This window comes from Antechinus flavipes, chromosome 1, assembly GCF_016432865.1.
Source record: "Antechinus flavipes isolate AdamAnt ecotype Samford, QLD, Australia chromosome 1, AdamAnt_v2, whole genome shotgun sequence".
Classification (NCBI taxonomy): domain Eukaryota; kingdom Metazoa; phylum Chordata; class Mammalia; order Dasyuromorphia; family Dasyuridae; genus Antechinus; species Antechinus flavipes.
The window spans coordinates 109542363-109830720 of NC_067398.1; the positions used below are offsets into that span (position 1 = coordinate 109542363).

At 34.4% G+C, this 288358-nt stretch overlaps 3 protein-coding genes and 1 long non-coding RNA gene across 5 annotated transcripts; 2 read left to right on the forward strand and 2 right to left on the reverse strand.

Annotated features, from left to right (window-relative positions):
• The first annotated feature begins 4254 nt into the window (after positions 1 to 4254).
• Positions 4255 to 55269, forward strand: ERMP1 (endoplasmic reticulum metallopeptidase 1). The gene is made up of 15 exons (XM_051987681.1): positions 4255 to 4654; positions 6316 to 6617; positions 14125 to 14252; positions 16004 to 16109; positions 24555 to 24701; positions 27774 to 27866; positions 31553 to 31765; positions 33446 to 33666; positions 38071 to 38245; positions 40166 to 40356; positions 42983 to 43135; positions 49430 to 49632; positions 50309 to 50424; positions 50930 to 51093; positions 51860 to 55269. Exons 1-15 carry the CDS (start codon positions 4338 to 4340, stop codon positions 52022 to 52024), a joined length of 2694 nt encoding a protein of 897 aa, XP_051843641.1. The 5' UTR covers positions 4255 to 4337; the 3' UTR covers positions 52025 to 55269.
• A 3218-nt stretch (positions 55270 to 58487) lies between these two features.
• On the reverse strand, positions 58488 to 188258 carry RIC1 (RIC1 homolog, RAB6A GEF complex partner 1). Of its 2 annotated transcripts, none has more exons than XM_051987668.1 (26): positions 188014 to 188258; positions 160810 to 160917; positions 147799 to 147878; positions 127434 to 127541; positions 119649 to 119791; positions 118046 to 118179; positions 109550 to 109641; positions 107852 to 107940; positions 106108 to 106252; positions 103800 to 103848; positions 102418 to 102570; positions 92043 to 92246; positions 84818 to 84856; positions 84590 to 84700; positions 82688 to 82777; positions 80304 to 80464; positions 78988 to 79126; positions 71462 to 71578; positions 69844 to 70572; positions 66390 to 66551; positions 66143 to 66279; positions 65150 to 65436; positions 63612 to 63806; positions 62775 to 62952; positions 62431 to 62619; positions 58488 to 60791 (listed from the first exon to the last, which is right to left on the reverse strand). In XM_051987668.1, exons 1-26 carry the CDS (start codon positions 188155 to 188157, stop codon positions 60506 to 60508), a joined length of 4269 nt encoding a protein of 1422 aa, XP_051843628.1. In that variant the 5' UTR covers positions 188158 to 188258; the 3' UTR covers positions 58488 to 60505. The 2 variants fall into 2 exon arrangements, with proteins under 2 accessions (XP_051843628.1, XP_051843619.1); XM_051987659.1 differs by having other exon boundaries at positions 118046 to 118182.
• Positions 188259 to 196656: 8398 nt separating this feature from the next.
• Positions 196657 to 200051, forward strand: LOC127555424 (uncharacterized). The gene is made up of 2 exons (XR_007952212.1): positions 196657 to 198340; positions 198442 to 200051. It is a non-coding gene; the product is annotated as an uncharacterized LOC127555424 (long non-coding RNA).
• Positions 200052 to 240858: 40807 nt separating this feature from the next.
• On the reverse strand, positions 240859 to 270215 carry PDCD1LG2 (programmed cell death 1 ligand 2). Its single transcript, XM_051987694.1, has 5 exons — positions 270123 to 270215; positions 263826 to 264173; positions 259106 to 259375; positions 250871 to 251002; positions 240859 to 242085 (listed from the first exon to the last, which is right to left on the reverse strand). The coding sequence occupies exons 1-5, from the start codon at positions 270175 to 270177 to the stop codon at positions 242072 to 242074; spliced, it is 819 nt and encodes a 272-aa protein (XP_051843654.1). The 5' UTR covers positions 270178 to 270215; the 3' UTR covers positions 240859 to 242071.
• Positions 270216 to 288358: the final 18143 nt, after the last annotated feature.

The window sequence follows — 288358 nt, forward strand, 5'->3', positions numbered from 1 at the left end:
GATTCAGCATAAATTTAGGGGCCTCTCTCAGGGAATTTTATACTGGTGTTTGTGAACTTATTTTGAAAAAACGACTATATTTCAATATAATTGACCTCCTTTGTAATCCTGTTTAAAAAATTATTCTGAGAAGGGGTCCTTGTCTAAGGCTGTATGTGTCAAGGACACACAAAAAGGTCAAGAATCTCTGTACTATTTGTGTCTGTTCTGCTCTATGGCTTCTGGCACCCTCTCAGATTGAGCAATTGGAGGTGCTCTCTGGCATAAGGCAAGCTCCTATGAGTCTGAGGCTATAATTTGGTCCCTTGCACTAAGGTTAAAAAATGGTTGAGGTTTAAAACAAACAAGAAAAATCCAGTGGAATTTCATTTTTCTTTGGTTCAGGTCTCAGCTTTACTATCTCTGAATCTAACAGACTGGGAACTCTCCTGCCCCCATGAGCTCTTTGGAAGGAGTCTGTAAGGTTAGCAGGGGTAATTTATCTTTACTACAAAGCAGATACTCCATGGGAGGTGGACCTTGCTGTTGAAATGTGTGCTTATTTAGACCACCTGGACAGCTGACAAATAGTAATTTTAGGAAGGGCCCTGGGGTTTAATCCTTTCTTTTTCATTAATTTGCATTGGTCACAGACTTGAGATTCTCACAAGTAAAATTATAATTAAAATAGCTTTAAATGAGTAGATTGACTAAAAACAAAACAAAACCCTCTCCCCTAACATTATGTTCACCATCCCTGTCCAATTTGCTGAATGTTTATTGGGTATGAAGCTGCTGTAGAAAGGACACATCTTTATTTTTAAAAAATAATCATAGCTTTTTATTTTTCAAAATACAAGCAAAGATAGTTTTCAACATTTATCCTTGCAAAACTTTGTGTTCCAAATTTTTCCTCTTTCCCTGCCTTCCTCCTCCCCTAAACAAGTAATCTGATATAGGTTAAATATTTGCAATTTTTCTAAACATATTTCCATTTTTATCATGCTATACAAGAAAAATCAGATCAAAAAGGAATCAAATTAATCTGAGAACCATATTTCTTATTGATGTACTTTTTAAACTTCCTACTTCATTCCTCAAATGTAAATGAATTAGGTTTAAAATTAAGAGGGTAACTGTCTAGTAAATTCTTGCAAGTGGTAGATATCTATTGTTGTCCATTACACTTGGAGGTAGTTTTCCAATGCACACATTTCCAAGTATGTACACAGAAAACTGTAATTGACTGAAAAGACCAGACCAATACATAATGCTTTGGTTCTTTCCATACTTATGGAAAAGCACAGAGGTTCCTTTGAGAAAAAGAAAAGAAAGTTCCCACTTTCTCCTAAATCTCCTAAATCTGTCATTATGGGCCACATCAGTCAGTCAGTCAATAAACATTAATTAAGCACCTACCATGTACCAGGCATTGTGATAAGCTTTGGGGATATTTATTGGGTATGTAAGTATGAGACAGGAGACATGAAAAAGTAGGGTTATCTGTGATTTTATTGGTATTAGAACTCCTTCCTTCATATTAAAATCCATCTCTATTTAATTATAGAGAAAAGCAAAAGACAGGTTTTCACCTCAATGAGAACAATTTAGTGGGGGAAACAACAAGCAAATGTGTACAAACAAGTTATGTAGGATGAATAGGAAGTAATTAACAGGAAGGACTAAAATTAAGAGGGATTGGGAGAATCTTCCTATAGAAGGTGAGGTTTCAGTTAAGACTTGCTAGCCAGAGAAGCTAGGAGGCAGAGATGAGAAGGGAGCGCCTTCTGGGAAAATTCCAGGAATCTGGAGATGGAGTATCTTCATATAGTAGCAAGGGGGCCCATGTCACTGAACTAAACTACATCATGTAGAGGTGGTGGTGGTACTGTACAGTATAGCAAGTGAGCCAGTTGTATAGAAAGGGTGTCTGTCCAAAGTGGCTATGAACATGTGGGAGAGGCAAACCATTAATTCAACAAACATTTATTAAATGCTTAGTCTGTATGGATTCAAAGTTCAGGCAAGATATAGTCCTTTCCCCAGGACTATTTACAATCTTGTAGAAATATGGGGAATAAATACACAAATCACTAAAGTACATTAGAGAGTTGCAAACCAAAGTATAATGTGAGAGCAGTCCTGAAAGAATTAGGGAGGAAGCTTTATGAAAGAGGTGTTCCATTTGGGCTTTAAAAGATGGATGGGAATTCAAGCAGATAGAATTTTCCCTCAAAGACCTGTATTCTAGTCCTGGCTCTGACTTCTGACCTGAACCTCTTTTTTCTTATATCTAAAATGAGCACGAGAATGCCCATTTATCCTGTCTGTCCCATTAGGGCTCAACTAAGAAAGTACTTTGGCAATTAGCAAGTGCTCTAAGTTATAGCACTTGACCAAACAAAATAGCCAACAGGCTATAAAAATTCTGTTTCTATCTAAAAATAAAAGGTGGTTTATCAGTCAGTGAGTCAATAAATACATATTAAATGTCTATTACATTACATAACCAAGCAAGACTAAGCCCTGAGAGTTACAGAGAAAAGCAAAAACAGTTCCTAAACTCCTGAAATTCACATTCTATTGTTGTCCTTGGTTTTTGATACCCCTGCTTGATTTTTGTTGGCATTGGATTTAAATAAGGAATTGTTACAAGTTTGTCAACCTCTTTCTCTCTTTCTGAGTCATCAATGTCCAATGGCAGGATGAAAGTTGACTGGCCATGGCCTGGGGGGGGGGGGGCAATAAATGACCAGCTCTGAGCTTTCTGGAGTGTCTCTGCTTTCATCCATCATGGCCCTCAGAACAAAATTTTCTCTCCGCACAGTGCACCAGGGAAAGTCTTCAGATATTTGGGTTAGAGACCCACCTGACAGGTTTGAGGCCTATCAGTTACCCTAAACCAGCTTTAGCTGGTTCACCGGGTGTGGCCACAGCTTGTGCTACTGCTTCTTGGAAACATGTAGGGCTAAAGCCTGGAAGTTAGAGGAGGGGGAAAACCCCCCAGTCCTGACCTCATGGAATTCACATTGCAATAGGGGAAACAACTACATCAAAGCAAGATATAACTATAGATCTTTGTATACGAACAGAGATTATGTATACATAATACATCTATAAGTATGATACATATATATGCATTGTAATGCATATGTAATGGCAATTATTGATTTGTCATCTTGCTTTTAGATAGAAACAGAGGTTTATATATACACACACATAATTGTATACATATATGTAGTGTATGTGTGCATATACATCTGAATACACAATATACATATATACACACATAGGTACATGTGTATTTATATCAACATATAGATATATTTAAGAAGAAGAGATGGCGGGAGGGAGATAAGACAGACACAGACAGTGGCCAGGTAGCTAAGTGGATAGAGCCCCATGCCTGGCGTTCAAATCCAGTCAGGCGATGACCCTGGCCAAATCAATCCTCGTTGCCTCAGTTCTTCATCTGTAAAAGGAGCTGGAAGAAAATCACTCCAGTATCTTTACAATGAAAACCTACAGGACTGAAATACCTGACCGAGAGCTCCTACATTGGAGAGAATCTCTGAGGGAAGGCACTAGCATTAATAAGGGTTTGCAGAAAGCCTTCTTACAGAACACGATATTTTAGGAGAGACTTGAAGGAAGCCAGGAGGGCACTCAAATGACAAGTGACAGGGCCAGGAGTCGGAATATTTTTGTTGGCTGGGAAGGGCAAAGAGGCCTTCGTCCAGGATCGCTAGGGCACTACTCTTAGCTACCTAAGAGTAACGATGGGGCGGGGTTAAGTTAGGATAGGCTTTAAAAACCGAACAGAATTTTGTATTTGATGCTGGAGCCATGGGCATTTATTCTTGAAGGCGGGGGGAGGAGGAGGAAAGGGAGGATGTCAGCAGGGACTCTCAAGCATTGTCCTACTTTCCCTTTCCTCGGGCCCAGAGGCGGGTCCCGAGCCAAGCCAGCTTCATCCACCCGCATTGGGGGGCAGGGACAGGTGGGATTTTCGTTTTTAACTTTATAGTTTATTCGGCCTGTCCGTTCTTTGCATGCTTGCCTAAGTTTTCATTTAGTTCCAAAGAAGCTCTTGTGACTCGGCTTTCTATTCTGGAAATTTCTGCAGTCCACCTGAGCGGACTCCTTAAACATTCCCGACTCGCCAACCCCGCCCCTCCCGCCCAAGGAGGCGGGCTCAGGGCGGCCCGCGGGAAAGGACCAATCAGCACAAGTTTGTCCCAGTGCAGTTTCCGTCCGCTCCTCAGGAGGCGCTGCCCCGGCTGCCGGGGTGCAGGCGGCAGTGGCGGTTGGTTGGGCCGGTGGCCGCAGCGGGGGCTCGGGGCTCGCGGCTCGCGGCCATGGAGTGGGGCTCGCAGTCGGCGGCCGTGAGGCGGCTCCGCGTCGGCGTAGAGCGCCGAGGGAGTCCGGCTGCCCCGGGGCAGGAGGAGCGGGAGGCCTCGGAGCAGGGGTCGCTCCTCGGCTCGCCCCGGGACTGGACGCGGAAGGGGAGTGACGGTGGCCGGGCCGCGGGGTCCGGGCTGTCGGAGGCGCGCGCCGCTGTCGCTCTCCTTCTCTACCTGCTCGGGCTCCGGCTGCTCGTGCAGCTCTCTCTGCGGCAGCTCGTGCTGCCCGCCTCCTCGGGGCCCCGCCCGGAGTTCAGCGCGCTGCGAGCCCGGTAGGTGCCGCTTCGCTCCCCGTCCTCCTCCTACCCTCCCCCACACGTGCATACACCTTTGCGCGTTGCTTGGCACACCGCAAGCGTTTAATAAACGCGCATGAGGTGCACCAACCCACACTCCTTGCAGCGGAACGAGGCGCCGGATCTGGAAGCCGAGAAGACCTGAGTTCGGATCTCTGTTGTGCTTCCTCTTTATATGACCTTGGGCGAGTCACTTAACAATTCTGGCCCTCAGTTTCCTCCGCAAATTGAGCAGGTTTGGACTAGATAAAGTCCAAGGTCCTTCTGAGCACCAAATCATCCGATTTGACTTTTGCAAATCAAGTCACGCCAAGGAACATTTATTAAGTTTTTACTGTACACCTACCAGGCACTGTGCTAAGCCCTGGGGATCGAAAGAAGGCTCATTCTAATATGGTGCCTCTGGAGACTATCTTTGCATCTTCGACTCGGCTGCAAGACTGGTTTCTTATTAGTGAAAGCTAGCACGTGGGAGTGGGATATGTACATAGTGGTTTTCTCGTCTCCCGGTAGGTTTGTGAGCTGCTCTTCAGCACGGACCGCTTCTTGTATATCCCGGGCGCTTAGCACGGTGCCAGGCACTTAGCAATCTCTTGATAAATGCTTGCCTACTGGCGGACCTTCTTGAGAAGACCTGACCTTTTGAGCTCCTGAGTCCTAATACTTGATTCTGTTTACCCTCTGTGTAACTCTGAGCATACCTCTCCTGAACTAGATAATTATCCATCCAGCTTTTGATAATGCACATAAATGGAGAAACTGGAGTTATGTACCATTTATGTTTTTGTTTTTTTTTTTTGTTTTCAGAGACAGGATTTTTATTCTTTTTGGAAATATTCTTCTGTAGAAGACTGGATTCTTAAAAATTGTAAACTTTTCAGACTGAAGATTGAAGAATGATTTTCTGTACTATTATATAAAAATCACTTTTTGTGCTAATTTTGAGATGGAAAAGGGGGTAGTAGAGTTAAAGTTACACCTACTGAAAAGTTTCTCAGCTTATTTATTGTTAATTGAAATTAAAAGTATAGTAACCTATATTTGAAAGAGGTCAATAATTATATGTGAAAAATATTTCACTAGATCATCTTACTAAAAAAGTTTTGACCATCAAGCAGAGAAAGTTTGTTTTCTTAAGTACTCTATCAGAATTTTTTGGTAGTGGTGATTGCATACTTTAGCTAATTATCTTTTTGAAAAAGTTTAGTTTTGGCCCACTTAAAACTTTGTGAATAAGATGGTGATTTGTATGCATTAGGAGGAGGTCACACTGACTTTTAACCATGTCAATCAGTCACCCACTATGTAAAGAAGTTGTAGTGTCACTATTTATCTCACTGTAGGCATGACTTGGACATACTTTTTATGCTTTTGGTAGTTGATATGTTTTTATTGTAAACAATTGTATTGAAGTGTGCGAAAATAATTTTTTTAGATTACAAATCCTTGTGTGAAGTGGTGAGGGCTAAAAATGAAAAGTTAATAGGAATTTATATATTATTTCAAGTTATACTTAATATAGTGAAGGTCCCTTATTACTGATAAATATTTAGGTAGATGTGGCTTACTCTTTTATACTGTGGTGCTTTTAGCTCAGCAAATCTTTTTTTCATCTTACTCTTTTTGATTTCTTATAGGAATTATCTTGAACATATAACTTCCATTGGTCCCAGAACTACAGGAAGCCTAGAAAATGAAGTTCTCACAGTTAACTACCTCTTGGAGCAGATTAAACTGATCAAAGCTGAAAGCAGCAGCATTCACAAGATTTCAGTAGATGTGCAACGACCAACAGGGTCCTTCAGCATTGACTTCTTAGGAGGATTTACTAGTTATTATGATAACATAACCAATGTTGTAGTAAAGCTGGAACCTAGAAATGGAGCACAGCATGCAGTTCTGTCCAATTGTCATTTTGACTCAGTAGCAAATTCTCCAGGTATGCTCATGCTGTTATTTAATCATTTAAAAATATCTAGACAATAGCACTTGTCTAAAATAAGGGTTCTTAACTTTAGCTTTATGGATAGATTTCAGAGGTCCATGAACTTATTATATATGAGGAAAAAAAATGCATTTTCACTAGCATCTATCTGACATTTATCGTTATCCTTCAATCATTTATATAGGTTTCACTAGACTGCTAAAATGAAAAGGGAAGGGGTCCATGACAAGAAAAAGGTAAAGAAGCTTCTGTCTAAACCCAGCTTTTGGGGTGATGACTCACCATTCCCTGGGTGGTCTTAAATTTTTTTTTTTTCCTTTTTTTGCTGAGGTAAAGGCAGATGATGCTGAGACAAGGGTCTTCATATCTCATAGTGCCACTTATGGGGTTAATTTCAATACTGACTGATAGAAGTTTTAATCTTTCACACCTGTGCTTTTTATCCATTCTTAGGCAGTTTGGGACTGCCTAAAGGACAGAAACTCAGGGATTCACCATATCCCATTGTTAGTGTATTCATCTCTTCTTTAGCCTAATACAGCTCAGAAATTCCAATTTCTAATGATATACCTTGGTAGTAGCAGAAATTAAAGGCTTATAGTACCATTCCTAGCCATGGATATTCTTATTTGTATAACAGCAATGTATTGATCTATAAATTATCTTGCTGATAAATAAATATAAATGACATCAATTTAGATATTCTCTCTTGTTGTATTTGATTGTTATAGGAGATATGAGCTTTAGAAAGTTCCTAATTAACTGAGGTTTTGCTCTTTGTACATGAGACACATGTACATGAAACACATTATGAGTACCCTATTTTTTTTTTTTTACTTTTAATTTTATTTTATTTAATAGAGTACCCTATTTTTCATTGACAGATATAGTATCAGGCATTAAGTGTCAGCTTTGTCATCTGTGATTTCACTTGGCATGTTGTCATTGACCTTTACTTTGGGACTTCACTTAGGAGTGTCCCATATTGTTTTAAGTTCCAAATTAATAATTCTTACCCAGAAAATACTTTGACAAAATTACAAAAGACATCTTCAGAGTCCTTGGGTTTAATATTCTTGGTTAGGTAGTATTTAAAGAAGTGAACCATGATGTAGTAGTTAACTGATATATTTTTTATGAATATATTCAGCTGGAAGGAATCTCAGAATCATCACACCCAATTTCCTCACTTGACCAAAGTGGAAACAGATTTGGAACACATAAAGTGCCCAAGGTCATGTAGTGGTCTTCTGTCTCCAATTTGAAAAGTCTGGTGCTCTTTTGTAAAGCTTAATTTCTAGAGTGGTACAAAACTTGTTATATTTGCTTGTAGCACCAGACAATTAGTTTTTTAAAAAAACGTAATGGTGTCTTTTACAACCAGGTTTTAATTTAAAAATTAAATTTAATTAATTAAAACATTTTTTAAATTAATTTTTTCCAGTCTAAAATTTAATTTGAATATTTGTACTGATATTAGCCCATTATTGTATGTTTCAAAAAGTTATAAGCTTAAAAAAAAGCTGAGAAAATACCAACAATAAAAAAGTATCTTAGTAAAATCTTAAAACTCCAAATTTTACTTTTGATTTTAAAAATTCACAAAGTAATAGCACTTATAATTTATTTGCATTCCTTTTCAATTTTCCTTTGGATTTTTAAAATACTTTTTCTTTTTTTTTTTTGCTGAGGCAATTGGGATTAAGTGACTTGCCCAGGATCACATAGCTAGGAAGTGTTAAGTATCTGAGGCCATATTTGAACTAGGTCTTCCTGACTTTAGGGCTGGTGTTTTATTCACTGCATCATGTAGCTGTCCATCCTTTTTAAATAAGACCATAGTATAATCATCTTATTAGATTATTCTCTCCCCCTTCCTCCTCTATTACTTTGTAGAAATCTTGCCTTATTTTTATGTTTGAATCTTATTTTACTAGAGTATTGCATCAGTTAATTGTCATTTTTGTGACCAACATTTCTATATTAAAAAAAAAAAAACATTCTTCAATTACTGGCTATGTAGACTATTTCCAGTTCTTTGATACTATTTAAAAAAAAAAAAAAAGTGAGTGTGGCTTTTTTAGGCCTACAAGTGAGATAGATCGTTTGGTCAAAGGATGTGATCAATTTTATAACTTTTATTATGTTTTGCCTGATTGTTTTCTAAAAAAATTACACCTCTTTACAACTTTCCTAGCAATGTGATAGCACACCTATTTCCTTGCAACCCTGCCAACATTGAATTTGATCAGTTTTACTTACCTTTGCTATTTTCGGTGTCAGGTTTTATCTCTGAGTTTTAATTTTCACTACTCAGATGATTAGAGAATTTTTTTTATGGCACTATTAACAAATTTTGTCTTAAGAGAACTGTCTGTCCATAGCCTTTGGCCATTTATTCATTGGTGATTTGGCATTATTCTGTAAATTTATATATTTCCTCTCGGAGTTGGGGGAAATATATTTTTATCAGAAATATTTACTGCAATCTTTCTCGTTTTCTTTTTTTACTTTGGATAAATTGCTTTTCGTTTTACAAATGGAATTATTTTTATTTAATCAATTTCAAGGATTTTATATTTAAGAATGTCTTCCATTTGTTCATTCGATAGCAGCTTTTACATGTGTAAACAAATTTAGAACACTGATTAATTTGATTTTACCTAGAATATGTGGTGAGTTTAGAGTCTCACATCTTTTGCTTATGGCTATATAATTTCCCCAAACTATTTTTATTGAATTTGTGTTTTTCCCATTGGTTTTGTAACCTTGAAATTTTAAAACACTAATCATTTTTGACAAGGCAGAATGTTGTAGAGCATTGGTATCAAACTCAAATAGTAATACAGCCTCACTAAGTCATACATAAGGATCCCTGCTGGTCACTTATTGGCCATATACAGGATCCTTCTATATGACTTTTGTATGACATGTTGACATGTTCTATTGTATTTTTATTTATTTTGATAGATTTTTTCAATTACTTTTTAAACTATGTGTTCAAGGCCTGCTTTTGTCAGACATATGGCTGAATAAGCTAGGGAAGTAAGTCCCTTAATCTCTCAGTGCCCCAGGCAACTTACAAGGCTATAAGGTATTTTGATAGGCGTTTTCTCATTTGGAAGCTGCCTTTGCTAATGAAATCATAGGTGCAATCTCTATTCCTCATCATTTTACATATTTCATTTTATTTCTAGGTTTTCTTTCCATTGATCGATAATTTTTTCATTAAGAAAAAATCAATACCAGGTAGTTATAAAATTAGCATTAAAAAATCTTGCAAAGTAATTCTCTGAGTTTTTTTATTTTTAATTTTTTTTTTAGTTTTCCTTGTTAAGCTTCTTGTCTTTATTTTTTCCAAATAGATCTAATCACTTAATACAATTCTATAAAGTGTTCAATTGAATCTGTAAACTAATTTCAGAAATTTTGACATTTTTCTATTATCGATTTTACTCTATGATAGAGGTGATTTTTCCAGTCAGGTATTCTTTTAGAATTACTATTAAAACCTTTAAAATAGTTTTTTTTTTTTAAAATTGATTTAAAGAACATTTTGGTAGATTAGTGTCAAATTATTTTTTCAATGAGCATAAATGACATTTCCATTTAATTTTTCCTGATTTTTAAGTGACATATAAAAATGTAAGTCACTTTTGTGGGCTTATCTTGTATCTTACTGTATTACTAAATTTAACATCTATTAAGTTTTTGTAGTCTTTTGGGCTTTTTGTACATACAATTTATGTTACCTTTAAGTAGAAATATTTTAGCCTTTTTATTGCTGGTGCTTATTTTTTGTATGCTTATTATTATGTCTATAATAATTTTTGTGTGTGCTTATTACTGTGTCCATAACTAAAATATAGATGTGGATTAGTCATAGAATCATAAAATTGGGGTGGGTGGGGGGAGAATCTGACATAATTTAGTCTAACCCTTTCATTGTCTTGGTTGTAGAAACCACTGTAGTAAGAAACATTGCTGGGATATAAACATATTTTGAAATCTATGGACCTGGTCAACTTTCTACTAACTAACAAATGAGAGTGTCTCTATTTTTCCATTTTAACCCTTATTTTCAAATAGTATTGTTTTAGGGGAAAAAAACCTTTCAATTCCATTCCTTTCTGGTTTGGGATTTTTATAGCATTTTACTATCCTTGTATTCCTGCTCTTATATACTGCTGTATTCTTTTTCTTCATGCTGTTTAAAGGATTATCTATTCAACAAATGTTTATTAAATACTTATGTGGAAAATCTAAAGGAATCAATAATGTGACTTTCAGTAGTTATACATTGCCAAAATATTCTCCAAAATATTCCATCCTCAGAAATTATATGTGTATTATAATAGAAACTAATATGGAAACTTTAGATAGATAAGACCTTATTGTTATTCAATCATGATGGACTCTACATGTCTCAAAACCCATGGAATTTCCTTGGCAAAGAGTTATTTGCCATTTCTTTTTCAAGTGTTTCCCCATTTTACAGAAGTGGAACTTAAAACAAATTGGGGTAAGTGATTTGCCCAGGATCACCTAGCTAATAAGTGTCTGAGGCTACACTTGAACTCAGATCTTCCTGATTCCAACCTGGACCCTATTCACTGCACTACCTCCCTTCCCTAGAAAAGACCTACTAGTATGTATTTTTAAAGTACTTCTCAATGTATTCGTCTAAGACACAAATGAAATAATACCTACAAAGAATAATGTTACAGCAAGGTATTATGCACACATACAGACATCTGCCATGTAGTTCCAGGTGGTTGGTGTTGAGGGATATTGTTATTTGTGGGAGAACTTCAAATTTAAAGTTAAAAGAAAAGTGACATCTAATAATATCTCTCTCTTTATTTATACTTTTTTTATCTCCATAGAATAATTTGAAGTATGGAAACTCCCTCAGCAAATCAATTATTGCATGAAATCTTTAGAGTCACCTTGGAGCATTGAGAGTGTTGATGATTTGCCAATGTTCCAAAAGCCAGTGTATGTCAGAGAAATTGAACCCTGCTTTTTTTTTTTTTTTTTGATTCCACTTTTTTTTGACTGTGTCAGCTCTCTATCCTATCCTGGTTTTCTTTAACTCTTGAAAAAGATATTTGAGCTATCTGAGGCTATATCAGAGACACTGGAATTGTTAGTATAAAAAGGCATCGAAGCTTTATTTTAAAAAAAATCAAGACGTTTACTTTGAATAGTCTTCACTGTGTATAATGCTTGTAAAATTTTCTTTTGTCCTTTTAAATACTTGGTTTTTCTTTAAATTGTAAAACATTGCTTAGAACAACTTTTATAGAGTTTGAATTTAGTGTTTGGTATAACTTGATCTGGTTTTTGATGGTTTTAGGTTTTTATGAGAGCTACATATATGAGTAAGATAATTTTTCATTGTTGCTTTTAGCTTAATTTAGCTTTAATCCAAGCCAGTAATGCCTTATAAATATCTTGTACCCTGTTGCCATAGTATGCTATCATTACTGAAGCAAGTATAACGTAATAAACTTTTTATTCTTGAACCATAGCTAGGTTGCTCTTGACTCTTAAAACTGTAGTATGAATTTTTACAGCTAAAATTGGTAGCTTAGCTAGATGTTAGGAGCTTTTATTAACTTGGAATGTATATAAAATTCTATTCTGTCATAGTAGCTATTAGTAATACTACTTTTTATGGTGTTTTAAAAACTAAAAGCTCATTTAAATCTTAAATTTAAGACTCATTTTATAATCTTGATGAGTTGAAATCAAACTGTCATGGTAGGACAGGGAATGATTTTCAGAGCCTCCTGACTTAATATATTACCATAGAAATTGATACATTTTTTTATGATGTAACATCTTCCATCAATGCCCCTCCCCACTTATTATTGGCCAGGGTTAAGAGGAGAGGATCCCTTCATAATTAATTTTTTTTGAAAATAGTTAAACTTAATGGGTGATTATGACTGATAATGTATATCCCTTTCCACTCTTGTAGTTAACTCTTTCATCAATATACTATGCTTTACATTTAGAAATCTCAAATGTTTTCATCAGTTTCTTAGAGGTAAGTTTTTAAAAATACTTTCCATAAGAAAGATGGTAATTGTCCATCACTATCAAAATTATCTCCTGAGCTTAAGTCCCATCTCTGTTTGCTTCCTGTTACTTTGACTATATCTATACATAAAAACTTTGCTCAATTGTGAAAAGGAAGGGATTGGTTTAGATGATTTAAATTCTCTTCTAGTTCTAACAGTCTGAGAAGACTATAGTCTGAGATTATTCTGGATCTGAGAGAAGCAATTTTATTTGTATTATAGGGGTGGGAGTTCTTCACTTTTTTGGTGTCCTGGACCCCATTGGCAGAGTCTGATAAAGCCTATAGACTATTCAGACAGATGTTTTTAAAGACATAATATGCCAAGGATTACAAGGGGAAATATGAAAAGGTGTGTTATACAAGTTTAAAAAAAATACAAAGCTCAAATGAATCCATAAACCCCAGGTTACAAAACCATAGTTTAGGGCTTTTTTGCTTTGTGTTTTTTTTTTTTTTGTTGTTGTTGTTGTTGTTTGTTTCTAATATTGAAATCTTGAAGGAGGGTCCGTCCTTTCTTGGTTAGATAGTTCATTTTTGGAGAATTGTTGCAAGTCCTTACTTCTCATTTTCATGGGATAATTGAAAGTATTGGATTCAAAGCCAGAAAAAACCACTTTGCTCAAATCCCCAAGCTCTGCTTTTCTGCCATTGTGTTGATAATCTCTCTAGCATCTGATTTTCCGTCTATAAAATGACTAGAGGATAACAGTTTTGTCTAATGTAAAGCTTCATTTTCAATATTAAAAAAACTGGGCTCCCACATGATAGTACTTATAACATTAGCATTTGTTGATAGGGAAATATATGATGATCAAAAGCTACTATGAATTCAGTAGCATTTTAAAAACTATATTTTGTGGGAAGTAAATGGAAATTGCAGTGACAATGCTTAGTATATATATGAATTTGTAGATTTTTGACAGTGATAACTGTGATTCACAGGTTGGGAACTATTAGACCTAAATGATCTCAAAGGTTCCTCCTAGCTCTAAATCTTAAAATGTTAATCTCTATAATTTAAGTTCTCTAATAGGAAGTATGTAGCACCAACAGAGTTAACAAAGCAATTTAATTAGGTTATGCTGTGTACAAAGTATTTTTGTGAGCACTTAAAGAGTTTCAAAATAAGAGGAATCATCCTCAGGAATCTTATAGTCTATTAGGGGGTGATGCTGTACTAATACACAAGAGAAATGTGTAAGTTGGAACAAGTGATTTGACAGTGATCAGAGAAAGAAGTGGAAGAAACTAAGTGAGTTTTAAATGAGATGGTGCTAATAGAATAAACAATGAAAGAAATGACTAGTTAAATTTAATATGCAGTTAAGTAGTTTCAGGTTATGAAGGCTATAAAAACAGCAATTTAAAAACACATTTCATATTGTAGATCTATCATTTCTTTTTCCAAAGGTGCCAGCGATGATGCAGTTAGCTGTTCAGTGATGCTTGAAATCTTACGAGTTTTGTCAACATCATCAGAAGCCTTACAACATGCTGTCATATTCCTCTTTAATGGAGCTGAAGAAAATGTCTTGCAAGTAGCTATCACTGCTTTGAATATTAGACTTTATTAAATGTCTGTTATTTGAGAGAGAGAGAAAAAGTGTTGTGTGTGAATGATGGAATATTTGTACCTTTTTTTTTTTAGCAGTGCTATGAATGAATTAATTGGTGAATGAAAAAGCACTTATTAAGTAGTTACTATGCCAGATGTTGTGCTAGTCTGGGAATACAAGCACAAAAGAGAAACATTTTTGCCTTCAAGCCTCTTGACATTTAAGAAACATATAGGGGAATGAGACAGAAGGGTTTAAACAAATTCTAAAAGTAACACAAGTTTGCATCCTTTTATAAAAACAGTTTTTGAAAATATAAACGTTTAAAACAGAAAGTGGTCTTACATGAAGATGATTTGGTTTAACAAACAAATCATTGTAATATTTCTTTAAATATTGATTTAAAAATAGGATTTTTATTTTGGTTATAATTTCCCTGTCTGAAATGAGGGATATCTAAAGTACCATTCAAATCTTAGGATCTTAGGATTGATTTTTAAAAACTGTTCTCGCACACTAATTTTCTTTTTTTTTTTTTTAATTGAACAATAGCTTTTTATTTTCAAAATACATGCAAAGATAATTTTCACCATGTATCCTTGAAAAACCTTGTATTCCAAATTTTTTTTCCCTCCATTCCCGCCACTCCTTCCCCCAGAAGGCAAGTTATCCAATATATGTTAAAAATGTACAATTCTTATATACATATTTTCACAGTTATCATGCTGCACAAGAAAAATCAGATTAAAAAAAAAAAAGGAAACGAAAACAAAAGGCAAACAAAAACAAACAAGGTGAAAATACTGTGTTGTGATCCATACATAATCCCCACAGACCTCTCTCTCTGGGTACAGAGAGAATGGCTCTCTCATTCCAAGTCTATTGAAACTGGTCTGAATCATCTCATTGTTGAAAAGAGCCACAGCCATCAGAATTGATCATCACAAAATAGTCCTGTTGCTGTGTACAGTAATCTCTTGGTTCTACTCACTTCACAGCATTAGTTTATTACACACTAATTTTCCTTATTCAATGTCTATAATTCATGACATAATAATTCCCTTATATCTCTAGGTCTGAAGAGTTGATTAATACTTTGGCCACTTTCACTGTTAAGTGAGAGTTATTCTAGTGACTTTTTTTTTTTTAAGCTAATAGGTGACAACTTGTGATAGTAGTGCCTTCCAAAAATTTGATAATTCCTATCATATGCATTTCCCTATTTCTTCATTCTTCCTTTATTTCTTTATTTTGGCATCTATTTCTTTTTATCTTCCATTGATTTTTCTCCCTAGAATGGGGTGAGACAATGGGAGAAGTAGCCTCTTTGCTTTACTGGTGATACTGAGGGCTAAAGAGATTGATCAGTTGTGCTTTTGTTACATTGTCACTCAGTTTACCTTTCCTAGAGTTTAAGGGTCAGAGAGCCTCATCCTTACAGTAATTACATAAGTCAGACAAGCAGATATTCCCATTTCATAGATGAAAAAATTGAGGCTCTCACAGTAAAATGACTTGCTTAATGTTCACACTGTCTGTTAGATGATAGGAACTAATCCCTTCAACTAAAGACTTGTAATCATTTACTGTTTTTTTCTGTTGTATCCCAGTTGAGAAAATGTATTTTATATCTCTTTTTCTTCATTAGGGAATTTATTTTCATATAGTGAGTTAAATGTAATAATACCTTAGAATACAATTTAATTGATTTTTTTTCTGTATTTTTCATTAAGGCCAGTCATGGTTTTATTACTCAGCACCCCTGGGCTAACTTGATTCGTGCATTTATTAACCTGGAAGCAGCAGGTGTTGGAGGAAAAGAGCTTGTATTCCAGACAGGTATGCTATCAGACATTTTATATTTTAGTTGAAATATTTCTTTTGTACTTAAATTAAATCCTTATGCTGAAATAAATCTTTTTCTGTAGAAAAATTTTTCTTTAGAAAATTATTTGTGAAAATATAGGATATCTCCTGAAAGTAACTGCTGCAAAAAGATTAACTTGCTGTTTAAGATTTAGATAATAAAAAATAATATGAGTTTTAAAAATTGTCATCTATCTAGATATTTAGGGATTTAATTTTATAGTTGAATTTATTTGGTACTATATTTTGTATATATGTAAAACCAGTAACATTTAAGTAGTGCATCATTTCATATTTATATTAAGTTATTTACTTATAATATACATTATTGTAATATATTTATAATAAATAATATTAAATATTAAATTTATTAATAGTATAAAACTGTATAAGTAATATATGATCAATGCCAACATCTTTAATACAATTTCAGCTTAACAGAATTTTATACTTAGAGCAGACATTTTAATTTTGTCTTTATTTGTCCATTATTAATAGTTTCCATTTCAGGGAATTTTGAAAAAGAAAGGAGGGCTTAGCGTCATATTATGCTACATGAGGATTATTTGATTTTGCCAGAACTTGGAAATCTGTACTTCAAAAAACACTATTGATTAAAATCATATTTTAATATTTCAGTGGGTCTGCAATCTCATTAAAGTTAGGTACTGTAGTGTTATAGATCACAATTGATCCATACACCATCTCATTTTGTGAAATGCTTGTCAATATCTCCCCCCTGATTCTTCCTCATTGGTGGTCATGCAACATGCTGAGATCCTTCCATTGCATCTTCGAACATTATATAGTTACCAGTGCAGTAGATTGGGTATCAAACTGTTATTTCTTGTTTTTGCTTCATAGACGTCCTATTTTATTTTCCTAATTGTAGTTGACATGTTGAATATGTTTTGAATGTGTTATAAATATTTTGCTAACATTTAATACTTTAAATTGAAGATAAATTAAAATTAAAAATTTAAAATTGATTGATTTTTATCAGTATACATGAGAGGTTGGTTTATGATTTCTTTCTCTACTTTAGCTCTCATGAAATTGAGGAATGCCCACATTTATTTTAGGAGTTTGAGAAGATACCTTCTTTTTTATTTTTGTGATTTATATAATCTTTGAATTGTTGTTTGATTATATGATAGAATTACTTGTGAGTCTCTCTGAAACTGGTATTTTTTTTCCTTTGGAATATAATTAATAGATTATTCAATTTCCCCCTCGCCTTCCCTGAAATTGGCATCCTCTCTTTTGAATCACATATCTCTTGCTGGCAACATTTCTGTCACTGCTTGTATACAAGTGTTTTTGCTTTGGTTTATTTATGCCCATTTATTATCTCTCTTTTGTTCTTTGGAAGCCTGCAGTTTTAACTCTTTAGAAATTGTAGCACTCTAAGAATGGCAGCTCTATATCATTGCATTTTGGCAGATAGGTGACCCACAGTAGATAATGTGCTGGGCTTAGAGTCAAGAAGAACTAAATTGAAATCTTTCCCTAAATCTTCATTGATTCCATACCTGCACATTCTTCACTGTGCCAAAAATGCCTTGTTATTTCACTTAAGAGAATACCATGAATTCACTGATCATGGGCAGTTCACTTAACCTCTGTGCCTCAGTTTCCTCAACTACAAAATGGGATTATAACTTCCAGAGTTATTTTAACGATCAAATGAGATAATTGTGAAATGCTTAACAGGGTACTTGATACACAGTAGGTACTTAAATCTCTTTTCCTCTCTCTGTGGACTCTAGGTGGTATCTGAAAAATGAAGGGGTTTGATGGATAACTTATGAGAACTCTGCCAGCTCTAAATAAACACAGTGGAACTTTTTTGTTTGTTTCACCCAATTGGATGACTAGAGAGAAATGATATTCTCTGGAATGTCACTTGTGAAAACCCTTTCTTTTTATTTTTATTAAGGCTGATCTTAATACATATGTTTATCATAGAATTTAAAATACAGAATGATTGGATCAAGCACCATAAGCCTCTCAAAGTGCCTGCCTTTCCCTAGCTCCTTGAGTTTTTATTTTTAAATTTTTATTTCATACTTGACAATTTGAGGATATTAGGTGAGATGAAACCTGTTGTTTTAATTGGCTTTCTCTTTTATGAGAGATTTAGAGCATGTTTTCATGTGGTCATTTATAGTTTGTGATTCTTTTGAAAACTGTTTATTCCTATCTTTTGACCATTTATTATATAGATGGCAACTGTTACAAAAGTCTATGAACCTATGTCTCTTGCTTTTCATCCAATCAGTGAACATTTATTAACCATCTACTATATGCTATATGCTGTGGATAAAAGTACAAAGGAGGATCTAGTTCCTAATTGCAACAAGGTTATACTCTAATGGGAAAGTCAACAAGTACATATAAAATAAATAGAAAGTATGTAAATACAAGATAGGTTGGGAGGGAGGGCACTAGTAGTTTGAAGGTAAAGAGAAAGGCATCATATAGAGGGGCATATGAACTTTATTAGAAAGGAGAGAGGGATTCTTTTAGGCAGAGGTGAGGTAGGAAGTACATTTCAGGCTTGATTTCAACACATTTCTTCCTTGTTAATTAATAAAAATCTCATAATTAGCTCAGCAATAATTTATATAAAAAATTTTAAACTGCATGACTTTTCACCATTTTGTAGTTTTCATTGTCTCAAGATTTCCATGGACAAAAATTTACCTTTTGGCAAGTCTCTTGGTGATGGGACTTATTAAGACAGCAAATACGCAGTTTCACATGCATTGACCTACAAAAAATTGGCAGTGGCAATTTATTCGTTGGGTATTCCCTACATTAGTAAAATCACAGGTCAGGATGAAAATCTTTAACATTTCTTTCCTATAAAAATTATGGTAATTTAAAAAGCGTTTTCTATTTTGAAAGGGAGACATTTCCAATTCTCCCTTCCCTTACCCTGTACTCCCCAAAATTATTGAGATAGGGATAGACAATTTTCTCCTAAATTTTTTCCCCCTCTGGGGAAAAATTGTAACAATATTAAGAGATAACAATGCTTTTTGAACAGCTTATTACCTTGTCCTTTATCCCTGGCCTTAAGGAGTAGCTTTCATCCTTAATGGAAGAGTTTGGAACAGATAGCAACAAGTCTCTGTATTTCCTTTTTGCTGCTATTGATAGTCCGTGTGTTTGTAGCTGTTGTCCCATTAATCTTTGCTGTCATGTTCTTCACTGTAGAATTATTCTTTTATAACAGAAATTCATCTAAAACATTATTGCTCAGATTTCTTTCATTTCTGACAATCTTCTATTCATTTAATTCTTGAAACTTTGAAATTTTAGAGAGAAATAAAGGCTGTATTGACATAGGCTCTTGTAGGGAGATTATAATGCTGTGCACTCTTGTTTTATTTCATTTTATTTCTAGTAGATAATACATGTCTCTAAAGACTTAATTCTGTTGTTAACTGAAATTAACAAATGTATAATGAGATCTGATAATTTTACAGGTTCTAGTGTCACTGAAAAGCATAAATCTTGCACTATGATTTGCAGCTCTTAGGATCTTCTTAAAATTTGGTCCTTATCATTGCTTATTGTTATTTATAAATTTTTTTCTAAAAAGTTTACACAAATATAGTTTCTTATTCCTTGAAAATGTTAGAGCAATAGAATCTTAAATTTAAGCTCTAACCTTTAAAGTTTAACATTTTGATATGTTAAGATCTGATATGTTTGCTTTTTTTTTTTTTAAGCCTTATACAAAGTAGATTATAAAGCAAAACTTTGCAGGCACTCACAATTGAAATATTGGTTGTGGATGGAGCTGTTGATTAATTTTTCATAAGTTTTTGAATCATCAGTCAGAATAGAGATGACATAACAGGTTTTTGAAATGTACTTTAAAAAGTAAAACTTTTAAGTTTTTGATAGTAATTTCCCACAATTTATTGTTGAAGTACTTTTACTAGTGGTCTATTAGTCAGTTAACTAAACAAGCCTTAGAAATACGTAGTTCTATTCTTGGAACTACCTAAAAAAAAACATTAGTATGTCATAAAATCTCTAATTTAGAATTTCTGCCAATAAAATAGAAATGGTGACAGTCTTTTATTGTAATACATTAAATACACATTTGGCAGGTCTTATAGTGGTGGCCAAAGTAGTAGTCTTTTGACTATACAGAGCAAGAGGCTCTGGAGATAAATTTGAATAAATGAAAACTATAGGAAATGGCCACTATTTACTAGTTAGTAAGTTAGTACTAATTAGTAAAATGTGAAAACCATGACCCTACAGATGCCAGAAATTAAATTTCCAAAGACAAAGGAAATAATTTTTTTAAAGAGTAAGTTCATATATGACATTATCTATAAAAGTTTGTATTAGCTTTATTACTGTGTAATATCAGCTATAAAAAAGTTTAAAGTTAAACAGAGTAAAGAAGTATTTTTTTTTCCCATTTAGCTTTCAAGAAATACATTATTTACTTTGAAGGTGATGTCTCTGTAAAGTATGTCTGAAGAAATAGAAAGTAGAAAGCTAGCAATAGTTTTTTAGCTTTCTCCTGTTGTTCAGATGGCTGCCCTTGCTGTCAATTTATTTTTTCTTTCAAAAGCCAGTGGTTAAAAAGTAGTACTATCCCCAAGAGAAATGTTTGTCATTAATATTGAGGAAAATATATCTCCAATATTTTAGTTGTTGCAACCTGCCACATAGCTTCCCATAGCTTGCCATTTAACTTCTATCAAGTATTATTGGGGATGGTCAGGAAAGAGAACATCCACAGGAAAAGTGGAAATTCAAGAAATAGAAGCAGTTAGAGGTTTGAGTAATGAGTAAGAAGAGAAAGGAAACACTATAAAACAGAAGTATTCTAAAACATATAATAATTTTCAATAGGATACTTCCATTGTCATTTCAGGGAATAGATTTTCAGACGTGATCTTGATCTTGAATGTAAAAATATCCAAATATTGTCTACACAGAATATTTGAAGACTGTCTTAATCTCTCCAAATATTTTCTTTTTCTTTTTCTTTTTCTTTTTTTTTTTTAAGCAGTCATTCAATTCTATTTTAGATTTGGGGAAAAGTACCTTTCATAAGGAGCTGTGTCTTGGCTTCTTCCTGTGAACTGGATATACTGGAGAACTTTGAAGGGTTGATTCAGGGCAGAAATTTAAAGCCTCTTATGTGAAGAATTGGAGATCATTGTGTGTTAGAAATGTGCAGGACCTTAGGTGATGATCTTTTCCAGCTCTCTCATTTTACTACTAAGAAAACTGATACGTAGAAGAGTAAAATCTCTTGTTCAAGGTTATGAGACTGGATAGGTTTCCCTTGTCAAGTACCTGTACATGTTATACTTGGTAGGTAGTGGTCAATAAATTATTGATGGGAATTAGCATATACAAAGTCTGTGTGGGCCAGAAAGACTCTTTGGCTAGCAATACTTATAGATGGGCTAGATTATTGCAGTAAATGTATTAAAGCATTATTGAAATAAAGAACAGATTGTGATATTTATGCATTGTTTTATCTTACCACTTAGTATGAAGTCCAAGGGATCTTTTGTTTTTAGGTCTTTTTTCACTAGCATTTTCCTCCAATTCCTAATTTGTATGAAGGTGACTGGGTTCTCAACCACTGGCTAGTAGTAAACAAGATCTGACAGTGAGACCTGAGGTTAAGTCTATCTGATGACAGACTGTCTACAGTCTGAGGACCAGCTTCATTTATTTCAGAAAGCTTCTTACCAGGTGGGCTCTGGAAAACAGTCTTAGAGGAATAAGAAGATTTATAATCTACATTGAGCAAATGAATATTTTTTATATTCTAAAAGTATTAAAATGTTTTAAATGATTTGATGGTGTTTTCATATTTATCCTACATTTTAAAACCAATATAATTTCTCAGTAGGATACATCCATTGTCATTTCAGGGAATAGATCATGCAAAAATTATGTGAGGTACAAACATAAGAGAATTAATTATTTGTAAAACAAGTAGCAAGAGGAAGAAGAGAAGGGTCTCTTTTCCCTTGCCCTCCTGCAGCTCTTCTTGTCAAAGCTGCATTAGTGAAAAGAACATTGCAGTGAGAGCCAAGATGTAAATGAGCCTGGGTTCAGTTCTTGGCTCTCTAGGCCTTCTTTACTGTGGTAGAGGCAATGGGATACAGTGGAAAGATAGCAACATTTGATGGTGAATCTTAGCTTTGCTGTTTTATACCTTTGAGATTATGGGCAAGTACATCACATTTCTGATTCTGAATTTCCTCCTCTGTAAAATGGGTAGAGTTTGGATGGGATGACACCAAGGGTCCTTTCTAGTTCTGCAACCATGGTTCTCTTACCTTTGTCAATTGCCCAAGTTACGATACTTGTGCTAGGGAAGGAGTGTAACATTGTGGACAGAGAGAAGGTTTCAAAGTTTTTCCAGGCCCAAGGAATGGGATTTACTCCGTGCTCTAGGCAACTATCTAATGCAGTTTGGAGATTGCTTGGAGAATTTGCATTGGGAGAATTTCTCCTCTGAAAAGTTCCCTGTGCCAGTTAATCACAGGACCTGTCTTTATTATTGTTGTCTGTTTTTTTAGGATGGTAAATAAAGTGCTTTATGGTTAATGTTTAAAATTCTTTGTAGATGTAAACTACTGCTAACCTCCCTGAGCTTTAGTTTTCTCCTCTATAAAATGGGGATAATATCTGTACAATTTTATATTAAATGAAATATTATGAATTAAATCTCTTGTGACATAAATTTCTGTTATTCCCACTTTCTTTTTCATGGAAAGAAATACTAAAATCTAGTCTGAGATCGATGCAATTATAGAATGCTATTTTTCTCTACTACTTTAAAAATAAGTAGGTGAGAATAAATGTAGAAGAGATTCTGCTATGTCATTGGGAGATTATCCCACGGTAATACATTAGATAAAGAACAGAGCAGTGCATAGCTAGTTTGTTGGTTTTTTGTTTGTTTATATCTCTGTAAAGCTGGAGAGGAGAGGAGTGTCAGCATTTTGCTTTGTGTATCTGTTCTTTCTTTTCCCCATTTTAGAAATTTATTTTATTACTCTTTCTCTTGTTAGTCAATCTTAATTGTTTCGTTTGTTATCCTTTAGAGAAGCCAGGAGTGGTACTATAAAAATAGGAACTTGACTTTTAAAATTTCCTGGCTCAATATTGGTTTAAATTAAACTGTCAATAATAATTATTAAGTTTACTTTATTACTTATGTGTCTTAAAATATTTGCAAAGCATAATAGAAGGTAAATTAACATGGTAGAACCTAGTGGCATTTGTATTTAATTTCAGACTTATGGGTTATATCCTATAACTTTTTTAAAAATTGTAATTAGGAATACATCTTTAAAGTGTTGTTAAGAAAAATTGTTATAGATGGTGGTTATAGAGTTTGTGTAGTATGGGGTGTGATGATATGTGCCTGAACTCCAGCTACTGAGGAGGCTGAGGCTGATGGATCTTTTTTTTGAGCCTGAGAATTATGAGCTGAAGCGAGCTAATCTAACTAGGAGTCTGCACTTAGTTTGGTGTTAATATGGTGAATCCATGGGACCAGGGACCACCAGTTAAAGTAGCAACTTTTCATAGGAAGAATAGAACCAGGATAGAAATGGAATAGGTTAGAGCTCCCAGGCCTGTCAGATTATGAACTGGGCCCTATGTGTATGTAGCCCCCGAATTTTCAGCATAGGTATGTTAGAGAGACCCAGTAGTTGTTGTTTTCAATGATATGGTTTTGATTATAATGCATAAAAATCTGTTAAACTTTCTTGAATAAGAAGCATAATACTTATTATAACAAATTGTCATTTATGTATAGTATTGTTTTTGTAGAAAAATGCACTTAAAATGCTAATCAGGATGTTAGGAATTCGTCCTTTTTCTTTCCCCCTTTCTTTCCCTATCCTCTCAATGGTGGTTTCTCTGGTAGGATTATTGAGAACAACTTCAGTGGACAGAAGTAGATCGTCCTGGGTATCTCAGTTTAATATTCTACATTTGTATGAGAGAAAATATCTCTAGATAATTTTCTCCCATTCTGACTTGGATATCAAAAGGCACTTGTAACTTTGAGGCATTGGACTATAGGATTCCCTGGCATCCCAGTTATATATATATAGATCATCCACAAGTTGTGTCTATCCACTGGAGACCATTTGTAATAATTCTGTATCTACCAGCATTCCAGTTCTTATCATAGTTTGAGTATTACCCATAGAGATTGGTGCTTAACAGAAGCTTTGGGTGACTGAATAGTATATGTTTCCACAAATTGGGTCCTGTAAGCTTACTTTTTTTCTTGTCTGTGTTTTTTGTTTTCTACTTAATTCAGTAGTTTTCTTTCTCATTTTATGGAAGATAATGCTGGGTTGATCTTGTTAAATATATTCTGATATTTCCTTGCAGGTCCTGAAAATCCTTGGTTGGTCCAAGCATATGTTTTAGCAGCAAAGCACCCTTTTGCCTCAGTGGTAGCTCAGGAGGTTTTTCAAAGTGGAATTATTCCTTCAGATACAGACTTTCGCATCTACAGGGATTTTGGCAGCATTCCAGGTATTTTATATTAAATTATGTTATATTATTAATTTGTGTAAATATTATAGGAATAAAAAATAAAGTAGTTGCTCATAACTTCTTAAATAATTGTTCTTTCTTTATGTGTTTTGCATTCCTCTAAATGACAAATTTTAGATAATAGCTAGCACTTACATTAGAATTTAATATTTGCACAGCACTTTACAAATATTACTTTATTTTATTCTTATAACAATCCTGTGAGATGGGTTCTGTTATTATCTCCATATAATAGGCTGAAAATTTGAATTGAGGTCTTGTAGCCTGTGAGTCCCTGGATTCCTTGGCACCCCAGTTATATGTGTAGGTCATTCACAAGTTGTCTGTTCACTAGAGACCATCTGTAATAATTCTGTACCTACCAGCATTCCATTTCTAATCATAGCTTGAGTATTAGCCATAGAGATTGGTGCTTAATAGAAGCATTGTGTGATTAAATAATATGCTTCCATAAATTGGGTCCAGTAAGCTTACTTTTTCTTTTCTCGTCTATGTTTTTTGTTTTCTACTTAGTACATTTTTGTGCCAGATTTCATATGAATGAAAGTTGTGAGGTTTGTCCCATTGAATGCAATCACAGTCGGGGTTGGAAGTATACTTACCATGGAGCCTCTAAGATCAACATTTAGTTTGTTATTTTGTCTTAGTGTTTGTCTCTATGTCTTTGGGAGAGCAAAATAATCAGTATGAATGGAAGTTGCCTGAGGCTATAATTTATTTTACTTTTATTTTTCAGCTTTTACTAGTTAAAACTGCAACATATTCTTACCATTTTTAGTCTATGAGAAACTTAAGAGATTATCTGGCCTTTAAAATTTGTATATATTAACTGATAATGGTTTCACTGTTTGCTTAAAAGTATTTGTAAAATCAGTTATTTTAATTGAATCACTTTCTCATCAACATTTATTATTTTTAAGAAGATGATTTAAAGATTAAAAAAAATTATCTTTAGCAAAAATGCATTGCTTGCTCCTGTGTTGTTTTTATTTCTATAACAAAATAATGGTAAGCTAGAAAATCTTCAGACATACATTACCATCAAGAAAAGAGATTGGGATCATAAAGTCAGATGATTTAGAGCCAGAAAAGGACATTTAGACACAAAGGAATTGAATCCCACTTAAGTTATGTGATCTGCCCAGGGCTTCACAGGTAGCAGAAGGGGCATAGGAATAGAGCCCTGGGCTGGAATCTGGCTGATCTGAGCTCCAATCATTGTCACACAAGGGACATAAGAGAAAACTATGACTTCACCTCTCTGTTCTCGATTTCTAGCACCTGCCTTTCAGGGTTGCTGTGCGGATCAAAAGTAATGATGATTGCAAAGCACTTAGCTTAGTGCCTGGCGCCTAATGGGTGCCAAATAAATGTTGTATGTGAATCCAAGATGAAGACCTGATTCTTCTGACTCTTAAGTCCAAAGACCTTTGTCCCATATTGTGCTCCTTGCTAGAGAGCTTGTTCTGGGATAGTTGTCTAACTGAAGGATAGAGGATGGATGCTCCAGATCCCTCATTTTTGTATCTTATGAGTTAAATATATTTCTGTCTTTTGGTAAACCATTGTGTCTCCATTGCCTTTTAGAATTGATTTTCTAATTATAAAATATGTGCATGTTTAGGTTTTCATGAATACTTTCTGAAAGATTTTATATATCACTATATGAATTTTAATTTTAACCATTCTCTTGTGACTAGATCATAAACTTTCCAGATTTCCCTTATGTATAAAATAGTACAATAATGCAAATCATCTACTGTTAACCAAATTACTAATATTTAACAAATCATTATGATTTATCAGCATCAGTCAGCATTAGCCATTCAAGCATTATAGCCTGCTATTGTGTGAGGCACTATGCTGAGTTCTAGAGATGCACATACAAAAATTATGATAATTAATTGCTCTCTCAGTACATACAGTATGTTAACAATGACAGGTGGTTAATTTATGCATCACTTTGAGGTTTGCAAAATACTTTACAAACAAAAATATCTGATTCAATTCTCACATCAATCTGATTTTAAAATTGAGAAAATTGAGGCAGGCAGATCATGAGTGACTTTGCCTAATGACATAACTAGTACCTAGACAAAGACCTGGAGATAGAATATGGAGTATGGTGGAATAGCAAGGAAATCAGGAGTGGTTAGACAGGTCAGGAGGAGAACCAAGAGAGTTAATGTTGAAAAGAAAAAAAAACTATTTTAAAGCATTGCTTGATAATTGGCATATTCAGTTGTGGCTGCCAGGTTGCACAGAATGCAGAGTGCCAGCTCTGGAGTCAGACCAACTTGCCTTCTCCAAGATCAAATCTGGCTTCAGACACTAGCTCGCTGGGTGACTTTGGTGCAATTACTTAAGCCTATTTGCTTCAGTTTCCTCGTGAGCTGGAGAAGGAAATGGAAAACTATTTCAGTATCTTTGCCAAGAAAACCCCCCAAAGGGTCATGAAGAGTTGGACACGACCGAACAACAATATGGCATATTCAGTTATAGACATCTTTTATTTTGGAAATAATCACCAATTTGTTGTCAGAAGGAGAACTATTTATGACATAATTATTTAAAATAATTTAGGCTGAAATGAGGGTAGACTTTATTCTTTTGGTAGTTTTACATTTCAAATGAGTAAAAATAAATCAATCTCAAAATGTGTGAAGGTAATTAATTAATTTTTTTTTTTTTTTTTTTTTGGTCTCAGGCAACTTGGCATCTTTTGCTTACTTTAGCTAATTTCCATCCATTCCAAATCTCTTATCAGGTCCTGGTATGGATGATAGCTAGTTCTGCAAGGGTCTTTGAAATTTTGTTTATTTATTTCTTCTGTGCCTAAATGAACAGCCCTTTATACAAATGGTTTGGAATTTGATTTTTGGTTCTGGCCAAGTAATAATTGAGAAGATAAAATTTGGGCAACCAGAGCATATGTGAAATGAACAAATGTAAGTGAAGTTGTTCTTAGAAGTTTAACTTTTATGTATTTTATTAAAATAATATTAATATGTGAATTGCTGTTTCTTTTATCTTTTCCTTTTCATTTCTTAGGAATAGACTTGGCTTTTATTGAGAATGGCTACATTTATCATACAAGGTATGATACATCAGACAGAATTCTCACCGATTCTATTCAGAGAGCAGGTTGGTATTAGATTTTTGTAAGCAGTACATCTAGATAATAGTTGTTTCCTCACTCATCTACCTTTTAAAATCAGAGTTATTTTTTCTGGAATCATTATTTGTGAACTTTTTTAACTTGAGTGTATCTAATGAGATCAGAGGCTGTTTGCTTCTAAGACTAGTGTTAATATTGATCTCTACTCAAAACTCATCTGTCTTTTAGGTTGTGGATGAGTAGTGACCATCATATTTTTTAGGAACTATAATTTCTGTGACTTAGAATTTTTGTGATTTTTTTTTCAGCTTTTATTTAAAATTATCATACTAAAAATTTATTTTGTATGTTAGCAATAATGTCTCATGTATAGGTATAGCTCATCTGCTCTTATTATGACTAAAAAACAATCATGCCAGGTGAAAACAAAATGGTATGTATACTTTTTATCTATATATGTAGCTTCCCCTACTCACTAAATAGGCATGTTCCACTTTTTTTTTTGGTTGGTTTTTTGAAATGCAGAATGTATTTTCTTGTAGAAAGAACATTTTCAAAGGTGACTAGGTATTTGGGCTAGCCTAAAAAACCTAACCCTATAATGTAGTCAAAAGTCATACAAATGGTACTGTTTCAACTCTACCCAATCATCATTGAGAAACCTTTTTCTCTGAGGAAAAATTCTGAGTTATTGCTGATAAATATAAGAATCCCTTTTCACCTGGGAACCACAGGTACTTTTATGATTTTGGCTGTGGGGCTTCTGATGGGATTTGTAGAATCTACTCTTGAAGACCAGTGTTCATGCATTTGTGTAAGAGAAAGAACTTCATCTGCCCAAGAGGAATTGAACCTTCTTCAGTTGTATGTTTTGCTTTTATTCCCTATTGATTAAAAGCCTTAAAAAGATACCGTAAAACAATTTGATTCCATAGTGCCCTAAGAAGGGAGAGGAGAGACACATTTAGGTCATTTCTTGAATGATCTTTGGTCTAAGAGATAGATGGAGTCAGTTGCTGAGGCGCTAGGCAGTAGTTGGGAATAATAATAACAAGAGCCAGCATTTACATAGCACTTTAATGTCTTTATATAAGTAATCTCATTTGATCCTCACAACTCTATAAAATAGGTGCTTTCACTATCCTCATTTTACAGATGAGGATACTGAGGTTTGATTTAGAGAGGCCAAGCCTGATGCTCACAGTCACACAGCTCAAGTGTCTGACCAGGATTTCATTTCAGCTCTTCTGACTCCTCAGTCTAGTATTCTGTTTACCATGCCACGTGATTGTCCATCACAATATGAATTTTATTGTTCTTATTCTAGGCAGTTCTGCTGGGTTAGGATGGTAGCAAACATAACTGTTCTCCAAAAACCAGGGAAGTTGATTTCCTTGTAGGTCTCACTGGGAAATTGGGCTCTCTTAGGATAAAACTGGTCCAGTGGTGAGGTGCAGTCAGTCCTAGCTAGCTTATATCAGATCATGTGAGGGAAGAACTACATGATTCCCTAAGAGTTGTGGAGCCATCCGATACACCAAGTATTTATTCCTAGCGGAATACAGTAAACAGTTGAATATCATAGATAGAGTTAAGAATGAGTAATTCTTCCCCTTGAGGAACCCAAGCAAGGTGAGCAGAGTCAGTGTGTGTTTTTTTGTAATGTTCACTTTTGCTGAAGTGAACATAGAACATAGAATAGTTCTTTATATAAAGGCTGTGACAAATTTTATGGGAAGTGTTTGACTTTGATGGGATGGGGTGATCAATGGGTGAAATGAAGCTGAGAAGACAAGGATGATGAGCATGGGAAAGCACTTGATGTGTCACTTGCACCCTTTCTGAACTCCAGCATACAAAGTCATCTGTAAATTTGAATATGTGAACTATTCCTTAAATGATATGACTGTCTAGATGGTGATCAGGGTAACTTGTTGAAGTTGTATTTCTTTTTTTTAAATTTCTTTTTATTTTTTTTAAATAACTTTTTATTGACAGAACCCATGCCAGGGTAATTATCCCTTGCACTCACTTCTCTTCCGATTTTTCCCCTCTCTCCCTTCACCCCCTCCCCCAGATGGCAAGTAGTCCTTTACATGTTAAATAGGTTACCGTATATCCTAGATACAATATATGTGTGCAGAACCAAACAGTTCTCTTGTTGCACAGGGATAACTGGATTCAGAAGGTATAAATAACCCGGGAAGAAAAACATAAATGCAAGCAGTTTATATTCATTTCCCAGTGTTCTTTCTTTGGGTGTAGCTGCTTCTGTCCATCTTTGATCAATTAAAGCTCTCTTTATTGAAGAGATCCACTTCCATCAGAATACATCCTCATACAGTATTGTTGTTGAGGTATATAATGATCTCCTGGTTCTGCTCATTTCACTTAGCATCAGTTCATGTAAGTCTCGCCAGTCCTCTCTGTATTCATCCTGCTGGTCATTTCTTACAGAACAATAATATTCCATAACATTCATATACCACAATTTACTCAGCCATTCTCCAATTGATGGGCATCCATTCATTTTCCAGCTTCTAGCCACTACAAACAGGGCTGCCACAAACATTTTGGCACATACAGGTCCCTTTCCTTTCTTTGGTATCTCTTTGGGATATAAGCCCAGAAGTAACACTGCTGGATCAAAGGGTATGCACAGTTTGATAACTTTTTGAGCATGGTTCCAAATTGCTCTCCAGAATGGCTGGATGTGTTCACAATTCCACCAACAATGTATCAGTGTCTCTGTTTTCCCACATCCCCTCCAACATTACGCATTATCTTTCCCTGTCATTCTAGCCAATCTGACAGGTGTGTAGTGGTATCTCAGAGTTGTCTTAATTTGCATTTCTCTGATTAATAATGATTTGGAGCATATTTTCATATGTATATAAATAATTTTAATTTCTTCATTTGAGAATTGTCTGTTCATATCCTTTGACCATTTATCAATTGGAGAATGGCTTGATTTCTTATAAATTTAGAGTCAATTCTCTATATATTTTGGAAATGAGGCCTTTATCAGAACCTTTAACTGTAAAAATGTTTTCCCAGTTTATTGTTTCCCTTCTAAGCCTGTCTGCATTTGTTTTGTTTGTACAAAAACTTTTCACTTTGATATAATCAAAATTTTCTATTTTGTGGTCAATAGTGATCTCTAGTTCTTCTTTGGTCATAAATTCCTTCCTCTTCCACAGGTCTGAGAGGTAAACTATCCTATGCTCTTGAAGTTGTATTTCAAGAGACTGGCAGAAATGAAATTAAGGTTAAGAAGTAGAAGCAGTGACTTAAGACTTAAGGACTTAATTTATTTCAGGAAATATGATTGTGAAAGGAAAAAAAGAAAAAGAGATACCTAGGAAGAATGTGAAGAAGTTTTTCACTTTAAACATAATTGAAGCTGTTAATTCCCATAATTTAATTATTTCTATTTTAAAACCTATGTGTTATGGGACTACCTGCCATCTAGGAGAGGGGGTGGAGGAAAGAAGGGGAAAAGTTGGAACAGAAGTTTTTGCAAGCGTCAGTGTTGAAAAATTGCCCATGCATATGTTTTGTCAATAAAAAGCTATATGAAATAAAAACAACAACAAAATGTGTGTGTGTGTATGTGTGTGTGTGTGTGTGTGTGTGTGTGTGTAGAGAGAGAGAATAATTGTATATAAGTACATTAAAATCATGTTCTATTTATATCTACTTTTTCCTGTAGGTGACAACATTTTAGCTGTGCTTAAATATTTAGCTACATCTGATAGACTGGCTTCTTCCTTTGAGTATCGACATGGAAACATGGTCTTTTTTGATGTGCTTGGCTTGTTTGTCATAGCCTATCCAGCTCGTGTTGGCTCAATAATTAACTACATGGTGGTAGTAGCTGTTGCCCTGTACTTGGGCAAAAAATTCTTGAAGCCCAAACAGAAGGGTAAGCCTGTAACTTTGCTGTAAATACAAGACAATAGAATCTTTATGAGGCAAATCTTTATCTTTGCATTAAATGTAGGAGAATTCTGTATTATATATGGTCCTAAGAAAGTTTTTCCCAAGTACTTCATTCTTCACCTTTGTATTCATTAGCTTTATCTCATAGTTCCGCAAAGTCTTGTCTTGTAGTCTGAATGAAATCAGGATTTATGCATTTTATACACTAAGTCAAGGAGTAGGGCATTAGACTTGGAATTAAGATGTCTTAGGTTCAATTTTTGCTTGTGATGCTGGATTTAGGATATTGTGATCCTAGGGAAGTCACTTTGCTTCTTTATGGCATAGATGATTCCCAGGCCTTGGAACTAATGGATAGATAGTAGAGATGGATGTGATCTACATTAGAAAATGGAATTTTTCTAAATTGATAAAATTACAGTTTTATAGATTCCTGTATCTACTTAATACATAAACACCCATCACCTACATAATAAATGTGCACATGATGTCCTGTGAGTATATGTACACAAATATATATATGCATACATACCTACACTTATAATTGTACATGCCTGTGTGTATAAATAAAAAGATTCTACACACACACACACACACACAGGCACAGTATAGAAAGTATTGGGTCTAGAATCTGCAAGACCTGAATTCAAATCTCTGCAGATAATTTACCAGCTGTATGATTCTGAAAAAGTCATTTAATACTCTTTGTCTCAGTTTCCTCAACTATAAAATGGGAATAACTGCTTACCTTGTAGTGCTGTTGTGAGGATCAATGAAATTTTTGTAACGTGTTATCATGATAGGCTATGTGCAGAGGCATATTCCTTTCCCACTTCTGTTAGATAGATAGATGAATGGATAGGTAGATATGTAATATATGTGTTTATGTTATATATAAAATATATCATGTTATATTATCTATATCATTTTTGTCATATAATATTCAAATAACATATCTATTTGGTGGGGGGAGAGAAGGGAATAAGTATTTGCATATAGCCTACTTTATGATAGGCACCATATTAAGTACTTTACAGATAAATATCTCATTGATCCTCACAACAACCCCTTATAGTTATTCTCATTTAACAGTTGAAGAAACTGAAGCAAAAGGAGATTGTTGACTTGTCTAAGGACATAAATTGGTGCCTAATACTCGTAGTAAATGTCTGAATCCATATTTGAACTCAGTTCTCACTGACTCCAGGCTCAGCCTTCCATTTCTTAGGCCTTTTATTTAAACTATGTGTCACACACTTTATATGTATACCTTATATATGTGTATATCTTTTGATTTAGATTATCATGTCGAGTAAGTCTTTTACAATAAAATCAATCAAATATAGTGGGAGAGATTTCAAAAGCTAGTTATACTCATTTCACACATACAGTAGTGTTTTGGCAGTCAGTACCTCATTTGAATGTCCAGCATGGTAACATGATTTTATAGATAGCCAATGAATATTAGTTGATTAATCATTCTTAGCTATTTTTAGGGAAATTTTAATACCTCATTAATGTTTAACAAATGTTAATTTCACTAAATCATTTTATTATTTATAACATTGAAGACTTTTTAAACATTTACTATAATAATTTTGCCAGTTGCTTTTATGAGTTTGTTAAAGTTTGTAATCTAAACTCTTATTTTTCTTTTCTTTAGTTGCTAACTACACAAAGGATTTCTTCTGTGGGCTTGGCATCACACTGATAAGTTGGTTTACCAGCTTAGTAACTGTTCTCATTATAGCAGTGTTTATTTCTCTTATTGGACAGTCTCTTTCATGGTATAACCACTTTTACGTCTCAGTCTGTCTATATGGGACTGCAGCTGTGGCTAAAATAACACTTGTGCATACACTTGCAAAAAGATTCTATTATGTGGTAAGTGCTATAGATATTTATTGATTGCTTGTTGCTTTGGATCATAACTGATGATGGAGAAGGATTACACATGAGAATTTCATTTGACAAATATTGCCTTAGATATCTGTTTATGGCTATATTGGAACTGTTTCCCAATGTTAAATATGTTAAATAAGGTCATGGAGCTTTATAATATGCTGAACTGCATTATGGTATTTATATTTTCTTCTGTAAGGCTTGTTAGAACAGATTCTTTCCTTCTCATATTTATATCTTTTTGTACAAATGACTTACTCTCCTTCAGTCCCTTCCTGTGAGTCTTCTCGTTTGTGTAATAAAGAAAAGATGTTTTCTTTATCTGATTATTATTATTATTAGTGGAACAGAAATATTACCAAGCTTTTTTATATTTAGTTGAGAACAGTTGTCTCAAAAGATTTGTTATATTTATAAAAAAAAAAGTTTTTGGTTTTTATTCTTGAATGTTAAAAAAACAAGAACAAAAAACCTACCAATCTTATAATGAAGAATTCTTTCCCTAGGAGAAATGAACTTATTTAAATCAGCCATTTAGTCAGAAAATTATATATTGAAAAATACTAGCATCAAGTATTTGCCATATGCACCATTTCATGTGTCTTTTTTATACTCTGTAGATTCAAAACAATTGATAGAAATATTTAGCTTTAATTAGATTTTTAAAAATGGCATTGTTGGCTAGATTTTTTTTAATCTTGTTTTGTTTGTAGTACATTTTAATTGAGGATAGTTTAGGATAAAAGTGGGCAGACTGCTTAACAACATTTTTCAAGGATGTTTTAAAAACACTGGAAACCAGAGCATAGGTTAAGTTGGTACTTAGAAGAGAATTGCTCAAAAATTCAAGTCATGTAGCTTTGTTTACTAGATGCATTCAGCTCTATCCAAACCAACTTCATAGAGATCTTATGTTATCTGTCTTATTGTGGTGCTTATGTTGTAGTTTCTAAGTTTTTTGGAAAGTTACAGAGACCTTTGAAGTTTTTCAGTTGTATTGGTGAAAATTTTGAATAAATCAGCTTCATAAGAACTGCTCCCATATCTCAAATAGAATGTTAGTTTTTCTCCTTTTAAAAACTTAAAAGAAATGAACTTTATATTGTATGTGTGACTTTTTTTTATACCATATGACTTTTCTCCATTGACCAATTTGTAAAGATACTTGTTTGATATTTTTTCTTTTATTTTTTTAAATAATACCTTTTTATTTTTTGAAATACATGCAAAGATAGTTTTCAGCATTTACCCTTGCAAAATCTTGTGTTGCAAAGTTTTCTCCCTCTCTTCTTTCTACTCCCTCCCCTAGATAGCAAGTAATCCAAGATAAGTTAACCATGTGCAATTCTTCTAAACATATTTCCACATTTATCATGCTGTACAAGAAAAGTCAGATCAAAGGGGGAAAAATGAGAAAGAAAAAAAGTAAGCAAGCCAACAACAACAAAAATGGTGAAAATATCATGTTGTCATCCACATTCAGTGCCTACAATCCTCTCTCTGGGGACAGATGGCTCTCTCCATCACAAGTCTATTAGAATTGACCTGAATCACCTCATTGTTGAAAAGAGCCAGATACTTCTTTGATGTTGAAAATAATAGTGAAAGGATGATAATTAAAAAAAAAAAAGACACCTCAGATAACTGAGTTCTGGATATTTGTTAAATTATTTTGCTTCCTGTGTTCTTTCCCTTTTCCCTTTGTGTTAATTTCATTAATGCTTTTAAATTTTCCCTTTATAAGCTTTTAGCAATCTGTGAGTTTGAGAGCAGTACAGCAGCACATTGTACATTTTGAGTATTTACAGGAAACTATCTTTAGTTATTGGAAGCAGCAGAATATCCCACTGAATTTCGTGTAGACAATTTCCTGCAAGAGAATTCTATTTTTAGTGTTTGCACACTAATAGAATTAATATTATTAACTTGAAAATTCTTAAATGTAGCATTTTTTTTTTTTTGGCTGAGGCAATTGGGGGTAAAGTGACTTGCCCAGGGTCACACAGCCAGAAAGTGTTAAGTGTCTGAGATCAAGTTTGAACTCCGGTCCTCCTGACATCAGGGCTGATGCTCTATCCACTCCATCACTTAGCTGCCCAGCATAATTCTTTTAAAAACAAAACAAAACAAGGAAATTGTTCAAATTATAACGTGGCCCAAATTTTAAATTTGGAGACTTTTCAAAAGTTCTGCCTAACATGTGCTTTACTCTTCAAAGAACTTAAAACCTAATGGGACTTTAAAGCTATCTTGTCTAGCTCCATCATTTCAGTAATCAGGAAACTCCTAGGAAGGTTGGGGGACAACTTGTTTAAGCTCATCCAGGAAGTAAGTAAGAGATCCAGAATTTGAAACCATATCTTCCTATACAGGAATTGAAATTAATGAGGCTATGGTCTGTGATCACGCCAATCTCTTTTCTTCTTGAGTTTGCTGAAGTGCTAAAGTTAGCAGTCATTTTTGATGACGTGTACATTGAAATTTTCTCAAGAACTGTATACAGCTTTATGACAGTTAGAAGGGCCCCAGTGGTATTAATGTAAAGTCTTATGTTTTCAAAATGTACCTATACAGATTGTGTACAGTTCATTATCAGGAAATTTCTAATTGAGGTTTTATTATTGTTACTTGTAAAATCATTTTTTGACTTTTTTTCTGTTCCTTTTTTTTCTATCTGTTTTTATTGGTCCAGATTCCCTTATTCAGGAATGTATGACAAAGACAGCCACACAGTTAAGGAGAGGATGAAGGGAGATGGTAAAGGCTTCAGAAGTGCCTGTTCTTTGGTCACAGTTTGGATAATTATCTTCTTGTATAGTTTCACCCTATGTGAGTTAGGATTGGTGTCAGTGAAGTTAGGAATCAACATGCATTTCGAATGGAAGTAATTTATAGCGAAGTACAGAATTGTGTCCTTCTAGAATGGCAATCTGTTTATCTTATTTCCTCCATTGTGAATTTTCTGTTTTTGTGAGGTGGGAAAAAGGTGGGGGGAGGAGAGGGAAAAAAGAATGAGAGAGAGAAGAAGAGAAAGGGAAAAAGAGAGAATGGGGTGTGTGTGTGTGTGTGTGTGTGTGTGTGTGTGTGTGTGTGTTTATACAGGTGTTCACCTACCAACAACACATTATAAATGATACAGGATAAGAAATAGTGCTTTGTGTATATATAGTAGGTACCCAAGAAGTACTTAAGTTAAATTATTGTATCGACTGCCAACTTTTAGAACTCTTAAATAAAGAAAGGGAAGACTAATTTAAATTGCTAAGGAAACAGAATGCCTTTGGTATTAATAATATGTTGTCATTTTCAATTGGTGTTGGAAAGATCTATTTTGGGGAGCAGGATCTACTGAAGGTAGTGATGTATTGTAGTGATGGTTGGAGCAGTACTTTTATCTAAGTTATCTTCATGTCCTACTTCTTTCCACCCCTTTCTTACTTTCTCGTTGCTTAATGTCTCACTGTAGTTCCTGGGGTAAAGATATAAAGCCAGAAAAAGAGCAGGGCTTTTGGGAAGTAGGAGGACCATGGTGTGGTATGATGTAGCAGAGGCCAGGTGAACTTTGTAATCATGTTCCTTCATTCTGGAAAGCTAGATGAAAAGGGACAAAATAAAGGTTCATTTTTTAGTAAGATTTGGGTACCCCTTTAAAATTAGATTACTGGTATTCAGTATTGGTGCTGCTGCTACTAGTACTATGAACAACAAGAGTAATAATGGTCCTGAAGACAGAGAATGAAACCTATTAGAGGGGAGGATAATTTGAGGACAGATGCATTCACTTCCAGAGATTACCTTTTCAGATGTAGGCTACATATTTGTTTTACATTTTTTTTTCTTTTATAAGAAAGGATTCAGTTCCAAGGTGGTGAAGGGAAATGGGAAGACATATCTATGTATTATAGTTAGCAAAAACAAAAGGCATTACAGATTAGCATGGAGATAGTCTATTGGTTTTGCTGCTCCTAGATTTGAAAGACTTAGATTCAGTCCTTGTCTCTGATAATTTAATAGCTTTGTGTCCCTAAGTAAATCATTTAATTTCTGCCTCAGTTACCTCATCTATAAAATGGGTAGACCAATACTAATTGACAGGAAAGTGTAGGGGAAGCATTTTGTAAAACAAAGCAATAGCAATATAGTCAAGTTAACTATTTATTTAGAGTAATTAATTTGTTTCACAAAAAGCATGGTTTCAGGTGGAATCTTATTTTAGGGTACCGTTCCATAGGAAAAAAAGAATAACCTATCAGTTCAACAGTGTTTCAATAGATACGGCTGTATGAGAGGAGTTTGCTTTGTCAGTATTAACTTAAAAGGATACTGAAGTGATTATATTAAATTGAAAAAAATAAACTGTCCAATGAAACTGTGTTTTTCTTTCAGCATACAAGTGAACACTACCTGGGAGAGGTATTTTTTGACATTTCACTGTTTGTGCATTGTGGTTCTCTTCTTCTACTTACTTCCCAAGGACTGTGTTCAGCATTTATTAGTGCAATTTGGGTGGTGTTTCCATTGCTCACAAAGCTGCTTATCAATAAAGAATTCAAGGAAAATGGTAAGGACTTTTTTCATACAATTGTAGGGTGCAAATTGTCCCTAATTACACTCCAGATACGTTTCTTGGGCATTTTGATCTGTGCTCTGTAGAATGTTTTTGTTATAAATTCCAAGTTAATTTGTTAATAGTAATTCTTTTTTTTCTTTTTTTCTCTAAGTTAGTGTTGATAGGTATCTTATGTCTAAAATAGGAGATGATTCCATTTATTTTACTATTTTTTCTGTTAGAGTTTTACACTTAATCTAAATAAAAAATGGTCAAAATATATCTGAGGGTCTAGCAGATATATCTAAGTAACTTCTAACATTAAAAATCAAAATATCTAGGCTCAGAAATAGGTGTTTTGAGAGATTAAGCTCATTTTGCTTTGGGATTGAGCTTTCTAGAATAGTGCCTTATTCCTTCCACAAGATGTTTTTTCTTTAGCTAAAGATATGGTAACTACCACTAGCTAATGTCTTTCCTTCTATTTTTCTCTTCAAAAAGGGAAAAGTCAATATAGGGCAGGACTTCGTAAATAAATATTTCACCATTTCTTCTGGACTGTAATAGTCTCCTTGATTCTATTCAGTTGGGGGGTTCTTCAGTTTTCAGAAATTGCCTCATCTCCATCCACCATTCCCATTTTGACTGCTGATTGGAGATTAGTTTGTTAAACAGTAGTTGCATTAGTTCTCATCATATGATTGTTGCTTTCACTTGAGTTTTTCTAGAATGGTAAAAATATTTTAGTTTTAATTACTTTCCAACTTTGCCTCTGGTTTTTAGAGAACCACAGTTAGGTTACAGATATGTGTAGGTGGGATCCTTAGCCTGAGTTTGAAATTAATGATGAGACAGTGGGGAGAAGAAACATTCTTTGAAATCTTCTATGCTATTCTTAGCATCCACAATACAGATCATAAAGAAAAAATATCTAAGAAGTGATTTGAAACTATTGGAAAGTTGATTATATGTGAGTTCAAAAGCCTCTGTTATTCTACTAAAATGTGTTCCTAGGCTTTTCTCCAACTTAATCCAGTTTTTATTATTAATCCAGTAATTTTTAAATAGTTAATGTGTTACTGTGTACAAGGGATTGGGCTAGTTAATGCATGGAAAAACAATACCTGTCCTTAAGATGCTAACATTTTTTTTAAAGCATAGATAACATATGAACAGGTATTATCTATCTGTGGTAGTGTGAGGAGGAAATTAAGAGAGACTTCCCCTATTAGAAAAATAGCACATGAGCCAAGCCCTGGGAAGAAGTCTGTTTCCTTTTTTTTTTTGGTTCTAGCTAGGTGAATTGCCTCTGTCCACCTATGCTCTTGTTGTTCCTCTAAGATCTTACTCATTTTGGTTTCTCTTACATGAATTTTTTTCCCTTCTGACATCCTGGGTCATTTCTGTCTTTTTAGACCTGACATCTATTACCACTATAGCATCCTAATTCAATCCAAACTTTTTCTTCTTTATCTCCAAATACTTGTCTTTTTTCAAGGTTTAGTTCAAATGCCACCTTTTCTTTGAAACCCTCTTTAATACTATCCCCTTCATGTTCTCCAACATTGTAAATAATCTTTACTTCCTCAGTTTTGATTTTCCTGTGCTTTTTTGTGTACATCTTGTAGCCCTGCCTCCAGTGGAATGTAAATTGTCAGGATCAGGAACTATTTCATTTGTCTTCAACAAACACACACTCTTATTACACACACACACGTATGTTTTTGGAAGTATGCTACTATATCTGAATTTGCCTACCTTCTTACTTTACAGTTTAAGTTTCACAAGAATGACAAATGTTGAATATTCTTTCCTAAATGTTTAAGTAAGTAGTAGATATTCTGTAATTGCTTTTCAAATATATGGTGATGATGAAATCTAGATCTGAATTCAGAATGGATTGTAAACTTTTTTTCCCCCTCTGTCTTACAGGTGCCAAAGGAAGATTTATCTTGATTTACCTTCTGGGCATGTTTATTCCATATCTTTATGCACTGTACCTCATTTGGGCAGTGTTTGAAATGTTTACACCTATCTTAGGAAGAAGTGGTTCAGAAATTCCACCAGATGTTGTGTTGGCTTCCATTCTGGCTCTCTGTGCAATGATTTTGTCTTCTTATTTTGTAAGAAAAAGTTTAATTTTTCTTTTCTTTTTGAGTGCCAGTATGTGGTTAGGTGTAGCAATACTACATGTTTATATTTTAGTAACTGGAGAGGATATATCAAAGGGACAAATAGCAACATAAATATAATTGAATGAAAAAATCTGTGGGTTAGATGATCTGAGTAAGTATTTAATTTTGATCCAGGTCTCTACTTAAACTTTCTAAATTGTCTTTGTTATATTTTATTTTGAGATTGTAGAGGTTGTTGCAGATGATAATTGAGTTTCATTTTAATGGAATTTACTTGATACAGAACCTCACTGAATGATTATTGATATTTTTTATGAACCCTTGAGAATAAACACAAAACATTTAGGTCACATACTACAGCTAGAGGCAGGAGAAACAACTGACAGATTTAGTAATAATTTAGAAGGTAAATTATTGATCTAAGTAATTAGTGAATTAACATTTATTAAACACCTACATAATAGATAGGCACTATGCTTTGTGTACCAAGACAAAAATGAAACAGTATTTGGCCTAAAACAACTTAGATTTTATTGGGGAGGAGGAATAAGATTACACACACATATAAGTATATATAAAATGTATTCAAAATAAAGTAAGAAAAGAAGTAGTTTTGGGAGTGAGGCTTCAACAGCTGCAATATAAGTAGTGATTTTTAAGCTAAGTTATGCAGTGATTTAGAGATTTTAAAGCACTGAGTGAGCCTTCTAGGCACAGAAGATAGCCTGTTCAAAGTTACAGAGATGAAGAACAGCTAGAAGGGTACTTTGGTTGGGCCAAATGGTATGTAAAGGGAAGTAATGTATAATAAGGTCGGAGCTAGTTTGTGAAGGACTTTAAATTACATACAGGGGAGTTTTTATTTAATCTTAGAGGTGATAGTTTATTAAACAGGGAAGTGCCAATATACAGTAGAAAAATTTTGAAATCAAAATGTCTGGTTTTACATCCTCCCTCTGCCGATTCCTAGGACTTGTGATCATGGCTAAGACTTAATCTATAACCCAGTGTACTCATTCCTAAAATGAAAGTATTGAACTATCTGACCTTATAAGATTGCTCATACTTCCAAATCTATATCATTCTGGAAGTGGTGTGTGGTATGGAAGGGAAAAGGGAGAGACCAGACAAATGAGATTATTCTACTAGTTGAAGTGAGTATCTGAAGGACAGGGCAGGGACATCTGGGTGGTGCAGTAGGTAAAGCACTGGCTCTGAAGGGCTCAGGCACTCAATGCTACCTAGCTGGGCGACCCTGGGCAAATTACTTAACACCAATTGCCTCAGCAAAAAATAAAAAAGATATTGGGCAGGTAGAATTGACAAGATAACAATAACTGATTGGATGTATGGGGTGAGGGAGTATAAGGCACTGCATATGACTGCTGGGAAGCAGAGAGACATAAGAACTCTTGCTTTGAGCAGCTTGATGATGATAGAATTGGTTGGTAGAATCCTTAAGTTCTTTATTTATTAAAATTACTTCTTGAAACCAACAAAATTTATTTAAGGAACAAAACTTTAGGATTATCAGAAAGTCAAAAGATTGATGTTTGAGTTCTGATTGCTACTTTAATGTCTGAGTATAATGCTTGTGCAAAACTACTGATAGTTGTGAAGATCAAAATGAGATGAATGGATGAACATATTTTAACTACTACTTCTGTTCTAAGAACTATGCTAAGTGTTAGGCATACAAGTAGGAAAAGAGTGATAATCCCTGCCCTGAAAGCATTCACATGCTAATGGCAGGAAAAAACTACATACACTGCAGAGATGATGGGAAGGGTCAGATTTCCTAAGAGCCCAATTACATGTTGGGAATAAGTCTCTAGGACTCTGAGCTTATATCAGTAGGTAAAGTAATACAGTCCCAGGACCCTAGAGGATCCAAGGAGACAATAGTAGAGCCTCGGGTGAGATCTGGGGGTTAGAGGTAGGGTAGTTCCTACAGTTGTAGGTCTTCCTGTCCCCAGGCCAGGCCAGCACTGGGGGTAGAGGTAGGGTAGTTCCTACAGTTGTAGGTCTTCCTGTCCTCTCTGAAGTGTAACTACAGTTGTAAAGTAATAACATGTTGGCGTGAAGGTCAGAAATTTGAGAGAATCTCAGAAAGAATAAGAGTGTAATCCAGTATTTTTGCACAGAGTGACCATGGGCAAAATCATTTAGCTACTTGAGTATTAGTTTCTTTATCTGTAAGGTGGGGGTACTATTTGTGCTGTCTCCCTTATAGGTATGTGGGCAGGAAAGTGCTTTATACTTCACAGTATTGTAAAATGTGAACTATTGTTGAGCAGCTCCTCTTATGTTTTCTTCCTCCCAAATCTGGTTTGGTTTCTCTTTTTTCTGCTGAGTTCTAGATTACATTATGAACTATTTTGTAAGCATTGTAATATAAGCATTGAGAAAATATTGACACATTGACCTCTTAAGTGAATAATTTGTGATGGTTTTACCTTTCTTCTGCTATGTATATTGGGTTAGCTGAGTGACTTTATTTTTATTATATAGTAGAAAAAGCCTGCAGAATAATTTAAATTATGCGTGCTTTTAACAGTATCTTTTAATCAATGATATCTGTTATTGATGCCGCTTTTTGTGTGTTATATTTCAGATTTCCTTCATCTATCTTGCCAAAAACACAAAAGTGACGATATTTGCTTTGGCTTCAGTATGTGCAGTTACATTACTTCTAGTTTGCAGTGGCATCTTCTTTCCATATAGTGCTGATCCTGCTAATCCAAAGCCCAAGAGAGTCTTTCTTCAGGTAAAAACAAAACTACATACATACACACACATGCATGCACACGCCCATTAAAAAAAAGACATACAAAAAGCCATCAGCCTTTTTATGTTAGTTATTTTAAGATTTTAGGATTTGAGCTGCATTAATTATCAGTAAGTCAGGCTCCCAATCTAGGTCTAATCTTGCTAAGCTGATCTTAGCCTTTTTAATGTATAGCAATAAGGAAAAAACTGAGCAGTGATATGCTCATCAAGAAGAGCATTTATCAGCTGGACATGAAATAAAATGATAATTTCTTAAGAGAGAGAGAGAGAGAGAGAGTGAGTGAGTGTGTGTGTGTGTGTGTGTGTGTTTAAAATTCGTCCATCCATTTATGTGTAAAAAACAGTTTTTCGCATTTATTTATTTATAAAACTTTGAGGACCAAATTCTCTCCCTTTTTCCCTCTCCCCACACCCCATTGAGAAATCAAGCAATTCTGTATAGATTATACATATATAGTCATGCAAAACATTTCCATATTAGTCATGTTGTGTGTGTGTGTGTATACACACACAAAAACACACACACACACACACACACACATTAAAGAAAAATAAAGAAAAGAAGTATGCTTTAATCTGTATTCAAACTCTATCAGTTCTTTTTCTAGGGATGGATAGCATTTTTCATCAAATCTTTCAGAGTTGTCTGGATCATTGTATTACTGAGAATAACTAAGTCAATCACACCTGATCATCTTAATAATATTACTCTGTTTGTAATACATTTCATTTTACCTGAGCTTATGGAAGTCTTTCCAGTTTGCTTCAAGAGTATCCTGTTCATCATTTCTTAGTGCAGTAGTATTCCATCATAAATACATATAACAGTTTACCCAGCCATACCCCAATTGATGGATATCCCCTCAATGTCTAATTCTTTGTCCCCAGAAAAGAACTACTGTCAATATTTTTGTACATACAGGTCCTTTCCCCTTTTTTTTGGGGGGGGGGTGTGTGTTACAGACCTAGCAGTGGTATTACTAGGTCAAAGGATATGGGTGGTTTTATAGCCCTTTGGATATAATTACAAATTGCTATACAGAATGGTTGAATCACTTCGCAACTCCACCAGCAGTGTATTGATGTCTCATTTTTCCCACATATCCCTCTACCATTTATCATTTTTCTTTTCTGTTCTATTAGCTAATCTAAAAGATAGGAGATAGTACCTCAGAATTGTTTTAATTTGCATATCTCCAATCAGTAGTGAGTTACAGCATTTTTTCATAAGGCTATATAGCTTTGATTACTTCATCTGAAAATTCTTCATATCTTTTGATGATTTATCATTTGAGGAGTGGTTCTTATTTTTATAAATTAGACTCAGTCCTCTACATGTTAGAGAAGAAAGGCCTTCATCAAAGAAACTTGTTTCAATTTTTTATCCATATTTACTATTGTTAGCTGTCCATCATTTTCTCCCCCTCCCATTAGTCTATTCTCTATTTTCACCCTGTCCCTCCTCACAAGTGTTTTCTTTCTATCTCTTCCTCCAGTCTGCCCTCTCATCTATCTGTCTCCCCCCCTCTTCTCTTATCTCCTTTCCTTCCTACATTCCTGTAAGGTAAGATAGGTTTCTATATCTAGGTGAGTGTCTATGTGAACCAATTCTGATGAGAATAAAGTTCATTCATCCCTCTGTAAATTTCCCCTCTTCCTCTCTAATGTAAAATCTTTTTCTTATGTCTTTTATGTGTGATAATTTACCCCATTTTACTTCTTTTTGCCTTTCTCCCAGTACATTTCCTCTCTTGCCCCTTAATTTAATATTTTTAGTTATCATTACTTCACATTCAACTAAAACCTGTGTCCTCTGTCTATATATACTCTTTCTAACTGCCCTAATAATTTGAAAGTTCTTATGAATTACAAGTATCATCTTTTCTTGTAGGAACATATATTGTTTAACTTTATTAAGTTCCTTATGATTTCCCTTTCCTGTTTTAACTTTTTATGATTTTCTTCAGTCTTATTTTTTTAAGTCAGATATTTTATTCAGCTCTGTTCTTTTCATCAAAAATGGTTGAAAATCCTTTATTTCATTGAATATTTATTTAAGATTACCTTCCTTTTTCCTAAGTGATTCTTGTTTATAATTCTAGTTTCTTTGCCTTTCAGAATATCATATTCCAAGTGCTCTGATCTTTTAATGAAGAAGCTGCTAAATTTTGTGTTAGCCCCACTGTGGCTCCATGATCACACTTGAATTGTTTCTTTCTGGCTGCTTGCAATATTTTCTCCTTGATCCGGGAACTCTGGAATTTGGCTATTACATTTCTGTGTGTTTTTATTTTGGAATCTTTCAGAAGGTGATTGGTGTATTCTTTCAACCCTTTGTTTTAGAATATATCACAGGACAGTTTTCCTTGATAATTTCTTGAAGGATAATCTCTGGGGTTTTTTTTTTTTTTTTTTGATCATAGCTTTTATATAGGACAATAATTAAAAAATTATCTCTCCTGTACCTATATTCCTGATCAATTGTTTTTCCAGGGAAATATTTCACATTGTCTTCTATTTTTTCATTCTTTTGGTTTTGTTTTATTATTTCTTGATTTCTCATAAAATACACTTCTACTTATTCAGTCTAGTTTTAAAGGAATTTCTTCAGTGAGCTTTAAGTACCTTCCTTTCTACTTTTAAAGTGGGTTTTAAAATTTTCAATTGGCTAGTTTTGCTTTTTTAAGGCATTCTCCTCATTAGGTCAAAGAGCTAAGAGCTAGTCTGTTTTTAAGGTGTTAATTTTTGTGTGTATCTTTTTTTGTCAAGCTGTATAACTTACTTTTCATGATTTTATTGTATCACTCTTATTTCTCTTCCCAATTTTTCCTCTTCCTCTCTTACTTGATTTTCAATATTTTTTTTGAGTTCTTCTCTGGCCTGAGATCAATTCATGTTTTTCTTGGAGGCTTTGGTTATGGGAGCTTTGATTTTGTTATCTTCTGAGTGTGTTTTGATTTTCTTTGTCACCATAGTAACTTTCTATGGTCAGAATCTTTTTCTGTTGTTTGCTTATTTTTTTCAGTTTATTACTTGATTTTTAACTCTTTGTTAAAGTAGGGATCAGATGGTCAAAAGATATGAACAGACGATTTTCAGATGAAGAAATTGAAACTATTTCTAGCCATTTGAAAAGATGTTCCAAGTTATTATTAATCAGAGGAATGCAAATTAAATCAATTTTGAGATATTACTACATACCTGTCAGATTGGTTAGGATGACAGGAAAAGGTAATGATAAATGTTGTAGGGGATATAGAAAAGCTGGGACACTGATACATTGTTGGTAGAATTATGAATACATCCAGCCATTCTGGAGAGCAATTTGGAATTATGCTCAAAAAGTTATCCAACTGGGCATACCCTTTGATCCAACAGTGTTACTGCTGAGCTTATATCCCAAAGAGATCTTAAAGACGGGAAAGGGACCCACATGTGCAAAAATGTTTGTGGCAGCCTTCTTTGTAGTGGAAAGAAACTGGAAACTGAGTAGATGCCCATCATTTGGAGAATGGCTGAATAATTGTGGTATATGAATGTTATGGAATATTATTTTCTGTAAAAAATGACCAGCAGGATGATTTCAGAAAGGCCTGGAGAGACTTACATGAACTGATGCTGAGTGAAATGAGGAGGACCAGGAGATCATTATATACTTCAACAACAGTACTATATGAGGATCAATTCTGATAAACCTGGCCCTCTTCAACAATGAGATGAACCAAATCAGTTCCAGTAGAGCAGTAATGAACTGAACCAGCTACACCCAGCGAAAGAACTCTGGGAGAGATGACTATGAACCACTACATAGAATTCCCAATCCCTCTATTTTTGTCCGACTGCATTTTAGATTTCCTTTACAGGTTAATTGTACAATATTTCAGAGTCCGATTCTTTTTGTACAACAAAATAACTGTATGGACATGTATACATATATTGTATTTAACATATTTTATATGTATTGGTCAATCTGCCATCTGGAGGAGGGGATGAGGAGGAGGGGAAAAATTGGACAAAAGATTTTGCAGTTGTCAATGCTGAAAAATTACTCATGCATATATCTTATAAATAAAAAGTTATAATAAAAAAAATAAAATAAAGTAGGGTTCAGCTTTCAAGGTGGAGGGAACACTGTCCTTGCTTCAGGGGTTTTGTGTAGTTGTTTTTAGAGGTACTTGTGGGGACCTGTAAATTTTCCATTCTTTCAAGGTGGTATGATCTAAAGAGAATTGTATTTACTTTTCTCCTGGACTATGCTTTCAATTTGGAAGTAACCATAAGCACCTTTTTCTGCCCTGGAATTGTGAGGAGGGTCCCTACTCCCCTGCAGTTGCAAGCTCTGGTATGCTAGTACTCCTCTCTGTCCTGGTACTGCCACAGGGATCCAAATGTGGGCAAGGCAACAGAGGTCTGCCTCAGTGCTAGCAAAGAGACCACGCAATCTCTTCCTAACTAGTTGTTAGACTCTCAATATCTGTGTGGCGAGAGCTCCGCCAAGTAGCTGATTCAGTGATTTCAAGGCATGCTTCTGATTTGCTGGGGCTGTGCTGGGCTGTGCTATGCTCTCACTCAGGTATGAGAGAGCTTTCCTGCTGACTTGAGTTGTTTTTGGCTGGAAAATTATTTTACCCCAAACTTTTATGAGTTCTGTTGCTCGAGGAATTGTCTTATGGCATCATTTAAAAGTGTTGGGGGAGAGCTACAGTGAAGCTCTGCCTTTTCTTTGCTATCCTGATTCTGCCCCTTAAAAGGATATATTTTCAAAGTCACAACATTGTAAAAATACTTGAGAAGCACATATTAAGGTGGTGGTGGTGGTGTTTATTTTTTTGCTGAGGCAATTGGGGTTAAATGATTTGCCCAGGGTCACACAACTAGAAAATGTTAAATGTCTGAGGCCACCTAACTGCCCTCCCATTAAGTTTTAATGCATTATAGCTATAAATATATTTACAAATTGTTTTATGAGAAATTTAAAGTTATATTTCTCTAGACTGACAACAAATTCCCCTAAACTTTGGGAAAATATAGGCTGTTTTGTTCATTAAAGTACTGGTGAATTTGTTGTTTTTTTTTTTTTAATTTAAATTTTTTTATTTAATAATAACTTTGTATTGACAGAATCCATGCCAAGGTAATTTTTTACAACATTATCCCTTGCATTCGCTTATGTTTCGTTTTTTCCCCTCCCTCCCTCCTCCCCCCCGCCCCCAGGATGGCAAGCAGTCCTATATATGTTAAATATGTTGCAGTATGTCCTAGATACAATACATATTTGCAGAACCAAACAGTTCTCCTGTTGCCCAGGGAGAATTGGATTCAGAAGGTAAAAATAACTCGGGAAGAAAATCAAAAATGCAAATAGTTCACATTCGTTTCCCAGTATTCCTTCTTTGGGTGTAGCTGTTTCTGTCCATCATTTATCCATTGAAACTCAGTTAGGTCTCTTTGTCATAGAAATCCACTTCCATCAGATTACATCCTCATACAATATCGTTGTCGAAGTGTATAATGATCTGGTTCTGCTCATCTCACTTAGCATCAGTCCATGTAGGTCTCTCCAAGCTTCTCTGTATTCATCCTGCTGGTCATTCCTTACAGAGCAATAATATTCCATAACATTCATATACCACAATTTACCCAGCCATTCTCCAATTGATGGGCATCCATTCATTTTCCAGTACTGGTGAATTTGAAAGAAAGAGTTGATTTCTGTAGTATCACATATTCTTGGAATCTATTGCTCTGAGTTGCTGTAGAGTAATACCAATGCTTGATTAGCTTCAGCCTCCTTATCCTCTTATTGCCCTTGTTTTTTGATAGAAGGACTAACATTGTTAAAAGAATGAAAAATAGAAGGGAATTAAAAATACTAGATAATTCCTAGGTTGCTTAATTGGGCCCTAAAATATTGACAGTTGGATGAATATGCCTTATCTTGAAACAAAATAGAGAAGAACTAAAAGGAATTTCCTAAATAGAGATAGATTGTCATAGGAAATCAGCTTTATTGCTAGTATGATATGGAGAAAACTTTTATTTTATCATTGCCTATATTAAAGAACCATTTATGGTAGGTTCATTTTGGTATCAGTCACTCAAGTTGTCTTTGGTATTTAACTATGAAATTTACATCACTCTTTAGGGAGTACAGCATTTTTATTTTTTAAAGTTGCCTTCTGATTTGATTTTTCTGTCCTTTTCCAGATTTTCTTAAGGGTTGTTTTTTTTTTTTTTTTTAAATTAATTTGTTCTTAATTTTTCTCCAAAGCATTTAACCAGAACGTTTCATGGCTTGGATGGAAATATAGTGAAGAGAGATTCTGGAATATGGATTAATGGATTTGATTACACTGGAATGTCTCACATCACTCCTCATATTCCTGAGATCAATGACACCATCAGAGCCCCTTGTGAGGAGACAGCTCCCCTCTGTGGATTTCCTTGGTATCTTCCAGTGCATTTTTTAATCAGGTTGGTAGGAACATTGTTTTTTTAAAATCTTTTGTAGGTAGAGATTTTCAAATATTTATTAGTAACTTACTTTTCCATTTTTATATTTTTATGTGGATAGAGAATCATAAACTTGATTCAAAATTCTGCTTGTGTTGTGGGATGAAGTTTCTCACTGTGATGGGTTAGCTTTTTCAACTTCAGAAATTCTCTTTGGGAACTCTAGAAAGAGTAGGCTTGCACACAATCCTCTGTCATGAGATAGCAGTTAAAAAGGAAGCTTTAATCTCATTTATCTTAGAAAAATCAGAAAAGTTTTCTAGGAAGCATGTATGTTTTAGGAAGAAAAGCCTGGTCCAAGACAATAAGAAGGACAAGGGTAGCAGGATTTGAAGTCTTTTTTATTAGCCTAACTGTTGAAAGCTACTTTTCTCTATTGACTAATTCTCTTGATCTTTTGGGAGGTGTTGCTTAGATTCTCTCCCCACAAATTGTAGTTGATTTTTGAAATCAATTCAGTTTTGAAATCAATTGTCATAGAAACTACTACATTAATATGCACTAGACATCTTCAGTACTTCCCATCCTGTGCTAAAGAAAATATGCTGCATTTTTGCTTCTTCACTTGAGATTCCATAGTACATGAAAAGGATTTTATAAAGCTGTAAATATCCTTTTTTTTTTTTTTTCAAATTAGGAAAAACTGGTACCTTCCTGCACCAGAAGTTTCTCCTGGAAACCCTTCTCGCTTCAGGCTTATATCCAAAGAACAAACACCCTCAGAGTCGGTGAAGTTAACCTTTGAAGTAACAGGTGAGTGAGATTGATCTGCCTCCTTTTTACTCTTTCTTTCACTTGGTGTCTTTTAACCTAGCTTTAGGGCGAGTTTGCAGTTTGTCTAAAAGTAGTTGAGGATCGACATTCTTCAGCTTAACCTTGACTGCCTTCCTTTGGCATAAGCAGCTGGCACAGGGCGGGGCCTCTTGTGTGAGCAGCGCTTGGTATTTCTGTTACATGGTGGGGCTGCTCTGTGAAGGTGGGCACGACACCGTGGTGTGGGGAGAGTGTGGGGGAGACCCTTTTTTATCAGAGCCCTGAGATGGCTGGGGCTGTGTGGAGGGTTTTCCTCCCAGGAACTGAAAGTCATTCTCAATGACTGTTCATTTTGAACTGTATAAATATGAACTAGATTTTGGGGGTAAGTCAAAAGATATTTGGGACGGAACACTCACATACTGGTTTGGGGAGGAGAATGCTGACTTTTTACCGTTTTAGTTTTTCTTAATGACTTTAAGTTATTATACTTTTTATTATATAGGTCCTAGTCACATGTCGTTCTATGTCCGCACACATGAAGGATCAACGCTTTCCCGCTGGTCTCTTGGCAATGGTACACCAGTTACAAGTAAAGGAGGAGATTATTTTGTATTTTATTCTCATGGACTACAAGCTTCTCCCTGGCAATTCTGGATAGATGTGCAGGTAGGAAGAAGAAAATTGATTTTGTTTTCCTAGCACTTTTTATTTTAGAAATTTCTCTTGCATTGTACTTGTCATTTAATTCAGCTAGGTCATAAAGTGGAATAGCATTTCAGGGAGAGATGATTCCAGAAGGAGAATGGCACCTCCTTTTGATTAGGAATTCTCTTTGTGTACAGAGTGTTGGCAACCAGGGTGACTCTATAAAATGGATTGTCTGAGAGAGTATTAATTTAAAGCAGAATTAAATCATACAGTCTTTGACTTTGTACCTGTTACATACATGTTAGGTGCCTGCCGTGATTTGTTTTGTTTGAACTCTGACTTTGAGCAGACTTTGAGGTTGAAGAGTTTTATGATAGTGGGTTTCCTCTCTGCCTTGTAGGGGAAAGAACAAGAAAGAACAGACTTTTTTTGCTTACTTTTTTTAAAAATTATTTTAAAAATTCTTACAGCAAGACATCATTGAAAGTTAATTTCTCCAGAATAGTTTTTTAAGTTAGCGACTGGCACATACTTGACAACAAAATTATATTTTTCTTTTCATTCTGGCATGTAAACAGCACAGTTTTGTCACTCATCATCCTCCTGCTCATTGAGGTTCTGACCAGTAAGTAGCTCAGGAGTAGAGATATATGCATTTTATTCTCCCTTGGATCTCCCTCCCATTTGGGCAGATTTAAGTTTGTATTAGTGTGAAACTATAATTTTTAGGTCACGGTAAGGGAGATCAAATGCTAAATGAAATCTGCCCCTTTCTCTCTGCCAGGTCTCAGAAGAACATCCTGAAGGAATGGTCACTGTGGCCATAGCTGCTCATTACTTTTCTGGAGAGGACAAGAGGTCTCCCCAGCTGGATGCCTTGAAGGACAGGTTCCCAGACTGGACATTCCCTTCTGGTTGGGTTTGCACCTACGATCTCTATGTATTTTAATTTCTGTCACTTTGTAGGAATATGGCTAGTGCTATGCTCCATTCTTGTTTGACATGGAATATGACCTAAGAAAGGGAGTTGGCCTAATTTAGCAATTATTATTAGGTGCGCTCTGTTGCTTTCAAGTGTGAAACTGAACTTCTTAAAATTGGTGGAAAAGCTCTAATTGACAACTAATAATTTTGTTCTTCCTTGCTTCAGCCAGAAGAGAGATAGGGAGAAAAGCTTCAAGCAGCAGAAAATTTAGATGGTATGTTGGGGTGTGACTTTTTTGATTCTTGAAAATGCCAGGAAGTGAAGCTCATATGGTTATTGCTATTTGCAAGGATTTCTCATTTTATGTGACCTTTAAAAAAAGGGGGGAGGGGGGAAAGAGACACACTATAAATTCTTCCTTCAGGATCATGTAGAAATGAATTAGTGTTATGGCAGGAAATAGCATTTCTGATTTAAAGCCATAGAGCATTTTTGTGGTGTTCAGTGGAATAGAACAATATATGAAGTAGTGATTCTAATTAGAACTGAGTTGTGTAGGGGATAACGCTTATGTGAATGCTTGAAACGGAACAAATGATCTCTAGAAGTCCCTTTCCAGCTCTAATGAACTGTAATTCTTAAAAGAAATTGATAAGTGCCCATGAGTTACTGCACTTGGAATACCCACCAATATTGGGAATTGCATGCCAGTGTCTTGGATCACCATTGTGCATTTTGGCCTTGGTGTTTTCAATGCCTTATATTCTCCTAGAAATCTGTGTACCTGCTCTTGAATATACCACTTTAGGGAATGGAGAAGCCACATTTTCTTTTGGGTTCTCCTAGGCCTTTTCAGAGTATTGTTAGTACGAGGTCCACATAGAGAGAGATAGATGCAAGATGACCCTGACTTCTTGCATCAGAGCACTGACATGTTCCTTTGGCTTTTATTTTTTTTTAATGTGGTTGAATATTTTATAAATATTTATTCTGATTTCTTTGTTATGTAGAAGTCGTTATTTTTTCTGGGTTATTTCTGTGTCTTTTTAAGATGTTTATTTATGCAGAGGATACTGCACTGGGTTCATGCCACATTCTGTATTGTATGATTAGTTTTATAAATGCATTCCTTTATTTGCTAGCATGACTAGTTTTCCTTGAGTTTGAAGATGTCATTTAGTGAGATTGGATACCTGAACATACTGTGAAAATGTGACAGTGCCCAGGAATTTGGCATTTGATTTGTGATGTGCTTTTTTTGTTTTGAAAAAAAAATTTTATACAGTTTGTAGGTAGTTCTCCTGCAGTAGAAAAGGCTTTGGTGTGTATTCAATTCTTATGACAGACAGATTTGATCAGATGGATAGTGAATTCTACTAGATTTTCCTCAATTAGAAATTAAAAAACAGGGCACAGACATGCTTGTTGAACTTCAACAGGTACACAGGAGAACAAACTAGAAATTCATTTGTTTTGTTAAGATAGAGTGAATGAAGCCCCTTGATTAGAGATGAAAAACAGATAAGTGTCTACCTCTCTAACATGAGTACAGTCTATATATATCCAATTGAAGTGGGAGTGGGTAAAGAGAAAGGATGGTTTGTTTTCAAAGCTGGAGATCACAGAATTAGGATAGTTTGCTTAAACTTTCTCTTTAAGTTGCCTACCTAATTCGTGGCTCATTCAAACTAATGCGAGCCCTGTAGAAGCACACAGCATGACCACCTGAAGGCTAGGTCTCACAAGGCCCAGATTATTGCGGCATTGTTTTCTAGAGGCTTAGCTGTTTCTGAGTTTCCATTCATAATCCACTTCAAAAGGCTGCAGTCTGTATCTGGCGACTGCCAGAGCTTTTGAGGATAGTTCATTTCTGATTCTGTGTTGTTGAAATTTGGAGGTATTTGGGAACAGCTGTTGTAGATAATTCTATTCTATTGTTATAAAAATGAAATAGATTGAACAGTCTCTCTAGAAATGCTAAGTAGATGCAGATTTTCTGGTCTTGTGCTTAACCTGAAATCTGAAATAAATAAGATTTATTATTAGGAATAGATATAACTATTCTAGAAAGCAAAACAATATTTTTCCTATGAGTTTTTCCTGTGTGTGCTGCTACTCACTTCTGGTGGTAATCATGATTTTCTTTTTTATTTTGGAATATTTGTCCTTTTAAGAATAATAGTCTTCATTTAATTATGTTGATCATTTTGAATTTGGCTGTCATAGGAGTTGGGCTTTCCAGGTGGTTAGTACAGAGATACCCACTAGTCTATTAGAATGTTAATGCAAAGATTCTTTTTACGCATTACATGCCAGAAACGTTCAAATAAATAAAACACTCAGAGCTATTTAATAAGCACATTGAGCTGTTCTTGTTAGATCATTAGCATTTGGAATAAATGAATTCATTTATATATTTTAGAGCCTCTGACAGGATCATTTCAGTGACTCATTTTGAAAAAGGTCTTTTAAAATCATAATAAATACTCTGTTTTACACAGCATTTTAGCTGTATGTAGCACAATGTTTGGGAAAAGTAGCAGAAGGGTGACTTAATTATTTCTGAATATTACATTGTGCCTCTGACCTTAAGAATGATTGTCACATGCAGTTTTTCCTGTTGTTACAGTTTAACAAATGTAAATAAGCATGCTATGAACCCTTAAAATGTTACCACTGAAGCAATAATTGTGTGCATATTTGAGGAATAGATAGCCAGCTTGCTGACTCAGGAAGCATTCTTTATAAAAATAAATACACAAATTGTGTGTATGTATATACACACACACTATTGTTGATTTGAGTTGTCTAGTTTTGGATTATTAAAGAGTTACTTGTTGCCTTATGTTACTTAAAACTTTTTAACATCTTGCTTTCTTTTTATAGGGTAACATTGTTTAGCCGCTAAAGTTTTCTTCCTTTCTCTCCACTTCCCCCTTTCCTCTCCATCCAAGGGTTGCATAAATTTAGAAAAATATTTTTTGTTTGTAAAATTGTAATTGAAATATAATTATGAAATATAATTATCTTTAAAAGGTGGATGATGTGACCAAAGAACATAACATTTTAACTGGAATGTGTATTATGGTAGGATTTTTACCTTTGATTGTAATTGTACATCTCAACTTCATAGAAATTAAAAGTCAAATTACTTGGGCATTGCTAGTTGCTTAGCTGCAGTGGATTGGACGGGATTGATACTGTTAAATCATCAACATTTGAAGTGTTAATACATTTTTTTTTTTTAAATAAAGAGAGAGTAAAAATGAGTTGAGGCTCAACTAGTTAACCATCTTTTATTCTTTTTCTTTATTATTGTTTTACCTTCTGTAGTTCACGTTTGGTCTGAAAACTCTCTCCAGGTTTTTCCTTAGTGTAGATGACTGTCAACCTCTCAGCCTGTCATTAAACATTGAAGCAGTTAAGAACTTGTATTATGTATTTTCATCTTTAGTATCAACAAAGCACGCATGCGCACACATACACATTGTTTGATTTTGTTTGTATTTTGTGGAGCTTATTTTATTAAATCTCTATCTTTGGAAACGCTGTCAGGTTGACAGTCCTAAGAAGTCATTTTGACTATTTCCTTGTATATTACTGAGGACAAAATAGGATACCATCAACTTTTTTCCTTCAAGACTTTTTTTTTAAAATCACATTAAAAACTCAAAATAATTCCTGGTTTTTGTTTCCACACAGAACGCAGAATGTGTTTGTGTTCAGTGGGTGCTCTTAAGAAGAGTAAATTCGTGGCCAATTCCATGCTTTTAGCCATCAGAACTTTCAAATCACATTAAAAAAGCAGGTGGTATGTTTTGTTGATGTTATGTTTGTAACGTAACTTATGAGGTGGCTACCAACCTAAAAAGATGGATTGGTTTTAAAATAATCATATGGACCAAAAATATTTTGAGGTAGCTCTAGCTAGGACCCTTCAGAAAAAAATAACAAAATATTTGTGCTCACTAGAAATTTCTGTATACTCTCCATAGGAATTGTGTAGGAAGCTACCCAGATAATGGTAGCTTCCCACATTCTCTAAGAAACAGTAAGGTTGAGAGTAAGATTTATAAAGAATGTGTGCTGCTACTTTTCCAGAAACCATAAGATTAAGTGCCTACAGTTTGCACAGTTTGGGTACTTGAAGTACAATATTAGCATTTATCTTCTCACTTTAAGGTTTACAAAGTGCTTTACCTATCTCATTTGATCCTTATGACAACCCCATGATTTAGATTTTACAATGGGGAAGCTGAGTGAAGTTAAATATCTCGCCTAAGGATTCACACATCGGACAGGATTTGAATCGAGTTCTTCCTGACTTCAAGTCTCCTGCTGTCCACTCTGCAACTAGCTGTCTTCATGGGGCAATGAAAAATGACAGTGGTGACTTCTGAGAAGTCGATAGTCTATAATCCAATGGAGGAAAGTAATGTAAATAACTACTGCTGTAAATTGGGTAGATTATAAGGTGAAGCATATTAGGAACTTGTTTTAAAAGTGCTCTGGAAATTTGAAGCTAGGGAGAGTTCATTTTTGTTTATATTCTTTAACAAAAGAGTATGGAGCAGAACTTAGATACCAACATGTTGAGTAACTCGTTTTATGATAGCCCCAGGGGTCAAGGTTATGCAATTTGGTAGGGGGGTGGCTAAGTTTGCTATTTGTACCCCATCTTTCAACTGGCCCACTTCAATTCCATTGAAGAGGTAGCAGTGTTGGCATTCTCTGCCATGTAGTAGGTACTTAACAAGGACCCATCATTGATTGGTCCAACGGGGCCTTGAAGAGTTTCCAAAGAGAAAAGTAAGGATTAAGTTTCTGCTATTGGGAATGTCTTGTGAGTGCATGAATTGGCAAAATACTGAACAGGAGAAGAGGAGTCTGGTTCATCTGGAACGTGGTACGCAAGAAACAAAATGGCATGATCTGAGTCTGGGAAGGTGTAAACTGTTATGAAAGGCTTGAAGTGCTAGGCTAGGCATTCTCATGTCACAGGCGGACTTGTATATCAGGACAATTATTTGGACAGCTGAAGATGTGAAGAAATGAGGTCTGAGCAGTTAGTAACAGTGTTTGTGTAATCCCTGAGGAGTTGTCAGCAAGATGGTCATTTCTCCTATATCATCTTTAGCCTATATATCTAAAGTGAATTTTAGTAGTAATATCTCAGGTAAATTCTTAGTAAGAATTTAAGTTAATGGAAGGGAACTCAGGAATAATCATTTCCCCAAAGTAATCACCAGCCTTCCTTGCTTGAAAACTTCGAGTACCTGGTAACTCAGCATCTCTTTAATTTAGGAAATTTGCCTTATTTTGCTTTTGCATTTCTAACTTTCACCCCATAGGTGTTAAGTTTTCACCCCATAGGTGTTAAGTTTTGCTATTTGCAGTCAGAACAAATAACCTTTTTTAACATGATGCTTTTTCAAGTATTTGAAGATAGCCAATTAAGAAAAATTTAAGCATAGGGCTTAAACTCTCCTCTCCTCAGCTCCAGTTTCATTAGAACTTGAGGGGCATTAGGTGACATATTCAAAAATTTATTTTTGTGTAAGTGACTTACTTAGCTGGAGATATGCTCTTAACAATTCTTTGCATTTGTTTAAATGTACTTGAGGGAGGGGGTGGGGATTTTTTAACTTTTGACTTTGGGAATGCTTGTTTTATCAGAGAGGATTAAAATTTAGCAGAAGACTGCCATAGATTTTTTTCACAAGCGGAAAACTGGGGAGAACACTAGAAGATATTATTAGTATTAAGGGCCTCAGCATTTGAGCATTTTGATTATCACACTTGTATGATGAAAAATTTACATGATTTTATTGAGTTGTTAGTAAATGCTATTCCTGCTCCAGAAAAATCTTTAAATTACAGTAAGAATTATATGCATCAGATAAATAGATCATCATCATGGAGATAGGCTTCTTTGATTCCTTCCCCCAAAAAAGTCTTTCCATTCTTTAGAAGTGCTCATATAAATGTGTTTTTCATTTGGCTGCAATTTCTCCTGCATTCATGAATTTAAGCTTAGTGTGCAAATTATTAGACTGATATTCTGCTCTTTTAGTCTTTTGCTCAGGTCTAATTTAGATATCTTGAAGGATTACACCCTCAAGACCATGGCTCTTTTTAGACTTACATAACTTGCCCAGGGTCACATAGCATATCTTCAGAGATTTTTAAATCTAGGTTTTCCTGACTCCAGATCCAACAGGAGTGCTGCTTCATTTGTAGCAGAAAATTGCTGAAAAGGATCGCCAGAATTTGTTATCAACTATCAGTTAAGAGCAGGTTCTCAGAATGGTTTTATTTTTGCTTTTTTGGACACCAATTAGAAAATACATATTAAAGAAATTGTTAATAAAGATTGATTTTTATCCCAAATATTTTCTTGCGTTTATATATTGTTGTATGCACATTTATATTTAAGGTGATGCGACTAAAACAGTGGCTGTTGTCTGTACAATAAGTCAGTCAAAAGGACAATTTGAATTTTTTTTTTATTAAAGTATAATATAACAAATTTATTACTGGAGAAAATAAATCTGTAAACTTTGCAGAATCTTTACTTCAAGGCCTCCTAATTGTAATTCATCAGAAATAAATTTGCATCTTTTATTATGTAGAGATGTGGGACTTAAATTATTATTGCACATTCCAAAAGAACATGAGCTGAAAAGTTATATAAACTATTAAGCTCATCTTTTCCTAGGGCATTAGGAAAGATCATCATTTCATGAAGTAAGGATTGTAATTGCTTTAAGGATGTGTTGTATTGCCCAGCTCTTCCATCCCAGACAGTAAGTTGCCCCATGTAGCAAAATTGAAGAATTTTTTCAAAATGTTTTAAATACTTTGTCACTCACACGCAAGGAAGGTTCTACCTACTTATGAGAAGAGAGCAAAATATGAAAGATGTTTGAAACTCAAAACTAGCACCACAGGACCAATAATCACTTAAATTCCACCCAGCCAGGAATTTTATTATTTGATATTATTGCACTTGTGATATAAAAAGTAAAGCAACAGCAAATTACCAAACTCTAAAATACTTTCAGATATATTTGATGACTTAAGCTTTTCCCCTTGAGAGAAAACTACAAGAAAACCCAACCTTGCTATAGATTGTGTTTGCTCTAAGAGCAAGCAAACATAGGATAACTCCATTTTTTCTGGGAGTAAGGTGTATGCTTATACAACCACACTACAAGAAGAGTGTCTTACAGGGTGGAAAGAATTTGGTCCACATCAATCAAATACATTGTCATTACAAAAATAAATGTTTTCTTTTCCTTATAAAATAATGTTGCATTCCTTTGTTCAAATTGCACAGTACAAACAAGCTATCTAAATTAATACTGTTGTAAGATATTGGTATTACATACATTGGGGTCTATAGATATAAGCTGGGATGAAAGTACCATAAAGCAACTAAGAATTATGTAGACATGTTTCCATAGCATATGAAAAGAAAAATTATTTCCTTATCCAGAAATACATTATAAAATGCTTGTAAAGTGACAGTAGAGCAAGCATTGTTTACATTACTGATGCTTAGTAGCTATGATACAATATTTAGCAATTGTATTTACAAAAAAAAAAAATCCATTTTTAAACCATTTACAAAAGCAATAAATAAGAACCTCCATGAATATTATGCATAAAGTCTTTCCTCACTGTCTTCATAATCAAAGTATCAGGCTCTGTCTCTTATTGTCATGTCCAAGAAAGACCATTTAATCCAGAGCAGAGTGCCTTTTCTGCATGTCATGAGTAGAGTACAGAGAAATTAAAACCTTACAAACTATGATACAAAGCCTCACGCAGAGAAGCAGCTCTTTTGAAAGTATTTACAAATAAGACTATTCACACAAAGATAGATACACTTGTAATACAAAATATTTTTTGTGGTATCCAACAGCATAATTCATGAGTACCTCTTTTAAAACCCAGCTTGTCAGCCTGTAACTAGGTAAAACAAACAGGTGTAAAACTTTTAAGGAGGAACTTGTTAGTTCCAGTTCTTGGGTTGATTATACTAATTTAAGCTATTTGTGGTGTCTCCATGAGCTCTGGCACTTAATTCTCTTGTGTATGGTCTTATATGAAGTGTATTAAGTGCCAAATTCACAGACAGTTGATGTGATGGGTAACAGTGGTTTTGGAAACAACCACCTGCTTACGAGAACAGAGAGAACAAGTTTAGGCTGATGGAGAACCATCCCTATGGTTTATTATTAATAATAATTCTAAACTCTTAAAAATAAAACCAGATATTCTCATGTACATCTGTACAATAATCTTTATTACTTTGCAGCTTAAAAAACATTTTATGAAAGAACATTTATTTGAAATCACATTTTTCATGGATTCAAACAAATTTCTTCTAGTTAAAAAGTAGTTTGAACAGATTTCTCCCCTTTAAATCATCTGACTTGTTCACAGTGTACTCAGTTGCACTCTGCTAATACTGCCCATGGTGACAGAGGACCACTCCTGTTAGGAGATTATACAGTCATACGTTCCATCCTGAAAAGGCTCTTCTTCTGGGGATCCGGCCATGGTGCCTTCTGTCCAGCTGGCAGCGCCGCTGTTGCCAGCCTCGCCTGGAGGACTGCTGCTGTGGCAAGCAGAGCTTCTGCTCTCCTCAGCTCGGGGGCTGACGGACTGGTCAGGAACCTTGCTTGCCGGCTGAAAGGCTTCAGGCTGGATCTGCTCTTCTGTGATGTCACTTAGTCTCTGCAGTTGTGGTTTAATGACATTTAAAAATGGCTTGTATCCAGGGCTAAAGGGAGAAAAAAGAAGTCGATGAGAAAAGATCAAGTATGTGCATAATAAATCAGTGCTATATTTGGAGGCTCTAAAATACAATTTCTAACTTTGGTTAGAAGTTTAGAGGAGGAGGTCTCTTGTTTTCTGGATCATAAAGATAAAATTGAGGATGTATCACTCTCTCTCACACACACACGCACACACTCTCTCTCTTCAACTTCACATTCATTTATCAGTTATTTCTGTGCTTGTGTTTCTTTCCCCACATTAAGATTTTGAGCACCTTCAGAGAAAGGCTTGTTCATCATTATATTTCTAGGATAGCGATTGATTTGAATGTTACTGACTTTAAGTAGTTCTGGTTGATAAGTGGTCAAAGGATGTGACAGGCAGTTTTCAGAAGAAGAAATCAAAGCTAGCAATAGTCATATGAAAAAATTATTCTAAAGCATCCCTGATTACAGAAATGCAAATTAAAACAGCTCTGAGGAAACCACCTCATATCTATCAAATTGGCTAACACCATAGAGAAGGAAAATGACAAATGCTGGAAGGGATGTGGAAAAATAAAATAGGTACAATGATACACACTGTTGATGGAGTTGTGAACTGGTCCAACTATTCTGGAGAACAATTTGGAACTATGTCCAAAGGATGATAAAAATGAATACCTTCTGATCCCATCATACCAGTACCAGCTCTTCAATAACAAAGAGAATGAAAAAAAAGGAGGGAGGGGGAGAGAAGCCCCCTTATACAAAAATATTTGTAGCAGCTCTTTTTGTGGTGTCAAAAGAAATGGAAATTGAGGAGATGCCCATTAATTGGCGAATTGCTGAACAAATGGAAATAAATGATTGTGATTTAATGCTATTGTGCTTATAAGAAATAACAAGGAAGGTGGTTTCAGAAAAACCTGGAAAGACTTAACATGAACTGATGCAAAGTGAAGTGAGCAGAACCAGGAGAACATTGTATACAGTAACAATAAATATTGTAAGGATGATCAATTGTGAAACACTTAGCTATTCTCAGCAGTACAGTGACCCAAGACAATTTTACAAGACTCATGAAAAATGCTGTCCATCTCCAGAGAAAATACTGATGAACTCTGAATGTAGGTTGAAAGATACTTTTTAAACATTTTAAATATTTTTCTCCCTTTTTGTCTTTTCTTTTGTAACATGGCTAATATGGAAATAATGATATACATATACTTGATAAATATTTAACAAAATAAAAATATATTTTTAAAAAGTAGTGGTTTTTCTCTTTCTCTCTCAAAGCCTCTATTCTGCCTGCCCTATAAAAAGTGCTAATTGGTAATACTTATGAAAATCTGTGGAGTATTTTTCCTCCATTTTAAAATGAAATTAGTTTTTTATTCCCTTTCCATGGAATGAAATCATTACACCACTGCACATTAACAAGTTCAGTCAGTTTTATATAACATTTTCCCCAGAAGACTACAGTATTCTGTAAAGTTTTCTAACATGAAGATTTCTAATCTAAGATCACAGAGATGCTATATTAACTAAAAAAACCCCCAAAAAAAAACAAAAAATAAAGCTGGTTTTAGCTTTTATTATCGATAAAAATATAGAAATGCCAAGAGTTTTCATAGATGGGAAAGAAAGGAAGCTTTTACTTACCAATCTGTAGAAGCCCATCTGTCTATAGCATATAGCCCAGTTTTTATGTTCCGTAACATCTCGCCATCTACCTCTGAAGATTGCATCAGACCAAACACCTGATTAATTATAGAAGGTTCTCGAAGAATAAGGCCTATAACAATGCACCAGTCCAGACATCCTGCCTCCATGAAAATATGCAGCAAATAGCTATACAAAACAGAAATAGTTTTTTTTTTTTTTTTAATAACAAAGAGGGTCTGCAAACAATGAAAAACATGACACTAGGGAAAAAAGTATTTGTTGTTGCTATCGGTATGTTTAAAAATTTTTTCTCAGTTCTCAAATATGACATTAAGACTTACCGGAGCTGGACTTGGGATTTATGTGGCCCTTTACTGGCCAACTCCATAGAGATGTGTTCCAATTCTGATTGTGTTAAGCTTAGAGTAGAGAAATTTTCATCCACCATCATCCAGTCACCATCCACCATAGAGCTGGTTTCAGTTAGATCTGTGGCTGAACCAATACTGCATTCATCCCCTAATGAGAAATTTACAGGTTATCAATTGGCCCCACTAAAAGGATACCTCAAGGATTTTGAGGCTGACACAATCACTTAATGGAAAATCTATACTCTCAAAATAGTAATAGATCAAGGCAATAAAAATAGTTCATGTTTCTATAGGACTTTTGAAAGATTTATTTTCTACACAATAACCCTTTCTTTAGGTATACATATTTCTCTGCTTGTATAATTTAATTCGAAACTGCTTTAGGTTAGAATTCACTCATAGAATTAAGAGTTAGAATTCACTTTGTATAGTACAAATAACAATGACAAAAATAATTTTATTCACAGTTAATTGACTGGTATGTACTAGATCGCCAATTTATGGCACAACTATGATTGCTAGTTTTCTTTCTAACCTTTCTCATGTCCATTTTTAGGGCTGTATAACAGCATTTAATGTTGGAAATACTAGAGAGAAGAGTTTGGATCAATGTGTTTGTCTGATAAAGACAGCTCACTTGAAAATGCAACCTTTTAACAAACGTATAGGTAAATTATTCCTATAATAAATCCAAATTACTGATTCTTCAAAATCCTGTTTTGTCCTTTATCAATGATGATAAAAAGGGTTTTACATTCTACTTGTGCTTTTTCCCCAAAGAAAGTTCTGATGTAAAATGGTATGTACCTTTATTTAATAAAGGGGACAGGAAGGCATCTTGTGTTTGTGCTCCATGGGATGAAGCTGTATCTATCTCCTGGCGGGTGGAACCAATGTTACCAAGCCAACTTTGACTTCTTGGAGCACTAGGCCCTCTACCATCCATTTCAAGGTTTAAAAAAGGGTCAGCTGATTGAGACTTTGATAACTGTTCTCCCCCACCTGATTAGAAACAAACAAAAAAGTAGGATTCATACTGCTTTCTTCTAGATCAAATACTCAGATTATACAATAACTATTATTCCTTCATTTTTAATCTAGTACTGTATAATGCCACACACACACACACACACACACACACACACACACACACACGTTTTGTTGAATTGAAAATCCACAAAATACTGAAAAGCTAACAGCAGTATTTTATGTGAGTATATGTAAGATCAATATAAAAGGTATACGCTGATATCCATATGCTTAATCTGCCCCCGATAATAATATCACAGTGTCTCGCAGCTGAAACAATTATATAAAGCAACACTAGGTAATATTAATAATGTTCACATGGCCAAAATATCAAAACATATAACATCATCAATTAAAATAAAAGCAAAAGATCATAGTTCCCACTTAATATAATTTATATTACACAAATTCAACTCCCAGTCAGGGCAGCAGAGGAAGCAAAATTGATGGAGCCCCAGGAGAGGGAGGAAGGTCTGCAGAATGATCCATTACTATTAAGAGAGAAGTGGCTATAGTTATTTTAATTAATTTTATAGTTACTCAGTTCACTTTTTTTCTGGTGTCACACTGGAATCTCTGGAATAAATGATGATTTTTAGAATAACAATGTGGTGATCATAAAGTTTTTCTTACTAACTTTGGCAGGGATATGTTATTCTCATAATTGGGAAGAGATGATTTATGAAAAATAACTGAAAATTAAAAAAAAAACAACTTTGGCTCTTTGTTTCTTCATCAGTCAACACAAATTTGTTAAATTATAAAGCTTGCTTCCCTAACCACGGTATCTAAAGAACAAATTCTTCTGAATAATCAATCTTAAATAATAATTTAAGAAGTTAGAATATTGCTACTCCCATGTTAAAAAAAAATCCTTCAAAACTCTCCCAATATTTTAGCCCTTATGATTTTTCCATATCATCATGTACTGCTTTGTACCCTGTTACCCCTCTATAAATAGGTTACAGACCTCATTCCTCCAGAGCAACCCCAAATATCCAGTACATGACACTAAATGTTAGAGATAATAAATTATTTGCCAAGTACATTCAGCCACCTCTCTACTTTTAACTGATGTGATACAGAACAGAATGTGTGGAGGAAAGAGGGTATTCAGAAAATTAGTGGTCAGTCATGGCTTCTAAGTCATTCATATCTTGGGGAAATCATGGTTGCCCAAGATGAATTGGATGCAGGAGGCCTAAAAGTATTATAACTCTTTTAAAAGTCAGATCAAGAACTTAGAATAAACACATTTATTTTCCCAAACATCAACCAGAGCCCTGTTGGTTAATACAAGAATCACAGGCTGTTACCTAGTCTGTATTTTCCGTTTTTAAATGGTGAACTGATGGAAGAAATGGGGATGATTGGGAATGGCCACAGGAAATCCTTATGGAGTCGCTTTAGAGCAATTACAAAATCTTCCACCCGAGCAGCTCTGGTGCGCTCCTTACACAGCCAGCCAATCAGTTCAAAGCCTAATTGGGCAGCAAAGCATCCGAGGTCTTTCAGCCGTACTTCTTCCAAGAGGCGTCGAGCATGTCTCCAGAGCATCATGTCAATGTACATATTTTCAGCAGAGTCACTGTCTTTGCTCCACCTGCAAATGGGTAGATAAGAAAGGTGGGGCACCATTCTACAGAATGTTCCTACCAGAGATAAAATACTATTAGCACATCCAGGGAAGCTAGCAATAGACAGAAGCATTAAGACAGCTTAAGTCTAAAGACACAAAGGTCAATAATTTCCTGAATGGCTCAGCATTATAATAGTCAAACAAATAATGACTTTCTCCTGTCTATCTGTTGTGTGGCTGGCTCTTTTTCCATCTCAGCCAGGTTGCAGTTCCTGGCTCTCATCCCACCTATGCCATTGTGTTTTGGGCTTCTACTTTCCATCCTGGGCCTGAGTTCTTCCTACCTCTGGCAGACTGGCAGCTCCCTCATGTGAAGGGTTCACTGTGGCTTAAGTATAGGGTAATTAATTAGGTAATAACAAAACTGCAATATTCCGAGGAGTTACTGTAGATGGAGCACTGGGCCTACAATCCAGAAGACCTGAATTTAAATTTGATATCAGACATTTACTAGCTGTGGGATTCTGAGCAAATCATTTCACTTCTTTCTGCCTCAATTTCCTTGACTATAAAATGGGGATCATAATGGATCAAATAATACTTGTAAAGTGCTTAGCATAAAGCTTATGCCTTAAAACAAATTTTTTTTTTTTGGGGGGGGGGGGCGTTTCCTTCTTATCTCATCAGATGATTCTTTACTTCTATTGACTTTCGTCCTCTTTGATCTCACCTTTTCCCAGAAGGACCAGAAGGCATACTGAGAGTTTTCTGCAAGTTCAGTTTGTTCGCAGGCAAGGTTTCGGCCGACTGTGACAAACTAATACTTCGGTTCCTGAAGAACTCAAATCCACCACTTGAACTGGGTTCCTAAAATGTAAATACCCATAGGACAGAATAAGAGCTTGTAAGGGGCAATGCCGATAGACAAAACAGAAGCGCTGCTAAGGGGACTTGCAATGGCACTCTTTATTCCAAACCTGAGTAGTAGTAGGTGTGGGTGGAGGGGTCTCAGATTCTCCAGAGCCAATGGCTTTAAGAAAGCGAATCATGTGTCGGCAGAGGTCCCACTTTCCTTGCTCCAAAGCAGTGTTGAAGAGCAGAGTGGCGTGCTGCCTACTCACTGCTGGGACTTCCATATTCTGCAAACAATGGAGACCAAAAATAAAGGAAAAACAGGGTCACCCAGGGTCATTGCCCTTTGAACATTTCCTATTACTGTCATAATGGAGGATGACAGAAAGGGCAATGGAAACTCAATGAGGGTCTAAATAGGTAGTAAATTATAAATGACATGTGCCAGAAATGGTCAGAGAACCTAAGATCAGAGGAGGTAGGCATGAGGAAGAACCTGAAGGCTGAATTGGCAAACTTCTAGGCTGTCGGGCAGATCCTCTCTAAAAGATTTGTGGGAATCCAAAGCTGTCATGAAATCCAAGATGGGTTGCCATAAGTACAATTGGAGCAGCCTCTAATGTGACCAGTACAGTTCTTCCATGGCTTTCTACAAATATGCAATGTATAGGGCTGGTTTATTAATAGAATTAAAATTTAAGTATACAAATAACAGAAACTATATGGGAATCTACTATAAGGTAATGTTCTAGGACCTTTCTATAATTTCTATGAAATAATTATGTTTAGAAGAAGAGCAAATCCATCTTATTCATTTACACACATACATCTCCAATTATACATATGCCTAATAATACTGTCTGACTTTGTTTATATCCTTCCTGTAGGGTGTAAAGAGGAGACTCCTCCAAGTCACTCCACCCCATCTATCCAATATGATGCCAAATCTTTTTACTTTTACATTTTTAGTATACATCTGTTCTCTACTCACCCTGTTTAGCCATCACCCTAAACATCTTTCAGATAGCTTACTGCAATTGCCTTCTAAATAATCTTGCCTTAGGCCTCTCTTTTCACTCCAATCCTCTCTTAACTAAAATGCCAGAATAACTTTTTCTAACTGCAAGTCTGACTGTCATCCACCTGCTCAAATTATATTGACTCCCTACTATCTCCAGGTTCAAATACAAAATTCTTTTTACACTTACACCCTTACTAACCTAGACCTGGACCCTCTCTACTTTCCCTACTTCCTTGCCTGCCTTTTACGATGGCCTTACTCTACTTCCTTACACAAGATGCTTCGTCTGTCTCTGAGCTTCCATGCCTGGCCATCTCGTAGGAACAGAATGAGATCTCACCTCCATGAACTAGTTACCTTACCTCCTTTTGAGACATGGCTCAAATTCTACCTGCTGGAGGCCTTTCTTGGCCCCCCAACTGCTTCCTTTTTTCTGGGATGACCTCCCATTTACACTATCTTGTATATACACACTTATCTACATGTTGTTTTCTTAGAATGTGAACTCCTTGAGGACAGAGAATGTTTTTGTTTTCACTTTATTTTCAGTTTTTTGCAAAATAATCTGCCACCCCATTTTCTGGTAGCTGAAGAACTTGGAATAAATCACAAATTCATCATAAGATGGCTAACTTAGGATTAATAAATATGAGTGATCGTAGAAATCTTCTATTTTCCCAGGTCTCAAAGGGTGATCTGGAGGTCCCTCAGACTAGAAGGGTCAGTGAAGTCAAAACTACTTTCAGAATATAGTAAGACTTTTAATTTTGAATATAGCAAATGTTGATAGATATAAACCCTTTTTTAGAGTTCTTTTTTTGGGGGGTCCTATGACCAATAAGTCTGAGAACTACTATTCTACACCAACCCTCTCATTTTACACATCATGAAATCGAGACCCAGAGCAATTATGTGAGTAAGGAAATAATGGGGTCAGATCTGTGCTCAGTTCCTCCAATTCCAATTCAGATTTCTTTTTACTATACCATGCTTTTATTTTTATCTAACTTCTGTTTTCAGGTTCCCAGCTACACCTGCTGTTAGAAAGGTTAGCATTCCCTTTGGGATCCTGTTTTTGTCATTTGGCATCTATGCAGTTTAACCATATGACATGAAATTTCCTCACTTAACCATATTTTCAGGAGAACAGTTTTTTCCCCTCATAGTAGATGACATCTGGAGATTAGATTTCAAGATAGAACTTGTTAAGCAGAGTCTTTGGTCAAAGAGAATTAAACTTTTTCAGTAATTATAAAAAATTATAGCTCATAATACAGGAACTGGTGATAAAGTAGAAGCTGGAAGACCAGGGACTTTTCACTTACTGGGCCTCTAAGTGAGGGAAGCTGACTTGTCTTTGCAAAACACTATAGTTTCTTTCATCTCCAAAATAAAGATCATGACAACTTATCTATCTCACTAGGTAGAAAGTATTTTGTTATGCAAAACATCTATTAATTCTTCTCTCCCCCCTCAATGAGCATGCATCCCCTATAGTGTGGATACAAGTAGCTCCTGGGAAGGAGTGCCTTTTCTAAGTGAAGTTGAGAAGTTTATTGGCAGCTCACAGTCTAAGAGAGTCTCTGGGGAAGGTAGAGATGAAATCCTTTTCCCTGATTTACACAACCATTACATGGCAATGGCAGGTTAGAACCCTCACCTTCCTGACTCCAAGACCAGGTTTGCATGGACTGATTCCATCGTGATTCTTTTTACTGGAGGACAAGTCTGGTGCCCAGCATAGCCCAAATTCCAGCTTTAATCGTGTATCATATTCAAATTATTACAGTTATAAAGTTTGTAGCTGAATATTGGGATGGAGCTACTGGTGAGCTAGCATTTTCCCTAAGTACTTCTTCCCCTTCCCCTTCCCCTTTGATAGGGATTTTACTTTGAAAAAAAACTAGGCATTCAGCTTTATTTCAAATTAAAATTGAGTGACTGGGATATTCCAACTAGTAATGGAGTAGGGCTCTAATCTAATTTTGTTGGTTTTCAGAACTGATGCCGTGATTAAAAAGAAGGATGGCTGAAGTATTCATACTGTGCTGGTAGAGGCAAAAATTGTCAACTAGAATGTTTTTGCTGTTGTTATAGGTTTGTACTTCTGTGGTTTATTTCCCGTCTCTACCACAGGGTCTTGTTTATTACAGATAGGCAAGTATGTTGTGTTTCTCTTGTCAGTTCAGAAGACAAAACTCCTAGAGAATCATAATCTTGAGTTGTAAAGTACTTTAAACATCACATATTCTAACCTCTCTTCTAAGAGATACTTTCAGTTTGAAATAACAATCTCACAAATGAGGGAGTTCAGCTTATCCACTTCTATTCCTATTTTGCAAAATGGTATTCTCTGTGTCCATTAATTTATTGAATTAGTGCCATATAAAGCAGTTTAAAAAAACTCAATGGGTTGCTTTACAAGATTCAAACACACTGTGTCTTCAAGTGACAGTGTTCTTTTTAGAAAAGGTACCATTGTCAATAAATACAAAGAGTGCCCAGACTTAAACCTGGTGCATGCTGATACTTGCAATGACTTCAGAAACTACTGTTACCTGTAAGATAATTAGGTATGAGGCAGCTGTGTCCAAATCCTGTGCCATCAAACATTCCTCAAACAAATCTTTAGGGTTCCCAACAGCTGCAAAAAGATAATTCCACAGGGCATACTCAGTCTTCCTGGCACAATGAACAACTGTTTGCAGGAAGAGGGGGAACTCTGTGATGAACTTTGCTACAGTGGGAAGCAAAGGGTCGGGAATAGGCTCCCGTGAGGTAGCTTCTTCTTCCAACACTTCATGGAGCATCAATTCCAGCACGTGAGGGAAGTAAGGTAATGTGGCACAAGACTGGGCCAAAAGCAAGGCCTGTTCACCCAGGTTCCTGACCAAAAGCTGGCGCAGAATGTGATGGAGGTAGATCTGGGAGGTCCTTTCCACAACACAGAAAGGAAAAAGTACCTCCAACTGTTCCTTAGCATTGCCACGGGTATACAAACAGTCATAAAGCAAAGTGTCATTAACAGCACCAAGGACCAATGCATCTTCAAACAGGACAGCCAGGGGATAAATGTTGATGTGGAAAGGCAACATGATTCGTCGGGACAGGAAGGAATGTGGTTTTCGATGATCTCGAGGAAAAAGAGGAAGCCATACTTTCATTCCTGCCCCACCACAGCTCAGCCACAGTGCCTCCAGGAGATGGCGCTTTTGCTTATTGGCTCGACAGGTGGTCCAGACATTTTCAACAGATTGGGCTAGTACAACAGGAGGACAGAATGGCAGCTGGAGAATGAGAGATGTAAAATATCAACTTTTATTAAAATATTTTAAAAAGTAAATGTGAGAAGACTGTATCTTTCACTTCTGCCACTAATAAACAACTAGCGTTCTCTTGTTCAAAGTACAGCATGGCAACTTGCTATGAAATATAAAGAAGATTTACTAAAGACCATAGTACAATTACAGGACTAGCATTCTTTCATAGTCCAAATCTCAGAAAAGATCTCTTGCTTCTGTGTTAATTATTCTGATAAACTGGCTAATCAATTTCACTATTTGAAAATATTTAGCAGGTAGGAAGGATATTTGTTATCTTAAAGTTGCTTAAAAGGATTCTCAAGTGACATCTGCTGTATCTGTTGACCATTAGGTTTTTGGTTTTTTTCCCCTCTAGCCATTTATCCTTTTCCATTGGAAAATGAATAATTTTTATTCAGAAGTTTCCTGAACCATCAGTGATCTGGAAGCTCAAGGTATGAATCAAGGAAACTCACCGTCTTTTACCACTCAAAAAATGTCATTCTTTTAGCTGGAAGACTGAGGATAACTTTGTTCATTTTCTCAGATTCTTTAAAAATTATAGAGGAAATGGTGGTTAAAAAAAAAAGTCGAATTCAAGGACTCTTAGAACCACAGATATTGGAGCCAGAAGTTGGAGTTCATCTTGTCCAATCCCCTCCCCTTAGAGAGTAGACAACTAAAGTCCATACAAGTTAAATAATTTGCTCACAATCACACAACTAAATTAAGTGGCTGAATCAGTCTGAACCAATGTATTATGGTCCCAAATACAGTAGGATTTTTTTATTTGTTAAGTACACCACACTTCTCTTTGGTTCCTTCATTTCCTCCCCCCATATCTCTTAACTTTCAGGAAAGGTTCTCTACTCACAAGTTTCCTTTGATTAGGGCTATTGTCCTTCTCTCGGATTTGAGGGCCAGATCGATCCCTTTGCATCATGATGAGCTGTCCTGCCAAATTTAGCATGATGCTTTCTGCATCACAGGCCTGAGGAAGAGAAATTGATCTGCTTTGTCATTAAGTTTTAGAAGTTTTCTCAAGTTCACTATTCATTTTAGTGCATTAAGCATAAATTTTATAAGCAAAGGTGCAGATTTTCACAGCTGCAATTGTTAGTCAATGAACAAACGTTTACTCAGGTATGCAGCTTTCTATTGGGCATCTGTCCTTGAGGAGCTAATGCCTACAATATCACATTTCCTTCTCTGTACTCTCTAATATAATTGATGACTCTTTTCTTTGCTATGATGTTCTTTCATTGGTTTCTGTGACACCGTGACACATTCTTCCTACTTTTGAATCTGTGTTTCTCTCTCCTGGTTTATATTAGACTCATTTTACTTAAAGGAAGGTATTCTCTGAAGTTCTGTTCTTGTTCTTTTCTTCTCTCTTTATACTACACTATATCCCATAGTGATATTTCCTCATGGTTCAATTATCACCTCTATGCAAATTGCTGAATTTCTATCTCTGCCCTGCAAAATTCTTCTCAGAGCTAATATCCTGTTTCCAAATGTCTGCTAGATAGCTCCTCCTGCATATCCCCAGAAAATCTCAAACCGTGTCCATAAAACCTATCTCATCTTCCTTGATAAATCTGTTCCTTCAAGTTTATCTATTTCTATTCATATCACCATTCTTCCAGCCTCAAAACTTCAGAACTATCTTTGACTTTTCCCTCCTTCCACAGATCTAAATTCCATCATTTCAGTGCCTCAATAATTTTCATAGTCTCTCTTTCTCATTTCTAGTAGTGGTACCTGTCTCGTTTAGGTTTTTTCACTTGGAGGACTTACCATCCTCCTGACTGTCAATTTATCCTCTCTGCTACTTAGTACTTGATAATCTTAATGTTAAGGCTAAATGCATGGCACCAGCTTTAGAACTAAGGAACAAATGCCCACCCACTCCCATACTCCCACATACCCTGCAGCAACTTCCTAGTGTTTAATGAAAAAGTTTTATCTCTTGTCTTGTGGATATCTCAAGGCTATCCAATATAGCTCTAACCCAGTGGTGTCAAATTCAAATAGAAATGGAAACCAATAAATTGTAAAAAAACTGTGAATACATAAACTTCACATAAATTGTGACAAAAAACCACATATTAATATTATCCATATTTTATGGGGTTTATTTTATTTTTTATTTTGTTAAATATTTCCCAATTACAATTTAATCTGGTTCAAGCTACACTTAGTGTGGTAGATGTGGTCCACAAGCTACAGGTTCTAGTCATCAGTTGTAAAACTCTTTCATCCTTTCCTCTATCTGGACCTTTGTTTATGTCACTATATCCTCCACTCACACTTATCTAGATAACTAGTAAAATTCCTACCTTTAAGGCCCAATTCAGATAGAACTTCTTCCAAAAGGCCTCCTCTGAAGGCCCCTCCCCCACTGAAATGTCTTTTTCTAACTCCTGAAATTTCTCATGAAATTCTGCCTGGATTTTCTAATCATACCACAGTTATTTTCATTCTTGTCCTCTTCTTTAGATTGTAAATTTCTCCTATGTCGTACTTATATTTTGTGTGTACAATAGTATTTGTGCACAAGTAAATCTTGCTGAACTGAATATGATAAACACTTCATAACTCAGAAGCAATAGATTTGGTCTAGTAGTAAGCAAAAATAAAAGACATGGGAAATGATTACAACCTCTCTTTGCTTATTATCCAACGATTGCTCAAGAAACCTGGGCAAGTGACCAAACAGTAGCTGCTATCCTGGTGTGAATTACAAATCAGTTATATCTGAATAGCCCAGACTTACCTGGAAATTCATTTGTGGGAGAAAGGGAAAAGAGTATGAAAAGCCTGGCTTTTTAAAAGCAGTGTTTTAGAGGGGCCCACATAATTATGAACCAGTTTGAGGGGGACTAACTTTCCCTAATAGGAAGTATCAAAACTGAGGGGAGTGTTCTAATGACAGAGAGGATTTGAGCTATTTGTCTTTCTGTCAAGGAACATCTTGACAGACTGAAATGATGGGTTGATTCTAACAAGATGAACTTTAATAGAGATGAATGTAAAGGCTTGAAATAGATTAGAAAATTACCTACATAGTAGATAAATCAAAGGACTTGAAGTTAGGGAAACCTAAATTCAAATCTTGACTCAGAGACTTACTAGTTCTCTGTGATTCTAGGGGGGCAATCACTAACTCTCAGCCTCAGTTTCCTCTTCTGTAATCTAATCTAAGATAATGTAAGCTAATCTAACAGCACAACCTATAGGGTTGTTGTGAAGATCAAATGATTTAACATGTGTACAGCACTCGGCAATCTTAAATGTTTTATAAATGCTAGTTATTATTATTAGCTACATTAAACAATAATTTATCTTCATTTTTTTAAAGCAGACTGAGCTGGCAATAATATGTTCTAGGGTTTACAACACCCTTTATATGTATTAACTTATTTGATCCTTAAAAAGATAACAGTGTAATGTGGCAGCCAAAAAAGATAAAATGATGTTAGATTTAGGTTGAACCAGCATATCATGAGGACAAATCTGAGATAGTAAGAACATAGCATGAGTGATGAACAGAGATAGCAGGACAGTATGGATGGATAGTGAGGAGGATGAATTGGCTTAGGAGGTAAGAGAGATGGAAGGCCAGAATCTCAGGAAAGCAAAAAATTTCCAAATTCAAGTTCATGGCATAATTATGGTTGAAGTGTATTATGTAAAGGATAAAGTGCTAGACATGGAGTCAGATAAGTCTGAATTTAAATCCTTCCTCTAACAAACTAATAGCTATGTGAGTCCTGGCCTCAGTTTTTCTCATTTATAAATGGAGGATAATACATCACCTGATTCGTAAGGTTAAATTAAGTAAATCAGACAAATTAGATAATGTATACACAGCATTTTACAAACCCTGCAATATTATGTAAACATAAGTTACTATTATTTCTATCTCTGGTTCTTATCATTTTGATTCGTTTCAAAAAGACTTCCTGGGAAAAGTTGCTATCCTAATATTTCTTTATATTTAATGTTCTATGAACTATTACACAGGTAGATGAAATAACTGCTTCTTGTAGCTGAATAAAAATACTAAAATGATGTAAGTTTATTTTCTACAGACTTACATTTTCAGGTCTTTATTTGTAGTTTGAAATTCATCTTCAAACTGTTCCACCAAAACCAGCAAACTTCCAATGCATTCATTCTACTCACCAAGGAGTATCTTACTGGTTTTTCATTGATCCAAATTTTTTAATAGTCTATAGTGTGAGTTATGGTGTGTGTGTGTCCTATTTTAAAAGGACCGATACTTTACTCATTATCTTAAATTGAAACCCATTTCCTTGTAATTTTCATATATTGGTGCTAGCTTTCTTCAAGATATCTGAAAGTAGTTGTCTCATTTCCTTTCTCTAGGTTAAACTTCTGAAATACGTTAAACTATTTCTTTTAAGAGATGATTCCAATTTACTCTTTGACTATTCTATCAGTGTGCCTCTCTTGAAACTTGACGCAACACTCCAGATATCTGACCTGATGGTCAATAAGAGTGAAAATCTGAATGACCCTAACTATTAATTTTATTAATACAATGATAATGCCAGCTTTTTTTTTTTAAACAAGCTATATAACCACACTCCTGGATCTTATAAACTTGAGAAGAGGCTATTTAAAAAGTTCATGTAAATATAATCTCCATTAATAAAAAATGTAGTAACAAGCTCAAGAAGTCTGAATTGTACCAGGAATTGGCCAAGCCTCATCTGCAATACTGTGTTCAGTTCTGGATTGCATGTTTAAGAAGGAAAGATAGGTCTAATTGTATGGAGATACTTAACTTGAACATGAAAATACTATGGGAGAATCTGATACATAGTATAAAATAGACTTGTGTGTCATATGCAAGAGGAAGAAGATCTTTATAACAACAAGGGAAAGCAAAGGGAAATGAAAAAAACACGTATTAAGCACCAGTTATATGCCAGGCCCTGTACTAAATACAAAACAACCCTGAGAAATAGGTGTGATAATTATCCCGTTCTAAAGATGATGAAATGGAGGCAAAAAGGTGAAATTACTTGGCCAAGGTCACATAGATAGTACGTGTCTCAGGTCAAATTTTGATTCACAAACTTTTTAAACAATTATGTCAGGATTTATGTGAGCCTCAACTTACACTTTGACATTTAATCCTATTAGATTGTGTCTTGTACCAATATTCCAGGTTATCTATCACCATGGCTTTTTCCCCTTATGTTAAGCATCTAAAAATCCAATAATAAAAGTTTTCTGTATTTCATCTAAGTAATGTATATAATGTAGCTTGTATTTTAAAAAATTTTAGTACTTAAAAATAAGTTTCAATGTTATGGAAAATCAACTTATTTGAAATAATTCGTCTCCTGATTAAATCTGCTCTAAAACTGGGTACCGTTCCTACAGTAAATTCTTGACTAAGTAAACTCTTGAAGTACTCCATAATATGACCCATTTACCTACAGGATAATACAGTGACAATTTTCAACATTTATCTCTGAAGAAAGGAAGAGAATATGTTTAAAAGATTCTGTTATCCCAATAGAAGAAAAGCAACATAAAAGTTCATTTTAGAATTCCCTACTCAATTGAGAAACTTTTCCTTTCTTTTAACTATGCTCAATAGGTAAACTGCTGACATTGCCAGCAACCAGATACACTGAAACTGTTAGAGATACCTTAGGACATGGATATATTTTATAGTATTCCCAAAAAAAGCATTTATTTCCTATTTATTGATTGATTTAGCAAGCAAAGGGTTAAGCAGTGATAGCATTCCTGAAAGTGAAAAATGTTTAATACAAAATTGAAGCTTTGACGATAGGAACAAACATTTTATACAAAGATCTCTGTGATGAACGGGCTAGCATGCTGGATGCTTTAGAATCAGCAGAGTCAGGATAAGCAAAAGTCCTTAGTCTTTATTTTTGGACTTTAGAGGTAGGATTGAATTGGATGAAACAGAATCTCTACAACCTTCCTTCTCCCTCACCTACCACCAAAGTGACTCTGGCTCATCTTACTCCACCCCCTAGTCCTCCTACAATCCTCTGTATACACCAATTATCGAGCCAGCACAGGACAGTGGGAAGGACCATTTCCCAAGCATATGTCCAGAGAGTATTGTCCAATCAGTAATTAGCCCTGAGTGCTCAAACCGACCTCAGTGCCTAGACTCAAGAGTTTTGGCCTCTGCACCCCTCTATGCCAGGCACTGTGCCAAATGCTTTTACAAATATTTCATTTGAGTTTCACAACAACCCTGTGTGGTAGGTGCTATTATTAACCCCCATTATAAAGGTAAGGAAATGGAAGCAGAAGTTAAATGAGCTGCCCAGTATCATATAATTAGGAAGAATTTGAAATTGGGTATGTATTCTATCTACTGAGACGCTTAGGTTTAAATACACTCTTACAGATAATAACATACTTATACAGAATGAGACCAACACAAAAGAGAATAAAGCTACTCTTAAATTTTTGTTGAGCTGGCTTACCATAATTCTATGAAGTAACCTAGATAAAATCAGCAGATTCCTAACAACTAGTCCAACATCCTAAAAAGAACAGAGTAAAGCTGGGGCAGTCTCTTTTCACTGGTCATTTCCCTTATTCTGAAATGCAGATAAAAATTGAAGATAATCAAGGGACAAGAGATATAACAAAAGCCCCAATTCACCCCCAGACTCTGGTCATACTCATATCTGAATATTGCATATCACTACCCCACATCCAAAGTGGAGAACTCTGACAGGCCTTTACTGACCATAATCTCTCATCTACCCACCTCTTTCTGGGGCTTCCTCCTGACCCTTCTTCCAGCCATGTTCCCAGCCAGGCTCCAATCTCCTGACCATCAGGCTGGCCATTGCAGCACGCCCTGCCCTCTATCCTCACAGCCCCTGTCCCCTCGTCTTCTCAGTTCCTGCCCTGCTGCTTTTATACGCTGGATTATTGCAATGCCCACCTTTTCTGTTCTTATTCATGGACTGTATGTACAACAGCACTGGAAAAAATCTACACAAGTATGTTAACTATGTCCACTATAAATTTGCGCCATCTTGTTTCAGTGGCTCTTTCCTGATAAATCTATCATTTAACCAAAGCTGCTTTCTCTTTGGTTAAATTAGCAATCTCTTAATGAACAATTTTAATGGTCTTTTCCCGATCCTCATTCTTTCTGATCTCATTAGAGTCTTTGACTCTGTCACTCATCCCTTCCCTCTCTCTCCTGGTTTTCCTGGTCCTACCAACATGGCTCTGTCAGGCTCCTGCCTGCCCATGCTAACCACAGGTGATCCACAAGGGTTTTGTCCCAGGCTCTTTACTCTTCTCCCTCTTCAGCTGGTGATCTCATCAGATCCCAAGATTTCATTTATCACCTCTCAAGGTAACAGAGAGAAAAGTAAGGCTTTTGGTAAATGAGTCCCACATCCAGCCCTAGTCTCTCTTGAGCTTGGGTCCTGTATCACCAACTGCTTTTTTGGGGGAAGAAATTTCAAATGAATGTTCTAAAGGCATCTTAAACTTACAATATAAGGAAGTCACCCCCAAGAGCCACCTCTCCTAAGTCTTCCCAACTATTCTATTTTTTCCTTTCAGGACATTTCCATTCTTCCAATCACTTTAGAATCATCCTCAACACTTCACTTTTTCTTCAATCTTCTCTACCATATCTCTACTCTCTATCACCTCTTTTCACCTGCATGTTCAGCTCCTAAGTTAAGCTAATGCTACTACTATAGTCTTCTTTGCCTTAGGTTTCTTCCTACTTCAATCCATCCTCTTGGAGGAACTTTAAAAATACTTATTGAAAAATTCCAGTCTAGTTACTTTAAATTCAAAATATTTCCCATGAATTAGCTTTTTGCACATGAATTTAGAAATGTGAGTTAGTTATACAAGATGATTGCTGCTAAATTCCTAATTGAAAAAGACAAAAATTACTAACAAACAGAAAGTAGTAATACCAGAATGTCTTTAGTAACAATTCTAAAATGTAGTATTTAGTTTTTCTGACTAAAAAGCTAGATAGAAGTACAAAAAGACTAAGAATTTTAAACTCTTCTGTTTTTTTTCCCTTCATGAAACTCAAATCCTTCATAGAACATGTTTTTAGAAAGTCACAACTACATCTTCATAAATACATTATGTTGGAATGTTTTCAATTTGTTTCACTTTAACAATGAAAAAGATGAATATCAGAAAATTCTAGAGCATAAGGATAGGGGGAAAAAATGCTTAACCTGTTCAAGTTAATAATTTTCCCCAATTTAAATTTGGTGTTAAAACCTATATTCTCTATGACCTCTGTGCCCATTTAGCCACTTGACAAACTCTCATTAATATCACTCCACTTGACAAAACCACAAACATGAATAGTACCTGATGTGGCATTTTCAAGGTGATCCCAGTTTCTGTTCTCACAGATGTCAGAGTCACAGATACTACTAGGAAAGGATGAGGGATGTAGCGAGACATGGAGACCTCCTGGAGAATGTGAATACTGGCAGTAGTATTTAGACTATAAAAACAAACAAACATTTCAAAAACTTTACTCTCAAGTTTAGTTTTCTTTTTTTTTCCTTTTCAGCAATATCATTTAATAGAATTTCATGATTACAGCTCTCTTTTCCTATGGGTAACAGATATTTATATTATCTATTCCATCTACCAAGTAGAAGAAAATGATCTGTTCCCTACCTATAGTTTATATATTTTCTTCATTAGGGAAGATAACGACAAAAAAGAGGGAAAATTATGGAAATCAGAAGAGAGTAGTGATAAATGGTTAAGAGGAATTGTTAAGAAAAATGTTAAGAACAATAAGGTAGGCTCTCGGATTTTATCTTAAAAAGAAGATGGATTTCACTGGGTAAACTCATTTATTTCTCCAACCTTTATCTTTACTATAACCTTAATTAAACATGAATAGCTCACAATTGTTATACAAGGAAATATTAGCAAAGTAAAATCCTATGAATTTTTGGTCACAAAGTATCTTCTAAATGCTATTCAGTCACTCTATCAACTTCATTAGATAAACAGAGGAAGCCTATGTTTTAGAGTATGAGTTAAAAGTGGAAGGTAATAAAATAATATAGGTGCTACCTAAAGCTTTATCTCTCTAGAAACTTTGAACAAATCTTATCAACCATTTTGAATAATAAACTAATTAGAGTACTTGTCTTGAACACCACACATGGTCATCTGTTTCAATTTCTTTTATTTTTACAAAAGTATAAAGATAATTTAGAATTTTGGGTATGAACACAATGTCTGAAACTTAGAAGGTACCCAATCCAAACTTGAAATGAAATTCTGTGTTTTAGAAACCCTGCATTTAGAAATTTAGTACAATCCTGTCATTTCACAGTTAAAGGCACTAAGGACCAGAGAGTGAGTGTTTTACTAAAGGTCATACCAGGAAAAACTAGGATTCAAACTCAGATCTCTGGTTCCAAGTTTAGCCTTCTTTCTAGGACATCATATCACCTCTCAAAGACTTCAAGCATGGTAATTAGCCAAACAAGTTAATGTAGAAGTTGGTTTTAATTTCTATTATTACAGCTTTAAAAAGATGATTATAATTTTAACCCACTGATTAAATCTTTCTTTAATGCTCTTAGATGGATAAAAGTTAAAATTGAGGGCACATGATAAATAATAATTTAAATCAATTTTTTTCATGCTATACTTACCCATCAGTTTTTCTTTCAATACTGTAAAGACAAATAGAACAGTCAGCTCTAAATAATATTACCATGTCCCGGAAAACACTAAGCAGTAATGTTTCTGCCTGAACTTTGGTGACATGTGCAAAAGCGTTGTCCAGGTTGGATGTTCTCAAGTAAACTCTTAGCTGCAGACACCATAAAAAAGAAAATAAAAAGCAAAACAATTTAGTCTTTTAGTCACAGACAATGACTATTTCAGATGTGAATTTTCTTTGATCTTTTCAATTAACAAGAAATTAAAAGATATATTGGTGATTGGTTAATAAAAGAAAGTTTGGTGATAAACATACAAATGATGTTCAAAAGGCTATGTTTACCATATAAACAGAAAATGGTGCAGAAAATCTGAGCTGTAATCTTATAGGGATATTTGCTTTTTTTGGTCTGTTATGTTGAATTAAACTTATCTTTAGATAAGAGGATGGCTTGAGAAGTGTGGAATGAATCATTCAGTCTTTAAAGGACTCATCTACATCTAGATTTTACAAGATTTAAAACATGAAAAGTTACTAGTGTTTTCAGTAAGAGAAATCCTATAATTTAGATTCTGTAAGTAGATCTGAAATCTGATTCCAAATACTTGTCTCCAGGAATAAAAGATTTTGTCTAAAATTTTAAATATTTATTGTCTACTATGTTCAATACTTATGCTTGATTTGATGCATATGAAGTTTTTTTGCACAAAATCTTGCACTTAAATGGGCAAATATATAAGTATAATAAAATGAAGTGTGCCTGGAATGGTGATAAAAAGAAAATAAGGACAAAATCAATGCAACTAGTTAAAGAAGAGAAAGTAATTGGGTAGGAAAAATTTTTATATCAAATATATGATAAGACTCAAGACATGTAAGACATATAGGGAAGATAGGGATAAAGGTTCTAAAGATACCTATAATTTTAGTGGTATAGGGAACTCCCAGGAGAGGAAACTCCCTTTACAAATGCAATAGAAATATATGATAAAAAGCCATTCCTGATGGGTAAGTGGTAGAAGGATATGAATCAACTGTTTTCAAAAGATGAAATACAAATTGGCATAATTATGTATAAGAAAGATTTTTGTACACATAATATATGTAACACACATACACACACATTAAAAATAAACTAAAGGTATTATCAAAGGGATGGTACTGGCACTAAGGGGGACTAGCAAAGATCTCTTGAAGAAGATGGGTTTTACACAAAGAAAATATGATAAAAGATAGGAATATGTCAATACTGAAAATAATAATACAGGCACACTAATTCATCAATGATGAAGTTATGAATTTGGCCAACCATTCAGGAAAGCAAAGAGAATTACGCTAAGAAAATGACTAAAATATCTCTACCATTTGACTAAGATAATTTCACTGTCAAGTATAGAATCTAAGGATGTAAAAGAGAAAAAATCTATAATATACCAAAATATTCCCATTAGCAATAGCAAAAAACTGGGGAAAACTAAACTTTCCACCCAAACGGGGAATAGTTAAACAAATTGGGATACATGAATATAACAGAATACTACATTTTTTACTGTGAAAAACAAAAATATGAAGAACATAGAGCAGCATGGGAAGATTTATAGAAACTGATTTAAAATGAAATGATAAGAACCATGAAAATTATATTCATGACTACAATACTGGAAAGAAAAACCAACACCAAAAAAGACTACTAACAAGAACTAAATACATATACTTATATATCAAATAAAGAGAGGAATTGGATTGGATATTATTTTATCAGCACATGGAACTCCTAGATGAAGAATTTTCCTCAACTAATTCAGGTTGATACCTTCTTTGCAACAACTCAAAAGTCTCTGTGTTGCTTAGAGCACTGAGGTTTAAAGCTGGGTCATAAAGACGCTATATTTCAGAGGTGAGGCTCACTTGCTCCAAGTCCAGCTCTCAAACCATTTTACCAACTGCCTTTTCAATCACCAAAAAAATTGAAACAGTATGATCTGAAAGATAATGACCAAGCTCAGTCCCAAAGAAGAGATATGAGAATGCATCTTGCTTCCTTCCTTGTAAAAGTTGAGTATCAGAAGTGTGAAATCTGCAGGTATTTACCATTTTGGTTGATGTGTTGGTTAATTTTGCTGACATGATTTTCCTCCCCTTTTTATTTTGTAATTAAATGTGGCTCTTTGAAGGGAAAAGGCAAAGAATATACTTAGAAATTATGGGGGCATAAAAATAAAAGATGCAGATGAGTGAAGGAGAAGGGAAAGATCCATGCAAAGTGCTCTAGGAAACTCTATGAGAGGGATTTGTTGTTTTCAAACAACAAAAAAGTAAGACTGCTTATGTTTAAAATATGGAAAACTGTTACTTTTAAGAATTTCTTCTTACCTCTTCTTGGCGGTCATTTAAATTATAACATGCCAGAACAATAAAGTCATTCCACCAGGCTAAGCCACCTGTCACAATCATATTTTGCTCCTTAAAATACAAGACAAAAAACCAATATATTAGTTTCATTATTAGTTAATATACAGATACCCCAAGCTCTATCCCTAATATTTGTTTTTTGATGAGACCTGTAATTTTACCACTACAGAATACCCACTGGAACATTTCTTCTAGCAACACAGATTAAATCAATTCTTTTGCAATTTATAGTTTTTGAGATGCTTGGGGCAATGAAAGGTAAAGGTAGTTTGCCCAAAGTCACAAAATCTGTATATCTGAGAGAGAAGACTTGAACCCAAATTTCCCTTTTACAGCCTGCTCTCTATCAGCTATATATCATAGTGATTCTCAAGAAGCTGATACACTTATGAAATAAATATTCCCAGGCAAGTGAAAGAAATATTCCACTATTTCTGCTATCCTCTTCAACTATAAAATCGGGTAACTTTGTAATACTTTCATTAGTAGCAACTGACAAAGAAAAATGTTCCAGTCAGGAAAAGAAGAGGAAGACTTGAGTATTACACTCAAAATGAGTAGTGGGGATTCAAATTTAGCAGGTAAAGAAATACGCCCCATGAACTATGGTATAAGTATTTAAATAGTCTTAACCAGTTTGTCAAATGTGACAAATTGTCATGAAAACTAGATCTTCCTTGAATAATTACTGTAATTGTTTTTAGTGCCTTTCTTTTATTGTATCTTCAGTTAATAAAATTATGGCCAAGGACCTCAAAAGCTGGCAGTAGCACAGACTATTTATTGTATGCTAAGGGACAGGTCAATTCTCCGAGAGCCTCCACAGCTGTGGATCATAACATCTGAAAGAGTTGCAAGACAGCCTTGTTGACACAAGTGTTGCAGACTGGGAATGAGATAAATTGGAAGCAGAGGAAAGAAGAGAGAGATCAGACAATGCAACTGCCTCTTAGGTCAGAGAACAGCAACTGCCTCTCAGTCTCCTTGTATCACTCTCACAACAGAAGATCCATTCTGGGTTGGATCTCCAGCAGCCACTGGCAGGTGGCTCCCATGTATTCCAACAACTGTAAGACACTGAGAATTCCCTAACTTTACATCAGTTCACTTGGAACATATTTGATGCATTTAACCTACAGCGAAAAGGATTCTCTCAATATTTATGAGTATTCATCCCACTCTCTTGTTTTCAGTAACAGGATTATTAATACAGAACACTACATATAATGAATGCCATGAAATTTTTCTCTTAACAGAATTTTTTCTTTTTTTTTTCTGTTTTCATAACACTTTAATTTGTAAAATTGCACATGAAACTGCCTATCTATTATGTATAACTTATTATTCCTTTCAAGTATATAATAAAGGTGTCATGTAGATCCATTATATTCCCTTCACCCTTGCCAAGCCTTATGGCCAGAGATGACTATCATTAGACAAACAAATGTATATTCCCCTGATTCTTTCTTTCTTTCTTTTTTTTTTTTTATAACTTTTTATTGACAGAATCCATGCCAGGGTAATTTTTTACAGCATTATCCCTTGCACTCACTTCTGTTCCAATTTTCCCCCTCCCTCCCTCCACCCCCTCCCTCAGATGGCAAGCAGTCCTTTACATGTTGAATAGGTTACAATATATCCTAGATACAATATATGTGTGCAGAACCGAACAGTTTTCTTGTTGCACAGGGAGAATTGGAGAATTTTTTCTTTAAACAAAAAGAAAATTCACACTCCTGTACCATAACTATTCTTTTAGATTATTTTCCACTGATCATATTTAATTTTATAAATTTTTTTAAAGGGAGCATAAATTTGTATTTGATGGCAAAGCATCTTTCCTTATTTTGCAAAAGGACTGACCTGGGTAATGTTTCCAAAGAGCTTCCATTTTTTGGTGAGTAACGAATAATGTGCAAAACCAAACTTGCCAACGACAGCAACATTTTGTCCCAGCTTATCAATCGCTGAAAACTGTTTGAATAAAATAAAAGAATTCTCTGGAAACCAACATAACTTGTTAAATGTCACTTGTATAAAGAAATAAGAAACATTTGAAAACAAATGAACTAAAAAAATAAAGTAACTCACCCTTATAGGCCAATTGCTCTCTAGATAAGTGCTGGAAATCTAAAAAAAACAACAGAGCACTTACATAAGACTTGGAGTCAAATCATTACTTATAGTACTGTCAATAAAATGGTATTCATTTTCCCATGCAATTGTCAAAACATGCCATAGAAAACATTTAATAATTTTGTTTGTAAGTATGCAAATCTAGGAGAAATATTTCTGTATAATCATTTCCATTATTACAACAATAGCTCAGTATTCAGAAAGCTCTGTAATTAGGTTTCTATTGTAGCTATTCTTACATGTTACAAATGTGTTTTTTTATCTACTATAATTTATTTTAAAAAAGTTTTCTCAGAGCCAAGTCTATGTTTACCATAATTTTTCCTATCTCCCTAAAGTGTTTTTGGATACACAGAGAAGAATCAATAAATGTTGGTCAATTTATCAAACAAGCATTTGTTAAGCTTACATCTACAATGTAACATTTATACAACATTATATATATATATATGTTACAAACAAAATAATTAAATAAGAGATAATTTGGGAGGAAAGACACTAGCAGGTTTGGGGGGGAAGAAGGGTGAGAAGAAACTTCCCCAGGAAAAGCTTTGTGTAAAAGATGGTTCTTGAATCATGTCTTAAAGGAAGAGAATACTATGTGGCAGAGATAAGGAAGGAATGTGTTCCAAGCACGTTTTAGCCAGGGCAAAGGCATGGATTTGGGAGACAGAGTACTATGGATAATGAATAAAGAGAAGATCACTATGGTTAGGCTGAAGATTAGAGAAGTCAGAATAATGAACAAAAAAGCTTGAAAGATAGGGAGAGGCCAGATTATGGCATGGTTTTAAAAAGTCAACAAAGAATATGGAATAAAATGGTTATATCTTTGCTTAAGGAAAATTACTTTGAAAGTAGTGTATAGGATGTACTGGAATGATGAGAGAACTGAGGCAGGGAGACTAAGAGGGTACTGCAATAATTCAAGTGAGATGGGATGAGGGCCTGAATTAAGACGGTATCATTAAGTAAAGAGGAGTTGGATTGAAGAATTGTGGGACAGAAATAGCAACTGATTTGATATATAGGGTGAAGGAGAGGGAGCTGTTGAGGATGATACTGAGGTGACTTTACGGGGAGATTGAAAAGATAGTAGTGCTAACAGGAATACAAAAATTTGGAAGATGAGAGAATAAGGAGGCAAAGATAATGAGTTCAATTTTTGATGTCTCTAGGACATCCAGAAGAAAGACTTGAGCTGGAGATACATACTATAAATGTGTATATACATGTGTCATTGTATGTGCTTAAGGAAAAAAATTCCTCAAATACATATACATATGTGTGTTTTTACACAAAATACATAAATGAATAAATATATCTGTGAGTCATCTGCATATGAATGATAGTTAAGCACAAGAAATCTGATGAGGTTACCAAGACAGTGTAGAAAGAAAAGAGGACCTACTAGAATAGAACCCTGGAAAACACCTAGAGTATGGTGGCACATAAGGATAATAAGTGAACAAAGAAGAATGAGGAAAAGTCAGACAGGAAGGAAAAGAAGCAACAGAAAGGAGAATTATGAAAATCTAGAGAGGAGAAATCATCCAGGAGAAGATGGTAGTCAACAGTGTCAAAAGCTATCAAGAAGCTGAGAAAAACAAAGACAGAGAAAAGATGATTAAATTTTGCAACTAGGAGACCACTGATAATTTTGGGGAGAATAGTTTCAATTGAGTAAATTTGGAAACCAGACTGAAAAGGGTTGAAGAGTGAAAAGAGCAAAAGTGAAGACAGATGGTGTATAGTTTTTCCAAGGAATGTGACTAAGGAAGGAGAAGAGATATAGGATAATTTTTAGTGAAGGTAAAGTTTGTTGGTTTTTTTTTTTTTTAAAGGATGGAGGAGCCTTGGGTTTGTCTGAAAGCAAAAGGAAAGAAAATAGATAAGGACTGGTTATAGATTCAGAAGAGGGGGAATATGCCGAATGACATGAGATAAAGTATACAGGGAGAGAAATTTGTCTTGACTAGGCGAAAGTCTACTTTATCATCAGAAGCTGGGGAAAATGAGAAAAGAGTGGAAGATGAAGTCAGAGGGTTTTGAGATAAAGAGAAAATACCACATTGACTCAAGATTTCTTAGTAAAATAAGAGACAAGATCCTCAGCTGAGGGAAAAGAGGAAAAAGGGAGGCATGAGGAGTGAAGAGAAGATTTAGAATAGTTTTTGAGAAGATTAAGATAAGGAATCACAGAAAATTAAAAGGCTGCCTGGCTGCAGTGAGAATTCAGTTGATAATGATAAGAGATATGGTCAAATAGGGTCAAGTAAGAATTTCTAATTAGAGAAGTAGAATAAATATCCGGTTAACAGCCAAGTGGGACAAATGGGTCATGCAGAGTCATGGAAAATATCTGACCCCTGGAGTGATCCACCACACTCAAGGTTTCCCTGATGGGAGAAAAAAACAGTTTCCCTGGGGAAGACAGGAAAGAAGAAAAAATGGGATAAAGAAAATAAAAACTGAATAAGAGTTCTTTCTCTTCCATTTTTAGAATTCCAGTAAATGTATTTTGATAATAATTATGACAATTGGTATGCAAAGATTTGCTTTACTACTATCTTCACAACATTAATCCCATTTTACAGGTGAGGAAACTAAGGCAAATAGAAATAAAGTGATTTGCCCAGGGTCACACTAGTAAGGGTGTGAGGTTGCATTGGAATTCAGGTCTTCTTAACTCCAGGTCTAGCACTCTATCCACTAAGCAACCTAGCTGCCAGGATTCAGGATTCAAAAATGTAAACATTTTAAATTGTTAACTAAACTGGTATTTAATCCAGTCTTCTTCTCTTTGTCTTAGAAAAGAGCATGAGGAGAAGCAAAAATGCTGACAGGAATCAAAAGACTCAATTTCAGAAATTTGACTTCTGTTAAGTAATTTCTACCTTAAAAATTCCATTTCCCTACCTATCAAATGAGAATGATGATAATAATTATATACCCTACCTAAAAAGTCATTATGAAATTATGATGATAAGGAAAGGACTTTGTAAACTTTAAAATGTTGTATAAATGTTAATTGTTATTATTGTTGTGGTGGGGGAAAAGAGGAGATTATTTATAATTTAAAAACACAGGTCAAGTCTAAGATTTTGTTAGATGCCTAACAGAAAAACATGCTGAACACAATGCTAAAATAAATAAGATTCTATTCAGAATGCATTTATCATTGAGAAAACTGTCTTCAAATGCAGATAATTTCTTCCCCAAGAAGATACCACAACAGAAATAAAGGCCTTTTCTCTTTACTTTTTTAACCCTACCACGTAAAAGTGCCTTGAACATAATAGAAGCTTAATCAGTGTTTGTGGAGTTGGATTGAATAATCTGTGGTTTACTTTTTTCCTTAGTAGGAGATTTTCAAGTTTACTTTTATAGAGTAATGGGGAACATTTTATATGATTGACATATACTCTAATTCTTGACTTTAATCACAAAGTTAAAATCTTACCAATTAGACAATTTAGAAAATCACTAGAGGGATAGAAAAAATTCCTCCCAAAATGGGAGAAAAAAGAGGGATGAAAGTTGAAAGGATTTTTGATGAGGTCTACCTGTGAGATTGATCTTTTCTATTTATGAAGAAAATAAATTAAAAATTACTATCTAGAACTAATCTACACATATCTTCAAGCTGTACTAGGCACAAACTCTCAGGCTCCAACCTCCTTCAACACTACTACTACTTGAACCAGTAACAGCTAGTCCTCCTAAGGCAGTGCTTATAAAACTTATTCAAACCATGACATATTTTTAAAAATTCATTTGGCAGAGGGGGTTGCAATGTGAAGAGTGAGATGAATGAACAAACAGAACTGAATGTAACACTTTCTGGTTATGGGATTTTATTATCTATTTTTTGAAGTTTAAAATTTAATCTTTAAATAAAAACAATTTAAACAGATTTACCTTGCATCCTTTAAATATGTAACTACTGTCCTATCATATTTCATTAAATACCCTTAAGAATAGGCTGATGGGCAGTACATTCTTTTCATCTGCAAATTTTCCATCTTATTTTTATAAACAATGGTGTCACATAAACAGAAAAAGCAAATGACTTAGTCTTTTAAGTAAACTTTTCCTTTTCATATATTGCCTTTGTACTTGAAAAATTTATGCAAGAGCATGAAGTAACTTACTTTCCTAAGTGGTCACTATAATGTTGGTTACATCTAATTATTTGTATACTGGCCATCTGAGAAATTTGAATTTTTTATAACTACTTCTGGAAACCTGGATTATGGAAGCTCAGTAGCCACTGATAATAAAGAAATCCAGGATAGTAAGCCATAATCATTAAACTATACTAATGAGGAAAACAGTATACTGAAGAGAATTAGCCTGTAGAATGTCAAATCATCTATACTTGTCCCATCCCTACAACCTTGTCTTATACCAAAACAGCAATTATCTATAAGTAGAGAGATCTGTGAATAGTTATTAACCCTTTCCAAAGGCAGAAAAAACATGTGAATGTGTATCTTTATATCATTCCAATAAAGAGATTATTTAGAATTATCCTAAATAAAAACAGAATCAATAAGAGAATTCAGTAGGCTAGAGAATAACCAGCAATAGTTTTTTTCTTGCATTTAACAGATAAGAACATAGGTTTGGACTTTCTTATAAAGCCAACTTTTTAGAATACTGGTGACTATGACTATACACCTTAAAGAAAAAGAAATAATTTAGAAAATATTATATTATTAAGGATTCAGCTGTATAAACTGTGTATTGGCCACTGGTTCTTAAAGCTTTATAGTCTGAAATCTGTAATTAGGAAAACAGAATAGAGAAAGAAAGAAAAAGAAACATTGTGTTAAGAATAAAGCAGTTGTGAGTAGCCCTGCTTCTAAAAGATAGGTACTTATTTCCTTTCTCTTGAACTTAATGAAAAGATTAACAACCTAAAATCTTTTAAAGTGAAGTGCAGGGGTTTGGGTGGAGATTAAGGAAAGGAAAATGAGATAATTTAAATGTAATAACAGAAAATATAGAGAAAGCCTAGGAAAAGAAGGAAAATGGAAGGCATAATTAACTCCGAACTTATTTGCATATGTATAAGAAAATCAAGAAGCATATAAAATGCAAAATCATTCATAAAAAGTAGACATCTAAATAGGATCTTTTGCTGAACAGGGAATTAGACTAAGTATCTATGATAAGGTTAAAGGGTGTAAGAATAATACCTGGTTCAAGGAGACATCATGATTCCTCAAAAATGCCCAGGTTAAAAATCTGCAGTTTGGAGGCATTTAAAGCCTTTTTATACAAACCACATTGGGAAAGCAATGTATCTACTCATTTAGATGGAGACATAAGTAAACAAAGGACAATTGGAATTAAAGATCTGAAATAGCAAATTTCAGTTTTTAGTCCTTGGCCCAAACTAAAAAAAAAAGAAATAGATTCCCCATTGAGCTTAGCCTTTTGATTCCACTTTTACTTTAATTAGATGATAATAATAATAGACTAATAGACTAATAATAATAAACTAAGAGAATAATTCCAATAAGTAGCCTAGATCTTGTACAAGTTTTAAACAATTCTTTGGGGCTCAATCTTTCTCTCTCTTTTTTTTAATGAAAAGAAGTGGTTGGATTAAATAATCTGTATGGTCCCTTCCAGCTCTAAAAATTTCATGCTTCTATTCCAATATAATTGCCTGTGAATCATTAGCTTTGGTATAATCTTATGAAGTCTAGAAAAACTGAAAAATTCAGAAAATGATATTGATTTTGTCATAGAAAAATGTTAGACTCTCATACACATATGGTATAATGACAGTGTTATTGCTGGTAATAAACAAACACCTTTCTTAAGTGTTCTAAATCAGTGCTTTCAAGTGCTTGTTTGGGTAATTAATGGATTCTTAGAATCATGGAATTTTACAGCTGAAGGGGAATTTATTTTGTTTTATTTCCTGATTTCCTTTTGAATTCGAGACCTACCTGCTTTAATCCTCTGCTCTACTTGGCTCTCTGGTAACACAGACCTGGCTAGGTAGAACTGGCATTGATGCTAGGTCAGTGTAGAATGAATAGTTCATAGTATGGGGAAATGAAAATAGCAGAGAAATGGCTACAAGAGAGAAGGGAGCAGTGGAAAATTTTAGTAAAGGAAATACTTGATTCAGTTTTACTTAATAACTTAGTATTATAAAATGGTAATAATGAGCATTGGCCAATTTTATGTCAAAATCGATACAATTTAAAGTTATATTCAGAAACATTAGGTTTTAAAACACTAAGATAATTATTTTCCTGTTCAATTCTTTTTGGAAATATGTTCCATCCCTGCAAAAAAAAAAATTACCATGGGAAAGTAGGAAGAGGGAAAGGGGAGGCAGGTAGTGAAATATATGATTCAGGAGAAGGAAGTTGAGAAATAAACTTCCTTTTTACTGTAGTTTCTGGCTATAGAGAATTGAGCCGAGACGATTTATGAGGATGAGGTAGAGAGTTTGGTATTGTAGTAGAAAAGAAAAGTTAGGGTGATATGCTACAAGTGAATGGTTAGTTTCATTAATTCATTTTAATTTAGTCTTTCTCCCAAAAGTAAATTTTTGAGATGTCAATTTTGGACCAAGCTATGATATTTCTTTCCTTCCTGACTGCCAAAAAGTATTTTTTTTTTAAATGTTTGAAAAGCTAAATATTTTCTTATTAGCAAAATGATGGCAGAGCTTCTTCATGATGTATGAGACAGAGGTCTTAAGTCTATATAGTAGACTCAAGTTCTTTCACTCAAATTAATGTCTCCTGCACTAAACTGGGCTGAGTAAATCAATCTCCCAGTGATAATTTGCATGTTACTCCACCTTTGTTTACAACACAGTGGTATTTATATTTCTTGAAAAATATGATGAGTAAAAAATCATTTTACATAGTTGTAATGGAAGAGTGACTGGAAAAACTTTCTGCCCTTGAAGACAATGCACTGATAGAAGAGTCAGTTAAAACAGAGGACAATACATTCTGCATCAAGTGGTAAGGACAAAGAAGAAACTAAAAGGGTAGAACATACAAAAGTAGAGAAAAGACATGACACAAGAATGCAAAAGTCACTCCACTTTTTGCAGCAACAGAAAAATATTTTGAAAACTAGTTCCAGGAGAAATCTCACTGAGTGCAAGAGGTAGTAGCTCAGCACAAAATGAATTTACCTGCACAACATGCCAATGTCGGTGTCCAAGTAAAGTGCTTAAACCCTGAGAATCTAAATTTCCATCTGAAAATGGACTCTTTTCCCGAATGGGCTTATGTTCAGAGTGTGCTGATGAGTTTCTAGGACTCTGGGCTTGTGAGGCATCGCCACAGTTCAAATACAAACGATCTTCTCCCTGAAGTAGCACCTGCTCCTGGTTACTCTGTGCAAGAGGGGACAAAAAAGGAACAATTTTTAAAATTAATATTCCAGTTATTAAGTACCATATATACTCGAGTATAAGCCGAGTTTTTCTGCCCAATTTTTGGGCAGAAAATCTCCTTCTCGGCTTATACTCGAGTCACTGGATAAAACGTGTAAATATCCCTTTGAATGGCCCCCTGCTGTGTAGTATACAGCGCGAGTGCCAACTGTGATACTACAGGGCCGGCCGTTGCTATGCTGATGCGGCTGTTCCTGTAGTATCACAGTCGGTAACCGGACTGTATACTAATGCTGGCAACCGCTCTACATACGTATACCGGCACTGCTCTCCTCCTCTGCGGGCACCAATGTGCTACCTAAACCTACTGATATAATAAGTTTTCCCAGATTTTTGGGTTAAAATTAGGGGCCTCAGCTTATATTCGTGTCGGCTTATACTCGAATATATACTCAATGGAAAATGGAAGCTAAATAATAAGTGTTGTGTTACTGATAATCTTTGCAAGGCCCTCACTACACAGAGAAATTCTTTTATTCAACCTGTAATGACTATCCTACATTATTCAGAAGAGCTGTTCCAAATTTCCTTCCCCACGCCCCACCTGATTTCTCTTAATGTCCCATTCTTACTTTTTTAAGCTTTTCATAACTTTTACCCATCTTTTCATCCTTGTTCTAGGTCTCAGAGAATGAAACTAAAGCTACTACCCTTCCATATTTACCCTCAATCTCATATTGCCCCCCCTTACACCCCACCCCACCCAGTTACCTTTGGAATCCTGCTTGCCTCTCTTATAATTTCAATCACTCCCTATCTATTGATTCTTTTCTCCTAGTCTATGGTCATATTTCAAAATGAAAAATAATTTCTTCTTTAACTTTGCTAACATCATCACTCATATATTTATCTACCATTTATTAAAATGCCTACTATGTGCAAGATAATGCAGAAACCATTTTCTCTCTCTTCATTTTTATTGTCAAACTTTTAAGACAGAATAAATTCTATACGTTATCTTCATTTCACCACCAACTCCCTCTCACTTCAGCCATTAGAAATCTGGATTCAATTCCAATTATACTATCAAAACAACTCTATCTTAAATCACTAATGACCTTATTGCTAGATAAAATGTTCTTTTTTCCCCTGCTGTTAAAAGTTTCCTTGACTACTCTGTAACACTTGACAATACTGGACTAGTGCCCTTTTTTTTTTTGATACCTTTTCTTTACCTTTGATGGTACTGTAAATTCATTTATCTCATCTACCATTTCTTTGTCTCTTTTTCTGGCTCTTCATCTGTCCTCTACTCCCTGACACTCAAGAATATTCCAAGCAACTGTCCTTAGGCCTCTTCATTCTTCCTAACTTCTTCCTTGGCAATCTCATGTACTTCCCTATCTCATTCCCTTGATTTTTTACCTAGAGCTCTTATTGACTATCTCCACCAGTATGCTCTGTCAATACTTCACACTCAACTTGTCTAAAACATAATCAATTTTTTCCCACCCATACCAAATAGCTCAATTGTATGTTGATGGAATGATCACGCTCCTAGGTCATAATCTGGCATGCTTATGAAATTTACATATGACATAAAGGTGGACACTTGATATTAGATAAAAAAAACAAAATCAATCAAATATGATAAAATTTATAAAAGACAAATGTAAGAAACTAGATGTGGAAAGGACATTGTACCAGAAAAAGGGTAAAGTGGGGGTACTACATCTCATGAAGAGGCAAAGGAAACCTATTATATCTGAGAGAAAGAATGGAAGGGGATGAATATAGTGAATATCTTACTGCCTTCAGAATTGCCTTTAAGAGAAAAATTTTAGACATATTCAATTTATGGTGAAACTTCTCCCACCTCATTGAAAAGTGAGAAGGGAAAAGTGAAAAGGGAAGGAATAAGCTAAGTGAAAGGGAATACGGAAACTGGGAGGGAAAGGGGTAAGATAGGGGGAGGAATTCTAAGGCGGGGGGAGGGATACTAAAAAGGGAGGGCTATGAGAAGCAAGTGGTGCTCACAAGGTTAATACTGGGAAGGGGGGTAAGGGGAAAAGAAGGGAGAAAAGCATAAACCGGGGTTAACAAGATGGCAAGTAATACAGAATTGGTCATTTTAACCATAAATGTGAACGGGGTAAACTCCCCCATAAAGAGGAAGCGATTAGCAGAATGGATTAAAAGCCAGAATCCTACAATATGTTGTTTACAGGAAACACACCTGAAACGGGGAGATACATGCAGGTTAAAGGTAAAAGGTTGGAGCAAAATCTACTATGCTTCAGGTGAAGTCAAAAAAGCAGGGGTAGCCATTCCTGATCTCAGATCAAGCTAAAGCAAAAATTGATCTAATTGAAAGAGATAAGTAAGGGCACTATATCTTGCTAAAGGGTAGCATGGATAATGAAGCAATATCAATATTAAACATATATGCACCAAGTGGTATAGCATCTAAGTTCTTAAAAGAGAAATTAAGAGAGCTGCAAGAAGAAATAGACAGCAAAACTATAATAGTGGGAGATCTCAACCTTGCACTCTCAGAATTAGATAAATCAAACCACAAAATAAATAAGAAAGAAGTCAAAGAGGTAAATAGAATACTAGAAAAATTAGATATGATAGATCTCTGGAGAAAATGCAATGGAGACAGAATGGAGTACACTTTCTTTTCAGCAGTTCATGGAACCTAGACAAAAACTGGCCATATATTAGGACATAAAAACCTCAAACTCAAACGCAGTAAGGTAGAAATAGTAAATGCATCCTTTTCAGACGATGATGCAATGAAAATTACATTCAACAAAAAGCCAGGGGAAAGTAGACCAAAAAAATAATTGGAAACTAATCTCATACTAAAGAATGATTGGGTGAAACAGCAAATCATAGACATAATTAATAACTTCACCCAAGAAAACGATAATAATGAGACATCATACCAAAATGTATGGGATGTAGCCAAAGCTACGGTAATAAGGGGAAATTTCATATCTCTAGAGGCCTATCTGCATAAAATAGAGAAAGAGAAGGTCAATGAATTGGGCTTGCAACTAAAAATACTAGAAAAGGAACAAATTAAAAAACCCCCAGTCAAATACTAAACTTGAAATTCTAAAAATAAAAGGAGAGATCAATAAAACTGAAAGTAAAAAAACTATTGAATTAATTAATAAAACTAAGAATTGGTTCTATGAAAAAATCAACAAAATAGACAAACTCTTAGTAAATCTGATTAAAAAAAGGAAAGAGGAAAATCAAATTGTTAGTCTTAAAAATGAAAAGGGAGAACTCACCACTAACGAAGAGGAAATTAGAGCAATAATTAGGAGTTACTTTGCCCAACTTTATGCCAATAAATTTGACAACTTAAATGAAATAGAAGAATACCTCCAAAAATATAGCTTGCCCAAACTAACAGAGGAAGAAGTAAATATCCTAAACAGTCCCGTCTCAGAAAAAGAAATAGAACAAACTGTCAATTAACTCTCTAAGAAAAAATCCCCAGGACCAGATGGATTTACATGTGAATTCTATCAAACATTTAAAGAACAATTAACTCCAATGCTAAATAAACTATTTGAAAAAATAGGGATTGAAGGAGTCCTACCAAACTCCTTTTATGACACAGACATGGTACTGATACCTAAAAATCAGGTAGGTTGAAAACAGAGAAAGAAAATTATAGACCAATCTCCCTAATGAATATTGATGCTAAAATCTTAAATAAAATATTAGCAAAAAGATTATAGAAAATCATCCCCAGGATAATACACTATGACCAAGTAGGATTTATACCAGGAATGCAGGGCTGGTTCAATATTAGGAAAACTATTAACATAATTGACTATATCAATAACCAAACAAACAAAAACCATATGATCATCTCAATAGATGCAGAAAAAGCACTTGATAAAATCCAAAATCCATTCCTAATAAAAACACTCGAGAACATAGGAATAAATGGACTTTTCCTTAAAATAGTCAGGAGCATATATTTAAAACCATCAGTAAGCATCATATGCAATGGGGAAATACTGGAACCTTTCCCAGTAAGATCTGGAGTGAAGCAAGGTTGCCCACTATCACCATTATTATTCAATATCGTATTAGAAACACTAGCCTCTGCAAAAAGAGTCGAGAAAGATATTAAAGGAATTAGAGTAGGCAATGAGGAAACCAAACTATCACTCTTTGCAGATGATATGATGGTATACCTAGAGAACCCCAGAGAATCTACTAAAAAGCTATTAGAAATAATTCATAATTTCAGCAAAGTAGCAGGATACAAAATAAATCCCCATAAATCCTCAGCATTTTTATACATCACCAACAAAATCCAACAGCAAGAGATACAAAGAGAAATTCTATTCAGAATAACTGTTGATAGCATAAAATATTTGGGAATCTATCTACCAAAGGAAAGTCAGGAATTATATGAGCAAAATTACAAAAAAGTTTCCACAAAAATAAAGTCAGACTTAAATAACTGGAAAAATATTAAGTGCTCTTGGATAGGCTGAGCGAATATAATAAAGATGACAATACTCCCTAAACTAATCTATTTATTTACCGCTATACCAATCAGACTTCCAAGAAAATATTTTAATGATCTAGAAAAAATAACAACAAAATTCATATGGAACAATAAAAAGTCGAGAATCTCAAGGGAATTAATGAAAAAAAAAATCAAATAAAGGTGGCCTAGCTGTACCTGATCTAAAATTATATTATTTCTGCAAATATGTATTGTATCTAGGATATACTGCAACATATTTAACATTTATAGGACTGCCTGCCATCTTGGGAGGGGGGGGGGTGGAGAGAGGGAGGGAAAAAAGTCGAGGCATAAGCGAGTGCAAGGGATAATGTTGTGAAAGGGTGCCCTGGCATGGATTCTGTCAGTACAAAGTTATTATTAAATAAATAAATAAATAAAATTATATTATAAAGCAGCAGTCACCAAAACCATTTGGTATTGGCTAAGAAATAGATGAGTTGATCAGTGGAAAAGGTTAGGTTCATAAGACAGAATAGTCAACTATAGCAATCTAGTGTTTGACAAACCCAAAGGTCCTAACTTTTGGGATAAGAATTCATTATTTGATAAAAACTGCTGGGATAACTGGAAATTAGTATGGCAGAAATTAGGCATGGACCCACACTTAACACCATATACCAAGATAAGATCAAAATGGGTCCATGACTTAGGCATAAAGAACGAGATTATAAATAAATTAGAGGAACATAGGATAGTTTATCTCTCAGACTTGTGGAAGAGAAAGAAATTTGTGAACAAAGATGAACTAGAGATCATTACTGATCACAAAATAGAAAATTTTGATTATATCAAATTAAAAAGCCTTTGTACAAACAAAACTAATGCAAACAAGATTAGAAGGGAAGCAACAAATTGGGAAAACATCTTCACAGTTAAAGGTTCTGATAAAGGTCTCATTTCCAAAATATATAGAGAACTGACTCAAATTTATAAGAAATCAAGCCATTCTCCAATTGATAAATGGTCAAAGGATATGAATAGACAATTTTTAGATGATAAAATTGAAACTATTACCACTCATATGAAAGTGTTCCAAATCATTATTGATCAGAGAAATGCAAATTAAGACAACTCTGAGACACCTGTCAGATTGGCTAAGATGACAGGAAAAAATAATGATGAATGTTGGAGGGAATGCGGGAAAACTGATGCATTGTTGGTGGAGTTGTGAACGAATCCAACCATTCTGGAGAGCAATCTGGAATTATGCCCCAAAAGTTATCAAACTGTGCATACCCTTTGATCCAGCAGTGCTACTACTGGGCTTATACCCCAAAGAGATACTAAAGAAGGGAAAGGGACCTGTATGTGCCAAAATGTTTGTGGCAGCCCTGTTTGTAGTGGCTAGAAACTGGAAATTGAATGGATGCCCATCAGTTGGAGAATGGCTGGGTAAATTGTGGTATATGAATGTTATGGAATATTACTGTTCTGTAAGAAATGACCATCAGGATAGAATACAGAAAAGCTTGGAGACTTACATGAACTGATGCTAAGTGAAATGAGCAGAACCAGGAGATCATTATACACTTCGACAACGATATTGTATGAGGATGTATTCTGATGGAAGTGGATTTCTTTGACAAAGAGACCTAACTCAGTTTCAATTGATAAATGATGGACAGAAGCAGCTACATCCAAAGAAAGAACACTGGGAAAGGAATGTGAACTATTTGCATTTTTGTTTTTCTTCCCGGGTTATTTTTAGCTTCTGAATCCAATTCTCCCTGTTCAACAAGAAAACTGTTAGGTTCTGCAAACATATATTGTATCTAGGATATACTGCAACATATCTAACATATATAGGACTGCTTGCCATCTAGGGAGGTGGGAGGGAGGGGAAAAATCGGAAAAAATTACCCTGGCATGGGTTCTGTCAATATAAAGTTATTATAAAATAAAATAAAATAAAATATTTTTTAAAAAAAGACAAATGTATAAGTTCAATATTTAGGTCAACTTCAAAAAACCAGGAAAGAGAAAATGAAAAACATAGAGAACAGAACATGGCCGAACAACCATTCTTGTTTAAAAAAGGTCTAGGGCTTTTACTGGATTTCAAGTTTAGTATGATCAACGATGTGAGAAGACAACTAGAAAAAGTTATTGTTATGCTAAATAACATTGAAAGAAATATAGTATTTGAGACAAGTGAAGTATTTCTACATATTTTACTCTGATCTGGTAAGGTCATATGTACATTATTAGATTCAGTCTTGGGCATTTCATTTTAAAAACTAACGATATGATTTGTGTCCAGAAGAAGATGAAGAAGATTGTCAGAATATTGGTAAATATGTTAAATAAAGAGAAGCTGAAAGATCCAGGTAAGTGATGATTTTGGAAGTATGGAGTATGATAGCTGCCTCTGATTATTTGAAAACAGAAATTTAAACTGATTTTATTTAGTCTCAGAGATCAGAGTTAGAAGTAATGGGAAAAAATTCCAGATTTAGGTTTAATCTAAATTTTTTTTCTAATAATTTCAGTTTTCAAAATTGTCAGATGTTACTATGCTTCCTTCATTGGAGATATTCAAACAAAAGATAAATGACAGTTTGTTATGGATGCCATACAAGATATTGTGGTAAGGGTCAGGTTAGACTAAATGACCCTCGAAATAAATTTGAACTTCTAGATTCTGTAGTTACCTTCTGAGAGAAAGTAAATTACATAATGGTTTATGTAAACAAGATTATATGACAGATAAGTTACATTATAAATTCTCACTATAAATGGAATTTTTGTTTAAACCTATTTTATTCAAAAGGTCCAAAAACACACCCAACCTTAGAAAGCTAGTTTAATGACAATTTTCACAATTACCAATAGATGGCAATGTAACTTCATGAAAGACCTTCACTGTTAATAATCAACAGTAATTGTCGTGAAGGGTAATGATTTCTTAGGTACTGGAAATATTGACAAGGGTATGAGTCATTGCTAGCAAAAAAAAAGGTCACAGAAATGCAAAACTTTGGGATGAGCAGTGATGGCTCTAGCTCAAATACAAGGGACCCCCAAAAGAATTTTCCTGAAAACATACACAAAATAGAGACCATCTCATTGCCTTTATGGTCTTTATTCACTGTACTGAAAAGATCAAAAGTGTTTTTCAAAATAGATTATACAAACACACTTAACAGTGAGTGCTGGAAGAGCTATGAGTTATTACAACCATTCTGGAAAACAATTTGGAATTATGCAAGTGAAATCACTCTAGTTTGTATCCTTTGAACAAATGGTGACACTAATATGTACCCAAGGAAGTCAAGAACAAAAAAGAAAGTCTTTAATATTCACAGTAGTACTTTTTTGTGGCAGCAAAAAGCTGGAAACTACGTGATGCCTATCAACTGGAAAATGGCTGAAAGAATTGTGGTGTGTTAATATGATGAGATAAGACCAATTCAATAAGCATTTATTAAATGTCTACTATGTGAGAGGTTGAACAGTAAGGTAGAATATGGACAGAGTACTAGGCCTAAAGTTTGGAAGACTCATTCTCCTGAGTTCAAATCTGACTTAGACAGTAGCTGTGTGATCCTGGACAAGTCACTTGACTCTGTTTGCTTCAGTTCCTCATCTATAAAATAAGCTGGAGAAGGAAATGGCAAACCCTCCAGTATCCTTGCCCAGAAAATGCCAAAAGAGATCACAGAGTGTCTCTGAGCTGAAATGACTCAACACATGCCTGACACTATTCTGAGCACTGGGATACAAATATAAGTAAAAATGGTTACTACCCCAAGGCTCTCACAATCTAAAGGGGAAGACAACATGCAAACAGTTATATACAAATTTTATGTGTGTGTGTGTGTGTGTGTGTGTGTGTGTGTGTGAAAAAGGGGGGAGGGAGGGAAGGAAAGAGGGAAGAAGGGAGGGGAGGATAAACTGTAAGTAATGACATGAGTATATAAAGGGACCAAGAAGAGCTTCTTATAGAATGTGAAGTTCTACTTGAGACTTGAAGGAAGTCTGGGAAGGAAGTGAAAACTGGAAAGGAAGCGAAAACAAGGAAGGAGGGCATTGCAGACATGAGGGGCAGCCAATAAAAATGTATGGAGTCAGAAGATGGAATGTCTTTCTGAAAGGAAGAGTAAGGAAACCAGTGTTGTGGATTGAAGAACATATAGAGGAGAGTAAGATATAAGAAAACTGGAAATTTAGGAAGAGGTCAATTTACAAAGGACTTTAAAAACCAAACAGAAAATTTTATATTTGATCTTGAGGGATGAGGATCTTGAGGAATAAGGAGCCATTATAATTTACTGGTAGAGAAGAAAGAGGATATGACATAGTCAGACTTGCATTTTAGGAAGATTATTTGATAGATCAATAGAAGATGGTTTGGAGTAGGGAAAGATTTGGAATAGTAATACAAACTCTAAGATCAAAAGAAAAATGTGACCTATATAAACTAAGTACACTAAGAAAGATATTTATAATCATTTCAATACTGCAAATAAAAAGAACAATGAAAGCAACTGAATCTTGATAAAGTGAAATGAACAATCTTGACAATTAAAGTAAAAGATGATGAACTTACTTCTCTCCTCGGTAGAAAGGTAGAAAACAAAGGATTCATGGTGTTGCATATGCAATCCAATGGGGCCACCACACTAATTAATTGGTTTTGCTTAACTTTTTTAGTATACAGTTTATGGTTAATAGATGATTGTTGACAGATTAACTTTAAACAAAAAGGGAAGATTCATTGAGGAAGGGTTTATCAGGAAATAAAACTCATAAATAAAACTTTTAAAATAAGAAGTGAAAGAAATTAAATGGTTAAATTAAAATAAAATTTTCTCATGTTTCTTTTTCTTAACTATGCCACTTGTTAAAAGAATTCTGATTTTCTTATTTTTTTTGTCTCCCAGAATAGAGGAAACATAAAAGAGAAAGAAAATACTTGCCAATAGAAAAAAAATTAATTGAAAATAACTTTAACCCACCCCCCCAATAATTTTTCAAGGCTATCTATGTTTTCCAGATTTAGAGAAGTATTAATAGCAGGCTAGTTTAAGAGTACTGCCTTTCAAAATTAGTTATTCTTTCTACTACAAGAGATGAGATCCCTGTTACTGTCACTTTTGATACAAATGTTTCATTTACATATAAGTCATTTTTCTGTGTCTTTTACTTTTCTGGGGACCACTTAGCTTCAATCTGCAAATAATACTTAGGTTTGATCAGGATAGACAAAATGTTGTAAAAGGTATCTTTTATAGCTTAGTGGGATTAGAACAAGATTACAATTTTATAAAAGCAAAAATACAAACAGGATAGAATGCTAACTCAGTTTTTTTTCAGACTTCTTCCTCTCCCACTTAGTTTTTAGTGAATCCACCTTGTTTTTATTAAAGCTACAAATACATAAAAGGACATAATGGACCCAGAAAGAACACTTCTGGCATAAATTAAATGAAGATAGAAAACAAAACCAGAAGCTATAACCTATAAAATGAGAGTGGTTCAAGATTTTAACAGTATAAAAACAGTTTTTTGAGCCAATAAGAGTCACAAACAACAATCTGGTAAAAAAAAAAAAAATCTCTTTGAAATTTGAAATTCTAAAGGTCATAAATTCCTACTTACCATACAAGGGTTAACAGTGAGTGCACTCTTAATGAACTGAAATTGTAGAATGCCAGGCTGATTAGCTGAACTCTTGATGTCAGACTCAATATCTCCATTTTGAGAACCAAATCCACTTATTACCCACAGGTGATAACCTTCTGCACCCCAACTCTTGTGTGAAAAAGAAACAAAAATTACTCCTGAACAGCAAGAAGCTCTCTTCCATATCATCTTAACTGCATACATTCCCATACTACCTACATAGCAAAATTGTTCATAATTTCTGGAGGATCACAAAATGTTGCTAAAAACATGGTTTAAAATCCTATTAAAATTCAATTTTTCTAAGTGTCACATTCCTTGCTCTGTATTCGGGATAGTAGAACAAAATATAGAGAACACTTGTATCACCAAACCTAGGCTTTTATGTTCAGGAAAATTTTCTCGTTACTATATTATTTAAACTAATTTAATTGCATTATAAGAAAAGGGGATTTGAGAATACATCATTTCTGAACTAGAGAACTAGTCCAGATCAATAAAAAAGAGCCTAAAGCATAAATAAATAATCTAATATCACAACCTTTTAATTACATTTTCTTTTATGTGTCCCCTTTTCCCCATACATAGATACTCTCTCCCTCCCTTCTTCTCTCCCTCTCTCTTCCCCACCCTCGCCTCCTCCTCCATGCACATCCCCTCAAACTCAATGAATATCGAGGAATATAACCATGGAAGCACTGTCTAGAAAGGTTCATGATCCAGAAAAGATGACAGGGAAAAACCTCATTTGTATAGGATTATTCACAAACATATTTACAAATGGTGGAGCTGTGTAAAAGTGATGGACATTCAATATATAACAGAGTAATTCTCTAGATCATCTAGATCTCAATTCTCAAGAAACATTTGTGATAAGTTTTAAAACAAGACCTTAAAGGCAACATATCCAACATATATTTAATTTTGTGCCTACTTACATGAAAAAGAGTAATGAAAAATAGTTGCAAAGAAGTCACAAAAGAAAGGAGGCTACAGAAATGGCAGCTGGAAAAACTATATACAGTGAACTGTTTCTACCTAGCCAAGCATATTGGGATTAGAAGAAAAAGAAGAAATTCTCAAGTTAAAAAAAAAAAAAAAAAGATATACCTTCTTTACAACAAACTCTATATTACATGACAATTATTCTCACCAAAAAGAACAAAAAGCTAGATATCAAAGACTGAGTCGATTTTCCCCTTTACATTCAAAATGCTTTTAGTCAATCAAAAATTACATACTGAAGAATTTATTCATATTCTGGCAGAACATTAAAATCACATAAACAACAAACACCACATATGACAAAAGACAATCCAGACTTCCCAAATAGTGCTAAGTTTTATATGACTACTTACCATAGAGCTGATCTTAAGAGGCTCTTTCTTAGTACCATCTGACCTGTAACTAAAAGAAAAAAGGAAATTCTTAGTAGTATAGGATTTAAACTTAGGGACAAAATGGAGGCCATCCACCATGAACTTTTTAAATCCTACTTTTCATTGTAAAAACCCCTGTCATCTCTTTCAAGTCTTGTTTTTTTCCCTCTCCACTCGATGAGAAATTGGCTCCTTTTATTTTGTCTTCTTTCTTTTAAGAATTTATACAGGGCCATCTAGATGATGCAGTGGATAGAACACCACCTAAATTTAAATCCAGCCTCAGACATTTAATGCTTATTAGCTATGTGACCCTGTGCAGGTCAGTTATGCCCATTTGCCTCACCTCCCTCTATCCCCCCCAAAAAAAAATTATATTCAATTCACTTTTTTAAATATAAGTTTCAAGTTAGCTCAAATTATTTTAACAATTTTAAATTTCATGATTCTTTTGCCAATCTCAAAAAAGCAAATTAAATAAAAAACCCTACCGCTACAATATTAATTCTATTTGGTTACTTTTTTACAGTTCTGTACAACAGAATAGCATCTAGTACATAGAGTGTATCTAGTGCATAGAAGAAGAGAAGTTTCTTACCAAGAGGATTTAAAAATGGCAACTAGAAGGATTATGTGCAGTAAACTGTTTCTACCTAACCAAGGAGATTGAGGGTAGAAAAAAAGGTGCTTTCCCCTTTTAAATACTTATATTATATACTTTGTGTTCCTTGTACCTTTGATTATCATACCCTACTGCAAAACTTTCTTCAGGAGATTGTTCCTTCAATTATCTACTCCTCTCTCTAAATTTTCTTCTCTTCCTATCAAACAATTCATTCTATATTGCTTACAAACATAACTAAGTCTCCCTATTCCTTAAAAATCCTTATTTGACCCTTTCATGCATTCAAAATTATCATTCTATACATAATCCTATACTTCTCTCCCTCTCACAGCTAAACTCTTAGAAAAAGAAGCCCCTATGCTTTTTTTTTAATTTCTTTTTTCCCTTACGCCCCTGAAAAACTGCCTTCTCCAAAGTTACTAATTCTTTTCAAATTCAATCACCTTTTAAAAGTTTTCATGATGAGCCTTCTTGACATCTCTATAGCAACTGACCATATTCTCCTTCCTGAGATATTCTTTCCTCAACTCTCTCCCTATCTGACAACTATTTCCCAGTTTCTTTTGATAAATCATGACCCATTTCTTGTTTTCTAAATGTGGAAGATTCTAAAGCTCTGTTATGGGCCCACTTTTAGTCTCTCCCTCTACACTTTCTTGATGACCTCATCAGTTCCAACATATTCATTTATCATATTTATGAAGATTGCTCCAGTACTACAAGTGGCTAGTGCATATCAACAGTAGCTCTCCTATAGAGATTTTAAAGGGGCAGATAGATGACTCAATGGAGATAGCACTGGGTCTCACGCCAGGAAAAAATTATCTTTATGAGTTAAAATCTGGTTTACTAGCTACATGGCCATAGGCCAGTCATTTAACTCTATTTCCTTTAGTTCTTCATCTGTAAAAATAAGCTGAAGAAGGAATAGTAAACTACTCCAGTATCTTTGCTAAGAAAATCCCAAATGGGATACAAAGAATTGAACACGATTGAAAAATGACTTGAACGAGACCTGTCAAACTCATCATGTCAAAAACAGATTTTACTATCTTAACTCCTAAACCCTTATTAACGCCCCATTTCTATCAGAAGCATTATCATCTGTCCAAGTCACCTAATTAGGTTTCAGAACCCTACAGTTTTCCTCAACCCTTTATTCTTCTTCCTCACCCTATGCACATCAATCACCTGCCAAGTCTTTTTAATGCTACTTCTATAACATCTCTTAAAAATGTCCTCTTCTATTTAACCGAACAGTTATTACCCTACCTCATGCTCTCATAACCTCTTGCCTTAATTATTTCAGATCTCCTTAATTGTTCTCCTTGCCTCTAGTCTTTCCCCTTCTAATTCATCCTTCACATCAACTATAAGAAACTCTAAGTTAGGCAACTTTAGGGGGTAGACAATTTGGCAAAGGGATTATATTTAACTTATCTTCTGGCAGAGTTAAATAACACAATTTTCAGGATGATACATTAAAAATGCCTTTCTAGATGATATAACAATGAAAAGCTCCAAAATAATTCCATAGAAATTACTATTTAGAAAAGGGGGAAAACAAAATTAGAACAAACAGTCCTAGGATACAAGATTGTTTTTTATTTGTCATTAAAAATAAAAAAAAAAAATACTATTAGTTATAATCCATGCACTCACGCAAAATCTCCTCCCAGAGTACAAATCAGCTGAGCACCAAACACACTCCATAAAGAAAGGCCTCCATATTCCCAAGTCACCATCACAACACTGTTATCAGGAGACCATTTGATCAGTTTAACAGCTCCTGTTTTGTTCCAAATATCTATTAAAAAATGTTAAAGAAAGGGAAGAAGATGTTCATAAACATACTTTACATATTCTATTTCACATAGATATTTCATATCTACAGGGGTTCGGTGGAATAAAACAAGGATTGGAACTGGAGTCAAAAGACCTGAGTTCAAGTTCTGGCTCTACAGTTTACTATCCATATAACCATCTGCAAGATACAATTAATTTACTGTTTCTTGAGGGTTGATTTTTCTTTCTTTTTTTTCTGGTTGCCCAGTATTGCCTCTATAGTTCCTATGAGGAAAAAGTTCTAGTGACACTAATATCAAATTATTCTTAAAATAAATTCAGATTTTAAAATTCTAGTCTCTTCCTTAGGGGGGAAAAGATTTTTAGTAACATAACTGCCTAAAAGTTCCCTTAATTTTTTAAATTTTTAACCATTTTAGCTAAAATTGGTTTTGTTCTAAAAGATCAGATTTTCTCTTACTAATATTAACAACCTTTCAGTTGATATGCACACCAATGTTATAAGTTTCTTCAGTATAGAGAAAAAATATTTCCAATTCTGCTAACACGCAGTGTTTTGCCATAAAATGTTTCCCACAAAGTAGACAAGTAGATAAATATCCAGAGTCTTTGAAGATAAAATCTATGTGGGCACAGGCAAAATCCAGAGAAATCTCAAGTTCAAAACCCTAGAATTATTGGAGCTAGTTTCTACTTCTTTAGTATAGGGATTTAAACAAAACCAAGACAGAAATAAACAAACCTGCTGAGTAAGATTAACAACCTTTTCATTTTATTTACATAGCTCCCAATAAGTTCTACTACACAGCCAAGGAAACAAAAATTAGATATCACAAATAAAAGTTCATATAAGAAACTTATAAACAAAAAGGGAATCAAATATCAAACAGAGGCATCAGTTTATTCAATATCCTTAAGTTATATCCCCAGTTAAAAAGAGATAAATCTTCATAGTCATTATATACACTGAATAGTATCCAAAAATACCTTTGGAATCAAAGGTAAAATTATATGGCTAATTAATTTTTTAAAGCTGGAATTTGGTTACTTTGTTACCACTTTTTAACCCTAAGGTTAGGACAAGCTAACTCAGCTTAAGTTTATAATAAAAATAAACCGATGTGATATATGAAGAAACATATTTAAACCCACAAGTCATACTATAGAGTTCTACTGATTATCAAATAATATAATGAACATGTCACCAATGAAAGATAAGAAAATCCTCTTTATTACAAAACTTTATTATAATAGTATTAATGAACTTCATCAAGAATATGTATGACTGGAAAAGAAGATGACCTATTCATATAATAAGAATACGAAATCACAGATAGACAGCTTGGTGCCACACTGGAAACTGCAATATAAGGAAAAAACCACAAGAAGTCTATTTAGCTATTGAATGAATTGTCTATAGAAATAGGTAAAAACTGGACATTGTAGGAAACCATGGAGCCGGTAGAAATCAGTTATGCGATCTCAGATCAAGCAAACAATTTATTTCTAGTACATACATTTCAATTTATGTCATAAATTTACAAAATTTACAAAATTCAACACCAGTAAGCTTTACAAATGATATAAAAAAATAACTCACCAGGATATTGTTTTGGTGTTAGCTCCAATTTATGAGACAGTTGCATGGCTCCAGTGGTGTTATCGATTGTGTAAACTTGCACAGATCCACTGGAAAATAAATCACACAACTTTTTTGGGGGAAGGGAGAGGAACTACAAACTCAAATATAAGAAGTGACATTACCATTGTTCACAAAAGTAACTTTCTGGAATGTAAGAAACATGCATACTTAAAAATAAGGTGACTTTAACTATTTTATACTTATCTTGCTTCAGTTTTTTTATAATCAACAGAAAAATTGAAATATATCTTAGAAAGGATTTTAAAATATGATTAATTTTATTTTCATATTATAGGATAAATATACAAAAGACTTCCAAAATTATACATCTACACTTAATCCCTTCTGAATGTTCTTACTGGGATGTTTGATTATAACCTTAAATTCAACATGTTCACAATACTACTTATTACTTTTACCTCTAACTACCCTAGAGTATAAAATAGAAATAATTCATTTTGGCATTCATTTATTGAGATTTATTTCACATTAATCCTTTACACATATTTTTGATGAAGCCTATTTGCTGCTCCCCAAAGTCCCTCATCCCATCTCTTGCTTTCATGCCAAAGTTCAGGTTTTGCCTTATATGCCTGGAATACATTCATTAACTTTGTCTCTTGGAATCATTAGTTTCCTTTAAGATTAGCTTCAGGTGTTAACTTTCTAAGGAAGTTTTCCCTGATATTGCTTGGTTGTTAATGCTTTCTCACCTCGCAGGCTTCCTTGTATTGATTTCTGTGATATTGTTGCATCCCTCCCCCAGAAGAAGAGTTCCTTGAGGAAAGAGACCATTTTTCACATAAAAAGTGCTTACCATATCTCTGATGAATTAAATCCAGCCCAGATTCTTTTATAAGTAAGTAAATAGAGGCCCAGAGAGGTGAAATGAATGACAGAGGTCAACTAATGAATTCCCACATCTTCCCTTCGACTCAGTAGTACTTCAACGCATTTGGGGTCTTACTGATGTTACTGCCTCCAAAGATGAAGCTTAGACTATGTCACTTTCATATGCTTTTCATCCAGGTCTCTAGCCAACTCCCTTGTTTCCTTATGAGTACTTCTCCCCCATCCACTCCCATCTCCCTTTTTTTTTTTTTTTGGGTTGTCCCTCTCTTACTCTGATACTTAACACTAATATAATCAACAGCCTTCTGGAAAAGGCATGTCAATATACCAGCTAACAACCCCTCTGATTCTCCAGACTAAAATTCTCTTCCCTTTGTAGCATGGGAGAACTAGTCAGAAAATGCTGGAATAACTTTTTAAGTGGTTCAAATCTAAATAAAAATGTGGAAGAACACTTAGGAATTAAAAAATTCAAGTGGTACATCTAAATATCTACACCTGTGTATTAGTGTGCTACCTTGAAGTTGTAAAAAGAAAGCTTACATTTAAATTTCAAAATTTTAATGAATTTACCACAAACCAAACTACTGTATCAACAAAATAGTCTTGATATTAATATACTGTAATAAATTCTGATATTTTAAAATGGCAAAAATACAATCTAATTTTTAAATAATTATTTTAAGAGAAAACTTCACCAATTAAAAAAGACTTTTAAAAACAACTTCTTATATGGTATATTCATTCTATTAAAAAGATAAAAATGCTGACAATGATTTATAAAACAAACATAGTAGTACTTACCTAGCACAACCAAATGCCATGAGTCTATATTTGTTATTTACTGCTACACAAGTTCCATCCATAACATCTTGTGCCCAAACACCACGAAGTTGCTACAATAGAGAAATAATTTGAAATTTAAATGTTTTCTTGAAGATTTTACACTAGCAATGATTCTATCTTAGTAAGTATTCTAGGTTTTCAAATCACACTTGATTTTTAACAAATTCTGTAATTTATTCCAGAGTATAAAATTACAAAGGATGACTGATAATGGAAGTAATCATGATGATGTAATTTCCTGAGGTGCCCTAATATTTGAGGGATTTAAATCAATTCCATATATTTATTCAAGAAACTGTGATTAAAAGTGTATATTTTATGTAAAGTACTCTATATACAAACGCATATAAATTCAAGAAGAGAAGATGGGTCCTGGAACCCAGCAATTTTTTACAGCTTCAAGGAGCAGCAGCAAAAACCAGAGAATACAACTATTCTCTTCATGAAGTTGACCAAGCAGATCATCAAGTACACAGAGCAGCTGGACATGACTGAGAGGGTCAAGAAAAGGGTAAGAGATAGAGTTAAAAGGGGGACTGTGTGGGAGCAAAAAATAATATGGAACTGTGTGTGCATGTATAACTACGTGTGAGTCTGTATGCATATGTGTACATGTGTGCCTGCACAATTGGAGGGTTCCCATTCTTCAGTCTCTTCCTTCTCCTAATCCATCCTTTATATAGCATAGAAACCTCCAATTAGAGGTTTCCCATTCTTCAGTCTCTTCCTTCTCCTAATCCATCCTTTATATAGCTCCTCAAATAATATGCCAAGGAAAGCTCTGGCCATGTCATTAACCTGGCTCAAAATTATCAGTGGATCTTTATTACCTCTAGATAAAATGTAAGATTCTCAATTTAAGCTCTCCATAATATGGCTTTTCAGATTTATTTCTTATTATTCTCCTTCACATATTTCATGTTTCAACCAAACTTGGTATTATATTCTCCTTCTCCATGCTTGGTACCACCAATCCATTCCACATTCATAAAAAAATGCTTCTCCTTCACATGTTTTTTAGAATCCTTATGCTTCTTTCTTCAAGGTTCAGCCTTAAACTCCTTTGTTTTTCTCTAAGTTGTAAGTGTACTCTCCCTCTTCTCAAATGATTTTCTATAAAAAATTTACCTGGGAACATGTTGTATATGTCAGCAATCCCTCAATACACTCAATTAAGTTTTTTAATTCCTATCATCCAATGTATTACATCCAATACATAACAGGTATTTAAATTTTGGTGAATTAAAGTGAATTGAGAACCTGCTCTCAAGAAGCTTGTAATCTAAAAGAAAAAAAAAAAAAAAAAAGACATATGCCCACAAATAACTATAAGGTAGAAATGAAAAGAATCCAGACAAAATGCTGAGAAATTTGAGGAGGGCGAGATCATTTTTACCTGAAAGTGCGTTCAGGGGAGGGGAAGATTTTGAGAAGTTATCAGTAAAGATTATTTAGAGGAGATGACATTTAAATTAGACATTCAAAAAACGCTGGTCCTTCCAAAAAATGGAGCTATTAGAGGAAAGGAAGAGACAATTTTAGATGTAAAGGGTAACATAAGCAAAAACATAGAGACTGGAAAGAGCAGGATCCTGCAGCTGAATGTCCCAGTTCTCTTCCACACTATCTCCAACAGAGAATTAGGAAGAAGACTGGAGTAGTGAAGGAGAAAACACAATAAATTATTTTCCCAGCCTACATCAGAACAGAGAAAGCTAAAGGTCTTCAGAAAGTAGATAGTGAGTGCAGCTAACACTGCCCCAGAAAGACTTTTCAGAACAATCAGTCAATAAATATTAAATGCCTACTATATGTCAGACACTGTGCTAAGTGCTGGGGATATAAAAAGCAACCCTCAACAAGCTGGCAATCCAATAAGGGAGACAACCAAAAAGCAAATACATAGAGAACAAGTTACATATAAAAGAAAAAGGAAATAAATTAATAGAGCGAAGACAGTTGAATTAAGAGAGATTAGTGAAAACAGGGATTTACAAGAAGCTAGGAAAGGGAATAAGTGAAGTTGAGGAAGAGCATTCTGGGCATGAGGGACAGCCATTTAAAATGCCTAGAATGGAGTTTCTTTTTCATAGAACAGCTAGGAGGCCACTGTCACTGGATCAAAGAGAACATAATTGAGAGTAAGGTATAAGAAGCCTGGAAAAGTAGGAGGAAAAGTGAAGGGGCTTTGAATGCCAAACAGAGCATTTTGCATTTGCTCTTGAAGAAAACGGGGAATGAGTTTACTGAGTAGGGAAGTGAAACAGTTGGAAGATCACTTTGATGGCTGCATGGATCTGAGGGAGGCAGATCTACCAGCAGGCTTTTGCTATAATCAAGACATAATATGATGAGAGACTGCACTGGAAAAGTGGCGGTGTCAAGAGGAGAGGGAAAAAAAGCTTATTTGAGACATTTTGCAAAGATGAAATCAACAGGTCTGATATTTCTGAAAGGCAGGTAAAGATCTGAGAGTAGCTGGAGAGCAATTTGGAACTATGCTCAAAAAGTTATCAAACTGTGCATATCCTTTGATCCAGCAGTGTTTCTACTGGGCTTATATCCCAGAGATACTAAAGAAGGGAAAGGGACCTGTATGTGCCAAAATGTTTGTGGCAGCCCTGTTTGTAGTGGCTAGAAGCTGGAAAATAAATGGATGCCTATCAATTGGAGAATGGTTGAGTAAATTGTGGTATATGAATGTTATGGAATATTATTGTTCTGTAAGAAATGACCAGCAGGATAAATACAGAGAGGACTGGCAAGACTTACATGAACTGATGCTAAGTGAAATGAGCAGAACCAGGAGATCATTATATACCTCAACAACAATACTGTTTGAGGATGTATTCTGATGGAAGTAGATCTCTTCGATAAAGAGAGCTAATTCAGTTTCAATGATCAAGGAAGGACAGAAGCAGCTACACCCAAAGAAAGAACATGGGGAAATGAATATAAACTGCTTGCATTTTTGTTTTTCTTCCTGGGTTATTTATACCTTCTGAATCCAATTCTCCCTGTGCAACAAGAGAACTGTTTGGTTCTGCACACATATATTGTGTCTAGAATATACTGGAACCTATTTAACATGTAAAGAATTGCTTCCCATCTGGGGGAGGGGATAGAGGGAGGGAGGGGAAAAACAGAACAGAAGTGAGTGCAAGGGATAATGCTGTAAAAAATTACCCTGGCATGGGTTCTGTCAATAAAAAGTTAAAAAAAAAATCTGAGAATAGAAATCAGCACAGAAATTGGGGCAGGGCAGGACAGGTAGATTCAAGAATGATCAGTATAGAGACTATAATTAAAGGTATGCATGCTGATGAGCTCACCAAATGAAGTAATGTAGAGAAATAAGAAGATCCCTCAGGCCTGGGCTATCTATCAAAGATAAAGACTGAATAAGCAATTTTGAGAATCATGAGCATAGATATGACAACTGAATTCATGGGAACTAATGAGATCACTAATGAGATCATGAAATGAAATAGTATAGAGAAAGAGAAATGGGCCAGGGACAGCACTTTGGGAATACCTTCGCCTAGTGGGAGAAGTAACCTGGATGAGGATATAGCAAAAGAGGATGAGAAAGAATGGCAAGAGAAATAGAATCAGGAGAGAATAATGTCATGACAAGTTGTTTGACAAATATCAAAAATTTCAGAGACGCTAATACACATGAAGATTGAGAAAATTGGATTAGATTCGGCAATTAGGAGACTATTAGTAATGTTGGAGGGAGAAGATTCAGTTGAATGAGAAATTCCAACTGTAAATGACTTCCTAAAGAAGCTTATACAGGAAAGGGAGGAGAGAAATAGATGACTGCTAGTGGGACTGGATGAATCAAGTGAGAATTTTCTGAGAATGGAGGGGGGGGGGGGAACATAGGCATATTTGTAGAAAATAGAGAAGATTAATGAAAGAGTTAAAATGGGAGAGGGAGCTTCAAAAGGTAGGTTGAAATTACTGTGATAAATAAGAAGAAAGGTGACTTCATCATATGAGACAGAATAAAGGAAGCAATAGTGGCAGATGGTACTTTAGTGATGTGAGACAAGGAAGATGAGGAAAGAAAAGGGAATATGAACCATGAGGTAAAGTTCTCAGCTGAGAGGACAGGGGGCTGGGTTGCCATAGGAAATCTGAGGAGAAATGAAATGTCTTGGAAAAGACATAGGGGTGAGTGTAGTGTTTGGATTAAGGAGGTATAAAAAGACGCAACACAATTTTGAGATTTTTCTCTACTATTATAGAAACCTCCAATTGGAGGTTTCCCATTCTTCAGTCTCTTCCTTCTCCTAATCCATCCTTTATATATGTGTATATATATGTGTGTGTGTGTGTGTGTGTGTGTGTATACATACATGAAAAGGAACAAAGGCAGCAGATGGTGGGAGTAATCTAAGGATGAGGCGTGGGAGGACAAGACCGGAGATATGGTAAGAGGCAAGGAACTTGAGAGAAAAGGATAATGTAGAGACAAACAGGTTTCTTAGAGGTCAAGATGGGTAAAGGAACACAGTATATCCAATACAAGGGTGAGAGCCTGGGAAAGAACAGAATATATGAATATTATAGTGAGGCCAACGAACAACTGCAAGAGGGAAAGACACCTATCTAAAACCAAAACCAAAAATCGCATGCATTGGAAATACACTTGAAGTCTTTCCAACAAAAACCTGGTATAACTAGAATGTTGGTTATTCTATCATTTAATACAGTACTAGAAATTCTAGCTCTGTCAATAAGACAAGAAAAAGGGATTGAGCACAAGCAAACAAGCAAAAAAAAAGAAGTAAAACTAATACTTTTTTGCCAATAACAAGATGACTTAGAGAATCCTAAAGAGTCAAGTAAAATTTAAACAATAAATGACCAGCAAAGTAGAAAGGAATAAAACAAATCTATATACATCATCAGGTTTCTGTACATTACCAACAAATCTAGCAAAAAATTAGAAATAGAAATTCCATTTAAAACAACTATAAAATGTATAAAATACTTGGGAGTCTATTTATACATCTTGAAACTTTATGAATACAATCACAGAAATAAAAACAGACCTAAATAATTGGAGAAATACTGACTGCTCAACAAGTAGGCCAAGCTAATATAATAATTAAGAAAATCATAATAATAACAACAATTATATAGACATTAGTTTAAGTTATTCAATGCTATATTAAACGACAAAAGGACAACTTTATGGAACCTCCAATGGAGGAGGGGGTGGAGTCAAGATGGAGGAGAGGAGATACATCTCAGATTAAGCCTCTGAAAATTGATTTTGGAGTGACAGAACCCACAAATATTTGAATGTAACAAATTTCTAGCAGAAGATATTATGGAAGAACTTCAGAAAAGCTCTGTTTCAATCAGGTATAAAGTAAGGGGTCGAGTGAAATCAAATGCAGGGACCCAGAGCAGTGTGACATCCTGCGAAGCAAATGAATCTATAGCAGTGTTGGTTAATCCTGCTTGGAAGCCAGTAGAACAGCACACTAACTGCAAGACATCCAACACAAATACAAATAACAAATAGTGAGCCACTGAACACCAGAATAATGCAGGACCTGGCTATACCCACCCAGCACCACCTGCAAAGGAAGCTTGACCAATCTCCCCTTTGCTCTAAAAGCAAACCTCAACCTTATATATTTAAGAAAAAAAAAAAAGTAAAAAAGTGAAAAGAACTCTGACCACAGGCAGTTTTTACAGAGAAAGAGAAAAACAAATTTCAAACCCTGAGGACACTAAAAGCAGATCATCTCCAGATGAAGCCCCAAAGGATGATATGATTTGGTTTCTATGCCATAAGGCTCTCTTGGAAGAATTCAAAAAGGATCTTAAAAGAGAGCTGAAAGAAAAATATGGAAAGGAAATGAAAACTTTGCAAGAGGGCTTAGAAAAGGAAACAGAAATTATCTGGAAAAAAATTCCTTACAAAATAGTTAGTAAAATGGAAAAAGCAAATAACTCCTTATAAAATAACTTTCGTTTTCTTTTTTTTTTTATTATTTTTGAGATATTTTATTTTTTCATTTCATGTGAATTCTATAATTATTATTTTTCTTGCCTTATAAAATATTCTTTTGGTATTTTGATAGAGCATTGAAAAAAATAAATAAATTTAGTAGCATTGTCTTTTTTATCTATCATATCAGCTCAGCCTACGGATGAGCAATTAATGTTTCTTTAATTATTAAGACCTGTCAATTATTATACACAACAGTTTTTTATAGTTGCATTTTTGTATACTTTCTGGGTGAATCTTGGTAGATAACACTAGCATATTTTGAAGTTTCAATTATTTTAAATAGAATTTCTCTTTCTAGCTCTTCTACTTGGTTTTGTTGGTAATATATAGGAACGTATATACAAGTCAGCTTTAGCATTACTGTCAGACTTCTTGTCCCCTGCCCATTTTTGTCTTCTAAAAGAATTAAAAGAGAACAAAATTTTTCAGATTTTTCATCTTTTTTATCTTTTCCTTAAGATATATAAGATAAGATTAAATCCTTAAAGATATTAAATTCTGAAAAGATACTATTTCTTATTTCCCTATTAACATGTAATTGGTTTGTCTCCATTTCTTTTCAATTAAATATGTTTGCCTTTCTCTGTTTCTTTTGATGCCTTTGTTTCCATTTCTTGCTTTAGTTATCTTTTTTAGTTCCTTTTATATTTGGCCAATTGAATTTTTAATTGAATTGTTCTGTTAAATGGATTTTTGCTTAAAAAACTTCTACAGAGTACTATTTCAGTGATTAAATACTATTAAATTTGAATTTATGATATCCTTATCAAAGAAATTGAATACAGTATTTTTTTTTTAGTTTCCTTTCTAATGTTAATGTCAGACTTGTTTGTTAAACAGAACTTTTTAGTTTTGTATAATCAAAATTCACCATTTTATCTTATGTGATTCTTTTTATTGCTTTTTTAGCTATGAACTGTTCCATTAGCCAAGATATGAAAAGTACTATATAAATGTTAACTATTATTATTAATGACAGAGGCATGGTGGGTTGGAGAGAAAGATACCCTTTGACACATACTGGAATTATCTTGAGGATATAATACATAACTAAGAATATACCTTAAGATAATAATATAAAACAAATAAAAACCAATCTCTGTGTGTGTGTGTGTGAGAGTGTGTGTGTGTGTGTGTGTGTGTGTGTTTTAGCTGCCCCATACATGATAACAAAAAAAAGAAATTGTCCATTGGCTTTACCACCTTTTGTACATTCAAGAGTGAAAAATATGATCTGTGTAGAAACAGAAACATCTAAGAGTATCAATCTTAAATAGATTACTTAATCCACTGCAGCTTTTTACTAAAAAATCTTAGTTCTTGGTACTATCAACTAGGTGGTAAAATAGAGTGCTGAACCTGCAATGAAGTAGAACAGAGTTCAAATTCAGCCTCAGCTAAATATCTTTGAACAAATCATTTAACTTTTATCTCTTAAATTTCGTGATTTGTAAAATGTAGGTGATATTAGCATCTACCTCTTAGGATTGTTGTGATGATAAAATAATATCTGCAAACATTATGGTACTATGTAAATGTCAGCTATTATTAAAAAAAAGATTTCAATCATATTAGGTATACAGGAAGAAAGAAGGAAATAAACATTTGTTAAGTACCAACTAAATGCTAGCCACAATGCTAAACACTTAAATATTTTTTCATTTGATTTTCACAACAAACTGGGGAAGAGGTGCTATTACTGTCCTTTTTATAGTAGTATAATATGATAAATCCCAAGCACAAAATTATTAAGGGAAGAACTCATTATTTGACAAATATTGCTACAAAAATTGAGCAGTAGTCTGACAAAAATTATTTTTATACCACCACCTCATACAAAAATAATCAACAAATGGATATATGATTTAAACACAAAAGATCACATAAACAAATTATAAGCAAGGAAAAATCTCTCTCTCAGATTGCTATGAAGATCAAATGAGACATACCTTAGCATAGTAATTAGAAAGAATTTCTATAAATGAGTCTTTGGACTTTGTAACATTTTGGTTGTAATTCAGATAGGTAAAATATAACTGTAAATTGTTTTATGAACTTGCAAGCTCATAAGAAATAATATTTTTTTTCCTTTCCTTGTATACCTAATCTGATTTAAGCAAGGTTTTATTTTTCTATAAATATTTTAATAGACCTTAATAATGACTACTTTCCAATAGCTGAGAGACCAAAAAAAAAAAAAAAAATTCCCCTTTTCCATTCTGATTTGTTGGAAGAAGTATCTAATCAAAAACAGGTAATTTAATATCCTGTTTATTTGAAGTTATAATATTATTATAATTTAAAATATTTATTAAGTTCATTAGAGACAAAAACTCTCTAAATATTAGAGAAAGAGAATGATTAAACATCTCATCTTAAAGAAAAAAAATGGAAAAATAACAAATAAGCTATACCTCAGCAGTAAATCTACTTGACATTGGGGTAATGAATCCAACTCTACCATCATTAAACACAACAGCAAATCCATCAAGTGTAGCACAATACTCCATATCTTTGATGTGCACATCTTCAAAGCCCAAGAATGAACCTGCTGATGAAAAAATATGGAAATGAATATTCACAACACTTAAATAATGCTCTCAAAGTATTACTTGGAAGATCATCAGTTTCTTACATAAGCAATCGTATATTTAATAATCTAATAAAATGAAGTAACTTCATTTTAAAGAACCAAATGATGGGAAAGTGACTAAACAAACGGTGATATTGGTTAAATTGAAATATGACTGTTATGAAAAATGATGAACAAAATGAATTAAGAGAAGCCTAGGGAGACTTATATGAAAGAATACAAAAAGTAATCATAAAGAGGAAAACAGTTTAAATAGTAGTTTCAACCATTTTAATGGAAAGAACAAAAAATGAAACTGAGTGTTATGTAAGTATAATGATCAAATGCCATGAAAAAAAAAGAGAGAAAATACACCTTTCTCCCTTCTGCAGAAATAGAAGACAATGAATATGGAATATCATCTGTCTAATGCACTGTTATTTTTATTGTACTGCTTTTTCTGCCTCTTGTTTATTTTTTGTTACAAAGGAATATATTCTGGGTAGAGGGAAAGGAGGAAATGAAAGTAATTGGAAATAAAAATCAATTTTTAAAGAATTTACTTTGAATAAAAAGTAAAACAAATGACCCAGATCTCAAACATTTATTTCATTACTGAAAAGAAATCAATGTTGGCAGTGATTTGGCACAGATAACATTTATTTATCATTGTATGGAACAATAGTTTATATGCATTAAGTTAGCAATTAATTGGAGAGAGGGGAGAAGGTCTAGTAATGCACAAATGATAATGTGGTATAGAGATGGAAATAAAGGAGGAGGAAAAGGGTCCTAAGTTTGGTCAAAATAAGGTTAATGCTCACCAATCAGAGGCCAAAGTCACAGGGATGGGAGTATGAAATTTGGGTGGGAGGTGAAAGCTGGAGTCTAAGAGGTATGAAATCCAAATGACTGAGAACATAGTATTTTTTGAAAATAATGTGATCCTGCATTAAAAGATAAAGTGTATACCCTTTGATACATACTGGAATTATCTTGAGGATATAATACATAACTAAAAATATAACTTAAGGTAACAATATAAAACAAATAAAAACCAATCTATGTGTGTGTGTGTGTGTGTGTGTGTGTGTGTATTTTAGCCGCCCCATACATGATAATCCAAAAAACAAAAAAAGAAGAAGAAGAAGATGTCCATTGGCTCTACCACCTTTTGTACACCAAGAGTGAATAATATGATCTGTATAGAAACAGAAACATCTATGAAAACAAAGATCTATGGGGAAAAAAAAAAAGAATTTAAAAAACCATACTGAAACATATTTGATTGAGTATATAAAAGTATGTTTATAAAATATAAAGAAAATATTTTACAATTTCTTATTTATAGTGGTTGTTTTGCTGTAGTTAGTTCAAAAATTTTTTTAAATCAAAAATATTTAAAAGCAGGTTTTTCTGTTTCAAATACAGAAAGGTATAACTACCTCGAGATGACTGCAAGTCTACTGAAAATGGTACTGTACAAAGATTGATGGCTTTCCTTCCATTTGTCATCCCTTCCCAGTGAATAAGATGAAGCAGTCCATCAGATGTAGCAACCAGAAGATCCTCCAGCATTGACTGCAAACTGTAAGGAAAACAATTTAGAACCAATGCTTTATAAATTGTAAGTTCATTGAGATAATGTACAGGTCTTCAAAATTTTTTATAAGCTTGCAAGTTCATAAAACAATTTACAATTATATTTTACCTATCTGAATTACAACCAAAATGTTACAAAGTCCAAAAACTCATTTACTCTTGTATATATAGAATTTTTTTTAATTAAATTTTTATTTTTAGGTCAAAATTCTGTCCTTCCCTCAATTTCCTTCCCCATCCGTTAAGAAGGCATGAAATATTCTTAACTTACACTGCCTCGCAAAAATAAATAAATAAAGAGGTCAGAGGGGCAAAATAGATACCCTTTTATGTCTATAGTTCTAACAAGTTTATTTGCTTGCAAGCCTATAGTAGATTTAGATATAGATGCATTGCTAGAGGCAAGTACAGAGGCAACAATGAGAACCAGTTGCATAAAACAAAATAAAGAGACCAAAAGAAAAAAAAAAAAAAACAGATAGCAGAAAAAGTTACTTTAAAAATGCTATAGTCTAACATAAAGGCAAAAAATAGTCCCTAGTCACAGTGCACTGCAATGGAAAGAGAAGGCAGGGTTGAAATTCCAGATCTTCTATGATTAGCTTGGGCAAATCATTTCCCTTGGTTTCCCCATCTATAAAATGATGAGGTTAAGACCCTAATATTAGCACAAATCTATTGTGATTTTTAGATTGTGAGCTTTGCTTTTTTATCACCAGCAATTAGCACAGTGTCTTGCACATACTAGATGCTTAATATATGTTTACTGACAGACTGAAATTTAGAGTGAAAAGCCCAACAGTCCCATTTTACAGGTGAGGAAACTAAGATCCAGAAAAGTTTTTCGTAACATAAGGTCATACAGATTCAAACTCAAGTCTTAGGGTTTCAAGCTCAACTCTGTATATATGTATATATGCACAAACACATATACTCAAACATAATACTGGCATGTATTAAAATTTGGGAAATACCAAAAATTTCATTTTAAAAAAACACAACTATTATCCAATTGTAAATCTTATTAGTTTATTAACCTCAAAAGTCCAGTGACTTTTGACATCACTGTATCATAAAAGCATGATCAAAGACATTCATAATAATGCTTGAATCATTAAGATTCAAAATTTTTTCTAGTGCTCTTTGTTAAAGAAGTCAAGGAAATTATACCATACATTAAGATTTCCATCTAAAATGGCTACTTAAATGGATTAGTAATATCATAGTTTTGATCAGCTTTACTTAATATAGGACCCACAACTGTAGTCCATGAACTTTGATGAGGAAAAACCAAACTATATCTTTATTGCTAACATTTGATTTCCATTGTAATCTTATATATTTTATATATTTAAAAACATAATACTGAAACAGTATTTGGCACCAGACTCCCAAAGTTATCTGTAACACACAAAAAGGTTAAGAAACCCTCATCTAATAAGCCATAGCCCTCATTTTCCAGTTGAGGAAACTGAGAAGATGGCTGGAAGTCACAGAGGTCATAACTAAATGGGTCATAACTGAGCCAGAATTGGACTCCAGGTGTTTATAATGCAAAAGGGAATTTTGGAAACCCTTAAGCCTGAAAGCTATAAGACAGTCCCTTTTACTGGTAAGGTACCTGTAGTCCAACATGACTAGCTATTTGTTTTGAAAAGATTTTCTATTTATATGAATACAAATTATTTTCCTCAGTGGAATGTGAACTATTTGAAAGAAATGACTACTGCAGTTTTTGTCTTCTGCATTTCCAAATACTTGGCACATTCACTGGCATAAAGCAGAACAAATACTTGTTGAATGAAAGAATGTTTATTACCTTAACCAAAAAGAAAACATCAGTGAACCTTTCCAGTTGAATGAGAACTATGCTCACTCAGTTTGACTCCTTTAGAGTTCATTACATGCCTATGGCTTTTATTTATTTTATTCGTTATTATTTTCTATAGGATGGAAGAGTAGTTCATAATTCTACCAGCTAATTTTTTTTCCGTAGATGTCTGAAACAAAACTCATTTTCTTAAAAGAAAATTAAGTTGCGACAATTGTCTTTATAAAAATGTGTTTATAAAAAACCCAGAAAAGCACTGGGTTTATACATCGGTCAATAAGTATTTATTAATGTCTATTATGCCAAAAGAGTAGGGCCAGAATCTTGTCGAAGATGAGAAGAAAAATATTTGAAACAGTTGTTATGGAGATAAGAATAGAAGACTTCTGAGATATAGTGAAAAAACAAATTGTTCTTTTTTTGTTTTTTTTAATGCTGAAACCCCAAAGGAAAAAACAAATTCTTAAGAAGAAAAATGAGAAGGTCCATTTGTGGAACAGTGCAAAGTTAGAGTTACTATATATATTTAATTGACTCATTAGCTAAGTCGTTTGTTTATATAAGACAGGCCTTTTACAATGGGTAAAGCAGCCAGCAAAATTAGTTCTGATGTGGATTTTTTTGGTAAAAGGTCAAGACAAGTTATATAAATAAAAAAGACTGACAAATACTTTTTCTTGATCTATAAACTAATAGAGAACATTTGGCACTATTTGCAAAACAAAGCTTACACTAACTGATTTTTTTTTTTTACAATAAAGTTTACATATGTACATAACTAAAATTGACTATACCTTTAGGGTTATCAAACCCTATTGCCTATATGGCAAACCTCCACATACTGTGGACTTTCTCTACTAAAAAAGGTCATACAGATATTAAGATGTAAATACTGCTTCGATGGCAGTTACTGAAGGATTTTTGGGAGATAGACAACTCATTTCATTTAATCATATTTTTAAATTAAAAGTGTCAAAAAATTAATTAGCACAAAAGTAAATCTTGCTTTCTTAGAAAAATAGCAGGAATAATTTGTGCCCACAGAACAAATGTTTTTGTTGCCAGACTGGAAAGTTATACTTATATCAGTGTACCATATAATTTTTCAATTCCAGTTTCTATTTTAGAGGTACACATGGGTAATAGTTAATTGCTGGTATGGTTTCTTTAAATATACAAAGTGTACTATTCTTTTTATCTACAATTAAGCAGTAGTTTTCAACAAAGACTGAAATACAAGCCAATGAATGAAATGATTCTCTATGGAAAGTATTTGTTCTGCTAGACAATCAAATATGTTTGTGACAATTTAGAATATGTACACCATGTCATTATGAGATAATCATTATTCCTTTTCCCTTCACTACATATTTTGTTTCTGTAGTATCACATATGATTGTAGCATTGTGAATGCTTATTTGTTTTTTAAAGGGGCACTACTGATTTATAGGGGATGAGGTAAGGGAAGAAGTGGATAGAGTCTCAAGTCCTTACTTGGATTTCAATGTTCTGGACAGCTCCTGATAAGGAAACTCTAATAAGTAGAATAGAAATTGTTTTGTAATCTGGAGTTTTAGAGAGTTATTAAGGGAACTAAAAGAATAAAAGACTGATCCAGAGTCACATAGTCAACATGTTCTCTAACTCATAGGTGGATGGCTGTCCATCCATAATCATATTCTCAGCTTTTTAATATTACAAAACTAATAAAGTAAAAAAAAAAAAATAAAAACTTTCCTAAGGATAATTAAGCAACAAATGAGTAGTAATCCACATCATTAACATCACTATTGTTGTTAATAGAAGCAAGATGTTAAGAATGGATAGAAAGCCAGTCTTGAATTAAGTGAACATAACAATTCTACCCTATGCTGGTTGTGTGACTCTGGGGAAGGAACTGAACTATTCAATATTCTAAGCAACTTTCTAATACTGAACTTGCAAAGGTGCTTTCACCAGAGTTCTATATCCTAATAAAATCACAGTCCCAGTCCCTATCATTATTAATCTTAATATTCTCAATATTTCAGTAGCGAATAATGAACTCATATAATCTTATACCATGTTGAAGACAGGTTTTCCTCCCCTGCCAGCTCACTGTACATTCAACTGATATTTCAGTGAATTGGGAAAGGTTAATTCTTGAACCCTATTTTTTCTGTCCTCTGCAACATATTTTGCTATCACCAAGTGGCAATAGGCATAAGGTCAACAAATTCAGCATTCAAGTGTTAGGAATTCAATGACAAAAAGAGAGAATTTCTGTCCTTAAGAAGAATATATTCTAAAAAGGGATAACTGGAAACATGTACAAATATATATTATAAGAAAGAAAATGATAATTGAAAAGAAGAGAACAAAGTGATGAGAGAAGTTTGAAGAATTAAAAATGATCTTTATCTGGGATGATCAGGAAATACGTGTAAGTAGGAAGTGGAACATAAGCTGCATTTTTTAAGATGGGAGAGACTTGACAGATGGAAATAAAGGGGAGAGTCTATTATAAGGTTAGGATCATGTTCATCAAAGGGATGAGGAGAGAGAGCAAAAATAGGGAAAGTGTCAGGGTAATAGGAAATGCTTAAATCTATAATATGGTATTTTAACATATTTAACGTATTAGACTATCTGCCATCTAGGTGGGGGAAAAGAGGAAAAAATTTGAAATAGAAGGTTTTGCAAGGGTCAGTGCTGAAAAATTACCCACGCATATTTTAAAAATAAAAAGTTTTAATAATAAATATATACATATTGCAAAAAAAAATTTTTAATTTTAAAAATTTTAAATAAATAAATGTATAATATGGGAAGAGGCAATAGAAAGAGATAAGGTACTGTAATAGGTACTGTGAATCCATATTATGTCTGAGAAAGAAAATAAAAAAATAACAGAAAAAAACTAATGCTATTTCTCAAAGTAGTTTTTTAAAAAATGTTAATAACATCTTAAAAACCTATTATACTTATATAAACATAAATAAACATATACAACAAGTCAACATCATAAGAAATAACAGAGGCAGGAAAAAATTAAAGTGCAAATACTATAAGGCACATCTCTATCATATTCCACTTATCAGTCAAGCAAACAACAAGCATTAAATTATTAGCTCACGAAACAACACTATGCTAAACTATAGGGACAAAAAGAAAAGCAAACATAGTCCCTGACTTCAAGAAATCTACATTCCAGTGGAGGAAATATATAACCTCCAACAGAGGTTATATAAACAGGTACGGGGTCCAGAAGGAAGCTATTGCTGGCATAGAATAAGTACTTTAAAAATGCACAGTGATTGACTAGTTAATCAAAGTCCCAAAGAAAGGCAGAGATTCTAAGAGGCAGAGATAAGGAAGGATAGGAGATGGAATGTTGAGCTTGACAATCAGCAAGTAGGCCAATATGGCTGGATTATATAGTTTGTAAAGAGATATGTGGTATAAGAACACAGGAAAGGAACAAAGGGCCCAAGATGTGAAGAGCTTTAAATGCCAAATAAAGGATGTTATATTTGATCTCTGGAGGAAAGAGAGAATTGTTGAAATTTTATTAAGGAAGGTGCCCAGACCTATGCTTTGGGAAAATCACTTTGTCAGCAGGATGGAAAATATATTAAGAAAGGGGAGAGATGAGACAGGGAGAGCAATTAGAAGATTACTAAAATAGTCCAGGCAAGAGATAATGAAAACCTAAAAATGGGGTGGTAGGTGTAAAAGGAAGAGACATGTATGATAAATGCCATAAAGAGAAAAACAAGCTTGTGTAACTGATTGGGTATATGGAGTGAGGTTAAGGAGTAAAGAAGGACATCGAGATTGTAAATATGGGTGAGTAGCCTTAATGGTACTCTTAATGGTAAAAAGGAAGTTTAGAAGAAACTTAGAAGGAATAATAAGCAAAGCATAAGGTTAACCAAGAGAACCCAGTCACAAATACTCAATGAAGACAAAGTATACAATTAGAGAAAGTAATCAAAAATGCAAAATACTGAAGAGAAGTCAAGGATGAAAATTAAGAAGAGGTTATTTAATTTGGCAAATGAGAAATTACTGCTTACTTTGGAAAGAGCAAATTCAATTGGGTGATGAAAATGGCATCCAGAAAATGGTTTGGAAGAAAATGAGAAAATGTACTGAGTTTTTTCCAAGCAAGCTTACCAAAAATCAGAATGAGATATATAGAAAGATAGTAAATGAAGACTGTAGGATATAGAGTAGATAGTAAGGAAAGAACCAGCAGACAGGGAGAGATTAAAGCTTTGAGAGAGGAGTAGGGATGATAATGGGAAAAATAAGCTAGGATGGCATGGGTATGTGGAATAAGAGAATAAATTAGAGAAATAATAAGCCTGCCTTGCTTCAGGGAAGACCCACTCGGGACTAGATAACATATTTCATATGTGGACCCAATCAGCAGTTTCATGACTTTCTCCAACTCCATTCAGCTGCAAGAGAATATAAGTGAAGGAGGCAGAAGGTAAGAATAATCCAGCACTTGGATTTGGCAAAGCACAGTCAGATGACAAGACAAGCAGATAAGGAATTTAAACATTAAAGATACATATAACTGAACTAACTCACCAAAGTAAGAATTAAGTTTGGGAGAAGAAGTATATGCCATATAGATGTGAAGGTCTCATTGAGTATGAAGAAACAAGTTAGAAATTGTGAGGTATCAGGAAAGATGTGATAAAAGATTGTAAGCAAATAAGGGATTTAAGAGCACACAAACATCTGAGTGAAACACATGTAGGTGACTGCAAGATCACTGGTATAATACCTTGTGTGTAGTAAAGTACAATAAAAGCATAGGTCTACAACTTTGATCTTTTCCTTTCTAAACTCAGGAAAAGTGAGCCTTATCTTAGATTCACCTAAAATTCATTCTAAATCAAGTATTCTTTCACAGAGAAAATTTATTAGCCTTTTTAATAGGAAGATATTTTTCGGAAAGCAATATGTTTTTGCTGTCTTTGTGCTCTCTTCAATCTACCAATCATTCCTTCTTGTCCATATTTCTATGTAAATTCCCATCTCTACTTCTCTTCTTCTCCCACTATGATTTAGTGTTCTCATCCTTCTTTGCCATTCCTTTTTCTTGAATTTTTTTTCCCCTCTGAGAAAAGGTCAGAATCAAATTACCACTATCTTTTTTCCCTCAATTACCCATTTTGTCTTTTTTGGTTTGAATATACAAAAACAGCATATAATAACTGATACACAATACTTGTATTATAACTTGTTATTTTATTATGTCACAGAATATGTAGGAATGAGTTCTGGTTTTTGTCTATTCCACATTCCACAAGAGTTCTGACTTAACAAAATGAGAGAAACTGTCATTTCTGATTTGCCAATATAATATGAGGGAAAGTATCCCCCACAATCAAAATCTCAGAACTAGCTAAGATAGTATCTGGGAAAATGCCTAAATGAAAATAATTAATCAATATTTTAAGGATTTGATGAAAATTATGTGGATAGGATTTACTTGATGTGGATTCTAAGGTAAACTCAAAAGACTTTATTCAAACAATTTACAATGGACATCATTAGTGAAGCACAAAAATATTAATCAAGAGTGTGATTGTGAGATTTTAGTCATTTAAAGATAAAAATAAAACTGTGGTAAGATTAGAGTTCCTTCCACCAAAAATAATAAATAAAAGTTTTGTTTCAATTTTCTAACCTGTCCTTTCATATACCCATTCTACATTTGTGAGTAAGTAACCACTGTGTTGTAAGCAAGGGACCCAGGAGATAACAAACTGTTGAACCTAACAGAGAGATAGTATACCTAATAATAGATGCTTGTAAATCCAGTACTTTTTTCATCTCCAGATGCAATGAAGGAGCATACTGCTCTTCCTTAAAATGAGGTGTTCCCTTTACTTGTGGACTTCCTCTAAAAAAAAAAAATAAAGACATATAATGAGAACAATCTTGTAATTTTATACATTCATGCTCTCATCTTCCCCCTCCTCCTTCCTTCTCTCCTTTTCCCCCCTCCCTTTCTCTTTTCCCAAGAATTTTAAAACTTAAAAATGCTCCAAAAATTTGGTACATTTTGATACAACATATTGAAAAATATGAACTTATAAAAAAGTTCTACCTAAGATAGTAAGACAAGAAAAAGAAAATGAGATAATAAGCACAGGCAAAGAGAAAACAAAATTATTGATTTCCGAAAATGATGTAATGGCATATTTAGATAATCCAAGAGTCATTTAAAATTAAGTAATAACCAGTAAAATTGCTGATAACATAAACCATTACCAGAATTCCTATACATAGCCAATAAAACACAGTAAAATCAACTAGAAAGAGAAATTCCTTTCAAAGTAAATATAGAAGCTATAAAATATATGGGAGTATTGTTGAGGTATCAGGTGTGTGTTGTGATGTCATCTTGAAAAAATTCAGGCTCAGACTGTCTCCAAACCAATCAAAGATATTAATATGGACATTTATTTGGGGTAATGCATCCTGCAGGTAGGAGCAGCAGCCCAGGCAGGATGGATCCTAGAGTAAAAAGGCTTATGATTGGCTGATGGAAAAACACTTAAGGCACAAATACAAGGAAAATAACAAAAGACAACTCAATATACATGCAATTTCCCAGAATGCACTTAAGATTATTCAGGATGTGTGGGGGTCCCAAATTGCAATGCAAATCACATGCTAATAGGCTCTAAACAAGAGTGAGTATTATACGAGTTCTATGAGGGAAAGTCCTTTTGTGGTTTTGTGGTTGGTTATCATTTAGGGGCAAGGATGTTATTGGTTAAGTAAGGGGCCTTGGGCATTGCTTCCTTAGCAGTATAACTTCTGAGATTTACCTAGGAACTGTACAAATCACTCTGCAGAGTAATAGCAGACTTAAGTAAATGGAGAAACATTAATTGCCCATGATAGGTTCAATCAATAAAAATGACAATTCTACCTATTATTTATTCAGTCCTATAACAATCAAACCCTGAAATATTTTTCAGATTTTAAAAAGTAACAAACAAGTAATTAGGGAAGAAAAGTCTTTCAAGTTTCTATATGTTTCATTTCCAAATTTATAAGATTAGGCCATTCCCCAATAGATAAATAGTCAAAGGTTATTAATAGACAGTTTTCAAAAGAACAAATCAATCAATAATCAATAATGCAATGAAAAAAATATACTATGGAGACAGCTAGGTGGCATGTAAATGGAGTACCAGCCCTGAAATCAGGAGGATCCTAGTTCAAATCTGGTCTCAGATACTTAACACTTCCTAGTATGGAACCATGGGCCAGTCACTTACCATGTTAAACAAACAAACAAACAAAAAAAAGACACTGGAAAATAGATACAATGTACTAGTGGTAGAATTATGAATTATGAATTCCAGCCATTCTGGAATGCAATTTGGAATAATTTTTAGAAAGTTGCCAAACTAGACCTACACCTTAAAGAAATGAAAAAGAAAAACAGACCTACAGATAAAAAAAACATTTATAGTAGCTCTTTTCATGGTAGCCAAAAATTAGAAATAAGGGGATGCCTTCCCAGTAGAGAATGACTAAACAATATGCCATAAACATGCTGAAATGGATAATTTCAGAGGAAACCAGGAAGATCTCTAAAGATAATAATAGTACTATAGAGAACAATAACTTTGAAAGACTTTAGAATACTTACCTATATTAAGTTAGTAGTATTAGGCAATATTAGTAATCAATATAATGATAAATCATAAGTCCAAAAGAATGAAGATGTAATGTGCCACTCATTTAAAATGCAGAAAGAAACATGTTTTCAGACATGATAAATATGGGAATTTGTTTTGGTGGGCTATATAGATAGGAATTGGGGGATTTAGTTTTGCCTTTTAAAAATTTGCTTAATTTGAGATGGGGCAATGGGAAGTGTGGACCAATAAAGAATACTTATGATTTTAAGAAGCAAAAGTAAAACAAAAATAACAAAACAAAAAAAATCTTTGTTAAAAAAATCAAAAAATTAAAAAAAAAAACCTTCTAAAGTGTTAAGAATACAAAGAAAAAAATTAAATAGTCCTTAACCTCAATCAAGCTACATTGTATCAGCAGAGATAAAATATACATGACAAATATATGCAATTATATACAAAATAAATCTAATTGTTTTTAAAATTAAAAGCACTAATAGCTTGTGAAGTATGGGGGCAAAAATTGGGCTTCAAGTAGAAGGTTGTCACCTGAAGTTGGAAGAAAAAAAAGAGATATTAGGAGGTTAAGATAAAGAGGAATAGCGGGCCACCCAATACAAAAGCTTAGAGATGGGAGGTTTGTCCGATGTGAGGAATAAATAGGTCAGTTTGGCTAGACTCTGAACTGGCAAGGAAAGTAATATAAAAAGATCGCCAGTACTTTTATTTTGTGTGTGCACATTAAATAACCATATAATTTTTAAAAAATTATACTTTGGAATTTTAGTAACAAAAAGTATATTATAAATTTCTTTAAGATTTCTAAATTGGTACCTAACAATAAACTTGATGCATTATGACAAATATTGTGGAGCAAACTTCTGCTAAATGAGCCCTCATATCTCAAAAACTTCCATTATAAAATTTGGATACTGATTTTGCTAAAGCACTTAGGTCCCTGAACAGAGTACATATGCAGGAATGTCTGTTTACTTTCTGATATAAAATCAGAAGTCAAATTTTAATGATTATTAGTTACAGATTAAAAGGAATAAAAATATGGCATAGTACCAAAAATTCTTTGTGAATGATTGCAGTCTTTCCTACATACTGTTTCCTTTAAAGAGTTTGTAGGAAGTCTTGAAGCTTTGTTCATTTGATTAATTTTTTTGTACCCACCAAGCACCCGGGCATTCAAAGTTATTTTCACTAGTGTTTTTTAAAACACATTTTCTATATATCTTTTGACTATTAAAAGTGTCCTTGGACAGGAGAGATAAGCTAAGGGCTCTAATGTTCATTTCTTGCTTAGTAACACTGGTTTGGCTTAAACCAATATATAGCTGCACTACATAAATGTGTATCTATTGAACCAGACAAATGTCATCAGGCTAATTTATAATGATATTCTGAAAATTATGTAGGGCCAGAGTTGACCATATGGTAAACTAACCAATATTTAACTGCCATTTTATTCAGGTACTGTCATCATGTCAAAATAGCCCTCCCCCCAAAAAAAAAGCAACCAAAACTTGTTTATAGTGGGAATACAATGACAAATGATCCCAAAAAACTTTATATTTGAAAGCTGCACTCACAAATATAAAATTATAATTTTTCTTAATTCCTCAAATTTGAAGGGTGAGTTTGGGATATGTGTATTTCAAATCTTTACTCCCTTTTGTTGGCTCAGTCTTCTGGGGGATAATCAAAAATCTTTACTTTTAATTTTCAATTTCAATAATTTTCAATAAACAAAAATCTATTTTCTATTTCTCCTTCCTCCCTCCTTTACTTGAAAAGGAGCTCTCACTGAACCTAGAGGCCATCTCCAGTAATCCTGATCTCTATTTTCTTACAGACCCAGATGGAGCTAGAGAAGAAAGTGAACTGGTCCCCCTCATTGAAATCTAATTCAGTTGCATGTCATGGCATCACTTCCCTGACATAATAGCACCTTTTGAGAATGAAGGACAAACAACAACTTGAAAAAGGAAAAAACTACACCCTTGTTAAAAAAAAAAAAAAATTCATTGTCAACAAGATCAAATTTCTTTCTTTCTTTGTTCACATACAAAAAATAATTTCAAGCTGCACTCTCAGTCTATAGCATTTCTTTAGAGAGAAGTATAGCATTAAAAAAAAAGAGAGATAAGTATAGCATTCCTCATCATAGGTCCTTCGAAACAATGATTGGTCATTTTACTGATCTTAAGTCTTTCAAAGTTGTTTTTATAGTTTTATTATTGGGTAAATTGTTCTTCTCATTCTGGCTCACTTAACCGTACCATTCCAAACAAGTCTTTCCAGGCTTCTCTGAAACCTTTCCCCCTCATGATTCTTATATTACGATAGCACCCCAGTATATACTATAATTTGTCTAGTTGATTGAATCCCCTTAAACAAAGCTATTATATGTATTTCTGTACATAATTTTTTTTCCTTTTTCTTCGATTGCTTCAAGGATACAAGGATTCTTAGTATTGATCATCACTGAATCAACACAATTTCTTATATATCTTGGATATGAGACCCTTACCAGAGAAACTTGAGGCAACGACTTTTTCCAAGTTAACTCTCTTTTAAGCTTACATTGTTTTAAACTATTCTGTGGAGCTTTTCTTTTTTAATATATAATGGTTCTCTCTGGGAGTAGGTTTCTAGAGGTGGTTTTCTGGAGGCAGCCTTAGTTGCAGTTGAAAGTAATAATCACCTCAAAACGCAGCAGGCTGGTAAAAATGCAAATGTTTATTTTCTCCTTCCAAAATAGCCTGGATAGTTGAGGCCTATCTCTCTGCTTGGTTGTAAGAGCTCTTGCAGCTTTGTCCTTTGCTTCTGCCTCTGCTTTCTTCAGCCTCCAGCCAGTACAAAGATGGAATGAATCTGTTACTTTCACTTAGGGTTCAGGTAGCTTTTTGGAGAGTCTTTCAGACCAGCTTGGTCTCAGTGGGGGAAGTGCAGGAGCCCACCCACCACAGTGGTGTGAGATGAAGATGAATCTGGTTGTGCCTCCGAGAAAGGGCTTCTCCTCAATCTTCAGCTGATGCTCCCTTCTCAATCTTCAGCTGAACTCTCTTAACTGGGCTCAATGAAGCTCTATTTATGCTCCTTCTTCGAGAGAGGGATTGTCGATTTCTCCCAGAGTGTTCTCTGGACCTAAGAGCTTCAGGGGAGGTGTGAATTCAAAAAGTTACAAAGTTTACTTTGTGAAGCTCCCATACTTGTGAACTCCAATGAGTACTTAAATACTTCTTGCTATATAAGCTCTCTAAAAGTGTAAACACAAGCATTGTTTCTTTTACTTCTACTTAGTACCTTGTTTCAGGTTATGGCCCATCAATCATAAAGATTCCAACACTATTCATGGTGTCTTGTGTGATACTATTTCTTATTGAGTCATGAAATCTTTCCCTATTCACTGAGAAGAAAAGTAGCTTCTTTGCTCCTCTACTGTATTTATGATGTGTACCTGTTAAAATATCCATGTACTGATCACAGCTATTACAGATCCTCCCAGAGTCTCAGACTCACAACCTAAACTCATTATCTTCCACCTTAAAGATAGCCCATAGCCAATCTGTCACTAAGACTGACTAATTTTACCTCTGCAACCTTCCTTTTCTCCTCTGACACTACCACCATCATCTAATGCCTTGACTATTGGAATAGCCTGCTGGATGCCTCAAATCTCTCCCCACTCCAATCTATCCTGCATTCAGCCACTCAAATAATTTTTCTGAAGCACAGACCTAACCATGTCATCCCTCCATCTTCCCTTCCCCCTATAATAAATTCTAGTGGCTAGTACCCCCAGCATCAAATACAAAATCCTCTGGCTCTCAAAGTCTATTATAATCTAACATCCTTTCCCTTCCTTTACAATTTTACATCTTCCTCCCCTCCTCCCCCCAACAATCCTCAATCCAGTGACATTAGCCTTTTTACTGCTCTGTGAACAATACTCTGGATCTTTCAGCTTGGGCATTTTCTCATTATCCTCCATCCTTGGAAAACTTTTTATTCAATTCTATCTACTGGTTTTCCAGGGTTCCTTACATTGTTGCTGTCCAGTTGTTTTTAGTCATATCTGACTCTTTCTGACCCTATTTAGGATTTTCTTAGAAAACATACTATAAGGGGCAGCTAGGTGGTACAGTGGATAGAGCACCAGCCCTGAAGTCAGGAGGGCCTGAGTTCAAATTTGGCCTCAGACACTTAACACTTCCTAGCTGTGTGACCCTGGGCAAGTTACTTAACCCCAATTGCCTCAGCAAAAAAAAAAAAGAAAGAAAGAAAGAAAGAAAGAAAAAAGAAAGAAAGAAAAAGAAAAAAAAAGAAAACGTACTGTTGTGGTTTGCCATTTCCTACCTTAGCTCATTGTACAGATAATGTAACTGGGACAGAGTTAAGTGACTTGTCCAGGTTGCAAAGCTATTAAGTGTTTTATAATCCCAACTCTTATTTCTAATGCTCCCTCTCTGCTAATTATTTCCTATTATCTCACATTTTTTTGTATTGATTTATTCATTAATTTCAAACTTAAAAAATAAGTCTTTTGAAAGAATACCATCCTGATGAACTTTTCAAAAGAAGTTAAAGACTTAAATAGAACTTTAGAAAAGTTAGATATGTTGCATCTCTGCCAACAATATATATGTGTATGTATATATTTCTCAGCTATATAGGACACTTCTATGAAAACTCATGTCATTGGGACACAAAAAAACTTTACAAAGAAGTGCAAAAGTAGAAATTTTAAACAAAGTTTTTGTAGACTTTTACTGACTGCAAAAAATTATATTCAATAAAGCACCACTGACAAAATGATTAAAATTGAAGCCTAAGTAACTCAATGCTTTTCTTTGTATTCTGGACACAGGCAAACAGTGAACAGCATAAAGTAGATACCTAATAAATGCTTGTTTCTTTGGCTTCCTCATTTGAATATAAACATGTCATTCTTAGCCTTTTCCAATGGTAATTTGTATTTATCGTTATACATTTCTCTTGATACCTATTCCTATACTACAAGTTTCTACTTAGCTGGGGTCTTTTCATCAAGAATGCTTGGAAGAACTCTATTTCATCAAAGAGCTATTCATTCCCTCTGTAAGATTATATGATCAGAATTACTGGGTAAATTATTTTTAGATGTAAGCCTAGAACCCTTGCCTTATAGAGCACTGTATTGAAAGTTCTCTGCTACTTTACAGCGGGAACTGATAAAGACTATGATTCTGACTGTGATACTTAGTACTATCATTCTTTTTCTTTCTGGCTGTTTACAGGGTTTTGTCTTTGACCTGGAAGCTTTGGAATCATACTTGGACACTATCATTTTAGGGTTCTTTTCAAGAGATACCTGGAAGATTCTATTAGTTTTCTGTTTCTAAGATATCTGGTCAGTTTTCTTTCATGGTTTATTGAAATATATCCAGATTCTTTTAAAAATTATTCTAACAAGGCAGCTAGAGAGATAATGTCAACACAGAGGCAGGAGAGCTAAATATAAATGTAAATTAAATGTCTTCTATAAGTATCTATGATTTTCATCTATACTAAACATGCAGATTAAAAATCTTGAGCATGGGCAACTAGGTGGCAAAGTGGATAGAGCATCATCCCTGAAATGAGGAGGACCTGAGTTCAAATCTAACCTCAGACACTTAACACTTCCTTGCTGTGTGACCCTGGGCAAATCACAACTCCAATTGCCTCAGCAAAAAAAAAAAAAAAAAAAAAAAAAAGATTCTAATATTCTGTTTTTCAGACCAGTTATATAAATACATATAGACATAATATTTATGCCTAATATTATCTATGTGTGTATGTATACATATATACATACACATATATATAAATTCCATGAGAACAAAAATATTACAACATACTTAAAAGACTGAAAAAAATTGAAGAAAATATAAAGTCTCATAAACTACCTTGAACTCATTAACCTCTGTTTGGTCTATTTTAATTTAAGGTGTCTGCTGCTCTGCTAAGATTTTTTACCTCTTTTGCTAAATAATTAATTCTCCTTTCTCTATTGCTCTTATTTTCCCCTCTAATTCTTTCCTCTAGCATTCTCATTTCATTTATAAAATCATTTTTAAAAATTGTTTTAAAATTCTTTCTTCCAGAAATTCTAGCTTAACTTTTATTCAATGTATGAATTTTTGCTGTTGTTTGCTTTATTTGCAGATGTTTTGGAATTATTATCTTTTTTTGGTATTATGTCTTGGGTATCCCTGTTTACCATGTTATCTTTCTGTGGTGAGATTCTTTGTCCAATTTATTTGTCCAGCCTTATTTTCAAAAGAGAAATTTTATGTTAAGTCCAGGAGCTAAGTATTTCTGGAGGGAATGTCTGGGCCTTGCTCGAATCTGTAATGTATTCTCAATGTAATGTGTCTTGCTGCTTCTTTATTTATTGTGGGCAGTATTCTTTAAGGATTTCAGGGATCAGAGCAAACTGGGGACATAAATTTTTGATACTCTCAAATTTAACTGATCCAGTAAAATCTGATCAATATCCTCCTGTTCTAACTCTTGACCCTGGTCTGGTCTTGAACTATGGACCTCCTCGTTGGAATTTCAGTAGAATCATTATTCAGCTGTATGCGTTATATCAGGAATACTACACTCAAGACCCTCCTATGATCAGAACCACAGAGCTGCTCCTTAAGTCTGTTCCTTTCTCAGTACAAAGAGCTTGGAGACTACTTCCCCAAAGTCAACAGACCTCTTCCTGTCCTGGACTGCTTTCTCTAGGCACAGGTCTCTTCCTCAAGTCTGCAGTGGCTTTGTAAATGCTTTACTCAAGACTTTTTTTTTGACCAAATGCACAGCCACAGGCTCTCCTCCTCCCAGTCTCCACAAGTGAGAACCCTTCTGGCCAGATCTCATTCCGCTGCATCCAAAGATCCCTATCTTTCTCCCTATGCCAACATGGGGCTGGAAAAATAGCTCAGAATAAGCTTTTCCTCAGATTTTCTGATCAGAATTCAGTCTGGTACCTTAAAAACACACACACACACACACACACACACACACACACACACACACACACACATACACACACACACACACACACACCTCACACCTTTTCAGAGAACTTGTGGAGCAGAGCTGGGTTAAACAGCTTTTTCTTACTATATTTTGGCTGGTCTCATTACTTAAATCCCTCTATTTTTCAAATAAATTCCATTTCTATGCTATTCTTAGGGTATTACTATGTTTAAACACTGCTAAAATATTGTCCTTATGGCCCATATCTTACAATAACTTTCTATTTTTGCTACTTCAATAAGCAAGTTCCTTTGGATATGTTTCAAGCATCAGAACAAAAAATTAAGGAGATGATCAATAATATGGCTTATTTTATTATACCTACAGTGCTTGTTCAAACACTAAAAAACCAAAACCAAGAAACTATAGTTTTTGCTACAAATAAATAATTGTGAGGCAAATTTAGAGGGTTGGTCCTGAGTCTCATATATATATATACATATATATATATGTATATATATATATGTATATATATATATATAATGTACTGGGATAGAATAAGACATAATATTGAATTACTGTTTAAAAATTTTAGCAAACTAGATTCTGTCTTCAAGGATCCCACAGTTCCTATGGATATTCTAACTGTGTAGAAGTATTATAAATATTTGCATTTCATTGAATCTGCATATTACGTCTTAATTACTATTAGTTCCATCCTGTATCCCTACTTCAGAATACAATATGGTAGAAAGAAGACTATCTGAATCAGAAAATCTAGATTTTAATTTAAGATCGGCCACCTACTAGTTATAAGTAGCTAATTTCTGTCTGCAAAATGGGGGAAAAACATATTATTGATACTATCTCTCCCACAAAGTTATTAGTATTAAATTGAAATAATAAACATGAAACACAAAATAAATAAAAATACAAATGACAAAGTGCCATATAATAAAGTCAGCAATTAATAAACAGTTGGACAAATTATAATAAAACAATGTCCAAATCATAATAAAAACCTCATATATAGAATTCTTTAACATAATGAAAAAGAATGCAAGTACAATATAGTTACACAATAAAAAAATTTAAGTAATCAACTATTCAATAAAACCTGAAATCAAACCTAAGATCTCAAAACTGAGTGAAACCTTTTGAGCTGATGATATAAAATGCAATAAAGTTAGAAAGCAAAAGCTTCAAGTTAATGCCTTTTACCAAATAAGAAACAGAAAACAGAATGATTAAAAAATCATGATTGCTCAATTCTTAATTCAGAAATGTGTAGTAATCTTTTTCTACACATGTTTCATCATACCTAAATCATGAATATTAGTTAATATTGTTTATCTCTCCCTGCAACTCTTCCAAATCTCTTCTTTCCTCCACCTTTTTGTATACCTCACATGATACCCTTTTAGTTGAGACCCTTGCCTATTTATTTATTTGTTTGTTTTTCCTGAGGCAATGGGTTTAGTGACTTGCCTGGGGTCACACAGGTAGGAAATGTTAAGTGTCTGAGACCACATTTGAACTCAGGTCCTCCTGAATTCAGGGCTGGTGCTCTATCTACTGAGTCACTTAGCTGCCCCCTGCCTCATTCTTTATTGACAAATTTAAAATCATCGATGGCAATATCCTTTTTCTTTCTGATTCTACCGAACTTTTGACATATTCCACTATATACTCCTTTAGCAGTCTCTGATGATGAAGGTAGGCCTTCTCTAAGACCTGAGTAAGGAGAGTATCAAATGGGTGTTATTGTTATATCACACTACTGACTCACTTAAGTTTGCAAACTACTAAAATCCCCATATTTCCTGTTTTCCATCTTATATTGGTGAAGCTGATTTTTTATATCTATGTCAAGTCCTGGACTTGACAGATATTCCTATTAAAATCAGTCTTCCTTAATTCAGCCCAAAGCCTTTTTTTGGCCTGCCAAGAAACTTGTACATCCTGTCATTCATTATATAAACAGCTATCCCTCCTAAATTTGAATCATCCACACTTTCTGCAGCATTAATCTCCTTCTTGAATTTGGTCTTCTTTCTATCTCTGTGATTCTGGTCTCTGGATGATGTTTAACTTTGTCTAGCTTTAAGCAACATCACGCCACTTTGCAAGCATTTCCAAAAACTGCTAAAAGACAGCCCCTGCTCCCAAAGAGCTTTTAAATGGAGAAAGGCAATTCACAAAAAGGAACTGAAGAAGGGCTCAGAGTGGAATGAAAAAGTAATTGCATGGTATTGAAGTGCAAAAAATTTGCAGACACACCTATCTTTTTTTTTTTCTGATTTACAGTATTTTTCTTCAACCTGAAAGTTTTGAATTTTGGCTATGACATTTCTGGGAGTAATCAATTCATGGTTTCTTATAATTTTCTCTTTGTGCTTTGATTAAATGCATCTGGACAGTTTTTTTTTTTTTTATGATTATTTGAAACATAGTATTTCTAGGGGTTTTTTTTCTCCCAGTCATGGCATCCATGGAGTCCAATAATTTTCATCCTGTTTTCTAGACTATTTTTGATAGTATCTCATATGTTCATATAATTTTTCAGTATTTTGATTTTATTCTCACATTTTTCAATTAATGAATAAATTCTGGGAAATGTTTGCAACATTTTATTTTTCATAGTGTTTACTTGAATTGTTTTTTATCATCTAATCAAAGGATTCTTTTGCAGAGTCCAGAAAGCCCCCCAAAAGGGCTTGTAAATTTGATTTTTTTCCTATTTTGATAGCTGTATTTCAACATGATTTGCTTCCTTTATAATTCTATTTATTTTATTTCTATGTATTTAAAATCATTACTGAGAAAGGGTCCATGACATAAAAAAAATTACCCCCTCCAAGTTGCTTATTTTCCTGTCAAGTGATTTAATTTCACTTCTCCCCCTCCTCCCACCCCCCCTCCAATCCCCCTTCTCTCTCTCCCCTCCTGGAGTCCTTATGAATTAATTCGTTTGGAGTCTGACTTCTAATTACTACAATTATTTCCTATGAGATAATTTTTTCTTGGGTTTCTCTTAACAAATAGTGGATATGGAATTTTTAAAAGTTCTAATAGAAATTTTTTCTGCTTACTTATGTTTTTTGTCTTAGTGAGTCAGAGGCAAATTTTGTCCCCTTGTTTGACCTTGGCTAGAGTGGATAGATTCTTTGTATGACCACAGCCTGAAAAGAGATGGCACTATACTAAGATTAAGTCATTCCCTATTACAATTCAGATCTTCTACTGCTGCCTTTCATAGTTCTGGGTGGAATAGCCTGGTCCTGGTCCCCATCTCTCCTACCATCATGCCTTGCTTGGGACACCACTTAGTGCCAAGCATGAGCTTCACCCCACAGCCAAAGTACATAGTTGCTTTCCCCCATCTCCTGGCAGTCCCTGACTGAGAAATCATATTTTGACCAGGTACAATCCTCTGACAAAGCTGTTTCCTTACCTACTCCTGGCCCCCCAGATTAAAGTCTATAAAGTTCAATCCTTGAACTCAGTGGTCTTTCCCTTTAGTTTTGCAGAATCTATTTTATCCACAACTTTTATCAACCCTGAGAAGATTCTCAGAGAACTGGCTTTGGTGGTACTTTTCACATTGTCATCTCTGCCAGAGGTCTTTTGCTTTTGTCACATTCTAAAATGTATATACTATTTATCTTCAAGATCCATTACACCCCCAATAAACTCCCAAGTTTGAGGTCTGAAACAGCTTCTCATTTATATTTATATCTTTCCCAGTATCTAATACTGTAAATCACATTAAGTAGACTTAATAATTCATATTTAAGGAATATTTGTTACTGAATGAGGGGATCTCTTCATGTCCTCCTTTATATGTATTTACAAGTCATGGAGATTCATAAAAGCCTTCATGCCTAAAGTCAAACTTAGGAAATCAAAATATTTTCTTGGAGGGAAAAACAAAACAAAACACCACAGTATTTATATTTAAACACAAGTCTTACTACTTCCAGCCAGGAACATAAAATTTCTATTCTTTATTTCACCAATGAGCCAGAAAATAGATAATCCATTGTAATATTCAGTTCATTTTTTATTAAAAATCCTTACTCTTTCCTTTTCTCATTTCTTCCTGAAACTTGAGAGTAGAAAGGAATGGTAACAAAAAAATTTGAAAACTAAAACTCTGTTATTCACATATTTTATTTGAAAATTACTAACATTTATGAGTTTTTTCTTTGGGTTTAACAAGTATGTAATAAGTAGAAGGAAATCTTAATATCTATCAGCCAATAGTATAATGAAGTAAAGGGGAAGACAGGAAATGAGCCATGATTCCTCTATGAAAGAATCTGACTTTATAATGTAGGTGATCTTAAACGCTTCAGGAAATATTTCTGTAGGTAGTCCTGCTCACTGATAAACTGATTTAAAACTTCAATAAGAGCCTTTAAAATCACCTTTGTTAAACTATCACATCAATTTAAGCAGTTAGATTTCAGATACTAAATGGTTTGGAAAGGGAGCAAATAGAAGCAGATATATAGATATATTTACATATATATATATATACATATATATATATACACATATATATATCTATATATCAGAATCTGATATAATTGTAAAGGTCAAGATAAGAAAAAACAAAGCCTTTATTTACATACATACATATATATATATATATATATATATATTTTTTTTTTTTTTTTGCTGAGGCAATTGGACTTGCCTAAGGTCACACAGCTAGAAAGTGTTAAAGTCTGAGGATAAATCTGAACTCAGGTCCTTCTGACTTCAGGAATGGTGCTCTAGATAGAGAACCTGAGTTCAAATCTGCCCCTCATATAGTTTATTTTTAAAGACAAAATGGAATAGCTTCATACTAGATGTCCTTAAAATTATTGGTATATTATGCCCTTAACTTGTGTTTGTCTCTGAGATTCTGTTTAAAATACATATATAATATTCTAATTGCTAACTCAGAAAATGTTTTTACATTCAGTAAAAATATCAGTTAATGAAAAATGAGGAAAAAATAAAATAGTTTGCCATGATCCTTAGAGAGAGGCGAAGCTTTCTCAAGAAGTCTAGGAGACTAGGCCTAAGTCACATGAGCCCTATTCTCAGAGGTCTGCAAATTGGGAAGATCAGGTCCTTGGGCCCAGGTTGCAGAAAGTCACATGATCTCTAGGCCTAAAGGTCTCTAAAAGCCAAAACCCTACGTCAGTGACAGGAAGTGAAGTGACCCACAGGAAGCAGACAACATTAGTGACCACTGATCAATGATGATTACTTCCTTGTAATCCATCCTATGAAAAGGCTTGGATTTTTTGCTATTTAACCTGCTTTACTGCTTCCCATTTATGAGGACCATAAGCACGTTGGGAGCTGAGATGCTTCCCAGGTGTGCTTGAGTCTCTCCCTGTAGAGACTAAATAAATGCTTTCTCTTTGTACCTGAAGATGTCTCTGATTAGTTAATTTGGGGAAGGGGGTCTAGCACCTGTCCCACACACATAAAATGTTATTTTCATGTTACTTGGAAATTTCAAATGCTACCACAACTTAACACAGCTCTCAAAGTTCTCAGGAATAGTAAGGAGTTTGTGTGTATCTGTGTGACTAAACTGAGTGCACTACTTGCTTTTGATAAAAGTTACTTATTTTTGGCAGTTTTGTCAGTCTCTTCAAACTCCAGTTCATTATATACCAATATTTTTATATGACCCATAATTTACGTCTATATTTCTGAACACATTTTTTTTGGGGGGGGGATTCAGTCATAAGATTTACTTGGAGCAGTTAAGCAACAACTCCATAAAAAAAGTCCTAGGGCCTAGAGCGTGAAGAGATAACTTTACCCACCCATGACCACAAATCTATGTCAGAAGCAGTACATGAACCCAATCTTTCCTAACTTCATAACCATTTAACCCCTTCTATTTAATAAACTTCAGTGATTCCCTATAATTTCTATGATCAAAGATAACTTTCTCTGTTCATCTTTTAAACCATTCAAAATCTAGCCCCTGCCTACATCTCTTATATATATTTTATGATTCGATGACAATGACCTCCTTACCATTCTTTTCACAAAACATTCTACCTCCCGACTGTGCATTATCAATAGCTGTCCCACCTGCTTAGAATGCCCTCCTTCCTCATCTTTAATTCCTGGCCTACTTTAATTCTTAGTTATCATTTTCTACAGGAAGCTTTTCCTGGTCTCCCTTAATGCTAGTGCCTTTCTTCTGAGATAACTTTGTTAATAACAAGAACTGTTTTTACCTTTCTTTGTATCCCCAGCTCTTTCTTAACCCAGAGTCTGAGGTTTATTAAGTGCTGAATAAATTCTTGTTGCTTCTTCTCCTTTTTATTGCATGATATTGGTATTTAAATTATCCCTTTCTTTCTGATAGATGGTTAACATGGAGTTGAGTAGTTAAAATTAACTAAATGGCAAATGCTGTTCACAGGTCAATAACAAATTTAAAAGATAAGAAAAACTTGGCTCTTTTCTCCTCAAAATCAATTTCTCTTTCATAGTGAACTAGTTAATGAGAAGCATCTCATAAAAGACAGGCTTACAACATACTTATAAATGACACTTAAATAACATGCTTTGTATTTTGGGAGGCTATACAGTATGTATAACAGATAAATGGAATGAGAGCATATTAGAATAGATGATTATTAACTATAGAATATTTTATTGTAACATGAGACATTAATCTTGTAGTCAGAATTCAAGTCCAGACTGATACATGTAACTTGTCCTATCCTAGGCAAGTCTACCTATCTCTCTGTTCCTCCCCTTCATCATTTATAAATCAGGGATAATACTTATATTGCCTATTCTACTTCACAAGGCTGATGTGAAGAAAGAGCTTTGAAAAGCTTTACACACTAAACAAGGAAATTATTCTATAAAACTCTGTTCAAATGTTTTGTTGTCAAGGGACTAAATATTTAATGAAATTTCTAAAGTAAAATAAATATTCAAGTATAAATGCAAAAATACATACTCAAGCTAAAGAGAAATTACTTCTGAATTACATGTAGCATAGCTCCTTTTTAAAAAAATTCAAATGTTCAGGAACTATAATTGTTAAAAGAACTATGACAGAAAAAGATACTTTAGTGATGATCCCTCAAATGCTTTCTAGCTTTAAATCTTATAGTTTTTCTGCCCTTTCATCAGATGTTTAATAAACACTGGTCTAAAAAGATTTTTAAGAGGTTATAAAAGAAATATAAAACTTATAGAGTTAGGGAAAGGAAGAAGGAAACGTAAGGAAAGAAGGAAAGTTACCCAAGGCTGAATGAACTAAAAGCAGATCTGAAATGACATCTTGTTGGAAACTATTAATGAGCATAGACATCTGAGCTGTTTCTCAGATGTGATGTAACAGGGGAAAGATATGTACTTCTAAAGTGAAGTGTGCTGTCACATAATACAGGACATCTGATAAACTAACAATAAAAGAAGCTGATGTACTCATAAGATTTGGAAAAGAGACTCAAGAGAAAATTATTCCATATATGAGTCAGGGAAGAGAAATTGCCTATTCCTTGTTTGGGACATTTTAATTCTATTTTAAAATGTATATTTGTATCAACTTTTTTTGTTATTTTTAAATATAAACTAAATATCCTTTTCTATTACTCTCCCTTTCCCAGAAAGCTATTCCTTATAAACAAATTTTTTTTTAAAAAAGCAAAACTGATCAATATATTAAAAAAACAAATAATCCTGACAATATATGTAATGTTTCACATTCATGGACCACTGTTTTCCCATCCCCTGACAAGGAGTAACTAAAGGGAGGTATCTTATATTACTTTTTGGGGGCCAAATTAATCATTACACTTTTGTAGCATTTAGTTTTTAGGTTTTTTTAGTTATATTATTTCCATTTATACTGTTGCAGTCATTGTGTATGCTGTTTTTTTGACTCTGCCAACTTTACCATGATTAGTTCATATAATCTGTTTCTATATTTCCCTACATTCGTATCTATCAATTTTTGTAGCACAGTAATAATAGTCTATTGCATTCATCCATGACAATTTGTATAACCCATTTTCTATCTGACGCTATTCCCTCCATTTTTAAGTTATAGGTACTTCTAATTTCCCTTCCTCTTTTGTTTTTCTTCTTTGTGTTTCCCCTATTCTTCCCCTCATATGGCCCAAACTAATAGACAGGAGACACAGAGTTGAGAGATACAAGACCCAAATCAATTAATTTGTTTCCTTACTCTAAACCCTGATATACAGTACAGCTGAAATTGTTTTCCTTCTTTTTTGTTGCCAGCATAAAAGAAAAATGTTTTATTCAGTTTGATTTAAAATAGATGGGCTTTGATAAAACTGAGAGCCTTTAAACAATGTATAATGGATTACAAAGAAGTCACAACCCCTTTCAAATTCATTTTTCTCATCTATAAAATGAGGGTGTTGGAATTGATAATCTCTCAGATTTCTTCTACCTCTATAAAGTTTTATGATCAATATTATTATATATTCATAAGCATAATGTTCATCCTTATGTAATAAGGATATGTAATAAGATGGATAAGAACACTGGACCTAGGGTCAGGAAAATTTAAGTTCTGCTCCTTCCACAGATACTTAATAGCTATGTGATCTTACCTAAATTATTAATCTCTCTCATACTCACTTTCCTCATTTGTAAAATAAGTAGGTGTAGGATTTAATGCCCTCTAAGTTCTCTTTCTGCTCTAAATTTAGGATCCTATGAACAAAAAAGCATTTTTTATTAAATATAATTGCAAAGTACATCAATTATCCTATTTCCAATCCTTATATAACACTGTAACATCCTTGACAAATGATCATCTAGTCTCTACTTTAGAAGCTCCAGGAGTAATAGCCTACTGTTAATCACCTCAAAAGTAGTAACCTTGCTTCTTTTAAATACAATTATTCCATTAGTAACCTTGCTTCTTTTAAATACAATCTATTCCATTTTAGGGGAACTCTAATAATAAAACTCTTATTACTGGATCCTTAACTAACTGACTTATCAGCTAATTCCTGAATTTTATATTCCAGCTTCTATTTCTGTTCTGTGTCTTTGCACAGATTGCTCAATATGCCTTCCTAATCATCTCTGTCTCTCAGAATCTTTAACTTTCCTAAAGGGTCCATTCAGTTATTATTTTCTAAGAGATTTTTGATCCTTTGTTGTTTCCCCCAGTTGTTGGAGCTCTCCCTCCTCAAGTTACCTTGTATTATTCATCATTATATATGATATATCCCAAGTAGAACGTAAGCTCTGGTAAGATCTGTGAGAACAGGAAATGTTTCATTTTTGTCTTCGTAGTTCTAGTGTCTATCACAATGCCTTTATACGGAAAAGATATCAATAAATGTTAAATTGAATTAGTAAATTCTCCTCTAAATTGTGTCTAAATGTACATCCTCCTGTAATTTCTGTCCTTCAATACTAACTACAGAGTACACAACATCAACACTGACTCACAATCCATCATTTCTCTTAACTCTAGTATTCCCATTTACAATGAACAAAGTTCTACATATTCTATAAGTGAACAGCTAGGTGGCGCAGTGGATAAAGTGCTGGGCCTAGAATCAAAAGACTCATCTTCCTTAATTCAAATGTGACCTCAGATACTTACTAGCTGTGTGAGCCTGGACAAGTCACTTAATCTGTGTGTTCCAGTTTTTTTATCTGTTAAAATGAACTGGAAAAGAAAATGGCAAACCACTCCAGTATCTTTACCAAGAAAAACCCAAATGGGATCATGAAGAGTTGGACACAACTGAAAAGACTGAACAACAACCTACATTACAGAGAGCCATAAAAAGAGGTACTAGCTTGGCCTGGAGTTTCAGAATAGGGTTGTATTATAAAAACACTAAAATTAAAACTTGTGACATAAATAGGCAACTTCTTCATATAAAAAGTTGTCTTAAAATTCAGCATTTTATTTCATTTCCTTTTCTACTACATTTTTTCTTTAATACATATTATAATGACTATCTACTCACAGGGCAATCTTCGTCCTAAATTGGGGTCCACACCTACAAACTGCAGAACAAATTCCTGCCACTTGCCTGTTTTTGGTCTGCTTTTGTATAGCCCTAATACTAAGAATAAGTTTTTTAAAAAATATTAAAACAAAATGTTACTGCATCTAAAAAGCATGGTTTTTACATTTTAAACAGAAATTTAATTGTATTTAAAAATGTAAAAAACATTCTCAGGTACTGGATATCCAAAAACAGGTGGCAGATTTGGCACTATTGACAATTTGCTAACATTAACTCCCTGCTTTAGACTAGTAACCATCAAATCTAAGTATAATTTGCAAGTGAAATTTACTGAATTTTCTCAACATAATTCCTTCCATGCTTAGTCAATTTCTCCCATCAGTTTCTAAAAGTAAAATTAGTTTAGTGACTAAAATAAAGTATTAGAAAATATTCCCAAATGATTATAAAATAAGAAGCAACTGATGTTAAGAAAAGCTAGAAAATGCCATTTACCTGTATTTTTTGAACATCATAATTTCCACTCTGTAAATAAATTAGATTTGAAATAGTGTAGCTTGGACATATCTGAGTTGTTATTATATTGATAAGGTAGAGTATGGAAAGAAGAAGGCAGACAAGTGATTCCACAGATATAATGAATTTAATATGAGCAAATTCCCACTACCAAAGTAGATAAGCAACTATAATACAATTTACATATTTAAAGAATTTGCAGGGGCGTACAGAAAGGTCACATGACTTATCCAAAGCTACATTCCAGTGTAGGGAGAGACAGTACTACAATTCAGATCTTTCTGGGTTCTCTAATCAGGTCATCCTTCTATCCACTTAAATCAAACTACCTTACACCTCATATCTCACCTTTCATAAAGAATAGCAAATGTCTACCTATCTCTCACCCAGAAATCAGAATAGTAATAATCATTAAAAAAATTTCAAGTTTTCTAATAAACATAACTAAGGAGTCAATTTCAATTATTAATGTTCACAAAGAAATCAAATTTAAGCAACTGGATTCTGTAGCTTCCAAAAAGACAATAATTATAAAACTTATTAAAATATCAGGAGTTACAGCATATGTGTAAAATCAAATTAAAATGTATATTTAGTACACTGATTACAAAGTACAAAATATAAGGTATTCTTTCTTAATTTAATAGTCATTTAAATTCCAATAGAGTTCTGTCTAAACTTTACTGGAAAAAATAAAAGCACAAGATATAATAAGAACAATCTCTATACTATTTAAAATATTTCTAAGACTTGGCTAATAGTTAATTTATTTTAACCTAAATTTCACTCACACACACAAAAATGACAAGCCTAACAAATTTGGAGTTTCTTGACAAAGGAATCTGATATATACATTCAAAATAGGCTGTCTTTGTTTGTATCTACTTTTAAATTGGCAAAACTGTAATGCTTTTTTCAAGGGTATAACATATAAATAAAAAATAAAAGATGAAAAACAAAAACTTACTTGGGATATACAGGCTCATAAAGGTACTTTTCTCCTCTTGCTGATGCAATATGAAAAAATAATATGTAGCCATTTGCTGTCTGAAAGAGATAAATTTTATTAATTATAAAATAAAAATACTTTCCCCTGTCACTTTAATAAAGTACGCTATTATTTTTCTGAATTGTATCTTCATTTATTATTCATTAATTTCAAACTTAAAAAATAAGCCTTTTGAAAGAATACCATCCTGATGAACTTTTCAAAAGAAGTGTAAACTATAAGCAACTATATGAAATCACAGTAAAAAGAAAAAAGGCATATCAGAAGAACTTTGAGGTTCCATTCACACTCAACAAAGAAGCAATACTCTATTTCCCTCCCTCCCTCCGGCTCTCTTTCCAAGGGAGTCAGTGATAAAAAAGAAAAACCTCATATTTGCCAAAAAGTGATAGCACTTTTTTGTACTAATAAATAACCAAAAATAAAGTAGATTCTCATCAACCAGGGAAATGGTTAAATAAGTTGTTGTATATTAATATAAGATAATATTTAGAAATGATGAATAATACAGAAAAGTTTAGAAAGAATTATATGGAATGATGCAAAGTAAAGTAAGCAGAACCAAGAAAATAATATAAATGATCACTACAGTAACAACAATAAAATAACAGAAACTAAATGGTGTGAAATTATGATGATGGAACTTGGCTGCAAAGAACATGAGGCCTTCTCTTTCTTTGGAAAGGTGAAAGACTTTGGATATGAAAAACTACAATGGAAGACTTTTTCATTATGTTGTTTAATTTTCTTTAATAGGTTTCTTTTCCTTTTTTTAATTTTTTTGATATAAAGGATGGCTATTCTCCTAACAGATGGCTTTCTGGGAGGGAGTAAAGGGAAGGAAGGATACATTGAGAAATGTAGTTTATATAAAAACAAAAGGTAACAAAAAAATCTATTTCTAAAAAAGCTATCAACTTATCAGAACTTAGGTGGTGCCTAATGCGTTGCTCATGGTGCTAAATGGTGCTAAATTTTTGCTCAAGAAAACATACTTTTGCTTTTTTGAAACTGGCAATAAAAAGAATTTTAAAGTACAATCTGTACTTTTAAAAAGTAATATGTTATATAAACATTCTAAGAGATTAATGAGTATGCATTTAATAAGCTATAAAATGTTAAAATTACTGGATGTTATGCTCTGAATATTGTTTTTCTGAACATTTGTTTCTTATCCTGATGAACTATAGAAAACTACAGCGACTCCCTCTATAGGTATAGATTTAAAGCTCATTTGCAGCTTATAGACAGTACAGAGCAGTAATTCTTAACTGGGGTCCATTTCAGAGGTTCCATAAACTTCAATAAGTTAAAATGCATCTTTACTTCTATTAACCTCTAACTGAAATTTAGCATTTAATTATTTAGAGTGCTCTGTTCTAAGGCGTCCACAATTTTTTACTAGATTGGCAAAAGGTTCTTTCACACAAAAAGATTATTAACAATTCCTAATATAGAGAGTTGGCCATTTTTACTGAGAGGGAACCCAGGCTTTTTCCAATTCTAAGGCCAACTGCTATCAACAATTCTTAAATGTTCTGAATTAGAGATCTCTTTAGTAGTCTTGTGAAGTCTATGGATCCTCTCTCAGAATAATACTTTTAAATATGTAGTATTACAAACAAAACTTATTATATTTAAATAATTATCAAAATCTTTTTAAAACATCAAGTTCACAGACTTCAAGTTAAAAACCCATCTGTGTACCATGCCATCATTGTCTTTCAAACACTAACTAAATGACAATCTGTTGAACAAAAAAAGTATTATTTTTAAATTAAGAATGACAAGAATTATTAGATATTTTGAAAAACAGGCTCTTTTTTCACTTTAAAGTAATGTTAAGAGTTAAATCTAGAATACATACAAATATTCTACTACTGAAGACAACAAATGTAATACCAAAGGAACAAATGTGATACCACAATTCTTGGCATGGAATCAAATTTGAATCACCAAGATTAAAGTAAAAAGTAAACTTATTTTTTCAAGTTAAAATATTTGAAAGATGTGCTTGAACATTAAATCTATAAATTTAAGCCCAAAATAACAATCTTGTTCTATTTAACTGGTCATGACATATGATTACATAGTCTTGAACAAACCAATCAATAGCTACACAAATATGAAACAGAAAATATCAGATCTTCCTAAATTTAAGTTTTGAACCAAATATTTATCACATCATCTAGGGAAATGACAAAAGAATAAAAGTATTAAGATACTTTATGCCAATTCAAAATTCCTATCATTTTAATGCTAAATAGGCATGACTAAAAGAAAAAAGCAAAACAATTCAGGGTTCCAAATTCTTTTCCAGTATTAGCTTCCTGTTTTTCATTTAAAGGAATGACAGGAAACACACAACTTCTCAGCAAAAGAGGCCTTTTGTGGGGGAAGTAAGAAGGGTATCACAAACCTCATTCCTTTTTAAAAAGCATTTCACACACTAAAAGTAGGACTATAAAAACAAAATTAAAAATGGAGAATATGGGGAATATCACTCTAGGAAAAAGTTCCTTACTAATTTATCAATGTTTATATGGTTTTAATGATTATCTATTAATGATATCTATATAAAAATACAAGTCATTTTGAACATGTATCAGGTGCTAATATACTGTTTGGCAACTAATTAAATTTTTAGAACTCTTTTTTAATTTTATAAGGAAGGGAAAAGTAAAATAATACTGTAAAGTATCTAAAGTGATGACGTTAACATACAAAAGCTTTCCCGAATTCCATTCACTCAGGCCAAAGGTTCACGACTTAAAAGGGGGATCAAATGCCAATAATGAATCCAAGACTTAATTTTTAAAAGGAATAAAGAAAAGAATACATTATCTTTCTGAATCCAAATAGCCAGCCTGTTTTATATCTAGCATACTAGGTGAAACTGAAATTTGTTATTTCATTACTATACAGAATCATAAGCGTATAGTTAGATAATGTTAAAGATCTCTTCCAGCTCTGGTCTAATCTGCTTACTCAGGATATATCAAATTATTTAATATTTAATGCCAACTTTGATAATAAACTAAAAGCTTTTTTCCCCTATGGCCCAAACACATTTTAAATGTAATGGTTCTTGATTATCTATACATTGGGTACTAGAGAGAAAGCATTTTAAGTCAATAGGACAAAGGGAGAGGGGATTTATTATCCCAGGAAAAAAAGCAGACAGGAAAATAGAAGAGAAAAAGGGAAACAGTTATTTTTTAAAATAAGAGATAAACTGAAAATGTTTGTGACTGTGTTCATTTAAAATAAAGATAAAAAGCCAAGTGGAATGTATAAAACATTTTGATAGGATTTCCAGACATCAACAATAGTCAACAAAACATATGAATGAAGCTGATCTATCTATGTCCACAAAATTCAATTAAAGGCTCTGGCAAATATGCAGGGCAGGATTAGAAACTGGGGAATACATAAACATAAATATATAGAAACATATAAAAACATATTCATACAAAATGTACTAAAGATAATTTTTGGAGGAAGGCACAAGTATCTGAGATCAAAAAAGACTTCCTTTAGCAAGTGGCACTTGAACTGAGATTTGAAAAAAGCTAGGAATTCTAATATATCTCAATGAGGAGGGAATAAAGATCATACATGAAAAACGGACAATGCAAAAGCGTGAAGAAAAGAGATGATGTGCCATGTAGGAGGAACAATAAAGAGGCCAAGTTAACACAAAGAAGAAGAAGAATATAATTAAATAAGGTTAAAAAACAAAGTGAGTTGGAGCTTGGTTGCAAATGCCAAACAGAGAAGCTTATATATGATTCTAAAGATAATGGAGACACTGAAGTGAAAGTGACATGGTCAAATCTGTGCTTTGAGAAAATAATTTTGGTACTTGTATGGAAAATGAATTGGAATGTGGAAATATATGAAGTAAGGATACCAATTAGGAGACCATGAAATGAAATGAAAGAAGTGATAAGGGTCAGATTTAGGATAGTAGGAGAAGAAAACAGTTATCAGAAAATGAAGAAGAGGGAAGAAAGGATGAGATTAGGCATTGACTGTGTATGTAGGTGATTGAGTCAGGATGACAACAAAGTTGCAAACGTAGGTGATTGTGAGGATGGTAGTATTCTCAAGGCCAATAGGTAAATTTAGAAGAGTTAAGTTTTAGAGTAAAAATGAGGAGTTCTAGAATTTGCAATGTCATCATACTATTATATACAATGCTTACCTGTCAGTAGGGAAAGTTAGATGATGGTTAGAATGCCAAGCTTAGAATCAGGAAGACTCATTTTCCTGAATTCACATCTGGCCTCAGGCACTTTTTAGGTGTATGACTCTGGGAAAGTCCCTTAATCTTATTTGCCTCAGTTTCCTCATGTGCAAAATGAGCTGGAAAAGGAAATGGCAAACCACTCCAGTATATTTGCCATCTGGGGTCATGAACAGTTAAGAGATACAACTGAAAATAACTGAACTGAAATTGGTAAGTAAAATGTGACCATAGGAATTCAGACACTGAGAAGCAAAGTCCATGTACCAAAGATATAAAGGGCTTCTATACTAAATAAAAAACTGGCCTAGAAGACCTTTCTAATACTAAGACATTATTCTATTTATTGACTCATTACTTTTATTGTTGTTCACTCTTTGTTTTTGAAGAGAACAAGTTACATTGTGGAGTGATGCCTCAACTCGAGGATAAATTGGATTTAATTAAGGCAGAGTTGCATAAAGTCATCAACCTCACTCTCTCTCTTCTAGTCATCAAACTCCAGTGATAAGAAAAAAATCAGGAAGACTGGTCATGATCTGAGATGCATTGGATGACTTCAGTATTTTTGATGTCTGACCACGCTCTGAATATTCCATAATGCACTTCAGCTTCCTGGCTTTCATGGCCACTGGAACAAACTGTTCTCATCCACCTGTTCCAACTGGCAAAGTCTTCACATGGTTGGGTTAGACATCTACTAACATCCTAATGAGGTTGGAGCCTGTCAGTTACTCTCAACCTAGTTTAGACTGTATTCAGAGATGGTTTTTCTAAAGGATGGCTGTTGCAAATGCTACAGTTTCTTAGATTCACAAGTAAAGAGTGAACACAGATGAAGGTGGACACCAAAGATTAATGACCAGCTCTGAAAAGAGCTCAGCAATTTCTCACATCATAAGTTCTAGTCCTCCCTTAATACCCCATAAATCTTGGACCAGATAATGTACAGTCCAGGGATATACCTGGAAATTAGTAGCAAGGGGAAATAAAGTGAGTGAATTTTATTTTAGTCACATTTCATATCTCCCAATTAGATAGTTAACAACAGTAATTTAGTCAAGAGAGCTACTAATAGAAAAGACTGGAAATTTTCTATAAGGGTATTAGGAGATAAATTCTCAAGTGATATGAAAGGAGATAAGGTTATAATTCAATTCAACAAGTATTTTGTAAGCATCTACACAACTGGAAAAAGCAACTGAATGAGAATGATTTGGTATGTCCTTGAGAATGATGTAGTAGAAACCACAATAGCAGAAGAGACCCCAAAACTTTTTGAAAAAAATCCCAGGCCCTGGAAATTATGTAATCACTTTAGGAATGTAGCTATTGGAAGTGACACATCATAAAATCTTGGAGAATGAGTAGGAGGGAAAGAAAATAGTGTCTGATAACTTCATTCCACTAAGCTATCCTTTGGGGACATCTCACTTGTCTTCCAAAACTCTGGACTACTATCTTGCATCTGGACCTAAACAATGAATACTTCTTAGTTCAAGAAAGAGAGTTTTAGTTAGCTTCCATTATCAAACTTCCCACCAATCAGAAAAGACTCTGTGGTTAAGGGCCTTCCCTACTCCTGAGGAGGCACATTAGAGCATACCTTTGTCAAATAGTAACCTTTGTGACAGAGAGACCCTCAGTATCATCCATTAGCATACCATTGTTCCTGGATTCCCATCATGAACTTGCTGAGTTTACAGTTGACCAGGATTCTCCCTGACTCTCTAATCCTTGACCTTTACTTCTCTTTTCCTTCCCAGTTTCCAAATCATAAATAACATCACACATCCACACTTAAGTACTTGACCCACTGGACCAAGCCTGTGTGCTTTCACAAAATAAAAGCCCCTCTGGACTATGAGAATACCTTTGTGAGTTTTTCCCATTCTGACCAGCCCTCCCAACCTGGTGCTTCATCAAGACCAATTGTATCCAGAAGTTGACAAAATTCTGTGGATCTTTAGAGAGAAATTCTCCAGGTTTTCTGAAGGAGGAAGAGAAACCAAAGGCATGAAAAAAAGGAAAAAAAAAACCCACCTCAGTCCTCATTAAATTCAATATCATCTACCACCAACCAACATGTCTACTTTCCCACCTATACATTTTAAATGACAATTATCCATATCAGAATTTCTCAAAGTGTGGTTTCTGTGGGTTCTTGAGACTTTTTAGGGAGTCTGTGACTCTTTCCAAGGAGTCCTCAAGGTCAAAACTTTTCATAATACCAAAACCTTTTTGTCTCTTATAATACTCCTCTTCTTTTCCAAGTACTTATTTTTGAGAAATCCTATTTTCTTCATATATCTTAACCATACCAACATATTGGAACAGATTATAGAAGCAAATATTAATCCAGTTACCTTTTATTAATAGGCTAGATATGAGAGATTTGCAAAAACATATAAAAATAACATTCTTTTGACTCATTTTTTGTTTTGGAAAAATAGCATTTTTCTCATAACTACATTTTGGGAAAATAATTAATTTCATTGAAATATTATTTATGTTAATATAATGGGCTTTATTTTTTAAATGAACTATTTTTTTAAATTAAATTTGTTTATAAAATAGTAAATATCAATAGATATAAACAAAAATTGGGGGGGGGGGTCCTAAAAAAAGCTTTTGTTTACATCTATTGGTATTTTTTTTTAATGTAAAGGGATTATGAGATCAAAAAGCCTGAAAACTGCTAATCTGCATATACATAAAGAATATATCAATGGTATTCAAAGAAAACAAACAAGTGATATTCCATAGTAGACAACATCCTTACCATTACACAATTATTTGTGTTTATTGTTTATTCTGTTTATTGTTTGTCAGCTATATAAAAGTATCCTATAAAAAGGATGGCAGGATCCAAAAAAGATCTTGACAGATTAGAACAGTGGGCTGATCCTAATAGATGAAATGAGACAAATTAAGAATTCAAGAAATCATCTTCACAAATACAGAAAAGACGAGTCATAGTTAGAAAGGAATTTGAAAAATACCTGGGAGTTTGACTAGACTAAGTTTAATTCAAGTCAACAATGAAAACAAAGATGATAATGCAGTCTTGGATTGAATTTAAAAGTCATCAATTCTAGAAATAAGGAGATAACCTGTTTTACATGGAGTTTTACATTTAGTTATGAACATCATGTTTTATAAAGGACATTGATTAGCTGGAGTTGTTTCTATAAATGGACAGCCATTGTTTTGTGTTTATATCACAGGAAGCAGGTGAAAGAGCTGAGCATATTTAATCTGGAGAAGATTCAGGTGTGAATGAACTATGTCCAAGTATTTCAAGGACTATCGCATGTAAGTAGACTTATTCTTTTTGGCCCCAGAAAGCAGAATTAGGAACAATAGATACAAGTTTCAAAGAGGCAAATTTGGGTTTAATGTCAGGAAAATTATCTTTTTTTTGCCACTTGCCTCATTCATGGTTCTGAGTTAAGCTGATGTTCAGATAGCAGATAGTCCATGGCTGAACCTGTATTCAAATACTTTCCAGCCTCAAAAGAATATTCCATATAGCTTGCTCTCTGTTCGCATAGTCTTGGAGAATTCAGTGCCAGTATGAGGCATTAGCATGTGTATTTCTGAAGTTTCCTATGTACAAAGTATATTCTAAATTACAAACATCAATGTATTTCCCTTTATTTAGAATGAGAACTGGAAATATGCCATTATGCACTAATATAGAATTAGCATGTTAATTTTCTATTTTAATTTTATTTCCTTTAAAATCTATTGATGCAAGACAACAGAGCCTTCCCTCTATTGATTATTTTCAATTTATCTTGTATATTCATATGGTTATTTATTGTTTATACATATTGTTATTTATTGTTTATTATTATCTCTACCACTAGACTGCTGTGCTCTCCAGAACTTAGCACAATATTTGGTCCATAAATATTTAATTAACTAATACTGAGATAAACACTCTTACAGTTTATCTTCTCTATAATATCATTAGGCTATGAATGTTAAGAGAAAGGAGGAATGATATGTCCTTTACTTTAAATTTTTTTATTGACATTTTATTTTTACATCTCTTTCATTTCCAAATATACCTTTCATCTTTCGGCAGGGAAGTGTTTTGTTTTGTAACAAAAAATGAAAAAGAAGGAAGAAGGCAATTCAACACATGGGATATGTCCTTTAATTTTGATTATATGGTATTGGCTTTTTTTCTAAATAAATTTCATTGATAGCTTTTGTTTCCACATCACCTACATTTTCCACTATGTTCTTCCCAGAAAGTCACCTTCCATGACAAAAAATAAAAGAGAAAAATTAATTCAGTAAAATCAATTCATTTTTTTCCTTCTGTTTTCTTTTTTGTATGTTATTCCCTTTTGTTCTGATTTTCTCTCCCAACATGATTCATAAAGAAATGTGTATTTAAAAAATTAAGTACATGCATAAACAGATAAAAATTTAAAATGGGAGAAATTTTTTTTTAAAAAGAAAAGAATGTTGTTGCCTTTCCAATTTGACCTTATGTATGTTAATATTCCATTATATTTTAGTATTATAATTTGTTCAGTAATTAACAAATTATTGGATGGTATTTTGTTTCCAGTTTTTTGTTATTACAAGTAATATACTATTAATATTTTGATAGGTACTTTTAAAAAATAATCTACCCATGTCTTAGTGGAATTTCTGAGTGAAAAAAAGTACAAACAATTTAAACTTTTCTTGCTACATTTAATTTTTTAAATGCCTTGTCCATTCTTCTTGCATAAATCATTTTCTGATACTCTTTCCTCCTCACCCCCCATTCTTATTTATAAGCAACCCCTCCCATAAAAAAACAAAAAACAACTGTGAAATAAAACCAAATGATAACAAAAGCTAAATTTAAAAAGATTTATATTAGTTATTCATGTTAGTGAAAATCTTTATAAAAATGAGTTATATACACCATATTATTTTTCCATGGAATATAGAATTTCTATGTGATACTCTTTAAAAACAAATTAAGTATGTGGATTACTTTTAAGTGTATATAGTATAGCTCAAAGTAAGCATACAGGTGTCAAGTATATGGGGAGTTCAGGGAGGACTAGAACATCTATAATACCACTGACCAAATTACTTCACTACAGTTTTGCTAAAAACAAGAGTTTTTAATTGAAAGGCTTTATATTGGGAAGTGACTATGTCGAAACAAAATATCAATGATTTAAAAAGCATATACTAGAGACATGATATATGTCTCTATGGGGAAAAGTGCTGGATTTGGAGTATAAGAACCACATTTGCCACTTTTTATTACCTTAGGGAACTTGGACAAGTCATTCCAATTCTATGAATTTCAATTTTAAGTTACTTATAAAAATGAGAAGATTGGACTTATACGACCTGTAGGATCCCTTCCATCTCTAGATCTATAATCTTATCTATAGCCCTGTGATACTAATGAATCCAAGTAAATTAATTTATATTAAATCACCTTTCAAAGATGTTCAATTTGTCAGTCAATAGCCTCTCTAAAGTGTACATGCCCAAGAACTTTAAAATCTATTTACATTACTTTGTGGGTGATTTGTGAATTGTTCAATACAATACTGTCTAGGCAGTGGTAACACATCTTTTAGATCCTTCAGATGGAGGTAAAGTAATCAAAGTGATTTGAACAAAATATGCCCCAAGCATTTTAATATCAAGAATGAACAATATGGCGAAAATATTCTCTTGCTAATTCAAGTAAGAATTCCATAAATGGGAAATGGATGATATGTAGGTAAGATAAAGCTTGATTCTTAGAAGAGCTAAATTTTAAATTTTATTGCTTAATACTTAATCTCTTCAACCATAATAAAGGATTCTCAGAGTCAAGGGCCAAGTCATACACTGTATCCTCAATTCATTGCCTGATATCTTGCAGATTACATTCAATCAATAAGTTTTTATTTCTGAATTTTATTTATTTAACCATTGCTTGCCACCTCACAGTATTCTTCATAAATCCAATGTTTTACATTTGCAAACTCCTTACTTCCCAATCTCACCATCATAGTACCTTTGCTTATTATGTTCTCCTTTAAATGGAATGACCCTTCTATCCAAACTTGGATAATTTCTGTGCTCAACTCTAGAAATCATTAAACAAATACCCATTTAATTGAAATGAATTTACTTAAAGGGCATGTGAGTGACTACATGGGAGATTTGAATTCAGTTACCAATTTTTCTAATGCTGTTCCCCCAACTTTATGTTGTTAATATAGCAAATGTGGTATCTTTTTGAAAATCAAGTAATAGGTTCCAATATTTTCAACAAAATACTAAAAAAAAAGAAATTCTATATTCTATCTCATTTTTGTCCCTCCCACTTAGGGAAAAAAAAACAACAATATAAATGACACACCTAAAAACAGAGGGGAGGGGCAACTAAGTGGTACAGTAAAGATAGTGCCAGGCCTAAAGTCAGGAAAATAATCTTCCTGAATTCTAATCTGGGCCTCAGACATTATGAGCTGTGTTATCCTGGGCAAGTCACTTAACCCTGTTTGCCTCAGTTTTATCTGTAAAGAAAATGATAAACTGCTTCAGTATATTTGCAAAAACAAAAAAACGAAAAATAAAACTCAAACAGATTGACAAAGAGTGACAGACAACTGAAATAACTGAACAAAATATAGAGGCACCAATGAGAAAAAGAGAAATCAAAGACTGAGAATTGTTTGAGGCTTTCAAAACCTCAAATCACAAAGTAACAATCTTTCAATTTTCCTTAATTTTATAGAACATCTAATATCAAATGTACCCTACATATTCTCTTTACCTTTTATTTTTTAGCTATAAAAATCACATCCAACAGGAAGTTAATTTACTTCATACCATCTCTAGTATTTCCACTATGAAACTAAGACATAGACTACTTTTCCTTCTTTTAATTAGCCCCAACTTGTTCAATACCTATACCAAAAATTTAAAGAAAGCCTTTAAAATGGCTAGTTTGTTGATTTTATCAGAACCACTTTAAAATATTCTACAAAGTTTTGTTTCATTCCTTAACTCTCAAAAGCTATACTAAATCTGGAGAAAAATTAACAATAGGCAGGGCAGCTAGTTGGTCAAGTGGATAGAGCACCAGCCCTGAAATCAGGAGGACCTGAATTCAAATTTGACCTCAGACATTTAACATTTCCTGGCTGTGTGACCCTGGGCAAGTCACTTAATCCCAACTGCCTCAGCAAAAAATAAAAATTAATAAATAGATAAATAGATATAAATAAATATAGTAAAAGAACAATTTCATTGTATATTTCCTTGCCCAAAGACATTTCTTTGCTATTTGAAATATTAAGATAATAGAACGTGCTGTCAAAAGGCAAGCAATTCATAATGAATTTATTTTTTACTTGCAGAATTAACACTTTATTTCTCTCAATTTAGAATGACCAAAATGAATGGTATAGACAATAAAGTTACTGAAATTTATAGAAGGAAGTGCTTACTAAGGGCTGACTGGCTAGGGAAGTAAAAAGGGTATTTGAGAGGAGCCAGGAAGGAAGATTTCAACAAGTAGAGGAATAGAGAGCTGGAGGCATTTTAAATAAAGAGAATAGGAACTTCAGCATGCAAACATCAAGTTAAGGGAAAGGTGAATTTTTGAATTTGGCTACAGTGAAGGATTCCAGACTTTAGTGAAATGCAAATTAAGTACAAATCAATGGTATAATAAAATAGCCTCCACAAAAAAGTGAACTAAATTTTAAAAAATATCCAGGACAAGGAAGGAAATAGTTTCATTGTATTCTGTACTAGGTTAGATATCTGAACTATTATGTTTAATGTTGAGTCCAAGAACAATTGATAAATTGGAGAACATCCAGAGTAAAGTACCTAAGATAGTAAGATCTTGAGTTTATTTTCTAAGGATTATCTGTAGAAACTGGAGATGATTAGTAGAGATAATCAGAGGAGACAAAGTAGGTGTCTACAACTATCTGAAAGGTTATTATGTAGAAGAATTCAATTTGTGCCACTTGGCTTCAAAGAAAAGAACTAGGAGCAAATTGATGTTGCAAAGGTAGAGTTAAGCTTGATATAGTGAAAAACTTCATAACAATCATAAAATCCAAAAGTAAAATAGATGGTATCAGAACACAGTGAATTTATCAGAAGGCAGTGAATTCATCTATGCTATCCTGTACTGTAAACAAGACCTGTATTCAGCTACAGTTTGAATTAGAGGATTACTGAGTTTCTTTCCATGTCTAAGATTCTAAGTCTGAATAACTAGGATAGAGTACCAATAAGAAAAATGGAGAAGCCTAGAAATGGAGTTCATTTAAGCATATAGATGATGACATTGATTTTTGACAATGCCTTAAATGATGACAAGACATTCAAGTGGAGATATTTGGAAGACTGATGACATATGGCTAAAAACTAAAAGGAAAATCAAGGCTAGAAATGCAGATTTCTTATTCATTTCTATAGAAATAACAGCCGTTATCATAAGAAAATGAATTTTCAAAGAAAAAAGTAGAGTGGAACAAAAAGGTTAAACTTGTAAAGGAAACAAATGTTAACAGATAAGAACCCTAGAAAACAGTGCCTTCTATGGAGAAATTTTTTTCGAAGAAGTGGATTCAAATTAATGTACAAAGCTATATAGGAAGGCCATTTATCAAAGATAAATTTTTTAATACCACAAAACAATTATTTTATAAGAAGGTAGAAAATCTCCTACTTACTGATACAGCTATCATGGTACTATCTGGCCTCCATTCAACTTGCTTGTAGGATCCAAACTGAGTAGATGATTTTGCCAGTTCCTTATAGGTTACGATTAACACGCTAGGCTGGCCAAAAAAAAAGAAAGAAAGAAAGAAAGAAAGAAAAAAAACAAATTACATTTTTATTGACATCAAAACAATGCACAGAACAATTTCAACCAGACAAGTAATCTCAGGCCATTCTCATAAAATATTCTAAAGGATTTTGAGAAAGCAATAGCACTTACTATGATGTGCTCAATTGATTCTTAAGAGGGATAAAACACATACACATACATACATACACACACACACACACACACACACACACACGATAAGGTTATTCTGAAAGTGCTTGAAATCTGGACAGGGAGAAAAAAATATACTTAGATACAATGTACTATATGATTGAACACTAAAATGTAGGACCATGAACTCTTCTTCAGTGCTAGAAAAATTCATATATCAGTTTGAGTTAGATTAGTTCTAAGTCTCCAAAAGAAATGTGATTTGTTTGTCTTGAAAAATTTGGAATAAGAGAAAAGGTAAGGGGAAGGCATTTTAAGTGAAAGGAAAAATAAAGGAGAGGGGCAGACTTAAATTTTGAGTGTATAAGAAAACAAACTTTGATGATAAGTCTGGAGGTCCACAAAGAAGTACTGGTAGATAGTGCCTTTGTATCCCTACTGCTCAGAAAATTAAAAAAATGTTTGTTGAGTGACTGACAATGACTAAAATATAGCTGGGTCAGAATTCTGGCATAAGTGCAAACTTGATTCCCCAAGTAATAAACAGAGTGAGCGTTTTCGTAGTTTCTTAAGTTATGGTTTAAAAAATAATTTCTGAAGTTTCACTAAATAGTAAAGTTTTCATGATATTTCTGAGACAACCCAAATTTAAACCTATGAGTTTTTAGGCCAATGATCTCACCATTAGTTCACTCATTATTTCTCTACTCTGATTTTCATTGAGTTTCTATCCCAGCTAATCAATTAAAAATATTTCGAAGTCTTTCTAGGTAATCTCCTAATCAATTCAAAAATTATTCTTAGCTTTTATTTTCTCTGGCCTCTCTGAAACATGACAGTACCAACTAGCTCCTCCTTTTTGCAACTCTTCTCTTCTATGACTTCTGTTATACTGGTCTCTTGGTTCCTGGCAGCTCTCTTAGTGACTTAATCAATGGCTCCCCTTAAGGTACACAGGAGGAAAATAAACTCAGATCTTCCCGTCTTTGAGGTCTCTTCTCAATTCATTATGCCATCCACTTCTCTACTGGATTGTATATATCTTTATATCTATCGATGTAATGCATATATATTCATTTTTTACATTTATTTCCATATGAGTTATATTGAGAGAAAAAAATCAGTAAAGGGAAAAACCTTAAGGAAAACACACACACACACACACACACACACACACACACACACACACACACGATAAGGTTATTCTGAAAGTGCTTGAAATCTGGACAGGGAGAAAAAAATATACTTAGATACAATGTACTATATGATTGAACACTAAAATGTAGGACCATGAACTCTTCTTCAGTGCTAGAAAAATTCATATATCAGTTTGAGTTAGATTAGTTCTAAGTCTCCAAAAGAAATGTGATTTGTTTGTCTTGAAAAATTTGGAATAAGAGAAAAGGTAAGGGGAAGGCATTTTAAGTGAAAGGAAAAATAAAGGAGAGGGGCAGACTTAAATTTTGAGTGTATAAGAAAACAAACTTTGATGATAAGTCTGGAGGTCCACAAAGAAGTACTGGTAGATAGTGCCTTTGTATCCCTACTGCTCAGAAAATTAAAAAAATGTTTGTTGAGTGACTGACAATGACTAAAATATAGCTGGGTCAGAATTCTGGCATAAGTGCAAACTTGATTCCCCAAGTAATAAACAGAGTGAGCGTTTTCGTAGTTTCTTAAGTTATGGTTTAAAAAATAATTTCTGAAGTTTCACTAAATAGTAAAGTTTTCATGATATTTCTGAGACAACCCAAATTTAAACCTATGAGTTTTTAGGCCAATGATCTCACCATTAGTTCACTCATTATTTCTCTACTCTGATTTTCATTGAGTTTCTATCCCAGCTAATCAATTAAAAATATTTCGAAGTCTTTCTAGGTAATCTCCTAATCAATTCAAAAATTATTCTTAGCTTTTATTTTCTCTGGCCTCTCTGAAACATGACAGTACCAACTAGCTCCTCCTTTTTGCAACTCTTCTCTTCTATGACTTCTGTTATACTGGTCTCTTGGTTCCTGGCAGCTCTCTTAGTGACTTAATCAATGGCTCCCCTTAAGGTACACAGGAGGAAAATAAACTCAGATCTTCCCGTCTTTGAGGTCTCTTCTCAATTCATTATGCCATCCACTTCTCTACTGGATTGTATATATCTTTATATCTATCGATGTAATGCATATATATTCATTTTTTACATTTATTTCCATATGAGTTATATTGAGAGAAAAAAATCAGTAAAGGGAAAAACCTTAAGGAAAACACACACACACACACACACACACACACACACACACACACACACGAAAATAGTATGCTCCAATCTGCATTCAGACATAATAGTTCTCTCTTTGGTTTGGGATAGCATTTTCCATTCAAAGTTTATTAGAGAAAAGGGAAGGAATAAGCTAAGCGGAAGGGAATACAGAAACTGGGAGGGAAAGGGGTAAGATAGGGGAAGGAACTCTAAGGCGGGGGGAGGGATACTAAAAAGGGAGGGCTGTGAGAAGCAAGTGGTGCTCACAAGCTTAATACTGGGAAGGGGGGAAAGGGGAAAGAAGGGAGAAAAGCATAAACCGGGGTTAACAAGATGGCAAGTAATACAGAATTGGTCATTTTAACCATAAATGTGAACAGGGTAAACTCCCCCATAAAGAAGAAGCGGTTAGCAGAATGGATTAAAAGCCAGAATCCTATAATATGTTGTTTATAGGAAACACACCTGAAGCGGGAAGATACATGCAGGTTAAAGGTAAAAGGTTGGAGCAAAATCTACTATGCTTCAGGTAAAGTCAAAAAAGCAGGGGTAGCCATCCTGATCTCAGATCAAGCTAAAGCAAAAATTGATCTAATTAAAAGAGATAAGGAAGGGCACTATATCTTGCTAAAGGGTAGCATGGATAATGAAGCACTATCTATATTAAACATATATGCACCAAGTGGTGTAGCATCTAAATTCTTAAAAGAGAAATTAAGAGAGCTGCAAGAAGAAATAGACAGTAAAACTATAATAGTGGGAGATCTTAACCTTGCACTCTCAGAATTAGATAAATCAAACCACAAAATAAATAAGAAAGAAGTCAAAGAGGTAAATACAAAGTTTATTAGAATTGGCTTGGATCACTGAATTGCTGAGAAGAGCCAACTCTATCATAACTGATCATCACACAATCTTGCCATTGCTGTGTACACGATTTTCCTGGTTCTTCTTGCTTCACTCAGAATCAGTTCACGTAAATCTATCTAGGATTTTCTAAAGTCAGATGTTCATCATTTCTTATATAACAATAATATTCCATTACTTTCATATGCCATAACCTATTCAGCCATTCCCCAATTGATGGACATCCACTCAGTTTCTAATTTTTTGTCACCACAAAAAGAGCTGCTACAAACATTTTTTATTTTTTATGATCTATTTGGGACACAGACCCAGTAGTGGCATTACTGTATATACCCCTTTAGGCATAGTTCCAAATTGCTCTCCAGAATATTTGGATCACATCCACCAACGATGTATTAGTGTCCCAGTTTCCCCTACACCCCCTCTGACATTTACCATTATCTTTTCCTGTCATCTTAGTAAATGATAGGTATGAGATGGTATCTCAAAGTTGCTTTGATTCACATTTCTCTAGTCAATACTGATTTAGAGTATTTTTTTCATATCGTCTATATATGGCTTTAATTTCTACATCTGAAAATTGATTGTTCATATCCTTTTGACCATTTATCAATTGGGGGTTAACTTATATTCTTATAAACTTGACTCAGTTCACTATATATTTTAGGAAAAAAGCCTTAGAAATAAAGGCTGTAAAAGCTATTTCCCAACTTTAGGCTTCCCTTCTAATCTTGGCTGCACTGGTTTTGTTTGTGCAAACACTTTTTAATTCCAGCAAAATTATCCATTTTGCAATTCATAATGCTCTCTATTTCTTGTTTGGTCACAAATTCCTCCCTTGTCTAAAGATCTGACAAAAAAAATCTATCTCTTGTTTTTCTCATTTGCTTATATCACTCTTTACAACTAAATCACAAATCCATTTTGACCTTTTCTTGTTATAAGGTGTAGGGTTGGTCAATTGCTAGTTTCTGACATGTCAGTTTCCAATGTTATCAGCAATTTTTGTCAAATGTTGAATTGTTATCCCAAAAGGTGGAGTTTTGGGTTTATCAAACAATAGATTACTACAGTCATACTACACACATTAACTGTGTCTTGTGTAACAAGCTAACCTATTCTACTGATACATCACTATACTTATTAGTCAGCACAAGATGGTTTTGTTGACTGCTGCTACAATTTTACTTCTAGGTTACAGGTCTTTTCTTTCTTTCTTTCTTTCTTTTTTTTTTATTCCCTTGATATCTTTGACCTTTTCTTTTTACAGATGAATTTTGTTATTATTTTTTTCAGCTCTATAAATTAAATTTTTGGCTGTTCAAATAGTATGGTACTGAGTAAGTAGACTAATTTAGGTAGAACTGTTATGTTTATTATATTAGCTTGGCCTACCCATGAGCAATTGATATTTTTCCAAGTGTTTATTATTTGTATAAAAAACATTTTATAATTTTGTTCATACAGTTCCTGGGTTTGTCCTGGCAGGTAGACACCCAAATATTTTATTTACCTACAGTTATTTTAAATGCAATTTCTCTATTTCTTATTGTTGGGCTTTGCTGGTAACATAAAGAAATGCTGATGATTTATGTCGGTTTATTTTATATCCTGCAACTTTGCTAAAGTTGTTAATTGTTCCAAGTAGTTTTTAAGTTGATTTTCTAGAATTCTCTAAGTATACTGTCATATCATCTACAAAGAGTAATAATTTTATCTACTCCAATTCCTTCAATTTCCTTTCCTTTTCTTATTGCTAAAGCCAACATTTCTAGTACAATACTGAGTAATAGTAGTGATAATGGGCATGCTTGTTTTACTCCTGATCTTACTGGGAATGCTTCTAGTTCTCTCCATTACAGATAATGGTTGCTGAAGATTTAGGTAGATGTTGCTTATCATTTTAAGGAAGACTTCATTTATTCCTATGCTTTCTAGTGTTTCAAAAGCTTATTCTGCATCTATTGAGATTATAATTTGAAAAAAAAAAGTTTAAATATATAAAATTTGAATACCTTCCCTAAAAGGGCCTAGACACTGGCACAAGGTGAAGAAAGGCACAAAGTCAACAAAGCCTGCAGATGTGAATGGGAACTTAATATCTTCGATAAATAATGTCTACTTATTTATCAATTTAAATATTTATCTACCAGTTAACAATGCTGCAACATATTAATGTTTTCAATCAGTATTAAATGTTTATTTCTATAATTTAATTCTGTTCTGCCTCAGTAGTCTTAAAATGGTATTCTACACACAAAAGTAAACATACAGTTAAAGAATAACAGAACAGAAACACAAGAGTATGTATACTATAAACCCACTTAAGACATACTCTACATAGCCATTTTAAGATGTGTGTTTAAAAAAAAAAAAAGGTGCTTTTAAACTCTAAAATTTCATTTTTAAAATCTGTCATCTCCATTAAAAAATGTACATATTCAAAACCAAAGTTGATATAAGTGACTCAGATGACAAACATTCCAAGGATACAATCAATTAAAAGGCATTAAAGTACAATTTACTTTTACTTATCTACTGAGTGCAAAATAATTAGCAGACATGCAGAGAGTAGAGATGTCATATTTCTGCTAGGGCTTAAGTACATATACCTTAATGTGTACCTTTTCTTATTGTTTGATAGCACTACTATCACCTTGACCTTTGATTTGTTTAAAGTTCCAGATTTTAGGGGAGGTTTTGTGGACTGAAACTTTCTGAATATTATTGTTCTCTACTGAAATACATATAATTATGTCCAGATCACTTGTCAATTGTCCTATCAATAAAATCTGCTCATTTTTGTATAAGATGCAACATTTTCACCAAGTATGGGGACTAATTTTTTTCCAGCACTTTCTCCACATGTCTATTTGCAACTTTTGCTCCCTTTGGTTTCCTTTTATTGTCATTTAAATTAGATAAAACAAAATCCAAACCCCAGTTTTTCAACAGTATAAATAGTAAAAGCCAGATCTCCTCAGTGATCAGGGGAAGATTTTATTCTCGCATATGAAAAATTATAAGATTCTTTCCCTAAAGCTAATGGATCAATGAAATTCTGCATATAAATACTTGAACAATCAGTTCATGCAACTGTTTAATTCTAAACAGATAATTCAATATTAGTGATATTTATTCCAAAGGCAAATTAGACATAATTCCACATGTGAATGAATTGTAATAACTCTCTATAAGAATATATTATTCATAATATATTTTATTTTAAAAAAAGATAAAAATTGAATATGTAAAAGCTATCAGAATTAAATAAAATGGAACAGATTAGAAGAACTAATACAGGAATTATAGCAATTAGATCTAATTACTGTTAAGAAATCAAACTTTTTAAAGGCAAAAAGGAGATATAATAATGCATTATTTGCTTATCTAGAAATCAAACTTCTCCTTTTAACTTTTATGTGGAGGCCAAATTTTAGTAGCTAGTTACCCTGTTTAAGATTATTTAAAGTCTTCTGTTTCTTCATAGTAAGAATAAGCCCCTGAAAAAGCCTCTGAATTTAAAAAAAAAAAAAAGCTATCATAAAGGTCACCTACTCCAAAAGAGGATTAGGATTAAGGAGAAAGAGATAAAGGAACTAACTCCAAAAAAAACTGAAAAACCATGTAAACACAACAATATGGAGCCCATTTCAGAATATTTTATATCCTAGTACAATGCAGTAACTGATATTCAATAATGAATGACCTTGCATCATTGCAAAAAAGTTCAATTATCTTCAATATACTCTGTTTAATAGAGGCACTATGATGTAGTAATAGAATTGGCCTATCTCTACACATACAAGCTATATATGTAACTGTGATCAAATAATCTAACCTCACTATTCAGGGCAACTCTCTCAGATTATAAATTACAGGAAAACTGCCAAATTTCCACAATGATCAAATCACAGATTGAAACCAAAACAAATAATCTATTCAAAAAGGCACAAGTATATAATTCATAACTTAAGTATTTCTAAAAAGATGGTTAGGGGGAAAAATGTAGCTTAAAGGACTAAATTTAAGTTATCTGGAAAATTAATTTACATGAAATTTTTCAACAATGCCAAGGTAAATGAATGAGATGTAACTTTATCTATATACTGTAATATGCTAAAGAATATGATGCTTAAAAAAAGATGTCCCTATTTGTTCCTATAACTTATCTTTCCAATTCCCTTTTACAACAGTTTTTATTAAATTTTATTCAAACCAGATCTAAGTATGAAGTCTTTTTTTTTTTTTTTTGAAAGCTGCCTTTCAGAAATATCCCTGCAGACAAATTTGTTAAAGTAATAATAGCCACCAGAATGGTATTTATATAATTTATAAAGCAGATTGAAAAACAAAGGGGCTATGCCTACAAGTAATTCTAATGAAGTCAACTAAAATTGATTAGTAATGATGATCAAAGTTATATACTGTAAGTAGATGAAATATGTTCTACTAGGGAAATGTGCCTGATAGCCAATTATGATTGAAAAGAGATCTTATCCATATACCACTCTAGCCAAAAATCTCAAACATAAATTAAGAATGCTTTATGGTTAAAACAAAGTTGTATTAATTACAATTAAAATATTACAAAATTATAATTAATTAGAAATTAATGAATTTGAGGTGGCAACTGAAATAAGATGGCTAATAATAAAATGTTACTGCAAGGTCTATAAAACCAAACAATAACCCTCAAACTAACTCAAACTACACTTCAAATAGTAGGCATCAAAATTATCTAATACTGACTAAAAATGGAGAGATTGGTTAGTTAGGCATATAACATATGAAAATGAGAGAACTATGAAAGCAAAATTAATGATTAATAACCAATGATTTGGGGAAATTCAGATTTTCTTCTTTTTCTTTCAAGACCTCAATCTCTAAAGATTGAGTGAATCTTCTCTATCCAAACCCCATTCAGGTGGGGCAGCTAAACTCAAGTTTGGGTAGGGATAAATTCTTTGAATAGAATTCCGGCGAGGAGGGGAAGAGGGAAAAAAGGGGAGGAAGTGGAGGAGAATGGGACTTAAGAATTAAATGACATAATCAAAATTCAAGTCCAGTGCACATTCATTCTTTAATTGTTAACTAATCAGAGTTGGCTGTTACCCTTGGAAATACTCCATTCTGATGGGCATATAAACCGCAAGCTCACTGCCATATCTGTCCTTAGTCTAAGCAGTGATGGTCTAATGACCATCCTTTTATTAAAATTCTGGCACTATTAATAAAGTAATTAAATTACACTAAAATTATGTGTCTCAACCATTTTTAAATGCAACAAAAGCAAATGAGCCTAGCATTTTAGTGTTCAATAAGCTCAAAGTCCCAGCTATGGTGGTAAAGACTCAATACTGGACAAAAACTGTGGGAAAATTGTAGTTAAATATAAATTAGGTTAGACAAATATATTGTATCATATACTAAGATAAGCTTCAAATAAACACAAGATTCAAACATAGTAGATCACATTATAAATTTGAGGGGCAATGAAGAAATTATTTTTCATAGCTTTGGATATAGGAAGAATTCATGCTCAAACAAGGGAAAGACAAGACTACGAGATAAAGTGGACAATTTTCATTATATAAAATTTACAAGTTTTTATGCAAATAAGACCTATACAGTTAGAAATAGAAGGGAGATTGGTAACTGGGAAGAGGGGGAAATCTTTGCATCAAGGTTTTTTTGGGGAAAAGCCTCATTTCCAAGATATAAATGAACTCATTCAAATTTAAAAGAACAAGAGCCATATCCCACAGAAAAAGAGTCAAAGGATATGAACAAGCAATTTTTAAAGGGAAGAAGTTCAAGCTAACAAAAATATAATAGGGATATCAGAAGTCTCAGAGAAATATAGCCAAGTAGAAAATGAGAGGTTTATCCTTCTTTCTTCCTTAGCACTGGCAGTTTTGCAGTTCATGGTGCCACAGAGAGTACTGATGAGGTTGAACATCAAGATTGACCTGATCTTTCAAGATAATAAAGTTTTCCTAATGATGAAATTCTTAGGGCACAATAGTGTCAGAGAAGTCCGAAAATAGAGCAATAATATGGAAAATGAGAAAATATTTATCCTGAGTTCTCTCCATAAATGGAGGCTTTGGAGTTCATGGTTCAACTCTCCAATCAGAGAGGCAGAAAGTAGTGATGAAGTATAAGTAGCAGGGCTAACTAGATTATGAAGAATGATACAATAATACAATCCAAAACAACATGAGTCAAAGAACAGAAATTTTTTAAATAAAGAATTACATGAAAAAAAAATTTATTAGAAGAATCTATTGAAACTTGGTTATATAAGTAAAAGCTATTCTTATTTTTAAAAAATGTTTTTTTTTGTTTTGTTTTTTTTTTTTAAAACAAGGTGATTTAAGCCTTTAATCTGTGCAAAACTCCATCCCCATTATGACAAGTGAATTTTTCAGGTCCCATTTGAAAACTATATTCCTTTACAAATTTATTTTAGCAGTTAAAAAAGCAAAAACAAAAAGGTTTTGTTCCTTTAAGACAGCAATCTCTTCACCTGTGATGGCAATTATTACTTTAAATTTTTCCTAAGTTAAGTAATTTTTCTTTTTAATGGAAAGAACCTAACTTCCCTTTTTTTTCTTTTCTATTTCTTTTTTAATGTTGATAAGTTTTTTATTTTCAAAATACATGCAAAGATAGTTTTCTAAATTCACCCTTGCAAAATCTTGTTTCAAATTTTTCTCCCTTCCTTTCCCCTACCTTCCTTCCTCAAGACAGCAAGCAATACAATATAGGTTAAACACGTGCAATTCAAACATATTTCCACATTTATTATGCTGCACAAGAAAAGTCAGATCAAATAGGAAAATAAAATGAGAAAGAAAGGGGAAAAAAGCAAGCAAACAACAACAAAAAAGGTGAAAATATTATGTTGCAAATAGACATTCAGTCCCTACTATCTTCTTTCTGGATGCAGGTGGCTCTCTTCATAAGTCTACTGGAATTGGCCTCATTGATGAAAAGAGTCAAGTCTATCCTAGTTGATCATCACACAATCTTCTTATTGCTGTGTACAATGTTCTCTTCATTCTACTCACTTTACTTAGCAAAAATTCATGTAAATTTCTCCAGACTTTTCTGAAATCATCCTGCCAATTGTCTCTTATAGAATAATAATATTTCATTACATTCATATACCATAATTTGCTCAGCCATTCCCTAACTGATGAAAATCTACTCAGTTTCCAGCTCCTTGTCACTACAAAAAGGGCTGCTATAAAACATTTTTGTACATGTGGGTCTTTTTCTCAAAAAGTTCTCTTTCTAAACATTTCTATCAACAGAAAAGAATAAATACAGATCAGTGAATACAGCAAATAGTTAAAATATATCAAAACAAAAACCTTAAGTCGCAAATCAAAAAAACACCAACTGAACACAAAATTAGATATTTTAACTATCAAAGACAAAAAAAATTGAAAACAATTGCCATAACTTCATATAGTTGCCCAACAAAGAGTCATGGCAACATGAATTTAGAATACAAGCTCATTTGCAAACTGTTACGTAGGACAGTGGAGCAGGTAGGTGGCAAGTGGATAAGCACCAGGTTCATAGTAAAAGAAGACCTGAATTCAAATCCACTCTCAGATACTTATTAACTATGTGACTTTGGACAAATCACTTCGCTCTGTTTGCCTCAGTTTTGTCATCTATAAAATGAACTGGCTCCAAGCTGGCTCTTCTTTGCCAAGAAACTCTAAATAGGGTCACAGAGTTGGACATGACTATAAGGACTAAACAACAAAAACAAAGAAGTAATCCATGGCATGTTATCAAGGATGACTTGCACAAAAGAAGACAACATTCAGGATATATAGGATTAGAAGGAAGGGGGAGGGGGAGGTTCTATAATAGCCAGGAAGAGGAAGAAAAAAAGAGGTGAATGGTCTAGCAATTAAATTCGTTTCCATAAACAACAAAAGAAATACAAGCAGATCTCCAATGCATTAGGTAGATCTATTATGGAAGATACATGGAGAACAGCATAGAATGAGAAAGTAGATTGTGCTGCACTAGTAGAGGGAGTCTACATCAGTGAGATCATGAATCTACCAAAGGTCAACTTTATTACTTCAAAGTACATATGATAATTAGAAACAAATTAATACGGTTAATAGCAGTTAACTGAAGGCCTTAATTTTATGAAAACTATTTGTAATTATTTTATCAGCAGTTCATAAGTAATCAAATAATTAGTATATCAGTGGCTCAAGTAAGTATCTCTGAAATAAATATTGATATTTTAGAAGTATTTTCTTAAGTAGTTCCTTATGTGGAAACACTTCCTGAAATCATACTCTTAAATTACTGCTCACCAAATATTGTTAATATAAACTTTTGTTAAGACCTTGCCTAAATTCTCAAAAAATTGGAATTAATGATTTTCTAATTAAGGATTATTAAACAGGAAACTGAATAACTTATCAACATGTTGATTATAAGGTACAAAGATCAAAAGGTGACTAGGAAAAGAAAACAATCTGAATGTGCAATATCTTGCTAAGTTCTATAATCTCCCCTTCTGAAGTCCTATCCTGTTCAATGGCTTTAACTATCATTTCTACAAAGATCATTCCCAAATCTTTATCTCTAAATCTGAACTAATTTTTACCTGCCAAGTACATTATTGATGTTTGTTATTTTAAGCTCAACCTGTCTAAAACCAAATTCATAATCTTGAAAACACTATTAAATATTTCCTATACAGAAGAAAGGCCCTATGGGAGATAAAGCACATATATAAGTAAGTACAAGTTGGAATATAATAAAAGCAAAAAAATCCAAATAAAGGTACTAAAAGAAATTTGAAGAGCAAGACTGTTACAAAAAAAAAACCAGTTTCCTTGCTAATTTGCCTATTTCTATTAATGATAATATTTTTCTCAGTCATCTAGGTTCAGAATCACTAAGTAAGAATGTTAACAGAAACTGTTCCTTAGCTCTGCTGCTCAGTAAATCTTTGATTCTAGACAAGCTTTGCAAAGGTTCATAACATGTATATATTACTAATTGCAGCATCTGCCTCATATTGTTGCTATACTAATTATGAGAACACACATAAAAATCTCTTGTAACCATAAAGCACCATATAAACATGAACAAGTAATCTTGCATTCCATCAATCCTTTTCCAATCTGTCCTTTTACTCTGTTCCTTAGGTAATTTTTCTAATATTCTTTTCAAGTAAAAAACAAACGAAAAAGACCCTAAAACCTTTGGTGACTACCCATCACTTGGCAAACAAAATATGAACCTCTGGTCCCTATCTCCTTGTTGAAGCCTTCTTTGATGCTTCTACTCCCAATCTCCCCAAATTTCTCATAGTATTTTGCAATTCACAATAACTATCTCATTATTCTAGAGGGTTTAGATTTCTGTACTGATAGAATTACTTAATCTGATAAAATCACAACTCCCTTAAGTACTGAAATATGTTAAGTGCCATATAGGGCGTTTATGAACAAGAATATACAAAAAGCCAGAAAAGGAAATCATTTTTGGTTCAATTTTTCATGGAATGCATCATGGAAGGTTAGGCCATTAAGGATTAATGAGATTAAAAAGATCAAAACAAATTATTTAAAGACAAGACAAAGTAAAGACAAAGACATGGTTATTACAATGGAATGAAACAAACTGGATTTTGTGAGTTGTTGAGGCCAAAATCCAACACCATCTGGGAAAACCCATTAGTGATATCTCCAAAAACCAGGTAAGTCATAGCTAGAGTTGAGACTACCATCTGAGGACCACATCTCTTAGGCCTAAATTCTAGCCTTTTTCACTTTAGATTGTGGTACAATTTCTAATAACCCAAGGTCATCTCTAAGAGAAGACAATAAGTAAGGCTTCAAAGGAATGTCCCAAAAATAGACTACAAGAGGAGAAAGTGCAAGACATCTACTTTTTTACAACTAAGAGTGAATGATCCTTCCTCAATTCAATTAAAGTAATCACAAAAGGCTTAAAGCAATTCAATTCACTCCACTATAAGAGGTGAATAAGTCAATTAGAGAGGACTCAAGGGTTTGGGCCACTGGATAAAGGCAGCTGGTACCCCAAAAGAAACATCTTGTAACTAGCCAAAAGAATCAGGCATATCTCTTAGCCTACATATAAAAATAGCAGTAAGTTAAACCGTGGGTCAGTCCACTAATGGAAAAACTTTCCCCTCTGGAGCCCCTAAGAAATGATTGTTTTTTGGAAAAGGAGAAAATTCTCCAAGTGACTCAGATTTTAAAAAGACACTCACAAAAGCTGAAGACAGCATACCTAAAGATAAAGTACAGAAGAGTGGTAATAAACATGTAAGAATAGTGCCAAGAGGACTAATAATGCCCAGAATGAGCTGAGGCTAATCAAAAACTTAAGTATATTAAGGTAACTTCTGGTAGGCAATCTCAAATTAGTTATTAAATTGCTCATGCCCTTTGGCACAAAGATTCCATTATAGGAAATATATCCCCCCCAAAAAAGCTAGTAATAAAGATCAATATGTAACCCCCCCAAAAAAAATCATAACATTGTTATAATACAAAGATGGAAGCAAAATTCCAGATGATGAAGAAATGGATACTTTTTATTTATTATGATTTTGTTGATATTAATATGACAATTATAGCATATACAAAATGGAAAATATAAAGAATTCAGAGAACCATAGCTAGACTGGTAATATAATTATATGTACACTAGCCATTAGTAATGTAGTTGAAGCAAAGTAGCATAAAAAAAGTAGAACCGGGGCAGCTAAGTAGCGTAATAGATAGAGCACCAGTCCTGAAGTTAAGAGGACCTGAGTTCAAATCTGGTCTCAGACATTTAACACTTCTTGGCTGTGTGACCCTGGGCAAGTCACTTAACCCCAATTTCCTCAGCCAAAAAAGAAAAGAAAGTAGAACCAATTTTTTAAAAACTAGGGCAATACTGGCAATGCCTACAATAATGTGAATAAAGTCAAATTTGAGAGGTCACAAAACTCTATTTGGAAAACAGAATACATCTTTCTTTTAACAATAAATAAACTGTTTTCAGGAAAATGTGTATGAGAAACAACTGAGTGGTGAGGAAGAGTCTTATCTTTAAAAGTTATTAATAAATTTAATTTCAAAAAAGATAATGAGACAGATTATGTCTTCCTACCCACCATGGTCCCTAGAATATTGCTGAGCTCCTGGCAGGTATTCAATACTTAGTGAATTTCTGGCACTGCTCCAGTGTCAAGTAATTCTTTTGTATTCACTTTTATTATTCCTTCCATTTTAAGGGCAGGGCGTGTTCTTTAAGGTCTGAGTTTATTGTATGTCTTTGTGCCACAATCGTTTCTTTAGATGTCTCTCTCTCTTTCCTGCCACACTGGGATCATTTACTGCACTGTCAATTTCATTTTTCAGAGATTTCTATCAGATCAGTCTGACTGATCTTAGACACTTAAAGCTGTCTGACTCTGTGTGTCACTTAACTTCTCTTTGCCTCAGTTTTCTCTATTGTAAAAATGATGTAAATATACCATCTACTGCTCAGGGTTGTAGTAAGGACCAAACAAGATCATATTTGTCAGATGTTTAACAACACAGTACCCAAAACATAATAGGTGCGTTAGAAATGCTTAGTGAATAGAATAGCAAGTGGTAGTGGGAACCACACTATTTGATCTTGTGATTGGTCAATTAGGTATTGTTTCCATATTCTTTTGATTGAATAATCACAGGGGAGAGAGATAGTAGGGCACCTCTTTTTCTGATTTTAGGGAATTGTACTTGTTTGCTTTCTCCCTTCCAACTTGGAAGACCCCTAATTTTTCTCCAACTGAAAATCTTATTACCTAATTTCATATCCTAGTTACCTCTTTTCCCTTTAATTAATTGGTCTTATTTGATTGCTTTTGATGTATAAAGTTTGTCTCCCTCTATGTTCAGGATCTTGTGCCAAAGCTGAGGTGTTCTAGTCCAGTTTTTTGAGTAACTGGCTTGTTAAATTGATATGCTCAGAAGCGCAAATGTTTATTTTCTTTCACCTGACATATTCCTCCCTTCCTTCTTTCCTTTTCATCCAACCCTAAGATCATTGAGTCAATATCTAGGAACTCTGAGTGAAAAGAGTGTGAAGTGGTTGCCAAAAATATTAATAGAGAGTCTGCATTAACAGAAGTATGGTGCCCAGAACAAAGTATAATAGTCCTATTGTACCGAGCTAGTCAGACCACATCTCGAATGCAATGTTCACTTCTGAATATAATTTTAATAGAAATGTTGGCAAACTAGAATAAATCCAGAAGAGAATGACTAGGATAGTAAGGAAAATTGAAACATGCTGCATAATACAGTTTGGAAAACCACCAATTTTTACCTGGAAAAAAAGGATGACCAAGGATATTAGATTTAATCTGTATAGCTCTAGAAAGAAGAGCCAATAGTTATAAGTGATAGGAAGGCAAATTTCACCTCAATATAGGAACTTCTTTCAAGTATAGTTTTCTAAACCTGAAAGAGGCATCTTTGCAAAATAGTCAGCTCTACATCACCGTTAGTGTTTCAGCATAAGCTAGATCAATTTCACTCAGGATATTACAGAGGAGGTTCCCATACTGGGTAAGAGAAAAACAGCTGACATATTAATATCCCTTTATAGTGTACAGAACTTTTATATGCAGTTTATCTAATTTGACCTTCACAGCAATCCTGTGTAATGGCACATAATGACAACAATAATTTGATTATTTTACAGGGTAAAGACACTTGAATTCAAAGCATACCAATAGTCACAAAGTCAGTAAATAGTAGAACCAGGACTTTTACAGGGATATTTAAATTCTATTGGTAATCAGGGGCTGAAAAAAAAAAAGATAACACAATGTTAACAACCTAATTCTATGGATCTATGACATTCAAAATGATTACTCTCCTTAAATATATATCTTTTAATTCGCAATAGGTTTTTTTGGTCATTTAATTGTCTACCTGACTTCAATTTAATTTAATACAGTAAATATTTACTAAATAGTTAAGTAATAACTACAACTCTAAGAAATGACAATGCCTACTTTTAAGGAGTTTTCAGTATACTTGGGGAGAGAATTAAGACATATATGTCTCATAGACATATATAGAAATAAGGATGATATGACTTAGGGTATGAGTGAGGCAAAGGACAAATTTTGGTATGAGAGAAGTAATTTGTTTGGACCCCCTACTCTATTCCAATCAGTATTAATCAATTTGATAAAATCATAGTAAAGTTCTATATATAAGGTCCCAGAGTTATGACCTGAATATTCTAAGTTCACTTGCTTAACTATAGGAAATTAACCAAAAGCCCTTCACCTTTGTTTTGTCAAACTGACATGGGTGAATTCGGTAAAAATTGTGTCCCTTTTAATCTTTAAAATAATCACTGAAACTGTGTCCCCTTTGATTTGCAAAAGAAGTGATTCAGGGTCTCCTAGACTCCAGAGTCTGGGAAAAGGTATATCTTCCAGACCAGCATCATTCAATTGGAAATTTTGGGCAAATCACCTCCCCCCTCCCACTCCAATTGAACCTTTTGGAAAATCTGATCCCCCATTCAGACTGAAAAAGCCTTCAAAGTAATTTCATTCAATTGGGAGATCCTGGTCTGATAATTAGTTCAAACTGCCCCAAATTTGCTCATAAAATAAGTTTCTGCCAACCCATTCTTTGCAAATTTCTTCATTAAGAAATCTGCTGCTAAGAAAGAGAAAGCTTCTTAGTGAAAAATAAACTTCCTTTTTCTGCGATTGACTTTGGGGTTTGCAAATTCTTTCCCATTTGGACCCGCATCACCCAGCAGAGAGGGGATTCTATCTCATTCCTACATATCATGATGATGATGATCAATCCCAGCTTATCAGGTGACAACTACATGGAATGTCTCCCAAATATTTTTGTACCCCTGTCTCAATCACTTGTCCAACAGGAGCAGATGACCATCTTATGACCACTTAGGTCACTGACTGTGATAGCTTGTACCACTTCTTCCAAACTAGGAAGAAATTAGGGAGAAGCCTGCTCATCTTATATGAAGATATTCTTTGCTTCACCCAACCTGTGACCCTGCTGACATGTTATTTTGTTTATTCAACGGTGTTTGGTATTACTGTTCTGGGATGATCAGACATCTAGCCCAGGGAAAGACTGGAAGGAGATCATGAGGAAGGATCATGGACTCTTTAATAAAGTGCAACTGGCTCAGATTTCTGTTTCAGGCTTTCTTACTGTAGATGGGATAATTTAAAACCCCATAATTAAGATACTAAATATTTGAGGGGAGAAAACACTTCCATCCAGGATGATCAGGAAGGCTTTCTAGAAAAGAGATCACATAAGTTGAGCTTTGAAGGAAGAAAAAGATTCTGAAAGGTAGAAATGAAAATGAATGAATCCCAAACATGGAAAAATGGACTTCGAAATGTATGGATACAGAAAGTGGTATTGAAATTTGGAAAACATTTAATCATCCATTTTGGTTGGAACACAGAATGAAAGAAAAGTAGCAATGTGAAACAAGGCTGTAGAAACTCTTGGAGCTTTTCTCCAACACTACCTTTACTCATCATAGGGCAATATTCCCCACTCAGCTGCTTCAGCACTTGATCTGCACACTCCCAATAGCTATGCAAATTCTCAACCTCTTTCATTCCAGGAAGAGTGTGGACCCACTTCCTAGGATACCAATCCCCAAATTATTTCATGACTGTTAGTCACCCTTTAGCCAGCATGTAAAAAAGAGTCCTATACCCCCTCTACTTTTCATTTTTGTTCTGTTATTGTTCCCCTGTGGGACAGAATAAACTAATTTGGATGAACACAGATGGATTATTCTTTACATGGTGGATCTCATTACATGATTGCTCCCACAGATCTATCCCTCTTCTAAATTCCTTAACTCTATTAAGGACATCATGCTCCTTTTCTATCTCCTGTTTCTAAACCTTGTTAATTTTGACTCTTAATTTATCATTTTGTTCTCTTCAAAGTGACCAATGATCCCAAATGCTAAAGCTGATGAGTCTTTCTTCTCTTTTCAGCAGCATTTCATATTGCTGATCACCCTTTCCTCTTGAACATTTAATCTTTCATCTTTTGCTGAAAATGATATGTATCACTTATAAAAAGCTCTCATATATGCAAAGTTAAAAAAATGGGGACCAAAACTGCCTATTTAAAAATTTTCCAAATGAAATTTCAGTGAGTTTGACCTGATTTGTTAAAATAATAAAGATGCCAAATCTTCCCATAATTAAAAACTGTAAAAGACTGTTATCAGGAAAGATGAAAACATATCAATCAAATACCAACAATAACTTTGGCATAATTGGTACAAGAAATTGTGGATCTAAATGTTTGAAAATTAGTTAATTACTAAATCACACAATCATTAAAGCCTGACACTGAAATAAAATGAACTTAGAATCAGATCTTTGAAATCCCCTCTACCACAAAGTATTAAATTAAGCCTTTCAAAAATATTCAAGCAAATTCAAATTCTCTCATTAAAAATATTACCTCATTAACATCATTTGTATTATTTTAGCGAGAACAAAGAAGTTTTATGCCATTGCTAACTAAATAACATTTTAAATATTTTATCTTTCTCATACCCTCTGGATAAATTTTAAAACATGCTTTAAGTATTCTTATTATTGAATTATACAAAATAATTATATAACTTATATAGCTTATAAATAAGTAAACATACATATATTTCTGTAGCACACAATTCAGCCTAATTTTAAGCCACATTCTCCTATAAATCTTGATCTCTCTCAAAAGCAACACAGATATCCCTAAGCAAAAAGGGACTATCTTTTACTTCATCTGTACCTATGACAAGCAAGTTATAATGATGAGGTCTAGATTTCAGGGTTCCCAGTGAGGGAACCAAATGATGAGGTCTAGCTTTCAGGGTTCCCAGTTAGGGAACCAAAAATGATGAGGTTAGTAGCAGGTTTGGGGTTCAGGGAACCAAAAGAAGAGGTTTGGCTCCCCTAAATCCCCCCAGGATTCAGCACAGGGTAGGAAGTTGTGGGAACCCCCTTCTGGCGGGTAAAGAGATTTACGAACCGGAATAGCTAGACTGGTAAAGAGAAGTTTATTATTGGAATTGGGAAGTCAGCCTTTACTATGCATGAATAGAAAGACTGAATTCCTTGGTGGCAAGGTCCTGACAGAGAGATATAAAATTTCTAGTAGAGGAGTCCTGGCAGAGAAATAGAGAATTTCTAGCAGAGAAATCCTGACAGAGAAGTATAAAGTCTTTGTAGGGAAATAGGTGAGAAAGATAAAAGAGAGGGTAACGCTGAAAGAGAGTATCATTTCAGTGGGCAGAGGTTCCTGCTATGCCAGGGAGAGAGAAGTTCCTTGGCATGTTAGGTTCTCTGCCAGGACTGAGCCCCAAGTTAGCTCATTTTATAGTTGAGGTCTTGGCTACAAGCTGGGGGTTGCTCTTGATGGGGAGTGGGTGCAGCCTGAACTGGAATTAGAATAGAGAATCTTAGAACTGAATGAGTGTCCCTAGGTTGATCTTTAATTCAATGGGAAGCTTAATAAATAGTGAGTGTTAACAACGGGGATGGTGCCCTCTCTCAGGATAACAGAATAAAGTTGTTTATCCTGTTTCTCTCAGGGTGTGGGGTCTTTTACAGAGGCCAGGATTCAAGAAGACTTTCTCCTTGAAGGAGTTTTAGAGAGTTTTCCCCCTAATCATTCCCCCCTCATCAATAATGGTATTATGGGGTCATGGGAGCAACAAGATAGAGGATTAGACCCTTTTTTTTTTTTTTTCCAATTTCCCACAACTTCTCAAATCTCCCAAAACATAATTTGCAATAGATAAAAACAACTCTAGGAAAAGCTTCTTAAACTGTGGGTCGCAACCATAACTGAACATGGAAGCTGCAAAATTATGATTTATTATCAGTAAATTTGTAGTCCTATTTTATATACTCACATACCTGGAGTAGCAGAAAAATTTTCAGGTGGTCTAGAACATTGAGAATACAAAAGGACTCTCACTGACCCCTCTCTCATCTCCCACATTACAAGCAGTGAAGCTGCACTAGCAAGCCCAATACTCCACATATATGTCAGGGCTTGTAACAAAAACAAACCCCACTCCATTGCTGTTCCTTCCTTTATAGAGTGACCTGGGTTCAAAGGTGCAGAAATTTGCTCAGAGACCCCCAACCAGTGAGACAGGTAACAGCCTTTCAAAAGCAAAAGCTTGCTAAGGCCTCAAAACCTGTAATACCACTGAAACAAAGTTCTAAAATGGCTATGTTGGGAATTGTCTGCCCCAGCACAGAAGTTTTCTGAAACAGGACAGGACACTGTGTGTGGGTGAGAGGAGGAGGTGAAGAAAGTATTGTAGAGCATTCCATTAATCCTGAGAGAAAGAGCTCAGCATCCAACTAGGGCCAATTCTAACCATTCAAAAGTCACTTGTGGTGGAGACTTGGGCTGGGGAACTAAGAATAGCAAAGCAGGGGAGGAGGATGTGATGCTTTGAAATCCAGTCTCCAAGGAAATAACAATTAGTGAGGACAGTAAGAAAGAGAAGAGTAAAAAAGGACAGCCAAAGAACTCAGGAAAATGAAAATTCAAAATCCTTCAATATACACAGATACATCAAAGGGAAAATATTATTAGAAGGAAATATAGCCTCTAGATCTAGTTAATGAGTTCAAGTATCTATGAATAAATATAGCAAAACAAAGGAAAGTTATCCAACACTTGATGAGACAGAAGACTTTTTGATTGAATATTCACTTTTTAAGAATTTAAAAACAAAGAACCACAACAAACTGTTTCTGAGTGGTCAAAAGAGAAATGGGAATTATAAGAATAAAATTTATGGCCTCCACAGCAAAAATAATGAGCAGAACAGAAAATGTAAATTTGCCAAGACAAGACCCACCAAAACAACAGATTGGGAATGAAAATATATAAAATATACAAAAGTGAAGGACAATCCAGAAGAGAAGCAAAAAATAATTAACACTAAAAGAAAATACAATTACTATGCACACAAAACATGCTCAACTTGAAGACAAGATGACCAAAGTCAGTGTAAGGATCATAGGTCTCTAAGAAGACATTGACAGAATAAAAAAAAAAAAAAAAAATGTGTAACCCCATAATGCAAAAAGTGATAGAACTCTCACATGGTGCTTAAATTAAGTTCAATAAATAACCAGAAGGAAGATCTTTAAATACAAGGGAAAGAAAATAAAATGCAAGATTATTTTGCACCCACCAGAAAACTCAGGAGGGAATGAAATAATGCATTCCAAAGAACAATGGAGCTCAGGATGCAGCCTAAAGTAACCTATCTCTTAAATATGAGATTAAACCTATATGGAAAAAAATATGGACCTTTAATAATAAAGCGGCATTTGAAATATTTTTAGGAAGTAAACAAGAACCAAAGAGATTATTTGCTTCTCAAAACTCCCAAACAAAAGAAATGCAGAATCAGTGAATAAATGCAGCAAAGGCAGTAACAGAGTGACAGTAGAGAGATCATTAAAAAAATAAACAAAAACAAGAAACTCTTTCTAAATATATACAAAGAAACAGGGTTGAAAGTTGAAGTCTTATGGAGGTAACAGTAAAGAGGTCTGGAACACTAGAACACTATAGATAGAATTTAGCAATACTGCCTACGAGAGTGTGTGTATTCAAAACCATTTTGGGAAAAAATCTGGAGTAATACTAATAAAGTAACTAAAACATCCCTACTCTTTGTACTAGAAACTCCATTATTCAGATGAAATCACTTGTAAGAAAGTTCATCAAAATATTTATATAGGCATTTTTGTAAACTGGAATTAGAACCAAAGTAGAGACCCGCCAATTGGGGAACAAATAAATTACAGTACTGAATATATGGAATATTAATGTACTGTAAAAAATGAAGTATATGATGAATATAGAGAAGCATGGAAAGATCCATATGAATTTATGCAGAGTGAAGTAAGCAGAATCAAGAAAATAAGAAACATAGTAATTACAGCAATGTAAATTTAAAAACACACACACCAAAAAAAATCAAAAGTAAAGGTAACAAAGTTATAAAAGATTAAGCAGAACTCAACTGAAGAATTATGAGAGGATATTCGCAACCCACCCCTTTGAAGAAGTGGAAAGTCCATAGATGTTACATAATACATATTTTCTGACCTTTATTTTGGTCAGTTGTGCTGATTTCCCCCCCTCTTTAAAAAAAAAAATTATTATATGGGAGGACTCTGGGACAGGGAAGGGGAGGGATACTTGGGATAACTATGATCACAGAAGATATCAATTAAAAAAAGCTTTTCAAAAATGATAGACCATAGAACTTGAGAGTGAGGTGACCACAGAACTTGGGAGTCAAAGGAAATGCATAGTGAAATGACACATAATAGGCATTAAATACTTGAATTGATCTGAATGGCTTCTAATCTAATGGAAGTTATAGTGGGGAAAAAACACATATGCTTGCAAGCCACAATACATAAATTTATAAGAAGTACAAGTAAAGAGATCTGAAAGAAGAAAGATCATTAGTGACTTAAGGGAACACAGAATAAACAACTTTAATGCGAGACTTTCAAGGATGGAGAGGAATAATCCAAAAGTAAACAGTAATTGCAGGCATAAAGAACAGCATGAACAAAAACAGAGGTTTGTAAAATAAAGGTATTTGGTAATGGCAGTAAATGGTCTAATTTGGTTGGGTCATAAAGTATGTGTAAAGAAGAAAAGCTAGACAGTTAGAACATTCCAAGAATGTGGAAATTCTTAAATGCCAGGATAAGGAAATAAAACTACTCAGTAAGCAATATAGAACACTTGAAGGGTTTTCAGCAAAGAATGACATAACTATAAGAAAAATTAATCTGATGATTCTACTAATGAAGAATTAAGGAGAAACAATAAACATAGATGGAGCCCTTAAGAAGATAGTTCAGACAAAGGAGTAATGAGGCCTTTGCGCTAGCTAGGATAATGACAATGGGAAAAGAATTTCAAGACTTAGTTATGTTGGAGTTAAAAACAAAAGATTTGCTAACAATCCAATAAAAAGGAAAAACAATAAAAAAGGAGCAATCAAAACATGGTAGTCATTCATTCTATGCAGTATTACTTGAATGTACTTACTAAATCATAATCATGAAACCAAGGAAGAAGGGGCAATAAAGCTACAAAGCAGTAATGGCAGATGAAGGCTTTGAGAAAGGCCACTGGATATAGAAAACATGGCCAGCTTTATGAAAATACTTTCTATAGAGCAGCTGGAATTGCCAGATTACAAGATGAAGAAGTAGTTACATAAAGAGTAACCAGATAGGGGATGAGTAGCTATAGTCATAAGTTAGAATAAAAGGGGTATGGGAAGGGTTTTTAAGGATTAAGACATCTCTATATGTTTTTTATAGATAAAGGGGGAAGGGGGAAACCAGTGAAGAACATACATTAAGGACAAATATAGGAAGAAAAAGGAAGAAATTAGGATCAAGAACACAGCTTGAGGGATTAGCCTTTGCAAAAGAGTGAAGATAACTATTCCCCTGATATATGAAAAAAGTGATGTCAATGAGATAATCTGAGAAGTTGATGGATTTATTTTCTCAGTGCAGGAGACCAAATTATCTGTTATAAACCTAAGGGTTGAGGAACTGACAGAGAAAAGATTTGTAACAGTTGCTGTTGAGAATGAGATAAATAGTAAAAGTATAAGACGATTTCCAAGCAGCAATGATGATCCAAATGAGGTTATGTTTGAAGCAGAACAAATTTTTCCCACAGAAACAATGTTATAAATTATGGTTGGTTTCACAGGTTGGTCCACAAAAGTAATACTGAACTAGTAATCCTACTAGCAAAAGTTCTGGGCCCTGAAGGGAATGGATGAAACAGTCTAGGAAAAAAAAGGAGAAAAGAACCTTCTCTTTTCTTTGTATAATCAGGCATAGATTTCAACTAGCCCTTATTTGTTATTGTACCCATTTCCTTTTTCTTTCTTCTTCTTATTTTTTTTTCTTTTCTTTTCTTTCTTTTTCTTTTTCTTTTTCTTTTTTTTGCTGAAACAATTGGAGTGAAGTGATTTGCCCAGGATCACACAGCCAGGAAGTATTAAGTGACGGGCCAGATTTGAATTCAGGGAGAGTGCTCTATCCACTTCACCAACTAGCTACCCCAATTTTCTTTTTCTAATACCATATGAAACTGTAATTTATTAATCAGGTTAAACTAAAATATAAATCAAATAAACCCTTCCTTACTTTATAATTTCAATTAGTATAACAAAGGAAAAGAAAAACAAATTGGGGCAAGATGGGCAAACGCATATGCAAGGCTAACTAGTGCCATCTGGAAGACTTGACTTTTAAGTCACCTTTTCCAAACTTTCTGGTTTCTTCTTTTTCTCCACTTTAAACCTCCATAAATCTACAGATTTTCCAAACTTTTTACTGTGATTCTGAGGGTAGCAACTTGGGGACTCCATCATCAAAGGGAGGCAGAGATTTATTTGTAAGGGAGCTATTTTCTGCTTGTACTAGATTGTTGAATTTATATAGTACCTTTTCTCCAAATTAATTAACTATGTATTATCATGCAATGTTTAATGAAAGGCAATGCTGGAAGGAATTATCCTGACGACAATCCTAGAATGCTATCCATTTTAGAGTGTGATTAAAGTGCCTTTCAGTTCAGTACTCTCCTCATATTAATTTTATCTAATACTAAACTGGTATTTTTTTACCATGTAATTTAGCATGAAGAAAAAAAAAAGTAGTACAGTCCAAATATTACAAAGACAATTTAACACATTCCAGCAAAATTCTAAATAAAAAAAAGTTTGTTTTTTAAACAGAGTCCAAATTATTATTTCTGCCTACATTTGTTAAGATGGGTTCCATTTTAGTCTAAAAATCTGCTTAAAATATATTTGAGCTCTCCGGGCCTCAGTTTCCACAAGAGTATAATGAGGATATCAGAACAAATAAACTCATTCCCTTCCAGACCTAAATCTATGCTCAAAAAAAAAAAAAATCATTGTTATTCAAAATGCTAAGAGCAATATAAGTGCTTAAACTGATGTTTACTCTGGTTTACTCCCGCTTCTAAAATCATTACAAACAGAATACATATTCACAAACCCAATCAAGCTCAGAAATTCCTATCTCAAAAAATTTAATGTTATTTATTCTGTTATTTCTGACAAAAGACTGTAAGAATAATCAGACATATATGTGATGTAACAAATTATGAAGTATCAGCATTACCAAAATCCCAAAGCCAATCTTCCCACACCATGAGGACAGTCAAGGGCATTAGACATTTAGATGGTAACATTGAGAGATTTCTGGTATTAACTTAATTGGGCCAGTTGGTTCACAAGGTCACATGACAAGAAATCATAGCCTATCTCCACACAGTTCAGTTATCTTCAAAAAAGAAAAAAAATGTTTAGCAAGTTTAAATGTTTAACACCACCCCAGACATTGCTGGGTAGTGCCGCCTAAAAAAATAAATAAAAATAAAATAAAAAGAATGGCACATTTCTCAGTACTCTTTTTAATCCGTAGATTTCGAAAAATAGGCCTATAGCAGCTTGGGAGATTGGGAGAGGAAAATCTCATGCACGATTTATTTTCAAACTTGTTTCATTTGACCATGACAAAAGCTGTAAGTAGAACATAAATAATTAAAATTCATAGAAAATGGAAAAAATAACTTGTACATCGCTTTCCTTTAAAAAGTCTTTTTCTGGGGCTAGAATTAAGGAATGACTGGAATAATAAGGTCCCTACCTGCTATCACTCCTGTAGGAAAAAAATCTACAGAGATAAAAGTCAAAAATATATAATTGGGGGCAAAGGAAGCTCAGGAAAAAAAAAAAAAGGAACTTTAAACATTTGTATATTTATCAACCATTCCTTTTTAAAGGGGAGAGGGGAAGGAGAAAGCGGTCCGGTCACAATTTTCAACACCAAAGTTATGCCAGAGATAAAATGCTTGCTATTTGACATTCCATCACCCACCTAAGGTTCACCCAACTCCAACTCCAATCCCATTGCAGAGGAAAGCTGGGGGAGCATGTCCCCCGGCCATTTATTTTAAACTGCTTAAAAAAAAAAAAAAAAAAGAAAAAAAGTTCAGTCGGACTTTGTCAATGTTTTTGGTACCACACAGTCGGAGCTCAGGCAGGGTGGGTGCAAGTTGAGTTGACACCGACGAGCTTTCTCCTAAAAGTGGAAATGTCCGAGGACAGCAAAGAACCACTTTTTTTTTTTTTTTTTTTTTTTAAGTCCAGCCTGGGATATTCCCTCTCCGCCTCCTCCTCCCCCTTCTACCTAGCGTCCATCCCCCAGTTGGACTAGGTAGACAGGAAAAGGGAGGAGGAAACTGGGAGTTTCCCCGACTCTCCTTTAAACAGGTATAGAAGGGCAAGAGGTGCGCGGGGAAAATTAACACAGGGAAAGGCAAGATGCGTGGGCTTGGGGAATGTTGCAGCGGGGACGGAGGGGGTCGAGGACGGATTTGGGGAAGATCCCCAGGAGGAGGAGCGGAGCGAGAAGGGAGGGCTCAGAAGTTCGGGGGTAGGTACTTAGTCCTGGGGTAGGTACTTAGTCCCGGGGCAGGCTGTGAGGGGAAGGAGGGAGGAAGGGATCCCGGCCGCGGAGGGATTTAGGGAGGGGGAAGGGGGAGGAGACAATGGAGGAGGGAACGGAACCGGGCTGGTGGCGGGGTACCCCCCGGGACTTACTCGGCTGTACCAGATGCTGAGGTGGGCTGGGGCCAGCACTGCGAAGAAGGCTCTCTGTGAGTCGGTCTGGATGTGAAAGGGAGGCTCCGCCGGACTCCCCACGGGGCAGAGCAGCCTCTTGGGCCAGCCGCTCAGGAAATACATGGTTCACCCCGAACCGGCCCCCGCAGTTTCGCTGCCGCCGCTTCTGCGCCGCTGAGTCGCCGGCCCAGCTTCCCTGGACCCTTCCCCACCCCCACCCACCCCCCCTCTCACACTCAGCCCCTCGGGGCCGGACCCCCGCCTCCCACACCGGTAGCGGCACCGGCGACGGTGGCTGCTCGGGACATCTGCCCGCTGGCCGGGTCGGGCCAGGCCGACGCGACGCGACGCGACGCTCGCTCCCCGGAGCTGACGGGGCTGACTGAGGGAGGGAGGGAGGGAAGGGGGAGAGGGAGGAGAGGGAAGGGGATGGGGAGGAGGGAGGGAGGAAGGAAGGAAGGGAGGCGGGCCGAAGGGAAAGGGGGGGCCCACCGGAGACCCGCCCCTGGCCCCGCCCCTTCCTTCGGCCGCACGGTGCGTCAGCACGCCTCAAGCGTCGTAATGGCGAGGAGGGAGTGACAACGTGGGGGGAAGCAGGTGAGTGTGTGCGTTCTCCTGTGTGCCCGCCCCTCGCAATTACGCCTATGAGTCTCGCGAGTAGGCCCCGCGACCTGAAGGCTTCAGTGCGCATGCGCCATTGGCCGTATCCTCTGGCCGCTTTCTCTTTGTGTTAACTTGTAAATCACTTTTTCTTTTCCTTTCTCCGTTGTTTAGTGTGTAGTAGTATTACATTAATAAATGATTGGTTTCTAATTCCTTTATAAAGTGAGGTTAAACCTCGAACTACTAATATACCTCTCAGGAGTACTGAATGGAAAATAACACTGCTGATTACAAGAAAAAAAACTCGAGAGCTCCGTTAAAAGCATCTGAGGAGCATCAGCACCCGGATAAGGTCGAACTAGTGCAAGTATCTAAGTGTAATTAGCAAACGCATGTCAGGTAGTGCGCGGCTTCCTTCGTGGTCCCCTCTTTCCCGTTGGTGGGATCCTCAGATGGGGACCCGGGAAGAAAGAGGGCGGAATCTCTCTCCTGTACTTGACTCAAAGTGATAGAATTCGTGCAAAAATACCTCCTATCACTTTGAGAGCCCAGTTGAGAGTTTAGGGCGAAAACTTAGGGTGACTCTAACTGAGGAGGGGTCCAAATCAAACCACGAACATTTATTTGGCTCCACTTACGTACTTGACCCGGAGAATACAAAAACACCCATTAAAAAAAAAATGCCTTCGTGGAATCTTATAGTTTACCTAGAAAAAGAATTTGTAAATATGTATGTCCAAAGTAAGGCTAGGTTACAGGAGTGGGAAGGGTTACAAGTCTGTAGCAGAGGGAGCATGAGCTGATCCTTAAAGGAAAATGGGGATTCTAAGAACCGTAAGAAAGGAATGCATTTCAAGCACTCTCCTGCCAGGAGGTAGGAAATAAGAGTGCCATATGTGAAGATCCAACAAAAGGCCAATTTGGTCCGACTGCACCGCAAAGTGTAAAGAATGGATGGTAGAGATGAAGGATTTGAGGTAGAGTCCAAATGAAGGGTGATGAGAGTCTGAATTGGAATGATGGCTGTCAGTGGAAAGAAAAGGGGGAAAAGGGAAAAGATGTGTGGAAGTAAAAACAAATGTTGACTAGTGACTGACTATATAAGGTCAAATCAAATTAACATATTTACTATGTGCCAAGTACTGTAATTAGTAGTTGGTGCAATCAAGAGATTGGAAATGTCATCAACATAGACCTAGTAACCAAATCCATGTGTGCTGCTGAGATCAAAAGGAGAGTGGAAAAAGAAAAGAGGGTATAGTCTATTAAGTCCAAGATTGATCCAAGATTAGAAGTAACTGGAGGGGTAATGTATAATAATAATGATATTTGTATTGTTCTTTAAGATTATTTCTTATTTGATCCTCACAACAACCCTATTTGTGTCCAGACAAGCAAACTGAGGCTGTCAGAAATTAAATGACATGATATCCCCCATGGAAGGAATCAGCAAGCACTAACATTCACAGATACTGTATTCACAGAAGCACAAGAATGTTAGAACTGCAAAATCCCTTTGAGAGGCAGTGTTCTATAACCATGGGAAAGACATAATCATAAGATTTGGATTTGGAAGGTATATAAACAACTATCTAATTCAGGGTAGAAAACATCTGGTCCCTGAATTTTGTAAAGTCTGTAAAATCATTTGCTAAGGCAACTGCAGGCAATGATGAGCTGATAGCTCCATCTGATAATTTCTTACTGCTTGAGTTATATAAATTGATAATTTTATTTGGCCCATGAATGATGTTATAAATATCCAAATGGCCCTTGGCAAAAAAATAAATAAATAAATAAAGCTCCCCACTCTTGATGTAGGACGATCCACTCATTTTAGGTTTTAGGAAATTGAGAGCCAGAGGAGAAAAAGTAATTTTCTTAGTCACTCAGCCAGTAATCAGTAGAGCTAATCATTCAAAAACTAACCATCAAATATCTAATGATTTTTGCTTAACTCATTGTACTTTTCATCATTTCAGGCTACCTTCTCAATTTCTAGTAAATAACTAAAGAAAAGATGTTACTCTCTTCTGCTTCCATGTTCCCACAAAAATGGCAAAGCTAAGCCAGAAAGATGTCCCTTTTGGCTCACAAAAATTCTACCAAAACTTTAGCAACAAATCTTCATAGGTGTGAGAATTGGATGAACGTTTAGTTTCCACAGAATTATGCTCTTGCTGCTAGTCCTTTGCCTCTGCCAGCTTCAGCCTCTAGCTCCCCTTTGAATGTCTCCAGCCAGCAAAAAAGTTGAAAATGGAATAAATCTGTCTCCACCTCCGAGAGTGGGCTTGTGCTCTCTGACTTGTGAATGTCTGGGACTGAATCCTGGTTGAGGCTCCTAGATTATATATGCTCTTTTAAAGGTGTGAATCTTGTAGAACTCTAATAAGTACTAAATTTATTAGTGAACTAGAGAACTGTTAAATACCATGCTAAATTAGATAATTATTGTCTCTATCAATTCCAGTGACTTAGCACCCTGTAAGAATTCTTACAGGGATTCACACTCATTTAGGGGGAATTAAGTGCTCCAGATAGGCTGTAACCTCTGTAGTATCCAGCTAATAAGAGGAGGGACTTGTATTTCAGAACAGGGTAAAAAAAATTATGCTTTGATGTTTTTAAGGAGTGTGCCTCCTCCTTCCAGACACCCATTTTTGCAAGATCATGAATTAAGAACTTTTCTTGGTTTTATCAGCAAGTCTACAGAGTTATTGACATACAAGATTCATGTCTCTTATATAGGCAGGATTTTTTTTTATTCTTCAAGTAGCAAGGAAACTAGTGATTCAATCCCTAATCCCTTGGACCAAGCAAAATCCAAGAGCACCTTATACCATTTACAGAAAACCAACCTATATAAAATGCTCTATATAAAATTAGTGCTTTTCTTATCATATCCCATCCCTTAGTGGCAATGTTCCAATGTTTTAAAAGAACTCTTCCACTTCTAAAATGATTTTTAAGCATTTCTGACCTCAGGAAGAAGCCTAGCATAAGCAATACAAGAGCATAATACAAATAATAAAAACAAAAAATACTACAAAAAGTCCTTTAAAAACTAATGCATGCAATAGAGTTGATAAAAGCAGCATCAGAAATATCAGGACCACACCTTTAATGACAACTCTTTTAATTCCATTTCCAAATCCTATCACAGGTCAGGATTACTTTGTACCGAGCTAAGTAAAAGATCATAAGCCTGCCCTCTAATTCCTGAATGTTCTTGAAATTAAGTTAAGGAAAAACCTAGAAAGGTAAATGATATATTTTATATATATGATATAATATATTAGAGAATATATGTTGCAGGAGGAGAAATAGAACAGCTAGTCATCTTATGTTAACATCCAACAGATAGTTGGAAATGTAGAACTGAAGGACATGTGAGATACAAATTTGAAAGTTGTTTACTTGTGTATCAGTAATATCTGAAGCCATGAGAGTAGCCTTCTTAATTATAAGATCCAAGAATGTATCGAAGAAGGAAGTTATATGTCACTTATCATTGAAATATAGTTTTGATCAAACTCAAATAGAAACAGAGTCACTAAACCACTTTTATAAAGATCCCCCAGGATCATATATTGACTTTGAAAACCACATATAAACATTATCTATGTTCTATTGAATTTATAATTTGTTAAATATTTTCTAATTAGATTTTGTGGGGTTTTTGATACCTCCGTTTTAAATTATAAATCATAGGATCACATAGCACTTAGTATAGAATGACTGGTACCAGGTAAGTACTTAATAAATGTTTCTTTTCCAACACATTTCTAAGGGAATGGCTGAAATTCAACCAACTGGCTGACTCCAGAGGCAGTGCTCTTTATACTAAAGACCCATGCAGGACTGGATGGTTTGGGCTGGGTTTTTAAAAGAAAGATTGACTCACTTGGAGGGGGGATTTTTCTTTAGCTTGATTACTTTCCCTGACTGACTTATCTTTCTGAGTCCCACTTGCAAGATTATCACCCTTGCTCTACCTGCTATGCATGAGTCTTTCAAGCTTCTCTTTGAGCCCTTTTTACTTTTTTGCCTACTTGATCCACTCTCACTCCATCTCCCATATCCAAACAGTAGCCATATCTTTTCTAGTCCCCTTTCTTCATTCTTATGGGATCTTTCCAACTCCATTGAGACTACTCTAATAGCTTCCTAATAGATATTTCCTTCTAATAGGTCCTCTTCCTCCATCATGTCCTCTCTCCAAATCTATCCACCCAGCTTCTGAATTGATATTCCTAAAGCTCAAGTCTCAAGAAGTCACTCCCCTGTTCGAGAAGCTTCTATACTTCTTTCTTGCCTTATGGATAAAATACACACTCAGCTGTTTGGCATTTAAAACTCTTCACCATTTGGATCCAGACTTTTCCCATCATTCTTCATCACTTAATTGTTCTCCTATCAAACTGGTCTACTATGTATAATATCTAATCTCCCATCTCTTGTCTATTTGCACTTTGCTTTCTATAGTTGAAAATTTTTTCTTTCTTATCTGTGCTGTTTGGAACATCTGTCTCCCTTCAAGGATAAACTCAAATCCCATCTTCTGATTTATATCAGTTTGACCTTCCTTCCTCTCCTTTACCTAGTTATCATTCATTTTTATTCATGGTAATACACATATTTATTTTGTACATATTCTGTGGTTTTTCTTTGTCAACATGTAATATCTCCTAGTAGAATATAAATTTCTTGAAGTCAGTGACTATTGTGTTTTTGTATTTTTTATGTCCACTACCTAGCATAGTACCTGACCATAATAGATGTTTTATGAATATTTGTTGTTTGGCTGATGAAATGAATTAAGAACTTTTATAAAAGAATTAGGCATTTTTTATTTGTATCCAGGAGAAATGTATTATATGTAATAAACAAATAGTTATGTCCCCAGAATGTTCAGATGAGCCTTGAAAATAAACAGATTCTTAATTACTTCAGATGCCAGACATTTTGGGCAGAGCTAATAATTATATACTCTTTGTCACCAAGCCTTATTTTTTAGTCATAAGGTTGTTTGTTAAAAACCAGTATATGTTGCAAAGCTCCCTTCTCTGATGAAGATCATAGGTATAAACACCACAGGTATATATAGACCAAGAAATAGCAAACATTTTAGGATATCTTCAACACTTAAAGGATTAAATATCTTTTTTGAATGTTCTTCCACTGTTCAAATACATCCCTCTGGTGGTCAAGCCATTTAGTGGCAGAAATACCTGCTTAACTATTCATTGCTTTATGATTTCTAAGAATTTATTGAAATAATTTGCTTTTATAGCTTTTTCCATTGTGAATTCTTTAATAAAAATTCTTGAGTTTGGGAAGTCTGAAGTGAATCAAGTCAAAGTAAACTCAGAACCAATGTGGTAATCCCTCAATGTATGAAACTACTAGACTGCCTAAGGAGGGCCATAGCAGCTCAGGTCAGAAGAGTATCAAAGCACTTTTGTAATCAATAAAATTGCGTTTTCTGTGGATGGCCATTGTACTTTTCACCTAGAGAGGGGAAAAAAAGGAAAGAAAGAAGGAAGAAAGAAAAGAATGAAGGAAGGGAAGAGAAGAAAGGCGGGAGGGAAGGAGAAAAGAAAGGAAGAAAAAAGGGAAGGAAAAGAAGGAAGGAGGAATAGAAAAAGGGAGGAAGGGAAGAAAGAAGGAAGAAGAAAAGAAAGAAAGAAAAATTGAAATTGTGTTTTATACATGGTATGTTGATGGCAACATGAAGAACACAGGAATCCTGCTGGACATAGAGACAGGCCAGGATTCAAATCTGGGCTTAACCCCTTTCTAATTATATGAATTCAGGCAAGTCACTTAATCTTTCTAAGATTTATTTCCTATATCTTTAAAATGGCAATAATATAATTTAAGCTCCCTATCATAGTTTTATGGTGAAGCTCAAAATGATATATAATATAGTCCTTTATAATTATAAATTACTGGTAAATATAAGCTATTAACCAACAAGCAGCAACCTAACCTTTAGGTCTTCATTTTTTAGCTCAAGAATTAAAAATTCACACCAGGGTAAGTACTTCACTTCATGCAACTATTTTAAATAATAAAACAACTGCATTATGCTATTGCATTATTACCATTCCCATAGTGGCGATGCTTTCTGTATTTCTTCCAGAATAGTTGGTTTTCATGTGAATTACTGGAAATGGGTGGTCATCATCAGGTCTGACATGTCATTGAAGTCTCTCTATCCTGTCCTAGATACATGTCTTGAGAAGGCTGCCAACCTTTCTATTGTCAGCCAATATTTCAATTTTTTCCCTTTGTAAATGTGGATATTAATGCTTTCAGTCGTGACTCAAAGAGTTGTTGGGAGAAAAGGTTTACAAGTACTATAGAAATATGTATTATTATTATGACTACATGCAAGTTGTACTATTCTAAAAAAATTTGTATTGCCAAGTTCCCCATAGGCATCTAAATATCTTAGTCTTGCAGTGTTTACAACTTTTAGACAATTTCAATAAATAGGACTGTCTTTAAAAAAAAAAAAAAAGTGAGCAACTTTTTTTCATTAGAATGAAAAATTATCATATAGAATTTTCATTGGAAATTAATGTGCTGGTCTGATGTCAATTCAGTTCCATATAATAGTTATGCATAAGGCACTATGCTAGGGGCTAGAAGAACATACCTTATTTAAAAGGAACACGATAGGTAGGATAAAAACAAAATAGATTCTATACCTAAGAAGTTAACATTATATAACATGATGCAATGAAGAAAGTCCTGAACTTGGTGTCACTGGATGTGAGTTCAAATTCTGGCTTTTATACTTATCTGTGAAACCATGGGCAAGTTACTTGAGTTCTGGCCTTACTTGCCCCTTCTATAAATCAATAGAATTGAATTAGATGACTTTTAAGGTCCATTCTAGCTCTAGATCTATCATGCTTATCTCCTACTGGGGTGAAGCAACATGTATTCCTACACATAAATACAAAATATGTAGAGCATTGATCCAAAGTAATTTTTAAGATATTGAGGGTGGGTGGAAATGGGCTTAACAGTTAAAGGAATTAGTAAAATCCTTTTGTATAAAATGGTTCGTGAACTGAATCTTGAAGTGATCTAGGAATTCTAAAAGAAAATAAGCAATAGGAACATTATAGATATGCAGGATATTCTATACAAAAGCATGGAGGGTGGGAGATTTAATGTCATATATCATAGACATCAAGAGGGCCTATTTCCCTATGTGAGAAATACTGAAAAGTTAAGTTTCTACACAGTGTTGCCAGCTTCAAGGTAGTATAGGATATTGGTTTTCAGAATGTGAGAGATTAAGGGAGGTTAAGATTCACAGAAAAATTAAGTGATCAATAGAAGCCTTGAGCAAACAAGGAATTGGGGAGCTAGGAAGGTACAGGAGGATTCAGCCAATCAGTGTCTTGTGGTTTTGAGAAAACCACAAATTTAAGATAATAGCCAATCCAGCCTTAACTAGTTGGGGTCAGTAACCTGACCTGACCAAATCATTATTGGGCCTGCTTAATAGGCTAATTGAATATTAAACAACACATCCCAGAGGAGGAGTTTTCTGCCTTTTTGAACATGGGATGTATGACAAAAGAGGGGGAACATGTATAAATTTAGGAGTTAACATATAGTGGGCATATCAGAAAGATTATAATCTGGAAGAGAAGTTCTCAGTGGTTCTCAAAGTATGGTCTAGAGAATCCTGGGGATCTCTGAAACCCTTTTAGAAGGTCTACAAATTCAAAAATAGTTTTTATTTCTAATATGATAAATGTCTACAAATATAATCCAGATAAACAAAAACACTTTGGAGAGATCATCAATAATTTTTAGTAGAATAAATATACTGAAAACAAAAGTTTGAGAACCACTGGAACAGACCAATCCATTCTCTGAAGGGAAGGGCTGTGCCAAACTAACAAGTATAAAGCTTCTGATTCTGTGCTTAATGCTCCCTCTTCCTCAGAAGGAGCCCACTTCTGACCTGAAGACGATTCCTTAAAATTGTTCTTTAATAAATTTTCCTTGATATCTGATTTTCAGCATCAAGTGTATTTAAAACACATAGAACTTAGAATGAATGAAATGGAATATGTGAAAGTAAATCAGAAAGTTAAAATACTAGATTGTGAAAGACTATAAATACTAAGCTGAGGGGTTTATAATTTATCCTAGAATCAATAGGGAGCTACTAAAATTTATTGATCAGAGGAATGACATGTTCATAGACATTCAGATTACATGACATGTTCAAAACTACATTAAACATACAGATTACATCTCTAAAGTAAGCTCCCTTTAAAAGGGAAAAAAGTATACACTGAAAAAATAAAACTGATTATAGACCAAACTCAAGCTTTGTGCAAATCTAATGAGCAGAAAAACCTGTTTGATATTTCTCCCATATTTAATATATATTGGACTACTTACCATCTAGGGGAGTGCATGGAGGAAGGGGAGTGGAATTGGAACACAAGGTTTTGCAAGGACTAATGTTAATGAATTGTCCATGCATGTTTTGAAAAAGAAAAAACTTTAATGAAGGGGAAAAAAAAGTTTGGACCAGTAGAATACATATCCAAAAGAACTTGCAATTTTTACATGATTCATATTTTCTGAAGCACACAAAAGACATGTTGGTATTTCTTCATGTTGACTATAATTGTTTTTTAATGATAAAAAGCAAATCTTAATTAAAGAGACTAAAACCTGGATCATTATTTATTCTCTGTTGTTATCTTCAATCTTCCTGGACCCTAGAGAAAGGGGTTTGCAGATCTTCACCGAAGATGCTATAACTAGAGCTATCTTGAGATTAATAAATATTTTTGGAATTCCTTAATCTAGTGAAATTACATAATTCATATGCTCTCAAGAATATTTTCTTGTTTTTAACTTTTTTCTCTCAGAATTATCTAAAGGGGACTCTTGATAAGGATTAGACCTTTAGAAAATCCCAAGGGGTCATTTAAAACTCAGACATATAACCCATCTAGGTAAACAAGCATGCTGTTATTTAGGTCATGAATAAAATGTTGATTTACATACCACAGCTCTTCATTACATAAGACCCACTTTAAACAGTGAAACAATTTTCCTGAATTTTGTTTAACTGCATTATAACCACTACTGTAATTATAAAGAAAAAATATCCGGACATCCTAGTGGGGGGAAAGGCAAATGTTTTGCTTGCTTCTAAGTCTTTGTTCATTGTCTTATCAAAAGGAATACCTGCTCTTTATATAGACATATATACAAAAAGGACAGATGGATGGTTACTAAAGGCTGTAGGTTTCTTTCTTTTTTGTGTTAAACCTTTTGTTCTATAGCTAATTTATTTATAGTTTTAAAAGCCTAGAAGATGGAATGAAAATATGTAGAAAGTGGAGAGGCATATACAGAAAACTAAAGTTCAAAGAAGAGAGATCACTTGGTCAGTCACACAGGTAATAAGTACCAAAACCGAAATTTAAACCCAGTTTGTCCCCCTCCCTCTCCAGATCCAATATACTTTCTGTTCTAGCAATTTGATAAAAGGCAGAAAGAATTTTATGAATATATATGTAATTTTTATTCCTAATCTCCCCATTCAACCTTTCACTTTATCTTTTGGGTTTAAAGAAAAAGTTAGAAGAGAAAGGGGACTTGCAGGCCTCCACAAGAAAATGCTAGAACTCGAACTTCCTTCACATCAGTAAGTATTTTTGGAATTCCTTAATCTAGCGAAATTATATGGTTCGTATGCTCCCAGGAATATATATATATATATTTTAACATTTTCTCTTTCTTTTTCAGAATTATCCAAAGGGGGACTCTTGGTAAGAACGAAAACTTTTGGAAAATCTCAAGGGATCATTAAAAACCAGCCATATAGTATATAAATAGTGGGTGGATCCTGCTCAGCTTTTCCTGTGTTACTAAAAAATCTTTTCACCCTCTGGGATAATGCTGTAAAGGAATAGCTGGCCTTCTCTAAAACAAAAACACATTTTTCAACTCAAAATATTTGAAATCCTATATGCCTTACATCTCATACAAAATAAATAATATTTTGGGAGTATTTATGTTGTGTTCTAAAACCAATAATAATGTTGTAGCAAATCAGAGAATAGATAACTAGCATAGCAATGCGATTTTTTTAAATTAATATTTTATTTTATTTTATAATAACTTTATATTGACAGAATCCATGCCAGGATAATTTTTTTATAACATTATCCCTTGCACTAGCTTCTGTTCCGATTTTTCCCCTCCCTCCCTTCACCCCATCCCCTAGATGGCAAGCAGTTCTATATATGTGAGATATGTCATAGCAATGCGATTTTTTAAAAAAATGGATAAAAACATGTATAACCAATATCAGATTGCTTAACATTTCAAGGAGGGGAGAAGAGAAGAAGGGAGGGAAAGAATTTGAAACTTAAAACTTAAAAAGAAAAAAAGAATGTTAAAATTATTTTCATAAATAATATATTTTTTAAATGAACAGAGAAGTTTATGAGACAAATAGGCATCTTGCTGATGCCTGCTACTTTTCTTTTCAAGATGTTCTCCCTAGCTAACTGCAAACATCTCTAGATCAGGACCAAGACTACAAACTTCTTTTCCTATCTTTTTTCCAGATCTTAGATTTGTTTACCCTTTGAACCTAGGCTTGACTCCACTGGGCATCCTGTTTATTCTCTTTGTCCATGACTTAAACTGTGACCTAATTCTCAGTGGGGTGGAGTTCTTTCCTCTGGGCTACTTAATTATCCTCAAATCATCTGTTTGCTCTTTGGAGGGGATGAATTAGACTCACTGTATATATAATTGTTCTTATACTAAATTCATCAATGATTAAGAAGGATTACTTATAAGATTACTTATATGTCATACTATGGTGAAATATGAAGGGACCATGGAGATCATCTACTTCATACTCTTCATTAAATGATGAAATAGTTGAAACAAATTCCAAAATCAATACTATCTCTTTTAGCTGAGAATTTACCACAGTTTGTCTTAGGAAAAGAAAAGAGAATAATTTAAAACAAAAAGAAACAATTTAGGAGGAAGTTTGCTCTGATAACTTTAAATAAAAATTAGTCTTTGTAAGTGATGCTGTAGTCTCTTTAAGCAGTAGCTCACAATTAATCAGGTAACTTCTAGATCTCTGAAACTAGAAGAGACCTTAGAAATTAATCCAATCAATTCCTTTTTGGTATATGAAGACGTAAGTATAGGAAAGGAAAATGACTTACCTAACATAACATAACTAGTTAATAAAAAAGCCTTTAAAAAATTCAGATCTAGCTACCAGTCCAGCACTTTCCCCACTTCCTTTCTCAGTGATTGAGCTATTGCCCCAAACAGTCTATGATCATGAAATTCTAATAAATTGAACTATGGTTTTATGTTATAAATGCACAATTGTTTTGTTTTTTGAAGACTGCATCTCTTTAACTCACCATGGATGAAATTTCAGTGGTCACCTATGGGTCAATGTCACTACTGGTCTACTTTTCACCTGAGTCAGTTTGTCTCTTATTTGGCACCTTAATATCCCTTGGAACTAGACTTAGTAAAGAACCTGATTGATTTTATCCCTACTTCATCTCAGAACTTTTGAAGTCAAGTGATTCACTATCTTCAACCTTTCCAAATAGTAGGGAATGATGAATGATAGAACTTATTATCCCCCCCCAAAAAAAAATCAAAAAAATCTTTTGTATAACAAGTTACCCTTTTGTTAAATGAATAATAACTCTCAGTTTATTTTTTTCTATTAATGTGGATTCTCATCTGTTAGTGTTGTTTAAAGTAAGATACCTTTGTGAGGATATCTAAGACTATTTAAAGCCAACATCAAATTAGCTATTGTAATACTCTTTTTGACTCTACAGTGGGAAAGAAATTGGTGGTGTTGGCCCAGTTTTGTACTAATGGTGATCATCAAAAAAGAAATTCTACTCCAGATTACATTCTGGTAGAGAACCCTACTATAAAGTTTTTTCTTTCTTTAATTTACACCAGAATTTTATTGTATTTTCTTTTTTTTTTTTTCTTTTTTTTTCTAAATAACTTTTTATTGATAGAATCTATGCCAGGGTACTTTTTTACAGCATTATCCCTTGCATTCACTTCTGTTCCGATTTTTCCCCTCCCTCCCTCCACCCCCTCCCCCAGATGGCAAGCAGTCCTTTACATGTTGAATAGGTTACAGTATATCCTAGATACAATATATGTGTGCAGAACCGAACAGTTTTCTTGTTGCACAGAGAGAATTGATTTCAGAAGGTATAAATAACCCGGGAAGAAAAACAAAAATTCAAGCAGTTTATATGCATTTCCCAGTGTTCTTTCTTTGGGTGTAGCTGCTTCTGTCCATATTTGATCAATTAAAACTGAATTAGCTCTTTTTATCGAAGAGATCCACTTCCATCAGAATCCATCCTCAAACAGTATCATTGTTGAGGTATATAATGATCTCCTGGTTCTGCTCATTTCACTTAGCATCAGTTCATGTAAGTCTCGCCAGTCCTCTCTGTATTCATCCCGCTGGTCATTCCTTACAGAACAATATTTATTGTATTTTCTTGTCTTTAGTTTCCATGCCCTTCAGTTCAGATTCCACTCTGCTTCCAAATTAATATTTAAGAATATACAGATCTCTTCCACAAGTCTTCTTCTGAAGTCCCATCACTGAATGGAAATTACCTTGAACTGTTAGCCTATGCCAATAGAATTTGAGCTTAAGTAATTTTGAATATGACTTCAGTGATGGGCTCATCCAAGGACCTGCCTAGCCAAATTTGGAGAAGCTCATCAAAACAAAACTATCCATCAGATAATGAAATTCTCAGATTATAGTATTTCATTAAGCTGTTTATTAAGGCATAACAGTACTCTTAAGAAAGTATCCAGGAAAAATCACAAATTTTTTGAAGAATAGTTAACCTACTCTTCTGCTCAAAACTCAAAAAGGACTGTACTGGAAAAAGAGGAAAGAGGAAGTATAATGGGACAAATTTTCACATGAAGAGGCACAAAAGACCTATTGCAATCAAGAGAAAGAAGGGAAGGGGATGAGCATTGTCTGAAGCTTGATCTCATTAGTTTTGGCTCTAAGAAGGAATAACTTATTCAGTTATTTATCTAACCCTATAAAGTAGGAGAAAGCTAAAAAAGAAAGAAAAGGGAGGGCAGAAACATAAGGGGAAACTGTAAGAGGAGTGGGAAAGGGGTGATAGAAGATAACATAGTGGATGGATGGGTAAAAAATAAAAAAAAAATCACTAAGGACAGGATGGAAAGAGAGAATACAGGAGAGAAAATAGAATGGAGGGAAATATAGAGTTGATCATCATAACATGAATGTGAATGGAATGAACTCTCCCATAAAACAGAAGTATAGCAGAGTGGATTAAAAACAAAATCCTACAATATGTTGTTTACAAGAAACACATTTGACACAGAGAAATACAGTGTAAAAGTAAAAGGCTGGAATAGAATTTGTTATGTTTCAGCTGAAGTAAAAAAAAAAAAAAGCAGGAGTAGCAATTCTGATTTCAGATAAAGCAAAACTAAAAATAGATTTTATTAAGAGAGATAAGGAAGGAAAATACATCTTGATAAAGGGTACTATAAACAATGAAGTAGTAATGATATTAAATGTATATGCACCAAGAGGCAGAGCATCCAGATCCTTAGAGAAGCCATTTTCAGGGGAAAAAAGACAACAAAGTTATCCTAGTGAGGAACCTCAACCTTCCCCTCTCAGATAATCTAACCCCCAAATAAGAAAGAAACTAGAGAGGTTAATGGAATCCTAGAAAACCTAGATATGATAGACCTCTGGAGAAAATGGAATAGGGACAAGAAGGAATACACCTTTTTCTCAGCAGTTCATGGCACATACACAAAAATTGACCATGTATTAGGGCATAAAAACTTCACAATCAAATGTAGAAAGGCAGAAATAGTAAATGCTTGCTTTTCAGACCACAATCCAATCAAAGTTACATCAGTAAAGTAATAGGAAAAGATAGACTAAAAACCAATTGGAAATTAAATAATCTAATTCTAAAAAATGAGTGGGTCAAGCAACAAATCACAGAAACAATCCATAATTTCATCCAAGAGAATGATGGTAATAAGGCAATATACCAAAACCTATGGAATACAGCCAAAGCAGTTGTAGGGAAATTTTATATCTCTAAATAGCTACATGAATAAAATAAAGAAAGAGAAGATCAATGAACTGGGCATACAACTAAAATATCTTGAAAAAGAACAAACTTATATCCCCAATTAAATAACAAATGAGAAATTCTGAAAGTCAAAGGAGAGATTAATAAAATTGAAACTTAAGAAAATTATTGAACTAATAAATAAAACTAAGAATTGGTTTTATGGGAAAAAAAACCCAACAAAATAGATAAACTTTTGATTAATTTGATTAGAAAAAAGAAAGTAAAAAATCAAATCACCAGCATCAAAAATAAAAAGAGTGAAAACTTACCACCAATGAAAAAGAAATTAAAGCAATAATTAGGAGCTATTTTGCCCAACTGTATGGCAGCAAAGGTGACAATCTAATTGAAATAGATGAATGTTTACAAAAACATAAGTGGCCCAGATTAACAGATGAGGAAATAAATTACTTAACTAGTCCCATTTTAGAAAGAGAAATTGAACAAGTCATTAATGAATACTGCCTAAGAAAAAATTTCAAGGGCTAGATGGATTCTCAAGTGAATTCTACCAAACATTTAAAAAGCAAATTAATTTCAATGCTATGTAAACTATTTGGAAAAATAGTTAAAAGAAGGAGTCCTGCCAAATTCCTTCTATGACATAAATATGGTACTAATACTTAAACCAAGAAGAGCCAAAACAGAGAAAGAAAATTACAGACCAATCTCCCTAATGAATATTGATGCAAAAATTTTAAATAAAATATTAGCAAAGAGATTATAGAAATTTATCAGCAGGATAATATACCATTCACAAGAGGGATTTATACCATGTATGCAGGGCTGGTTCAATATCAGGAAAATTATTATTATAATCAACCATATCAATAACAAAACCAACAGAAATCATTTGATAATTTCAATAGATACAGAAAAGGCTTTTGACAAAATACAGCAACCATTCCTATTAACAAGAGAAAACATAGGAATAAAAGGAGCTTTCCTTAATAATAAGTAGTATCTATCTAAAACCAACAGCAAGCCATGAAGAGAAGCTGGACATCTTCCCAATAAAATCAGAAGTAAAGCAAGGATGCCCTTTATCACCACTACTGTTCAACATTATAATAGAAATGTTGGCTTTAACAGTAAGAAAAGAAAAAGAAATTAAAGGAATTATAATAGGCAATGAGGAAGTGAAACTATTGTAGATGATATGATGATATACTTAGAGAATTTTAGAAAATAATCCAAAAGCCTACTTGAAACAATCCATAGCTTTAGCAAAGTTGCAGGATATAAAATGAATACATACAAATGATCAGCATTTCTAAATGCAATTTCTAAATCTAAATTTTCAAGCCCATCAGCAAGAGATAGAAAGAAAAATTCCACTTAAAATAATTATAAACAAAATAAAATATTTGGGGAGGGGTTTACTTGCCAAGACAAACACAAGAACTATAGAACACAATTACAAAACATTTTTCACTCAAAATCAGTTCTAAACAAGTGGGAAAATATCAATTTTTATCTCCAATTGAAGAGGTTAAGCTAAAATAATAAAAATGACCATTCTTCCTAAATTGCTCTACTTGTTCAGTGCCATACCAATCAAACTACAAAAAAATTATTTTATAGAACTAGAAAAGATAAAATTTATCTGGAAGAACAAAAGGTCAAGACTATAAAAGGAATTAATGAAACACAAAATACAAAGGATGGTACTTAGCAGTACCAAACCTAAAATTATATTATAAAGCAGCGGTTATCAAAATCATTTAGTACTGGCTAAGAAATAGAATGGTGGATCAGTGGAATAGATTAGATATACATGACACAATTATCAAGACCTATAGTAATCTAGTATTTGATAAACCCTCAAACTCCAGCTTCTAGAATAAGAACTCACTATTTGATAAAAATTGCTGGGAAAACTGGAAAATAACGTGTCAGAAACTGGCAATGGAATCCCCCATGCCAAAATTAGGTCAAAATAGGTACATGATTTGGGCATAAAGGATAATATCATAAAAAATTTAGGAGAGCGAGGGATAATTTACCTTTCAGATCTTTGGGGAAGGGAGGAATTTATGACCAAAGGAGAAATAGAAGGCAAAAAAAAAGGAACATGGAAGGCAAAATGGACAACTTTGATTACATTAAATTAAAAAAGGTTTTGCATAAACAAAGCCAAGAGAAACAAGATTAAAAGGGAAGTACAAAGCTGGGAAAAACATCTTTATAACCAGTGTTTCTGATAAAGGTCTCATTTTTTTTCTTGCTGAGGCAATTGGAGTTAAGTAACTTACCCAGGGTCACACAGCTAGGAAGAAAGGTCTCATTTCTAAAATATATAAAGAATTGTGTTAAATCTAAAGAATACAAATCATTCCTCAATTGATAAATGGTCAAAAGATATGAACAGACAATTTTCATATGACAAAATTAAAGGCATTTCTAGTCATATGAAAAAATGCTCTACATTCTTATTGATTAAAGAAATGCAAATTAAAACAATTCTGAGGTGTCTCATACCTCTCAGATTGGCTAAGATAATAGGAAAAGATAATGATAAATGTTGGAGGGGATGTGAGAAAATTGGGACACTAAAGCATTGTTGGTGGTATTGTGAAATGATCCAATCCTTCTGGAGAATAATCTGGAATTATGCCGAAAAGGCTATAAAACTGTGTATAGCTTTTGATCTAGCATAGTTCCACTACTGAGTCTATATGCCAAGGAAATCATAAAAAAGGGAAAAGGACCCACATGTGCAAAAATGTTTGTAGCACCTTCTTTTGCAGTACCAACGAATTGAAAAATGAGTAAATAGCTAAGTTTCTTAGCCATCTCAAAAAATAAATCACATTTAATATATAAATATAAAATATCTTCTTATTGCACAAAAAAAAATCCAAATCAACAAAAAACAACAAAAAAAATGAATATTACAATGAGGGACTGAATTTATAAACTTTGATTATGTCATTTACTTCTAAGTTACCTTGTAGCCTTGGGTAATTTATTCCTACCAAAATCTGAGTAGAACATATGTGGGCTTTTCCACATATGTGGGATCTGAATCTAATCTCATTATCAGTAATATCTTTCAACAGACTGAATTTTTCTTTCTTTCTTTTCTTTTCTTTTCTTTTCTTTTTTTTTTTTGGCTGAGACAATTGCTGTTAAGTGACTTGCCCAAGGTCACACAGCTAGGAAGTGTTAAGTGTCTGAGGTCAAATTTAAACTCAGATCCTCCTGACTTCAGGGCTCATGCTCTATCCACTGTGCCACCTAGTTGCTCCAACAGACTGAATTTTTAAATCAAGACTTTAAGAAAAAGGGGAAAACTTTATTTCCCTAAATTATTGGTTATTAACTATCATTTTTCTCATTGCATTTTGAAGTTTAGTTCATATTTTCAGGCCCACTTCAAAGGCCAACTCCTCCATGAAGCCTTTATTGATCCCTTTTATAGGTTATGATCTTCCCTTCTTTCAATTTTGTATAGTACACTGTACCTCTTTTCCATTCTATTCTTTAGGGTCACTATTGTATAGTACAGATGCTCATATATTGTACCCCTTTCTTCTCCTGGTTCTATGAATTAGGACCTATACCTTAATTATTATATATCTCCCATAAAGCCAAATAAACAGGCACTTATTACACAGTTGTTGAGTAATGGTGGGTTTTTTGTTTTGTTTTGTTTCATTTTTACTAGTTTTGTATAGTGTTATGGGCCAGAACTCTTTACTTGAAACAAGGATTCTTACAAGGTGCTAACTCAGTGGAATTGATAATACAATGGTTTTCTAGTTTAGCCTGGTGATTAATAGTTCTCTAGTTCAGTATGATTGATTTAATCTTACAACAAATAATGGTTTCTAATGATATAATGATTGGTTTATACTCAGTATACTGTAAATAACCTAATTATAATAGAGCATATAAGCTAGGACAAACTCGGCCAGATTCATTCATTCCATCTCACGCCACCATAGTGGCAGGCCTGTCCTTTACTTCTCCACTGAGACCAAGACTCTGGAAGACCTTCAAGAAAGCTATCCCGAGTCCCATGCAAGGAAATTAGATTATGAAGGAGATAATAAAGAATTTGGACTTAACACCTAGCTATTCTTGAAGTGATTGATCTACTGAAACAAAGGCTGCTCCAAGACCTCCAGAAAACCAATCAGAATACTTCAGTATAGGAAATTCTTGGGAAGGAAGGAAGTACAGGTTGGTACTTGCTTTACAACTTTTAATATTAAAGAGATGCCCAGAGAACTTAGAAGTCAAATGACTTTCCCAGGGGCACTTGACCAATGCATGTCAGAGGCAAGGCCTAAACTTAGGTTAGTTTTCTATGTACTATACCATGCATGCTGCCTCTCAAATAAATACATCTTTCATATTTAGACAGTACTTCAAAGTTTACAAAGTACTTTATTCATGCCAATCATGCAACAGGAAAATCCAGGATATGTGGCCACATAGTTAGAAAATTCAAGAACAGGATCTGAACTCCAATCTCCTGAATCCAAATCCAGTGTTCTGTCTATTTATACCAAACTGCCACCCACTGAATCATCAACTCAAAGTAAGTGGCCTTTGATTGGGACTAAGATTTTCATCCTGAAGAAGTTTGACTGGTAATATTTTGACATCTTTCATTATAAAGAGGCCAAAGATGAATGGATGATAAGCTAGAAATCCAGTACCCATTGTCTTTAAAACATGATTTTTCCCAGGTTATATTTGGAAGTTTAACCAGGAGTAATTTTGAACTGACTTTGTTGGTCTTGCTTTGGATAACCTGTCCCCCCCCCCCACACACACACACACAAAGTAAAAAATCATGGAATAATAGAATTTTAAAATCATAGAAATGACCTATTATTTGTAAAATCCAAATCTAGTTATATGACCACATTATGATGATTCTGAGGGATAGTTCTCCTTCAGAATATCTATTTGTGAGAGAACAACATATTTCCCTATTGTAGCTAAGAATAAAAAGCAGAACACTTTTTGCTAAGCTGTAATAATTTTGGTTAGAAAATAAGGGAACTAAGCATTTGTTGCAAGGATCAAAAATGTTCCTAGAAGGGAATAGTCCATATTTTCATTCAAAATAGGGACACAGATAATTATCAAAAGGGTATCAGACATACACAGACACATAAATAGATTTATCTGTATCAGTTGCTGGAAGGTTGACTAAGTAATATGGTGTAATGGAAAGAACTTTAGCTTAAGCAAATCAGAACTTGAATTCTAGCTCTGCTCCTAATTGTCATTATTAATTTTTTTACTTGTGGAAAGTTCATCTTCTTGTGACTTAGTTTTCTTTTCTGTAAAATGAACACATTGCATCAAATGATCTCTGAGGCCTATTTAGTCTAAAATCTTTTGTAATGCCCATCTGGATCCCAGATTCCTATGGTTTATCAAAAGAAAGGTCTGAAAGAGTTTGAAATTTGAGGACAGTATCTGAGGCAAGTGATTATTGAAAGAATAAATCAGAAAACCTTTAATGTAGAGACTAAGAGAAAAATTTTTCCAAGATTAGATATGTAGCTTAAAGTTTCATTCCAGTGGACCTAGAAGGATCCAATATGATGCCATATCATGTGGTGCTTAGAACAGAGAAGCCACAGATTGTTGTTGCTCAGGATCAGGGGAGCATTTCAAATGAACATAGAAAGCTGGCCTTGTGTGTTTGTTTAAAATTTCATTATTAATCAGCCTAGAAGGTAAATTCTAGATTAATTTGGGGTCAGGATTAATTTTATTTCCAAAGAGTTATATGGATCTCCCCTGTGAAACAATTTCCAATCAGCAAATATTTATTGAATATCTAGTAGATACAAGTTCCTGAATCAGATACTCTGGAGAATACAAAGAAAAATAAGAGGGACTTCGAGGTTCCTGATTCTAAGATTGGTTTATGCTGGGCTGCCCTTGTCTTATGTCTCTTTAAATAGACAAATAATATAATACTATATACATCACAATAATACTATAATAATAGCAAATAAGTGGTATGGTAGATAGAGGGCTGGGCCTGGAGTCGGGAAGATCTTAGTTCGAGTCTAGCCTCAAACACTAGTTCTGTGACCTTAGGCAAGGTATTTAATATTTTTTTTTATTATTATAGTTTTTTATTGACAGAATATATGCATGGGTAATTTTTCAACATTGACCCTTGCAATCACTTCTGTTCCAACTTTCCCCCTCCTTACCTCTATCCTCTCCCTTAGATGGCAAGCAATCTCATATGTATTAAACATGTTAAAGTATATCTTAAATAAAATATATGTGTACATATTTATATAGTTCTCTTGTTTCACAAGAAAAATCAGATTTAGAAAGGTAAAAATAACCTGGGAAGAAAAATAAAAATGCAACCAGTCCACATTCATTTCCCAGTGTTCTTTCTCTGGGTGTAGCTGGTTCTGTTCATCACTGATCAATTGGAACTGAATTGGATCCTCTCATTAAGGCATTTAATCTTACTTGCCTCAATTTTCTCATCTGTAAAATGAAGATAGTATTAGCAACCATCTCCTGTGCTTATTATGAGGATAAAATGACACAATATTGGTAAAGTGCTAAGCAAAGCATCTGGAAATAGTAGATGCTGTATAAATGTTAACTGTTATTAGGTATTATTACAAAGCAGTATGTATATATTAATTCATTTGATCCTTACAACCATCTTTTGAGAGAGGAATTAAAGGCATTTTAAATTTATTTAAATTTAAATTAATTAAAGGCATCCTCATTTTACAGATGAGAAAATAAAGGCTGAGAGAGTTTTATCTTAATACTTTCTTTATAGCCAGTAAATTTGAAGATTCAAATGATATTGTCTTCTGATTCTAAGTCTAGTGGTATAGTGTTGTGTCCTGCTTTCTAGAGCCTCCAAGTTGGGCTGACAAAACTTACTGTTGCTTTCTAGAGCCCCCACAACGGGGTAATTAAAATATACCTTCCTAGTGGAGAAGTGATGAGGTGGGACTCCTGAGGATGTTGGGGAAATGGAGTCCGTTTATTTCAATAACTTTCCCCCTTTTTATGTAACAAAAAACAATACTGCTCACATGAGATCACATAAGTAACTTGCTATTGTACGTAATTTGCCACTGGTATCACTCTTCAACCTGATATCACTCTGCTTCAATCTCAACACAGTTTGTAACCACCCCCTGACTTCTCAGAAAGGCCGAGAGCCCTTAGGGGAGATGGGGAGCCGAATCAGACATTGTTAGCAGCTTCCCTCTGGAGTGAAGGGTCTTCTACCTTATTCAGAGTTTCCCCACTGACTGTAGCTTTCTACAATACAGAGTCAAAATGGCAGGGTATAAGGAATCCTTAGTTCACCTGCCTTACTTATTGAGAAAGATCTAGAAAATAACACCAAATTAAATTCTGATTAGGAAAGCCAAGGAAAAGTTACAGTGTAGAATTTTTCCAGCTGAAGGTAACTCAGGGGACAGATAGAGAGGTCTATGGACTCTGGGATCTACAAACTGAGTCTGATTTAGATGTGGAACACTATAGTGCTTTGGGACTGAAAGAGTAACAAGAAAAGAAGTATCAAGCCAGATAGGTAGAAAGGAACTATATGGCATCCCTGAACTAATTGGATGTAGTAATATCCATCTAGCAATTTTGTTACCCACTATTTAGTTCCAAGTCACAGGAGGAGAGGATCTATCATCAGTGTTGGCCCTAGCTATACAGTAAGCAAAGAAACACCTTCCAGAAATGAATCATAATTATAGAAAACTCAATTACTCTGAATCTTGCAGAACCTCCAAATGGTAGTTGATACTAGTTAATAGTAGCTGAATCTGACAGGAGATGGCTAAAATGTCAATCAGGGATAACCTGAAGGAATTAAACCTAGGTCAGGAACTTATAGATCTAGATCAAAAGAATAATGAATAGACCTCCTGTCAGGTCATGCTACTTTCAGAGTATAGAAAGCTTTCATATGTTCAATCTGAATTGTGAAAGCAGCAGAAGGATGTAAGAGAATAAAATATGATGCTAGACATTCCTCCATACTCCACTCCCCAAAGTGTGCAGAACCCAATTCTAATATAAAGTTCAAAATCAAAACCAAAAATTAGACTGGAAGCTCAGTCAAACAAGCAACTCACCATAAAGAGCTGTTCTAGAGGAAATAGAAAGTAAAACTATGCTAGTGGGAGAGGTCTCAATTTTCCTTCTCAGAACTTGATAAATCTAAACATAAAATAAACAAGAAAGAAGTGAAGGAGATGAATATAATTTTAGAAAAGTTAGATATGATAGATATCTAGAGAAAACTGAATGGGAATAGAAAAGAATATGCCCTTTTTTTTTCAGCTATATATATGGAATCTACACAAAATTGATCATATTTAAGGATATAAACCTTATAACTAAATGCACAAAAGCACAAATATTAGATGCTTCATTTTTAAACCATAACAAAATAAAAATTATAGTCAGTAATTCCATGGAAATAATACCATGGAAACAAAGATTAAAAATTAATTAGAAAATAAATCCTAAGAAATGAGTGGGTCAAAGCATAAATCATAGAAATAATCAGTAATTTTATAAAAGAGAATTATAACAATGAGACAACATGCCAAAATTTATGGGATGCAGCCAAAGCAATAGTTAGGGGAAACTTTTTTTTTAATCTCTAAATGATTATATCAGCGAAATGGGGGTGGGGGAAGCACAGCAATGAATTGAGCATGCAATCAAAAAACTAAAAAAAGAACAAATTAAAAATCCTCAATTAAATATCATATTGGATATCCTAAAAATCAGAGGAAAGATTAATAAAAATTGAAAATTAAAAAAAATTGAAGTAGGAGCTGATTATATCTATCTATCTATCTATCTATCTATCTAATTGGTTAATTTGAATAGAGAAAGAAAGAAAACCAAATTGCTAATATTAAAAATTAAAAGGATGAATTGACCATTGAAGATGAAATTAAAGCAATTATTAGAAATTATTCTGCCCAATTATATGCCAATAAACTTATCAATCTAAGTGAAATTTATATATATTTACAAAAAATATATAAATTGCCCAGATTAACAGAAAATAAAATAGAATATTTAAATAATTTTATCTTGCAAAAAAGAAATTGAACAAGTCATCAATAAAATCTCTAAGAAAAAATCACCAGGACCAGATGGATTCAAAAGTGAATTCTATTACACATTTAAAATACAATTAATTCCAATACTAGATAAACCATTTGCGAAAATAGACAAAAAATCCTGCCAAATTCCTTTTACCACACAAATAGAGTGCTGATACCAAAACCAGGAAGAACAAAAACAGAGAAAGAAAACCATAGACCAATAGTCTAAAGAACAAAAGAACAAAAGAACAAAAAGAAGAACAAAAACAGAGAAAGAAAACCATAGACCAATAGTCTAAAGACCAAAACCATAGTCCTTAATGAACATTGTTGCAAAAATTTTAAATAAAATATTAACTAGAAGAGTACAACAAGACTACAACAAAGCTCATAGATGATGAACAGGTGGGATTTATGCCAGGAATACAGAGCTGATTCAGTATTAGGAAAACTATCAGCATAATTGATCATGTTAATAACAAAACCAACAAAAATTACATTATTATCTCAATAGATGTAGAAAAAGCTTTTGACAAAATACAAAACTCATTCCTCTTAAAATACAAAATGTAGGAATAAATTAAGCTTTTCCTAAAATGATAAGTAGTATCTAAGTAAAACCATCAGCAAGCATTATCTAAAATGGGAATAGTCTAGATACTTTCAATCAGAGTGGAGGGGCAATAGAAAGCATTGATGTCATATTGAGTATCAAAAACTGAGTCAATCTATGTTGGTGATGAAATTACAGGTGATTATTTTATACAATGTGAGGCATGATATTCTGCAAAATAAAAACTAAGCAGAGGTGTGATAGAAAGTAGAGTTGTCTGGAAAATTCAGGCTAAGAAATCAAGTCTAACAGGGATTAAGTGGCTTAGCTAGGGTCATATAGTCACAAAGTATCTCTGGCAAGCTTTAAATTCAGGTCTTCCTTTCTCCAAGTTCAGCCTGCTGCTGTCTTAGACATTTTATTATCATTCAATTATTTCACTCCTATCCAACTTTCCATGACCCATTTGAAGTTTTCTTAGCAAAGATACTAGTTTGTCATTTCTTTTTCCAACTCATTTACAGTTGAGGAACTGAGGCCAACAGGGTTAAGTGATATGCCCTGGATCACACAGCTAGTAAGAGTCTGAAGTCAGATTTGAATGCAAAGAGATGAGTCTTCTTGACTCCAGTCCTAGAGCTTTATCCACTGTGTCATCTAGCTACCCTATGTCTTAGACATAGTAGATATTTAATGTTTATTCCAGTACTTCAAAGATTTGTGATTTAATAAGGGTAAAATCACTAATCACTATACTGATATAACAATTCTTTGAGATTTTTGTGTCAAACTTCTCCTCAACTGTAAAATGAGGGGGTTGGATAGAATGGTATAAGTTTTCTGGAAGTTCATTGTTCTGTGACCAATATGATAATGAACTTTTTTTTTAATTTAAATTTTTTTTTTATTTTTACAAATGCTTGTCTAATGTATAACTATGGAAGATTAAATTTCTCTCAGCTGATTCTGCTTTTCATTTTAGGTATATATGCTTGAAAGATGGTTTGTTTGGGTTAAGGATATAATCTAACAGTGGAGATCAGTGATGTTTGGTATTATTTTTTGTGTGATGTTAGCCTGGGATTCATAACCACTCTGTCAGAAAGAGCAATGATAGAGAAGAAGGAACTGTGTCTGGTTTCAGAGAACCTGATTTGATCCTTATGCTTCCACTTCCTTCTTATGTGTTGGGGGTAAGCCAGTTCTTTATTCAGCAGTTCAGTTTCTTCAACTGCAGAATGAAGGACCTCATGATCTTGAAGGTCTCTTTCTGAAATCCTCAACATCATCAGTTTTTTTTTTTCCTTTGCTAGTAACTGTTTAACAACTGATTCTGAGGAAGAGTCAGCGAGAAGTACTGTAGAACACACATAAAAAAAGTTTATTCTGCATTATTAATATTTTTTCAATTATTTTCTTAAGCCTTAAAAATCAACAGAATAAAAATCATCCCTAGTTTGTACCATTTGTTGATTTCCAAGGCATAAAGGCTCACAATGGGGATTTAGTACTTAGCTTTCTGGAACAGGTTTAAGCAGGACTCCAACACATCTATGGTTATCTCCTCACTAAATTACCTTCTACACTAAACAATATATATAAATAAGTTATAATGGATTGATAATCAAGAGACCTGGATTTTAGTTCTAATTCTGCTATATGTAGTTATGTGACTCTGAATAAAATACTTAACCTCTCTGGGCCCTCAGTTTCTCCTCTATCTGATGAAGAAATTGGATAAAACAATCTTCTTTCAATTCCTCAGATCCATGAATATAAAGATTTCCCCAGTAGAATGGGCAAATGAAAATAATTTATTCCAACAGCCATGAAGGGAGTTAAAGTTGGAGCTGGATCAGACATTGAACACACCAAGGTCATCCACTGCATTCTGAGTCATTGTCAGTCATCTATAGTTTTGTCTTGTCATTGGAGTTTGATGACTGCAAAAGAGAATGAGGCTGATTGTGCAACTCTACCTCACTTAAATCCAATTCACATTCGAATCAAGACATCACCAGTGAAGTCACTGGATCTCTTCAAAAATAAAGCACAAACAATAGCAACAACAGTATCTTGGTTCCCAAATAGCAGACAAATTGTTTTTAGAGGAATACCTCCCCGCACTGAATTTAAGTTACAGGATCTGATTTTAAATCTTGGCTTTTACTACCAGTATGATTTTGGACTTCTTAAACTTTTTTTCAGAGCTCAGATTCCTCAACTTTAAAATGAAGAGTTTGGACAACCCTTTCCAACTTTGAATTCTAGAAGAATTTTCTTATTTCAAGGAAATTATTGTCCATTCTTTTGTTGAATGTCCTTAGGTTGTGCTGAGTTAGCTCTTGATAAAATAAAAACCATATACACCAGAGATTAATCTTAAGAAAGGAGAAAGATAAACATATCAGAGCAATGTGAACTCCCACTGTCAATGGCAGGTTATGGGACACTGATAGACACCTGAGAATTTTTACATCTGTTCTTCTTAAGCTAAAGAGTTGCTGCATGAGGAAACACCTGTCAGGAAGGAACTTTGCCCTTTTATCTACTGTGAAAGCCCCAAACTTCACCTTAGCAACAATGACATAACCCTTTCTTTTTCCCCTTTCAGATAGGAAGATCTTTAGCATTTAACTATTGTTGTTGTTGTTTGTCCTTCCTTCTCAAAGATGACCATGACATCAGGGAGGTGATGCTATGACATCCAAGTGAATTGGATTGAAATGAGGGAGGACTATGCAAAGTCACCAGCCCCACTTTCTCTACTGGAGCCATCTGGATTCAATGGCAAGATATAGATCAGGAAAACTTGAGATGGCGTTGGATGAAGTGGGAGACCTTAGCCTTTTAAGCTAAGGCCTTTAACAGATCTCAGTATAATTGAGGCAAAACTGCCCATTCAGTGGTTAATAAGAAAGACACAAGACAAAGAATGTTCTTTTTTCCCTAGACAAAAAAAATTAGAACCGAGTAATTTGAAATAACACAACTAAAAATCTATTTGCTATGGTCCTTTTCAAATCCCTCTGAAATTTGTATACTCTTGGCTTTATGTCCTAACAGAGCCTTTTCAAACTTTGTGTAGCAGGATCCCCTCACTGGAGGTCCTCAAGCAAAACAAGGCACAATGGATGACTAGTAATCAATAATGTTCAGAATGGAATCTTAGGTGTGGACTGGATTACAGTGCCTTGGGGAACCTCTTCCAATTCTGAAATTCTGGAACATTCAGTCTGTTACTTTCAGGACCTTGTGAACCTAGAAGGTTTCAGGATTGTGCCTGCAGGCTAAAATAGAGAGATAAGAGAGGCCAGAAAGGGAAGAAATATCCTCATTTCACACCCCGGGAAACTAAAACTGACCAGCTCCAGTTCACACAAATTCAGATATATTTTTTTAATACTGAACTGAAGCTATAACTTTGCACTCCCCCTCAGTTCAGTAGTTTGTTGGAATGAATTATAATAACATTCTTAACAGTACATTGTAGAAATAGATACTTTATACTGCAGATTCCCAAGAAAGCCACGGAAAAGGCATTATTTAAAGCATGAAAATAATCTTCACTAAGTACCAGAAATTCCCAAGAAACTTTAAAGGAAAATCCTTTAATAACATTTTCAAGACATTTGGAATGAAAGTATTATTGATATTAACTATCGTAAAGGATTATCATAATAAATTTATAAAGAGCTGTGAATAGACACATTGTGGGTATAAGCTTCAATATAAGTGACATAAAAGACATTATCAAAGATATGTACCACTAGAAAAGAAAATGATTCTATCATGCTGGTAGAATAAAAGGTGAAAGATAAACAGTTGTGTACAGTAATGTTACCTCTGAGGTATTAAAAAAAAAAAAACATAAAAAGTCTCCAACATATTAGGTAGAGCTTTGTGAGCTCCTTTATGGAAAAATGATATGGACAAAAAAAAAGAATAAGATGTGGAAGGATTTTGATACATATTAGTGGGCATGGTGCAGTGGACAGAGTGATAGAATTAGAGTCTAGAAGATCTAAATTCGAAATTTTTTTTCAGCTACATACTTTGTGACCCCAGGTACTCTTTGCACTTAATCTTTTCTGCCTTAGTTTCCAAAACTGTAAAATCACAACATTAATAGCACCTACCTCACCAAGTTGTGGGAATCAAATTAAAGAACATGTGTAAAATGATTTCCAAATCTTAAAAAGCTATGTATCTTATTTTATTAACATAAGATTTTTTGAAAAAAATAAATCTTTATTAATATTTTTGGTTTTTATAACACCTAAATTTCCCACTGTATCCTACCCATTGTCTCTCTTCAGAGAGCCATCCTATAGAACAAAGAGTATTTTTTAAAGAAGGAAAAAGATGAAGAACAGAAAAAATAATCATGCAGTGTTCTATCTGAGGTCTTCTTACTTCTGCAAAAAAGTAAGAGTAGGCATCTTTTCATCTTTCTTCTTTGGGTCTATGTTTGTTCTGTGTAGTTTTGTAACATTAGCTTTCTTTCTTTATTAAACAATAAAACTTTGTAGATTTACTTTGTTTTTTGTATCATCAGAATTTCTTCTAAGATTTTTCTCTCACTTTCCAAGACACCTCATAGGACAATTTTTTTTTTTAAGAGAAAAAAACTGATCAATACATTGAAAAACCTGAAAATGTATGTGTTATCCTTTAACCTGTATCTGCTCTATTTCTTTCTCTGTAAAATGAAGGATAATACTAACACCTACCTTCTAGGATTATTGTGAAGATAAAATGAGATGTTTCTAAAGCTCTTTGCAAACTTTAAATAGCTATGTAATTATAATTATTATATGTAATGTTCCAGGCTTGTGGACCTCCCACCTCTACATATCTTGCACTTTTGATTTTTGTGTTGTTTTTCATATTTGCATTGTTGTAATCATCATATATATTTTTTCTTCTTCATTCTTAAGATGATGTTAAGTCTTTGTGCTTTTTATATTCATGTTCATTGTTTCTTATAGCACAGTAATATTCCTTTTTCATGTAGATACCATTTAACTATTCTCCTGTCAATCATCATTTACTTTGTTTCTAGTTCTTTGCTACCACAAAAGTGCTACTATAAATATTTTGGTATGTATGGATACTTTTTTATGAATGACCTCTTTGGGGTAAATATATGTTCTAAGGAATCTCTGTATCACTTGGTTACTTTATTTGCACAATTTAAAATTGTTTTCTAAAACAGTTGTACTGATTAACTATACCACAGGTTATTGTATAGAATATTGACTATTCCCATATTTTGTCATTTTTGCCAAGAAAGCAGAAGTACTTATAGAACATCTAATTCTTAAAATTTTTAAATCTCAAAAAGATCAAATTTCAATTTTTTATTCATGTTACCCTCAAAATTCACAAATTACAAGATCTTTCTTTCCAGGGAAAATTTGATGGGAGAGAATGTTGAAGAAATAAATATTGGGGCATCCAAGATAAATGATGTATTTCACAATTTTGCCCAGTATGCCGCAAGCCAGCCCCATTGAAAAGGATGAATTTGAATTTCTTAATAAGTAGCATTTTGTTACTACTGATTAGAGAAATGCAAATTAAGACAACTCTGAGATACCACTACACCCCTCTCAGATTGGCTAACATGACAGGAAAAGATAATGATGAATGTTGGAGGGGATGTGGGAAAACTGGAACGCTGATATATTGTTGGTGAAACTGTGAACGGATCCAGCCATTCTGGAGAACGATTTGGAACTATGATCAAAAAGTTATCAAACTGTGCACACCCTTTGATCCAGCAGTGTTTCTATTGGGATTATATCCCAGAGATATTAAAGAAGGGAAAGGGACCCACACATACAAAAATGTTTGTGGCAGCCCTCTTTGTAGTGTCTAGAAACAGGAAACTGAGTGGATGCCCATCAATTGGAGAATAGCTGAATAAATTATGGTATATGAATATTATGGAATATTATTGTTCTGTAAGAAATGACTAACAAAATAATTTCAGAAAGACTGAGTAAGGAGAGACTTACATGAACTGATGCTGAGTGAAATGAGCAGGACCAGGGAGAGCATTATACCAGCAACAAGAAGACTGTGCAATGATCAGTTCCAATGGATGTGGCTCTCTTCAACAATGAGATGATTCAAACCAGTTCCAATTGTTCAGGAATAAAGAGAATCATCTACACTCAGAGAGAGGACTATGGGAAATGAGTATGGACCACAACATAATATTTTCACTTTTTCTGTTATTGTTTGCTTATGTTTTTGTTTTCCTCTGCAGGTTTTTTCCCCCCAAATACAATTTTTCTTGTGCAGCAAGATAACTGTATAAATATGTATACATACCGTGTTTCCTTGATAATAAGACCTATTCTGAAAATAAGCCCTCCCTTTACTGTGTAAGATTCCTCTAAAATAAGCCCTCCCCCAAAAATAAGCCCTATTGAGATTGCTACTGTAGTGAAGGTGATCCCCTGCGCTACATGTTATATTACGATATCCTCTGTATGCACTGTCCCCCCCCTCCCCCCACCCCGGGGGGAAACACACGCCGCTCCAAGCTGCATCCGATCAGAGCTGCAGCAGTGAGCGCATCATCCTATTCTTCCCCAATGATTTGCTTGCTGGCGCCATTGAGAGCAGTGCCGCGGAGGAGAGCTGAGGCAGGACAACATAAAAACCTGGTATATAAGTGGGAGTGAGGGGGCATGATGGAGGATAAAAGAGGCATGATGGAGGATAAAAGAAGAACTCAGAGGGCATCATGGAGGATAGAAGGAGCACTCAGGGAGCATGATGGGGTTAAAACATTATTGAGGGGCATGATGGAGTGAAAAGAAGGACTGATGGTCATAATTTTATTATTCTGTCTGTTTTGACCCCCAGACATGAGTACAAAAAGGAAGAGCTATACTGTTGAGTACAAGAAAGCAATTGTAGAGGAATCACATGGCAAGAATCTTGCAGTTTTCTGTAAAGAAAAACTTTTGGAACTTCAAATGGTCAGAAAATGGAGAGCAGATTATAATAACCTCAATCAACAGATGGATGAGGGAAAAGGGAAAAAGCTCAGGTCTGGATCAGGTCGGCAATCCTTATATCCTGACTTGGAGATCCTCATTGGTGAATGGATTGCTGACAGGAGAGCAAAGGCCATTGTGCGCAGGGCTGATGCATTTGCCCTTTCGATGGCACCAGAGTTTGAAATGGTCTCAGAAGGATTCAAAGCATCACAACACTGGTTGGACGGTTTCCTTCAATGGTATGAACTGTCCCTAAGAAGATCAACAACACTGTTTAAGCTGGGAGGTGCCGAAGTTATTAAACGTGCACTTGCATTCAAGTCCTTTACTGATAGGATCGACATTTCCAAGTACCAAACCTGCAATATGGTTGCTATGGATGAAACTGCAGTGTTTATGGGACAAGGATCTCAAACAACAATTCATCACAGGGGTACAACATCAATCTACATTCCCACCACTGGCTATGAAAGTGCACCTGTGTTTTGGCAATTCATTTGGATGGAAAGAAAGCCACACCTCTAATCATCAGTAAGCGCAAGAAAGATAAGATTGACGGTGTATCAGGCATTTACTTTCTTGAAACCGAAAAAGCCTGGTGTACACAAGCCCATTATAAGAAAGTGGGTTGATTTAATGCTGCCACTTGTTATGGGAGGTAACCAAAGAGGTCTGATAATCTGGGATTCAGCCAGCACTCACCCCGCTAAAGAAATGAAGAACTTCCTTGCAGAGAGAAGAATAGATCAAGTAATGATTCCTGCAGGAATGACTGCCTATCTCCACACCCTTGATATTGCAATAAACAAGCCATTCAAGGACCATTTGCGCATGGAAGTCAATGACTACATTGAAAATAGAATGGAAAGAAATCAGCGGGGAAACTTTGTGAAGCCCTTGTCTGCAAGAAGTCGTGACTTGGGTGAAGAAGTCATGGGATAAAATTACTGACCGCTGTGTCGCCAAGGCACTACGAGCAGGTTACCTGGACAAGACATGTTCATTTAAAGAGAGCTATATTGCTGGACAAGACAGATTGGGTCCACTTCTTCTGAAGGAAATAGAGGCAGAAGACATCCAGGACAGAATTCAGGGTATGGACACTTATGACGATGTTGTTGAAGAAGATGACATGATCATTATTGAATAAAGGTATTTTTTTTGTTCACATTTACCTGTTTATTAAAATTGCTGTCAATGTTCATTAAAATAAGCCCTCCCCTGAAAATAAGCCCTCTGGTGGTTTTTCTGTCCAAAAAAATAATAAGACAGTGTCTTCTTATCGGGGAAACACGGTATATTGGATTTAACATATATTTTAACATATTTAACATGTATGGGACTACCTGCCATCTAGAGGAGGGGTGGGGAAAGAAGGGGAAAATTTGGAATAGAAGATTTTGCAAGGGTTAATGTTAAAAAATTACCCATGCAAATGTTTTATAAATAAAAAGCTATAATAATAATAATAAATAAGTAGCATTTTGTTCCTATAAACTTGAAGCATGAAAATTCTAAACTATTCAATGTCAAAGATATAATGAAACAATAAGCAAGAACATTAAAGGAAATCCCATTTTTTTGAAAAGCTGGAAAATTGTGACAAATCATGAAACTGCAATGATTGCCTATCAGTAGCATTAGTACCTGCAGTATTTTCTAAAATTTTGTTCCATGAACACATTTAAAGTTTCACATTAATGTAATATTTTCATCATGTGATATAAACGAACCAGGTAGACTTTGGGAGGATTTCTCAATTCTCTAATACTTTCTTTCCATCTAGGAAATCTGAGAAACTCACTATATTGACATCACCCAATAATGTATTATCATTAATTCCCCTCCCAAACACACTTTCACAAATCTCAAAGAAAAAAAAAAGTTTTACTTACAAGTTGAAGAAAATAATAGAATTTATAATAAAACCCATGATTATTACTTATCTCCCAGCGGTCTGTATGTAACTTGTGGTTATGCACTATGCAGGGGTCCTGGGAGGTATTGTCTCAAAATATTTAAGATTGTTTCTCCTGCAGTTTTGCATTTATTCCAGCAGATGGCATTCATATTCTTCCATTGAACCACAACTAGGGATTTTTGTCACCTTGGCCAAATTCAGTCCGTGGGAATAAATCTATCTTCCTTGGACAAGGTCATGTTGGGAGATGAGGTGGTTTACTGATTCCTAAATTCCAATCTCACAGAGACAGAAGCTGCAGGATATATATAATATAGCTCCTCAGATGCTACTATCCCTTTGCCAGAGGGAAGTAAAAGCTTTCTTGACCACAGGCCTCATCCCAGAATTCTGAAGTGGAATACTCCAGAGTTTCTCTGTTTCACAGTTCTACCTCAGATCTAGACAATGCTCTATTCTGCAATTTCTTCACTGTACTATTTTTCCTGCTGACCTCTCCAAAATTTGTTCCATATTAGAAGTACATTGTCCTGATCATCCTTACGGTAACTCAGTCTTTCACACCAAATTTAGATATCTTGACCCTGATTTTCTCTTTGCTTTAGGTTCCTAGATAGTATGTCTCCTGCTATTTTAAATGTTCCCTGTAAGTCTAGATGTTTAACAAAGCATCCTAATTCTTCCTTCCCTTCCTATTTCTCAGGACCCCAAGAATTGTGCAAAAAATGTTTGTGGCAGCCCTTTTTGTAGTGGCAAGAAACTGGAAACTGAGTGGATGCCCATCAATTGGAGAATGGCTGTTAATATGAATGTTATGGTATATTATTGTTCTGTAAGAAATGACCAGCAGGAGGATTTCCGAGAGGCCTGGAGAGACATGAATTGATGCTAAGTGAAATAAGCAGAACCAGGAGATCATTATACACGGCAACAATAAGATCATATGATGATCAATTCTGATGGACATGGCTCTTCAACAATGAGATGATTCAAACTGGTTCCACTTGTTCAGTGATGAAGAGAGCCATATATACTCAAAGAGAGAACCATGGGAAGAGTATGGAACACCACATAGCATTTTCACTCTTTCTGTTATTGTTTGCTTATATTCTTGTTTTCCTTCTCTAGTTTTTTCTATCTAGATCCGATTTTTGTTGTGCAGCAAGATAACTATATTATACATATATTGTATTTAACATACACTTTAACATATTTAACATGTATGGTCTACCTGCCATCTAGGGGAGTGGGTAAGGGGGAAGGAGGGGAAAAGTTGGAACAGAAAGTTTTGCAAGAGTCAATGTTGAAAAATTATCCATGCATATGTTTTGTAAATAAAAAGCTATAATAATAATTTAAAAAGATAAGAGAAGACCTTAAACACTGTGTCAGTCAAGCATATGTTCTGGCAGGATCTACCCAACTTCAGATACTGACCTGGTAATGACTTATATTTTTATCATATGACAATCAGCTCCCTTAGTTTGAAGAAGCTCATGTAAAGGTTGGCCAACAAATGAATAGATTTTTTTGGTCACATCATCTCTTGAAAGCTGTTCATCAAAGCTATGTCTACCAAATGTTGTAATAAGCATCATTGGAGAGAGAACCCACATCAATGAAATCATGGAATTTTGAAGTCACCCAAAAAAAAAAAGTTGATTTTGCTTTTGTTTCCAAGGAATTAAGAGGTCTCTGAATTATTGCTCTTGGTAATCTTTGCTTTGTTGAATATGTTTCATCAGCCCAACAGGTTAATGTGTTAATGTCATGGCTTACTTCCCCTTTTTTTAAAAAAAGGGAGAACAATGGAAATGTGGGGATTAACCTGCTTTACCCACCTTCTAAGAATTACACAGGGACTGAAATATGACACTAGCATTTTTAGTTCCTGAATTCCTCTTAGCAACTGAGGAACTTAGAGTAACCTAACAGCTTCTTTCCTGTTTCTAATTTGTGATGGTTGAGCTAGTATGATATTAGAGAAAGAACACTAGACTTGGAGTCAGAAGATATGGGATCACATCCTAACTCTGAGATTAACAAACTGTTCATCTGTAGGTAAATTGAAATCTCTTTCAATTTCAGTGTCCTCATCTGTAAAATGAAGATACTTAATATGTATAATTTATCACAGCAGGTAGTATTGAGAAAGGCTCTTTTAGGTTGCTCACAACTATCTGGATTTTAATGGGGTCGTGCTGGAATTTTCTAATGGTGTTATGTTTGGAGTTCATAAGTGAAGGGAAGTTTCAGAACTATATCTCCTCATGGCGACTATTGTGTGTACCTACTGTGGCTACCAGCACATTTTGCTACAGATATCTATTGGTTCTTCCGACTTCTCCAAAGTCAAAACCCAATGCTTAGCATATAGTACATAGTAGATGGTTAATAAGTGTTTTTGATTTGATTTTTATTTGACAGTCTGGTCATAAGGTCAAAACCTGATTTATTTGATATTTTGTCACCTTAGATTAGGGAAAAAAATAAACACAACAGAGTAAGAAGCATTGTAGGTACTTTGTGTAAGGAAGTAAAGATCTGTCCCTCAATCCTTCACCTTGCTTCCCAATTGATTGATACCAGGTAGGGCACACTGGGCATGCTTCAAAGGGTGGTGCCCCATCAGCCATTCCTCTGGTTAAATTCTTTAATAATACTTTATTCTCAAGTCATATGATAATATACTATAATAGATCAAAGTACTCCATTCATTCGATTGCGAAATTATGAACACTGAAAGGCTCAAAGGAGTCATAAGCAACTCTAGAATTATAAATGTGGGGTTAGGTGTTTGGAAGTTCTCAATATTTATCTTGTTAGTGTTTTTTGAAACACCTGTTTTGGAATCTTTATGGTTCTAAAGTGAAAATCGTGAGGGCCTGGTTTACATTTATTCTGTCCTTCTTGGTACTTCTGTTTTTACTATGAGTCAGCATTATCATACCACACAGAAAAACAGCATGAAATGTGTTGTGTCCTGCTTTCTAGAGCCCTCAAGTTGGGGTGATAAAACGTATTGTGCTTTCTAGAGCCCGTATGCTGGGGTGATTAAAACATACTATCTTAGTGGAGAAGTGATGAGGTGGGACTCCCAAGGATGATGGCAATATGGAGTCTATTTATTCCGAGTTCTTTCCCCTTTTTATATCCTAATACCTTTATGTAACCAAAACAACACTGCACATGTGCTGAATATATACTTCACAAGTGGGACACATGAACAACTTGCTATTGTATGTAGATGACTCTTTGCCACCTGCTATCACTCTGCTTCAATCACAACACAAGTTGTCACCACCCCCTGACTTCTCAGGAAAGCTGAGAGCCCTTAGGGGAGATGGGGAGCAGAACCACACATTGTCAGCAGGTTGGGATGATAGAGTGGAATATCTGGATTCTAGTCTGATTTTCAGGACTCATGTAATAAAAGAGGGCTGGACAAGTCACTTTACATGACCAAGTCTCAACTTTCAGATGAGTTAACATGGAGGTAATAACACTGCACTTCCTTTTCCACAGTGCTGTTGTGAAGAGAGTATTTTGTTTACCATAAAGCACTATAAGAATGATAACTAATATTATTTTAATTAATAAACACAGAGTATAAGGGGGAAAAGAATTAAGCAGAAGGATTCAAAAGAAATAGATGGGTTTTCCCTTGCTGATATTTAAGTTGGAATAACTATTTACTGACCAGAAAACAACCTGATACATACTAGGGGCAAACAGGTGACTACATTGATCTGCAGGGCACTAAACTACTTCTGGAGGGCCATTAGGTGGTCTAATTTAGGGCTGAAGTTTTGGGTCTTTGGGATGATGCAGCAAATCTGGGGTGGCCCAGGGTCCCATAACTGGGGAATACTCATCAGTCTCCTTTACACTTATAAAGGCACATTTTTAGAATTACAAATTAATACCACATTCTGTGTCCCTTTTCTGTACTGGAATAAAAAAATCAACAAAGTCCAAAGTTGGTGAAAATATCAACTAGCCTTCACCTGACCCTGCCAAATCCGTATTCCCTCCTTCCTAGGGAAACAAATATAGCCTTTTAGCCTAACTACTTGTGTTCCTTGTACTTTACACTGTGTAGAAACTCAGTTGTTTGGGGGAGTTTTTGAATCTTCTGGGCAAAAGTTTTTCTACTTACACCCTGGTAGTAGAAAAGATCACAAAGATAGTTATGTATTTGGGAACGTGAAATTTTTACATCTTGGCAGGTCTGCCCATCTCTCCATCCACAATTTCTATCAAAGGTATTAAGATGAGGAATAGCCATTAGAATATCTCCTTGCATTTTTTTAGGCTAATTCCCATGGCTCATATCAGAGAAAGGCATACAATGGGAAGCCAAGTGTGGAGAGGGAATGAAGGGATTTCATCAGAACTGGAATACTCAATGGAAGATGCTGAGTGAGTGGGAGGTGCCTCACCTGAGAGAAGGAGAGAGAGAGGTATATAAAGAAAGACTAATTCTAACTTTAATTAAGAGAGAGAGAGAGAGAGAGAGAGAGAGAGAGAGAGAGAGAGAGAGAGAGAGAGAGAGAGAGAGAGAGAAACAGCACAGCAGCAGCAGTAATGAGCAAACTTGAACTGAGAACAATGGTGTTGATCACTCCTTGCCCTCCCCAAGTCTCTGCCTTTTTTTTTTTTTTAACTAAAAATATCTTTTTCTCTTCTCTGATCTCTCAGACTCAAGCAGTCCACATTTCATTTCTTTGGTGAAAAGTTCAGTAGAAAAAGCTACCACTTAAATTGTATGGAATTTTTATAGAATCTCTTGATTCATACTACTTTCCCCTCTTTATTTATAAGGCAAGCTGGTTAATAGGAGAAGGTAGGTAGGAACTAATCTAGAGAGATATAGGAAGCAATGTTAAACAATGTGCTCTTGGCTTACAATAAAAAGAGGGGAATCCAGAAGTTAATTTTGAATAAATAAGTTGGAAATACATGGATGTGAAGAGCAAAAGTGAATTATATTATTCCCCAAAATGTTGGGTTGGGAAAGAGCATCATAAGAAGACCTTGAGATCTGAAGCTTCAGGAAAGCAGGCAATTAATTCTTCCTGTGTTAAATTATTCAGTGACAAATACCTTCTAGATTAACAGTGATCTGCAAATCTTTGTGGTAGGGATGATGACAGCAATGGCTTTTTTGATTTTAAAATCAGGACTACATTAAGACTACAGAAAATAAATTTAAATGCTAATCAAAGCTTGCCTCTAGTACTAGAATATTGTTATACCATGTTCCCCTGCCATGGCATTAACCCTTTTACTTAGTAAATTCTAAGTAAATTCTCTATTTCTAAGTAAATCTCTATTTAAATGTTAGTAAATTATGTTTTAACTTTTGATTAATATATTTACTATTTGGATTTCTTTAATTTAGCTCACTATCCCAACTTTTGCTTCTGATTTCACTATCCTATTCAAGCTAGGATTCAAGCTGTTCTCCCAAAAGTCATCCAGAATTTCCTAATTAGCCTACCCAGCTAGCATCCTTTTTCAGACTTGAAGTCTGTAGCTCCTCTCTTACATTTGATGGAACTTCTTGGAACTCTTTACCTTGAGCTTCTGTTCCCCTACCATATACTGACAAACATACAAGTTGAAATTAATAGTGTTTTAAGGTTTACAAAGTTTCACATATATCATTTTGTTTTTTTAATTTTATTTTTAAATGAATTCACTTATTTTTACATGTATTTATCATCTGTCTCTTCTACTGCCCTCTCCAGGGAGCAACAACAAAAAATAAATCCTCATCCATAAATATATACAATCCAGAAAATTGAATTTCCACATTGAACATGGTCTAAATTATCTTTGGATTTAAGTTTATCTCTTCTGGCAAGAAGTGATTAGTGTGTTTCATCTTCAGGTTTTTGAACTTGTAGTTTATCTTTGCATTAATAGGTCTAGCAGGGGTCCTCAAACTATAGCCCGCGGGTCAGATGCAGTAGCCCCCTCACCCAGGGGTTTGAAGTTTCTTTATTTAAAGGCCCATAAAACAAAGTTTTTGTTTTTACTATAGTCCGGCCCTCCAACAGTCTGAAGAACAGTGAACTGGCCCCTTATTTAAAAAATTTGAGGACCTCTGGAAGTCTTTCAGGTAGTACAGAACTTCTAAGCACTCCTTTTTTGACTCATTTTGTGGTATCAGTTCTGTCATGGAAGGGGATTAGACTTGTTTTACTTGACCTAGGAATAAAATTAGAAGCAGTAGGTCTAAGGAGTAGAGTAGCAAAGGTAGGCTTAATGTAAGGCAATATTTCCTATGAATAGTTAATCTAAAGTAGAATGAGTTATCTTAGGATGTGTATCGAGGTCTCCCTCATTTGAAGTTAAGGCAAGCCCAAATGGTCACTTGCTAGGGACACAATAGAAGGGATTCTTCAGGTATGGGTCAGACTTCTAACATTATTTCCAAGTTATATAGTCTATACTTGTAAAAGTCATCACTTCTCCCTTACCTCTCATAGCAAATCAGTTGTCTAACAAATTTATCCTCTCCTTTCCATTCTAGCTGTTACCATTTTATTTTAGATCCTTATTAACTCTCACCTGAACCATTATTAGGGCCTCCTAACTGGTTTGCTTGATTATAGTTTCATTTTTATTCCAACCCATCTTATATATCATTGCCAGATTAATCTTTTCAGTAGATAGGTCTGATCACATCACTTTTTTCAATAAGCTTTCAGTGTCCCCCCACTCCTTCACTTGGCAACAGGGAACTACATCATCTAACTTTCAATCTTATTTCTCATGACTTCTCTTCATATAATCTCTTCTTTAGCCAAACTGTTCTACTTAATTTTTCCTTACTGTATGCTCCACATATACCTTTAAAAAACAAAAAAACACCCAAAACAAAACAATGTCTCAGTACATGGATTACCTCTGACCCTCATTCCAATGCTTACATATTGAAATTTCTTCCAACTTCCAAAAGTTGGAATATACATTTTTCTTTAAGAAGCCTTCTGTGATGAGCTTAATCCAAAGGGGTTCTACCCTTCAAATCTACCATAAAATTTTGAAACTTTCCTTATATTTGTTATTGTTCAGTCATTTTGTGAAGCTATTTGGGGGTTTTGCAGCAGAGCTTTGCCATTTTCTTCTCCAGTTTATTTTATATATGAAGAACTGAGGTCAACATGGTTAAATCATTTGCCTATAGACGTATAACTAATAAACATCTGTGGCCAGATTTGAACTCATTTAGATGCATCTTACTGACTCCAGGCTCAGAATTCTATTCATTGTATCACCTACCTGCTCTTCCTATACAGTTAGAACTTTATAATTTGTTTTGTAACGGTTGTGTCATTGTTTTATTCTTTGTTCTGTATTATTATTTACCCTATGTACTGTATTAGAAGTTTTTTGAGAGCAAGGATTGATTGTTTTATTCATTATTGTATCTCTATTACATAGTATAGTGACTCACAAATAGTTGGCATTTAATAGCTTTTAAAAATTAGATTTGTCCTCAACCTAAACTCAATCGTGTTTGTTCACCCAAAACTTTTTCTTTCAAGGTCAAGTCATAAATCTCTTTACAGAACATTAACATTTGGATTTTCCAGTATCTCCTTAAATTAGTATTTAAAACTGAATTTCCCCCCCAAAACCAATTCCCAGTCCTGACTTCCCTATTTCTGTTAACAGTGTCATCATATTTCCAGTCAACCAGGATCGAAACCTCAGAGTCATGGTTGACACATACAAAATCTACTCAGTGATGTAATCTTTCTCAAATCTTTTCTTTCTTGTTTATTCTCACTACTGTTTCTTTAGGTAAGGTTCTCAGTACTATTGTTTTGGAACAGCAGTCACAGAAGCAGTGACTCCCAAGAGTATGAACTTAGACTCCCAAGACCTAGATTTAAATACTGACTCAGTTACAACACACACACACACACACACACACACACACACACACACACACACAATATGCTAATTCTCTGTGACTCCGGGCAAGCCACTTGAACTCTGTGGCTCAGTTTCTTAAAATGTGCAAGGTCACCTGTCTCCCTTTTGCCTTTTTTAACAAGCCACAGTTTAATTGAGGCAACCCTAAATTCACAATACGAACAACTATACTATACAGTAGCTACTGAATAGCTACTGTAGAATAGAATATAAAAGAAGTACAGAATCTTGTACAAAGGTTAAAGAAGGAAAGATTATAATCTATAAAATGGATAATAAAGACTTCGTGGAGGAGTTGGTCTTTGAGGTGGGCCTGAGAGCATGAATAAAATTTCTTTTTTCTTTCTTTATTTTTATGACAGCTTTTTATTTATAAAATGTATGCATGGGTAATTTTTCAACATTGACTCTTGCAAAATCTTTTGTTCCAAATTTTCCCCTCTCTCTCCCCACTCCTTCCCCTAAATGGCAGGTATTACAATACATTAAATATGTTAAAATATATGTTAAATCCAATACATGTATACATATTTATACAGTTTTCTTGCTGCACAAGAAAAATTGGATCTAGAAAGAAAAAAACCTGAGAAGGAAAACAAAAAATGCAAGCAAACAATAAAAAAAAGAGTAAAAATGCTATATTGTGGTCCACACTCATTTCCCATAGATCTCTCTCTGGGTACAGATGGCTCTCTTCATTACTGAACAATTGGAACTGGTTTGAATCATCTCATTGTTGAAGAGAGCCATGTTCATCAGAATTGATTGTTGTATATTCTTGTTGTTGCCATGTACAATGATCTCCTGGTTCTGCTCATTTCACTTAACATCAGTTCATGTAAGGCATGAATAAAATTTCAAAAGGCAGTGAGAGAAATTATTATTAATAATTAATGATTTGGGGAGATCCAGGACATCCTCTTTTTCTAAAGTCCTGTTTTAAAAGTTCAGTCTCTTGAACAACATTACTGATAATGAAATTGGGTTCAGATCCCACCCATGTGGGGAAGCCTCCACAAAGTACATCTCTTTAACTCAGTTAAGTGAAACCATCTAATAGTGTAATTATTAGTGATAGTATATATATATGTATCTTTTCATTTTTTTGTTTGACATTAGTTAACTGAAAGGCATGATGTGTACTTCAATAAATTTATTTCTTTTCACCTGAGTTTAGTTGTCTTTTAAAAAGGATTTCCTTTATGCTAGATGACCCATTGGATAGAGCACCAGACAGAAAAACTTGAGTTCAAATCTGGCCTCAGACACTTACTTACAGGGCAAATCATTTAACCCTAATTGCCTCAGATTTCTTATCTTTAAAATAAATTATAGAAAGAAATAGCAAACCACTCCAGTATCTTTGCCAAGAAAATCCCAAATGGGGTCATGAAGAGTTGGACATGACTGAAAACAACTGAACAACTTATTTTACATTGCTCTGTAGATGAGAGGGATTAGATATATGATTCCATCAATCAATCAATAATCATTAAGTAGCTACTATGTGCCATACACTGTGCTAAACAAGGTTGGGAAAGGGATAAAAAAGGTAAAAGATAGTCCTTTCCTCAAAGAACTTACAGTCTAATGGGATTAAACTATAGTCATCAACACAGAGAACTCTATTACTGGAAGTATACAGCCCTGGCAGGTTTAAACTAAAACAACATTAACTCCACTTTTCAAGTATTAATAGAAATGTGGGATATTATTTAAATATATCAGCCTATCTTTGAGTTAGTTGATGTAGGTGCTTCTTCCAAGAATTAAGATCCTAACCAATTTAAATCATCTGATTCTACAATGGTTCTTATTCATGTACTTCCATAACTCTTTACTGGAATGTCCACTCATTATCTTACAGGCCTTTCTCAGCATATTTTAACTTAACAGTTGAACTATCCATCTCTCACCCCTTTATTTTCAATCACTCAATCAGTAAATATTTACTAAACACCTGTTATATGCCAGACACTATGCTAGATATAAGTGTCACAAAATGGATCAGTCTCTATTTTATGAGGATCATATATTCTAATGAGAGAGACAGTACATACAAAACTATATACAATATCAATATATAAATAGTGATATATTTATAATTGATATATTTATTGATTATTTATAAATATATAAATAAATATAAAGTGAATAAATACAAATATATACAAAGTAGTTTGATACAAGGTAGTGCGAGAAGGAGGGCACTAAGCAATTGGAGGAATCAGGAAAGGCTTCATGGAGAAGATGGTGCTTGTGCTAGGGAAGGGAAAGCAATGACACTATAAGGCAAAGGTGAGGAGGCAGTGTATTGCAGACAATGATCAGTGCAAAAAAGATAGTGGAGATGAAGGATTATATGTGAAGAACAGGGACAAGGCCTTATTTAGCTAACTCACAGAATGGGAGGAGAAGCAGTATTCAATGAGGCTGGAAAGATAGGTTGAGGTTAGGTTATATGTGGCTTTGAAAGCTATCCAAAGAAGATTGTATTTTATTCTATCAACAATAGGAAGCTATTGAGTTTATTAATTAGGATGGTCAGATATATGCTTAAGGAAATTTATTTTGGAAGCAAGTTTAGGATGGACTGGAGTGATTGAAGGAATGAGGTAGGAAAATTTTGTAATAATCCAAGCAAGAAATAATGAAGGCTTGAATTAGGGTAGTAGCTATGTAAATAGAGAAGTAAAAATGGCAAGTTCCAACTTGAAGGGAAGTGAGAAGTTCATGATAATGTTGACCAAATCTGAGAGATTGAAAAGATAGAGGTGCCTTTAGCAGAAATAGCAAAGTTTGGAAAAAGAAAGTTTCAGGGGAAAACGAGTTCAGTTTTGAATGTATTGAATTTTAGAACATCCAATTTCACATGTTCAAATCACCTTAAGTGATTGGTTCACCTCCTTTTATAATCTTATGTAACCTGTCATGTCCCAAACAATCTGAATTTTCTTGGACTTAGGTACAAATCATTTATTAATTTTGATGTAAAATTACCTATCATGACCTGCTTGTCTCCTGCTAAGTAGAGAATGGAATTTCTGCTTGTTAACACATAAGACTAGGTATTCAGTAACTCTTTATATTCATACAGCCAAATAATAACTATGAAATGGTAAACAATCAATCAGGATAGCAAATAATAACACAAAGAACAACATCAATCTTAAAACAAAATAAACAAAACCACTATCATAACCCTTTCCTGAATTAGTATGGAATCCTTTCCCCCTCTTCCATCAGTAGTTTAGAAGACAAGATCTTCCCCAAAACTCAAAGCTCAGATAGAGTAAGGTCAGTCTGTGCTCCAGGGAGAAGGAAAAGTAGTCAAAATGTAACAAAGAACTGGGTAAAAGACCCTGTCCTTATGCACAGAGGCCATAACAAGCACAGCATGCTTGATTAACTTATGAGAAGCTTATTTCTGGAAAGTTGTGATGGTGTGTAACGGAAGTTCTTTAGAGAGGCTTTGGGAGCATATGTAGACAATGTATAACTGGTTTGAATCAGCTAACTATATTTGGTAAATAGGAGGTTCTTTCACAGGTATAGAATCATTCAATGAGTCCTTAGCCTCTATACCCTTTTCAAATGATTTTGCTTCATTTCTTGGTTTGAATTCATTTCAGCTGATTCCTTCCTGCTAGACACTGTCAAGTGAGAGATAGTACTATAAGGTACTTTTTCCTATTTTCCTCTTCCCCAGCCAATGTGTTGTTCCTTGAAAATAGTCTATGGTTGGGGCAGCTAGGTGGTGCAATGGTGAGAGAATCAGCCCTGAAATCAGGAGGACCTGAGTTCAAATCTGGTCTCAGACACTTAATACTTCCTAGCTTTGTAACCCTGGGCAAGTCACTTAACCCCAATTGCCTCAATAAAATAAAATTTAATTTAAAAAAACAAGAAAACAGTCCATGGTCCTTTGCCTCAACCTTTATTTCTGTATGTTGCTTTTTTTTTTTTCCATGAAAAAAAGTAAACCTTGTTAGCTTTGAAAGGTCAAGAGACTGATGCATCCACATGATTCCCTGAGTCCAGAAATTTGGAAGTTAAGTCTCCATGCCAGGTTTTGCAGCCAGCCCAGGATTACATCCAGCCTGTGGAAAAAGGAAGTGATCTTTGGGAGTAAAATCATTGGTAATGAAGATGAGGCTCATCTAACAGAGATGCCAAATTTGGACATGAACTTTTGTGATCAATGTCATGAAGGTTATATAGGAGACGGTGTACTTCTGAAATATTTTGGAGAAACATTTGCATTTCTGTCCTTGCTATAATTTCAAAATAACTATCTGTTTTGCAAAAGCTAATTGATATTAGTTGGTTAAATGGAACTGAGACAGTAGTCACAGGCTTGGGGGAGGTTGGGAAACAGACACACCAGGAATGGGGGCTCATGTTGATGTCATTAAAGATAATCCTACCCCTCAGAGATACCTCTAACATCTCGAGGAGGAGACAGAGCAACATGGTTCTAAGATAGCTTGAGAGGAAAAATTTTTGGATTAGACTTCTTTCCCCCCTGATTTAAGAGAAAGTAGCAGTTCAATACTGAGACAGTTCTTGCAGGAATATATGACAGGAGCATATGTATGTATTCCCATTTGGATCAACATGGCATTCTAGCTTTGAAATTGGTTCATAACTAAACCCAAGTTTGAGATACTAGTTTTGAGAATCTAGAGATAGCATTCTCTGTAGAAGGAAGGAAAGCTCTTGATAAAGTAGCTCCTTCAAGGATCATCCATATAATTTTTGAGCAATTCTTGAGCAGTGAGTTATTTGGACTATCCATATAAATACAAAAAGGTGGCTTGTTCTGTAACTCCCAGGATGGTTCTTTAAACATAAGGATTTATAGAAAGGGGAATTCATTTAGAAAGTTAAAGGGTTACCCAATAGCAACTGCAAGTCCAAGCCTCTTCTGGGATGAGATGATGGGCTGAATGGTTTAAGCACTTTCTGTTGCTTGCTTTGTTGCCTTTTATATTTATTTTTTCCAGTTCTGCACTTTCTATAGATTGAAATAAAGGCTCCCTGATATCCAATTTTCACATTATCTTGAGTGCTTATATGAAAAAGGGGGAACCTCTTTTCTTCCATATTTGAATGGTCTAGAAATAAACTACACAATATAGATATTTGGAAATTTTCCTAGAGTAACTCCTGAGGAAGTCAGTTTGTCTGAAGGGACTTAGTAATTCTCTTAAGATCAACTTCTAGGTATAAACCTGTTTCATGTGAGCCAAGGATCCTAGAGAGATCCTGGCTTTGGGGTGTTACTTTTTCCACTCATGTTCAGTTGGCTTTTTCTTCTTCTTTAATCAATGGAGTGAATTTATCTCATCTAATTAACTATTAGTCTACAACTAATTTTGTCAAGTGAAGACTCTGCAGGTTTTTTCAATAGTAGCAGTGCCTACGAGCAACTGTCAAAGTCATCATTGGTGAGAGGGGGGGAGAGAATTAGAGATCAAATGCTAAATTCTGTAATGTCCACATAATGTCAAGGTGGAGGGTGACTCCAAATATCAACCAGCTAATCTTTAAACATTTGATAAGTACCTACTGAAGAGGACTGAAACTATTGGGATGCGCTGAGTTTGGGACTGCTGAGCGCTTGAGGCTAATTTCTGATTGGACCATACTTTATGGGCATATGCTTGGAAAATAGTCCTTTCTACTATCCGTACTGGCTCAATGATTGGTGTATAGAGGGTTGTAGGAGGGACTAGGGGGTGGAGAAAAGCTAGCCAGACACACACAATCGGCGGTAGATGAGGGAAGGTAGTCGCAGAGATTCTGCTTCCATCCTGTTCAATCCTGAGTCTGGGGGCCAAGAATAAAGATTGAGGACTTTGGCTTATCCTGACTCCAGCTGATTCTGGAGTGTCCTGGGTGCAAGCTCGGTCATTACAACCTACTATGTGCTAGAAACTGTGCTAAAAGTTAGGGATATTAAAAAGAGGCAAAACATAATCTCTGCACTCAAGAAGCTTGCAATCTAATAGAGGAGATGACTGTAACTTTCTTTCTTTTCATCTCGATTCCTCTTTTTATTTTCTTAGAATTCCTTGCAAAGAATCCATGATAGCTCAGTCCCATGTCAGTGGTTGGCAGAATTTTAAGAAAACATTTCCTTTCCAGGGTGACTTTGGGAAGGAGCACTATATTTATATACCCTTATAATGCATAACTCCACATAGTAGGGAATTAATAAATATTTTTGGCATGGAGGAATTGATATTTGTGAAATATCTTCTTTTGGGAGGAAAAACTCTCATTTTCTTTTCTGTTGACATTTTAAATATGTGGAAGAAGCATTGGAATAGTGAAAGGTACTCCTTTTACTTCTTGGTCTTATTCTTTTATTTCATACATTCTATCTACCTTCATTTGAGGAGAGATTGAAGAAAAAGGAATTGCTAATTCTTTGTGTGCCCTCTAGGTTTACAGAGTATTTTCATCACTACTATCTCTTGAGAGACAAGAAGTAGCTATAGTACCACAAAACTATTTTAAGTGTTTACCATTCCTTCTACAAAAAAAACCTTCCTCCCTCCCCCATTTTCATGTATGGATTTCCCAGAAGTGTTTTGCTAAATTAAAAAAAAAAAAAAAAACAAGCCAAATTTCTTGCTGTCTGGAAATTTGCACATGTGAAAATATTTCAATTTAAACTGATGAAGGTAAAGTGCTCACAAGACCAGCTCACAAAAATGATGACCAGAATTTGACTAGCAGCTGCTCAAGGTCATATGCTTCTCATACACTGTGTCATAATTAAGCCATGCATGGAACACATAGGCAAATTCAAAACCTGCTGACGAATGAACTCTTGTCCTTTTGCAAACTTCCTCTTAGTGAAATCTGAGACATAGCACATTTGAAAAGACATGAAAAGATTTGGAAGAGCAGCTGTGAAGAGTGGGATAGTGAATTGATAGGGAAGGTGTAGTAGAATTGCCAAGCAACAAGGGGGTTTCAGCTAAAGTTATGTAGCATGAATTTGTAGTTGATTTAGTCATAGCAGTTGTGTGATTTTCTTTTATCTTTGTTCACAAGCCTGTATGTAGAAGTGTGGGTGACAAATGATGGTCTTGATGGAAGGCTGAGTGATATAATTAGTGATATAATGAGGTGACAGGAATTCTAGAGATGAGGATAGTATAGAGTTGATATTTTGGTTTCTCTCCAGTTCCCTTTAAAAACAACAGCTGTAGAGTAACTACAACCTAAAATAAGGGGGAAATAGAGAGTATGAACACTGAAGAATCTGCCAACCATGCATATCCATTGAGAATTTGTTTGATACTTTGCATAGATCAGAAGACAAAGTTAAATAATAGGCTCTGATAGAAAATGCTAACTTACTAAAGGGATCCTGCTGAGATTTTTTTTTTAAATCATTTAAAAATGTATTTTACTTAGTTACAAATTTACACATTTGTTAGTTCCCTCTCTCATCCCAAATCCCCCATCTCAAAAAAAAGAAAAACACAGTCCTTTAACAAATAAACATAACCAAGCACAACAAATCCATGTATTTGTTATGCTTCAAATATCTATTTATCTTTCTATCTAATTCTGCATTGTGAATCCATCACCTGTCTCAGCAGGAAGTGAGGAACATAATTAGTTGTTTGGAGTCAGGGTTAGTCATTTCATTCATCAGAATTATTAAGACTTTAAAAATTGTTACAAAATTGTTGATGCTGTATATATTGTTCTGGTTCTTGTCACTTCATTCTATGTCTGTTCATATACGTGTAACCATGCTTTGGAGCATCCCCAGATCATCAAGATATGAGTATCCATGTGAAAGAGCTCTGAGTCTCTTGGAAGACTTTGTTTTTCAAATTACTAATAGTAGGGGACAGGAGCAGTATTCCATACAAATTGAGGAATGGGTTCTGATAGTGTTTTCTTTGCATTATTATTTGCTTTCTTGATTGATTGTTTCTTATTTCATAGCTATTCAGTGGCTAGCTATATTCATATGAAGAGTTATTGAATACCTAAACCTATGTTAACAAGCAAAAATTCCATTCTTTACTTAGCAGAAGACAAAGTCAAGATATGTAATTTATTAAAGTTGAATTTATTCACCAAGGATCAAAATAAGGGAAAGTAGAAAGAGTGGTTAGTGCAGAGGAAATGACCTGGGAGAAAATCAAGGATCCAAGAGATTTGAGATCATGGAACAAATGAAGAGTAGGTTTTGTAAGAGAAAGCAGAAGGTAAGGTGAAAAGTCAATAGATTATGGGTTGGATCAAGGGATTTGGGGATTTCTTGAATATAGAGATAGTATATTTGCCAGTGATGACAAGATCAAAGATATGGCTATTTTTTGTGTGAAATGAGGTGGGATAGAGGAGTAGCTGGTGAAAAGATGTAGGTTGAGGAACTGAGTGGTTAGGGTGTTTGAAAGAGAATTAAGATGGGTGTTAAAGTTCCCTAGTATGAAGTTAGGAGTTGGAGAGGAGAGAAAAGTTGTGGGTCAGGTAACAAATAAAGGAGAATAACCTAGGTGGGAGTAGTCTTTAGACAACAGCTACCAGGATTTTGATTGGGTCTTATATATGAAGAAGATAAACTCAAAGGTAGAGAGGTTACTGAGTGATGGATGTGGGAAAAGAACTTGGAACTGGCAATGGGAAGCAAGGAGTATCCTAACATCGCTGTCTCAACCAGTCAGCTGAGAAGAGGGAGTTTTTATCCTTGTTTCCTCTCCTTACTGTTTTGTTTTTGACCACTGCATCCCTTAATTCACTTTCCTTTTTATCATTGTCCCTGTTATCATGGTCCCTGCTCCTTGTTGAATGACCACAAGTGCTATTCTCTGGCCTGGAATTGTTACCCAGAACTGTATATGGGCACTATATAAACACCAATTGCCAGCTCAATGTCCCCTATAATCTCTTTCTGATTGGTTGTCCAACTTCCTTACTGTTTCTGGGCTAAGAGCTCCTGAAGCTGTTGCTACTACTACTGCAACCTCCTCCAGTGCTCACCACTATTGTTACTTCTTTGTGCACTCCAGGCCAGCCCTTATCCCAGTGTCATAGACCTCTACTGCTGACCCCTTAAGTTATCTTGGACTGAAAAAAAAAATCTCAGCCTGATTTTTAGTTGCCTTTACCATTCCAGAATCCAATTTGAGGTCTTATTTTAAAGTTCTTTGGAGGGATTGAGAGTGTTCTAGTGAATTGGTGCTTTTATTCCTGGCACCATACAAATATTTTTTTCAGAAGAAATTCAATTTATCAACATGAAAAGTACAGCAAATCATTAATGCAAATAGACTATATAATTTAACAGGCTGTGGATAGAAATGTAAATTAAATCAATTCTGAAGTTTCAACTAATTTCTATCAAGTTGAAAATGTAATATAAGATGGAAATAGTCAAGGTTGAAGAAGTTATGGGAAGATGAGCACATTGATATACCGTGGGTGAATCTGGGGATCCACATACACATAATGAGGGACTGTTTTTAATTTTTCTCTCCCATGGGTCCATTCACACCCTACCCCTCAATTGGAGGACCCAGGTTCATATGTGGCCTCTTAATACTTACTAGCTATGTAACAGAAAACAAGTCATTTAAACACTGTGGGTTTCACTTTGCTCATTTGTTTAAATGTGTTTGTATAGCACAGTTGTCCCAGGTGGGCTTGTAGCAATTCCTGAAAGGACAGCCTCTCCAGCTACTTTTACAGTAAGTTTCCTGTTCTCTAGTTTGCTATATCCCACAACCCCATAACTTAACTCTCTACGCTTTTAATCCAGCCTTTGATGGTAAAGTGACCCTTCTTCTCATCAAGACTGACCCCTCTAAATGTTCTCTTGATTTCATCTTTTTATGACTTCTTCAGCAGATTATCCCCACAACGATCCTTTCTCTCAGTAATCTTCAATTTCTTCTTCCTAATTGGTCCCTTCCTCACTGCCTACAAACATGCCCCCCAAAACAACTATTTGAATGTATGTTCAATCTCAAAACAACAAACAACAAATTCTTACTAAATACTCTCATCCCTTCAAGATATCATCTTATACCTATCCTCCTTTTCTTAATCAAGCACCTAGAAATCTCTGTTTAACAATCATTGCCTAATTTCTTCTTACTTCTCAACCCTTTGCAATCTGGTCTTCAACTATATCACAGTTTTGTCCAAAGTTATCAGTGATTTTTTAAATTGCCAAATCCAATAGTCTTTTCTCAATCCTCATCCTTCTTGCTGCTGGCCACCTACTCCTGGCTTGCTGCTTTCTCCTCTTTGCTTTTGTGACACTGTTCTTTCCTAATTCACTTCTGATTTGTCTGTCTACTTTTTTTCAGTTTTCTTAGCTGGTTCATCATCCAAATTCACCTCCCACCCATATAGATCTATATCAAAACTGTACCTCAGGGTCCATTCTCTTCTATCTCAACATTTCCTAACTGGAGAATCAGCACTCATGAGTTCAATTATCAACTTTATGAAGATGATTTCCAGATCTATATACCGTGTTTCCCCGATAATAAGACCTATCCCGAAAATAAGCCCTCCCCTTACTGTGTAAGGTTCCTCTAAAATAAGCCCTCCCCAAAAAATAAGCCCTATTGAGATTGCTACTGTAGTGAAGGTGATCCCCTGCGCTACACGCTACATTACGGTACCCTCTGTATGCACCGTTCCCCCCCACCCTCCCACCCCCGGGTGAAACGCACACCACGCTCCGAGCTGCATCCAATCAGAGCTGCAGCAGTGAGCGCATCATCCTGTTCTTCCCCAGTGATTTGCTTGCTGGCGCCATTGAGAGCAGTGCCGCATAGGAGAGCTGAGGCAGGACAACATAAAAACCTGGTATGTAAGCGGGAGTGAGGGGGCATGATGGAGGATAGAAGAGCATGATGGAGGATAAAAGAAGAACTCAGGGGGCATGATGGAGGATAAAAGAAGAACTCAGCCAGCACTCACCATGCTAAAGAAATGAAGAACTTCCTTGCAGAGAGAAGAATAGATCAAGTAATGATTCCTGCAGGAATGACTGCCTATCTCCACACCCTTGATATTGCAATAAACAAGCCATTCAAGGACCATTTGCGCATGGAAGTCAATGACTACATTGAAAATAGAATGGAAAGAAATCAGCGTGGAAACTTTGTGAAGCCCTTGTCAGCAAGAAGTCGTGACTTGGGTGAAGAAGTCATGGGATAAAATTACTGACCGCTGTGTCGCCAAGGCACTACGAGCAGGTTACCTGGACAAGACATGTTCATTTAAAGAGAGCTATATTGCTGGACATGACAGATTGGGTCCACTTCTTCTGAAGGAAATAGAGGCAGAAGACATCCAGGACGGAATTCATGGTATGGACACTTATGACGATGTTGTTGAAGAAGATGACATGACCATTATTGAATAAAGGTACTTTTTTTGTTCACATTTACCTGTTTATTAAAATTGCTGTCAATGTTCATTAAAATAAGCCCATCCCTGAAAATAAGCCCTCTGGTGTTTTTCTGTCCAAAAAAATAATAAAACAGTGTCTTATTATCGGGGAAACACGGGTATCATGTTATAGTCTCTCTCTTGAATTCTAGGTCAGAAATTTAAAACTGCCTGTTAAATATTTCAAATGAGTTCAAATGAGTATAGACATTTCAAACTCAAAAAGACTACAATAGAATTCACCCAAACCCATTCTGTTGGCAAATTACACATATATGCCACATCAACACTTCCATGTTTTCAGTTAATATTCAGCTTTGGGTGGAAAATGAGAATTATCCTTGGAGTAATTACAATCATAAATACATGATTACAACACTAAGTAATGATAGACCCAAGTTGCTATATATTTTTAAATTTAACTCAATTTTATTATACAGTTTAAAGAACTATTGCATATTCATATGTTTTCTTTAGTAAAATACCCATAGAAAGCTCCCAGAAGGTCTTCAATCTCTAAATATACACGGTGTCTTTGTATTTGTTGATTCTCTGCCCTAGAGCTCATAATCTGAATTAGACAATTCAAAATTGTGAGATTATGGGGGAAGAGACCAAATATCATGTTTTCTCCCAGCAGAGGGAGTCTCTTTGGTAGTCTGTCCATTTCTATATAAAAGCAAATGCCAGTTCTTCTTTGTTCTTGAAATTTCTCCTTTCCAGTTAAATTTGGGGAAAATAGTTCTTTTATTTTGATCCAGTAGTAATGTAAAAGAGCTGTGGAATACTAAACTAGAACCAGCAGCCACCAGGTCTTAACTGTTTTCAGAAGAGAAGTCAAGAAGTGCTTCCAGGGGGATTTTCACTAAAAGTACAGAAACCTCAAAAAACATTAATTGAATAAAAAGGGCAAAACAGGCATTGCTATTGACTGTCCAGCAGTATTTAGCACCTTGATTTGTTGATAGTTGGTACTGATAAACTTAAGAAACATTGTGACTAGGCTACATTGCAAGAATTTGGAAAGGTTTAGTGGTATTCTTTTTGTGAGTTTAAATTTAAAGTGCTGTGCTATTCAAAATATTTTTTAAAAGTGCAAGCTGCAGGTGTAGAAAACTGAGTCCTTGATCCTTAATTCACTTCTCTTGAATCTGTCAGATGAGAAAATTTCCAGCTCTTGACTCTTGAGGTCATAAGTTCACACCTGCAAAATAAAAAATAAAGATAAAAAAATTTTAAAAAGACCATGAGATTTATTTATTCATTTATTTGAATGAAAACCATAAACTTTGCCAAATAAAAATAAATTCCATTCATTTTAGTATTTGAGGCCAGCATAGTGTAGTGAAAGTACACCAGTGTTAGGGATCCTTTGATTTCTGACTTCAAAAGTCCTGTGATCTGTGACAAAGACACTCCTGAGCAAACAAATGAGGTCACAGCAATTGCTAGTCTGTTTCAGAGACACCATTGCACAATTGGGTAATTTTCTGTTTTGATGAAAAACAGCTCATCATATGGCTTAAGAAGTTCACCTTTTCCAGAATGATACGCAATACAGAGACCAGGGAAAGCCATCCAGGCAGCTATATGAATTAGATTCCTTTAAAGCTAAACTGTTCTGCCACAATAAAGTATCATCTAATTCTTTTGCTCTTCGTCCTATCAACACAATCAGATCCAGAATCACTTTAGGAAGGCTATCCAAGAGTTGGAACTTTCACTGCTTTTATTCTCTACCTGAAGGTAGCCTCAGAATGTAAGAGAAGTTGGGGTTTTTGGAGCCGTTGCTGCTCCCTTTCTACGTCCATCTGCAGCTCATCTGTCCTTCCCCCTTTTTCTGTTAACAATTAGTCCAGCATTTCGAATATCTGGTGGTTAATTTAATTTCAAATTTGCTTTGTGACCTTGGTCAAGTCACTTCATATCTCTAGACTTCAGTTTCCTCACTGGGAAAATTATCTCTAATAATTTCTAATTTGCTTTGTGATCTTGGTCAAGTCACTTCATATCTCTAGACTTCAGTTTCCTCACTGGGAAAATTATCTCTAATAATTTCTAATTTGCTTTGTGACCTTGGTCAAGTCACTTCATATCTCTAGACTTCAGTTTCCTCACTGGGAAAATTATCTCTAAGTTGTCCTTCATCTCTGACATTCTGTGATTCTAGAAAATAGCTGCTCTCAAAAGTTTTGTTTTCCTTTTAATGGAAAGGTGACAAATAAAAATGATTCCAAAATTTAGACTTTCCTAAGTTGTCAGTGATTTAATAATTGTCAAATATTCTTCATTCTCATTCTTTCTGATGTCTCTGCAGCATTTTACACTTCCTCCTGGATACTCTTCACCCTTTCTAGGTTTTCATGACACTACTTTTTTCTGGTTCTCCTCCTACATGTCTGATCTCTCTTCAATCTCCCTTCTGAGGTAAGTTAGTGGAAAAAGAAAAAAAGATCTAGAATAATACTTTGGTGGAACATTCATTGTTCATACATGTGACTTTTCCATCCATGCCATATATATTAATGGTGGGTAATCTCCCTTCCCTCCTCCCCTTTCTCCCCCCCCCCAACTTTAATCTGGATTCCTTTTCTTTTTCCTTTTTCCATTGTCAGTTGGTGATGTTGATAGCTCCCATGGGTTCAGATGATTCCCAGATCTATCGGTTTATCCAGCTTCACCTATGGTCTCATATCACCAACTTTTAATTATTGTAAACTAGATGTCCTGTCGTCATCTCAAATTCTAATGTCTAAAACAGAATTTATTTTCTTTTCCTCCAAATTCTTTCCTCTTATAAACGCCTTCATTATTGTTCAAAGTATCATCATCCATTCAGTCATCCAAGATGGCAACTTCAGAATCATCTTTGATTTTTCACTCCCACTCAACTAAATCTTGTAATTTCTATCTTTACAATGTCTCTTGTATACATACATTTTTCTATATTCTCACAGCTCCAGACTCTCAGTACAATAGATATATTTCCCTACTTCAAATCTCTCCTCACTCTAACCAGTTTTCCACTTATATGTCAAAATGATTTTTTCTAAAGAGAAAGTCTGATCATATAAAACATCCCTCTCAACTTAATAAATTCTAGTGGTTTCTTATTACCTCCAGAATAAAATATAAAGTTCTCTGTCATTTCAAGATCTTCATAATCTGATGCCTTATACTTTACTACACTTGCCAATTTGTTGTTCTTTGTGCAAAATATTTTCCTGCCTTTTCACTGATTGTCCTCTATGCCTAAAATGCTGTGCCACTTTTTTTCTATGTCTGTTAGTTTTTCCTGGTTTCCTTTTAGATTCAGCTCAAATTCTACCTTTAGCAAGAGGACTTCCTCGAACTTCCCAGTTGCTAGTGCAGTTCTCTCATTTACTCTCAGCTACTCCATTACATCTTCCTAGTTATGAAATATGTTGTTTCACCTACTTGAATATAAGCTACTTGAGGGCTGGGATAGATTTTACCTTTATTTTGTATCCTCAGTGCTTAGCACTTAGTAAGCACTTAATAGATACTCCTTAACTGCTGACTGTTTGAGTTCATATGTATCTACAGATAGGCAAGAGACAATGGCAATGCTCAAAGGAATGAGGTTAGACACAAGAAAAACCTCTTCAAATGAAAATGCTCTTCAGAATCTGGAATATGCCCTGAAAAAAATTGTGGTGTTGTCTTTCCTAGAACATGTTAGATACAGAATGAATAATTCAGCTTTCTGACAATATTAGATACATTACTGTTGAGATGGAGAATGAGGAACTGGATAAGTGCTGAATACTCTGACTATACCAGTTTTTCCATATCCTGCTTTCCCATCTTATTTCCCACCTCCCTTATGAAAATCATCCCATTCTATTAGCTTTGTGGTTGTCTTTGACTGATAATTTTTGTTCTTTAAAGAAGGACTTCTACAGAGAGAAAGGGCCCCAAAGAGAAGACTTGTGTCATAGCTATCATTATATCTCCAGTGCCTAATACAATATTTGGCACAACAAAGGGCTTAATAATTATTGCATGCTTGTTAAACATAGACTGCTTGAAAGAAAGTTCATAAAATAAAGCTGGAAAGATATGTTTGAACTGATTGTGAAGGGCTTTAAAATGATAGTTAAAGGAATTTGTATTTTATTCTATAGGCAATATAGAGCCACTGCAGTTTTTTGAGCAGAGGAAGAGTATTTTGGGGGACAGGCACCTTACTGGAGGAGATAAAATATGTACAGAGAAGCATCCAAAGAATGTATCTAGCTGACCTATGCTGTGAGAGCCTTGCTTAAGAGTGAGCTCCAGGTATTATTCATAAACCCTGAGGCAATTCATGATAAGAGCCATAGAACTGGGAAGGATCAGAGAATTTTAGAGATTTTAAAGATTACTCCAAAGCTTGGAGGATTTGTCAGGGGAGGGCTGGGGATAGCAATGATAAGTCAGTACTGTTTTCATGTTTATTCATTACATACAAGTTCCATATATTCTGTCAAACACATCAGGGCCTCATCTAATGACTGTATAAAGACAATTAAGTCTGCAACCAGGATTAGGTAAATGTATTAATTCAATCATTTATTTCCAGTGAGCTGCAGAGTTTGTGACACATAATATTTTGGGGCATTTCCACATCTATCTAAATTTGAAGGTCAAGATCACTGATTAAAATATTTCAATTCCTCATTAGTCAGTGGTGGCCAAGAGAACAGTGTATTATCAGGGCTCACCAGGCTGGGAACTAATCTTATGATTCTTATCATAATACTATTGAGAAGTCATTTCCAGTTCAATATTTGGATAAAAAACTTTGATCATTTCAAGTTTCTAGTCATTCTGTTTGTTGGTTCTTTCCAGCATGAACTTAAAGTTCAAGATTTCAGTCTATGTCTAGCAAAATGTTTATCAAATTATACACGATCTTTGGTTTCAAGCACCTACATTTTCTTCAGGGGAGCAGATACTTTACATATAGCTTGAAATGGGAGGAGGCAGTGAGGTGAGGAAGAAATCTGCAGAAATAAGCAAAAAGCCCCAAATCAGCCGTGCGTGCAAACCTGGAGTCACCAAGTTCAGAGCTGACTTGTTTAGGAGAAAGGGTTCTGAATCCCCCAACTGCACCTCACCCCATTCTTCTTGGTGTTCTTTCCCACCTCAATTATATTTCTATATATATTTAATAATAATAATAGCTAGCATTTAGATAGAACTTTAATGTTTATGAAGAAATTTACATTACAACATGTCATTTGATCCTCACAACAACTTGGTGAAGTAAGTGCTATTATCATCCCCATTTTACAGATAAGGAAACTGAGGCAGGTTACAAAATTTGTCCATGATTACATAATTAAGTATCTGAAGCAAGATTGAAATTCAGATCTTTCAGATTCCAAATCCACAACTCTGAGCACTGAACCACTCCAGATGCCACTTTTTGCTTCTTGGATCCTTCTAACTCCTTGTAGGGGCAGAATATTAGTTTTCATTTTGCCTTTATGTTCCCAGAAGCTAATATAGTCCTTACACAGAAGAAGGTGCTTAATAAAGCCTTGTTGACTTAGAACATATGGGATTTTGAGTCAGGGGACTTAGACTGAAATCCTGGCCCTTTGAGACTCTTGCCAAATTGCAGAATTAGTTTCTTCATCTATACAATGGAGCCATGCAAAGGGATTCTGGACATAGTTAGATTAGGTCCTTTCCAGTCCTAGTTCTAATGTGATCTCAAGTTATATGGAAATTATGAATCACTTTTAAAATGAATTTTGATTAAATTCTAAACTCATGTATAATACCCAATGACTAGTTCAGAAATGACTGGTAAAGGACATATACTAGTTTTATAAGGGGGAAGAGCATCTGAAGAGTTACATTCACATCCTCTCTGATGATTCTGGCCTTTGGCCAAACTCTGCAGTATCAAAAGACAGTGGAAAGAACATTGGCTCAAGATTCAAAGGACCTGGGTTCAAATCCTGCCTCTCTTACTATCTGTGTACCTCTAGGTAAGCTTAACTTCTACATTGTCAACCATCAAGCATCTATTAAGCATTACTATGTATCAGGTACCAGGCTAAGTGCTACAAATGTAAAGGAAGGTATATTGTAAAAATATACTCTGTACTCAAGGATCTCACAGACTAAAGGGAAAGATAATAGGTGTAAATAACTAAGTAAACACAAGGTTTATACAATCTAAATGGGAGTTGATTCCAAAGGGAAAAGTGCTAGAAAGTTTCCTGAAGAAGATGGAACTTGAGCTAAATCTTAAAGTCAGAGAAGCCAGGAGTGGGAGGATAGGAGGGAGAAAATTCCAGAAAATGGAGTATGGGGATAGAATGTCTTGCAAAGGAACAACTAGGAAATCAGTATCATTATATTGTAAATTTCTTGGAGGAGAGTAAAGATAACTGGAAAAGTAAAGATGGGCCAGATTATAAAAGCCAAACAGAGGATTTATAGTTGGATAGTAGGGTATAGTGGAAAGATTATTGGATTTAAAGTTTCAGGATCCAATCCCAACTTTATTACTGATTATCTATAGAACCTGGAACAAGAACTTTTTGGGCTTCAGTTTCCTTGTCTAAAAAATTATGGAGCTAGAGTAAATATTTTTAAGGTCCCTCCAATTTTTTTTTTTGTGACTCTGTATTATTACAAAAAAAGGGGTACTTAAATAAAGTAAAAAAATATCCACATAGATTTGGGATCACAGATTGGTCCCAACTCTCAAAACTAGTTCTATGCAGTATTGTTGTTGTTTTGGAGAGACAATTGGGGTTAAGTGACTTACTCAAGGTCACACAACTAGTAAGTGTCTGAGGTCACATTTGAACTCAAATTCTCCTGAAGACTGTGCCACCTAGCTGCACCCAATAATTTGTGTTTGTAAAAAGAATTATTTCTAACCCTAAGGAGAGATTTTCTAAACCTGAATTTTATAAAAATATAGAAAAGAAACACAATAATAATAATGATTATGATAGAATAATATCAGAATTGGAAAGTATTTTGGAGATTTTCTAGTCCAATACTTTCCCAGATTCTGGTGTTCAATATGACAGATAGTATAAAGGGATATTTTTCTGAAATCACACTTGAAGGTACCAATCTATTCTGACTCTTTTGAAGAGCTTAAGGTCCACCCAGCTAATTGAATCCAATAAGCATTTACTAATTGATCATTTTCCTCCAAGCACTGACAGTATCAGGCATTGAGAATTCAAAGATAAATCAGCAGAATCACGGAAGGGATCTCAGAAGATGTCTAATCCAACCCATGCCTGAAGAAGAATCCCCTCTACAAGTTACTCAACAAGTGATCATAAAATCTTTGCTTGAAGATCTTGGGATCTCTCTCATGGTTGAGCCAAGAATGAGCAGAAGACCTCATTCATTTGTGTATTTTCAGGCATATTATAATTTGTAGAATTTCTCCAATTTTTGCTTGCTGTTTTTTTTTTTTTTTTTTTAATAAATGAATTTACTTGCTATTTGCTACTTCTAATAGTCTTCGTGTAACCAGATTTTGGTGGGAAGGAACTAACCTGGTAAATATAAACTTAGATCTATTCTTTCTGCATAAGAAATGAGATTTATTTTTCCTGAACCTCTAAACATTGTACCACTAGAGATATTTAGGTAGTTAGGGAGAGGTATAATTCTAACTTGATTCTACCCTAGAAGATAAGTAAGGGAAGGAACATGCATGCAGTCATGTTCTTTCTCTTGATTCTTTCAAGGCAGAAATCACAGTCTCCCTTGAAGAAGGATGGGCCAGATTCTAGATATCCGTCCACGTCTTGTATGAACTGCATCTTTATATTTAGACAATTATGAAGACAATGATACCTCACAAGGATACATATATCATACATATTATGGATAATTGGAGGATAGGTAAGAGGAAAGGGAAGAGAAATACTGCGTGGCTATTCTGTGTACTTAGAAAGCACTTTGCAAAACTTACAGTGCTATATACATGTTAGCTGCTATAGTAATTATCATGTTTATCATCATTATTATTATATTTCTCAAAGACTGCTGTGCTACTCCTTCCCAAGTTGAAGAGGAACTCTTATGGTCAAAGATGGTGGGGAGATATCCCTAGAAGGACTTTTTTGTTAGTGGGAGGTAGAATTTGGGGGATGAGAACTAGTAATAATGGCAGTAACTGTGACAATAGGAAAACAAGTTTTGAATGGTTTCTGCAGGACTGTCCTGTAATTCTTGCCAAAGGCAAAGATTTCTCTTGCCTCTCTCTTTTTTTTGGTCCCCAAACCCTCCACTTCTTTCTATTTCATACAGCAAGGAGTGGGGACTCAAAATCCCTTCTAGCCCTCAATTCTGGATCTGTAATGTATTGCCCCAAAGCCTCATGATACAGACATTAAGAAACTAACGAACAAAATTGGGTTGTATCTTATAATGAACAAGAAAACATTATAACAAAAAGAAACCAAAACAAAGACAATTCCCCAAATGGAGTATCATATGATAAAATATAATGTTTTTCCTCATTAGATTGGAATGAGGAACCAGGACTGTGGCCCTTTTGAGGGACCAGCTTTATTCTGATAAACAGATTGTTTGGGAAAGTACCAGACATACCCTACCAATTCTCCTATTGGTTTTCAGATAGGGACCTCCCATGAAAGTCAGTAGTAAATATGCAGGACTCAAATCTACAAGCCAGGAAATAAAAAGATTCCAAGATCTAGAGTTAGAAGGAAATTTTAGGCTAACCACTTAATCTTAAAGAGAAGGGTAATGAATTCTAGGGAGGGGAAATGACTTGCCCAGCATCACAAAGGTGATACCAGTCAGAGCTGGAATTAGAAATTAGGTTCTCCTGCTCTGATTCCAACATTGAACACTATTGACATCATGACTGATTTTCCATTTTGCCAGATTTTTGTCAAAAGAACTTGCTTTTTCTTCCTGGTCCAACTTTTCAGGACAGGGTTAAATGAGGGGGACAGTAGAAAGACCATACAGAATGCCCCTTCATTTTAATTTTTGTCCATGTCCAAACATCTGACCCAAATTATGGTGGGGAGATATCCCTATAAGGATTTTCTAGGAAATCAAATTGTTGTAAGAGTCAAACTCTTACATTCTGCAAGGAAATTCAAATCAAAACTACTGAGTCACTCTGAGGGTTCCATAGGCTGCTTGATCCTTTCTCTGATATAAGAACTGGGAGTTAGACAAACTAAGTTTTGATCCTTGGAAAAGGGATTCGACTTTTATTTGGCCTTAGAGCAGCAGAAGTGGAAATAATGTGTGGTCTTTGCACATTAGTAGATTTTGATTCAGAATAAGAAAACATTTCCTAAGAATCAGAGTTTACATAAATATAAATGGATTGTCACAGGAAATAATAGTGAATTCTTTGTTACTGGAAAGAGGCTAGTAAGGATTACAAGAAATGATTCCTTACTAGCTGAGACTGTATCTATGCACTATCTATGCACTCTAAAAGGCTAACCTTGACCAATATGGTCCTCAGAGCCAGCAGAATTATGCTGTTAACATCTGGATCTCATAAACATTAACATATTCTTGGATCAGAAAGTGAACAGAATAAGGCAGTTCCTGGAGGAACAAAGCATTCCTCCCCTCCTCCCCACCCCCAATTTTGTTTTTAATTTAAAAAGGGAAAAACAAAACATTACCTGCTTGCCAAAAATCAGCACCAACTAGGTTAGGGGAAATACTATGACAACATCAAATCAAACCCAGCAAGTCAGAGTGGAGTTTATATTACCATGGAAACAGAGAGCAGAGAACTAGAAAGGACCTTACTATTTAGTTCAAACTCATTTAATGAGCTCAATGAAGATGTTGAACCCAAGGAAATAAAATGACTTGCTCAATAATTAAGGATCACACCTAAGATTTGAATCCTTGATTTCCTGACTTCTGCACAGTCCAACCCTTTTCCCACTATGAGTTTTTAAGCTAGCCATAGAAGCAATGGAACTTACCAGTTCTGTGAGAAACCTTTGAGTTCTGCCGTAGTCTAAGGAAAACCAGGAATAGTGCCACAAAAATGATGATGCAGGTAGGAATGAAAATATAAACCAAGGGTAATTCTCTATATGGAATTTTCTCTTGATCTGCAGAAATAAGATACCCAGAACACTGTTAAAAGATGGCCAGTTTCAACAGGGATTCTGATACACACCATCAGTAACTACTTTGGACTACTTGATCTGTGCCACTTAACCAATCTGCTAAATTATCAGATACTTGGGAATTTCCAGTTGAATTGAATTGGGTTAAATGAAGTTGGTTCTTGCCCTCTAGGAACTTAATATCTGCAGAGATTTTTGAGATGATCAAGTGAAATTTACTTTTGAGAGAGGATTCTGGTAAATTGACAGAGTAGGTCAGAAAACTTTGGGTTATCCATATTTCCTCCACAAGAAAAGAAAAAAAAAGATAGAATATTGCCTTAGGGAGAATATAGAGCAGCCTGGGAAAGTTCTGGCTTTCAGAGCCTGAGGTTGGCCTGAGGGAAGTAGGAATACCTCCATGCCCTGCGGATAGTTGGGTTTAGGAAACAACTTCAGCCTCAGAAACTTTCATCTTATAGAAAGTGTATGGGATCTGACAGGTGAGTAGGGGAAGACTGAAGGATGGACCTGTGTCCTTGACTAGGCTGCCATGCTATGAGGGAGAATGGGCTAGCACACACCTATTGAGTACAGTAGCAGAGTGGCAGAGACTGGCTGGCTCTGGGAAGTTGTAGGAGAGCAAGTTAGTATCAGTTCCAGGATAGAAAGCACAGCTGTAGTTTGCAGCCACCAGAGGGACTACAGGGAGCAAGATTATTTGCAGGTATCATGCCTGGGGGCCATACCAGTGCCTTAGAAATGGAGAGGAGTGCCCAAGGTGAGAGCACAGATCTCACAAACTAACAGAAAAATCCCTTCCTCTTATCTCAGGAATAGAACTTAATTACACTAATAGCTGCTAAACAACAAAATAAAACTAAAATGAATAAGCAAAGGAGAAAGAACTAAACCATAGATACTATGGGGATAAACATTTGGGTTCATATTTAGAAGATAAAATAGAGCTAAAAAAAAAAAGTCACTCTTTTTTGAATGAGAAATGTCAGATCATCCCAAACCCCAAAAGAGTTTTTGGAAGAACTTAAAAAGGATTTTAAAAAACAAATAAGAGAGATCCAGGAAAAATTAGAGGAAAAATTAAGAACAATCTAAGAAAATTATGAAAAGAAAGTCATTTAGAAATAGAGAATCAAAAACTTACGGAAGAAAATACTTTCTCAAAAACTAGAATTGGGCAAAGGGAAGTCAATGATATTCTAAGATACCAAGAGATATATTTTTTTAAATGGACCCACACTTAACACAGTATACCAAGAAAAGATCAAAATGGGTCCATGATTTAGGCATAAAGAACAAGATTATAAATAAATTAGAGGAACATAGGATAGTTTATCTCTCAGACTTGTGGAGGAGGAAGAAATTTGTGACCAAAGATGAACTAGAGACCATTATTGATCACAAAATAGAAATTTTTGATTACATCAAATTAAAAAGCCTTTGCACAAACAAAACTAATGCAAACAAGATTAGAAGGAAAGCAACAAACTGGGAAAACATCTTCACAGTTAAAGGTTCTGATAAAGGGCTCATTTTCAAAATATATAGAGAATTTACTCTAATTTGTAAGAAATCAAGCCATTCTCCAATTGATAAATGGTCAAAGGATATGAACAGACAATTTTCAGATGATAAAATTGAAACTATCTCCACTCATATGAAAGAGTGTTCCAAATCACCATTGATCAGAGAAATGCAAATTAAGACAACCCTGAGATACCACTACACACATGTCAGATTGGCTAAGATGACAGGAAAAAATAATGATGAATGTTGGAGGGGATGCGGGAAAACTGGGACACTGATACATTGTTGGTGGAGTTGTGAATGAATCCAACCATTCTGGAGAGCAATCTGGAATTATGCCCAAAAAGTTATCAAACTGTGTATACCCTTTGATCCAGCAGTGCTACTACTGGGCTTATACCCCAAAGAGATACTAAAGAAAGAAAAGGGACCTGTATGTACCAAAATATTTGCGGCAGCCCTGTTTGTAGTGGCTAGAAACTGGAAAGTAAATAGATGCCCATCAATTGGAGAATGATTGGGTAAATTGTGGTATATGAATGTTATGAAATATTATTGTTCTGTAAGAAATGACCAGCAGGATGAATACAGAGAGGATTGGAGAGACTTACATGAACTGATGCTAGTGAAATGAGCAGAACCAGGAGATCATTATACACTTTAACAACGATACTGTATGAGGATGTATTCTGATGGAAGTGGATTTTTTCAACAAAGAAAAGATCTAACTCAGTTTCATTTGATCAATGATGGACAGAAGCAGCTACACCCAAAGAAAGAATACTGGGAAATGAATGTAAATGGTTTGCATTTTTGTTTTTCTTCCCGGGTTATTTCTACCTTCTGAATCCAATTTCCCTGTACAACAAGAGAACTGTTCGGTTCTGCACACATATATTGTATCTATACTGTGACATATTTAACATGTATAAGACTGCTTGTCATCTGGGGGAGGGGATGAAGGGAGGGAGGGGAAAAATCAGAACAGAAGTGAGTGCAAGGGATAATGTTGTAAAAAATTACCCCGGCATGGGTTCTGTCAATAAAAAAGTTATTTTTAAAAAGAGAGATTTTTTTTTAAATCAAAAGAATGAAAAAAATAGATAATGTGAAACATTTCATCAGAAAAACCTATCTGGAGAACAGATTGAGGAAAAATAATATAATAGACTATATTAAGATTACAATTAAAAAAAGAATCTTGATACAATATTACAAGGAATTATCAAGGAAAATTTCCCTGAAGTTCTAGAACAAAAAGGCAAACCCCCCTGTCACCACCTGAAAGAGATCTCAGGAGGAAAACTCATAAGAATATCATAGTCAAATGCCAAAGCTCCATCAGGGAGAACATATCATGAAGCTACAATGAAGATTACAGAAGACCTAACAGCTACTACATTGAAGGATTGTAGAATTTGGAATGCTATATTTCATAGAGCAAAGAGTGGGTTTAAAACAAGGGTAACTTACCCAACAAAATTAAGTATAATTCTAACTAATAAAAAACGATATTTAATGAATTGAAAGACTTCAGGTGTTTATGATAAAAACAGAATTTAAGGAGCAGAACCAAAAGATACATGGCAACAAGACTATACAATGATCAATTCTGATGGATGTGGACCTCTTTGAGTTGATTCAAACCAGTTCCAATTGTTCAGTGATGAAGAGAGCCATCTACACATGGGAGAGGATGGTGGGAACTGAGTGTGGACCACAATATAGCATTTTCACCCTTTCTGTTATTGTTTGCTTGCATTTTTGTCTTCCTTCTCAGGTTTGTTATTTTTTTTCCTTTTTCTTTCTAGATCCGATTTTTCTAGTGCATCAAGATAACTGTATGAATATGTATACATAGATTGGATTTAATATATATTTTAACATATTTAACATGTATTGGACTACCTGCCATCTAGGGGAGGAGGGGAAATTTGGAACAGAAGATTTTGCAAGGGTCAATGTTGAAAAAAATTACCCATGCATATGTTTTGTAAATAAAAAGCTATAATAATAATAATAAAACACAGAAAAAAATCAACATATAACATCTAGGAAAAATATAAAGTAAACTTTAAAAATCAAATACAAGGGACTCAAAAGGTCAAATTGTTTACTTCTTATTTGTGAAAATATTATAAGTACTCTTATGACTATTACTATTTGGGTAGTGTGAAAGAAATACTGAGGCTGAGTTGAGTATTATGGGATGATTCCAAAACAAATAAAACTGTAGGGAGAGATAAAAAAGAAGTAATTATCTTATACTAATGAGGTATAAAAGGAAAAATTGAAACAGAAGAGGTTAGTAGTGGGGAGGATGAGTAGTGCTACATATATCCCTAGAACAATATAAAAGTCTTCTAAACTCAAAAAGAAATTAGAAGTCAAGGAAATAGGACTGGGGGAGAGGATAAGGGAAGGAATCTTGGATAAGTTAAGATATGGAAGGGCAAGGTACTGAGTAGAAGTAAAGCAGAGGATTGAGGAACCGTAAGAATAGGGTGAAAAAGATAGTGAGGAAAAATAGATGGGAGGAAAATACACATGTAATTTGAGATTAAAATGGGGTGGGATAAATTGACTCATAAAATGAAAATTAATAGATTAAAAATTAGAATTTAGCAATATCTTTTTTTTTCAGGAAATGCTATAAAAATGAGATATAAAGAAGATAAAATAAAGACCTGGAGTAGAATTTATTAAGCTAAGAAAAAACCACCAAGGGTAGCAGCAATCATAATCTCAAAGTTAAAGCTAAAATAGATTTAATCAAAAGAGAAAAAAAATGGAAAAACTATACTATGTGTCAGCAATATTTTTCAATACTGTTTTTGGAAATTGTTTAAAATAATTATTTTAGACAGTACAAAATATACTTTTATATACTGTTCACCAAACTACTCACAGGAGCTATATGAACATAAATATAAAACATTTTTATATAAATAAAGTCAGATCCAAATAATCAAAGCAATTTTTACTATTCTTGAGTAGGTAAAGCCAATATAATTTTTTAAAAAGGACAATTTTACCTAAGTAATCTGTTTATTCAATGTCATCTCTTTTAAATTACTAAAAAATTATCTTACTGAATTAGAAAAATATAGTTACAAAGTTCATTTAGAAGAACAAAAGGTCAGGGATTTCAAAGAAACCTAGGGAAAAAAGATGTAAAGGAAATAGATTCAACAGTATCAAATTTTAAACTATATTATGAGAGCACTGTTAAAGTGTAAGATGAATAATTTCATTTATTTTAAATAAACCTATATAGCCAAAAATAGAAGCCATACTGAAAATTGGGTGAAAACTTTCATAGACAATTTTTCAGATAAGTTATGATTTTGTTGAAATACTTCTGTGATGTAGGAAATGAAGACCTTGATGTAGAGAAAGATTTGAAGGAAGATGCTATCTACTTTCAGAGAAACAACTGATAATTGGAAATAAGCATAGTACAGTTTTATAAATATGTGTATGACTATATGTGTGTGTGTGTGTGTCTCTGTGTGTGTGTGTGTGTAGCTATCTATGTATATGTGTATTTTGTGCTTAATTGTAGTCTAGGAGGGGAATAAAGTAAAAAGTGCACAACAGAGAACAAAAAAAAATTATAAAGAAGCAAAGAAAATCTAGGCAGCATTGAAAACAATGTGTAGCATTTATTATAGAATGAAATAAGTTTTTTAACATAGAAATTTATTATTTCATATTGAATCTCATGTTCTGCTATGTACATGGGAATTTTTTTCTTTTCTTATTTTATATTTGTTTAAAATAAACTTTTAGAATTTCCAAAAAATAAAAAAGAAACACTTTTTTAAAATGAACTAACAAGGAAGAAATTCTGTTTTAAACAAACAAAAAATGATCCAAAAAACCAAACATCACTAAATGGCTGATGATAAGTTAACTCTGGGGCTTAATGATTAGTTAACTTGGGTATACTTAAATAGATAAATGAATAAAATGTAACTAAATAAAATACAAAAATAAATGAATGAATAAAATATAAATAAATAAAATTTTGAAGGTATATAAATAATTAATAATTTGAAAAACAAGTTGTTCATAATTTTCGCTTCTGTTTGCCTTGATGATGTACTGCGAAGGACTGTCCAATTTTAAGAAGAGTGTGGTCTATAAAGCCAAGACCAAATGTCTGATGAGGATATGAACAGTAGAGAAGAGACAAACAAGCCCAAATGCAGTGGAGTGGAAACACATGAGGCATTTTCAGAAACAGAAATTAAGAGACTTGCAGATAATGTGATAACAGGAACGTCATTGATCTTATCAACATCAGGAAACTATAGAACCATAGGGACACTATCAGCTACCATCGAATTTTCCTATCCTTGCACAGATGTCAACACAATTCATTAGGAGAGGATGTTGGGGTTGCAGTGTTCCAGCACTAGGGACTGGAACTAGTAATATTAACTAATAATTAACTAATAAATATTAATTGAGCATCTATTATATTCACAGAAGGCAAACTCCTTGAGGGCAAGGATATTTAATTTTTGATTTGTATACCAGTACATAGCACAATGCCAGGAGTGGGGTAGGTATTTAATAACAGCTTTCTGTGTTTAATTGAATTGTTGACACTTATGCCTAATTTAAAAGAAAAAAGATCAGATAGAAGAGGTAGAATATTAGCATTATATTAGAAAAGATATGAAAATCCATGAACCTGAGAATGGATATACAAAACAGAGCATCTGTGTGGGCATAAATGGAGGGGAAAAAATACTATCTTGACAAAAAGAACATACACATAATTTCTCTAAACAAATCAAGACTATGAATGCAATCACATCATTGTGTGTAAGAAATAGTAAAAGGGATAAAATAAAAGAAGCCTAAGAAAATTTATATGAACTGATTCTAAGCAAAATGAATAGATTTAAGGGATCAGTTTATGTACTGGCCACTATATTGTAAAGAAAAACAACTTTGAAAGATTTAAGAATTCTGCTCTGTGCAATGACCAGCCAAAACTTCAGAAGATCAATGTTGAAACGTTTCCTATCTCCAAAGAGAGGAATGATAGTCTAGAGATACAGAATGAGACATATATTTTTGTACATAGCCAATGTTTGTGGATTTGTTTTTATTGACTATGCTTATTTATTACAAGGTAAGTTTTTTTTAAAAGGTATAAAGAGAAAGAAGAGAAAAATAATCAGGGTCACTCTGGGAAAAAGCCATACCCATTCCTATTGTCATATTTGAGAATGTTTGAAGGAATTGGAAAGGTTCATCCTGGAGAAGAGAAGACTTAAAAAGAGACAAAGCTACTGTCTTCAAATCTTTGAGAGATGATATCTGGAAACATATATATATATATATATATATATTTGCATGGCTTCAGGTATCTGGAATAAACCCAATGGATAGAAATAAGGACAATGATAATAATTGTTATTACTCTCATTTCTATAGGATTCCATGTACATTACTATCCCCATTTTTGTTGCTGTTAAATTAATTTTTAGTCAGGTCCAACTCTTTATGACCTCAGTGAGGTTTTCTTGGCAAATATACTGGAGTGTTTTGCCATTTCCTTCTCCATAGTACTCATTTTGCAGTTGAGGAAACTGGCAAAACGTATAAATGACTTGCCTAGGGTCACACAGGTACTGTGTGAGACTGGATTTGGATTCTAGTCATGACTCCAGGCCTAATACTCTATCTACTGTACCATTTAACAACCTCCATTTATAGATAAGAAAACAGGCTTAGAAAGACTGATTCCTATAGTCACACTACTGAAAATGTACCAAGGAAGAAAAAAGCATTTAAAGCTGTAAAGGACTTCAGAGATCATCTGATCTACATTCTTAATTTGCAGATCAGGAAACTGAACTCAGAATGTTAAGTCATTTTTTCCAAAACCATACGGCTGAGATTATTGTGGGAAGATACCAGCAGCAAGAGGAAGAGACAAAAGGCAGCATGTGCCAGCTTTGTCAGTAGAAGGAGGAAGATTGAGGCATCTAGAAAACTTTTATGAAGGAGGCACATCATCTGGTATTTGAAGGGTATATAAGACTTGGGCTAATAGAATGGAGAGGATGAGGAAAAGTAAAGTCTGTGAACAATAAGCCATTTTGCCTGGAGCCAAAGCTCTTATAAGGAAAACCAGCCAAGTCCACCATGAAGCCCTTTTTTAAGAGTCTGAGAGATGTTATGGAAAGAGCTCTAGTCTCATATTCAGGAGATGAGTTTGAATATGTCAACTTTGATATTTATTTGCTGTTCAATTATGAGTTAATGTATTCCCTCATCTATATAAAAGGAATAAAGATACTCATAGGGTTAGTGTGAGACTAGAATTCTGGAATTCCAAAGAGACATCAAAGTGTGGATTATCACCATTTTAAGGTCTAGATTTCCCAAGGAAAAGGCAAGAAATTGTTGATGAGACTTCAGTTTTTGGAAATGAGTTACTGAACTTGCCTGGATTACACGTGATTGCCAAAAAGCATTGATAAATCCCACCTCCCCTGGCAGCTACTGATGTTTGAGAAGGGCATCAATGGTTACCTGAAGTGTTCACGATAGCAGATGTACTTTCTTGAATAGCTGCATTCCAGAACTCACAGCTGATGTTGCTACGAGTGTTTGCTTTTAGCCTTAGGACACTGGTGATGTTATAGAGACCTTCAGGGGTCTTCGAGTAGGTAGTATTCACAGATTCACTGATATTTAGCCAGGTTACCACTGCCAGAGGATAGCCCTGAGACTGACAGGTAAGCTCCATTTCATTGTTTCCTGGGACTCTGATGACTTGAGTATTTATTGTCTTGTAGGAAGCTAGGTAATGAAAAAAATGAAAGTGGAGTAAGTTTTCCTTTTCTACTTCATTTATTCCTTGCTTCCTTTCCTTCATAGAGGTTACAATTTCTTGCTGGTTGCCCCTAGGAAAAACTTTAGTTGAAACAGTTGAAAAAGTATTCTGAGGGTTTTAATTAATTTTTATGTTCAATTCAATAAATATTTATTAGTCACCGACTGTGTAGGGCTCTGCTAGGTAAAAATGTGTGTGTGTGTGTGTGTGTGTGTGTGTATGAAATAAAAATATGAAAAGTCAGACAATTTCTGCCTTCATGTACCTAGAAGGCAAGAAGTTTCCTCTCCTTGCTATTAAAAATAAAGGAAACTGTAGTCATCATAATAGATCTAAATGACATCATGGCCAGGGAAGCAAATATAATTACATTAAGGTTCCTAGAACATTTTAGCTTCATCTTTGCTTTTATCATATAATATCCCATACTATATGTGATGGACTTTCCTTCTTCCCTACTCTTAGTCTATAAGCTCATTGAAAACAGGAACTGTGTCAGTTTTCATATTTATATTTCATATATCTCTATAATAAGTATTTCTGTCTAGCAGAGTCCTATATAAAGTAGGTGATTAATAAATCTTTATTGAATTGAAATATTAATTAAAACTCTCATAATAGGGGCAGCTAGGTAGTGCAGTGGATAGAGCACCAGCCCTGAAGTTGGGAGGATCTGAGTTCAAATCTGGCCTCAGACACTTAGCACTTCCAGCTGTGTGACCCTGGGCAAGTCACTTAACCCCAATTGCCTCAGCCAAAAAAAAAAAAAATGATCCTAACATTCTCCTTTTTTTCAGACCAGTTATATATATATATACACATAATATTTTTGCCCAATATTATCCTATACAAAGTTGGTAATTAATAAATCTTTATTGAATTGAATTGAAATATTAATTAAAACTCTTAGAATAGGGGCAGCTAGGCGGTGCAGTGAATAGAGCATCAGCCTTGAAGTTGGGAAGATCTGAGTTTAAATCTGGTCTCAGACACACAACACTTTCTAGTAATGTGACCCTGGGCAAGCCACTCAATCTCAATTACCTCAGGCAAAACAATAACAACAACAACAACAAAAACAAACAAAAAACCCCCTAAAAAACTGGCAGAATACTTTTTCAGCTGTTTCAACTAAGCTTTTTCTGGGGGCTACTAGCAAGAAAATGTGAGCTCTATGAGAACAAGGATTCTTTTATTTCTTCTCCTAGAGAAAAAGCAACAGGGACTAAACATTTTCAAATAATCATAAACTGATGGTATTTACTTAGCATTTGCATGCTTAATTGTTCTCTGTATTATTACAAAATAGTTAGACACTGAAGACCTAAAAGAGTCATTGGTAATGTTGTTTGCTCAGTGGATAGAGTCAAGAAAATTTGTGTATAAATCTTGCCTCAGACACTTCTTAGCTGTATGATCCTGGGCAAGCCACTTTGGGTTGCCTAATGTGTAAATGGAAATAATAATAGCACTTATCTTCCAGGATTATTGTGAAGATAAAATTGGAGAATATTTATTTATATAGTGCTATGCAAATCTTACTAAAATATCACAAATGTTAACTGCTTTATATAAAGATAAATAGTGTAACATGAGAAAATGATATAACAAGTGACTAATAATTCAGTAAGTATCAAATTTGTGGACATCAGTAAGCTGTAGAAAATGTGAGCTGCTTGTTGATACTGGGAGAGAAGTAGAGAAAATCATTACTGGATTTCTAAGTAGGCAGAGAAGACTTTTTTGAAAGAACTATAATTTTATGAGGTTTGTAACCTATTAATAGACTTAATCATGTAATATTGTATATTATGTTTGTCAGTGTTGATGTCTTATCTCCTTATTATTACTATTATATAAATTACTATTGTAGCTTCACTACTAGGTAAACTTCACAAAGCTGGGGGCCCTATCTTGTCTAAACATGATTGCCTCTAGCTCCTACAACAGTGCTCTGTACACCATAGATATGCCTTTTGTTGAATGCATTAATGAATTATTAAATGAATAATTTTTGTAGAAGCCTATACAGATATCGGAATGAATAGAAAAAGTAGAAAGCTGGGAATGGAAGCAATAAGCAGTAATGATGATGGGTTTTACTCACCTGGGTCAGACTGAAAGGCAGCTTAGTTTATTTAATTCTTAGACTACTCATTAGTTAAGGGTGAAATCATTGATCTTGATATACAGAGAGATTCTACATACTAATAAGAAACACAAATGCAGCATTAAGCAAACATAGCCACCACCAGCATCATCACCTTCATCAGCAAGAACTGTTCACTATGTATATAGCATTATATAAAATGTCAACTTTGGTATCCACTTTCAGGAAGTTGCAATAGAAAGCAGCAATAAAGATCTTTTTGAATTAAAAATAACCTAATCAGAAGGGCGATTAGTTAGAGGAGTAGATAAAACCTGGGCCTGGACTCAATAAGACCTGAATTTAATTCTGGCCTCAGACAATTGGTAAGTGACTCTTGCCCAGAGTCATGTAACCTTATTTGCCTCAGTTTCCTCATCTGTAAAATGAGCTGGAAAAGAAAATGGCAAATCCCTCTAGTAGCTTTGCCTAAAAAATTCCAATTGAGATCATGAAGTGTTGGACATGACAGAAATGACTAAACAACAAACTTGGGAAATAACTAATGGGTGGATTAGCCATTTGAATTGGAGGCTAAAGAAAGAATGTAAAATTTGGTAGGAAAAAAATCATCAGGATTTGGAAAACAACTAACTAGCATTTATTGAAGACCTACCATGAGTGTTATACTACTAGATGTAGGAGTTACAAAAACAAAAATGAAGTAATTCCTGTCCTCAAGAAGCTTGCATTCTACCCAGGGAAACAGCACATACACATTTATATATATTTAAAAATCACATCAATTCTTTGAGAAGTGAGATGGAAGTGTTACTCACCCACTTCCAGAAAATGTGGAAGTTGGGCTGAGGGCAATTTTCTTAAGAAAAGTTGAGCAATTTTCATAGAATCTTAGAAGTGGGATGTTAGGAATCATTGGATCTAGCTTTGTGCTCAGGGAGGGATCCTTTCTATATCAGTTGTCACAAATGATCACTTAGCCTTTAGTAACATCCGGTTCTGAAAGAATGAGAGACCACTATCTTTGGGGGTAGGACAGTTTATGTGAATCTGGAATATTTTCCTTAGTAGGTGCCGGTCATTGTCTTAGGCACTGAAGACATAAAGACAACAGTTCCTTTCATTAAGAACTTTAAGTTCTCCTGTGGGAAGCAGAATATACACAGATAAATCAATGCAAAATATATTTAAGGTAAATTCAATGTCATTTGAGGATGAGAGCACTAAAAATTGGGAGAATCAGGAAAAGACTCATAGAGGATGTGGGGAGAGTATATTTTTCTCTTCTCTTCTTTGCCCCTTTTCTCTCACAGTAGTTATAGCAGCACATACATAAGCTGTGAGAGCAAATGCTTCCCTAAGTTAGATAGGACCTCAAATTCTTGGCTGGCTCTTTTGCTTTGTTTCTTTTTTTGGATGTGATCAAACAATGATCCCAAGAAATTATTGCTTTTAGGTTTGGTGGCTACTTCATGAGCTCAATCACTGATTTGGACATTACTTGCCCCATAGGAGGATATATTCTTTATAACTATTGCCTTCAAGGAGAAAAAGATTATTTCTTATAAGAAGATGAGATATTCAAAAAATGACAGTCTAAAAGATATGGACTTTGAGTCACTTTTTGAACAGTACATATCTAGATGAATGTGAAATATATGTTCAGTAATCCCATAAATACCTCATAGGTCTTTGTCTCCTTGGAATGTATTTGAGATTATAGTTTATTTATTAAGTGTGTATTAATGAGGGTTTTTTTTTTGCATTTTAAGCATTTCTTTTGTTGTAAAGTAACTGTCCTAAACCTGTATATGATATTTTATACATTTTCTAGAAGGAACTCTACTAATTCCTTTCAAAGGAGATCCTGTATATGAACTATAAGCTTTCTTACAGAGATTATAGGACCATAAATTTAGAGCTGAAAAGAATCTGGTCCAATCCCCTCATTTTATGGGTGAGGAACTGAGATCCAAAGAAGCTGGGTGGCTTTCCCAAAATCACACAGCTTAAACCAGTCATCCAGTTCTAAATCCATCATTTTTTCTATCATACCATGCCAACTCCTGGACTTCAAGAAAGGGGCAAATGAACCAAAAAATACAAAAAATGTCTGCTTCTCTCTGTTTGGGGTCTGGCCTCTTCAGGAATGGAACTAAGTCTGTTCAAGTCCAGAACTGAAGTCCTTTATGTCCAAGATTCAAGGGATCTCATATGTTCTGGAATATATCTTTTTATCCCCATATACCCTTACCCACATTCCCATATGATCATCTGCTTCTGCACATCCTTACAAGATAACCAACCTTTTACTTGTAGAGTGACATACTTGTAGTCAGCAGCATCCCTATAAAAAAGAAGGCAGTGGTACTGGCCAGCATCCATTATTTGGACATCCCTAATATGAAGCAAGGCCTTCCTGAGGGACAGCTGGTCCTCTAATAACGTCATTCTTCTTCCAGTGGGTTCGCTGTGAATTTCCGAGTCTTCCTGCTTACTAGGAAAATTCACAATTTTTCTTTCATCCCTTGCCCAAGTGACTCTTAATGCTTCAATGTCCACTTCTCCGCCAGTATCAAAATTACACTCCATTGTGATATTACTACCATAGTCTGCCATATAAAACTCCTTGGGAACAGTCACTATGAATAAACCTATGGGGGAAAACAAAAAGACCATGGTGTTATTTGACCACAGATCCCAATTTTGGCTTAGTTGAAACAAAAAAGGTCAGATTCATATTCCTATGGATTGCCTAGTTTAACAAATTGATCACTTGAATAGAAATCAAGAGACTGCCTCTATTGGTATAACTTTAATATGAGTTATTTTCCCTGATCTAGATCTCTGGTTTTTCTGTAAAATGAAAGGTTTGGACTTGATGGTCTCTGAAGACCCTTCTAAATATGACAGTCTTTGAAGCTATCATCTCTGGCCCCATAACTTCATCTAAGACTCCTTTCATTTGCCTCCTCTTATTCAGTGCAGCAGCAACTCTTTGTTTTGCATTATTTCTTGGATACACTGCCACTGTACTTTCTTATGTCCCTAAACATCCTAACCTGACCATAAATTTAGATTTAGAACTGGGAGGAATCTGGTCCAATCTCCTCAGCTTAAACCAAGTCATATGGACTAACCTAATCATCCTTATCTCTACTTCCTTTTCAAAACAATCAAAAATCCTCTTCCTCAAACACTGTTTATCAAGCTACCTCTTTTTTAAGATCCCGAAGTGGGGTTCTTTCCTAACTAGGTCTCATGTCAAATTAAATCTCCTATAGTATGAAGGGGGGAGAAATCCTGACTCTGAAATGAGAACTGGGTTTCAAATCTTATCTCTAATACTTTCTACCTGCGGGATCTTAGGCAAACTCTTCTACAAAATGAACAGTTTGGACTACGTGACTTCTAATATCCCTTACAACTATAGATGTGTATACTCACAATCTTTATTGGGAACCTTTCCATCTTGCTTTAATAACTGAGCCCTAATCACTTCAGCAATCCTTAGTCTTCCTCCATTTCTCCAATCATTTATTCATTCAATTAAAAAACACTCTGGGAACACCTACTAAGGATGAGGTACCACTATCCTCTCAGATAGTTATGTTGTGTCTTTCTAAACTTCTCACTCTCTCATCTGGCTACTCCCCTCACTACTCCCCCCACTCCATATCCAATCAGTTGCTGGGTCCTCTCATTTCTATGTTCATACTTCACATATATACTGCCTTCTCTCCTCTCTGACACCGGCACCAGGACAATGCTAATCCCAGTGCAATTTCTCATCTCCTAAATTATTGCAATAGCTTGTTGGTTGACTTCCCTGCCTCAAGTTTCCCCTCATTCTAATCCATCTTCCACTCAGCTGTCAAATAGAACTTCCTAAAAGTTCAAGTTGAACTATGTCACAATCCCCACATCACCCCAATCCATCCAATTAAATCAATTCTAGTGACTTATGATGCCTTATCAGATAGTTTATAAAGTTCTCTCTAATTTGTCTCCTTCCTACCTTTCCAATCTTATACCTTACATCCCAGCAGGTAAACTGCAATCCCGGTGTCATCGATTTCTTCACTGCTCCTCAAACATGTCACTTTGTCTCCCATGCTTGGGACGCTTTCCTGCTTCATCTCCAGTTCCTAGCTTTTCTGGCTTCTTTTGAGTCTTAGATAAATTCTCACATTCTTCAATTAGTCCTTCTTGACCACTCTTTAATTCTATTTTGTACATAGTCCCCCATTAGATGATAAGAAAGGATTTTCTTTTGCCTTTCTTTGTATCCCCATCACTTAGCACAGCCCCTGACAAATAGTAAGTACTTAATAAATAATAATTGATTAACTGACTTTACCAGATGTTGAGGTCCAAGTCTAGGGGGAAAAAAGGATGCTTTTTTAAACTAAATCCCTCCCCTTTTTAAGTATGTGTGTTTCCCAAAGCTTTGTCCAAGGCTCTCTTTTCTTCCTATCTGTACTTATTCCTTCTATTACTGATCTCAAGGATGAGAATCTGGTCCTGGATTCAATTATTATTTCAGTGCAGATGACTCCCAAATCCTAATATACTCAGTTCTAATCTCTCCAATCTTGTATCATCAACTGGTTGGTGAATATCTGTATATCTCATTATCATCTAAAACTCAATATATCCAAAACATTTTTCATTATCCTCTCTTATAAATCTGAACTTTCTTTAAACTTCTCTATTTCTGTTTAAGGTACTACAAACTTCCCAGTTACCCCATTTCATAACCTCAGTCTTATCCTTGATTTTCCCTTTTTTTTTTTTTTTTTTTTTTTTTACTTCCCATACCCAGTGCAGTACAAATTCCCACTAAACATAACATTTTTCACTATTGTCTCCTTTTCTCCATTCACAGAACCAACAACTTTTCAAATTTCCATCTTTCTTGGACAATAGCAAGAACCCCTCAACCAATCTCTCTGCTTCCAAATTCATCACTTTCCCAACCATTTCCCACACAACTATCAAAATAATTTTTCTAAGATACTCCACTTCCCAAAATGAATGCTTGAGAGAGTGAGGAGTCCAGAATGACACCTACCTTGCTAACCTAGGTGGCTGGAAGGATGTCCTTAGTCACTGTTCATTAAGTACTTTTGATTGAATGCAAAATGATTAGATAAATGGATGAAGGTTAAAGATTTCTGGACTGATTGGAGTTCTGTTATTAATTCCCCTTCTCCAAAACCTTCATTGGCTAACTATTACCTTTAAGATAAAATGTCAATTCCTCAGCCTGGCATAAAAAAAAATCACTAAAATCTGGCTGTCTTCTCTTTCCAGCCTTATTTCATATTATGTCCCTTCACTGTTCTCTTTCTCTCTTCCCCACTATGTAATAAACTAGACTACCAGTCTCAGACTTGATCTTTCATCTCTGTCGGCACTGCATTTTCACAAAATATCCTTTCTATGTGGAATATATTTCTTCCTAAGACCTGATTCTCAGAATCCTCTTCCTTAGGCTCAGCTCAGGTGCTATGTCTTTAATGAAACCTTCCCTAACTTTTTCCATTTGTTAGTGCTTTCTTCCTTCCCAAATTTCCCTGTATTTATTTAAATGAGTGCCTTTATATTCCAGCAAAATCTGACCTCATTGAGGCCAGTGATTGCCAATATTTATATCTTTTTAACAAAGGAATCTACTACAGCATCTGAGCATTGTTGACAATATTGGTTCTTTTTTAAAATAAATATTTGTTGTTATATATAGCAGCAAAAGTTGTTAGCAAATGAAAGTGATTTGTGAACTTAGCTTTCTAACGTAAACCAAAAATATACCGGGGGAACTCCAAACACAGTTAAATTTACTCCTCATAATGCATTAAAGTAAAGAGTCTTATACAAACATTTAACCTGGCTAATAGAAGGCTAAGTAGAAATAAAATATTTGAATTTATTTATTTTAAAAATACCTTTATTTAAAACTTTGAGTTCAAAATTTTTTCTTTCCTTTCCTCTGTCCCTTCCCCACTCCCTGAGATGGTAAGCAATCAAATATAGGTTATACATATGCAAGTGTGTATAACATTTCCATATTTGTCATTTTGTACATGAAGGACCAAATAAAAGATAAGAAAGAGTAAAAAATAGCAGGTTTGTGAATTTATTAACCATAAACATAATTATAAACCATGTAAACATATATATATATATCCATAAATACCCATTTTTGGTGTGCCATCTACCTGCTCCTATTGGAGCATACACAATTATAGATATAAATATACACTTGTGTATATGAATGAGCATCAGAATTCAGGTTGGAAATGTCCTAGGTTCAAATGCTGATACTTACTGATTGTGCTAGCATAGATCAGTCATTTCAATTTCTTAAGACTTGGTTTCTTTCTCTCTATTATGAAAATAATGATACTTGTAACAGCAAGCTCATAAGACTGATGTGTGGAAAGTATTTTGTATATACCCCAGTATTAGTTAAATGTAAATACTGGGACTCTGTTGTGCATATCTATTAATGAATCAGCAAATATTAATTAAGTGCTTGCTTTTTGCCAAGCATTCTCTGCCAGACTGTGCTATGTTATATGTATACACACACAATAATACATATGTGTGCATTTGTATGTGTGTTTGTATATGTACATATACGTGTGTCTGTATATAGCCTTTCTAATCAGCACTTAACATAGTTCCTGGTGCATAATAGACACTAAATAAATGCTATTATTGACTGACTGTCTTCTGCTTTGCTTGACGAGAAGCTAGCTATTTTGGTATCAATTCTAGTGCCAGGTGGTTTTGAAAGGAAGTTTTATCTAAATATTCCATTCAATAATAGTAAATGCTCAGACTCAGACTAAGTATCTATTAAAGCCACAATGCTCTGTTACAAATTAGAAACAAAAAATCCAGAATCTCTTTGCTGTGATTTAATGTGAATTTTCCTCTTACCTCAGACCCTTGCCTTTGATTTTGTGCAAAGAAAGCTTATCCTTATGTGTTCTTCTGTTAGCTAGCAGAGCCAACAGCTTGAGAAGCACCACAGGCTTTCTGAGAAGTGTGAAGTTTTGCATTTTAGTGTGACAAAGTTCTGAGTTAGTAGCTATGACAACTTCAGGAAGCTAAAAACAAATCACTAAATTATTCAGCTTATTAAATAAAAAGCAAAAATAATCGCTTGGGTCATCTCAGCCTAGAGCTCCAAAAATAATGAAAATTTTAATGAACTAGGTGTAACCCAGGATTGAGGAGTCCTGGGATTTGGTAGATGAAACATATGATCTTTTATAGAGAGATAACTGAGAGCAACAGAAAATACTGAACCTGGAGCCAAGAAGACTTGAATTTGAATCCAATTTTTGACAACTATTGTATAAATGAAAGTAACCTCTGCCTACCTTAGTTTTCTCATCTATAAAAATGGGGCAAGATTAATAATAGCACCAACTTTCCAGAGTTGCTCTGAGGATAAACTGAGATATTTATAAAATGCTATATTAATAATATTTTGCATAATATTAGCTGGATGTTATTGTTATTATTATTATCTATTAATTGCCCAATACTCTGAAGTGATCCTTAATAGCAATGTGACAATAAATTCCTTGATTTACCATGGACCCTTGAGAAGCATGTCAACTGAATCCGTACACAATCAAATCTACTTTGAAGAAAGAAGAGGGTAAAGGTTCTGGAAAAAAGGGTTGAAACCTCCATACCAAGCAAGTTGATTCAAAGTGGGCATCCCAAAGCCAACATGATTTCAGGAATTTTCAGGTCACCTAGCTCATTGTCTGGAAATTCAAGCTTCTCTTAGAGAGACAGAAGACAGCAATGCCTTCAGCAACTACTTTCCTTTTTTTGTGCCTCAGTTTATCATAAAATGAAGTGGTTGTACTTGATCTCCAAGTACTTTGCACCTCTAACATCCTATGAGTTTTTTGAAGAAAGATTGGGAGGGAACACTAATAATAGCAGCTACCATAACTTTAAGGTTTACAAAGTACATTATCACATTTGATCATCCCAACAACCCTTGGAAGTATGAGTTATAATTACCTCCATTTTATAGAAGGGGAAACTGAGTCAGGCAGTGTCAAGTGACTTAAAGCTAGTAAGTACCTGAGGTTGGATTTGAATCTTTTTGATTGTAGGTTCTGTACTTGTACTATAGCATTGAGCTGCCTAGCAAATAAACCTATTATGGCATTAAAACAAAATGTTTTTCTTTAAATGCAAATGTTAATGAGAAGCATTAGCAATTAGAAATGAAAAAAAAATTCCTTTCATGAAAAATTTCATTTGAATTGCAGGATCTAGTCCTAAATGTGAGGCCCTTGGTGAAGGAGAAGGAAGAGCAATTCTCTATGGAGGCTTTCAGGACCTCTGTTGAATGGAAGAATCCCTTATTCATCCACATATTCTTTGATGGTCTACTGTGACCTCCTCCATGGCCTGAACAATGGAAGTATTCCACAAGAGATGATGTCCTTTAGCTCACCTTCTTCAAGCAAAAAAGCTGGTTTGGGACTTTTGACAAACTGGATGTAACACTTGCTCTACCTGCTTCATAAAGTTGTTGTTATTATTATTATTATTATCGTTACCTGTTATCAGGTGGAGCTTCATTTCCACAACCAGAAAGTAGAGAAGGAAGAACATTTTGCTTCCTGGGTCTGAGAGACAAAGACAGAAAAATCACCATCAATATCTAGACTTTTTCTGCAGTGCTCATTCTGGTTATGAATCAGTGGGCCTTGTGATTCAATGATTTCAGAAGAAGAGAATGACTCTTAAACAAATCACTTGTGGAAGGTAAAGAGGTAACAGACAAGAAATTTGTTATTGATTCATTGTGGGAAGAAAGGGAGGAAGATGATTCTGAAGAATTTTTTTTCCAATCTAAAGGTTTTCCAATCCAAATGAAAGGTCATTATTTCTTAACTAGAGTAATTCAATTCCATTTAGGAAGCTTTATTAAGAAGCCACTATGGATAAAGACAGAGGCAGTATGATATAATAAGTGTCAGCCTTGGAGGTAGAAATTCTACCTGAAAGATACTGGTTGTGTGACCTTGGTCAAGTCCCATAAATACAAATATGCTAATTTAATAAACCTTTAAGACAACTGCCAAATCACAGGGAGTCTGCCAATTTGCATTATCATGGGTAATTCCTTATACTGATAAAATCAAACATACAATATTCACAAGGCCTCATATTGGGTGCTTAAGATAGAAAGACTAAAACAAATCAGTCCCTACTCTTAAAATGTCTAAAACGAATGGATCACAAGAGCATGCAAGGAGATTTTGGAGGGAGACCAAATCACAGAGTTATAGGGAATTCCATCTATCAATATATAAACTTAAAAACTTGTCTGGGGAAGTGGGAAGTTAATTTGTCTCACAAAATATTAAATAACGATTTTAAAGAATGAAACAGATTATTCAATCAAATTGCTCTCACTGAAAAATATTATAAATCTTAGTGACAGCAGAAAAGTTTTATGTCATTAATAAATAAAGCAAAAACACTAATTTCATCCTTTTAACATTTCTTTTTGATTGCGTTTTGTAATGTGCATAATACATTTGTATAGCAGTTTACATATATAATTTATAAATAAAAATCAAGGGTATATGTTTAAAAATTTTTTCGGATAGAATACATTATCAGAAAAGTTTAGACACTGTTGTTCTAAAGGACCAGAGAAGATTGAGGTTGAAAAGAAGTAGTATTAATTCCTGCTTTTGCTTAAAGATTCCTCTGCCCCCAATAGTGAAACTGACAAAGATGAGTAAGCAAACTTTCTCTATACCTTCTATTCATGGGAAAAGATTGTTCTGAGTAATAAATGATGTAGGAGGGTATAATATACATTTTACAAAATTGGGCAAAGGTGTGAAAAAAACTTTTCTGATAAAAGAATGGAGACATACAAGGTTCTGTCAAAACAAAACTAACAGAAATAAACCCAACTGCATATCATTATCTTTATCCATTCATTTTTTTCTGTCATGAATAATCAAACTGATATGGGGGAGGCACAGTTAGGATCTAAAAAAGTTTTTTTTTAATAGATTAGAGCATTGGTCTGAGTTTAATCAAATGAAATTCAATCAGGATAAAAGTAAAATTTTGCCTTGGGTACAAAAAAAATCAACTTCACAAGTACGAGACTGGGGAAGCACGGTTAGAGATGAATTATTCTGAAAAAAGATCTGTTCTAAATTTCATATTTAGTCCTGGGTACCATAGTTTAAAAAAGTCACTGATAATAAAATGGAAATGTTCTGAGGAATACAACCAGGATGGTAAAAGGCTTTGAATCTATGTCCTATAGAGCGGTTGAAAAAATTGTTCAGCCTAGAGAAAAAAAAGCTCAAGGAGGATGTTAGCTATCTTTAAGGGTTTGAAAGGTTGTCTTTTAGAAGAGAGACTGTTCTATTTGGGCAGAACCTCAAGCAGTGAGAGGAAGTTACAAAGAGCAGTTCAGGCTTTATGTCAGGAAAAAGTTGCTAAATTAAAACTGTCCAAAAGTAAAATGAACTCAGAGATTCAAAGTCTTTCAGTAGATGCTTGGATGACTATTTGTAAGGTATGTTATGGTGGAGGCTCTTTCCATTCATAGGATGGATCTTATAGTTACTGACTTCTCTTCTCCTTTCAAAATCAATGTTTTATTAAAGAAGCCTATAGGGTTCTTAAGTTCAATGGTATCAATACAATATTATTGGCAAACAGGAGCATTTGGAAGATGTCTCTATGTGTAAAGATTTTTTTTTTAGGCTTCTGTTTGGACTTTAACCATGATATCTTTTATGACATTGTGATGGGCACTTTTGACAATGATTTTTCCCTGTTTATTGATGTGGTGCTCAGAGAAGCAAAAAGTTATCTCTGGGGTTGTGCCCACCAAAGAATCTTATATGATCTTAGGATATGTATGAGAGGTACATCATTGGAAGGAAAGCCTTTAAAGGTTTAGTTTTCTCTGTTGTTGTTGCTGTTGAATTGTTCAGTCCTGTCTGAATCTTCGTGATCTCATAGATCTTAGTGCACCAGATCCTCCTAACCTCCACTATCTCTCAAAGTCTATCTAAATAAAGCTCATTATTTCCATGATACTATCTTTCCATCTCATTTCCTTTTTTCTTTTGCCTTCAAGCCTTTCCCATATTAGGGTTTTTTCCCAGTGATTCTTGTCTTCTCATTATGTGGCTCTGGAGGGGAAACTGAGGCAGGTGACCTTGTCCAGCCCTCCCTCATTTAAATCCAATTCACTTGCATATCACAGCATCTCCTCTCAGATGTCATAGTCCTCTTCAAGAATGAAGGACAAATAACAGCATATGACATAATAGATGTGCATTTGACATAATAAAGTTTAAATCCTTACTGAGATAGTTTCTATTTGTGTGATCATGGGAAAATCATTTAAACTCTTGGGACCTCAGTTTCTTACTCTATAAAGTGAGGGTGTTGGATTTGATGGCTTCTAAGGTCCTTTTCAGCTCTAAAACTAAGATTCTATGTGACTAAAGGGAGTAAAAAAAAAAAATGAACATAAAAGCTTGTAAGGATCATTCTCCTTGGCTATGACTGGCTATTGCCCTAAAAGAAGATAGGAATTTAAATAACTGAAAGCAAATAATAGATAGACAGACAGATGGATAGATAGATAATAAATATATACACATACATGTACATACACACATATGCAAATGAAGAAATGAATACATGTTTTTTGACAATTGAGAAAACAGCTAGAAATTTCTCTCTCATCCATTCACTCTTTGACCTATTTCACATATCAGCTAAAACTCACCATCAAAACTTAACAATAGGCTTCCCAGAAGAAGAGCCAAAATGTCAGGCTAAAGGTAAAGGCTCACCCAAGCTCTCTCCCCAAACCCCTCCAAATACCTTTGAATAATGATTCTAAACAAATTTAGAGCATCACTCCTACAAAAAGATGGAGTGAAACAATTTTCCAGCCCAGGACAACTTGGAAGTTCATCAGGAAGGGTCTTTCTCACCAGAGTAAGAGTGGAGTGCAGTCTGTTACAAGCCAGGTCAACATAGTCCAAGCCCCAGCAAACAAGGGATGGGCTTCAGAGCAACTGCAGCAGTGGTGGTTTCCAGACCTCTCAGCCCACAGATGCCAAAGACAATTTTGGTCAACAGCAAAGGTTTGTCACACCTGGGAGTGAAGAACAACCCCAGTAAACCAAAAACAGGCCTTGGGAATTCACTGAATCACCAGCAGAAGCAGCAGCTTCTGGAGCTCTCAGTTCACAGTGAAACAACTGATTAAAAGGAGATTATAGGGTTATCTTTGCTAGGATTGGTGTAAAACTCTGTTGCTTTGCCATATTCAAATCCACTTCAAAGTCTTGGGTGGCAGTCCCAGGGAAGGGAGGAGCACTAGCACACCAGAACGTCAACCATAGGGAAGCATAGATCCTTCTCACAGTTCCACGGTAGAAAAAAGTATTTGTGGTCACTCCTAGACCAGAGCACAAACTAGGAGAGTAGTAAATACACTTCTCCTTAGATCCTACCACCTTGGAAGAGCTGAAAACTTACAGTTCCCTGGAAGTATCTCTGAAAACAGCAGATACAAAACCTCTGAATCTTGGGACAGGGAGCCCTCTATTCTGGAAGCAGAGCCCTACTTTATTTCAGTTTTAACTCTGAAATAATAACCTGGGAAATGAGCAAACAACAGAAAAGGGTTTTGACCATGGAAAGTTACTATGGTGCCAAGGAAGATCAAATCCAAATCCTCCAAGAAAAAATATGAAGTGGTCTTAGGCCATGGAAGAGCTCAGAAAGAATTTTGAATATCAAGTAATAGAGGTAGAGGAAAAACTAGAAAAAGAAAAAATTAGAAATTTCCAATTAAATACCAAATTGAAAATCCTAAAAATTAAAGGTAAGGTTAATGAAACTCAGTATAAGAAAATTGTCATGTTAATAAGTAAAATTAGGAGCTGTTCTTAAAAACAATAAGATAGTAAACCATTGGTTAATATGATTTTTAAAAAGAGAGAAAAAAACCTAATCACAAGCATCAAAAATGGAAAAGTTAAATATATCATTAATGAAAATGACAGTAATTAGAAATTAGTTTGCCCATTTATATAACTTAAGTGAAATTGAAGAATACTTATAAAAATATAAAATGCCCATATTAACTGAAGAGGAAATGGAATATCTAAATAAATCTATTTTAGGGAAAGAAATTGAATAGGCCAGAAATGAGTTTCTAAGAAAAAAGCATCAGGATCAGATGGATTTACAAAGGAATTCTATCCAACTTTAAAGATCATTTAATTTAAAAGATCAACAAAATTTAAAATCAACTAGTTCTAATATTAAATAAATTATTTGGAATAATAGGCAAAGAAGGAGTCCTATCAAACTCCTTTTATGAAACAAATACGGGCTTGATACTTAAACCAGAAAGAGCAAAAAAAGAAAGAAAGAAAGAAAATTATAGACCAGTTTTATTAAAAAGTATTGATGCAAAAATCCTAAATAAAATATCAACTAAGAAACTCTAGCAATATATCACAAAGATTATACATTGTGACCAAGTGCAATTTATGCCAGGAATGTAGGGATGGTTTAATATAAGGAAAACTATTAACATAATTGATTACATCAATAATAAAAGTAACCAAAATCACATGATTAGTGAATTCAGAAAAGCCATTTACTAAAACATATACCCATTCTATTAAAGACACTTGAAAGTATAAGTATACTCCAGGTAAAAGTTTTTTTTCCTTAAAATAAAAAGCTTCTCCCTAAAACTGTTAGCAAGTAATATCTATATTAAGGATAATAAGATCAGGAGGGAAGCAAGAATGCCCCATATCATTAATAGTATTCAAAATTGTCCTAGAAATTTTAGCAACAGCAAAAATAGAAAAAAAAAAAAAAGAAATTGAAGGAGCCAGAATGGATAATGAGGAAATAAAGCTCTCTCTTTTTGTGGTCAATATAATGATATACTTGAAACATCCTAATAGAAACAACAATTTAAGCAAAGTTGTGTAATATAAAATAAACCTATATAAATCATAAATATTTCTATATATCACCAACAAAGTCTTGTAAGAAGAGATAGTGAGAAATAATTTCATTTAAAAGTAACCATACTCAATATAAAATACCTGGAAGTATACCTACCAAAATAAAACCAGGAATTATTTATACAAATAAAATCAGATTTAAATAATTGGAGAAACACTAATTGTTCATAGGTACACTGATCTAATATAATAAAAATGATAATTCTACTTAACCTAATCTATTTATTCAGTGCCATCCCAATTGAACAACCAAAAATTTTATTGAGCTAAAAAAAATTAACAAAAGTTACTTGCAGAACAAAGTTTAAAAATATCAAAGGAATTAATGATAAAAATTTAAAAGGAGGTCTAGTAGTACCAGATCTAAAACAGTATTGTGAAGTAGTAATTATCAAAAAACTATCTGGTGCTGGCTAAAAATTGAATTATGCATCAGTGAAATAGTATAGGTATAAGATGATATATAGTAATAAAGGAGTAAAATAATCTTGAATTTGATTAATGCAAAAATCTAAACTTTGGGGATAATTCATAATTTGATAAAAATTGTTGGAAAAACTGGAAAGCAGTCTGGCAAAAACTAAATATAGATCAATATTTTACATTTACCAAGATAAGACCATAGTAGAGACATGACCTAGGTATAAAGGGAGATATTATAATTAAATTAAAAGAGCATGAAACATATTACTTATTAGATTAATGAATAAAATAAGAATTTAAGAATAAATAAAAGATAGCATTTGGGGATATAAAATGGATAATTTTTATTACATTAAATTTAAAAGGCGTCATACAAATTATAAAACTAATGTAGGCAAGATTAGAAAAAAAGAAAATTGAAGGAAAAAATTTATAGCCAGTTTCTTGGATAAAAGTCTTATATTCAAAGATATTGAGATTTAGTTTATAAAAATATGTTTTTCACCTATTTTTATCAAAAAATGCAAATAGGTAGTTTTTAGAGGAAAAAGTCAAAGCTAAATATAGTCACATGAAAAAAATGTTCAAAATCATGATCAAGTAGAGAAATCCAAAGTAAAACAACATTTTTTTTGGGGGGGGGGTTAGGATTCTGTTTTTTAATCTGTTCTGCTGTTCACTTCCATTTTATGGGAGAGTTCATCCTATTCACATTCACCGTTATCATTACTAGCTCAGTATTTCCCTCCATCCTATTTTCTCCCCTGTATATACTTCTGTTCTCTCTTTCCACCCTGTCCTTGGTAGTGGTTTTTTTTTTTTAACCCACCCTGCCCATTACCTTATCTCCTGTCACCCTCTTTCTCTTAGTATTTTTTTTAACCCACTCCACTACTTTATCTTCTATTACTCCTCCCCTTCTCTTACTTTCCCCCCTAATGTTTCTGCCCTCTCTTTTGCCCCTCCCTTTTCTTTTCCTCTTTCTCCTCCTAATTCTTTATGGGGTTAGATAAATTTCTATGCCCAAATGAATGATTATGTTTTTCTCTATTAGAGCCAAAACTGATGGGATCAAACTTCAGACAATGCTCATTCCCTTCCCTTCTTTCCCTGTATTGTAATAGGTCTTTTGTGCCTCTTCATGTGAATTAATTATCCCATTACACCTCTCCTTTCTTCTTTTTACAGTATAGACCTTTTCCCACCTCTTAAAAGTCTTTTTCTTTGATGTCATTACATCAGATTCCATTTACAACCACCCTCGGTACATGTGATGCTCCGCTTTGTCTGCCCCCGTAACAGATATAGTTCTCAAGAATTATAGTTATAGTTTTCTCATCTAGGGATGTAAACAGTTTAGCCTTTAAATAATATATATATATATATTTTTTCCCCTGTATGCTTCTCTATGCTTCTCTTCAGTCTTGTGTTTACACATTAAAATTTCCATTTAGTTCTAGTTTTTTTCAACAGAAATAATTGAAAGTCTCTTACCACATCATCTTTCAGGAGAGGCAATGGATCTTCAATGAAGTAAGAGACTTTCAGTCATTTCTATTGAAGAAACCAGTAAACCTAGTAAAAAAATTGAAGTACCACTTTGTTGGAATCCTTACTAACTGCTAAGTAATTAGAGTTGATCTAATCTTACAAGAAGTTGTTTTGGCCAGAACCTGAAACAAGGTACTAAGTAGAACTAATCAAGACAAGGCTTGTGTTCCCACCTTTACTCATTGGAGTCCACAAGTATGCTAGCTTCACAAAGTACACTTTCTAACTTCAAGGGAGTCCACACCTTAAAGCTCTTTGGGCCAGAGAGCACTATGGGAGAAAACCCATAATCCCATTCTCTCAGAAGGTTCACATATAAGGCGAGACAGCCATTCCAGAATACATTTTTTCCTCTTGGCTGGCTGATCGCGCTGGACTCAAGAGGAACGACTCTGCTGCAGAGAACATTTTGACGGATTTCAGTGGAGCTACGCCAGAAGCCCTCTCCGCGGCAAGTTGGTGGCTGGGCTCCCCAGAAGAAGATAAGAGAAACCTTCCATCTGTGTCTTGGTTGGAGGCAGAAGAAAGCAGAGGCAGAGGCTGAAGGACAGAACCTTTGGATTTGGAGACATCCGAAGGGCTCCAAGCCTCTAAACCGCTGTGCCTTTGAGAAGAACAAACTCCAACATTTGAACTCTTAACACCACTTTATATTTATCTGACTGGCTGAAATGATAGAAGGGGCAAAATGACAAATGCTGGAGAAGATGTGGAAAAATTGAGACACTAATACACTATTGATGGAATTATGAACTGATCCAACTGTTTTGGAGAGCAATCTGGAATTATGCCCAATTTTAGAACTGTGCACAGTTTTTGACTTAGCAGTACCAGTATTAAGTCTGTTTTTCATGGTGATTGTGTGTATTTTCTACAATATTACAGCAATTGTCTTTGTGGTAGCAAAGAATTGGAAATTGAGAGGATGTGTATATGTATCTTTTGGAGAATGACTGAATAAGTTGTAGTAATGATTGTGCTGTAAAAAAGTTACAAATAGGTTCATTTTAGAAAAACATAAAAAGACTTGCATGAAATGCTAAAATCGTAGAATCAAGAGAACATCATATATAGTAATAGCAATAGTGTTAAAAAAAAAAACAGTGACTAAATCATTCTGAGTAATATGATCATTTATATGAACTATGAAGAACTTGTGAAGGAAGATGCTATCCATCCCCAGAGAAAGCAGTGATAGAATTATTATTGTATGATTCTTGTCCTCTCTGTCTCTGTCTGTCTGTCTGTCTCTTTATATATATGTGTGTGTGTGTGTGTGTGTGTGTGTGTGTGTGTGTATTATTGACTTTCTTTAATGTGGGGTTGGGAGGGAGAGAGACAATTTTTGAAACTCAAAATATAATCAAGAAAATAAATACAGGGGAATGGAATGGAAAGTACCTATCATATTGCTTATTCTGGGGCATATTTTGTGCAATAAATTCTGATTATTATCCTGGGCAAGTTCCTGGAACAAAAGTCAAAATTTGGAGAATGTAGATTAGAATTCCAATTTTGCTACTGATAGTTTACATGAACTAGGGCAAGTCACTTAAGTCCTCTGAATCTCAATTTTCTTTATTAGTCAAATAAAGGCATTGATCTAAATTACCTTTTTTTTTTTTTTTTTTGCTGAGTCAACTGGGGTTCAGTGACTTGCCCAGGGTCACAGAGGATCTAAATTACCTTTAAAGTCTTTTCCAATTATGAAAAAGGAAATTAATTATTCCTCCTCTTTACAAGAATTATTATACTTTCTTCTCCTTCCCCTGACTTTCATAATTTTAAGAATATAATTGTTTTGAGTAAATTAGGAAAAATAAAAATAAAAGATATGAGCTAGCCTCTTCATTTGCTGATTTCAGGGTCCATGAAAGGCATCCTGGTCCCTTGAAAGTAGTTCCCACAGCTTGTTTATTGTTACTATCAATTATGCAACTAGAGTATTATTCTTTGGCTCAAAAGCAATGGGAATTTTGTCCCATAAAAATACAACTGGTCCTTTGCAGATGAATTTGAATCAATATGTCAGATCTATTCCACTGAGCAGATTTTAATAATCATCATAATAAGAGCTGACATTTATACAGCACTTTAAGGTTTGCAAAAGATTTCACAACAACACTAATCCTAGGAAAAGAAAAGAGTAAGAGGGTATTGGGGTACTTGAAGGGAGATTAAGTCATAGGATGAGAAGCTTTGGAACAGGAAAGATCATTTAGTCATCTAGTGGTTTTTAACATTTTTTTTGTTTTATTTTTTATATTGAAATATAGTAATCAAAAATTTTTTTTAAAGTTTATAGAACCAGAGCACTTGGATGGTTCAGTGGATAGAACATTTACCCTGGAGTCAAGTGCACCTAAATTCAAATCTGACTATAGACACTTATCAGCTATACAACCCTAAACAAATCACTTAAAAATTGCCTCCAAAAAACCCCAAAGAAGCAAAAAAAAAAGTTTGTGAAACCCAGATTAAACCCCCCAGATTCTAGTCCAACCTCTTTATTTTATAGTTTTATCAAAGAACTTTGGGTAGAATGGGTGGGGAAGGAAATAAAAAGAAGGGGAAGAGTAAAAGGAACAAAATAACAGACTTCATTGTAATGTACTTGACAAATTGCCATGGGCCAACACTAAAAAGCAAAGATAAGCAAGCAGGCAGGCAGGCAGTCCTTAAGGGGCTTACTCAAAAGAAGGTCTGTTGCAGACCACGCCAGCCTTACCTTTCCAAGGTTTGGTAGCCTTCCCTTTGCAGACTACAGCTGCAATGCTGCAGCTACCCTGGATGTAGACGCAAGTCTGGTAGCTCATCTCACTACCTCCTGAGACTTCCCTTTCTTCTTCATCAGCTGGCCAAGCAGGGGATTTCCACCTGAATTACTTGCTGCTACTGCTATCCTCTTCCTAATTTTTGCTGAGCCTGATTTCTTGAGCACCCTAGCGTCCCTCCTCCACTCCCATGCCCCCATTATTGATGCCTAAAGCTTCACTGTCTCCAGAACCAAAGACAAAGATAGGAACCAATTTAGCTATTGGTGAAACTCCTTCCTGCTTCTGAGCTATCGTCATCAGTAAACTACCCACAATGCTTTGTTTTGTAACTTTAGACTGTAGCAGGTAATATTGTCCATCATTGTTATCAAGGTCCATGTTTTAGTGCCCAACAAAACTGTAAGCTCAGTGAGTGCAGGGGATATGTGCCTTCTGGTTAAACTTTCCATCTCTTCCTCCAACCTCCCCCCTCCCCATCCTTACCCCTCCTCCTCAGACTATAGCTCAATGTTCTGCACATAGTAATAGCTTAATAAATAATCTCAGAGACTTTCTAGCCACGTGATCCTGGGCACATAAACCTTTGTTTAATTTAGTTTCCTCATCTGTAAAAAGGGGGTTAATAATAATACCTACTTCCTAAGATTGTTGTGAAGTTAAATGAAATAAAATATGTAAAATACTCTACAAACTTTGAAGTCATATAAATTCTGGTTATTGTTATTATTAAATAAGAGATATGCTATACTTGGACATATGTCAGCACATACTTAGGCATATGTTGAGCTCTTAGGGATCGTTTAACACAACTGTATCATTTTACATATGAGGAAAATAAGATTTAAATAGGGGAAGCCTGAATTCAGTGCTCTTCCTAGGATTTCACCTAGTGATGTAGTCTCCCTAAAATCTTCAGCCCAAGTTGAAGACCTTCTCCCCATTTTTTTTCTTTTGTTCTATAGTGTTTTGTGACCATTCTAGGAAATCTGGCTTGGAATTTAAAAACCTTCCTGGAAAATCAAGGGTTGCACAGGCTGCTGGTAGATCCCATATGTGTAACAGAAAAATTAACTGAAATCAGATTTGGGTTCAGTCTAACAATTAGAGCTGTTTGTAAAGGAAATGAATTATTTTATGTAGCAGTGAGAGCTTCCCTGCCATTGGAGCATGAAGCTCACAAAAAAGCAAACCATTCTCAGTGAACTTCTGAGGGTTCCAAGTATACTTATGAGACTCTGAGGAACTCCTTTGTAGGATGTCAATATAATAGATCAATTTCCTCTAAAATGATAAAGTTGGGCTAAATCAGTGATGTCAAATTAATTAGCCTCATAAGTGCTGTCATAACCAGATTAAAATGCAATTGGGAAATGTTGAATGAAATACACAAAAATACCATAAAACAGAGATAATGTTAATTTGTGGTTTTCTAAGTGATTATGTCTACTGAAAAAATCCATTTCTATTTGAATTTGAAGTCCATTAGGCTTGGCTCTATCCACTATGCCACTGGGCAGTAATATGATACAGTGAATTGAGCACAGAGCCTAGTCTTCCTGACTTATCTTCCTGAGTTCAAATCTGGCCGCAAAGACTTTGTGACCTTGAGCAAGTCACTTAACCCTGTTTGCCTCAGTTTCTTCATCTGTAAAATGAGCTGGAGAAGGAAATGGCAAACCGCTCCAGCATCTTTGCCAAGAAAATCCCAAATGGGGTCATGAAGAGCTGGATATGAATTAACAACAGTCTAGATAACTTCTACTGCTCTTTGTAATCTGAATAATAATAGCTAATATTCCTATGGTCCTTTAGGGTTTAAAAGTTATTTACATATTTTAGAAAATGATAATCCTCTTAACAACCTATATGCATAGGTATAATCATATACCCCTTTTATAAATGAGGAAATCAAAGTCCTGAGAAAGTACACATTTCTTCCAAAATCATGCAGCCTATAAATGTACAAAGTAGAATTTTAACACAGAACTCCTGGCTTTAAGTCTAGTGTGTATGTTTATATATATATATGCATGTTTCTATATGCATATGTGAGCATATACATATATGTGTGTATGTAACTATATATATGTGTGTGTGTGTGTGTGTGTGAACCTGCTGCCACTGTCAGAAAGAGATTATTGATTTTTTTACTTTCCTTAAATCCAAGCTTGAAAAGATAAACATGACAAATTTCAGAAATTTGGAGACCCCAAGGAGCTCTAATTTTCCTCGAACCAAACACAATCTGAGATTATAATAATACTCAAATTATATAATGTGAAGAATTATTAATAAATACATTGACTAATAAAAATAACAATAATCTTAGAGAGAAAGTGATCCCCATGGATGTCCCAGTTCCATTTTCTTTCATTTACTTTACAAATCTTGTATGTACTTAGATATTTACATGCTGTCTTTCCTGTTGTATGAACTCCTTGAAGGTAAAGACTATCTTTCTTTGTGGTGTCAGTATTTAACACAGTGGTTAGTTCATAGAAAGTTCTTACTATTTTCTTTCTTGCCAAGAGGTCTAATCCCATAGTAAAGAAACGTGAGTCCAAACCCTGGGCCTTACACTGAGTGAACTCTATACAAGTCCCTTCACCTTTCTAAACCTCAATTTCCCCATCTGTAAAATGGAGATAGTATTCACACTGCTTATGTCATAGGGTTATTGGGATGAAAACTACTTTGTCAACCTTCATAAGCCACAAATGAGTTCAATTCTTATCAGTTTGTTTTTCTCTCAGACATTTTTGGTGCATGACTTACATAAAATTGTGTATTGGTTATTGTGAGCACTTCTGTACTTTCACCTCAGCATTTATTTCATGTTTTGGCCTTCATGCAGACTGTATGCCTGAGGATTTACCAGATTGCAAAGTACAGATGATATAAATGGCAAGAAATAGGCATTTGAGGATACTGATTCTCTCACATAATTTGCTCACAGACATAACAATTCAAAGAAAGAGAAATTAGAAAGCCAAGAGAAAGAAGTGAAATTCTCTAGTTTTTGATGGCATGTGAAGTATTATAGAGTCTGTGGTTTCTCACTGTCCTGGAAAAGTTTTCCTTTCTTTTTAAAAAAAAAAGTATTTTAAGGGTTTTTTTTTCCTCAGAAATCTATCTATAGAAATTTCAGAAATTTTTCTGATTTCTATGGAAATATGCAATTTTCTAACCTCAAATTTCATTTTCATAATTGTTGAACACTTATAAGCAAACCCCTGTGGCCTTCTGGGTACAAAGATAATTCCATCAGTTTATACTGCATTAAATTGAGTCAGATAGACAAATAACTCCATTTTTTTGGTAGGATAGAGTCATCAATCAATAAGCATTTGTGAAACACTTATTCTCTGCAATTGGAAACACTGAAAACAAAAATAAAAATTATACAGTTCCAACCCTCAAGAAGCTTATATTTTATAGGAGAGAAGGGACAGCTACAACATGTACACATATAAGTAGATACACAATAAATACAATGTATTTATTTACAAATTCCAGAGAATGTGACAAATCACTCAGTCCATTAATTAACGTACCAAAGATAGTGACATGGGATTTAGTGAAAGAAGATCATATCTAGTTTGAGGGCAGCAAAGAAAACAAAATGAAATAGGCAGAATTTTCAAGCCTTAGAACTGGATGGGACCTGAGAAGTCTAATCCAAGCAGGAGTTGTGAAATCCAGCTGGAATTGGAACCCAAGAAATGATTGTTAAATTTTCATTGTGAGCAATTATATCTCAGATATCAACAAGTATTATAAATAAGGCTTGATGTATTGTTTTGTTGATTATCCAGACTTAAGAAAGTGATGGACAAAATATTAATAATGAAGATTAAACTAAAAGTATATCATGGCACCCTTTTTTTTCCCTCCAGATTTACCAACACACTATTGCGTTTAACTCATACCGAAATAGTTGTTTCTATAAAATCCCTGATGAATGGTCATCCAGTCCTTTCTTGAAGGTAGAAGATTCATTAGCAAAAAATGTGTAAGATTTTGATAGGTGAGGATGAGAGAAGAATAGGAAAGAAGAAATATAGCATCATGTGTATGTTGCTGCTACTAGTGTTCAACTCCTAGAGACATCTTTTTTTTTCTTTAGAAAAAGATAACTAACTTTTATTATCTTTTTTTTAAGCTTTTTATTTTTCAAAACATATGCATGGATAATTCTTTAACATTAGCCCTTGCTAAACTTTGTGCTCCAATTTTACCTCCCTTCTCCCATGCCTTTCCCTAGATAACAAGTAGTCCAATATATGTTAAACATAGTAGAAATATATATTAAATCCAATATATGCATACATATTTATACAATTATTGTGCTGCACAAGAAAAATCAGATCAAACGAATAAAAATAAAAAAAAGAAGAAGCAGAATAAAATGCAAGAAAGCAACAATGAAAAGAGTGAAAATACTATGTTGTGAACCACATTCAGTTCCCACAGTCCTCTCTCTGGGTGTAGATGGTTCTTTTCATCATTGAACAATTAGAACTGGTTTGAATCATCTCACTGTTGAAGAGAGCCATGTCCATCAGAATTGATCATCGCATAATCTTGTTATTGCCATGTATAATAATCTTTTGGTTCTGTTCATTTCACTTAATATCAGTTCATGTAAGCCCTAGAGACATCTTTTAGTTTCCGAAAGGCCTTCTCTGTTCCACTTCCATCTGAAAAAGCTCAAGGGTTACATACCTGACCATTTAGTATCATAGTAATCATTCTTTTCTCTTCCCAGTGGGTGGGACTTACAAACCCTTAAATTTACTTCATTTAAATCCAATTGACTTGGAAGTAAAGACATCATCTTCCTGGTATTATTGGATCTCTTTGAGGATGAATGATGAACAATAAATCCTCCTCTCAGAATTCATACTAGACACAGCTATATCAGATGTGATTAGGAATAGTTCATCTCTATTATTAATTCCAACTCTGAGATTCAGAGAGACTGTGATACTGAGTCTGTTTCATTCATATTTACTTCATGACTCTAGCCTACAAATTAGCTAAATGTAGCTCTCTAACTGTCGTGCTTTGTTTTTGGTTTAATGTTATCTGGTCCATGGGATTGAGAATACAAAATCTTACTTGTGGAGAAGGAAGAAATTTGTGACCAGAGATGAACATTACTGATCACAAAATAGAAAATTTTGATTACATCAAATTAAAAAGCCTTTGTACAAACAAAACTAATACAAACAAGATTAGAAGGGAAGCACCAAATTGGGAAAACATCTTCACAGTTAAAGGTTCTGATAAAGGCCTCATTTCCAAAATATATAGAGAATTTACTCTAATTTATAAGAAATCAAGCCATTTTCCAATTGATAAATGGTCAAAGGATATGAACAGACAATTTTCAGATGATGAAATTGAAACTATTTCCATTCATATGAAAGAGTGTTCCAAATCACTATTGATCAGAGAAATGCAAATTAAGATACCACTACACACCTGTCAGATTGGCTAAGATGACAGAAAAAAATAATGATGAATGTTGGAGGGGATGCGGGAAAACTGGGACACTGATGCATTGTTGGTGGAATTGTGAATGAATCCAACCATTCTGGAGAGCAATCTGGAATTATGCCCCAAAAGTTATCAAACTGTGCATACCCTTTGATCCAACAGTGCTACTACTGAGCTTATACCCTAAAGAGATACTAAAGAAGGGAAAGGGACCTCTATGTGCCAAAATATTTGTGGCAGCCCTGTGTGTGGTGGCCAGAAACTGGAAATTGAATGGGTGCCCATCAATTGGAGAATGGTTGGGTAAATTGTGGCATATGAATGTTATGGAATATTATTGTTCTGTAAGAAATGACCAGCAGGATGAATACAGAGAGGCTTGGAGAGATTTACATGAACTGATGCTAAGTGAAATGAGCAGAACCAGGAGATCATTATATACTTCAACAACGATACTGTATGAGTATGTATTCTGATAAAAGTGGATTTCTTTGACAAAAAGATCTAACTCAGTTCTAACTGATCAATGATGGACAGAAGCAGCTACACCCAAAGAAAGAACACTGGGAAAATGAATGTAAACTGTTTGCATTTCTGTTTTTCTTCCTGGGTTATTTCTACCTTCTGAATCCAATTCTCCCTGAGCAACAAGAGAAAAAAAAAAGAGAGAATACAAAATCTTAGAATCAGAAGAGACTTCAGAAGTTTTCTAACCCAACCTTCTTTTCATACTTGCCCTCAAAATAAAACCTCTGCTACACATTTGCTTGGAGACCTCCCAATAATGAATTCACTACTTTTTGACACAACCAGTTTAGGACAGCTTGAATTACTTGGAAGTTTCCCCCTAGTGGTGAAATAAAATTTGTCTCCCTGTAACTTCCATTTATTGGTCCCATTTCTGTTCCCCAACAGAAGTCTAATCCCTCTTCCACATAAAAAAAGAGGTAGGATGAGAGGTCACAGCCTATAGTTTGGACACTCTGGTCCTGAGTAATTGAGAGTTAGCCATTTTTGAATTTTGCTATAGCTCTTCAACTTGTAAGTTGCCTGAACTGTAAGAAATCATAGAGATCCAACCTCTTTCTCTCATATCAGAGGAAACGTGGGTCCATCTTTAAATATTCATTCTGATCCTGCTTCTGTGATATTGTACAAGTCACCCACAAGTCCTGATTTGTAAAATGAAATGATTGAACTCTATCAAATTAAAAGATGCTTTGAGTTATAAATATTAATAGGGAAAATCACAGGATTGTGCATAGATCTAGAACTGGAAAGAACCTCAAAAATCTACTAATTCATTGGCCTAACACGATCATTTTTGTTGCTATTGTTGTTCAGCCATTTTTTCAGTCTTGTGCTACTCTCCGTGACTTCATTTGGAGTTTTCTTGGCAAATATAGTGATCAGTTTGCCATTTCTTTTCCAACTTATTTTACAGATCAGGAAACTGAGGAAAACAGTTAAGTATCTTGCCCAGGACACTTATGTTTTTAATACTATCCACTGCACTATCTAGTTTTTATACTGTTAGAGACTACTAAAACTTTTGTTCCTTTTCTAAAATTCTGATGCTGTTACAATTATAAAATTAAAATTATTTAATAGGTTGGCTTTTTCTTGAAGTATCTAACTGAACAAATCTCTGAGCCAATCCAAGGATCCTGCTCTTGCCCACTATCTTCAAAGTAATTCTGTTCAATTCTTCTATGGAGAGCAAGGAGTTCGCTGTGATTTTTCAAATTTTCAGAAAACTTTCATTGGTCGACTGAATGGTAAGGACTATGAGATGATGGCTAAATACTAAGTGTATCAAATATAAATAATACACTTTATTTGATAAGTGTATCAAATAAAGATTCCCAAGTCTTTGAGAAGAAGAAATAAAGGTTCTGAGAAAGAGTAATAATCCATCTTCCAAGATTTCACCCAAAGTCTTATTATTTCCATCAATAGCTTTCATCTTGTGTTTGACTTACAATGTTTTTGGTAGGTCAAAACATTTTTCAAACTCCAAAAATAAAGCAACTCATATCTAGAATAAATGTTCTCCCTTATATCAGTTTCGTTACATCACTATAAAAACAACTATGTTATCAATAACATATTATTGACAGATTCCATTTGATTTTCATTTCAAATTTTGGACTTTACTTATTTCAATAATAAGAGAATGGTCTTTAGCTTTTATTAGTTGAACTATTAGAGCAAATTCTGATACTATGCTACTTCCACCTTAATAAAAAATACTTTACCTAATAGAGAACATATTCTGCATTTTTGCTCCATAAATTGTTTTGATGAATAGATTACACAAATACAAAAAGGTCTGACCAACAAGAGAAGAAACATTATTAGAAATCCAAATTGGCTCCTGTCTCAGCTAGTGATACAGTGTAGCATTTTCAGTCCAAGGGAGACAGATATTGTAGCCACCAGGGACAAACTGGCTGTTTGGGTTGAGTAAGCTACTACTTTTGT

Bases quoted from the DNA above. Each gene is read 5' to 3' on its own strand.
- PDCD1LG2 (XM_051987694.1), bottom strand. From the start codon at position 270,177: ATGTTCTTCCTTCTCTACTTTCTGGTTGTGGAAATGAAGCTCCACCTG. The intron at 264,174-270,122 runs GTAACGATAATA...TTTCCCCCATAG, and splicing joins GAAGCTCCACCTGATAACAG to GTTTATTCATAGTGACTGTT. The intron at 251,003-259,105 runs GTAACCATTGAT...TTATTTCTGCAG, and splicing joins TGCTATCGTGAACACTTCAG to ATCAAGAGAAAATTCCATAT.
- RIC1 (XM_051987659.1), bottom strand. From the start codon at position 188,157: ATGTATTTCCTGAGCGGCTGGCCCAAGAGGCTGCTCTGCCCCGTGGGG. The intron at 107,941-109,549 runs GTAAGTACTACT...TTTATTTTCCAG, and splicing joins ATGGCATTTGGTTGTGCTAG to TGGATCTGTGCAAGTTTACA. The intron at 103,849-106,107 runs GTGAGTGCATGG...TTTTTCTTTTAG, and splicing joins ACTCTGGGAGGAGATTTTGC to TTACAGGTCAGATGGTACTA.
- ERMP1 (XM_051987681.1), top strand. From the start codon at position 4,338: ATGGAGTGGGGCTCGCAGTCGGCGGCCGTGAGGCGGCTCCGCGTCGGC. The intron at 24,702-27,773 runs GTATTTTATATT...TTCATTTCTTAG, and splicing joins GGATTTTGGCAGCATTCCAG to GAATAGACTTGGCTTTTATT. The intron at 27,867-31,552 runs GTTGGTATTAGA...TTTTTCCTGTAG, and splicing joins CGATTCTATTCAGAGAGCAG to GTGACAACATTTTAGCTGTG.